This window comes from Dromaius novaehollandiae, chromosome 4, assembly GCF_036370855.1.
Source record: "Dromaius novaehollandiae isolate bDroNov1 chromosome 4, bDroNov1.hap1, whole genome shotgun sequence".
Lineage (NCBI taxonomy): Eukaryota > Metazoa > Chordata > Aves > Casuariiformes > Dromaiidae > Dromaius > Dromaius novaehollandiae.
In genome coordinates, this window is record NC_088101.1 from 18,059,091 (window position 1) to 18,294,545 (window position 235,455).

Sequence of the window (235,455 nt, forward strand, 5' to 3'; positions counted from 1 at the left end):
CGCCAGGCTCTTACTCCTTTGCAGACCCCAACTTCCCCCCAGATGGAAGCTTTATGCACTTGAAATTCAGGGTCCAGGGACAGGTCAAATTCCCCAAAAAGGCAGATGAAAATGCATATGGAAGTGATTCGCTGTACATATTAGTATCTATCATTAACTGTAGTTCCTTCTTGCAAGCTCCACCTCGAATTAACTTATTCCAGAGCAATCAGAAAAAAAAAATCTTCTCCCTGCTAATTAGGTCCAATTTTTACTCTTATGAATTCACAGTTTTGCTAATTTTCCAGGTTTGCCATTCTGTTACCCAGGCTAGACAAGACTGTAGCTTCTCACGTAAAGAGCAAGCAGAAAAGAAATGAAAAAACCAAAGAAAATCAGAACATCCACAAACATCACCAGGTCAGCTAGCCAGAAGGCCAGCTTTGAAAGGAAGTTATTGCAGCTACCTCAAGACCTCTGAACTGCCTTTTTTATCATCATCATTATTATTATTGGTTGAGGAGGGAGTCACCCCTTTCCCCAGACCTCGTCTATTCAACAGCAGCACGGGGGCCGCCAGCGCCAGCTTTCCGTGGCGAAATGCCCAACGTGAGGAAATTCAGCTCACTTGGTTTACGTCCAACTCATTTACGAGGGCAGAAGGCTCCTGCAGTCCAGGGGAGCCGATGGGGCCGTCTGCAAACAGCTGACACAATAAGCACAAACACAGGCCCCTTTGCAAATATATACCATTTAAATGCGCTTATTTTTAACTGAAAGAGGACAGAGGCAGAAAATTGAAGTGCACACAGTAACTATGGACAGCTCTGCCAAGGAAAATCCAGGCTTAATGGACCAGCTAATACCAGGGTCAAAAAAAAATAAAGACTTGTGTTTGAAATGAACCTAGTCCTCCGTATGAGGCAAGGTGGGCACCAGCTGGTGGTATTTGAAGCATTGCTAGTTATCAGCAAGAGCTGGTATTTCTAATTCAAAATTTGATTTTCTGCTTCTGTAACTCCATCCTATTTAAGGCACAGTCTCCTAATTTGCAAGTCTCTCTTCTTCGCTCATCTCGAAATTGTACAGTTTAATTTTCTCCACCTAGGAGAACACAACTTGTTAACCTGATTTCAAGTACTCAGCAATTGAATAACCCGACAGAAGGGGAGGAGCAAGCTAAGCCATAAATAGGGCTTACACAGAAAGCACAGTCAAGAAAAAATCTAAAGCCAAGATTAGTATCTCCACTTTTTTTTTTTGGTTTGTTTTTTGTTTTTAACTGAAGTGGTAGATCTGGCATATCAGCTACCAGACTAAATTGGGAAGGGAAGGTCAACATGGGGCAGGTTTGTTTGCATGAAGTTCCTACAGTAGATGACGATACAGGCAGAACTGCCTTCTCACCGTGCGTGATTAAGTTGGGAATTCAATCGTTATGAGAACATCCAAGACCAACACTATAAATCTATTCAAAGAGGGACTGGCCAAATTAATGAAGACAGATCCATCAGTAGCTGTTAAACATTATGGTCTAGATGCCAGTGTTTTGGTTTTTTTTTTTTTTTTTTTTTTTGGGGGGGGGGGGTTTGCCAAAAGTGGAGAAGGTATCCCAGAGGAAAAAAAAAAAATACAATACAGATCTTTCATTTCTTAAACTTTTTGTTTTCTAACCCTCTGTCATTGGTAACTGCTGGAGACAGGACCCTAGGTTAGGTCGACCTTCTAACCAGTCCAGGAGGAGGACATTTTTGCCGTCAGGCCCAAGTTTAAAACAGGCATGCCCAAGATCACCGTCTGTACCGAGGGAAGGCAAACAGCAGAGCTCCCAAGTGAGTCAGAAAGGCAATTTTCTGCATGGAACGTTCTAAGTAATAAAGTATCATTTTTGCAGCTCTATTAGCAGTGATGATAGCGCGATCTTTTTTTTTTTTAAACTGTCTCCAGAGAATAAACAGATCCTGGATTTCATCACATGGAAAGAACTAAAGCCTACCCCGCTTTAGTGCCATTTTAGTCCGTGGAACACGAGTCTCATGAAAATTCCCGTCACCCACATCCTATGAGCTCCATTTAAATGTAGCTCATTTTTCTTACCTGTACTACAATCAATAGATAACGATTAACCACATGAACAAAAATATCACATTTTTGTTCTCCTGAACCAAATGGAGAGCAGCAATCGCATCAGACTTCACTGGCGAAGGCTGATACGGACACTTTGAAAACCATCACAGTGGTTTCAGAGTGACATTTCTAACCGTGACAGCTCCAGAGAGCTGCTCTAACCACAGCGTGCCCTGCTTGTTTGGACTGGGGCAAGGTGTGCAACCAGTTCTTCTCCTCTTGCACACCCCATGCCACAAGAGGAAAAAGCAGCAAGCTTTCCACAGGGCTTGGCGCAAGAGCTCCCCGTGCCCCACTCCCCCCACAGCCGGGGTCTGTTGATTTTCCCAGGCAAACTGTTTCAGCTCCTCTTACTGGGGCAGGTATGAACAGTGAAGGTTTCTGTGACCCTGAACACATGACAGACAAACGCAATAGCGATCGCTGGGAAAAGGGAAAGTTTGCACTTTGCATCTCCTGGGCTTTTCAGGGGATTTCCAAGGTCCGTTTGGGACATAGTACTTACTGCAGTAGTGCAAAGGGCCTACTTCTGCGTACGCGTTTGCCATTTGAAACTTTCTATAGTAGTGTTTTATTAGTGCCCAAGGGCAGATGACAGCTGGAGACCCGCACCTGGCAAGTGTGCTCTTGCAAGTATTTGAATTCGCATCTGATTATTTAAGGCAGGAAGGAGGTGGGAACAGGCCCAGCTGTTAAGCCTGTCCAGGATATATCTGGAAGTGATACGTGCACCTGGTGAAGCTCTCCAACACTGCTTTATACATGATCCCCAGCCTGCTGCATGGAAACACAGCCACGTTCCCTCAGCAGCTCCGCTCTGCTTTGTGCGGGGAAGGGAGGACGCCTGCAAGCCAGGGACGGCTCTCAAGGCAGAGAGGGGGATTTTGCACCCCGACTGCATTAGAGCTTCTCTAGCCTGTGCCACCAGCACACCGTCTCCCAGAGGCGTTTTAGCAGGGAGCACTTGACTCTGCTAGATCCTACTCATTTCTGCCAGCTTTATGCCACTGAGGAGTTCCTGCATCCAGCAGAAATTCACCATCCCTGTGTTTGCACTCCAGCTCCTTTCCATAGCCTCCGCGAAGGAGCTCGGATCACAGCAGGCACCCCCCCACCACCACGGGGCCTGATGACTAAGGGCACAAAAGAATCATTGCTGACAGGGAAAAAACCCCCAAACCCCAACAGCCTAAGTGTTTTAAGCCATCAACCGCTGTTTTCAGCAAGGGTAAGAGAATGGTAAGAACAGACCAAACGAACCTAAAGCCAGAGGGCAGAAGAGACTGCAAAACAAGAACTCGGTTTCAGTGTTGAGACACTGGCAAAAAAAATGCCTAGATCTCAGTGGATGACTGAAGCAGGACATTTAAGCAGCAGCTTATCTGAATTGTTTCCCCTTGCACAAGATCATAAACCCAATTAAATTCTCTCTCTGCAAAGCACCACAAGGAAGTAGGCGGAAGGCGGGGGGGAACAACAGGTTGCCTTTCCCACCCCATCACTTCCCACACAGACACGAAGAACTGGACGGACTTGGCCAAACTATGGGGAAGTCAGACGTGGGCAACAAAGCAGGAGAGAAAGGCAGAGAAAAGCAAGAGCCATCTAACACCTGAGGAGCACGTTATTCTACTGCCGGGGCAATTTCTGTGCAGAAAGCAAAAGCCTTTTCTTTTCTGGTTGAGTAGGGATATTTGGGCAGGGCTCTGCTGCACAGAGCTGCAAGCTCTCCCTCCTTGGTCTTCCCTAGTTAAAAGGATCCTTTACAGTCAGTTGTCTCAAGCTCAAGGGAGACTAAAATCTGCAAAACATGAGCTGCCCTCTTCAACAAAACTAACAAAAAAACCCTCTGCTTTCTGTCCACTTTAGTAAGGGAGCAGCACAGGGGAAATCAGAAAACCCTGAAACGCTGCATACAGGTGGGCAAATGGTAAAATAGCTACGTGCACAGTAGTCACCTCACACAGCAGCTGCTATACCAAAAGCGTTTGATGCTGAGTGAACAAGTTTTACAACTCATCATCAGCCTCTATCATGCCTGATTTCAGGTTCAGCATCCACACGAGGCCCAGGGAAATGCTGTGGCTCAACTGCCTTTCATGTCTCCTCCTCGTCATCAATACTTATTTCCTCACTGGAGCTAATGTTGGGATGATACTTGCTCTCCGACTCCTCTGGTACAAAAGTCATCCAATGAGTCACCTGTCCCCTGGTGCCATTGAAAGGTAGGGAACAGCTCACATAAGTATGTCTCTGAGCTGTTTCAAAGTTTTACATTCAGTAAAGGGCTTTTTATTGCTTACAGCCCAGCAGCTTTTAACTTAATTAAAAGACTACAGAATTAAGTTATCACTACCTGAAAAGCAAGTGCAGAGCAAAGCTGGTCAGGAGAGGCCAGTGCTCGAGGCATTTTGGCTAGGGAGCCCTCGTGGGAGGGCTGCGGCGAGCGTGCTCCACGCACAGCTCCTCTTGTGCCAGACAACGCTGCGCCGCTGTCCGAGTGTGCACAAACAGCTGTTTCGCTATTTTAGCAAAATTGGGCAAATCGTGAAAGCACAGCTTACCCTCGCCTCCAGACCACACCGAGCAAGGTATGAAACACTAATCTTAAAAGGAAACCTCTCAGGTATCCAGGCTCGGACTTCTACAAAGGAGGAATTCTGTTTAGGGAAAAAAAGTACCTACAGATTTTAATAGTCTTTCAGGTTGATTTATTAGCTGCAGCAGGAGCTGTTCTACCGCTCTGGCAGCTCGCTCGCTGCTGAGTCACAGTTTCATATTCCCCGGGCACGTGCCCGCCAGCCTTTTCACCTCCTGCCTCTGCTGCTGGCCGCTCCTCCCAGCCGGAGTTAGACGGGCACAAACACGAAAGACTATTATAACTACGTGCATTCTCCATGTTAACGCTGCAGCTCAGTTTTCGGGGGGAAAAAAAGTCCCTAAATACATGCACCATGCATCTAGTACTCTGTTTTCTCTTCCTCCCCAAGGAGGAGGGTGGCCATCACCGGGCCTGGCCTGCAGAGCCCACCTGGCCCAGCTGCCCTGCACCCAGGCACGTGTATCAACATGCTGTTCCACAACAAGCCCAATGTTTTAGCACTCTGATATTGCTGGGGAAATTAGCACTGAGCTGGGCTCACTGATGCTGGGGGAGCCTTTAAAAAAAGGAAATGCCTTTCAAAATGGATGTGATGTGGGGAAGAAAATATGTTTTTTAAAAAAAAGCTAGAAGTTTGGACTTGGATAACCTGGGTCTAAATCGAGATTTCTTTTGAAAACTTGATCTTACAACAGATGACTGATTTTGTTCATGAGTGAGTCACTGCCATGCCATTTTTAATTGCTTGGGCTCACACACAAGTGTGGTTATGTTTTTGTACAAACGCCCTTATGAAGCCTAGGCCTGGTGCCACAAGGTACCCCAGCACCAACAGTATAGCCAGTTAATAGCATCGCTGCAAACAGCTCACACCGCCAGAGCATTTTATTCCCCTCCTGGCACATGCCAATTCTGCTGCAAATTCAGCAAGTGCTTTGTTTTGGAAGAAAGAGGGCAGAGAGATCAAGACTGTAGGAGAGTTTCAGCTATATTATAATAAGGTTTCTGAAACACCAAATTGCCTTAGCACTTCAAGTGTAAAGAAAGTACAAGAAGCCTGCTGTAGAGAGGAGGACAGAGTTGCCTCAAGGTAATTTTACTGGGGATGACCCTAAGCCATGCACCTCAATGTAATTAAACTGTAGCCTCAAGAGCATAAATGAGGAAAGGTTGTCAGGGTTGTGTTTATAATAATAATGTTCTGGCAGAACATCTAGTATTTAACAACCTAGGAAGAATATTCATGTATCAAGATATTAAAAAACCCTAAAGTGACAGGGTTAGTGCACTAGTGTATGAAGCACACCAGGCCCAAGCTTATATTATACTGCAAGTATAGTTGGAGTGTACAACTCCATTAGAGGATAAAAATGAAAGGCTATACTCTCAAATCCTGGAGCTTCTTTTCAAGGTGACAACAACTTACGGCATCCATAAGAAAAGCTTACAAAGCACAGCCAGCTGCTGAGAGCTGATGTGTTCATCAGGGTACCCCCTCCGCTACCACCGTCACTCCTGCTTCAGGGGGGGCCCCACCGCACACAGCAAGACTGAGCAGTGAAATTCAAACAGCACCATGTCTATAGAGAAGCAACAGCCAAGAGAAAGCCCAAAACTCTGGTAGGAAATTCAGTTATCTTTTTTTTTTTTTCCTCTCTTCACCTTTCATAAAAATGGCAAAGAACTGTCTGCTGCTTAAGAAATCATCTCTATCCAAAGCAGAAAAAAAAATATTTTGCACTACATCCCCAAAACAGTTCACTGCCATTGCAGCTTATGACTGTTTGTGCCCCTGTTACAAAACCATAGGTAACCTCCCAGTTCAAGGAAGGTAAAAGATGAACCAAATCCATATGATCTGAAGGAGTCACAGTCACAAACTTCAGTGAACATTAATTTGAGGACTGTGTGTTGCTTTTGCAATACAATCATTCATATACGTGTATACAAGGACTCCAAAACAGTAAAATGCTGAACTGTAAAACAGCATTTACAAAGAAAGAAAATAGTTTAAAAAGAGATTGGAAACACCAGACTTCTGCCATGAGATTGAGAGAGAGAGAATTAACTTTAAAATCACATTACTTGTCAGCTGAACCTGGTATCGCCTAAATTTCAGCTTGAGTTTTGACTTCGCCCCCAAAATACCTTTCAACAGCCTCATGACTTGGTAAAATCTCAGCTCTACCCTTTACCCCCTTCGTCTGCATGCACAGGAAGGATACACCTCTATCCATGACTACAAAACTTTAAGGGGCCTTTTAAGAAGGGTTTTTTTCTTTGTTTATTTTTGTTTTGCCTCGACCAGTTTGGCACATACCTCTGTAGCTCTTTCCCGGTTCCAGCCTGCAGATACTTCTCAGTTGTCTTTGGGGAATGAGCTCAGGGATGGCTCCTCCAGGTCCAAGGAAGTGTGGAAGCAGCATCTCCGCCCCCGGCAGAACATGGTCGCTCTATCCTCGTTACACAGGAACAGGCCTACTTCACAAATGCATCAACGCAACTGTGAGGCTGCACAGTCAAATGAGTTTATGGCAGAGTCGAGCATCTAGTCTTGCATCCAATCAATGATCAGTAGTAGGTGCAAGTCTACAGCTGTGTAATAATGTCTAGAGGAAGTTTCTTTCTGGCCTTAGAGCCCTTAACAGATCAACCTAAACATGGACTAAATCCCCTTTGAGTTCAACGCAGTGTCTCCAGTTGTTTAGCATCCATGAGGTGGCACAACCAGAACACAGGAGCTCCTATTAAAACATCAGCCACAGTTTCCTGATAGCTGGTACCATTTTTCAAGAATATTTAGACTTAATCTCATTACTCTTTCCTACCAGAGAAACTATGGTAGACAAGGGAAAAGCAGTCAGCAGCATTTTTACAACTGCATTGCGTAAACCTTGTTTGGAACAAGGCTAATCTATGGGTGAGCTGCAGAAGCCTTGCTGGCACGTAAGCTCCAGCAAACTGGAAAGCACATACGTTTCAAAGTAGTAGTTTACTCATTTATCTTTGATTTGCATTTCTCAACATCCCATACACAGTCGTGAAGCTGAGACATTCAAATCCTCAGAAGCTTTATTTCCATCCAAGCTACAAAGTAGTACCTTTCAATTTCCTATATTTTCTGCATATTTGCACGGCTCAGGGTAAGATGCACTAGGATAACTACCCCATATACACAGAGGAAGATAAGGCTCAATCAAAAAACTAGCTCATCCAAAGAATGTCAAAGCTTACTTATGAGGTTAGCTCCAATTCCTTGATAACATTGTTTTTAATAGGCACAACGACATAAGGAAGAGAGACTGACCTAAACTTCCTAGTGTAAGCAAAACCCCAAAATCCATTCCAGAAAGTCATTCATGCAAAGAAATCTTTTAGAAATATGAGTTTTGTTTTCTACTTCAAAAAATAGAAAAAATATAGATGAGTCCTTTTTCTTTACAATTACATATACACACTTTCAAGTACCATTTTCGACATTATCATACTTACATGCCTATAGATAAAAAAAGTGACAGTCCCACAGTCTTTATCTGACATTAGCAACACCTGTAATTCCACACAGTACCACAGTGACCAAAAAAGCAGTGACTAGACCATATAATTTCTCCCCTTTTTATTAAAAAAAAATTAAATAAAGCTTGGAAGCAATTATAATTTAGAAAAAGGAGAGGAAAAGGACAGAAAGGCATAAACCCCACAAATTCATGGTTCAGTTTATCACATGCCCAGCACTAGCAGGGAATGAAAAAAGTGAGTTGTTTGTTCAGCAGGCAATAGGTATCACCAGACAGACTTCAACGTGGCTGTTTCCACATTTAAGGCACCACACAAATTAACAAGCTAATGCTAAGGAGCATAACATTGTCATGCGCTCAGCCACAATTTGCATATTGCTCTGGACATTGGGATCTGCTTTATTTCAAATCCACAGGCTAGCAGGGCATCCTGTAGTTATTTGGCAAAGTGCCGGACAGCCACCAGGCAAGAGCCGTGACTACGGGTTTTACTGTGTAAGAAAGAATCTAAGTGCTTATTATAGGCTTTGCTGCAGAGCCAGAGCTAGACACTGCCTGCAAACACGCTCTGGTAGCATACCAAACTCCTTCTGAGCTGAAGGGCAATAATACCATTCAAGCAGCTATACTGGCAAATGTTCCTGCAAGGAGATCAAAAAGAAAAGACTTCAAAATTCAGCAGCTTCAGGAGCTTTGAAGTAATAACAGAGAGGTGCACCAGGTGCACTCGATAGCAAAGACACTGGGGTTGGCTCCACACTGCTTGCTTAGATGCTATGCACGCCTGCTCTCCAATTGTAGTTTGGATAGACAGGTATGAAATGTCTCAAGATGAAGTGGTCAGGTATGAACTCTCTTCTTTCTTTTGATGTAATTTTTATTTGCTTTGCCTGTTTCTTAGCAGGTAGCAGGGGAAAGGAGAGGAAGAAAGCTCACATGCATGCAGAAAATATCAGAAAAACTCATCTAAACAAAGTAAACTCTTGTAACAGTCTCAAAGTTTCCAAACAAGAAAACACCTTGGCTGATATGAAAAGGCACAAACTCTGCAGAAGAGCTTTATTGCAAGACCCAATTAAAACCTAGCCAAAAAACTGTAGAACCTATTGACTGTTCTTAAGAGGGAAATGAATTGACAGGAAGTCATGTAAAACCGCAGGGCTAGGTGGTCAGAAAACTATGGGTTCAGCTGAAGCCAGCCATTTATTTCAGTACTCCTGTGCAGGATGTTCTTTAAAACCCATTAGGCCCAGACTTAGAAGTAGAGCTCCTTGGAAACAAGGGAGGTTACATCACAGATACCTTAACACTACTAACAAGATCCATACCACTCTACCATGTTGAAATGCAACCTTTTTTTTTTTTTTTTTTTTGCTTTCAGTAGTAAGGGTGCAATGGAGTCCAGGATATTTTTTCAAGCATTTCTGTAGGAAAGATTCCATTATGTACGATCAAAGTTTAGAATTCAGTCCAAGCTTTGCTACAAACTATTATTCCAAGTTCCCAGAATTTGGGTAATTCATTAAAGATTAGGTTTGCTGATCTAGAAACAGCTTGAAACAAGACAGTGACAGTGCAGCAGGACAAATAAAAAGGGACAATCGAAAAGCACTGCACAGCCCAAGACTTAGAGCACACCCCAAACGCATTAACTGACAGACCTTGTCTTTTTCCCCTTCTCCACAGGCTGTATTTTGACACATTCTTACACCTCTCTGAGCACAGCATCAGTTTCTGCTTTGTCTTCTTCCTATACAGGCTTTGTACCATCTAAGAACATTTCAGAATAGAAGCTTCAAACATTTATTCTTTAGTCTTCTTAGGCTTACTAAAACACCACCACCACCACTTTGACAACAGCTACCCAATCTGGCTGGAAGCTTAGTTACATATATTATGTATTTTTAATTACAACTAGAGAATTAAGCAAATTTAATGTTCTACTGCTTTTTCCTTCTTATGATCCTGTGGCCATTTTATTAATATGCAGAATGGAAAACTCTCAGCTTCCTTCCATAGCATAACACAAACTATACCATTATAATCAAGAGAACAAGGAGTATGCAGCACAAAGTGATTCATGAGTTGCAGAAAAATGAATTCAGTCACTTGTTTCTTCTGGCAATGAATTAAAGACATAGGTTAGATATTTGATAAAGCAAGTATGTAATTTAATTTTCACTCGAATCTCCCAGAAACAACAATTATCTGAGCAATGAAGAGCCTCAAATCAACTTACTGGAAGTTTTCACATTACAGTGCAAGTTGGTCACAAGTCAGTTGGTCTGCTTAAGCAAGTTCAGACTCAAAATCTGAAACCACACCAAAAACCCCAATCAATCACCCTTCTAGCAAACAATATGCTGCTACCCTGAATGACGCTTTATTTGGTCTTGCAGTGAAGTTAAATACAAAAGCAATACTACCCACTTCTCCCAACAGCACTCAATTTAATCTCAAAGCTCTTTATAAAGGGCAGCATTACACATACTTTTCAATTTTATTATGCTGATTTTAGTTAACCTTGCTCCAGTGCTCCTAAGTTATATATACCTAGACAATCTAGTGTTACCACTCAGGAGACTGATTTATCTTTGTTTTTCATAAGTACAGATATTACTGATTTGGATATATATGCACACACAAACTAGCTTATTAGGAAATGGCAAAGCCATTAAAAACATTGCTCAACTTGAAACTGATGATACTGAACAGAAGTAGTTCAGAGAAATTTAATTCGAGAAGCTTACTCTAATTGAAAAGATGACTAATTCAAGCAGTAAGTTGGGAAACAGTAGGCAGGGATCACTACAGTCTACTACAGATGGTCCTATTAAACAAAGAAAACCAGACCTGATTTGCACACTGCAGAATCAGGACAGGCAGCTGGTTACACCAGAATCCAAACAGCCTCATAGTTCTCTCCACCTCCAACATCTAGTCCTAGGTAACAACCACCACTGAAAACAGTGTCATTAGATGCGTACTTTTAAGTGCTTCATTTAAATGGACAAAAGAGATTCAGAAGTGAATGTAATACTATTTTGGTGTAATCAAAATATGCCTTTATAAGAAATGTATGTCTTAAATAATGTGCAAGAAAGTGTTCAAGTCCACCTCTGCACACAGAAACACTTAAATGCCTTAGTCAGAGGCAGATTTAAAAGCCTGATTCAACTAAAGCTACATTACCAGAGACTAAACTTCCTTTAGAGATTATCATTCAAAGATCAAAAAACACAACGAACATCTGCCTTTGACTGAAGCCTAGCTAAATAGCCCTGGCAAGACCTTAAAGGACCTTATACATGAAACATTAAGAAATTAACAATACACCATTGACTTGCCTTATGCTCTACTTTTAGAGTGGAATGGAAAACCTTCTGGTTTTGAGCACAGCTTAAGATGTTAACCAGAAGTTAAATTCACTGGCCTCCTCCAAAATTTTCTCCCAAACCAGCAAGCCAAGCAAATTCACAGCTGCCATAGCAATTTTCAGGCCAATGAAAAAAGTATCATTTTGTTACAAGACATACAGAATAGCAGACCACCTAGTTCTTCACATACTTTTATTTTGTAGCCACGTCTCTAATGTGCTTTACTCATACTTCATATAGCAATTATATACTTAAAGTAAAATCATTCACTTCAGTGCTTTTACTGTAGTTCCCACCTGAAACCAGAGAGCTTTCTAGGTACCTTTGAATTTCTCAGTTGGTGTGCAAAGTCTAGAGAAAAAGCACAAAGCATAATCAGTTGGACCAGCCACTAAGAAAAAACAGTAGCCACATCAACATAATTTCACTTTGATTAAGAGTGCTATCTAACAGATTTATTAAAAGTTTTAGTAAACATAATAAACTATAGCTCCAGACTTGATCTTTCTTGGAAGACACACTACAATAGAAGCCACAGCAGAGACTGCCTTGTCACAAGAAGTACAAATACTTGCTGTATAGATGAGAAATAAAAGGACAAATCTAGTTGTCTAAAAGACAATTCACTGTACACATTTTATTTACAGTTTTGTACACTGTCTTAATATGAATGGGACCGCTTTTCTACTTGAGCCATTTTAACCAAAGCAAAATAACCTAAGTAATACAAAGTGTTAAAATACAGCATAAGATACAAAAACAGACATACTATTTCTAGTAAGGAATGTAAATTATGGTGTTACATTAAAAAAAAATCCACAATTATGTTTAGGAAATCACACAAACAGATCACTGATTTGACTGAAATGCATAAATTTGTAGCAAAGCTTTGATGTTACAAAAAACCAAAAAATTACCAAAGAATGCACAAAATTAATGTTTATTCCACCTTTGTCATATTCCCAGATTCTTCACCAATGTTACATGAGCAAAAACAACTGAAATCAAAATATCACTAATGTTATCAAATAGGGAAAACAAATAAATTAATCTAGCAGCCATCAGCATAGGTTACAGCAAAGATGATGCTGTATAAAAAAATTGCTAGAAAACTGTATGCACCATACTCTTTCCAAACCAGCAAAATGTTACTGCATACAATGCAAATGTAAAACAGAGTAATTTCCTGCAGGTACAGAAATGCAACTTCTTTTCTGAATACTGTGGATAAACAAATGTTTTTTTTGTAATAGTAATGTTTCTACCAAGCTATTACAGAGTGGGCCAGAAAAACTTTTATGGATTGGAGGGTGTGGGGGGGTGAAGTGTACTGAAATTCTGATTGGTAATGGTTACTTCAGCCAAAATAGAAAAAATTGAACACAGAAGTACAAGACAAAGGCGAATGAGACTTCTCACAAATCTTAGCAACATTTAGATGGAAATCAAATTTAAATGTAGTCCACTCTGCTTTTGAAGAGGCTTTGGTTCAGCTCCCAAATCTCGATTGCTTGACGCAGTCTCCTATGAAAGAATACTCAGAAGGTGTCTTCTTAAACAACAAACCTATTTTTAGTGGTGGAGCCGCTCTTAGTAGCTGTGTCTGCATGGGACTGATAACCAATCACTATCTTTGGAGGAAGTCCTAATCTTTCCTTGTATACTCTCCTGGAAAAAAAAAGAAATAGAACAACAGTTTAAGCAAAGCTCTTAGGAAGGGATTAGTAACAGGACACCTACTTTTAGATCTGCTGACATCTTAAGGAAGAACAGTCCCCTATTTAGAAACAACTTCACAGGTATGAATAAGGGATGTTACACAGAATTTTTCTGGCTTGTTATATCAAAATCAGCACACACTTCTGTATGAAATGCAACTTAACATAAAATAGGACAAGGTCTTGTAATTGAAAAATAACTACTAGGCCTACATAAATGTAGAACAGGGATTCTATTGCATTCATATGGCTATTATTAATATCAGCAAGTTATATTCCCACATATAACAACAGAACAACTACGAGGAAGCCTTTGTCCACCATTTCTGGAGTATTGAGATGGTAATCTGAACCAAATAAAACAGCAGTTCCCTAGAACACAGTTTTATCACCACAAGCTTCAGTTGCACAGAGTAGTTGTCTTTTCTTTAACTAGGTACGGAAAGCAACCTTCTTGCCAATACGTTAGTAAAGGCAGACCCCAATAGATTCACTATGGTCCTGGTCATCAGCAGCTACTCGACAAGAGCTTTCAGGAAGAAAATAGCTCTGACCTTGTGATGCAAGAGGAAAAAGGCAGCAGTATCCCTTTGTAGACACACACTGCTCTTTCTTTGTATAGGACATATGAGTGAGATGCAAACTACCAATGACCCTAGGTTGCCAGGTCTAACTAAATCACAGGACTAACCTGTTCAACTGCAGAATTAATAGAACTATATAAAGTTATTGCCAATCTTAACCTACCCTGATCATGATGTTGCAGTTTATAGGATAGCCCAAATTTTAAAATTTAATAGTTAAATAAAAGCTTAATGCAGTTTATTTGGCAGTCATGTCAATCTGACAGCATACAGTTAGTAGACTGAATATAGTCACAGTTTACAAAAAAGTCATTGTGTCAATCTGATGAATCTTAAAATTTTTACTGTTAGTTGTCTAATGAAGTCATCTTAGATCCTTTGTTAACCATTAATGCCATTCTAAAATGCACTGTACCTTCTAGGTTTGACAAAGTTATTCTGTACTAGCGAAGGGTGTGTACCACAGTTCAGCATGTCTGTTTATCACTCACCTTCCAAGTCAGAAAAAAAACTGTACAGTAGTTAAATTGCTACTGTAAGTAAAGCAGATCCCAATGGATTCATAACGGCCTAGCTGAGAAATGTGTTAGAGAACCATACAGTAAGTGGAAAGTGTTAGCAAACTACTATGCCTGACAGTTAAAAGGTTTAGCCTAAAACAGATGTGCTAAGCTGGGAAGACAACCCATGCAAACCACTAAAAATATTCAAGAGGCCTTCAGTGACTGAACAGTAAGTAATTTCAAAGCATCAGTACTACAGCATAGAGTGCCTTCTGGCTTTAGCAATGCTTGCTAACTAGCAGACTAGCATTATACCTTTTCCCTAGCACAGACTCATAAGTTGAAAAGAGATAACTATTTTCTCTTACCAGAATGAGGACTGTAACATGCTAGTATTCATGCCAAGCCCATGAAACTCAGCATAATTATTTGGTTTGTATTTAAGCAGAGACAAGAGGGTAGAAAAACATCTGTAGAGTTTTATAACACATCACTATCCAGCTTACTTTCAAGTACAAGGACATTCTTGTGGGCTTAATTTACAGTACCTTTCCTCCCTTACGTGTAAGCACCACCACTTTCCTTGGAGTAAGTTTGCCAATGCCCTACAGATACTGAATACCTCTACAAATTGGCAAGCTACAACAAAATCTACATTACTTAGAGGCTACTTACAATGCCTCATTCTGAAATGAAAAGCTTTTGCCAAGATTTGCATTCAGTTTTTAGTTATTCCCAAACTACAGATGTGGTGCACAGAAGTTACTAACATACAGAAAATACACACAAGAATGCAAACAATTCTGTGCTGAGTTGCTTGAACTCTGGATACAGCTCTGTATTCCTCTGGCTACTTTTGCTAAAAGTGTGTTTTCTCGTACCCAAAAATCTCTACGAAGACTCAGCATGGAATCTTGTATCACGTAAACTGTCTTTAAATGCATTATTACGTTTCATGTATTTATGCAAGACACCAATCACACTACTTACCCTATATGCGTAACAGCATCCCTGTTTTCACATTCAGTTGTCCATATTGCTATTTTATCACCCTTAGTTCTAACGTTAACAACAGCACCACATACATCATCACTGTAGTCATCAAACGACTCTCCAATAAGGCACAGCAGCTACAAAATAAAGATTGATCATTAAAAGGTAGCAGTTCAAAGTCAGAATCCAATGCCATAGAGAAGGCTTCAGTGTCCATAAAGTACTTTGAGGACTATTACATTTTACTGCTTATAGCCACCTGCCATACAGCAATAATCTCCTGTTTATCAAAGTATCTTTTCAACATTCAAAGTGTTTTAAGTGAATGTAAACTCAGTTGCAGCAGATTTTCCTCCAAATTCTTCTGGGTTTTTCATTTTTTCCTCCTTCTGTCCTGGCAGCTGCAACCTTTAAGTGATATAGTTGGTCATTTATGTAGTGTCTCCCCCCCACCGTAAAAATCTAAAAACAGGTAAAACCAATATTTAATGAATTTACTCTTTTCTCTGAAGTATACTTAACACACAGGTAGGCAAACGTTAAATTTTAAGTGTTTACATTCATTAGGTAGGAAGAACCTGTTAAGAACTATTGGTGCAATGTGTCAGCTACCTAAGATCTGACCTCGGTTCTGAAGTACACCAATTCAGAGATAAATTAGGTTGTAACTTAAAAGTGCTATTTAATGAAATGTTATTTCCTGTCACCACATTTACGAAACTTCAGAGTTCCCACAGACTCTGAAGTAGAAATCTGTCATCAAGAACAGTACTGCAAGTGGACGACTGTAACATGAGATTCCCCCCCCCCCCCCCCAACAGATCTCCAACAGTAAAGATTTGAAATGGCAGTGGTGGCATACATCAGGAATCTCAGACTAAGTTAGGTCACATCCCTGTGCAAAATGCACATTATGAAAGTAGTGCTTAAAACCTTTGACTTTAAATTTGTCTATTAATGAGAATTTAGATATTCAAAGCTGAGAACTTATTGTAGAAGTTTATCTTGTCCATTCTGTACTAAATTCCTTCTGCACACTGAAGTATTCACTTAAAAATGGAAGCTGGTTTACTTGATTTGCATTGTACATGTTAAATACGCTGCCATCATATTAATTTTTTTCAGAATCACTTTTGACAGTTGGAAACTCAACACTTGCAACATTTTGAACAAAGCAGGTCTTTCAGTATCACTGACAGCTGCAAGGGCTGACTTCATCAAGGAAATACAAAATGGACAAAGCGTGCTACTGAAATCAAGTATAATTAGACATACTTTAAATGATACACCCAACTGCAGAATGCACACATTCACTGAGTAATAAAAACCATAAACATTTAAGCTCAAGCCACACACAAACATTTAAAATATCATTGGTCAACATCTTTAGTACAGATACAGGCAAAGAGGGCTACCATGCTCAATAAACACCAAAGGCAAGTACATCCTTAATGATCCCTACATCACAGGGAAAAGTCATTCTCAAATAAAGTTTACAGTTCAGAATGGTAAAGATTAAGTTATAATAAAAATTTGTTCCACAGGAGAGTGGAAATGGAAGATGCTTTTGATTTTTATTGGAAAAAGCTGGTTACAAAGAACTGCTGGTATTAAAAGCAATATGGTTGTTTCAGCTCATATCTCACACTGGCATTTGGGCTCTCTGCCATTACTTGCTACTAAACAAAAAGTTTAGCCTTCTAGCCTTAAGTCTATCTACATGCTTTCCAACCCATATGAAATAGCTCCACAGAGTTAAAAGGACTCACGTAGGCATGTAGGTGGGGAGGCCAAATGAACATAGCACATGGTCTGTTTACTCATGTGCAATCACATTACCTGGCAGCATAATGCCCATCATCCTTTCCTCAAACAGTTACAACAGTAGAAGGAACCTAAAAATATCCTGGCAAGCACTGTGGTATTTTGGATACCTCTACTTTGATACCCAAGTGTCATTTTTCCCTCCAAGAGGTAGAATACTTCTTGTCTCTTGAAGAAGCAGGGAAAAAAAAGCAAGATAAGAGATTTAGCAAGATTGTTTTACATTCTATTGCCTGCAGCCCAGATCCCTAAAATTCAGATCACCTTAGCATTTTTTGCTGTCTTGAGTTGGCTCCTAGACAATACAGTTCTATCCTTTTTGACAACACATTTACTGCAATCCTTATCACCACTAGAAGCATATTTAAGATTAAAAAAATCTATTCTAAAAGATGACAGCAATGGGAAAAGTAAGAATTTCTGTAGTGCACAGAAAGACTGTAGTATTGTTCTACTGTTAGTATAAGTACAGGAAGAATAAAATCAAATCTGGAAGACTTGCTGAAATAAAACCAAATCCTGAGAATTGTTCACTTGTAAGAACAAACAGAACATAGAAGTGAGAAGACACATTACATTCAAACAGTTGAAATAAATTTGGGAGTCACGCTCGAGACAAAGTATTATTTTCCACTAGTTCTATAGCTATGCCCAGCACGCTGCACAGTAAAGGTTAATCAGTCCTGTAGAATTATCCTTATTTCTGCCCTTTACAAGAAAGTATTCAGTGGCATACAGCTATAGTAAACTTCACTACTGAAAAAACTATCAACTGCAGCCTGTCAATCAGAATATATATGATGGTTGATGCTGCCAGTAGTCCAGTTTGTAGCATACAGGAAGCACACACCAATTTTAATATTAAATGTAAGATTCTTAAGTTGCAACTTGTCAGGCCATAGTGCTTACTGTCTCTAGCCAGAAGCGATCAAGGTCACTTCGTCTCTGCTGTTTGTTTAGTGTAATTAGCCACCGTCCTCCTCGCTTATTTTTTTCATCTTCCCACATTGGTTCAATTCCATCCTGCAAAGCACAGTAAAACATTAAATTGTTTTGTATTGTTTTAAGGGATAATCAAAAGTCAAGTGATATCTGAAGCAGCTACTTAAGAAAAAGTACAGTTTGAGATACATACCTGTCCAGAAATAGTCTCATATCAATATCAAAATTGGCAAAACAGTTTAAAAAGTGCATCTTTTCTAATGAGTTTTTCTTTCTAGAAAGAACTAAAATTCAAGCAGGAGTTTTGGCTACATAATATTCCATTAAAAAACTATGAGAAGACGCAAAGTTAAACATCCACTGAACATCCACTCTGTACTCTATGAAACTAGATAAAATCAGTTACACTCTTGAGACATCTAAGTTTTGGACTCAGTGCAACTTTGGCCAAGTGCTTCACTTGCATGTAAAATAGGAATGCTCCTCTTGAGAAAGTGAGTTCACTGAAACAGACATCCTGGCAGTCTACCTCAATGGCCTCCTGCACAAACAGGGTGAGAATAAGAGGGTTTTTGTTTTGTTTTTAACTGCCAGAACCCGACCCTCTCCAAACAAACAAAAAAAACAACAAGAACTCCACAAACACCATTTAGAAAGCAAGCTGCATTCTGATTCTCATATCAATGGTCCTGCACTGATTCTCATATCAATGGTCCTGCACTGATTCTCATATCAATGGTCCTGCACTGAACTTAATGACTCTGGACATGCTGAACCAGCAAACAAGCCAGCTGTGGCTCCCATATCCACCTGCTATGCTGCACTTTACAGAAGAGTCACTTTAAAAAGGCAGGTTAACCATCTAGACAGAGTAACTCAGGTAAGAAACGTCTTAATGGTAGTTCCTTGAAGAGCTACACTACAGAACTTCAGCCAAAAACTAATCAAGTGCTTAGCAACATGCAGGACAGAAGTAGTGTCAGTTCGCTTTCTCAAATTTAAAATCCTCACGGGCAGCTGCAGAGCTCAAACTACTTCATCACCTTTAGAGCAACTCTTATGAGGTCAAGATTGAAGGACAACAGCAAGAGATCTCAGAAGCCTGCAGAAGTTGCCACTTCTGTACCTGCTCCATGCATTTAATTAAATTCTTGCTGATGGACAATAAATCAATGGCAGAAGACATAGAAGTACTCAAAAAGGAATTTGGAATTCAGACAAAAACATTATTTTAAAATAAACATTTTAAAATAACCATGATCCGTATGTATCTTAACCTCTGAAGGGCCTACAGCTTCTTAAGGTTTTACTACCATAACTCCTCAGGCACCTAAAATATTGTTACCTTTCCAAAGCCAAGCATCACAGAGCCTCTTCATTGCCTAAGACTGCTGGGGTTTACAAATTACGTACGCAGCCTACTGAGGTGTCCCAGCCACTGGCTATGTTTTAGAAGCAAAGGAGGAAGCAGGCATCGGTACTTAAAGGGATTATTCAAGTATCTGAACCCAAACAGAAGCTGTATGTTAGAAGCACTTGGGAGAGGTTAGGATTTAGCTTAGGGCTCCGGATAGGCTCTCCACTCCAGACAAGAGGCAGGATTTAACATATAATTTCTCCTCAACATTTCCTATTAGCTGGCTTGAATGCTAAACTACCTTCCTCAGCATGCTTAGAGTGCCAGTCTTAGGTACAGTTTCCTATTTCAAGCATAAGGAACCACAGCATTTAACTGAGGCTGTAAAATCAATTATAGGAGTTTTGTGCACCTGCTTAGTATTGTTCCTAAAGAATAATACTGGAGGCCTTGAAGTCTCCCAAGGAGCTTCGAAGACACTTTAACTCCTTTCATGTCACACCAAATGACAGAGCTGGAAAAAAAAAAAATCTTTCCTTTTATAAAAAATTGAGACTTGAGACATTTGCACAAACATCTCAAAGCTAAAATGAAGACAACAGGTAACACACTTTACAGACTGTGTTTTTAAAGCAAGTACTGTATTTTCAGAACTAGTGACTAACAACCTGATTTTCAGAGGGCTTGTGCTTGAAACTTCCTAAAAATGTTAACACTTTCAGGACATTTACAACTGTTCTCCTAAATATCTGAAGCAAAGTATTTGGACAGTGTCTTGCTTAGCCAGGAAACCATCCATCAACACCCCAAACTAAAGAAAAAAGATTAGGAAGCATACCTTAAAGAGCGAGTAGTCACAACCAGGCATTAAATTACTAGAGAGCTGGATATGGTTGTATAAACTATTGGAGGAAAAAAGCAGGATTAAAAAGTAAGCATTATTTTAAGGTACAAACTTCTTTTACAAATTTAAGATATATGACCAAATACAAAAATTGAACAGCATTAAAAGTATTTTAGAAGCAACCCTATTACCTATGTATTTTTCAGCAGTACAAAAGCATTACTTTAATATCTTTCAGGTTTAAAGAAGCAGAACAGAAACTAGCTTATGAATACATGCTGGGTTCTTATACCACAGTATATTCCAGAAATCTCATTGCTTCTTTTAAACCTTGTTCTGAATAGAAATCACTAGAAGCATACCTCAAACTTTCATGGCAGCAAATAAAGTTGTGAGAATGTGTGCACGTGTTCCATATACATATGTATACACACATACACATGTGGAATAAGAATAATGGTTTCTATTTCTAAGGCTATCCTTTCTGCAAAGAGATTTTAAGAGGAATATTCAACTTGATGACCATTTCATATAATATTCAAAGGTTGAAGGCTGTAGGCCTCCTACTTAAAATTGAAACACGGATTCAAAAGGCAAAACCAGAAAACTGAAAGAACAAAACAAAGTATATGCTGTGTCCAGAATTAAACTCGCTACTAGGCAATTCAGAGTAAAAAAAGTCAAAGGAGTGAGTAATGTCCTTCTGTGGCATAGTCCAACTAGGACCAGTTCCAACATTGGAACCTATTCTAGGTTCTAGAAGTCAGACACAGGAACTAGAAAGTAAGTTAGAGATTTATCAAGTTCACTCACTCCTTTAAGTTCACCTAAAGGTTAGTAGTTTTTCCCTATAACATACATCTATTTCCCACTCTGACCATGACAGACATAGAACTTCTCTATTGGTTGTGACTGATTTTATACCTTGACTGGAGACATCTAGTTTAAGCACTTTTAATTATCCAGTCAGGTCCTGGTTATATGAACTCAGACTTACCCTTAACCAACTCTAATATTTAGCCTCTCAAATACCTCCAGGCTGCAAAGTACTGTTCATTGTCACCCTCATAGTAGGAATACAGAAGTTGGTTACGAGAACAGAACCCTATTCCCCTCCAATGACTGGCAATTCTATTTCTTCCCTGTGGTACTAATAGGACTGATAGGTCTCATTTTCCCACATCTGGAGAGACCATCCCTAATTTAGCACTCACACTCAGAAGAAGGCATGCAACAAGAACCTTTACAACCCTACAACTCAATGCAGCATGTTACACTAAGAAAGTATATAATGCATTTTTCCACCCTCAATCTCATGCCGCTTGCATAGCACATTTTCTCCATATATCCATCATTATGGCAGGCAAAATCTTCTAAGTGAGCCATGTGAATTCAACTGAATCAGATCTTTGGAAGGCACAGGCCTCCCTTTAAGGCTTTGTTCTTGCTGTTTGAGCCCATCTAATAGCTTTTGCAGACCTGCAATTCAGAAAGAAGGCAGTTTCTTCTGTAATCTCTAATGAAGTTCTTTCAAGTATGCTTTTGCTAATTTTCATCAGTCTCCCAAATACTATGCTCCAGATCCAGGCATTCTTGCATATCTGAAGTGAGCCAGCTGTCTGGGACAATTTAACCAAGTAGAGAAATTTGGGGCCCAGGAAGCAACAATCAGTTGCTCTGAGCATTTACAAATTCATGTTAGTATCAAATAGCTACTGCATGAATACAAGTTTCTACATCTATGTCATGTATATATAATTGTAAGCAGTGTTAACAGCAAAACATGTTTTAAACTATGAAGAATTCCTGTTGTGTATAATTCAAAGGTTGCACATTCTATGAAGATCACAAAGAATGGGGTAACCCATTCTTCAACTTTGTAAACAGATTTCAGATTACAAGCTTGAAAGTTGCAGTTAATGGAGTACCTTCTTTATGTTTTCTGACTTTGGCACAGACTTCACCAATACGCACCAGGATTATTAGGCAGATTAAAAACATTTACTTACGCCCAAAAATCTTCAACAGTATCAAACTTTGAAATCAGACGAAGATTTGCTTGCCAAGTTTTGCTCTTGTCATTTTTAAAAAACCAGAGTGCCCATCTAAGGAAAACAATGTAGAATAATAGCATATGAAAATTACATTAAAAATAAAGTGCTGTATTAGAAATTATTATACCTAAAGTATTTGTAAACTCAAGAGATTAGCATGGAAGCCTATTTTCAATGGGCTATGTGAGAAATTCGGTTCTCAAATCCAATTCTCAACAAATCAACAGTATTTGTGTTCCACTAAAAGAACTGTGGGAGACTTGATCAATCCATTTAGATAAATACTTCTAGAAAATCAATTCCAAGGCTCCAAACCCCCAAGCCTCAGACCTTTCTACCTGTTGCCACCTGCAAGCTGCTATCTCATACCCCAGATACTGATTATGGTCTAAAATAATGCCAACTATTCAAATTGGCAGCACAGCTCCCTTTCCAGTAATTTCTTTGTACAGCTAATTACCTCAGATAAGTCCAAAACCTATACGTACCATGAAGCTTTCCCAAACATTCATGTAGTAGAACGTAAGTTTAAAAAGGGAAGCTGCTTTAACCTTACAAGTGGCAATCTTTGTCAGAACACCAACGTTTTAACTCTATTTCAAGTTTTTAAATGTGCATATGTGAAGGCCAGACTAAGAGAAAGATTCTCACACAGTTCTTCACACTATCTCCACTAAACACAAATTTCAAAACAGAGCATAAACTGAACCATTGCATACATGTGCAATGAACAGGGGAGATGCTCTTTGTGGATCTAAAGAACATCACTTAAAATGCTGGAAGGAGATATCTGATGAAGCATTCAACCAAACAAGCTAATTTCTCATTTTGACAGTTTCAGTAGTGCTGAGATCCCATAAATTAGAACTAGAGTTGGCTTTTCTTCCCTCACAGGAGGGTATTGAGGAAGTTGTCGAGTGTCAGTCTATTGTTTTGAGACCTTTCTTGACATTTCAAACCTAGTTTCAAAAGTTTACCATTTCCCAATACTAGTCCCACTACAACTCATAAGGGAGCATCAGTAACAACTTAAAGTGCTTATAAGAAAAAGAGGAAGGAAAAAGTAGAGGCAGAGACAAGAGGGGAGAAGAGGATGTAAACACTATAGCATTACTGTGGTACAGCACTACCTTGCACTTGGTTCTTTGCCCTTACCCCAAGAACTTCAACAATAAAGGACTGTCTGGTGAAAGGTGCCCACTTTGGGGCAGTATTTACCAACATAGGTGCTGACCATTCCAGTGCTTTTCAGCTTACTGCAGTTTGGAGAAAGTGACTTTTTAGCTGCCCCATTTCAAATATTTGCATTCTGCTGAGTGGCTTTTGTGCACATTTAAAGGAATTCAACTTGGAAGCTTAAAAATCTCTACGGCAGAAAGTTAGTCAAGTCAAGGTATTCAAGCACAAAGCTTCTTGGTAAAATTCTTAGTAAGAGGGCTTATTTTTTCTACAGCTTTTGATAACTATAAACTTTTGCCCCATGCTTCAGGAAAAAGAATTATGTTTTTCTTAATGACTCACTGATACAAATACGTGCTTTAATATTTTGGGGTGTTTCTTCTACTTTACTTCCTACAGATAATGACAACTATTACTGTACATACCAACCACTCAGATCACCCACATCGTGTAACTCTTTAGCTGATGGATATGGCTTCTATCATAATAGTTTCAAAACCAAATAGGAGGAAAAAAAAGAGTCAGATATGAGGTATTAAGACTTAATTGACTAGAAATAAGAATGAGGGGCCTTTACCTCTAGCACCTTAATATGTGGAATGACGAAGAACAGAAGGGTTTTTTTGTTGTTTTTTGGGGTTTTTTTTTTTTTTTTTAGTTCTGCTTGGCATCAGCTTCATTTCAGGTATCAACCCTCCTGACGTACATCAGACGACATGAGCTCTACTTGCCTCCAACTAAAAAGGAAGACTGCTCTTTTCCATTACCTGGCTGCAGAATTTGCCTTGTGAAAATTCACAAGAGATTTCAACTTCTACAACAATATCTGAACAGGCTCTAAATTACAAAATGATCAGATTCTATTTCCTCGAAACTTCATTCACAGTAAAAATCTTCAAGCCATCTTTGAGAGACCACAAAATACTGCAAAAAAAGGTAAGCAAGGTAAAAAAAGTGTCTATAAAGCCATAGGCGTACCTGATTCCTTGGCAAAATTAACCTCATACTTCCATACTATTTACCTGTTCTGTAGTGGATGCTTAATATACTGTTCAGGGCTGGCAACCTCCTGACTAGGTGCTGGCTCAGTTTTTTCCTCTTCTGAAGAAGGCTGAGGGTTGGGAGTGGTTTCCTGTGTCAGGAAAGAAGTTATTAATTCGTTCCTTCTCAATTTTACTGAAGTAATTTAGTTCTTTGAAGTAACTTTAAGAAGACTGAAACTAAGAGTTCCTCTAATTCATTTTGGATTATGGGGCTGAATCACCTCATAGAAGCACAATATTTGCATCTCTTTATTCCTCAGCATCCTAACAGGTCTTTGATACTTACTAACTGCAGGCGTTCATATTGTGCTGTTCATTGATTTACTTCCTGTGTCATTGTTTCCAGCGTGGTTTACTTACCATTCATCTTGTTTTGAAATACAGTTCAGAGAGGTGTTTCAGTACGTGCTTATATGCTGTGTTATTTAGAATACGCATCCCTATAAATTAGTTCCCAAAACAGTAATCATTTCAGAAGAGAAATACGAATTATTTTGACCCATTTCTGACAAAGCATAATTGAAAACAAATATAGAGCTCATGTTTATTCAGAAGACTAATGTGTTATTACAAATCCAAGACACAACTAGAACTCTCAGGTCTAAAATCAGCTGCTACTGGCAGCTAAAAGAGATTTCAAACTGAACTAAACTTTAATTATACATATAGTTTACTGTAGATTAGACTGACTCCAAGTATCACTTTTGAAATCACTAGAGAAACTGCTAGAGACATCAAATACACTTTAACACAAAGTGACATAATATATTCCCATTGCATGTGAACCCCTCAAGCCTGTCATTCAGTTCTAAAGGCCACTGTGTCAGGTTTGAAATTCTAATGCCATTCCTTCAAACCAGGGAACACAAAGCTTTATTGTGAGGCCAAATGTTCCCTCTAGTTACCATGATCTCTCTCTAATTTGCAATCCTTGCTAGAATATCACAGAAACAAGAAATGAAGACTATAGCTCATTCCCTACAGTTAACACAAAAAAGTCTATACAGCTGACTTTGCACAAAAACAACACTTCAGTAACACAAACAAGTACTAACTACAGCAGACCCAAATACTCTAGATAACCCCAATGACAGCAGTACAAAAACAGTACTCGAAACTGAGTTTAGATTTTGTAGTTGTAATATAGCAATGTAAAAGTGGACTAAGTTATGGCAAGTCACGTAATTAATGGAACAGTTTACTCAAATCTTCCAAGTTACTTAGTTTATCAACATCTAAGCTGCTGAAGAGTGGAATGGATCTGAAGGGGTAACATAAAACTTCTTAGCCTTCACGATGCTGGCTGGCTGGCCACCCTTTCTGGTAACACCTAAAGAGCTGACTCAATAGAGATTTTCCTTTTATAATCGATGTATTTAATTAAGCATTATATTGTGTTTTACTTGAGAAGATGCATCATTATGCTCAAAAATAATGAGGTATGCTTTAGTTGAACAGTTCACCTAGCAAAGTTCAGTTCAAAAGCTAAAAATATTACATAAATCAAATTAAAAAGTGTTTTCACATGCTCCCATGTTCACAGAGGAAAGACTGAAACGAGAAGGCTTAATAGAAGCAGTGACAATTAGGACACTGCTTTGATTTAAACATAATTCAAGGGGCAGGTAATACAATTTCTTTCCTCTGCTTTTCTTAATAAAACTAAAGACTTTCTGAAGAGTCCAATAAGGAACATCACTGACAAATCCACAGTAGTGGGCAGCGTTTAACAGTCTGTCAAATCTTTTTCAGTGCAACAACACTAAAAAAACCAAAAAAACAGTTCTGGAAAAAAACTTAAACATGCTTCAAGTAAATGCTTCAAGTTCTATCTTGAATAAAATCGCTAGTGTTAGAGTCATCTATTTTTAATTTAATGCAATCAAAAATACACTTAAAAGAACCCCACAGAGCAAAAATGATCTGTGCACAAAGGCCATCAAATACACCAAATAAACATTTCAATGTATCCTCCAATTTATAACAGTCTGCATTACATGACAGAATGGCCAAAAAGTTCACATAATGACAATTCAAGTGTTGCTCCTCAAGGACTTCTTGTAATAAGATAAATTAGAGAAATGTTTCATTTGCAAGTACAAAAAGCAGAAAGATGTGGTCAATATTTTGAAAGAAAAAAAATCAAACACTAGATGCTGTGATAACATCTGCTTTTATTCACGATACTCTGCAGTTATGACATTTAGTATTTACAACTGAGTTACAAAGACTATTACACTAAAGATTCTTGACATCAAATAGATTCTTGATGAATGCAGAGTATCACAATCTGGAAAACTCTTACAAAAAGTAATTCTATTGAGCATCTCATTCATATCTGCTCAGCAAACAGCTTTCAATATTCACATCTGAAAGTCTTCCTGGTTACACTCTTTCAGTTCAGATTGTCATGGTACTTCTGCAAGAACCAGTCCAAAGCTACTAGGCAAAATCAGGGCTAAAATAAATGCAATTTCACAAATTTTTAATACAAGACAACATTAGGAAGGATTAAGGTAGCACCTGCATACAACAGCTAGAAACATGCAATGAGCCTCAGTACCTGCCCAGTGTACCAATAATTACCATTCATAAGGTAACTAACTGGCATTCAAAGACCTTACCTAGACAAATGGAAGACATTTGAATCTGCACAAATGTTTTAGTTAAGCCACCACAGCAACAAGCAGCTTATGATATTTTGAAAACTATACAGCAGTAATGAAACTCAGCTTAACCATTATTTCAAGCTGTTGTCCAAAACCACGTAAGACAACTCACTTCCAAGGTCTAGCTAACCATCATCTTGACGCAGGATGAAGCAGCTCCCCTCAAAAACTAATCCAGTAGCAAGAGATTTTTCACCACAAGCCTGGCCATCAAGGATAAGCTCAGCTGGACAGGCTATAACAAATTTGGAAAAAGGCATAAAGTTGGAAGCAGAGCTTTCTACCACAAAACCATTTTCCAGTTGTTCTCGGATGCAAGTTTAAAGCACTTTGTTCACTACCTTTTATTTCCCGCTATCATGGAAAACAGAAAAAGGACAAGTACTTGTAGGGTACGACCATTTTCTTTTTCATCTGGTTAATCATACTGGCTCCCATTTCTTTTCATCTCACTCTTCTCATTATTTTAATCATTAAGCCAAAGTATTTACATAGTAAAGCATTTCTCACCATTAGGCAAACACAAAGTGTGCAAGTTCACTAATTGGCATTCAAAGTCCATTTCTGATATCCAGCTACTGAAATCCTACAACAAACTACAAGTATGCAACAAGCAGGTTTAAAAGTTTTTATAAATATCACATCAATTATTAAAGTTACATTGTACACATTTTACCAATTAACACCTTGAAATCTTCCAATTGCTATACTAACTTACTACAGCCAGACTGTCTCCAGCAGCAGTTTATGGACTGCCAGATTTAAAGTCTCTCACAGCACTTTAGTATTTAGTATAATTAACGTATTCTTTCACCTAAAATTGACTTTGAGCCTACTATTAAACTAAACCATCACTATGCTTGCCTCTTTTAAATAGATATAATAAAATAGGGTAGTATTACCAGCTAAACTGGAAGGCTTCATATGGCCAGTCCTATACAGCACGTAATTAAGTGACATTTATTCACTACCCACATACTTTTTGATGTAGGAATCAACTTGCGGAAGTCTATGAAACACTTGCCTACTCAGCATTTAATGACTGTGTACATCTGCACATTACCTGGATTCTGACACTTGGGGATTTAATCGGTATCATTATTCTCTCTCCACAGTACATTATGACCAACATATCAAAGGAAGGTGTGCATGTCACCAAGACAGGAAACAAGCAGCACCTACAGTAAAAACTGCTTGATCAGGTTTGACTATTTGTGAGCGCAGCTAGCTTGACTAGGTTCCTCTGAGTGTTTTCAAATGCTACCCATAGCACATTCATGTCATTTAATAGCCTACATAAGATGTTTAGGAAGTCCAGTTGAGAGGAATAGTAACATTTAGGTCCCAAAAGGGCATGACTTATCACTATTACACATTCTGGGCAAAAAGGTAGAAAATCCACTGGTGGAAGGAGCTTCCAAAATTTTCTTGAATTAAGTCAAAATAAGCTAGATCTGACAGCTTTCACCTTCTTGTTTAGGGTTTCTAACAGAATGAGAAAAATGCATTTTCCAGCTATCACATGTCTAAGGATAAAAAGAATGTAATTTATATCCTGGTGCTCATGCTTCTTGCAGATAACTATTACTACACTACAACTAGAATAACAACTCACGAAGTACAAAGATTCAAGAGCTCTTTATCTGAATAAAGTGTTCTGGACAAAAAAAGGGGCTTAAATACACCCACAAGCAAATGTTACGCACTATAATAGAACAGAAAGCAAATCATGTATTCCTTGGTTGGCAGGGATTCAAGAACCAATATGCAAGTCTGAGTAGTGAACAAATATACAGAGATAAAAATCATATATAAAGTATGCATTTTACTGACTGGAACAGAGTTACCAATAGCCACCTGTTACAAATTATCCAGTGTTATACAGGTTTCTGGAGAGCAGGATGGAGAAAAATTTTCTAGTAGTGCTACAAAAAGGCATATTAGGGAACAACTATCTGAACCACATATGTACCACTTAGAACACCACAGATCTTTAGAAAGGCATTTACTATTAGAACACAAACATCAGACATTATTTCACGTGAGTGACATCCCACAAAATTAGAACAGAAATGAAACACATGTACAGGAGGACAGTTGTTCTCAGAACAAGAGATTGAATGAGAATAGTCATATACTTCCTCCATGGGGGGGGGAGGGAGAAAGGATGGGGCAGCATGCTGGTTTGTTTTCATAACAATTATCTTGGCTTCTAAAAAACAAAAGAATACTTACAGTCCTTTTGATTTCTGAAGCAACAGTAACATACACTTAAAACAGGTAGATTTTCAAGATTTAAGTCATAACCTGATGACTAGAATTAGCAAAAAAGTGACAAGGTGTATCAAAATACTTTAACAGCTGTTTTTTGCTAGCTACATAAGCAGGCTGCCCTCATGCTACCATACCTCATGCTCCCGAAAGTTGTCATCTGCCCTGTGCTTCTGCCTTTAATACTGGAACATGAAATCTACACACAGGTTAAGACAAGCTTCAAATTTAACATCCTGACTTCTAAGATATTCAGACAAGAGAACAAAGATTTCCAAAGAACTGTTGAAAGCTGGGGCAGCTCAGATGACTCAAGGGACACAAAGCATCTAACACTTAATTCCCCCGCTTCCCACCCCGCACTTCTACACAACAGGTATAAAAGCACCTTTAATTATTGCGAGTCTGAAATACTTTGAACCACTCTTCCAACTAGGCACAATATTTTATTTCTTCAGCTGAAAATTTAAGACATTTCTAGTCTTCAGAAAATAAAACAAAAATTTAATGAACACACATTCAAGAGTTCAGGCTTCAGTCACAAAAAATTAAAGTACTGGACATACCAGTGGTATAATTACTGAAAAGCATGCAGTGTATATAAATTATTCAGATGCACTGAATGCAAAAAAACCCGAAGAGTGCTATTTAAGAGACTGTTAAACAGCTGTTCTCCACATTTAGAGAAAACATTACACAGTTGCAGTTTCTCTGCCTTACATCCCCTGTATAAAAATCAAGGACAATTGTCATTTTTAAGCAGTTAAAAATGCTTATATTACATAGGACACCCAGATCTGTAGACTACATGAAATTCCACACATTTAGTACCTTAACAATACGAACATTTTAAAAAGGACTAGGTTCTAGGACTTTAAGAAATGAGCGACTATAAGTTAAAAAGTCTCTTCAAACTTTTTTTTAAACCTTCACTTCAGAATATCATTTAGAAAACAAAAGACAGGTTTTGTCTGATTGAAGAAGTCACTTGAATTCACTTTTAAATCCTGTATCTCCTTCACATTGTAAGCTCTCTACAGACATCCTTTATTTCATTCTTTCCTCTGTTGCCTTAAAGTCCACATTGATCATTATGAAGCTGCCAAGAGGGTCATATTTTCTCACTTAAGTTTTCAGTGTACCACAGCACCTGTAGCTTGCACCATTAAACTCGGTACAACCCAGTCTCATGTTATTTCTATGAATTAGCTTGATATAAGCCTCAGATCTTACATGCTATGTGAAATGTGTTTTCTTAAAATCCTTTCAGAAAAAGTGTTTATCTCACATAACAGGCCTATACATACCTCCTCAAAAAAGAAACGTTGAGATGTCCAACAAGGCAGCTTACAGTTAGAAAGGCAGCTTACAATAGAAACTCTCAATCATTAGACAGCTTTTGAGATGCATTTATATCTTACTTTTCAGAAAAATGCAGTGAGCAAGCAACCAAGTTCACCATACCACACCTGAATACTGATAGTGATTTTAACCTCAGCAAGCCACTAACATTATGGCAGAAATACCTAGCAGCAAGATAAAGTCTAAGGCTGAACCTGACCTGCGCCTAATTCACACGCAAACTGTCTGTCACTAATGCAAAAGAAAAACCTTTCAGTGTACCTTTAATTTTAGGAGCTCTTTTGAAATAAACTTCTCAAAATTTTGAGGCTATACACCACTGTTTGTAATGTGTGCTAACCTCTAGAAATGATAGTTTCATTTAAAGAAGGACCCATTTAGTTCTAAATCCTACCTATTCACAGTAAGTTGGGTAAACAAATGTTTTTCAAATTATACATTAAACACAAGTGAAGAGTTTCACCTGCATATCTTACCTTTAGAATGTGGAGTTAAATTCACAAAACCGTATTTGTGTAAATATAAACATAACTGCCATGAAGCATGAAAATTAAAGAACCACAACCTCCATTTCCCAGTTGACAGATGAGGGACCAGACGCTCACATAGAAATTACTTTCATGCACTTCCTAGTTATGGTCTTTGCTTAGCTAAATTTTAAAGTTACCTTTGGTAAGCTACTGTTTACTAAAGCATTACTATTGGTTTTGTTATTGACTGTGGACTTTTGTACACCATTATCTGATCACATTTAATCCTCAAAGGCTCCAAAAGAGACCACACAGTAATCTCTGAAATATAGGACACACTCCTGCATATTCTGGCAAATTCAGATAGCTTCTCTTATAGAACTGTTCTATCTGGATAGCAAAAGATAAACTGACAGTTTTAACCTTCCAGTTTTGCAGAGGCTTAAGTTTTCTCCTGCAGTGGAGATGTGAATCACAGTAGAACAGGTTTATCCTTACTTATAGCATGCTTGCATTTCTTAGCAGCTTCCACAGAACTCTGCAGGGCGCCCCAACCTCAAGTCTCAACATTCCTAACTAGTTCCACGAACACTTTTCCATCCTCTCAACATTTAAAACACACATATTACATTTGAGAAGAAGGTATTAGAAAAAAATCATTGATTTCAGTAGTATGCTGTGTGTGCACATGTGTATGCGTTGCCCAAGACACATTTTTGAACTAGGGAAGCAACACCAAAAGTTGCCATAGAGGGCAAAAAGGGGTATCTGACATTTCTTTCATTCCCTAGCTTATTGCCCCCCCTGTAAGTATGAGAACCAGTGAAGCAAAGTTACTTTTCAGTTACATAAAATACTTATTGCAAAGTAACTCTTACTACAAGGTGTTTACTGAAGTGACACATCTCTTCAAACCTAGATCCAGGTTCTGAAGGGCAGCAATAGAAAGGCTTCCATATGATCAAAAAGTAATCCATCCCCTAACCACACACATAACTAAACTACTCAATTCCAAATCATGCATTATTTTTACAACATCAATCATCTATGATTTCAGTCACTACATAAGCTCAAATTTAACCTTAGGTAGAAGTGTGAGCCAGCTAAAAGAATAAAAACATAAAACGTGTATTATTTAAATGCATTTGAAAATAACCAAGCATAGCTGATATTTGTCTCATGCTTAACCTATGGCAGAACAGTCAACACCAGTTACTTTAACTGTCTTAAGCATTGCCTTGTCTTCTGCTTTTACTGAGTCAGTACAACTGCGTCACTCCAAGTTAAACCAGATTTGGGAACTAATCCTGCTGGAAAATGGTGTGGCAAAACAAATTGTTTATTTTTGTCTAAATTAGGCCCCAGATCTAGTTCAACATGCAGCCACACAAACATGCAAAAACAATGGAGAACACAGTGCAGGGACAGGCTTATGCCAGCACTGCAGCTGAGAGCCACAGAATCATGCCTTTAGTGTTGTTTCAGTTTCCAGTGGCTATCAGTATTAAAAATAATTTATCACACCTGCCAAACCCCATGACAACCATAAAACATATAAGACATCAAGCTCTCATCTTCAGAAACATGGGCTTAAGCTTAGAAAGATCAGACATCAGAAGTGAAAATAAGTGTTTGAGACTGTGGCTGAAGAACATAGGAAAGCTGCTGCTTGTGCTCCAACTCACTGTCTAACAATTGATGTTCTTCTGTTTCAGAACCACTAGTCAAGGAATTTATAACTGCTGACCATTTTTGGTCTTTCTTGTAAGCAAATGCATTTTTTTTGTTCAGGGAAGAAAACTGTAAGATGATCAACATCCCTTAAGATCACCTCCCTGGCAAACTAAGATGTCTGTATTTAAAACAGTGAGCTGATTCTTGTAGTTAAATATTTTCTATCTAAAGGCCACCAAGCCTCTCCAAAGTATGCACCAGCTATTTAGTGACTGGAGGTCAGAAGCAGCAAGAAGTTACCCATCCTTAAATTCCTCATTTTCTCCAAACACTAGTACGAGGTCTTCCACTGCCCACTCTCTTCGCGATACATGAATGTGTACAATTAGCTTGACAATTACCAGACCATCTCCAGCTCTGCTTCAATTCTTTTGGGAAGTGCAGGTTGGGACAGTAATTATGAAACACTGCGCAGTTTCATAAACACAACTTAATACACAGAGAGAGAGAGAGAAGAAAATGTTTAATTAAACATTTTACAGATATAACCCTACAGAAAGTTTCAATAAAAATAAGATTTTGATCCAGAAAGGGGACATGGGCTGGAAAAAGCCAATAGCGTTTGTATGGCATCTTGAATCTTAGCAGCCACACCGTTTTTCTTATTCCTTATTGCCTAAACCTAGAGTAACTCATCTACTGAGTTAGAGATACTCACCCCACCCCAGGTTAGCGATTCGGTATTGCCTACACCGCAAGCTCCGAAATACTACAGCTGCCGTGAAACTAAGCCTCTGCTACTGCTAGCTTGCCATGGGGGTGCACGCACGCATCCTGGCGAGGGACGAGCCGAAGTGACAGGAAAAGTCCCAACTCGCCGGCGCCTTACGGCAGAAAGCAACATGGCCACCCCCACCCGCCACATGAGCCGCGCGCGGCCAAGAGCCGCCCGCCAGGCGGCCCGGCCGGCTCCGCGGGGCCGCTCGCCGCCCGGGCTGCTGCTGCTGCTCCTCCTCTCCTCACCTCGCCTTCCGGGCCCCCGGGAGGGCGGCGAGGTCACGGGCGGCGGCGGCGAGCCGCGGGGCCGCCCCCGCCGCGGCACAATGGGCGCCACGGCGGCAGCGAGCACCGCTAAGGCGCAGGCCGCGCGCCCGCCCTGCCCTCCCCCCCCCCCCCCCCCACTCCCCCAACGGCCGGTCCGTTTCCCACGCGCCGGTGACGGCACAGCCCCAACGGCGCGCGCAGAGCCCCCTCTCCTCCCCTCCCCTCCCCTCCCCCTCCCCGCCCGCCCAACCCCGCCGCGCAGGCCGGCGCCTCTCCTCCCCCTCCCCCCCACCCCGTCCCCGTGCGTGCGCTCCTCGCCGGCCCCAGCGCCCCGGCGCCGATCGCCCGCCCGCTCTCTCTCCCTCCCTCCGCCGCCGACCAACGCACCCCCTCGCCCCGCTGCCGCGCCCGGCGGGGCGGCGGCGCGGGCAGGGGGGAGGCGGGAGGGAGGGGAAGGCGGAGGAAGGAGAGAGAAAGGCGGGCGGGAGAAGGGAATGAAACACTCACCGGTTCCACAGTCGCCATCTTAGATCGAGCTGATCGCACAAGCGCTGCAGGGAGGGGAAGGGGCGGATAAAAAAAACAGGTTCAAACCCGGTTGGCTGCCAGCGGCCACGTGAGCCGGGCGGCCGTTTGGCACGGGGGAGGGGCGGCTCCGGCGCTCGGGCGGCGGGGAGGCAGGCGCGCGGGCCGCGGCGCCTGCTGGGAGCTGTAGGCGCCGCGCGCGGAGCACGCCGGGAGCCCCTCCCCCTCCCTCTCGCGGACGAGGGGCGGTCACATGGGGAGGAAGAGGCGGGCGCGAGGCGGGCACCACCCCCTAGCGGCCGCGCCGGGGCGCTGCGCGGGTCCGCAGGGCGCCGCCCGCCCGCGCGCACAATGCGCCCCGCCGTCCCGTGATGGTGCGGGGCGGCGCGCGGCGGCTGTTGGCGGCGGCGTGGGAGCCCCCGCCATTAATTAACGGTGGCATCGCCGCGGCGCGGGGCCGGGCGTTTCGCACCCGTGCGTAGGTGGTGTGGGGCAGCGCTGCTCTACCGGGCTAGCTTGTCCTGCCTCTGGCCCAGGAGGCGCTGGGAAGGGTGTCCACATGGCAAATAAAAACTTCCACCTGCCTAAAGAAATAATCTGCCATCATTAAATGCTTTTCCCGAATCAGAGATTAGCTGGGTTTATGTTATTCACAACGTGTACTGCAAAGTGTTTCAGGGCAAGGTTTTCTCCTGAAAGTACGTTGGGACTGTACTAACTATGGCTTTTTACTGCATTTCTAAACGCCACCTTGCAATACGTGTCTGATGACCTGAGGATACAACATACCAAATTCTCAAAACATTTCAAATATATTAAAAAAATGGGATGCAATTGTATTTTTCTACTTCAGACAGGCAACTAGGTAGAATCTGTAATCCAGTTAGCAATGCCATCTTCTGTACCTGCTGTATATGACAAGACAAAGCCCACAGCCCAGCAAATTTCAAGTGCACCATTAAGCTCGCTCTCATTGTGCTGTAAACAATGCAATTAAGTCAAACCCATAATACAAGAAAACTGTGGGCTCTTCTACTGTGAGGTCCAGACTGATTATTTGATTGGATTTAATCAAAAGTTCATCATATCCTATTTCTACAGCATCCAAAATGCAACAGTCCGTGTTTTGCTTCCCCAAGTTCAGTTTTTGAATCAGTTTCTATTCGTTGCAATGGAATCAAGTTTCTTCTCCTCTCCCCTCAAAGGGAAACAAAAGCTAAGAAAAACTCAGTTTATTAAATATAACTGTGCCCATTCATGTTTTGCTGATAGAGTGCCTTCTCATTCATAAAAGGAACAAAATGGTTGTTGTTCAAGCCAGCTGGTCACAAGTTGGCTGATGTGAAAAACCAAATCCAGTTTTGACAACACCAGTCACGATTCTGAGATTGACACAAACATGTTACTCTCATAGGAATTGCATTTTTGGTGGAGAGCTGAACAAATTCAGACTTTATTAGGAGGATAATGCTATCACTTTTGATATGATCAAAGAAAAATACCTACTGCAGACGCCTGTGGACATAGTTTCTAGGCAGACTGTAATATACTTCTGTTTTGAGAGATTACTTGTGTTTCTGTTTTGGTGTGTTGTTTTCACAGTTAACTCAAAGGAAGGGCAGCTGCTACACTTCCTAAATTCCCTAAGGTTTACTCCACCTTGAAAACTTGAAGCAACAGTGCTCATCAGAAATATAACTATTCACATCTGTTATTCAGTTTATTTTAAAACAGAAAGAAAAACAGAATGGCAACAAATGGCCTAGCAGTCAAAATAGCCACTGAAATATTAAGATAAATACACAAAGAATATCACCAAAAATGCTGTATTCCTCCCCATACAGTATTTTTGAATACTAAACAAGGCTTTAGCGACCTGAAAGCCAGAACAATGTCTACAAACTGGAGATAAGACAGAGGAGAGGAATAAAATGAGGTATTAGAAGGGATAAGAAGTATTGACCGTAAAGGAAAATGGAAGCATATGATGACAATGGAAAACATCATAAAGAATATAGACTGTACCTGAAGTCTTACGGACCGGTTTATAACCCTTAGATTCTTTTTATCAACACTGGATGTATGGCTTGTTTTGTTCAGCCACGTATGAATGCATGTTTTGAGAGAAGCAGTTTTAGCTATCTTCTCTCCTTAATTTTGTTCCTATTTGCTCAGAAGATAGTATCTCTACACACAGAATTTTGAGCGGTGGGGTCCTCCCAAAGAGAGGAAAAAGGACACAGGTGGAAAGGTTGTCATTTTAAAACCACAAAGTCTTAACTCTTGGCACTTTGCCCCCACTGTTTTACCTGACTCAGTCCCATTCTACTGCCAGTTAGAATTATTTTTCTGACCATAATTAGAAGGGTTGCAGCAGCTCCATTTCCCCCATGCCTTGGCCCTTGATTCAATAAATTAGGAGTTCTGAGAAACTTAATCCAGCCATGGCAGAAGAAAACTATTGCTTTGCTCTGTGGAAACAGCAGGGTGTAGGAAGTCAAGCACCACATGAGACCTACCACAGCTCAGATTTTTGATGGTTCTGCAGGAAATCAGGAGGCTTTTAAAGATACCTAAATTGCCACAGTGTTCCTACCTTACAAGAAGGATCTAAAAACTAAATGAAACTATTTTAAGAAAGAAAATCCCCAGGCAGTACAGCAGACCCCATATTTTAGATTGCGATTCATGTGCTAAGATGACACCTGATCAGATGAACAGTAGAGATACAGCAGTATGAGAGGGATGGTGATATGATTGAGGTCTAAGTAGATTCCATGGGAAAAGGCTGCAAAATTCCTTTTGAGCATGGAGGCAATGCGTCCAGAGAAAGGCATTTAACTTCATTTTCCTTCTGAAATATTCCTGTCACAGGAAGTCTAGCGTGGGATCTGCATGTATCCATTCTTTTTCACCTGCTAAGGTGCTAGGGAGTAGGTAGAGTGTTTCAGGCTTTGAGAGCAAGTTGTGCATTCATGCAACATCCTCTTCCCAGGGTGATACAGAAATGGAGGTATGACTACAGGGACAGAGAGACAGTAATCATAGTGGTTAAAGTGCTTTTACTTCACCCTAGAAATCCACCTTTAAGAGCTCTCTCCCTTGAAATCACTTTTTCCAGCCAAGATGGTATTGCTTATCTCACAACAGAAGGAAAATAAGAAATTACAGTCCTGAGAACAGAGGATGTTAAGGGAAGAGAGAGAGGGAGTTGAGATGCACTTTTTTGGCTCTAAGTCTTAATGGAAACCAGGTGTCTATGGAAGATGTTTGGAAGAGGTGAGAGAAAGAGCAGTTTAGCGAAGCAAAATATGGGGAAAAATATACCACTTTATATAGGGTTCTGTGGCTGGTGGAGTGGAAAGGTATGCATTCCCTTATCTGCTACAAGAACATGAATTACCCCTTGGAAGTCTAACTAGACTGTATCAACCAGCTCACTCTTCTCCACATGCATGTTGACTCTTCAGGGAGTTTAGTAAGTTTGTAAGGCAGAATTTCCCTCTACCAGAATCACAGTGACTCTTCCAAGTAGATCATATTTATCCAGGTGTCCACTGATTCTGTTCCCTACCATAGTTTCTACAGATCTGCAGAGGAGAGAGCAGGTTTCCCAGCCTGTCAGGCCCCCTAACTTCCATGGGACTCTTTCCAGAAGTTAGTATCACACTTACTGTTAGCAATTTTGCTGTTTTCCCCTTGAATACTGTGGTGAATACTGTCTGGTCCTAGTGATTTCTACTGTTCATTTTATCAAGTTTCTTCCATTCTCTCTTCCCTGCAATGGCCTTGTGTTCTTTGAGTACTCCTGTTAATACCATGGTTATCAATTGTTCCAACAGACTTCTGGAAGGCTTCCTGTTCCTGAGAGGATCAAAGAAAGATTTATTATTAGCTTCGATTCTTTTCTTGGAGACTAATTTTATTGTTTTCTTATATTCAATCTGCAGGAATTTATGTTACTACTTTGTTTCATTTGAATATTACTTCACCCTTCTCAAGCCCTCCTTCATAATCCAAGTGTGTGCGTAGGCCTTATCTTTCTGATATGCGCAACTTAAATCCTTACAGGCAGCATGGAAGCTATTTTAATTATTTAGCTGCATCTTTTAGTCACTTTTTAACAAACTGTCTTATTTTTACACAGTTCCACTCTTTGAAATTGAGTCGGTTCAGTGAATTTTTTGGCTGTTGGTGATCCTGTAATGACACTGCTTCAAAGTATGCTATAGTCATTGTCACAGAATGGCTTTCCAAACAGGAATTTTTAAACCAGATCCTGAATGCTACTCAGGATGAAGTCAAAGGCTGTCTCTCCTCATGGGCTTTCTAACTAGTTGATCCATGAAAGACACACTGTTAATGTCTAAAAAGTCAGGCTCTATGTTACATCTAGATGTAACACTTGTACAATCTGCATACAAGCAGTGAAGTCTCCTGTTACCATTGTTTTTCCTGCCCTTGCTGATCTCCTTGATCTTCATTAGAATTTCACTATTAGTAAAATAGACTGAATATTGGGTTGGTTAGTTAATTATGGAACGAGTCAGTACTTATTGACTATACTCCTCTATAATCTCCCTATTTAGGCCTGTTATGTTAGCCTATGCAGATATTATTTGATTTCTAGTAATCAGTTTGTTAATTGGACTTGATTTGATCTAAAGAGCAGCTTTTCCAAAAACAAACTGCTTTTAAAGGAAGAGGGACTTCCTGTTACTCTGAAATCCGGACAACAGAGACAAAAATGCCTGGAGCAGTAACTCCCATAGGGGCAGTGATCTTGTGAGACTGATACTGGAAGAATGCTTGTACAGGAATAAAGCTGCGGCTGCTTTCCACTATATTTGTGTCTAGATTGCTGAATGGCCATTGCTTATAATCAAAATGTATTGGAACAATAAATTTTCTGCAGTATTCCTTTTGCTATGGAATTCATTTTAGTGTTATGGTTTGATATTTAATAAAGGGAGAGTGTTCAATGAAGTAATGTTTTATCTGCTACCCTACCTGTTTAAAGAAAAACACAACAAAAAAATAATCAAGGTCCTCACCTTTTATAATACTGTTTTAAAGAAATAAATACCGAAAACAATTTCACAATAAAAGAACACATTTTCCCAGTGATAACAGAGAAATTAAGTATTTGTTCCTTCCCTTCTCCGTATGCTGTCTAATGTTAAATCATGTTATGCTGACAAAATAAGAATATAATCTATTAAATTTGCGCATTCAGAAAGTATGTCAATACATTCAGAATCATTCTTTTTTGTCCTCTGATTGTTCTTCATTAATTTACCTATTATATAAAATGTGGTTCTTAGTTCTGTAATTGCTTATAGACTGTTTAATGTGAATACAGTAGTTAATAGGCCTTCCTATTTATTTGCCTCATATGTTGCCAGATGGATCTAATACTGCATTTTACTTGTTTCACAACCGTGCACATGCTTTGATGGCCTTTGTTTTAATCCTGCCTTTAAGTCTCTTAACATAAATAAAGATAATCCATCTAGAATCCTCTTCCCCTCCGATCATTTTCTCTTGAGCTGCTTTTGTGTTTAACTTTGTATTTTTATTCCCACCAATGAAGCCAGTGTTCAGAGTTATGTTTTAGAGCTATAAATGCTATTTTACTGAAAAAAATTGTGAACGCATGGTCACTATCAACTGATACTGAACACTGAATAGCGTTTGGCTGGATTCTCCTGCATATTTAAGATAGATATGTAAGAATACAGCACACCTGAATTCAGAACACGATCTACATTTTTACTGAGCAAATAGGAAATAAACATGCATTGTAATATAGAACATGCTTTTCTTTGATTTGTTGAGTTAAAGAGGCATAAATCCTCTAAAGATGACATCAGAAGTTATCCAGCAACTTTTAACAGCAACGAGAGGATTATGAGTTACAGTAATCTTTTCTTTGAATCACTGACATAGCTAAGATCCTCAGAAGTGGTGTGGCTGCCTTGCGATGCGACATTATCCTCAAACTAGCTAAAAGAAAGATCAAGATACAAGGCCAAGAAGCATCACAGTTACATCTACAAAATTCACACCTTTTTGAAGGTACGGTGGAGAAAAAAAGTAGGGTCTGAAGTAAAGTGTTAAATACCTCTTCTTTACCAATCCTTGCACAGTTTAGAGCTCCATCAATTTAAGTAGTTGAAATTAAGTAGCTGTCAGGAACATATGTTTCATTCTGCAAAGTACAGCAAACCATCTGACCATCTTAGTTCAGTTTTGAAATCTGAAAATAGAAACAATTGCTGATGTCTCATAGTTTTGTCCATGATATCTAGAGTGGAAAAAAGTATTTTTAGTACTGTATCACTATAAAGTCTGTTTGTTGTGGCCTTGACTTTGATGACAAAAACTAGGTGAAATCCCTGCTGATAGCACTAACTTTCTCCTTTAATTCACTGGGCCACAACTTCACTCTATGACTTTTATTGTGTCTTCATACTGAAGAATAAAAATCCTTATTACCTCAAGACAGACCCATGTTTTTTTTTCAAATATCCTAAATGGTGGAGTTTCTCTCTTTAAAGCCTGTTAACTTGTTGGTTAAATAGGATTTTTTTTTATAAAATAGCATTTAATTTAAAAAGATATAGCTTGTCTTTTCTTTGTTCTTGTTCCATGACAAGCATTCAGTTTTGTATGCACACACTGAAAGACACTAACATTCCTTGTATACTAGAAGAGCATTCTTCAATTCAGAAAGAACCATTTTTAAGATTACAGCACAAATTTGACCCACTGTATCAAGACATAAGCTGCAAAAGGCAACGTGACTTGAATAAGCAAAGCAAAACTGAAGAATTTGCAGAATCTTCCTTTTCACCACAACTAAAAAAGGCACTCTTGAGACTCTCTGGACAGACTGATTAGCTTGGAATAAGTCTGCTCCATTCTCAGCTGTGGCTGTAGTGGGTCTTTCAATAGCTTAGTTTATATCTCCACCAAGGGAAGGAATAAGGGATTCAGCGGTTTACAATGTATTGCAACCTCTTTTGACTTGCAGAATTAGACAGACTTTGAAATCCCACATCATTTTTCTTTAAAGAGGAGAATTGCAGACAAGTATTTCTCTAATGCAACTTGGTTCATTTACAAAGAATGTTTATAAAGTCTTGTTTCTCTGGCCATAGCAGGAATACTTTGCTTTGACGACAGGTCTGTCTTTTTCTCTCTGTACTGTTTCCTGCTCTCTTTCAATCTTTAAGATCATGCTACAGGTTATCTGGCAGTCTTTGAAACATTTTTCTCTGTGTGCATCTGTAACGATTTTGCTCTTTCTCCTTCTTACCTACACATACATACACACACACACACACACACACACACAACCTACATCACTGCTGCATTTGGTATCAAAATCCCAGAGAGTGCCCATACCATCTGGCCAAGCTGTGGTTCACATTTGCATGTGGTCTAGCTCCTGGGTGGTATTTCTTCATTGTTTCAGTTATCACTAAACAAAGAGGCATTTAATTGGGCCTTCAATGAGCCTGAAAGAAAGACAGCTACTATACCCAAGAGCTTCACTGGGAAAGTGTGATTGCCCAACCCCCACTAGTGCAGTGTCTAAAAGCAAAAGGAAAGGGGGAACACAGGCTCAGGCACTCTCTTAATTAAGTAACATCAAATTCAGTGGCCATTTTCTTCCTAACCAGCAGCTCTCTTAGCTGCCACCTGCACTAGCTTTTTTTGCAGCAGCTATCTGACCCCTGAGACACTGCTGACCTCCCCTTCTGCCCTTGTTTGCTAACCTCACTCACTCCCAACCCTGCATCCCTTTGGAGAAGTTGCGAGGAGAGCAGGAATACAGCACTGACATAAATCAAGGACCATGAACGGGCTATAAAGTTTCTGATTCATACGTGCTTCTGTGTGTGTTTGTCTAGGAGAGAGGGGGGCAGGCAGATGGAAAGTGACATGAAAAGCCTGACAGAGAAAAAAGAGCTCCACTCAGGGAAGGTCACAGCAAAGGTCAGTGCAATTCCCTGGTGAGAATGAGCGTGCCACCAGAAAATGGGAAATGGCAGTGGATAGACTTCCAGGAGGTGTGAATCAATTCACGTACCAAATCAGAAAATCAAGGCCAAATTGAGAAAACGAAACTATATAAATATCACATAATCCATTTTTTTTTTTACTAATAAGACAGCACTGTTTAAAGGAAACAACAAAAAAACTGTCAAATCAGAATTTGTTATTCTAGGTTGATCCACAGATGCTGTCTATGTTCTTCTCAAACAGTGAGAGGGACAAATAAATAAATTTGTTATTTAGGGGGCTCGCTGTTGTTTAAATTACATATTTTTACTTTTAATAAATATATGCATTCTTGGCTTCTCCAAGACAGTGAAACAGCATGTTTTATTTTATACTTCAGAAATGCAGAAAATGAAATTGAGTAACAGAAGGAACCCTATTCGTTAGAATGCGAGTCCTCCTTTTTTTCTAGTCTGCATCACTGTCAGCTGCTATAAAATGAGCTCAGACATATAGCTACATTGTGCCCTGTAAAGATATTGAAATGTGATTTATTCATATTTGTGAAGTTAGACATGAAGTTAAACGCAAGTTCAAAATTTAGAAGAGCAGTAAAGTATCAGAAAGTATTAATGATTATTATACTGAAATCTCAAGAAACGGAAGGTGACATTTGAGCAGAGGACACTGGACTAAATAAACCAGTATGCTTTAGCTTCTTTATACCATGCCAGTAATATAAAGTACCTATAAGCCCTACTTAAATGGCTGGATAAATTATATTTGCAACTCCTTAGGGTTATTTAAGTGGTACAAAGCAGCAACTGAAGCATACAGAGGTATCTGTCCTATGCTGCTTAATAGTTTGAATTCCTGACTACATGGAAAGGAGCACTGATTTTTCTTGCGCTGTACACGCTACATTATGAGAACTGCTAGCAACATGGATCATTTGAGAATGATTATGCCCATTCAATAACATTTTACTTTAAGAAGGTTAAATGACTATATATGACTATAATAATGGTCTGTATTTGGAATATGTAAAAATCAGTCAGTGAATGTGTCCTTTAAAGGTATTTTGTGATGTCACTTGGCAATTGTTTGCTATCTTCAGAATTTTTTGACCTAAATGCTGTCACAACATTAGCTAACAGCTAAATGCTCTCACAACATGAACTACATGAATCAATACGTAATTGGTTTTACTCAGTGAAGAAAATAGAAGGTATAGTCTTTGTATTTTAAAAATAACCTTGAAATGTTTGCTAATTCACTTGCACTTTTTCTCCAACAAGATAGGTGGATACAACTATTATCACTCCTAGACAAATGAAGGCTAGGATTTCCAGAGGAATTTGCAGAGGTGTCCACCTGTAATTACACATCAATAACATCATGGTATCAAATTCCCTGGGTTGTTTGACAATGCTAGCAAACGTGTTTATCACACAACAAATCAGGATCAGATCCTTTGTTTTCCTATTGCCTTGTTCCTGTAATCGGCTGGCCTACATAGACAATTTTTACCAACTATATTGGCATAACTAAGCAAGTACATCTACGTGAATACACTTATTCTGATGTATGCTTTTTGTTCTGGCCTTGGCAAAAAATTTAACTTAACCTGTAAGCCTAGTATATAGATTCATTTTTTTTAAATTTAAGATGAGGCCAGAATACCACAGAGAATAACAGACAATATAATTGTGGAAAATTCCGAGATTGTATTTTGGATTTTGAGTCACACTTTCTGGGGAATTATCTGGATGTCAGCAAATAAGAAGAATATTTTGTGTACTAATATCAGAATATAGACCACTGTAGTTTCATTAAAGTCAATGAAAATGAAGCAAGCATCATTACACCAAGGGAATATCTGAGCCTGCAAAGTTTTCTTGGAAGAATATGCTGTTCCTGCCAGATGTTGGGAAGACAACAGAGCATTTAAACAAGGAGAGGGATGCCAGCTCTAATGGCTAGATCTAGCAAGTATGTGCTTTGAAGTTTTCTGCAGCTGATCTCCTAATCAATGGGCATCTCTCTCTCTTCTTTTTTTAAGCAGCTTCCTCTTGACTTCCGAACCACTAAAAGGTGTCTTACACTTATGTTAAGTTAGAGATGTTTTAATACATATTAAGAACACCTTTGCCATCAATACTTACAGAACATAGGCACAGTATGAGATCAGTTAACATAAATGAAGCAAATAAAAAATATTAGATACCTATTTTTATATGATGAAGACAGAACCTTTATGTTTAATCTTTTTTCTCAGAAAAAAAACTAGTGTACCTCCCGTCATAATCTGTGACCCTGCAGCTTGCTTTTCTAATTCTAGTTACTGCCTTATTAAATTAGTGATAGTTTTTCCTCTCCAAATCAGAGCTAAAATACAGTGAAAAAACGATTATGAACTACAGCACAACACAGCATTCCATAAAAGTTTTAGAAGAGACGATCTAAGGCTCAGATTCGACATACAGCCTCGCCGATCAGAGATACAAGGGAAAGACCACACACTTCATTCTCTCTGGTAGACTGAAACATATGCAGTCCCCTCACACATTTAAAGTGAAACCATCCAAAGCGCCATGCACATTAGGCTCCTGAGACGAGTAATGACAACATAAATATATCTTTTATCTTAAACATTCTTCACAAAATAATTGAATAATGCGTCAAACGGCTAAAAGTACGACATGCAGGGTAGGGACATGGCTTGTACGCTTACCTCGGCCACCCATTCATTTCCTGGGTTACTTTGGCCCTGGGGCGCTCCTGCCTTCCGCTCTGCTCCCGCCGTGGAGCTCCTGGGAGTTGGGGGGGGGGGGGTCCTGAGGCACCTATGCAAAACATACGTGAAGCACCGTGGCAGGCCTGGAGACCCCGCATACAAAATATCATTTTATTTTTTTCCATAGGGGCACGCGTTTAAATTCCTTGCACCGCGGCCAGCGAGGCGGGGCCACCACGGAGGTTTCGGGGAAGGGGAGCGCATTTCCGAGGGCCAAACGCCGCCGCCAGAAGCGACACGGCTCCTCGCCCTCCTGCGAGGCACCGCCACGGCACCGACTCCCTCCCCACCAAACCATTTCGGGCAGGCGAACCCGGGGCCGCCCTCCGCGGCACCGCACCCCAAACCGCCGCCGGCTGTTGCGGCCGTTGCGCCGCGCGCGCGGCGCCGTCGACCGTTACGGCCGTTGCGGCCGCGGCCCCGCGCGCCGCCATGAGGGCCCCGCCGCCGGCGGCCGCCTCCCCGTCCCCAGAAGAGGCAGCGGCGGCGCCGCGCTGCGTCTGCGCCGGGGGAGGCCGGGAGAGGCGGCGCGGCGCGGCGGCGGCTCCGCCCGCCCCAGCCGGCGGCACCTCCGGGCGGCGGCTCCTCCCCCGGCGCTCGCCGCGCCGCGCCTGTGGCAGCCCGGCAGCATGGCGGCCGTGGAGACCCGCGTCTGCGAGACGGCCGGCTGCAGCAGCGAGGCCAAGCTGCAGTGCCCGACCTGCCTCAAGCTGGGCATCCAGGGCTCCTACTTCTGCTCTCAGGTGAGCATGTCCCTTCCCCCCCCCCCCCCGCATCTGGCCGCGCTGCTGCCTGGCCGCACGCCCCCCTACCCGGCGGCTCCCCTCGGCAGCCCCCCGCCCGGGGCCGGGCTTTCTGCCCCGGGCCGCGGAGGGGCTGGGGGGCGGCGGCGGGACGCTCCCCGGCGGCGGGGGGGGGGCAGGTGTGTGCCCGGGGCGGGCGGGCCGGCCTCTCGCCGGGCCCGCTGCCGGGGAGGGGGCGACCCTAGCCTCCCTGGCCGCCCCTCTTGCCCCGTTTTGTATAGGTGTGCGTGCGCGCTTTTTATAGCGCTGGGGCGCTCTGGAGAGCGCTTTCCTTTTGCAGAGAGGAAATCTGGAAAGGGGGGGGGGGCAAGCGTAATTAGATTTCCAGTCAGCAAATTAGGCTGGTGTGCGGCTGCTGGGGCCGCGCTGCGGGGCGTGTGGCGGGGCTGAGGCGGCAGCTGCCCTCCTGCGGCCCGGGCCCGCCGCCCCCGGCCCTCCCTGGCCGGCTTTGACTCCTGGCCCGCGAGGTCCGGGAGCCTTTCGGGGGCATGAGGGAGGATCCGCCGTTGTCCCCGCGGAAAGTTACCCCGCTCCGGGGGAAGTTGGAGCCGGTGGGCCGGGGAGGGGGGGAGAGGGGAGCGAGGGCGCCGCGCCGGCGGCCCTTTGGGTGGGGGTAACGCCGCTGCTCCTAGTGCTTACAGGTAGTGCAGGGTATTACTGCTCCAGAGTAGCAGTATCGCTCACGAGAAGCACGTTCTTCCTCTGTCTGACGGCGGCTTTATTTATTTATTTATTAGTACGAGCTTAATGGGGCAAAATGAGGCGTGCTCATCAAATTCCAGCGCGTGCGTTTCTGTGTCTGGATCAGCTCTGGCTCTGGAGTCGCATGGCTTTGATAAATGTAGAGGACTTGTTGCTCTGAAAGCAGGTTTTCTCTTTCCCTTAACTAAATAAGAGCTCCTGGGGAAGTGATGGTGATACTCTACTTTTTTTCCCTCTTTTTCTTTCTTTTTTTCTTTAAATCTCTTTGGATTCAAACAGGGAGATTCAGGTAAAGCCAGTTGTCATGTAACTGTCAACTTCTGCTAAACATACTCTGTAGGCCTCAACTATCCTGACTTACTACAGCAGTGCTGATATACTTTGGCCCTTAATTTAAATAGAAAGAACTGTTTGATGGTTGTCAAGTGGTTTTGTTGCTGTAAATAATTGAAAATGCACAGTAAAACACATAGCCTAGTACTTTGATCCTTTTGTATGTGTCGCTTCTGTTAGCTGAGGAAATATACATTTAATTCCAAGATCAGTGGTGGACTTCACTGTCAGAATTATAATTCAGGGTAAAATCATTAAAGTATTGTAGATAAATTTAACAGAAGCATTCGGTCACATCAGCTAGATAAATTTGTTAATTGGGCAAACTAATCTTTTCTGCTTCAGGATATGACTGATCATTAGTGCTTGCATAAGACTAGGGGAAAAAACTTCCCACATGAATGTAACACACCCACTGCACAGTTTCTGGTACTTTCCCCTGAAGCCTCTGATACCGGATGTTAAGAGTTGATGCTAAATTACATGGACTGCAACTCTAAATTGTTCCTTCTTCCAGTGTGGTGTTCCTAAGCGATTTGCAGGATTTGCCCTGCATTTACTACGGATTTTGACATCTCTGATGTAAAACTGAATACAAATGCTTCTTCAGCGTGTACAAATACTAGCTGGAGATGACAATACCATTTGTTGATGGACCAGAGAGGTCGGTGTGGGAAGTTCTAGCAATGCCTTCACCTTCCCCCTCCCAACACAGCTAAATTTATATAGGATGAAGCGATTTTTATTAACTGTGTGTTAGGTTAAATTCTTTTGGAATATCAGCTACTGTTGTAAGATGAAAGGGGATTTACAGGAAGTAGTTATTGGTTTGTTAAAATAGGCTGCTGGGTAGCTGACTACATGCTTCAAAAGCTGTGCTGCCTAGAAAATAAAGCACTGAACTGGGAATCCCAGAGTCTCCTCAGTTCTGAGTGACCTTGAGTGTGTGGTTTCTCCTTGCCGTGCCTCATCGTCCTGATCAGTAAAGTAGGTAAGCATTGTTATTCCCCATATGCAAGGTGCTTTGAGGATTTTGGATGGTGAGTGTTACAGAAGAGCTAAGGAAATTAAGAGCAGCCTGTTTTCAGTATGTGCACAAAAAATATCTTCTGTCAAGGCACACGCTGAGAGAATAGTCCTGTGTTCAGCCTGCAGTGAGGGGCTTCAGCTCCCTGCCTTGGGCCCTTCTCCAGGGTGCAGGGCAGGGCTGCCCCTAGATACCAGCCCTCTGCATCTGGCGTGTGCGATGGAGGAGCCGGAGACTCACTGCAGTGCTCCACTGGGCTCTGTGAGCACCAAGTACAGTCAGGAGGGCGGCTGAGGTGCCACTGACAACCTGGCTGTCTGTTTGTTCAAGCACAAGCACGCGACAACCTTATCGTCACCAAGCAGAGGAGTCTTAAAAGCCAGGAAACTTTGTCTGAACTTCCAGCAGGTTTCAGTTGGCAGTACTGGAATGCTTAGCATTTGCGAAACTTCTCCAAAGTTTCTCTCCTCAGTGGAGAGAATGTAACACTGTGGTTCATTATGTCTATGGACATCAAAAGGCAGAGCTGCAGTGACTTGAATTTAAAAGGTTTCCTTTCCATTGTGGCATGGTTAAGTGCATGAGTAACTGCGATAAACTACTGGGTGGATCTGGGATGTTATTCCACTCCACGGCACAGCCTGCATTATAGCTGGCTATCACCTAAAGGAATGGTCTTGTCCTGTTCCCTGCCTCCAAGGATGCATGTTTCCACACCTTCTGTTAAGCAGGTCTTGATTCTTTAATGAAGCATTTCTGGGATTTTTAGGGGGCTCTTTCAATGGAGGAAAAGCAGTTGCATTAAATTTTCTGGTAGTTTTGCTCCCTGAAGCTGTGCGCTGCAGAGTCAGAAAACACCCATGCTTTAGGAGCACACAGCCGATGAGGAGGCTTTTCCATTGTGTTGTGGTGTGGTGTAGCTGTAAAATCAAACCATCCTTATTGAATGCAGTGGTGTTAACTACCTGTTTGTAGGTTTTCACCTTGGGATGGCTACAGGATTGCTCATGGAGTGGCAAGTTACCAAGTGTTTCTTTGAGGGGTAAAAGCATCTGTACAGGCATGCTTGCCAGGTTAACTAATCTGCTCGAAGCCTATGATAACTTGTTCATACAGCCAGAACTCCAGGAAGAGCCCAGCACAAACTTATATCGGTTTGTTTATTCTTAGCACTGGAGAGAATAGAAAAATAAAGTACTCTAGAAGGGCACCCAATATGGAGAAGTGTGTTTGGATTATAAGTAGTAATATATAATTTGGTAAGAAAAATTAACACAGGTAGTATAGGATTGAGAATTCCAGTGTAGTAAGGAGATAACCTTAGGATTTTGTCATTTGTGTTTCTCCTTTCCTTGGTAAAGGGCATTAACCGAGTCATTTATTCCCCCTGCCTCAAAAAGAGGACATCGTGACTGTGTGTCCTGAAAATGCTTACTCTGAAGTAGTTTGACATCCTCTGAAATTCCTTTGAGCCATAAAGCCAACACAGTTTTATTTCTGGGTGATGCGCACTTTGTAAACTGGGTACAGTTGAACTACAGTTGTGCTTGTGGGTTGTGGGTAGAAAGGGGGCCAAGAGAGCTGAGTTCTGGCTTAGCCTTGATATTTGGAAATGGTAGTGGGAGCAGGGCAAAGATGGTTTTTAGTGGTGGAGGAGCTCTGGGGGTGTGTTGAGGTGGTGTGCTGAACCTCAGCACTATTTTTTTTTTCCTTCAGCCAAAGGTTTAGTGAGAGGTAGTACTCTACAGAGTGATTCTGTCAGCTGTTAACCTTCAATATCATCTTCATTTAGCCTAATAAATCAGGTGATGTCACTGCCAGCTACCTTCTTTCACTGTCTTACTTTTATAAGCATGCACCTTCTGTAGATACTTATCATAGTGTTACATGTGTGTCAGCTTAGACCGAATTACTACCTCTTGCTGCATCTTCTGATGTATTGTTCCTGTTACTAAGATGAATTTGATATTGCAGTATCTCTTTAGAGATGCACATGCCACTTTTGTGTAAATTATATGTAGTATGCATAAACGGTATGTGTTTACATACACAAACGATTTGCATTTGCTATGTGCCTTTTACAATTTGCTGAGTGATAAGCACAGGAAAAGTAGTAACTGTTCTTGAGAACTCCAGATACCACCTTCATATAAGCCTTTTAATTATAAATCTTTAACAGAGGCCTGTCTCATGGTCCTTTATTAGTAATTTTGTATTGGTTAAATGAGAAAGTCCTCTCTCACGTTATTCATATAATACCTGCGCAAGTGTCTCAGCCTGAACAAGGTAGTCTGAGATTTTCTTTGGTGCTGACTGGATCCTGGTTTTGGGGCATTACCTTGGCCAAATTCAGGTGTATTTCTAGCCACAAAACGGAAAGCACAGTGGCCTGTGCTGCATTTTTTTTTCTCTGACATTTGGAGGCCACAGACTGCTAGCAGAGTAGTAGCCCTAACTTATTCAAGGCAAATACCAGCCTTTCCTGCTTTGTATGCCCTTGCGTTGTCAGTCCCAAAGAGGCCCAGGTATATCAAGTGGTCTATTTAGAGTCAAGAGTGAAGACTGTGACACAGTGAAGCTGCTGAATGTGAGCAGTGGGATGAGATGCGTTTTAGGTGTTTGAAGGGAAACGGTAACTCTAAACTGTATGCTACTGTGCAGCTTATCTCTGGCAATGGTGGATACCCACCAACTGCGCTCTTTACCTTTGAGATATGACTTTCTAAATCCCAATGATGGGAAAGAAATGCTGTTTTGATTTTCCAAGTGGCTTTCTATGCTGATTTACTTCTTTCTGAGAGGCACATCTTCACTGATGCATCACAGGTTACTTGTATAGCTCTGTAAGTCTGACTGGAGGGTTGCAAAATATACCTCTTTCTTAAAGAAAGAGCTGAAATACTCTGTCATGTGGGATCCAGGAGTCTCTGGGTGAGATCAGGCTTTAGATGAATGAGAAAGCAAAAGTTGCTGATAGCAAGATGTTGCATGTAGGTGCTTCCCTTGAATTTGAATCTGCAAACCTGTATTTCCCCTCATCTGAAAAAACTAACTAGTCAAATATACCACTTAGGCCAGTTTGTGAATTTAGTCCTGAGTTTTTCAGTTCAGAGGCTGTCTCTATTGCCTCGTACAGCATCTAGAAGGATAGGGTTCAGTATGCTAAGAAAGGCAACTATTTTATTTTAACATCAAATGTATTAACAATTGCATTCCTCAAGACACTTGTATTTAGGAGTAAAATGTAAGGTTAAGCTGTATTGTATTCAACATATGTCACTGATAACACTGATATTTTTCTTAAGCTGTTGCCATACTTAAGCTTTTTTTCTTTTCTGTTTCCATACCCTAGCAGTGGTTAGGTAAAAACTAGTTCTCATTAAGCAAAATCACACGATCTTGGATTGAGCTCAAGACAATTTTACATTTCAAAGGACATTGAAACATGTTTGGAGCAATTTTTAAAATAGATTTTTTTTTAATGGAGTGTACTGCTTCACCCTGTTAGTTTCCCAGATGTTTGCCTCACTATGACAATTTGCGGTATAATGACATGCAGAGAGCCAGCCAGTCTGTCCGCACAGTCTCAATTCCAGCTGTCTTTTTTGCAGTAGAATAGGTATTTTTGGAAACTCAACTCAGTGGTTCAAAACAGTGAGCACAGTGGATGGAGAGGGGGAATTCTGCAGAGGTTAGAGATGAGTTCGGACTTGTTTTCAGTAGCTGTCCAGTTCCAGGATTTGGGCAGTATTTGCATACCTGCCAACAGTTAAACTTAGAGTGCCAAATGCCAGGTTGTATAAAACAGCGGTACCCAAGGGTGAAGGGGAGCCTGAGGAAGAGAGGGATAGCCCGGAGGCTGAAAATCGTTAAGGGAAAGTTGGCATAGCTAACTTCGAATGAGCTGCCACCTTGCAAAAGCAGTTCAGAAACAGGATGAATGAGCATGTCTTGAATTCTGTGTTGCGGGGCTTGCATGGCTTCCTGTACTTGAGTAGCTTTTTTAAAGCTGCTTTGCATATGTCCGTGCTATACAGAAGTTTGCAGTGTAGTTATATCTTACTCTTGGGAGACTTTAGGTGCCCTTGAAGTTAGCTGAGAAGTGACTGGGGTCTTTGCAATTTTCTTTGTTCCATGAATCCTGGAAGTAAGCGCATAAAACTGTTGATTTAGCCCACTTTCTCATCTGAGATTTGGAGCTGGTTGTGCTTTTCAACCTCCCAGTCAGGTTGGTCACTATTTGGTACTGATCATTGTGGTTATAGCAAAAATGCACTCTACTGTAAAACTAATTCTGCTTTGTTGCATGCTTCTTTTTGTATTTCAACCGGTAGATGTTGGGCTGTTTCCTAAGATGGAAATCAGTGAGAGAAATATTTGATTTCTAGGAATCGATCCAGTAGGAATTATTGCAGATCTTAAGGATGATTGTGTCTTTGGTCACCTTTTGCTAAATGCACAGGCTCTGATGAACATTGGGTTGAGCTTGCCTTTAAACACAGAATCACTGATTGGTTTTGGAAAGCTTTGAAACCAAAATTGTAGTCAAAGCTTTACGTTGATGGCTTCTATCCAAAAATGGCAATTACATTTCACTTCCTGATAGAGCAGTTGTACCCAAAATTGCTCTAAACAAAAATTAAGGATTATGTTCCTCTCTTTTCTTTGTCTTGTGTCTTTGACTTCTCTTCTTGTACAGTCCTCTTCAGCATTACCAAGTCTTCCTTGATTGCTGTTGAAAAAACACACATGATAGAAAGAAAAATGCTTTAGGTGAGAAAGGTGGGGATATTAATATCAAGCATAGTAATAGATAATATAATGTTTGAAATGAAGTCCAGGAGGTCTTCCAAAAAGCTTGAATAGAAATTCACAATGTGCCTGTGTACTTTCTCATTCAGGCTAGCTAATGTTTTCAAATAGAGCCACACAAGGCCATGTGTTCCTTTATTAGCAGAAATGGGACTTTTTTGATTCTTTGTTTTAATATTAAAATTCACCCTGGATATTTTTCCTGGATTTTGTTTGTTTATTCATCGAAAGTTTTTATCCTGATGTGTATATGGCATAGGACCATGGAAGAATCATTAGAGGCAGGAATGGTAATGGGAAGATTGAAGTAAATGTCTCAGCAGAAGGCTGAGAGAAGAAGGCTCAGCAGAGAAGGCTCAGCAGAAAGCAGAATTTTCTCCAGAAAGTGGCCCGGATGGAGAGAAAGAGTGGCTTTCTTCCATGCCTTGGCAGGAAGTCTGCTGTAGAGAAGGTGAGGGTGTTTGAGATATGAAACGGTATGCTGGTAGGGCTTTGTAGCCAGAGTTATGATTCTCCAGCCTGTGAGATTACAGCTGCCATATTTTTGTCTGGAATTGCCCAGGCAGAGCTATGCAGATGTGTGATGTAGTGCTTGTGCAGTAAGTCATTGAATGTAAAAAGAGTTTGTGAGTATCTGGTAAGTCCAGTGCCCACAAGAAGCATGTGAATGATCCTGCACAAAATACATGGGTTTTAAATGGATGTGCAGCACGTCCTTTGAGTGCTTTCCGGAAGTGTCTGACCAAGACTCAGGTATTTATTGATTGTATGCTGCATGTGTAATTGTTGCTTCGGACTTGCTCTGTGTACTCAATTACAGTTGATTGATGTACATACAGTGCACGCCTGGGATGTCTGAGTGTACGGCAGCTTGTTTGAAGCTATGCTGTAGTAGTTTTCTGAGTTGCTGTTTCTCTGGAAATACAGGACAAGTAAAATCTGGGAAACATGCTTGGGAAAACTCAAACATATGGCAGCCTTATGCAGGATCCTCTTATGTTGCTTGCAGCTGCAGGAAATAAAAAGTGAAAATGGAGGCTGTCAGGTTATCATATTGCTAGCAGTGTTGTTTGCCTAGTGCAGGTTGGTTACGGTCCAGCAAAGAGGAAAGACTGCTGGCCTCAGAGAGAAAGCAATGGGTTTGGAGAATATGTCCCCAAATTGCACAGGGAAAGAGAGAATCAACTATAACAAGTACTTACCACAACTGATGTCTTCTTTCCCCAAATGCTCCCTTATCTCCCAAGAAGTGGATTCTAGACTTGCAGACTCAGTTTCCTCATGGTAGATGTATTCTGTGACCCTGTAAGTCCCGAGTTGTGTAATCCTTATTTTTTTATGCATCAGGTCTCAATTCAGAAGTAGAAGGGGATTAAAAACATACTAGTGTCCAGGAAATAGGGATTTTGGCTTTTTTATTTTTTCTTAAAATAGGCCTCAGTTAAAACCTGTTCCTTTTCCCCCAGCTCTCCAGCAGAAAGAAGGTAACAGTGCAGCAAAAAGGTCTCTGTATGTAGTGGGTTATATAAGTGTGATAGTGAAACCTTCCACTGGTTGTTCAAAATTATGTTCTCCTCTTGTTGCCTGAACCCTTATGTAGCTCCATGGCCTGTCATGTGCCAGTTCAGCAAAATGGCAAAATCAGGTATATGCTGTAGGAGAAGACTACAGCAACAACTGGGTTTGGTAATGAGTGAAATACCAAAACAGTAAACATGGTTGATCTGTGTACCAGTGTACTGTGGTCTTGTGGATACAGCTGGTAATCACTGGTTGCAGACTAAATAGAAAATGGGGAGAAGAGGGCTCTAAAAGAGCAGGCAGTTAAGACTGCACAACAAAACCTGTGAAGCAGGAGCAGACTCTTATACACCGAGCTTAGTTTGCAAATCTGTTGTCTCAGATTAGTTTAGTGTTGTATACATTATGTTGAATCAGTTGCTGGCTCTGGTCAGCAGCTTTATGGTGATGATTCAGCATTAGTATTATCTTTCCTTATAAAGGAAAAAAGTTTGCTTCCTGCCTTTTACTTCAGAAATTCAGCTGTTGCTGTAAGTGATTGGAATTACCCCTTTCCACACAGTTGTTGTGAGTACACATAGCCATTGAATTAAACTTTTAGCTACAAAACCAAGAAATTACCTACTTAGTACCTAAAGGATCATCTTTAATGCCTCTTCAGCAGCTTTTCTACTTGGTTCTCTCCTTTTCTCATCTGTGTTTCTTTCATCTTAATCTATCTTTAGCTGCCAACCATTTCCATCTCCCCCTTTGCTGATTCATTGCTTTTTTCCCCTTCTCCCATGAACGTCTCTCTATTCTCAGGAAGAAGAGAAAAAAAAATATCAGCCCCTTCTCTTCACAGTCTCTTTCCCTGCTTTCCATTTCAATTTTCTTTCTTTCTTTCTTTTTCCATTTCCTATTTCTAGTCAGTAGCCCTCACCCTTTTTCCCACCTTGTTCTCTTTCATTTGTTCTCCTGTGATGATGCTGATTGGTCTCTGTTGCATCCTTATGCTGGAGAAGGAGGCAGGAAGGACGCAACTAGCAGGAGGAGATGGCTTCTTGTAGGAGCCAAGGGAGGCTCACCCTGCCCACTGCAGTGCAAGGAGGTTTGGTACGGAGCAGGTGAACTCTGACCCTCACGTTCCAATGAACAGCACAGGATTGCAGCCACCCTGGAGCAACCATGGTGTCTGGTTACTCTTTAAAATGATAGAGAGAGAATATTTAGTAGAGAAGATTAAATCGATGCATTTCACTTTGATGGGTGCATCTGTTTGGCTATGCTTTTTGCCTGTTCTGTCTCAAACTCTTGAAGGTAGTATTTTCTAGTGTTAAGACTGTCAGTTACAGTAGCATTTACTGCATGTTGCTACAAAGGTTTATAAAATTCTTAGTTTTTTAAAAAATAACAATTGTTTTTCATTTTGTGGGGATGACATGTCTGTCCAGGATGAAGATACTTAAATATATATATATGCTTGCAATTCTAGGAATGTTTTAAGGGAAGCTGGGCTACTCACAAGTTATTACACAAGAAAGCAAGTAAGTAAATTCTTTATTCAGTTCTAATACTCCGTTTTGAAAACTGTTCCCTTCTGTGCATTCACCCCTCTCTCTCATCATCCCGCATCCTTGCTTTTTGTTTAATATAGTTTTCAAAAAAATAAGCAGGGATAATATTTTGGGTTGAACAGTGTAGTGTGCTTTGCTTTTTATCTTTACGCACATGGATGTCTAAGAATGGTATGGATTTTTCCAAGATACCTGGCACTGGATGCTGCATATCTGAGACTGCATTCAGTTCCTGGTAATCTACAGATCTATGTAAAATTTCAGAGACAATGGTACAGAAACCTCTATTTCTGTTCCTGTCTCTATTCGTCTCAAGTATTGCTTTGAGCTGAATTGCCAGGTATATGAACAGAGAAAGAGAGATGATGAAATAGAGGACAAAGAGAATAAATCATGACCGTAAGTCACTGCCAGGCTTGCTCCATCATAGTATTTTGATATCTGATAGAGTAAAAGGCAGTAACGTGGAAGAGGGTTTTTTTAATCTCTTTATGTGATTGGACACTTGCTTGAATACATGCAAAGCAGTGAGAATGCAGCTGTTCTGTATACTTGAGGCTTACCTCTTTGGGGAAAAAAAAAAGAAAATATTTTTATGAACTGATGCTGCTATTGGTCGGAGGATGTCGTAGCTAGGATTTTGCTGAGTTTATCTGAAGGTAATATATTTGTATGCTTTAGTTACAGTAGGTAGCACTGGTACAGAAAAATTGGTAGATTCTCCTTTACCCCTTTCTCTGTGGTCTTCCTTGTCCAGTAATGCATTTCCTTGTACTTTGTTAATGAGTGTCTGATAGGTACAACGGTATGCTGTTTCCTGTGTCCTAATCTTTTATTAGAATGTTGCTGCTCTGACTGGATTCAGCAGTCAAAACCCTTCCAACAGAAAAGGGGTACCAGGAGAGTAAATATAGTCTAGGAGTTTAAATTCAGCCACCCTCCCTCCCTCCCCCCCTCCCCCCCAAGAAAAGGCCAATCCCATCAAGCTCTGCTGAAAAGAAAATTAGGATTAAAAAGTAAGTGGCATGGCAAAAAGCCAAATTCTCAACTCACCTCCACCTTTCCTAAAACCCAATAAAGCCCCCTTTTCCATGATAAATGTTGCACAGTTTATAGCTGAGAGTAGCATAGGCAATTACAAGTGTTTTCCTTCTTTCTGCCTCCCCAGTGTAGAGTTCTCATAGTTTACACTTGCAGTCTGCGTCCTATTACTTTGCACGCTTGTGGATGTGAAATTCTCTTTCCTTTAATATACTTCTGGTAATCCTCTGGTGCAGTCCTCTAATGCTGCTGTTTATCTGACAGCAAAATTTTTGACAATACCACTAAATCCACAGTCTTTCTGGCTTCTTGGATAATTGCTAAGCCCAGTCTCAGTGGGTTTGGTTCTGATAGCCCTCGGGTCCTGAAAGTCACGAACTGTGCTGAAGCATCTCAAGAGAATCCAAAGTATCACCTTATTAAAACTTTGGATTTTTTAATTATTTCTCCGTGGTTCATCTAAACTCATGTGAGCAGAAGGCCCAGATGTCAGCTGTGCAGATTCTGAGGAATTCAAGTTGAGGGCTGCTATGGCCAAATTTTTGCATCTCTTCATTCTTGTGAGATCTGAAAAGAGAAAACAAATTTAAATTATGGGTTTTGAGTTAGACTAATGCTACCACGCTTGTCTTTTACCCCCTCTTTCCAAGTACATTTTTCTTGTGATAATGCTCAGTACACACTTGCTTCAATCCTCCATGTAACAGCCATCAATTTGTTCTGTTAGATTTGTTATTTATGAAGGAAGTCGTCAGTGGAGCACATCAGGCATAAATTTTACAAGGTTAAGAGAGCCAGGAACCTCCAGCAGATTAAAACCATCTCGTAAAGTACACATACTGCCTGTTCTGAAATGCAGAAGAGGCTGTACCCTCACTCTGCCCATCAGGACGGGGGTGGTAGTAGGCTCCGTGTATTGAAAATCATAGTCAAATGCCCTCTTTCCCACCCAGATCATTTCTGTCTTTGAATACTAAGAGAAATCACACTGAATAGGAACCTTCAGCTACAGTACAAGACTGTTAATTGAAGGGATGATGAGTCTTTCAGTAAAAATAAGTTTTTCCCTAAGAATCGAAACAAGCACAGAACCGTGTTTTAGAACTACATATGAACAATGACATCAATAACTATTTCATTTCCTTTGGGCCTTCAGTACTGCTATCCTGACATTGCTCAGTTTGCCATTGGGTAAAGATACAGTTGGTAGAATGTGAATTTTGAATGTGAAAAACATAAGGACAAAATAAGATGAAAATTACTAATTATACTTTTATTTATCAGTAACATTAAAAAAAAAAAGCCAAATAGGGTTAAATCTGTATTTATGTACTTCTAGGTCACTCTCTGGATGCAACACTTCTTATTCTTGGTAGGTTGCTGCAATTTTTTTTTTTCTTTTCAGAAGATGAAAAAGCTAAACGTGAGGTTTCCTCTTGGACCCTGGAAGGTGACATTAACACAAATCCCTGGTCTGGTTATCGATATACTGGTAAACTCAGGCCGCATTATCCACTGGTAAGTAACAAATGCCGCTCCGTTTCAGCAGTGGAGAAGAAGGTTCCACATTACGTTCTGTAGCAGCTAATGGACCAGAAGTCCTGGCCTGGTCAGCTCCCACATTTCAGCTGAGGAATGAAAGCTGCTTAAATAGTCTGAACCTGATGGCAAGGAGATGTGTGACTGTGCCTTGACTGTGGCTCATTTTGGTTTAATTTCATCTACCTTGTTATACTTAAACTGAAGTGCCCATGAGGGAATATGTATCACTGATAGGTTTAAGATCATATGTTTTAGTTGTAGCTTTTGACATTCATTCTGCAAAATCCTGCTGCTAGCTAAGATGATGTTCTAGCTCTTTGCTTTTCCCACCAATAATGGAGCCATCTGCTTCAGAAAAATTCAGATGGATTAATTTAGCATTTAAATAAATGGCTTGATAGAACCTTGCCTTAGTGGTTTGAAATAACCTAGTGAATAAACTGGTGAACAGCTCTGCTGAAAGAACGGTGAATACAGCAACCTCTAACACTGGATTGGTGAATAATAATTGTGATGAGTCTGATCTTCAGTTGGGAAGGTCCTCTTCTAAATTCACCTTTCACTATAGCTGTATTTTAAAGTGATGCAAATTTGTACATGGAATAAGGCAAAGTTTTAACAGGATTAATGGCATTTTTCTGTGTTTTTTTTCTAATTGGTCTGTGCTAGAGCTGCAGTCACTGTGGCACACTCTCCATAATCTTCTCCATCTGTTACAGGTTGAGCGAGTAGATTTACAGAGCCTGAGACCATGTGTGCTTATTGGTAGCACTGGAGAAAGGGTGTTCTGGATATTTTACTGGCCATGTAGTTAACAGTGCTATTGCTGAACACTTGCTTTTTTGTCCCCCAGCTGCTGTAGCATTGGTATATATGAAATTATAAGAAAAAGTCCTAAGAAATAGAGTGATCATTAAAAAATAACAATCTCACTAATGCATGCAAATAATCAAAAGAAGGGAGGGTGCATCTGGAACCAGAGCATTTGCAGTCTGGAAAGAATCAGAATAAACACTACAAGATAGCAGGAATAATACCTTACAAAAGCAATTTTGTTTATTTGACAAGTAGAATTGGTTTTACAAAGCTGTGAAGTTGGCTGTTAGAGGTGGTATAATATAAAAACAATAAAGAGTTAGAATCTTTGCTGGAAAATGCTGATCAGAGGTGTTTTGAGGTGTTTGCATACTTTGCAACTTTCTCTGAGTGGAATTAGCCATGTTTTGCAGTATTTAATTTTGCTTCATGGGTTTCTGTTTTTGTGACTGTAATAACTACTCTTGCAATCTAACCAGCTTTAACTATCATTTATTTAGACGCCAACAAGGCCTGTGCCAAGTTATATTCAGAGACCGGATTATGCTGATCACCCACTAGGTAACTTGAAACAAATCACAATTACAGTGTGTTACTTTTGTGTGCGTGTGTGTTCCTTCAATTGAAGAAGCCTTTAAAGCATCAAGGAGATGTTGGAAAAGGGAATCTCTTCTTTCCGTTCTTCTTACTTGGGCCTCTTCTTTCCTTACATTAACTTACTGATTTTTCAGAAATATGGTTACAGTTATTTCATAGAAGTCCAGAATTTGTAATGAGTTGTCCTCTCTTCCCTATACACCTTTGCAGGACAAAAAACATGCAGCAAGTCCTGTCTCTATGGCTTACTTGATAACAAACTACAAACCTATCACAAAAGTGAGCTGTGACATATGAATTCTTTAAAGTCATTCTCAGTGACATCACCCTGTCTTTGGAAATGTTTTATAGAATAACCTCCCTACCCTCCAAATGAAGGAAAATCCAGTAAGCAACCCCCAGAAGTGAATGGATAAATGAGTTCCAGCTATTTCTGGACACAGAGAAAATACTTTCAAAACTACTTGCTTACTGGTTTATTTTGATGTTTTCCCCATTTCACATTGATCTTGGTGCCTTGCATTTCCCAAAGAAGCTGTGAAGTCTCTTAAAATTATTCTTAGAACTTCAGCAGATTTTTAATTATTGTTTACAGGATGTAAATATTTAAACAACACAATGCTGGTTTTTAGGGAGTCATTCAACTATGTGAATGGCTTTTATTCTCTGAAAATCTGTAGTGGTTTTACCAGTTTGTGACACCACATTTGAGAATACAGTCAAACCATTTCTGAGCTTTGAGAGTGCTTATAACTAACTGGGTGTGATGGTTGTATTCAGTAAGTGGATGGGCTCCTGAACAATTTTGGGCATCGAAATGTGGTGGAAGGCTTATGAATTCATATTAATCCAGATGATGATGGTAATGCTATGGCTGGTGGGTTCATTATTATAGTCTGTGGTGAAAAGAGGCATACTTTTATTACCATTGGGAAGCTAAGGATGTTGCTTGAATTGGAACTGTGTAGCAATCGCTCTTCTGTATAACTTTTTTCTTCTTTTTTAATTTTCAGGAATGTCTGAATCTGAACAGGCTTTAAAAGGAACCTCTCAAATAAAAATCCTCTCATCTGAGGATATAGAAGGGATGCGAGTAGTGTGTAGGGTAAGGGGGTTTTGTTTTTCATTACAAAATGCTTTATTCTTGAAAAATCTTATTTCAGGTTCCTGAATAAGAACTATTCAGCTGCAATCATTTCCTTGTGCATAAAGTCATTTTTTGAAATGTATTTAGATAGCCTGTTTTATGTTTGCAATATTCAAGGGGATTGTGATCCAAATCTTAATAGAAGGGGATGTTTTCAAGTGTCCCTGATGTGTCTTACTAACATAAACTGTAGACATCTCAAAGTCTTTTAAAAGTCCCAGTCTACCCAGCTTTTCCAGTACTCTCAATATAGCTCCAGCAAGTGCATTGCTGACTTTCCAAGGATTAGACCTGGTCTAATTTTAAATAAGGGTTTTTTTTTTCTTTTTCCTCGTTTGCAGCTTGCTAGAGAAGTATTGGATGTTGCTGCCATGATGGTGAAAGCAGGTGTAACTACTGAAGAAATTGATCATGCTGTCCACTTAGTAAGGTTATTTTATTGTTCTTTTGGTTCTAGTAAGTGCCCTTTTTGTTTCGGTATGGTTGTTACATGTTTTTGGTTGTGTGTGCATTCCTTTTCTTTATTCCAAACTGTCTGGTTCCCAATTTGAAGCTACTAGGTAGCACAGATGTTAGAAACCTATCATAGCACAATGTTAAATTCAAAAACGAATCCCAAGTTAGGAACTCCTGGGCCTCCCTCCATGTCAGCTCCTTCCATAATTTTCAGCTTCAGATTTTCTCTACAAGTTCCTTCATCTGTTTTCTCTGATAGCATCACATAATTTTTTTTCTTCTAGACCTTCTTAGGTCCATAGATGCTGCTGTATACAGTGTCATATGTAGGCCACAGACTTTTCGTGCTCCATCCTGTTGGTTAAGGTGAGGAGGAGAAAGGCAGAGGAGAAAGTTTAATTCTTTATGATCAGGAATCAGAACTGAGGAGCCTGAGAGAGTAGAGAGGGGATTGTCTCTTTTGGGAAGTCCACAAATACAGTGAAAAGGAGCTGACAACTTCTTTCATGTTGGGATAAGTTTTTGATGCAGTCAGGCAAACTCTGGTCCAAATCAAAGCATTTGAAATGTGTATGCAGTATTTTGCTGGCTCATATGTTCATAGGTGCTTCAATTGTGTAATTTTTTTTTTTTTTTTGGACCTGTAAGATATGTGCATTTGTTTTGAGACAGAATACCTGTGTGCACTGTGGAGAATGCAAGGATCTTTTAGGCCACTGGTGTAAATAAATTTGCTGGGAGAGCTTTCCGGTTGCTGTTCTCCTATATGTGTGTGCAGCTATTAAGCCAAGGTTGTAAGGAGCTTACTCTGGTTTGATTAGACCCGAGGTTTATGCTAAACTGTATTAAACACCTAAGCACTAAATTATGCGCTTATGTGCATGATGTCTATTATAAGCAGCTAGCAGTTAAAATGGTGATATGTCCCCTCTGCCCCCCACTAGAAAAAGCTTTTGAGAATTTTTGCACAGAAGATAATTGATATCAACTGATATCCCTAATTGGTATTTAACAGTTTTAAAATAGTATTATTTTTTAAATATAAAAAAATGTTACAACAGTATTATTTTTCCAGAATTACTCAATATACCACTTAGTGTGCTTGTGATGTGTGTATGTATCTAAAATGTATGTGTCAGTTTTGCAGAAATCCCAGAAAGAATATTAGAGGAAAGCAAAGGAAGCAGCTTATGTTTTTAAAGTCAGGGATAAAAGAGTGGTACCAAATGTAGTTCTGTCTAGCTGATCTCCTATAAAACAGTTACTTAAAGTCTCAGAACAGTTGCTTAAAGGCATTCATTGAAAATGGCTGGTTTTTAAATCAAATATGTATTTCCATGCATTATTTTGAACCTGAATACTTCAGCATCTGTAGCTGAACATAAAAATGAGTAAGAAAAAGTATTAAACTAGCTTTATTTTCTTCTTGCAACACTGATATGAAATGCAAAGCATTACAAAATACCATAATGCCGAAAAAGGGAGGAGTGCTTGAAGAAACTTATTTTCAGGAGTCACTTTTTCACAATATCATTCTTATTGTAAAGCTGTTGTGCTTACACTTTTTCTTTGTACAAAACTTGCTAATATAAATTGTATTCCTTTAAATCCAATTTAGGCTTGTATTGCAAGGAATTGCTATCCTTCCCCTCTGAATTATTATAATTTCCCTAAGTCATGCTGTACATCAGTGAATGAAGTGATCTGTCATGGAATTCCTGATAGGAGGCCATTGCAGGAAGGAGATATTGTTAACGGTAAGTGTTAAGAAAATTAACCTTCAACATTTCTACCTTCTGTCCAGTTAGACCATTCAATAAGGTTAAATTTCAGTAGCAGGCAACATGATTGGAGTAGCTTCTTAAAAGAGCCTTTTGTTCTCATTTACTAGTTAACCTCTTCTTTTTATATATTTAAATTAATGAATTTGAGTAGTTAATTGCAAAAGTTTGGTCTGTTTTAGTAGCTTTATAATTCTCCTATCCTAGCCTCTGTATTGTCATAGTGCCTGAGTATTCCAGTTGTGGGCTATATTCCAGTTATTCCAGACTCTATAGAAATATGGAATAAAAAAGGCAGTGTTTTGAATGTTTTTAATGTTGCCAGAATTACTCGTCTCGGTTAGTTCTATGTGAGTTCTTAGTAAGATCGCTTTAAATCCTTAAGTTGCTACTACAGCTGTGATGACTTTAAAGAATCCTAATAGTGAGGCATTTTATAGGGGCATATTAAGCAGCATATCCTTTTTTTGCGATTCTCAGAGTCGGATGGTGCCTGCTGTTTTTTGCTTCTGGTACTTAAGGTACTTAATCCTTTTAGGGCATTAAAGGATACCTGTATAAATTATTTGTCAGTTTTTTGTTTTCTCATTGTCTTTTTTCTTGATTTCACAGTAGAAATTAGCAACACCTATTTTATATAAATATTGGTACCTTAACTTATCAAATGGCCTTTCTTTTCTTTTATCCTTAAAAATATACTCAAGAATTCCCAGAGTGTGGCCTAGCCTTAGAAGCAAGTTGGGATCCTCTAAGATTGTCAGGCATTTGCTATATATAAACATGCAGTAATAGCTAATGTCTACAGCTCAGTGCTGTGGGTACCAGCCTTTCTGGAGCGAGCCTCATGATTGCTAGCTCTTCCTATGTCAGGTTTGGTCTGGCTGATAGCTCTCAGAGCTGTAGTGTGTGTGTAGCCATTTGGCCAAAGTAACTTTATTTTTTTTTAATGTCATGGTGGTGCCTTTGTATACCTCTCTGTTGTTGCCATCTTCACTGGCATTGTTCGAACCCAAACTAAGGAGCCCAATTAAACTTGCTAGGTTGACTTCATCTACAGAGTGTATTAGCTCTCCACTGTTTGCATGCCAAGGCTGTACCTCAGCACTAGAAAACACTATTTATAAGAGAATTTAGTCATATCTCTGTTCATATCCCTGCCCTGAGTGCGCTTCTGCAAGCCTTGAGCCTCCTGCTTTGTCTGTATGAGGAAGCATTTGCTGACTCTTCTGCAGTGTAGTAGGTCTTGTGTTTTGTGGATCAAATGCACTTTCCCCACAGACTCAAAAGGCTTCGAAGTCTTCTGGGCTTACCTTTGGGAAAGCAGTGTCCCAGAAGCTACTTTAAAAGGAGGAAGAAAGCAGTGTACAAGGGAGAGGATGGGAAAAGTACTTTAAATAATGAAGGGATAGACCCATCTCTTTCTTTACCTAAAATATTGCTGCCTGGGAGCAAAACGATGCCATTTCAGAGCCTGAAGCAGGATTTCAGAATCACAGGAAAACATAGGAAAAAATTATTTTGGAAGGGACCACCAGTGACATCTGGTCCAACTTCCTCTCCAAGCAGGGCAAAGTAACGTTTTGTTACTGTACTGTTCCGTGTGAGCAGTTTCTTGACAAAGGCTGATCTCTGTGCAAAGTGAGATGTTTTGGCAAAGTCTGGCAGTGTCTGAAGCAGTCTTGTAATCAAGCGGCTGTAGAAATAGCTTCTTCACAGCAAGTAGTCTGGACGTTGTCCTTTGAGCTCTGACATGTAATTCATGAGAAACCTGAATAAGTTTACCTGGGTGTTGGCTTCTAAATGCTATTTTTGTTAGGCTACCGGATATGTATGCTGGTTTAAATGTTCCAGTAGCTCCATGTAATCATGCAGTGAATGTAGTGTGACCCTGTACATGCCTGCATCCGTAACAGGCAGGATTGTTTTAGTGCAGTGTTAACTTCTTTCTTCCATGTTTGCCACTGGTGCAGATTTACTGTTGGCACCAGTGTTTTTTCCTGTGTTTCCTATTAAGGTTGTACTGGGCTCGCTGGGCAGCTCGTGTACTGTATTCTTAAATTATTATAGCTCAATCCTGTTTCCTTCATGGATATTTACCTGTGAGATTGTCTAGATGTGGTTTTCTTCATGTTCAGGAGTTCAATAACTATTCTAGTATTTTAGCTCCTCTGGCAGCTATTAGAGCTACGAGACTTCTGTTAAAGTCTGTTAAACTCAAAAGTAACAATTCTAGCACAGGAAATCAACTTGAGCTGCGAATCTACAGTATTTTGCATAATGTGTTTACTATCTATAACTACTCTATGATTGCGAATTTTAATTTTTTTTGCTCTTGGGCACATCAGAGACAGGCTACTAGAATAGATGACCATTATGTCTAAACTGGCAGGCTTGTTTCCCATGTTTTGTAAAATGACTATTTGTAATGAACATCTTGTGTGGACATTCTTAATCCAAAAACCTACTTTTTTCAAAATGGGTTAAACTAAACAAAAAAAAATTGCAATAAAAGTGCATGTGGTTGTATTTCTCAACAATAAGTTATTTCACTTTCAGTTCACAACCAACTTTACACACAAAGCAAATAAGAGTTCTGCTGCAACATAATTCTAAACTCTGATTACATGCTCTCGTAAATCTAGGTTGTTTTAAGCATGCCCCTTTCACTCTTGCTGTTTGCCTGATGCAGAACTTTTTAAATTTTTTTAAACTTTTTTCTTTCAAATGAATTTGGCATGTTTTTGTTAGTCAGGAATAATGTTGGAAAGGTGCTATGTGGTTAATGTTCAGTAAGAAGCACTGCGTTTTTTGGCTGTAAACAGCGGGTTTGGCATTCTGATTTTTGCGGAGCTATGGCTTACTATTCTAAACGTAGCAAAATTGCTGCAGTTAAAAGATGGGTTAAAACATCATTACCTAGTGACTTAAATTTAATTTCCCTCTGTTGGTGCTGGGATTGATTCTAAGGACATACTTTAACCAGGTAAATCACCATGGAGCAAATAACTTCCCTTCCCTGGTTTTATATTTACCCAGAAAACCAATCATAATCAATAAGCTTGCCATGGCTGTGTTACATCGGTGGGGTTTGTTCATTTTTAAATTTTTTTTTAATCAAGCCATTGAAGAGTAAAGCACTGTCTTATTTACTAATTCCATAAAATCTACAGGGTAAGTATTAGAGAAATGATACTGCTGGAAGAGCTTTCACATCTGGAATTCTTCCAAAGTCGTTTCATAACTTCAGAATTATAATACTACATTTTTACATGTTTTTGTTGTCCTTTATGCAAATCAAGAGACAAAAAGTGAGAAACAGTGGTAGCATTATAGTATGTCTGGTATTCTTTGCAGTGGATATTACTGTCTATCGTAATGGTTACCATGGAGATCTGAACGAGACATTTTATGTTGGCGACGTTGATGAGGGTGCAAGGAGGCTTGTCCAAACAACTTATGAGTGCCTAATGCAAGCCATCGATGCAGGTAAAACCTTTTACTGAGGCTTAAAGCGTTAACGTTTTTGTTCTCAAACATATTGATATTACAAACACGATTGCTTATATTTGCTGTTACCTGGAAATTACTTCCGTTGTAGAGCAGTTCTTATTGTATGTCATTAGTAGATGATGTATATTGTTTAATACAGTGATTCTTCAAACTTCTTTTGTGGGTGGTGGTTGCAACTCTTATTTTAAACAGATGTTCACAAGGAAAATGTAATTGATGCTGAGGTGATCCGCGTATGATATTTAAATGGAAACAGCTGTTTGGACAATTAGTAAGATAAATAAGACAATCCTGGATCTGAATTGTTTATAGAATGTGAAAGAACAAAGTGCATATTGGAAACAAAAGAAGGGCTTGCTACTTTTTTAATTTGAATGATATTGTTAAATGAAGCAGTAATGTAAAACACTGTCTGAGGACGTGAAAACACACTTCTCCCCCTCGCCCCCCCCCCCCCCAACTTGACGGTTATTTCATAAAGTTAATGAGGAGCTCTTGATTTTAAACTGTGTGAATGTGCCAGGGAAGACAGACCCATCTCCTTCAGCACCTGCAAGACTTGAATTCTATTGCTTAGGGATAACTCAGGATAGCTTCATTGAGACAAAAATCCATGTAAATGATATATTGCGTACCTTTTGTGTGATCAGGAACATACTGTAGGACCAAGCTGTGAAGAATATAGATTACCTGTTTACACAGGCTTACTATTCTGAAATGAGCACTTTGTCTTTCAGAGCTAAATCAAAGTAATGTTTATCTTTGTTCCTGTGCTTTATTTTTATAGCAGATTTGCTATAGATGTATTGCCTCTTATCTTTAATATGCTGCTTTAGATATGTAAACTATAACAATAATTCATCTTTGTGTTCATTATAGTGAGATTTAAATTCTCAATGTAACTTTTCTTGAAACTTTTTGGATGTTGTAAGAGTTTTTAATGGATTTTAGACATTCCTTCATAATAGGAATTGCAGCTGCAAGTTTCTCAGCTGTTACAGGGTGTCATCTCTTCCCTGTTTACACCATCTTAAATTCTGGGCTTTTGACCAGCAGAGCACTTACTGTGAGAGTAAGGTGAGAGAAACAGAAGTAGGGGTCTCCTTGGTGCATTGAGATGAGTTGCTTGGTATCGTGAAGCCTGAAGATGATCTACATTACCTCACAACAGCTTAGCACAAAACAGATTAATTTTCCTTTCTTCTCCACTATGTCTGTCTTGTATTTTGGGAAAAGCATGCCTATTTTAAAAATAGGTTAAAGTCCTTGTTATTTTATGTAGATTCAGCTTACTGGGTTAAGTTATAGTTGTTTACGTTAGCAGAGAATTAAACTAAATGGCTTGTTTCATGAAAGCTTTTTGCTGTCCTCACTGTTCACTTACCCTGCTTAAGGTAGCTTCATTTAACCACACATTTTGCTCCCGAAGGAACAGCATATATTCAGGGAGTAATAAACGATTTCGAAATAGCATTTAGATTTTCTTTTTAGTGGATCTAGATTACTTTTTTTACGCAGCTTCATTGTTTGATGTATGAGGTAATGTTGCTTTTATGGTTTTATTACCCCCTTGTCTAAGTGAATTTTTCACGATTTTCATCTGTTTCTAACTCATTTAACTTTTTCAGGTTTCTTAAGAGGACTGTCAAAAAAAAAAGTCAGTCCTGAGTATGAATATTCTTATTTGCAGTAGCATTGCACCCAACAATCTTGTCTAAGATTAGAGGTGCCCATTTTGTCTTTTTTTTTCCCTTTTGTGTCCTTCATGTGTAATCATTTTTCCTATTAATTTGTGTGTGCTTTTCATGTAGTAGTGGGGAGAGAAGTGCATATTAAAATTTAGTTTATGCATTTGTCAAAAGCAGCACTGGTGCTCTAGTTATGAGAGGCTGCCAAGTGCTTTGAACATCTTTGTTGTCTTTAACTTCAAACTTCAACATCCTTTTAATATATGAGCACTTGTATCCATGAGAGGAAAAAAGAGATGTTTTTGTGAAGGAGGCGTTTCCCTCTTTCTCTCTCTTTTTTTCTCTCCCTCCCCCCCCCCCCCATGAGACTGTTTCTTCCTTCTTCATCAGATTCACTTATGTACTTGATGGATTAAGAGATCATGGTGGAGGGAGGATGCTGCATGGAAGAACAGATAGATGTACAAGCCACCAGTGTTACAGAGTTGTTACAGAGATGGTGTTTGCCTGAGTGGTGTGAAATGGTTGGGTATGTTGAAAGAAAGCTGTATAAATTTGTATCCATCTACATTATTTTAATTTTGCAGTAAAACCTGGTGTTCGGTATAGAGAACTTGGAAACATTATTCAGAAACATGCTCAAGCAAATGGATTTTCAGTGGTTCGGAGCTACTGCGGGCATGGAATCCATAAACTTTTCCATACAGCCCCCAACGTGCCACATTATGCCAGTGAGTATTTGCTTTGTGTTGTCTTGTAGACAGGATGTGGTTTGCAATAAACACACCCAATCTACTTGCTCATATTCTAAAAAAAGTAACATGTTGCCTGACAGCCATCAGGTTGGCATTTTTGCACTTGTAGAATATATACATATATATATATATATGTATGTATGTAAAAAATACTCTGGATCATAGTGTTCTTTATGAGCATAAATTAGCTGCATATGTTGTATGCTGAGACAGTCTGTTCCCACACTAAGAGTTAGCTCTCACCTGTAGTGGGTTGGTGCTTGACTTGTTTGCATGAATTCCCAACTAGCCCATTAGACATTCTTGTCTGGAATAGGAACATATTTCTATTCTTTCACAGAAGGTCTAAGCAAAACCCGAATGCCATTCCCAGATGTAAATGTTGTTTTGAATAGTATAGATAGATGTTGTGCCTGAATCTGGATCCTGTTATGTTTTACTTTTCTCCATTTGAATGTTGTGATCTGGCATTCCTAGAAATTTCTTTGCAGTTTGTGGCAAATGAGGGGCACCCCTGGTTCTCAGCTTTAGCTTTGGGAAATGGCAGTTTTCCCACAATGTTTTTTGGTAGCTGGACTAAGAAGGCATCCTTAGGAGGAAGGGAGAGAAGCTTAAAGATGATCAGATAACTAAGGACAGAATAAATCCCATAAAGCAGTGATAAACAATTCAAACCCACTCTAGCTGTGAAGCTTCCCTGATAGGACCCTTCTTTCCTCAGAGCTGACGGATGCCTCCATCTTCCATCTCCTAACAAGTTTTAACGCCGGTTGTAGTTGTAGATTGTAATGTAGTAATCCCTGACTTTTCATCTGGTCGTTTCTGTAAATGATTTTTTTCAGCAAATGGACAAAAATCTATTACAGGGTGGAAGGGTATCGATTCCAAGTATTTATTTTTGATGGGTAAAATGAGGAGAATCTGTACTCTGTGGAGATGGAGGCATTTTATAGCAATAAAAATGGAGTCTGAGAAAAAGGGAATTTTTCTCTCTCTATCTGGCTGTTGGGAACTTTGAGCCCTTTTTTTGATTGAGCCAAGACAGCTATTCCCAAGGAGGAAGATGCTGTTTTATTTTAATGCAGCTTGGCAACAAAAGCAAAGTAGAAAGATCTAAGGGATTTAAAGCCTATTGGAGAAAAAATACAAAAGTTTCTTGCTTCTTTCTGGCTAACTATGAAAGAATTTTAAAAGGGAAAAAGCTTATTTTATAAGCCTTTAAACTATTTAACAAAACTGTATGAAAATTTTAGGAAAAGAGGATGAAATTTGTGCAGATATTGAAAACTTAAATGTAAGTGCTGAGAACATGAAATACCAGCAGATGATGAGGATAGAAGCAAGTTCCTTCAAATATAAGAAAAGTGTCCTGGCTGCTGTTGTGCCAGCTTGATGTCCGAGATTTTTAAAGCATGTAGGCGATTTAGACAATAGATTTACACCATAAGAGTAAACTGAGGGGTGGTGAATCTGTATGTCCGAATTGATGCAAGCTGTCCATAGTGGCAAAGTAGCTGGAAGCTAGTGGTCCCCATGCAACACTGAATTTTGTTGCAGCTCTTGCAAGCCAGGCTAAGCTGCAGCGCTGTTCGAGGGTCACAGCCTTTGTTAGTCAAATGTGCTATATATCAGCTCACATGCCTCCACATAAATGTTTTTGGTATATAACATCTAAAAGTTTCAGTATTATTGTCCTAGATGCCTTGAAATTCTCCACCTTTATATGTTAACTAAAGAAATACAGCATTTTCCTCCTCATTAGCAATACGACATCTTTAGTATTCCAGAGTAACAAAAGGGAAGATCTCTCCTATATCGAAACATGGGATTACCTGACCACTAGCCTATTTTGACAATTTATTGGAGTTAATGGTTCAGTGAAACCAAATTAAGAAGTAATTAAGTTTGCAAGCCTTCTCTGAATATCTTAAATGCTTCTTATTTTTACTGATGCTTTTCATCATAAAAGTCTGCAGGAATTCTTGTATTACACTTGTTCAGTGTTTTTGTAGAACTGGAATTGAACTCTGAACAATTAACTTTAAGCTCCTTGAGTACATTTTACAGCATTGAGGAGGGGGAGGAGGAAAGAAGTAAAAGAAAGTTTAATGTGGAGGAAAGCAGACTAATGGACAAGTATGACGGAGCCTTCTCTGAAAGGTTTTTCTGACTTTACATAATTGTGCTGTATTCTCATAGGAGAAGAATTCATTCATTTTCTAAGATAAGATGGCTTTTTCTAACTTGTTACTTTTATTGCAGAAAACAAGGCAGTTGGAGTAATGAAGCCAGGTCATGTATTTACAATTGAACCAATGATCTGTGAAGGTAAGCAAATTCCAAAAAGTGATAAACTAAACTCATTCTGTGGAATGCTTGTTATTACAGTAAAGTAGTTACTCTTCTTTACTATACTATAAAGATGCGATGGTACTATAGTATAAAGATGCGATGGAAAGATGATACTGATCTTATTTAGTATAGTTGGTTGATTTCCCCCCTCCTCCCCTTTGGAGAACTGGTATCTTGTACTTAAATGATGACTTTTTGACTATTTCTATATTTTTAGGTGGTTGGCAAGATGAAACGTGGCCTGATGGTTGGACTGCGGTAACAAGAGACGGAAAGCGATCTGCCCAGTTTGAACACACTCTTCTGGTCACCGACACAGGCTGTGAGATCTTAACCCGACGGCTGGATAGCATTCGTCCGCATTTCATGTCCCAGTGATAGTCTAGACTGAGTAGGTGGATCTGAAAGATATATATATTTTTTTTGTCTCTGTACTATGCATTTTATTAAGAGTACAGAATAGAGGGGGATTTCATCATTTATTTTGTTCTCACTGACTGTAGATAAGAGAGGAATATCTTGAAGAACCTGACCCAATGTCTGGAAAAGCAGAGAATTTAAAGTATTTTCTGCTTTCCTCCTACCTACAACACTCGTACTATATTTTTCTCTTTTTCTTCAGTTACTTCTTTAGCATCTTTCTTCCAATTAGATCTGCAGTTGCTTCTGTTGCTGCCATGATACTAGCTAGAAAAGTGTGGGTTACCTTTCCCACTGGGACTTGATATTTTGGGATCCAGGTTTTTTCACTACTTCAGTGTGCCCTGTCTCTCTTGGTGTGAGTGGCACCTGAGTTTTAAGCATTTCTAGTTCCAAAGACCTGCTCTTGCTCCTGCAGATACTGTTATAATGGGCTGGGCCTTGTTTATCAGTTGAGAAGAGTTGTTGGGGAGAAGGAAAAAGACATGCATGTTGCCAATAGTCTACTCTTACCTTTAATTCTGTCCCATTTCTCTGCTGATTGCCTCTGTTATAATTGTGGCTGTTGGTGACACACTGTGTTAATGGCGGGACTTAGTTCTGTTGCTGGGGATTGATAATACTGACTCCCTACTGGGAAAATTACTAAATTCTGTCTTAAGTGCAGCTCCCTGGAACAAGCCACTTCTCTGCTGGGTGGTGTTTGGGAGTCTCCTGCTCAGAAAGCTGAGTGAAACTGCTATATCTGAGTTGACTAGAGAAAGGAATGAAACAAGAACCAGAAAAAAAACATGCGTCATGAGATCCCTGTGTAAGTTAACTGTGGGGCGTTTTCTGAAGGTACATCCACAGTAGCTGTGGGGGATCGGATTTGCAAGACTCGTAATGGGATAAGTATATATCTCAGAAAAAGTCTGAGTGTGAGAAAAGGAAGCATCTTCAATTTTTTTTTTTTAGTAATTTTTAAACAGTTAAGGTATTTTCCTCAAACAGTTGAGTGAGTTTTATGCTTTTGAAAAGTCTTAGGGAGACAGCTGTGAAAACTGATCATTTCCCTCAGACTGGGTATAGGGCGGGCAACGACAGTACATATACCACTTTCTTTTGTTAATGTGTCATGCCAAGCTGGAAACTGTCACCTTAAGGATTGTGGACTGATTAAGCCTCTGTCTTCTCCCTACCCTTCTTTCTCCCCTGACCACTTCCTTTCCAAAAATCTTTGGTGTGTCTGCTGAGGGAGTCTATTTTTTTTATTTTCTGAACTGTAATGAAAATTATTTCAGACCCCATTGCAGACTTCAGGTCTTACACCACTGTAACACAAGAAATAGTTGAACCAATGCAGACATTAAATCATGCAATCATGGGCATAAAACACACCTTTTACAAGGTGTCTGGTGAATCTGTTGCCACATTAGACCTAACCTTATGAGGTACTGCATGCCCTTGGCTCCTCCTGGCACTGCAGAATTTGAATGGGGGGAAAGGGGTAGTGCTTCACAGAACTGGACGCACTATATGTACTACCAAATACCAGACTTGCCAGAAAATGTCTTCTCTTCCCCGAGTGCCTCAGACCTCTGTTGCTGTAAGAGTATCAGTGCGGTAACATTTTCATTACCTTTATTTTTAATTATGCAGTAAAGTGACCTGAAATGGTGCATATAGAGTGTGTGTGTATGCGTGCATGTGTGTGTGTATAGATTTTAACTAAACAGACGGTGGTACTTGAGTGGAATTACTTGCATTGAATGAGATGTAATGAGATGACTATCCTGGAGGTTTGCCCACCATATCACTCACCTGAATGGTTACAACTGTCTTGCATTTTCTATGTGTGTATGTGTGTGTGTGTGATGGGAGGGCTTCATTTTTCATCTATAAAATAAAAGTTGCAGCTGCTTTTAATGGAAATTACATTTTTGTGATACAAAAACAGACACATCCAGGTTTGCTTGCACTAGTGCAAACCCTACTGGTAGATGCATGCAACCAGTTAAAAATCATGCTTAAACCTGTGCATGCATCATCTGAATATTTGTCTTTGCACAAATACAAACATATTTAGCACTGCAAGTGCTAAGCTCTGATACTGTGCATTTCTGCTTATAAATTGAAATCACAGTAACAAAACTGTTTACTGAGTTAATACTATTACTGTACACTTAAACAAGTGCAAAGTTCAGACATCATCTATACCTGTTGAACATGAGATAACACATCAGTCTGAAGAACAGAACTTTTTTTTGTTCTCCAATATTTTATCAGTTTCCCCCCTTCTCCCCCTCCCCCCCCCCCCCAACTATCCAGGTATAGGTTTGCTTGACCATTACATATTGGACTTGTGCTGGCTGGGTTTGAAAAGTGATATATTTTTGATTCTTCCAGAAGTTGCTATCTTTTTTTTAAAAAAGAGTGTGCCTCAACTTTCTAATAATGCTTTTTAAAAACTATATGCACTCCTACCAAAAACACAACCATGCAATTTGTTCTGAAGCAATCTCCTGAAACGTTTTCCCTTTACCACCAGCTCCAGTTCTAAAATCACGTAGGAGCTAAGAGTGTGGAAATGTTTCATGCTGTTTCTGCAAATTGATCTGAATATTTCAAGAGATTTGATAGCTGACGCTGAATAAAAATAACAGCATGAAGATGAGACAACCAAAAGGCTGTACTGAGGAGGGGCAAAGTGAAATTTCTGTGCTGCTGTTGCTGGCTGTCATGTAAAAGATGCAGGGTGATTTCATGTACTGTCATTTGGTGGAAACATTTTGTTCCTTGACATTCTTAGAATGGGCAAGATGGTGGTTTAATACAATATCCTCACAATAAGAAGAGGGTGTGAGGAAGAACCTTTGTGTTAATGTATCCCTCTGTTAGCTGGACAACTTCGAAGAGGATACTTCAAAGATGCTGCATTTAATCAGCTGCTTACAGGACAGAGTGGATTGAAAACTCAGCTGCACAATGGCTAGGACATCAATTCTTTAGGCTGGGAAGAAGCTGCAAGTCTTTCATGGGAGTTCTTCAATATCATTAAATGCCTCTCTTTCATTGTTGTTGATTTATCCTGGGATTACATGACTAGCTTTCCACCAACACAAAGTTGTAGATCCGCTAACGCAGTAATATAAAGCAGACAGTGGGGTTGTAGTTGTACAATCTTGATTTAGTGCGTGCAACCTAGAGAACCAATTGTTGCAGTGTAAAATACTTTAATTCTATTAAATTCAGTTGGGGCATATTTTTGCTGAGATGGTGATCTAAAAGCTACTAATGTATTATTGATGCCATCCTATAGTTACAGGGTGCTATAGCTGGAACTGGTTATTGAGCGGTTTTCACTGAGTTCTAATGTTCAATCAGAGTTTCTAGAGCTACAGGGTACTGAGAAACACTTCACTGCTGTTTCAGATGGCTCACTGCTGTTTCAGATGGCTAACTTTCCAGGTACAAGTTCACTTCGTATTTCTTTTGGATGCTTAAAATTGTCATCTTATGACATTCACATGATTTGAATTTTGTTGTTTACTCTGTATTTCTAACTTCATGCCAGACAAAATCTCATCTATCTTCAGAATGCTCTAAGGATATATTTCTAATGATAGATGAAAGAGGTTAAGCTGTCCCAGTTGTATAGCAGCATCATGGGGTAAGATGACTATTGGAAGAAATTATAACAAGATTTAGTGTTTGGATTCAGAGAGCTCACTGTAAGGGTTGCTTCTGCATGATCATGTTTGCTTGATCAGTGTCCTTGGTGCACCAAAAACCACTGACTTGCATATATTTCTTACTGCTCTTAACTCAGGAGCCTTTCTGCCTCTGTTTCACCATCTGTTTTCTGTCCTTCCCTTCTTTTTTTGGACATGCTGCACTGCTTCCATGTTTCAGTTCTAAGAAATCTTACCTAGTTAGGTCACTTCAACTACAGTAAGGAAGTAGTGACAAAACTCAGGGGCTTAGGGGGAAAAAAAAACCCAAAACACTGCAATCTCAAATTAAAACACGTAAATAGTGAAGCTTTTGTCACACCATGCCTTTTATTGTTCTTCCTCTGTGCACCTCAAAAGGAGACTATTGCTCTATTAGTAACATAATTTTCTGTTTCAATGGCATGATCCTAGTTCTTACTAAATAGAGATAAATCTTGCAGTGGCTGCCAAGGCTTCTTCAGTTGCCAGTAAGTTTAAGGAAGTGGCAAAACTTTCTCCGTGTTATTGAATCTTGGTCAATTTTCTTAACGCTTACTTTTTTTTTTTTTTTTTTTTTTTTTTTTTTTTTTTTTAAACAACGAGCCTATCTACAGCTACTGTAATGAACTAAATGGGAAACTAAGCAGAATACAGACCTCCCAAACTACCATCAAAGTACATCTGGACATTTAGGTCATACATCCAACCACAGCTTGGCTTCAAGGTAGAGCTGGATATCCTTTTTCATTCTTGGAATAGCCTGATATGTGTGACAGTTGTTTGCTTGCCATTCTCTCACTGCAGTTACAGTGCATCAACACTGCTTCCCAACCAAGCAATGCTTATTAAACTACCTCGTATAACAAATCACACAATATTGTTCACTATTGGCTCAGAAGAATGCTGTTCCTCCATAACATGTGTGCATACTGTAAAAGCACTAGAGGAAAACAGTAGTACTCAGCAATCAGTGTCTTAATGCTAAAGAATTCCAACACTGCATTTAGAAATAACCTTTTATTAAGTAGGTTGAGATAAGCACTAAATTTAAGGAACAAGTACATAATGGAATTTGAGGAACAAGTACAGAAACAGGAGTTTCAAGATCAGCGTTAATTATGTAATGTTACTCAGTGGTTACTTTTTGATTGTTTTGTCAAAGAGCATGTTATTTAATATTTGGAATACTCATCCTGAAATACTTTGTCTTCCTAGTCCTAGGGAGTCTTCATTTACCTGATCTTGTCCTGTCAGAAATTCCATTATAAGAGGGCAGTGACCATGTTGCTGACCAACTGGAAGGTCCACATTTGGCTCTAAAGCTTTAGGACACTTCGAATGCTTAAAATGAAAGGAGAGAGGAAAAAACAGTTATCAATAAGTTCATTTTCTCCACCTTAGTCTGCTCCCCTTCCCATTTATGGCCAAGGCATACTTTCGCTTAACTTTCATCTCCTGTAAGAATGAGTTCCTGCTTACGCCTATAGTAAATATTCATTAAAAATCCTGCCTAAAAATAGGCTGTAATGCCTGTTACTATCTATTACTCAAAAATGAAGTTTCAGTAGCGGTTTCAGTGTCAGTTTTCAGTAGCTAGCCAAGAAGCTTGATGAGAAAGACTAAAATTATAGGCATTCCCTCCTCTTTCTGCTGCCTGGAGAATTTTAACATTCATTATTAGTTTCATAGGACATGCTTAGAAATAAAGCACTGAAGTGATGCACAAATTCATAACTGGGAAAAGAGATCAACTGCTGGATGACATTTGAATAGTTGCTGCAGTGTTTCCAGTTGTAAGAAGTACAAATGTAATTACTGTCACCTGAATTATCCAAAATAAGACTACATATGAAGTAAATCTGAAATAATCAGATAAAGCAGAGAGCGTCAACTATTTCTGAGAAAGGGACATGCACTAAATCAAAATCAGTATGGACTGAGGTCAAATACAAAGAGGAAGATGAGTTCTTAGGATAATACAGGCAACTCTGTTTATCTGTATGTAGATAAACCTAAATATGAATAAACAGTTGCCTGCATTAGTGCAAATATGCAGGAAGAGATTCTCTTCTAATTAAATGTTTGCTCTCTACTTTTTCTTGTCTATCAGCTGATTCTTCCCTTCATTCAATACATGTTGTTAAGTAGTATGTGACCTACACTACCATTAAGCTGGGTGCTGCTCTAAGAGGCACTGGTAGCTATTTCATTAAGAGTCTCTGAATTTTCAGCAAATTAAAGAGCATCTCATTAAAACTGTCATTTAAGAGGTGTGCACTAAGTGAGCTGGCCTCTATCACAAGCCCACATATGAAAATACATTGCAGGACAAGGTTTAACATAGCTGAGGCTAAAACTGACTGTTCCTTTCTCCCTTCTCTTCAGTGCCTTATGTTTTTTTAACCTGTAGATTCAAGTTTTGCCACTGTATCCCCATGCTGATCCCCATTTTCCCTCAAGTGCACCCATGCCCACATTTGCAGGGGGCTTCAAAAGGACTGCCTAATATATCCTCTAATAAGAACACACCCTACCCTGAGCTTTGTGCTGCTGTTGCAGGTTGGTCACTATTTGCAAGGTACACCAGTTGCTGCTCACCACTTTTCGGGGGCAGCAAGGCTCATGCATTCAGCAGATTTTTCACTAGCAAATAGAGTTGCTTCATTCTGCAGTGGAGTCAGAGCCTCACTAGCAATGTTTAATACAGATCACAGCTATGATACAAGTCTGCAGTATGAATAGTCAAAACTGCCTGGCAAAAATTTCTGTATAGCTAGCTGAATATGCTAAGTAGCACAAACCTGTCATGTTAATGTTCTAAACCCATCATACTAAAGAAAAAAAAATCTGGTATTTTAAAATATAGCACATTAAAAGATCATTCCAAATGATGGTTTATACTGGATCTACCCTAGTCCTAAGACAATAATTGTTGTTTGAAAATCTACTATTTGGTTCAAATAGACTAACAGCTTAATAACTTTTGTAAAAATGTTAGATTTAATTCATGGGAACTCTCCTTTAATCTCGCTACATTTATTTTCCGAGGAAGAACGTTCTAGCAATCAGTTTCAGAAGTTGAAGGCTAAAACTAACTTCTTCCCCTCTTTCCTTTTTCAGTTTTACAGAATGTCATCTTTCCCTTGCACACTGTTGCTCGCTTTTAACTGTCTGCCTTTCTCATACCCACTATATAGACTGATTTCAGCACACGCCTAGACGTCCTGAGAAAGCATTTGTTTCATCTCAGTATAAACGTACATGCCGTACGTCAGCCCTCATCCTCCCTGTTTAAAACATGGCACTGGCCACAGAACACATACTTAGACACTGTCCCATCAGGAAGCCTTTCCTACACCCTTTAGTATTATGAACGTTACCTCTTTCCTGAATGCATCAGCTCAAAAGCTTCATTAACTTTGTCAAAAGGCAGATTGTGAGTCACAAATTCATCAACTTTGATCTTTTTGGACATGTAGTCAGTCACCAGTTTCGGTACGCTGTCTACGCTCTTCCAGCCTGAAAGACAGTAAGTGTGGATTTGTTTTTCCCCTGTCCTCCCACTTCAGAACAGAGACGAAGAAAAGTGTACAACCCTTGCAAGGGTACCTATATGATAGATATTCTGAGAAACTGAAGGCCTGAAATCAGCAACGTTTGTCCCTCCTGCTCTAGGAGGGCAGTGAGTAAGGAATGTAGGAGGACAGGCTAGATCTGGCAAGAGAGCACATTTAGGCATGTTAGTATTTCAGCGTTGAACACGCAACAGCCCTCACCTCAAAGCCTGCCCTAGGCACCTCCACCAGCCCCCGTGTGTAATCTTTGTATTACTTGGAAAAACAGCAGCGTAAGAATGGTGTGAAGTCTGGATACCTATGTGACTTCAGCAGTTACTGAATTCCCCAAGTTACTGCTGGCTGCAGAGTCTCCACATGCCTTTGGTCTGACAGCAGAAAAGGCTGATTGTGAACTTATTGCTTCTTATTTTAAAGCTTCTTTTATAACAAGTTTCCACTTTAGTGACTAAGTGATGCTTCTTTCTCATATGGAGCCCCACAATTTGCTTAGTGACAACAAAAACATGTTTATGCAAGTTCCAGTCTCCCCAGAGATCAGGTCCTTTTAGTGCATATCCCAAGTTTTCAGCTGCTAATAAAGCAACTACTCTATACCACTCAAAACTGAATAGCGTATGGCTATGTTCTGCATTTGAAATTTGTGAGATATGATACCAAGAGGTTTATCTGTAGCCTGTCTGTAGGAATATAAGATTTTAAAAGCCAACACAGCATTCTTAATAATCTGCCAGTAGTAAGTTTCTTCCACAAGCACAAGCAAGGCAGCATGTTCTTCCTGCATTTAAGCCACACTAAGTTATGTGTGCCATCATACCAAAAGTAAGTTACCTCCAAATGCGGTCCCTTTCCACGTGCGCCCAGTTACTAGCTGGAATGGCCGGGTAGAGATCTCCTGACCGGAAGCGGCGACTCCGACTATCACACTGACTCCCCAGCCTTTGTGGCAGGCTTCCAAGGCAGCCCTCTTCACAGGGGGGTAGGACAAAGCAGAGCATTTATCACTAAGGTTTATGCTGCATATACGCACTGTGAGTTATGCACTGGTACAGGTTATACTCCCCCCCCAGTTAATGAATCACCACATCAGCATTTAAGGAACAATAAATACGCTGAAAACTACATTAAGTTTTCCACTGTTTCAGACACCTTATATGTTAAAGATTCATTTTGCTCTTTTTATATCCCATCTGGCTGCCAGAGAAGTCACTCTGAACTTGCACTGGAAGTTGTGATAAAGCATAATAAAGAGATCAGAGGCAATGTAGACCTTGTTACTGACGGTTTAGGAATGCTGTTTCCCTTCCTGAAAGCCTAACTTTACATTTAGCAATACTTTTATTTCTCTGTATTTTTAAAGGTTAAATTCATTATTTTGTGAAGGAAAGGGATGCTGGGTGCTGAGATTTTACTATTCATTGTACAGTATATTTTATATGTGATTTCTGTAAACGTTTCCACTGTCATATGAGAACTCAGGGTTTTAAATAACTCCCGTTAAGGAAAAAAAAAGGTTGTGAAGTATAAGAAAGCCATTTTCAATCTAAGTGGCATTTACTTTCATTATATAATTAGGAGTGGCTGTAAATTGGCATTTTTTAGTCATAGCAGTTATCATTACTATTTCAAAAAACAAAAAATAGCATGGCATGTTTTCTGTAACAAGAAAGCAACTCATTTGCCTATTTAGCTAAACCAGTTCTAAGTGGTAGCTATGCAAACACTCACCATGACTCCAACGTTACCAATGCATTCAAATGAATAGTCTACCCCGCCATCAGTCATCTCAACCAGCACCTCCTGAATGGGTTTCTTGAAGTCTTGAGGGTTAATGCACTCAGTCGCTCCAAACTCTTTGGCTTTGGCAAACTTATCCTTGTTAATGTCAATGCCAATGATCCGGGATGCTCCTGCTACTTTACAGCCCATAATAACTGCCAGCCCAACTCCTCCTAAACCAAAGACAGCACATGTAGAGCCATGTTCCACCTGAAAGAGTAAGAGAAGAGCATCAGCACCACACAGAAAACTCATCCTTCCATGTCAGTGTGAAATACAGGTTAAGAAGTCTGAAATGAAGGAAATGTGTGAGTAAATACATACAGCTACAAGACTTTATCACTTAGATAAGGGGAACTATGCAGAAATTTCATCTAAAAAGTTCTTGAAGTGCTAAGTCTTCCTTTTTGCCCAAATACAGGGAAGAACTAATTGGGTGAGGGTTTGCTGTGCAGTAATTCAACACAGAGTTGAATGGAAGCAGGTGTGGTCAAAATACTCTATACTCAGTGCTTTTACAGCAGCTTTGCAGAAAACAGCCACTGCTTGTCTCAGCCATAATTCTGCCCATGCACACACCGGGTACCCAACTCTTAAGTCCCCAAACACTCCAAAATGACTGTGCATCTGACTCCCATAACCTGCCCTGGACTCATGTACACTCACCTACCAGTTCTGTCTCACCCTGATCTTCAAAATGGGATGCAGATTCTTTTCACTGCCTGGACTTTCTCTACAAGGCATCAGGTTCTTTAAGCTGTTCTGGTCTTTATGGAGAGATTAGAAATTCCTAGCTAAACTTCAGCACTTAAAGAGAATAAAGCAGTAGAAATTTGGTACCTCAGGGTTATCGTTCTAAACTAGTGCCTAAGCTGTCTGTGTCCTCTGGCTCAGGTGTAGTGTTGCTAAGCCATTTGGTTACAGGGAAAAGCAAGAGGCAACCACAGCCTTTACCTTAGCAGTGTTAACAACAGCCCCATAGCCAGTTGAGATGCCACAACCCAGCAGGCACACTTTATCAAGAGGCGCTGCAGCATCTATCTTAGCTACTGAGATATCGGCCACCACAGTGTACTCCGAGAAGGTGCTAGTCCCCATGAAGTGGTATATCTGCTTTCCTTTGCAGGTGAATCTGCTGGTACCATCAGGCATGAGTCCTTTCCCTTGAGTGACTCTTAAAGCAAAGACAGGAAATTACAGTCAGAATCTAAGCAGTGACTATCCTCACTAGATAGTATCCTTTAAGCAACCCAGTGGTACAGCTGCATAATTGCACCTTAATTTTGGAAACATTCCAGTGAACCTAGGAGCCTACAGCCAACCACCACAAGTCATCATTTTTACTACGCCTTAAATCAATCCACTTAATGCATCCAAGCTAGACCAGCTGTCAAACAGTATTTATGGTGTATCAGTCCCAAATGCGGAGCAGCCTTCCCTTCCTCACCACCTTTATTGCTTACTGGACCTAGCTGGAAATTCAGCTGGGAAGCAGGTTTGAAGGTAAAAAGGGCTTCCCATACAATTCTGTACCACATAATAGCTTTGGGGTTTACTCCACAAGCTAAATTCCCTGAAGTATTTCCCTTAAGTATGGATTAAATATGGAGTAAGAGTGTTCATGTTTCCAAAGCGGTGAATGCAAGCTAGCAGATCACACCTTCAAATACATGAAAACAAATCAGATTTATGTAAGGTCAGAAAAGAAACTAAATGTTAAAGAGAATGGAAAGGACTGCATAACTCCCTAATGCATGCACTTTCCAAGTCATTAAATGATGCATCAAGAGATTTATTCTTCCGAGGCAACTCCCATCAATTACATTTGATAACTAAATCAGGTGCACATTGAACAAATACTATACTGTGTGTGAAGACAAAAATCATACAAACCTTATCTTCTGGCACAGATTAGTTTTAGGGTTCTTACAGAACTTGCACTCTCCACACTGGGGGATGTATAGAGGTATAACTGTATCCCCTAGGAAAAAAAAAATATCTGTGGTTAGTTATTGAATCAAGAAAGGCACTAGGAAAAACACAGAGTTCACTTTGATTTTCATGGCTTTTATGTGAGCCTGTTCATTTAAAATCTTGTTTTTGTATTAGAAACTGCTTACAGAATAAAGCAGCAGTGTTTATAGTGTGTGCTAGATAAAATGCTATTTTTCTCATGTCTGAGCAGACAGCCAATCAAAAATTAAACATTCCAGAACAAATAGGAACATTACTGCAAAACAAAATAACCCAGAACAAATAGTGGAAAAAAAACACGTTGAAACATCTCTTGAGCCCTTTAATTAAAACAGCAGGTAATAACTATCATTTGAAAGAAAAAAAAAATCTTTTAGTTATATTGACCCAGTTTCAAGTAAGAACTCTATGAGCTGGGATCCTTCAAACATTCAGTCCAGAGCACATTAGATAGATGAGTGCTGTATCTCACAGAGTAAAGAAAACTAGGCAGACAAAAGTAAGATTGGCAAGATGTTTTCTTACCTGGCTTTACTTTCGTTACTCCTTCTCCAACACTCTCTACAATCCCCGCTCCTTCATGACCCAAGATCACAGGGAAACATCCCTCAGGATCAGCACCACTCAGAGTATAGGCATCAGTGTGACAGACAGCAGTGGCAACTATCTATAAAGAAATATATCATCTGAGACATCTTGAAGAATGGAATAGTAGCATGGATTTAAATATTTCCCTGTGGTCAGTAGTTCAGGACTACTGCTGGGACAAGTCTGCCAATCCCAGCAGTTTCTGCGATGCTGCCAACATACTTTCACTCCTGACAAGGTACATGGTATATCATACTTTGAAAAAGGAAAGTCATGATAGTTCATCTTTTCTCATTTCCATTGACTAAATTGTGATGTTGAAATTAGGAGGAGATGACACTAGAAGTCAGCACTCTAAATCATCGCAAAGCAGGTTGGTGTCCCAGATTTGAAGTCAGTCTCTCAAAGGTAAAATTACCAGAAAGTCCACACACTCAGTATTGCATAAATCCAGTTTAAGTCTTAAACAGCACGTAGAGACCATACACAAACCCTTCCACAGAGATAAATTTCACCTTAACGTATACTTTTTGGCAGATACAGGCTACTAAAAAGTCCTGATCAAATCAGCAGCTTAGATTTGGAAAATCGAGAGAGTAATCATAGTTCAACAGTCAGTAATTTATGGCCTGAATGAAGTAAAATCCAGTGTGTTATACACCTGCAACAGGTCTCAAGTTGCAGCCCTTCAAACAGGATCAAAGATGTTTCTAGCTTGGATGTTTTGTGGACACTTGGCCTCTAACAACTGGAATTGATCCCCAGGGCTAGCCATGACCTTTAGTCCAGAGTGTGGACTGAGACCAACAAAAATTAAAACATGTTTTTCATAAAGAAAAGATCAAAATACCCAAATTTTCTTCTCTGGGAAGCCACCTAGGACATTAATGAACTAATGCTATCCATTTAACAATTTGGTTGGTAAACAAACTACTCAGCTTTAATACTCAGTCTCCCAAAATACAACGCATGCAGTTAACAGTCAACTTAATTACCTTAATACGAACTTCATGAGCTTTTGGTGGAGCAACCTCCACCTCCTCAATAGAGAGTGGTTTACCTGCCTCCCAGGCGACAGCAGCCTTGCATTTAATAACCTAAAACAGAACAACAACAACAAAAAGGGACATTCGTTGTATGGTTCATTTAAAATAATTCTTGTTCAACCAAGTGAGGAAGCAAGAGAAAGGCTACTGCTTTTGGAAAGAATCCCAGATTTGAAATTACTAATTTCAACACAAAGGCTTAATGGCCCTGTATCTGCTTTCAGGAAGCTAAACAAGAATGAACAAACCAAGATCTGAGACTTGAATGTTACTCTCTTACTGAACAAAAATATAGTAAAACCAGGAGTGCTCAGGAGATGCTCGAATACTGCAGTGAAATGAGCAATAGTAACAGACTGGATAATAAAAGTGGTGGCTTAAAAGGAGAGACTGGCATTCATCTGAGATGCACTGCTCAAGCACAGGGTGTTCATGTTCAAGAAATCTGGAAAGCGAAGTGGAGATCACTTAATCGTCCGAGACCCATGTTAGGAATGAATTTCTTGTCCTTATCAGGACAGCTGCTGGGTGGAATTTCTGCCAGGGGAAATGCGTGCGTGCGGCTAACATGCAGAGCCCTCCAGTGACGGATAGGGACCAGAGAGATTTTGCTGTATGGTTATTGCCAGCAAGTTACTGTGCACTAGCACCTCTGCAGAGCCTGCACAGATTACTGTTAGCATTTCTTCCATGTAAAGGAGGCCTAAGCCACTGCTGTGACATTTGGAAACGTGAAGTATTTCACAGCATGAGCTGTGTACCAATGCAAAATATGATGTTACCAAGATAAGAGGTGTTACATGTGTGCGTGCGTTCAAGCAAGCTGTGATGTTCCTGTGGAATTGCTGAAAGGGAATTTAATGCAAATTCCCCAAACCAAACATTCAGCCATCCAACCTTTTGCAATTTCATTGCCTGGAAGAAATAACAGTGCCAGGACCCACTTGCTGAGCTTGCCAGGTCTGATTCATCACCTGCATATATACAATAAAATAATAGGGTAGTTCATAATTTTCTGTAATACTTTTGTCCTACAGGAAACAGTATTGGGCCTTGCCAGAACCACCTAACACCCTCGCTGTACCTGAAATAGCAGAACTACAGATGTTTCACTTGGCTCAAACTTGCTAACTACAGCCAACCTTAAAAGACCTGAAGCTTTGTAACCATGGCCTGGAGCGAGACAAAGCAGATACCCATTCCTACAGCCTGCAGAGGCCTAGATTGGACAGAAATGCCCTTAACCTACAGCTGTGAACTTCTCTTGTCCTGCTTTTTATTACCAGCATAAATATTATAAAAATGCACCAAATATAACAAAGTAGCCATGGAGTTACAGTGCGGGCATTTCATCATAATCTCAAAACCTACCAAAGAATTTGCCAGGAAATCTAAATTCAAGGCACAAAGTACAAGGGGAGCCCTCACTCTGTAAATCATTTACTGTTTTTCAACCCATCTCTCTTCCTCTCCTTACAAAGTCACTTGCTTTCTCAAAGGAGATTTGAGTGTTCCCAAAATTTGAATTCACACAAGTTTATTTAAAGGAAGAATTAAAGAAGGGAAAAATTCTTATATATATGAATTCTTTTTTATATATATATATATGAACCTATTCTTATAGGATAAATTCAGATCTTCCTAAAACTGATATTACACATCCTAAAGCACATCCTGAAGTAACAAGTCATGATTCAGAAACTGTTAAACCAACTTTTCAAGTAACAATCAGTTAATATGTCCATAAAGGCTCCTTGCTATCCAAAGTGGCTATCAGAATATCCAAAGGCTCAGAAAACTGGGCTTTTTTAAGTTTTATGTTGTTGCTTTGCCGAGAATCTTGAAACAAAAAATTGGAAAGGCTTTGTTCAGTTTTTCATTTCTTTATTAAATATATTAGCATGAAAAAGCAACTGTAGAGCTGCTGTAGCTAAACATGTAACCAGTTATCGCGTGCAACATGAAACCAAGCTCCGTGCGAGGACAGAGGCAGCCCTGTCCTCTTCTAAGCAGCTGCCGGCCTGGACCGGCTTTCAGCATCCGGACAGTCGGCAGCCAGCCTGCTTGGGCCCAGGGCACTGAACAGCTGCGCTCGAATTAAAGCGGTATTAAATAAGTTTGGACTACCAAGACACGCTGAAAGCAGTGCCACAGCCTTGCCAGGCACCGAACGGTCTCCACGGCAGTCCCACGCGGCTGCTGCCCACAGCCCCGAGGGAGACAAGACCCCCAAGAGGCCCCTTCTCTTTTTCCCTCCTGCTCCACGGTCGCAGGACACAAGCGTTGGCTGCGCTCACCCGCTTTCCCCAGCCCGCTCTCTCGGCGGACAGCATACTATTTACTGCTTTGCGACAAAAAATAAAACCTGACCATGCACACTGAGGTGTCAAGGCCTCCCCGACCCCACGTACGAAGCAGTTTCCCTCCTCCTCCTCCGCGCCCATTAAGCCGCATCTCTCCAGCGCCTAAAGACCAGCTCAAACTCTTCGGGTGGCTCTCCCAGCACCGTGACTAAGGAACTATCTAAGCACACGGGGGGAATCCTCAAATCCGGAAGAACGCGCATAAACCTTAAGTATAACACACAATACAGCAACACATATATTTTTAGCTCCCAGTCCTGCAAATACAGCAGGAACTTCCCACATGGAAGTAACTGCACTGATTTCTTTTACATACGCTATATCCAGAGACAAGGAGAGCCAAAGCGCAGCAGCGCACCCCACATTACACGCATTAGTGCTGCAGCCTTGCACCGCGGTACTTACAAGCCAACAGTAACGACCGCGCTTGCAAGCGGCGGACGCCCCGCACCTCCAGGCCCCAAAGCCGCGACCGGAGGAAGCGGGGCGCAAGGCTCGTGTCCGCCCCCCCCCCCCCCCGCATTTCCCAGCACGCGCAGCGCGTACCGCGCGGCGCTGCTCCAACTACCCCGCAGCAGCCGCCCGAAAACACTCCAGAAAACACCTTTTCATTACAAAAATAAAAATAAAGTCCCATATGTGCCACACGCAGCGCAGCGCGCGCCGGGGAACGTTCCACCCTCGCCCGCTCGCGCCCCGGGCGCCGCCGTGAAACGCTCGCGCCGCGCCGCGCGCTACCTCACCCCGCTCGCCATGGTGCGCTGCTGCCCGACGGAAGGGAAAGGCCGCCGCGGCGCATGCGCGCTGCGCTGCGCGGTGCCGCTTCGCGTCGCGTGCCGCCGGCGCGACCGTTAGAGCCGTTGGTGGGGGGCGGGGGGGCTGCGGCGGCCGTTGATCTAGGGCTGGCGCGGCGGAGCGGCCAGGTAGGGCGGAGGGAGCCTGCTGCCGCGCCGCCGGCTGCCCTGTTTGCCCGGCGGCCGTTTCTGAGTGTTTCCCAGTGCTTCTCGGCGTGACGGCAGGGCAGGAGCTCCCCCATGAGGTGGCCGCCCGAGGGGCCCTGGGGCGGCCCAGCGGAGCCCTGTGTGTCTCCGTCCCTGCCCGTCGGAGGCTGCAATCACAGCCACTGATAAGAAACTGGGGGGCGGGTTAGGAAGCCACTAATTCTGTTTTTCACAGTCTCATGGTGCAACACTTTTCTTCCTGCAAATCTTGGTGTTAGTACTCGGTGTGAGGATGTAGCTGTTCTCTCACATCTTCCCCAGTGTTGCATTACAAGGTTGCTGGGTTTGTGGCTTTTTACGTTACAGTCATCGTTTCACAGCACAGTCTCGTCAGTCTAGCAGGCAGATTTATGTTATTCTGCCTGTAAAGGAACAGGTGTGTTACCCTGCCTAGGGGGTCCAGTCCCCTGATACTGCAGGCACAACGTTACCTTGTCCGAAAAGCAGATTCGTTGCCCGGTGTGCAATAAGCCAGTAATTACACACTCAGGAGAGACATTTGTTTATTTATTTCAGAGTTGCACAAGCCTGGGTGCTCGGTGGTTTCCCACAAATCGAGCACACCCCCCCAACTTTTCAAGTAGCATTTATACAAACAAATTGCCAGATTTGCAACTTTCCCTTTTACACTGATTGGTTAGTGATTTCTTCGTTCCCTGGGTCCCACCCCTGCTTCTCAAGGTCCTGATCAATTAACACTGCCCCAGCTAGGTCAGTAGATGTTATCTCCCAAGGTCCTGACGAAGAGGACATAATCCAGACCCCTTAATTAACACTGTCTCAACAGTGAGAGGAGGCTTTGCTTCCCAAGGTCCTGGTGCCCAAACAGGCCTTATTTCACAGCCTTGACATCCTCCCTTTCGGAGAGTGGGGCACAGGAATGCAGACTGCTTGTAACTCCCTTATCTTTCCAGCCTGCACCAGCTCTGGGGCCCTTTCTTACCGAACTAGGAGCGCGGCCTAAGGCTTCAGCAAATTTAGCTACTCATGCTAAGCAAGTGTGCGGCTACTCATGCTAAGCAAATTCTATCTAAGATAGAAGTTATCCAAATCTACCTACTTCAAACATTCTTTCTGAGCTTCTCAGGGTTGTCTTGTAACAATCTGACCTTTTTTCCTGAACGTACAGCTGTAAGAGGATGCTAACTTACCCCTTGTGTAACTACTCTCTTAAAGATGTGGTGTGCATGTAGATATATTCCATTTTTTGAGGAGTCACCCTTTTGCACCCAGTGTAGAGATATTTGGTAGTAATCCTGGAGGCAGTAGCTGTCCTTGTGTCCCCAGTGTAGGTCTTTTGTAGACCTGAATCTGTACTTGGACAGCTAAGCCATAGTGGTGGAGGTGTTTCTGCTAGGCAGCAGTAGGCTTTGAGCTGAATGAAAGCAGTCCCTTTGTGATGTAGGTGAAGAGATTCACATTGTCAAAGCAGTGAGATGGAAGATTTGGTTGAGATGCTGTGATACCTTGTGGCAATCTTTGAAGCAAGGGTACTGCTCCTGCCATCTTGGCCCTGCTGGGATTGTTAACCTGCCCACACTTTTCTTTTGCTTTCTGAAGGACCATTTTTCTCTGGGGCAGGATGGGAGGGGCTTCTCGTGGGATCTGCAGACATCAAAATCAAGTGAACACTTCCGCTGTTGGGATTTTACATGTGAGGTGCTGGATTGTGCCAGAGGAGCTGCAGGGTGTTACACAGTTTTCCTTAGTAAGGCACAGAATTTTTATTTTCCGCTGGCATGCTAACAAAGCTCAGCAAATACCATAGTTAAGCAGCAGCACCAACTTGGGGGTAAAAATAACATAAATTTGGAAATCTGTAGGCTCAGGAAGGCTGGAAGGTAATTTGGGCAGTGAGAGTGTTGTATAGGTTTCACATATGGTGAAATATGTTGAGAAGGAATGAAAGGGGATGTGATCAAGCTGTCTGTCCCATGGCCTTCTTGAGACTCTCTTATGGTTTGGGCTGTTTGTGTGTCTTCTTGCTTTCACTGGCTACTGTTAAAACCCTATTCAAATCAAAGCAGGCTTTGTCCATTTCCTTGGTTAAACTCTGCCTCCCCTGTGAATTTCATGCTCTTGGTCACCTTTGATTCATCAGTGCTTCCAAAAGACCTTCAAACTTCTCATCCTTAGCTAAATTCCACAGATGTTCCACTTTGTTAGTTGCTATATCTGTGAAGTTACAGAAACTTCAGGTGCTGATCCTGGCAGGCAAAAATATGAATGCATAAATCATAAATACCTTACTGCTCACTGTTCAATTTTGGAGATTAATGTGGATTTTTTTTTCTTCCCTTATAGTTTTGTCATGCTGTCTCCAATGTTGCCTTGTACAATTGGAAACCCCTGGACATAGTAAGTGATTTTGCAACTTCCTTTCTATTCTCTGTGCCATGCAAGTAAATTGAGTTCACACACTGTACTTTTGATTGAACTGTCTATTGCTTTGTCATGCGTGTTTCAGGTCTGTATAGGAAAGTTCTGTAGGTCAGGATTCCCAGTGCTCCTGTGCTCTCTGGTTTTAATATTGGCTTGTTTTTGGTGTGTTGTTTTTGCAAATATTAAATGCTAATCAGGAATATCAGTTTGGACTGAGAAAAAAGAAGGGCTTGGAAGCACTGTGAGCATGTGGGAGAAATGCATGGCAATTGTGTTTTTGCTGGAAGGCCTAACCTTGGAAGATGTTTTCTGTTCCACATGGCAAGTGATGGGGAAAAGCCCCAAACAACTATTTACGAAGGATGGAGGAAATTCTGCTAGAGGGACATTACTATTGTGGTATTGTGTGTGGAAGGGATCATGACCAATTTGGAATCTGCTAAGGCCGTACCTGGGCAAAATAAGGTGGATAAATAAAACAGGAGGTGGGATGGATGGTTTCTGGTTATAGCATGCAACAGATAGAGAAATTGGGCTCAAATAGGTGAGTATCCTTTGCCTTCCACGTAGCCCTGCTTTACAGACCTTTGCTTTTATCCAATACCACATGACATTGCTTTCTATTGCAGGGATCTGCAGTACTCTTTTTTTTGGTATGTACCTCCAGGGGGAAGCAGTTTTAGTGAGCATTTTCTGTACCTTAGCTTGGCTTTGGTGTACAAGAAGATCCAGGCCAAAAAGTCACTTGCAAGCTTGGCAGATAGTATATACCAAAAGAAAATGCAAGTGATCTGCTAGGGTGTTCATCCCCGGGCCAGTCTGAGTGCCAAAGGGAGCAACTTGCCGTATGCCATTGTCAGAACTAGGAGGTGATGTCTAGGCACTAACTGCTGGCTGCCACCAGCCACACAGGTACACAGATTGGCAAGTTGTGGGGAGGGTTGGAGGGGACTGACAGGCCTACGGAGATGTGTTCACACACGCGTTGCCTGGTTTATTTGCCCAAACAGAAATGGTGCTTGATCAACCTAGGCATAATTTTTCTCCTATTAGCACAGCTTTTTCCATTTAAAACAAATAAACCTTGACGAGTTTTGTTAGATATATTTCATCAGAACAACTGCATTGAACCTGGGATAGTTGTGCCCCAATTTTGCAAGTGCCTGTGTGTAAGTGGAGCTGTGCTGCTCTGTAAACTTCAGCTATGGTTCCTTGAGTGTAGCAGTCTTTTTGTGGGGCATTGCTCTCAAAACTGGCCTTTTGAATTCTGGTTTAAGCTTTCCTACATTTTCCTATGAAGCATTGGTGATAATACTTTTGCAGCATTAAAAACAATTAGAAACTTGTGTTGTTCTTCACTCCAGCAACAATTTGTTTCTGTAAAGCACAGCTGCAGCTGGTTGGAAAATGGAAGCATTTAAAAAATCAAAATTGTTTTCATTTAAAATGTTCAAAGCTGATCAATACTTCTTTGGTAACTCATAGTGAATTAAAATATTCTGGTTTTGTGAATGCAAATATAAATGAAAAATATTATCCTGTAGTTCTAGAAAAGACTGGCACCAAAGCAAAAACCGTAGGAGTTATTTCACTAATGCTATAGCACTAAAGTATAATACTAAAGTTTACTGAAGTAGAATAACTTTTCAAACTAAAGAACCATGTTAATTAGATGTGCTCAAATCTAGATATGAAAGTGTACAAAATGATCATTAAAGTTTTACAGAAGAAAGGCATGCAGCTGGGATACCTAATGACTTTCAATGTTTTGGATATGGAAATAAGTTTTATGGGGAGGTTCATTGCTGATATTCCCTGGCATTTGCTTTCGTTTGGAGAATCAAAAAAACCAGGAAAGGCTGATCTTTTATGTGCTGATTTTGATTCTAATATGTGAGTATTAAACTAACCATCCAAGGGAAATTTTAAAGATAAAAATAGGGGAATAGTGATGCTGGCATCAAATCTCCTTCTTGGTTGAACTTGAAAACATTTTCTTTTGGTATGTATAAATGTCTTTGAAAGTTCTTTAAACATAGTTAGTTGGCCAGTTGTGAAACAAATGAAGTTTTAGGAACAAAACAAAAATTGAGGAGCTCTGTAATTATCTGCTGAAATTCAGAGTCTTGCCCAGTCAGTGATCAGTATCAAAAAGGCAGGAGAATCTGCAAGTTCATGGAAAATTAGCAGTAACAGCTTTGTGGCTCAAAGGAAAGGGCAGCTGAACAGCTTCTTTAGCAACTCACCTTGTAGTGGGTGATAGCAGACCATAGAAACTAAGATTGCAGAATTTTGGGTGAAGCTGGCAACTGTGCACACATATCACTCTGCACACTGCAGACCTGTTGGAGATGCCTGCTAGAACCAAATGTTTGATCTTTGCAAAAATCCAACTCTTCCTGCGTGTTCAGAAAGTTGATCAACAGTATACAGAGAAAGTAGTAAAAAATAAGCATTGGGTGGCACTGCAGTAACGACAGAACTTCTAACTTCACTGTAATCAGATGTACTTACACAAACAATTTGTCAAATGGAAGAAGTTTTAAAAAACTGGTAAAGTGCATGTTATAATTGACTTAAGGCAGAGTTATTTTGTAACAATCAAATTTTGTTTAATCATGGTTTAGCTTTTTTTCTTAAATCAAAAGTAAATCAGTCAAATTAGCAAAACTTGGAAGTAATGCATGGTGATACAGATGGAGGAAGTGGTTTGTTTATAAGACATTAGTGTGGTGTTAATGTATAATTAGTTGGCCCATGAATCTATTTCTGTGTCTATATTTACTACAGAGTTATCAGACTAATTGATTACTTTTCTGAGACTAGTAACTAATATAAAATTAAGGCTGTACATACATATTTGCAGGATTTGGGATGCATACTGTTGGTTGGGAGGACCTTCTAGTGTTTTCTAGATAGGGAAGTATAGAACTGGCTTACAACGGGAAACATTATTTTGGTGTGATCTCATTATCTGTAGTCTTATTCTTTTTTACTTAGAAAGTAATTAAGAGAAAACTTGCACAGTAAACAGTTTACTGTACACAGTTTTACTTTACACAGTTACAGTAAACTTTTATAGAAGGGCAAAGTAACTTATATGTGCAGAAGTTATTGCAAATGGGCAGACAAGGTGGAATTTGTTAACCTCTGGTGACTCATTAGTGTGTTCATGATGTGGTGTGTAATTGGTGATCCTGCTGAGGCGTTCACAGCAAGTTCAAAGGACGGGTGTTGGCTGTGGGCTGGGGTAAAAGTTGCTCAAAAGAGGTCAAAAGGCATTAGTTTTACGGGTCCAAAGTTCTGCTCCATGTGAAATGTCTGTTTAGCAGGATGGTCTGCTCATATTGACAGTCCTGTTCTCTGGGGAATGTTTTGCACAGTTGTGCTGTAATGACTTGGTGCTGAATATATATTAAAAAGTACAACAATATTTGCAAAAGGTCATTAGCAAAAATGAAACCACATCCATGTATGCATGAATAAATATTACTTACATGATAACAAAAAACAGTTACATGCTGATTTATATAATGTGCTTTAAATAATGCAATACTAGCTGCTGTCCATTATGACCTTTCACTGCTAATCATTCCGTATTTGTGTGAGCTGCACTCCCTTAAATATATATTGAGAGAATTATCAATTTATTGAATAAAGAGGCATGCCGAAAATAAGTCTTAAGTTCAAGTGACAGTCTTCAAAAATTTCTACTTATTCCTTAGAAAACCAGGATTGTTCGATTGCTGCAACAAAGAAAATCAACCACTTAAAAGTTTGTTTTAAACTGTTTGTTTGCTAGTTTTTAAAGAAAAAAGCCCAATCCACAAACACAAAGCATTTGTATATGGAACTTGGATATGGATCAAATACACGCATTATCATTAGATTTTTCCTGTTGCATTAAAGCTTCAGGCAATCATATTACTGAGCTTAGCAGCCTTACTTTTGTGTGGCAGGCTGTCAAAGCTATAGCTTAAATGTTCGACTCAACAGCTTTTCAGTATCACCATTAGAATTCTTATCACACTGAAGAGAAATCTGGGGAAGCTGTCTTCCCTTGGATGGGATCACAGGCACTTTGCCAAATTGACCCTCACGCAAATAAAGCTGCAGTAAAAGAGAATATCCCAAAAGCATTTGTGAAGACAAAGTATTCTCAAACAACTTCCAAAAAAGAGACCTCTGTGGCCTATTAAATGACTCCCCACCCCATGCTTCTTCTGTCTCCTTCATTCTTAAGCTGAAAATTAAGCTGTCAGTATATAATGGTTATATAGTTCAGCAATAAACCTTTTCCAGAAAGGTAGAAGTTTGCTGGAAGTTACTGTAGTCAGCTGGGGTGTGAGATGACAAAGTTCTAGCTTCTGCAGGCTGACTCCTTGCTCAGATGCGCTTACTGTTCCCTGTGTGCCCAGATGCATACTTGAGTTTGAAAGTGTAATAATTCTGGCGTGCGTTACATTTCCTCATAGAGAGTCAGTGCAGAGTACCTAAAGCTGTGGAAATGCACAGCCTCCTTGGTGGTGTGTTAATTTTCCTATCTAGATATGAATTAATGTCAGGAATGAGATTTTCTTGGGGCAGTTGAAGATGTTTCTTTTCTCTTTTCCTTTTTAAATGCGTTCAAACTGATACATTCGTAGGAGAGGATAACAAAGTGTTCAGCTTATATAATTAAAATAGGCTTCATCAATAGCATAAGCAGATTTAATTTATTGATAACTTACCTCTTTCCTGTAATCATAAGGTCAAAAGCATCACTGATTTTCTCAAATGGCAGAGTATGTGACACCAAGGCATCCAGATCAAATTTCTTTGCCATATAATCAGACACCAGCTTCGGTACGCTGTTCACGCTCTTCCAGCCTGCAACACAGTCCGTAAAACCAAACTGAGTTAATAGTGAACAAACTGAAATTAATTAATAGGTTGCAGGAAAGATCAGTTTGATCCAAGATTAGACACTTGCTTTCTTATTTTAAGTTTCAGTCCAGTGGTCACACTTTATTTGCTGATGCTTTTGTGGCTTATCAGCCACATACATATTTCACAAAAACTTAGTTTAAGTATGATTGATGAATATTTCATGGGTACAGGAAATTCATTGAACTGTAACATCTGTCAGGTGCATAATTGCTGCTGAACATTCCGCATCTGTTCCGGTTAAATACTGAGCACTACACATCGAGCACTAATACACTGATACAGTAAATACTAATACCCTGAATACACTGAATACTGTATAAAATGTGCTCTAACAGTCTGGTTTTGATGAATGGAAGTATGCTTTGCTGAGCAGAAGTATTACTAGTTAAATGGCAAATCTGTTCTGGTGGCTTTTTTTGGTTGCCCTTGCTAAGTTTTGGCTAAATAGAAGTGTTTGGTCATTAAACTTTAATTGCGGTGTTAGCAGTCAAGTGTTACTCCACAAATTGCTGATTTGTAAGGAGTCAGCAAAGTTACAAAAGTCTGTATGTCTTTTATTTTAAATATTAACTAGTGTAGTTCTTGCTCGATAAGATGCAAGCCCAAATGGCTTCAGTAATATCCTGTGAAAAGGATATTTAGTACATTAAATGCTGTTACACATCCAGTTACACTCTGAAAAAAAAAACCTCGTTGTTGTTGTTGTTGTTGTGTTCAAGTTTATGATTCTTTTAATAAATTTCAAGTCTAAATGCATTATCACATTTTTCTGTATGCAGTGTATGGAGAAACTGGGAGACAAATGGGAGGGCCTTATAATGACCTTATTCTGATAATCACTTCCAGAAATTTCAAAGCTTTATCAAGTATCCTAACTCTGCTGAGATACCATCATGAAGGACAATTTAAAATATCCTTTTTTGCATCTATGTTTTCTTTTGTATCTTTCCAAATTGTTTTCTGTGTTTCCTTCTCCTGGATACTAAAGATTATGTAGAATTAGATTTATTCCTGAAGCATGTGTCATTTTATTACTTTCATTTTCTAGTGGAAGATTTGCACATTTTCGAGTCAGAAATTTGATTTCTGAGGTTCCTGGGGTAAAAAGAATCAGTTTTGGGACTTGTCATAGTAAGATCTTAGAATCATTACAAGGCAGTGCCAGTTATCCTGCATCCCTTTATACATTGCCAACAAAACATTTAAATAAACAGAAACGTATTTTGTAATGTTCTGAGTGGAAGATGCAGTCCAATACCCAGAAGCCATTGGGTATTACGTGCTATCTTGGATCTCTTTACATGCGCTGCTTTACCAGTATCAGCCCAGTGGCCTCTATGTTTTGAATGCGTGTGAACCTCAAGATCAGGCTTATCCAGTTCTTGAACATGTGTGCTTGTAGTTAATAAGTCTAACCTAAGGAATACAACGATGTGTATTTGGACAGTCTCTGAGATACTGGAAATTAGTTAAGGAAATCCATCAGTTATCAGCATGTCACTGGAAGTGAGCAAATTGTTCTTTGTGGTGCTTGGCTAACCGCTGATAGAGTTAGACCCACAGGGAGAGACTCTGACCCTGCCTAAGTGGTGTGAGAAAACTCACCTCCAAAGAAGGTGGCTTTTATTTTCCGTCCCATTATCAGCTGCATTGGAGAGACAGGGATCGATTGCTCACTAACAGCCACTCCGACAATGACAAATGTTCCCCAGCCCACTGTCGTGCTTTCAAAGGCAGCTTTCTGAAAGACAGAACAAGCTCAGATTGAGAGGGCAATCTCGTTGTTGTTACACAGTCAAATAACTGAGCTCTTAGTCAGTTCTCACTGCTACGGTCACATGAACACTAAAGGAAATTTGACTGTGGATCAAGATGCTGTCTGTGAAATGAGAATCACAAATCAAAACTCAGTAACTTGACAGAAAAGCAAGTATTAGGAAAATCTCTCTGTTCTCACTGTTGAAGAACATATGATTGAAGACATAAGAGATTTCCCCCTCTCCTTCCCTTCTTTCCAACCAGTGGAATTCAGCTATTTGAGAGCATATTCTGAAATCTTACGAATAAGTAAGGATTGCTTTACGTTATTCTGGAGAAAAGTGGCATAAATTGCATCCCAGTAAATGTCATCACAGGATTTAGTTATGCCTGAAATATACTGTATTCTGGGTAAAAACTCTGGTATTTCACAACACTTGTGCCTGCTTTAATTGTCCTGTACTATTTACTCTGGATTAAATATCCAGTTTTAAACATCCCTATATCCAGTTTTACTCCATAAAATTCTCATTGACTTGAACAGAACCAGCCTTCAGACTAGGAAGCATGTACTCTCAAACGTTCACATTTAATGCAGGTATACGACTTTGTTAAACCTGTCCCATGCTTTATATGCTTCCCAGACTATCTGGGATATGCAACTATGAAGGTTTCAGATGCATAATATATGTGGTGCAAGCTGATATTCACTGAACAGAAGATACTAGCGATTACGAAATAATTTGTAAGATAAGATACTGAATAATTTGCATGCAAAGTGTTCTGACATGTAAAGTGAGATCGATATGACTTTGTCCAACTCCAAAAGTTTATGTAGACTGGGTTGGAGTGTGGAGCGCTGGGGACAGAATATAAAGGTGTAAAGTACATCCCCTTGTCTCATGCCACCAGCTACACAGTGGGTGTGTAGTTTCAAGGTATGTGCCAGCATCTGGTCTCCTTGGCTAGGCAGCTTAGAAGAGCTGGAGGTGATGCTGAATGGAAGTGATTTGCATAGGTACGTGGCAGCCTATGTATTATCATTCTGTTTCCCAAAAAAGGATGCAGAGTGCTTGTGGATTGCAATGAAATAAGAAGCAGTTTGATTGTGTTTGGCTTGGAAGAGGATGTGTCGGGCTTATGCATGCTATGCTGCTATGCAAAGACAGCTGCCAGGGGGCAAAGGAAGTCACAAGAGTTTGCTTACATTTGTGAGCAGGGCCCAAGTCTTATTCCCTATATTTCCGGTCTGAAAGAATCGCTTTCCCCCCCTTAGCCTCAGTTCCATTTCCCTGATGACTTCCAGTGTATCCGTATCTATGTATTCTTGTGTATTTCATGGCAAGTGTACATCATTTTGGGAAGAGCGTTGGTCGTGTGTGGCATTCAGAGTGGTAATTGTTGGAAAGAACTCTGACGTGTGTAACCCGGAGGAAACTGGTTGCAGCAGAGATCTAGACAGCTATACGTACCATGACATCAGGAATACCGACACAGTCAATGGCAAAATCCACACCACCGTTTGTCATTTCAGCTATAAGCTCCTGAATGGGCTGTCTGAGATCTTGAGGGTTAAGGCAATCAGTCGCTCCCAGCTTTTTAGCTAGTGGAAATTTGTCTTTGTTGATGTCAATCCCCAAAATTTTAGAAGCTCCAGCAGCTTTACAGCCCATGACAGCTGAAAGGCCAACGCCTCCCAAGCCAAAGACAGCACAGGTGGAACCCGGCTCAACCTGCAGCAGGGAGAAAGATTATGAAATGGCTTTAGTGTGCGACAGAAAAATGACTTTTTTCATAAAGCCCTCTGATGTCAGACTTGTGTCATGAAGTGCATGGGTTGCATACAACTATATTTTTACTTAAACTTTCTACTGCAGAACAAAACACTGTGAAAGAGAAAGTCTACCTGGGTACTTTATAGTGAGGCTCCTGCTTCCTGCCTCAAGTAAACAACATAGCTCAGGTGTGACTCCATGTGTTGACTAAGTTTTCATTCTGTTCACCAAAAATGTGAAAGGTTTAAAGCAGAGGAAACCTAAAGTTTGAAACTATGAGACTTGTAAGCTTTCAGTATACTTCTGTTTTAAAAAAGGGAACAGTACAAATGGTTTGTACAATCGGTCACGTAAAACTATGAAAACACCCATGGCAATACACTGGGGGGGGGGGGGGGAACAGTGGTCTACTTTTATTCCTTCACTTCATTAAACTGTGTTGTACTATACATGTAAACTTTATGTCAAATGTTTCACATACTACTTAAAAAATCTTTAAAGCTAGTTTTCCTTGCGTTTGTCACGTGAATAGATCCACTGAACTCAGTGGACTCACATTAGGCACAAGTTTCTAGAATGAGTTCAAAGAGTGTAGAAGCAACATTGCTCAGGTGAACAGAAGCTTACCTGTAAGCTGCTTACCTGTGCGGTATTGATGGCAGCTCCATAGCCAGTGGAAAATCCACAACCAATCAGACAAACTTTGTCCAGAGGAGCAGCAGCATCAATTTTGGCAAGAGAGCTTTCTGACACAACAGTGTACTCCGAGAAGGTGCTAGTCCCCATGAAGTGATAAAGGGGCTTCCCTTTGCAGGTGAATCTACTCGTCCCATCAGACATCACGTCTTGATCTGAAATCGGTGTTTTAACCTTGCTACAAGTACACAAAAAAAGGACAGGAATTCACGCGTCGCTAGCTCTGGCTGGTGCTTCTCCCTCCGTTCTGCCTTGTGAGGCTCTCTGCTGCCAATAGCAGTCCTCTCTTGACCAAAGACCACTGCTTCTGTCAGACTGTGAGTTGGTCTTTCCAGAATTAACTCCCTGAAAGTTAATTACTTGTGGTTCCTACCTGATCTTCTCACAAAGGTTGGTCTTAGGGTTCAAACAGAACTTGCAGTGGCCGCACTGAGGCATGTAGAGGGGAATAACCTTGTCACCTAAAAACAGTAATTGTAAAGGTAATATTTCTTTAAAGCTATTGCAATTGCTGATATTTTAACCCTGAAATCTCAGTCATAGACCTAATCCTGCAAGTCCTCCATGCATAGAACTCCCCTAGGATTGGGTCACATGCAGGTCTACTTTTTTATTAGTTCTTCAATCTTTTCTTAGCTAGAGGTCTTCACTAGTATAACTCCGGAGTTTGACCGTCCGGTGTACGACAGCATGACCTGAATTAGCATAGCCTGAAAACCAGCAGAGAGACTCAAAGAGAGGGTAAGCAAGCAAGGTGGCTAATTTTAGCTTCTGCATTCAGATGATTTTGAACAGTGATGCAGAGAAACAGGAAGAAATATGCACCGCAGTGTTGTCACATGGAATGTTGTGTGGGGTCAGAGAGGCAACAGAAAAGCAGGACTGTATGCTGTTATAACTGGTCAAATGGAAGTGGCAAGGGTCCATGTATTTTGCTCGTAAATCACTTGTTGCCAAGAGGCATCAATGTCAGAATCTGCTCCTCCAGTGCCGTGAGTGGAGAAGACAGTTTGGACTAGGGCTGTCAGAAAGAGTAGGGAAGAAAATACTAAAAGCAGGTGGGCACGGCACGGGTGGGAATGCAATGTGTTTCAATGAAAGGCACTGTGGAGATCGCTCTTTTCTTAATTGCAGACATTAATATTATTTTGTTGAAGCGTCAGTTTTGTCTTTGATTGCAGATTTATGTTTCTGTTCTTTCTCTTCTGTCTTTTTACGATGACTGAAATGATGGGTGTCCGGTAGTACCCCAGTGAGTTGGAAGGACAGTGAAGCTTCATAAATTCTGAATATTGCAATCTTACCGCCGCTTTCCAAGTCAGAATTGGTGTTGGGGGGGGGAATGTTTTGTGGGGGGAATGTTCATTTTAGTCACCTTCCGTGAACAATTAATTGTTTCAGCAATATGTTATGCAGTTTAAACAGGGTAACTCTGACTTCAGCACGTTCACACCAGCATGTAACTAGCCTTCCAGAGTGGGCTTAAATGTTGTGTGATGAAAAAAATCTCCATACCTGGTTTAAATTTAGTAACTCCTTGTCCAATGCTCTCCACTATTCCAGCTCCCTCGTGGCCCAGGATCACTGGGAAAACACCCTCCTTGAAACTAGGATTGACAGCATGATGATCTGTGCGGCATACACCAGTGGCAACAATCTGCAAGGGAATGACACTTACACCGCATGTGTGTCGTGAAGCATTGCAGCTATGACTTCAGAAAAATTAGAGGGGTGGTCTTGGTGGACCAGTCACCATAATGGGTGAGAAATCCAAGCTATTGCCTTCAGGATAGAGAGTACTAGCGAATCACGGGTTGTGCACGATGAAATATCTTTCAAAGCGTTTTGCAGAAAATGCTTTTTTCCTGGAGCATGTAATATGGAAAAATGTAAACCTCAAGCGTTAAAATCCAGGAAGCTCTTACATTTCCTTTCTTCCAAAACTAAACCTAATTATTACGGTGTTTTGCCTGCTTGCATCCTTTGGTTTTAGTTAAGAAAAAGACATGGAGTGCTCTACATGCGTCTTTGCATCACGTCTTTGATAGAGCGCGCTAGTGAGTCTCGTCAGTCTTGTTCAAATGTAAGAGCACTTGGATTGAATTGCTGCTACATTGCTCTGTTTTTACTCTGGTCAGTCCATCTAGGTGACTTACCTTTACTCTAACTTCGTGGTCTTTTGGGGGGGACACTTCAATTTCCTCGATAGCCAAAGGCTTCCCTGCTTCCCAGGCGACAGCCGCCTTGCATTTAATAACCTGGGAGGAGGGGAACATGTTTTAGATTTAGAGATTTTACATTACTGCTTTCATTTAAAGAGTCTGTTTCTCACCACATTCATACTTTGCAGTTCAGGAGTAATTCTTTAAAAAACTGTGTTCTTGCATTGTTATACCTGAAGTCCAAATTAGGGCCCATGCCATGTTCAGTCAGTATGAAATCGAGACATTCCTTACACTTGGGAATACTATATTTGAGAAGCGAGATGGAGAGCTGAATTCAGAAAGAAGGAAATTTGCATTGTCTGTAAAAGACCATTAATTTTCCTTTTGTTGTAATTTGCCTTTCTTCCATTCCATCCATCCGTATTTTCCATTTGTCTAGCAGCAGAGGTGTTATTTTTGCCGGTTACAAGTGGTGTATATTGTTGTAATCATCATGTTGAAAATTCTTGAGACCCCTGTTCCCTGTTGGGCAACACGGTATGAGGACAAGGGAGTCAGGTCAGAGGAGCCTGCAGGCTGTGCCTGAAGTGCTTGTCTCCATGCTAATCCCCTCTGTATTGAGCTCCAGGAATCGCCAAGGCTGTGGCCAAGGGAGCAGTTTTGTATGTGAAGCTCTGACTCAACCCCTGAGAAGCTCTTTTCCCACCAGGGAGGTTTCCATGGGAAGGATGTGAAGTACAGTTGATTGAAGTAGTGGTAACTACACAGCGACAGTCATGCTGTCGGGGCAAGGGAAAAAATGCCCGTTCTCTGCACAGTACTTTCAGATGCTGAGGGTCAGCTGGTATTAAAGCTCTTTTCCTGACTCTTTTCTGCTGTGTCCTGGATGCCTCCTCCTTGAGGGAAGGAAGGGATTGACTGTAAAGCAGAGGTTCAAGCCAGCCACAGCATTTTAGTGCTATTTTTCCTCCTCTGTGATAGCACTTAGGTGTTTATCACTCCCTGCTTAGGAAAAGCTTTTGTGTGTTGACCTAAGTGAGAGTCTAATGTGTTGACCTAAGTGAGTGGGTAGACTGTAAGATGTGGCGCTATAGTTGTGTTTATCATTACCTGAAACAAGACCCCAAATTTACTCCTCTCATGGTGCATGAGCATGTGATGAGTTTCTAGGCAGACAGCTGTATTGTGAAGCACGGGCAGCTCTGAACACACAGGACAGAAAATATGTTTCTAGGGGAAAAAAAACCTCTTGACTTCTTTGGATTTTAAATGCTGACGTGAGCTAAGGCAATCCAAATGCATTGTGTGTAAGGACGGAGCTGGTATTAATTAGGATCGTAAGACTAGAGTCCGTGTGCAGAAGAATGCATGTGCATCCTTTCAACTCACCTTTCAGGCTTCTTCACTGAGCAAGCTTTAGGGTTGCTAGGACCTGCTCTAGGATCGAATTAATCCCTTGCACAGAGAAACAAAGAGATTCATATTCATCAGTTTGTTTCTGCAGAGGTTAAGGCAACATTGGTGCTCCCATTTTAACACCTGGATAATTACAGAAATGGTATTTTCCTAGCCAAAAATCTTTAAAGATATTGGCTGAAGTTGTGGACCAGCTGAATTTGTTTATTTGAGCTCCCTTTTTTGAGGGACCCCAGACACTGCTGTATTTAGAACAAAATGAATGGGGTGCCTTTGTTCTGGGCACCTCTGCGCCTGGGTTCCTCTAAACATAGCTTAGAAGAGATGCTCAAAATGCAAATCTTGCATGAGTGACACCGTTCTTTTCTTTTAACCAGAGAAGCATCAGAACCATTGACTGATGATTAATGACATTTTAAATGACAGATATTTTCAGTGATTTGGGGTGAACTTTTTTTTTAATCCTTCATGTGTGGAGGATTGGAGTGCACAGCTGTTGAGTAATGGCTGTGCAATGGGGAAAGTTTGGGTAGCAGCTGTGTTGACCCAAGGTTTGATAGGGGAGTTTCTGTGAACCTCAGTCGCTTCTACTCTGTATCTCTTGGAGACTCTTCAGCTAGTACAAATCAAATGGAGACTGGGTGTAGAGTACTACCAGCTGCGAATGGGAACTTCTTATTCTAGGTATGCATTCAGTCTCCCTTGCACTCACCTGTTGCAAGGTACAGTGCAGTGATGACTAACTGGATAAAGTGCATTTAAAAGGCTACCTTAACGCATCATGACAGAGAGGTCAGTATTTGACAGCTGAGACTGTGCCAAGTGCAGCAGAGAAACAAGAAACCTCTGTAATGAATTCACTGTAGCACTGTTGAGATTCAACAGCTTAGGATCTTGCTGCAGAAAGATAATCGTTTGCAGTTCCAAGGACTAGAAAGATTAAATGGCTATCTTATGCAGGAGATTTCTTATTTATATTTTCTGTATTTGTAAGTAAACGCGGCACCTTCTCAGCTGAGGGGTCCTTGGACATTTTTTTCCTTTTCTCTCGGATATGAATGATGATATCAGCGTTGTTTGCATGGAAACTTTACTACTTATTTTAGTAAGATCTACATCAAGCCCTTTATTGACTAAAACTTTCATGACCTAACCTCACACTCAACAAGTACTCCAGATGCATTCTGTGTAGATGAAGTTTAAGCTGCTTTAAACAATAAAGAAGTGGCTTGTATGTATCTAGGCATGTAGCCAGACAAAAGTTTAGCCCTTTGGGAAAAGAAAAATTACTTATTCTGGACTGTATAATATTGCAATTGTAATTTTGGTATTATAGAAAGATTTTAAATATGCAATTTACTGAAATGTCACAGTAACTTGGGAAAGGGGTAAGACTTAAGGGAACATTTCAGTGTATCCCTATGACCACCTTGTTCTGTGTAACCTTAGTCTAGGTCCTATTACTGATTTGTAGATTTGATGGAAATGTGACATGAACTGGAGGCTTTTTGTTCAGAATTCATCCTTTAAATCCTGAAATACACCTTATAGGAACAACTATGCTAGTCAAATATGCAACCCCACTGAAACAATATTTTTGAAATGACAGAATTTCTAGTTAGTATTTTGTCCTGTTACAGGACTCCCTTAGGAGAGTGATCCAACAGTCTGAAAATGTTTTCAAGCTGTTAAGTCGTTAATTGACAGGATAATTAACAATAGCTTGGCAACAGTCCTAATTTATATCGCTTTTTAAGGACTGGAATGGTTGAAGGAGTGTTCCTGTTTCTTTTGGAGCAGGCTTGGCCACTGTTCGCTGAGGAGTTCTGCTTGGCGTGTGATGTAACTAGACCTGCAGGATGTCAGGAATAGAAAATGGGACAGAATAAGAAGTGCCAGGAATAGATAGGTTAGACAGCTAGCACCTGCTGCTTCAGTATTTTTTTTCTTCGTTGACACCGTCCAGTATTTCATCATAACTTACTCTGTTGTAATTCAGTAGTGCTTTCAATTTGCATTTAAAATCTGGACCCAGCATACTGGACAGAGCTAGTGGAATGCAACTGTTTTGCTGGAGAATTTATTGCAGTTATGAGTATTTTTCTGACTGAAGGTCTGATCCTACAGCCTTCGTGTCAGAGACATAAATGTTCTGCCATTTGCATGCCCTGCTCCCTGCGCTTTCCCATTTCTGTAGATCACTACCTATTCTTCAGTGATGTTGCTGTGAAAAACACAATTTAACTTCATTTTTCTCGAGGAGGAGGAAATCGGCATTCTTAAATATACAGTGGAAGAAGCAAAACAAAAGTTCTACATTATTGTTTTCTCTGACCTTTCTTTTGTAAGTTTGTACTTTAGGGCACTGTCCTGTAAAACCGTGCACAAGTAAGTAATTTTCCTTGTGTTATCACTCTGTCTTGGGTTGCATCAGGAACGTTATTAAGATATGTTTATATTACGTGGACCTTGGAGTGCAAGTTCTTTGGGACAGGAGAATACTTCTCAGTCGTGCTATCGTCTGGTCCATGGTTTAGTCCTTCTGGGAATGTTGGAGGTGGGAAGGATTGTAAGGTTACTGCCTCTGAGTGTCAGCCTGAAAACCTTCTTAGGGTAGGAAGGAGTGGCGTTTTGGAAGGGTGCTTAGGGCCAGAGTGCACACCACTGAACCACTTTGCCTTTAGGTGCTTCTCCTCAACGTAGCAGCCTCTAGGGTCCGTTGAAAGCAGTGCACGGTCCCCCTTCAGTTGCCCGACACAGTTCTGGTGTACCTAAGAATCCAGGCCCTTCTGCCTGACAGTGTGAACTCCACAGTCATCACTACACAGGCAGTAACCCCTAAGCTGAAATAACCTGAAATAACGACTGAACGAGTAGGTCCCAGTTCTATAACAAGTTGCTGTGGGAATTCATACTACTGTTCCTGGGAAATTGCAGGATTCCTGCTTGAAGCAAAGAAGAACAAATCAAGAGGTAGTGACAGCCAAGCCGCTGCATGTATTGGAGCAGAATATTTGCCAGCAGCATGCTTTCTTCTCCTAATATTTGCACTTTGCTCTGGTTCTATTTTTAAACTGACTTGAACAAAATTCCTGTCTTGCATTTTCGTTTCAGGAGCAGACCCTTCGCACAGCATTGTTTTGTCCATAATCGCCAGTCCTGAGCTACTGCTCGCAACTCATCCCTGTTTCTCCTCCCCATCCCCACAATCTCCCAATATCCACACAGCACAGGCCTTGCAGTATTCCCTCTTTCTGTGCCCTCTTTGTGCTGCCTAAAAGAGAGAGAGAGGAGTTCTGAAAAGCCCCCTGAGCCATCTGTCTGTGCAGCACCAGCCGTGTCACTGTTGCAGAGGAAAGAGGCAACATGCAGGAGCTGAACACTTGGTTTTATGCCTATGTTGCACAGGAGCAGGAAATGCAGCAGAAAGAAAGGTGTGAACACACTATGGTCTTACTTTGCCCTCAGTGCTCATCTTCCTCCCCTCTCTGGTGTGGGTCTCAGGAAGGAGTCTGGTCCTGAAAGGTCCTGCTCAGAGCAGCAGTTGCAGTAGCTTGGCGTTTGAATCTTGTAGGAGCCAGCTACGCTGTGCTAAATACCATCTAGGATTTCTGTCATTCCCCTCCCTTTGCTCCGCCTACCTCTGCAGTCCCCTCCTTTCAGTAGTCTCTCCTATATACTCACCACTCTTCCCTCTCCAAGCTTCAGTCTGTAAAACTTAGGCAATCTCATGGTTGCATGGGATGTTAGATATTAAACACACTGGCTTCAGAAGTAACAGTAACAGGCATTACTCCCTCCGTATGAACAAGTAACACTATATTTAGGAACATAGTTCCTGGAAAGAACCACGTGAATCATGATATCCAGCCCCTTACTGCTGTCACCAGCTACACCACAGAGCCACCCTTCCAAAGAGATCGAGCTCCATCTTGAAAACAAAACACTGAAACGTAACCTGAAATACATAGCTGTGGTAGGTATGTATTTCCCAACAAAAGTAACATTGAGCACATAGTGTTCGTTTATCAGTGTGAAAACAAATGCAAGCTCTTTTCATGTGCTTTCCCAGGGCTTTTATGCTTTTTCAAGACTTAATTTCGAGCTCATTCTTTGGCCTTCTGAATCTGTAGCCTCCATAGGTGTCATCTTGGAAGGATGCAGGTGGTGTCCTCAGGATAAGGTCGGTTGCTTTCTTATAGTTTTTAAGTGCATCACATGCAGCTGTATCAGCTGGACCAGAACAGTATAGACTCAACTGTGATTGCAACATGGGCTTCAGCTAAATTTTTTTTTTAAGGGGGATTGATATGATTACTGGTGTGCTTAATGTGGATACATTTAAGCAGTACCGACTTAACAGACAGAGGGCCTTCCCTGATCTTGGTGATTTTGATGGGAGGCAGACTGAATCCTGTGCTCCAGCATTTGTGGATGGGAAAGCCCTAAATTTCAGTTCTGAATTTTAAAAGGTGACATATTTACTGGTAACATTTCATTAATGATGACAGTATTGTGTATTTGGACAGCATCTTTCACCCAAGATGCTGTAGTTAATGCCTTTTACAATCTGTTGTCAATTTTGTAAAGGTCTTATTTATTGTTGGATAGAGTCCTTCTTTTTCCTTAGCAACCTCCTCAAGGCAAGTATGTCTCTCAGGTGTACACCCAGCATCTAATACTTAGATACAGTTTATAGTTCATACAAATAATAATTAATGTTAATAATTAGTTTGTTACAGACCAAAAAATAGAGAATGAGAGTGGGTAGCATCAGGAGTATTTTGACAGCCTTATGGCCTTTCCATCTCAGTTACAGCAACATCTTTTTTTCTGGTATTGACAAATATGACCTGATGCATTGGGAGCCATTCAGAGTGGTGCTGCAAGAATAATTTTATAATTGTTTTACTTTGACTGAATCATGTCTTTCTCTCTCCATCACACTCATTGATTTCTTTTTCTCAGTGCATTAGACGTAAGTGATTTGCCTGTGCTTTCAAGGCCCTTCACACTCCTTTGCCTCTTGTTCAGTACCAAAAGGCAAACTCCTGCCTATGCCTGGTCCTTGATTCCAGCTGCCTGTTAACTTCTCAAGCAGACCCCTCTCTGACTTATTGCCTCTTTTGCAGTAGATCCTTGTCAGTGTCTGCAGTGCTACCTTGCAGTCCTTGAAGCTCCTTTCTAAAACTTTGATCTGAGGCCTACAAAATCTCAAAAACATATTGGTCGTCAAGCTACTATTGCTGCTGCCTGCCATACTGAGCTGTTTTGAGTGTTGTTTCTTGGTCGGCCCCCTGCCTAACTGTGCTCATCTGTCATCTCTTGTTTTACACTGTTAACTCTGTAGGGCAGGGCATGCATTTTTATTCGGTATTTACAGTGCCTGGCAGGGTGGGCTCCTGGTCTTAGACAAGGCCTGGCAGTTACTACATGGTACTAATGAATAACATGTTCTTGGTAGAGAAATGCTTTATCAGGGTCAGTGGTAGAACATGTGGAACTGGGGTAGTTCTGGCAACTGTGGGAACCTGGGAACTGTCAGGACAAAACTGGTGTAGGGTTTACTGAAGATGGGTACCTGCTTTTCCAGTCTTTATTACTGAATATTGTGGAATCCTTTAGTATGGAATAAAGGGGTTTTTTGGATGTCATTTTTAAATGCAGGTATCTAAAATCCACATGTATCCTGTTTTGGATCTGATCCTAAGTCAGTGATAGCTTGTGGCATTACTTTACTAACAAAAAAATCTAGTTTAAACCACAGAAAAATGCAAAAGGAATGACAATATCTCAAGCACATTTCTGGAAATTGCTACTGTAAATATGAGATTAATGCTATCCCGTGACTAGGTTCTAGTGTGCTGTTGATACATTATTATTCCTATTAAGTCCTTCAGAACAGAGAAAAGGCCATTTTTTGCAAGTGAGATGCCAGTTACAGATTCCTCCCTTTGATCTGAGTTTCTCAGTGCAGATTTCTCCTGAGAAATCTGGAGTGTGGCACTGTAATCCAACTCACTCTTCTGACAGTTTTTTCTAATAGTCTGGGGATTTATAAAAATCCCCATGACTTCTTTGAGAATTAATGTTTGTGAGAATCATAGAAATGTGTATAAGCCAACATGAAAGTATTAGCCATGGTTCAGTAAAGCAGGCACAGATGTAACATAATGGAAAAATAAGTTTTGCATTTGAAAGTCAAAACATTAACATGTGCTTATCACCAAGTGTACACAGATAAAGTACGTATATATAAACCGCAGTGCTTAGATTCTAAAGGGGATGAATGTTTACTCAAAGCAAGAAAAGGAATGACAAATGAAGAGATTTGAATAGCAAAATACCAGTTGGCAAGGGGTGCAGTGAATGCTAGTCTGGCGATAACAGGGATAAGATGATAAAAATGGTGTGCATTTCTATTGAAATAAATCTGTTTATTAAAGCAGATACTCTGATGTAAAACGGAAGTCTTTCTCTATATTGTGTTAGCAAGCAAAGCCCAAAGGATGTTTGGGCTTTGAAAGAAGCATGTTCCTGTAAAATAAAGACCCTGTGTGCGTATTAAACCCTATAGAGCAGAAAATCTCTCAGTAGATTTATTACAAAGGATGTTTTCAAGAGATAATCAGCCTTTATTGCAATTTTTTAATTATGTTCAAAACATGTTAGTGTTTTGTTTGTTCTGGAATATGGCTCTTATTTCAGTTTGTGCAAACCCAAATAAGACCATGACAGAATGACTAATTCAGGTTTATATTATCAGTTAGTACTAACCTAAAGCCGTTGGCGATGCTGTTACTGACACCTCTTTGAAATGCTGACCCTTTAGCTGAGAAAAAGGACTATTACCTCCAAGTAATATGAAGATGGAGATAATTTAATACCTCTAAGGTACATGTCAAAACACAAAATTGAGAATTCTGACAAAAATTGTTAGCCAAGGTCCTAATCTTGTAAATACTTATGAGTAATTCTATATGGGAAATAGTTTCATTGTACTTGCAAGAATCAAATGCATGTAAATTCCCAGTGAAATTGGTGACTGTTTATACATTTCATGCAATTGATGTATGAAGACAGAAGCATCCTTCTATTCCCCCAGTGGTGCCATGTTTTATCCACGCTGCAAGAAAATACTGTGCCATCACATGATACTGCTTTTCTTAAAGAAATGTTTTTTCCGGCATATGGTGAGAGTTGCTCAGAATGAGTGCTGATCTGACCAGAAATTCAGTTCCCACTGTGTCATGCTGTTGTTTAAACTGTACGATCCAAGCTACGAGTAGAATTCATTTCTGACTGTCTGTAACAGTCAGTAACAAAAATCCGAACCAAGCAGTCTTAAGTTTTGGAGCAGGAAATCCAGTTCAAGTATAAACATTGCCAAGATTTTGGCTCTTATAATTTGACTTGTTTGCTGTAGACCCAAATCCAGCTCATTGGTTTAGACATCAGTCACATAACAAATGCATTTTTGAATACAAACTCTGGTGAGAAAAACTCAGTACAACTAAGTTAGCAAATGGTTACTGTTAATTCTTTTTAATTCTATTCCTTCTGTTCCATAGAAGCATTGCTTGTGTAACAAGTCACCTGGGCTCTCCCGGATAGAGCAACCAACACCTTAGAGAAATCCACCTGCAGGAAATATGTACATGCAAAGGGTGTATTCACAAATACGCGGCTTAGGTGATTGTTGGTCGACAAACTGCTTCTGCTGATTATCTAGATGGTTGTTAGGCTTCTCTTTATTTTAGGCTTTGTAAAACTTGACTCACACAGTAAATACAAAAGGAAGGGAAGGAAATAAGGAGAAATAAGTATGTCCTTAGTATATTCCTTTTCTGACCTCACAGGAATCGGAGACAGCCTTCACTGGGGCACATGTATTAGGCTAGATGAGCTGTACACTTACAGTTTCTTTTATCACTGTGGACTATCTTTTCCCTTGGTCCTTTTAGTAGCCTCCCTCTGCATCTCTTGCAGTTTGAATTCATCATCCTTGAACATAGTTAGCCAGAAGTCCTTTATTCGTTGTTCATCCTGTTAGCTATGTCTCAGATAACTGAAAACTGAAGTTAACGTGTCTATGCAAGAAATAAATTCCTGAAAAATACATGTTGTTCTGTTGCTTTGCATAGTGGCTAACCTAGCTGAATGAGCTGCTTTGTGTGCTTCCTGTATGCTGTGTGTTTATCATATGAGCTGTAATTGGTTGCTTCCTGCAATATGCACCTTCATGCTTTCCTGAAAGCATGTAAAAAGGTGTTTAGTTTCCCCTTCAGCTTCCATACTAATGTTGTTAGTGCTGCCTGGTAATGGTCCTGGGTAAACAAGGGATATTTTCCATCTCTGGGAGATGTTTTCCCTCACTTGGAGCATAAAGCCCTGTGTTTCCACTCAGGGTTGCCAAGTTGGGCATCTCATAGTAGGCATGGCAAAGGGATTCTGTGCCTGTTCTACAGAGAAGAAAATATATTACATACAAATGAAATGTAGAAGATTCCTCCAATGTAAAAGATATCCAAGGATTTCCACAGGGGCATTTTGTCTGGAAGTTTTTGTAGAATAGATGATGTGGCTGTTTCTGTGGTCCTGTCCTATAAATGTTCTCTGTGTAACAAAGGTACTGCGTACACATGCAGTCAATAACTTCTTGCTTATGAGTTGGATGTCGCAAGCAGGCTTTTCTTCCTCTGTAGAAGGCCGAAATTAATTTATGACAGCTAGGAGTTTTCGCAGGCAGAGACTCCTGAGGGAGAATTTTGGCAGGTTTTGACTCTGGTGTTGCAAGCAGTCCCTAGCTCTGAAAGGCAGAGTTGGGAGGAAAGGGGGATAGAGGTGCTCAAGGTTTGTCTTAAGAAGGAAGAGATGGGGTCAGGCAGTACTGCTAACTATGAGGCATGGGAGGGATGCCAGCAAAAAGTGTTGGAAGAGAAGCTCCATTAAATTTTCTCAGCCAGACGCTTCGTCTGGTATGCGATTCTGCCGTGGAAGAGAGCTTCCTACACATGCGCTGGATATATGCAGCTCGCGTTCTGCCTCTGTGCACGGTGTACTCACAGCCAGGCATGTTTCCAAATCTAAGAATGAAGTAACTAAATGGATTACAGCCAATTTTTCCATCACATCACTCGCATTTCATATCACTTTCCAGGTTCATGCAGAGAAGAATATCATGTGTAGGGAGCCGTAGTTTTAAAATCCTTGACTGGGCTAAGAAGGTTAGAAATAGAGTAGCAAGACTGCTAGATCTCCGGAACCACACTATTGCTGAACAGTCTGCAATACTGCAGTCAGTGAGCTGCTGCTGAGGAACAGATTCCCTGAGGAGAGACTGACAGTTTACAGCGTTAACATAGAGTGGACATGACAGGTTTTGACAGCTTTCACAACATGAGATGGGTGTTGTCTGCAGTGAGGGTTTTTTTCCTGGCTTTACCCATAGCTGCAGGCTCCCAATCCTCCCCATAGGAACCAGGACAGAAGTGTTTGTGGAGAAATACTGTTTCAATGCTCCGCTGTCCAGTCTATACTTAATCTTTCAGCAGTTATGACTAATTTGGTGATCTGAGACTTAAACATTGGAGATATCACTCATTGGATTAATAAAGAAGTAGTGAATGAGATCCAATGGCCAACTTTTCTACTGATGTAAATTGGTGCTCCTCCGCTGACATCTATTTCTCTGCCGGGGGACTTTGGGATTGCAGCAAAGCATCACTTTAGGCTAGGAAGTAATTTTGGTTCATTTATCTTTCATTTCTGGGCCTTAATTTATTGGAATTACAAACAGGAGAAATAAATTTGAGTATGTTCCACATGGAGACCTAATATTAAACAATCTCTCAGTTTAGTGTTTCAATAGAAACGTGATAAAAAGTATTTCTCCTTTTGTATTTTGTAAGAAAATATGAGAAATTCATTTCACAAGTGTACTGGCTAAAACTGAAAAATACATCAGCATCCTATTATGAAACATACTTCGTTCATATTTTCCTCTTCCTAAAGTTGTTGGGCACAATCCATAATCAGTGCAAATATTTGGCAAACTTCTTTGACAGAAGTGACCTGATAGGCCTGTTTGTCAGCATTCCCTCCCAATTTTTATAGCTATGACAATCATAATTTTTAATCATGCAGTCCAAGGAAAGAAAAATTAGATAAAGAGTACTTGTTATAGCCCTTTCTGCAATGTATCCTCAGTTATCCTGTCAACATATCATGTGTGTGATAGCAGCTAGCAGGGCACTTCCAGGTCCAAGAGAAGACTCACAGAGCTGGTTGCAGGACGGGTAGCTGTCATTTCCAGGAATCCTTGAAGAGGACTGACAGAGAGATCTGAGGCAAACGGTAGTCCAGGATGGCAGTAAGAGGGGCTTAAAGGGGCCACCAGCGTTAATCTTGCAAAGCTTTGGTTTTCTGGCAGTGATGTGTCAGATACCTGCCACAGCATGACAGTGTGGAAGGTGGAGTGCCAATCACACTGGTAGGTGGGCAGTGTGAAATGGTGCCATGGATCAGAAAGGAATCAGATTGTGGAGAAGGGGACTTTTACTGCTACCTTTTGCCTTTTTCTGCAAGGCAGGCAACAGTGACTTCTAGGGAAATTTCTGCTGTGGACTCTGGGAACAATCGCACAAGTGCACAAGGTTCAGCCGCAGCCTGAGGCTGGCGGCTTACCCGGCTGCTGTGCCGAGTGCGCGTGCTGAAGGCCATCCTGCATGGATGCAGTGGTGCGTTTTGAGGTTGAAACTGAACATTTATTTGGGAGGGCTGTGGTAGTTACAGCAGAGCATGTGTCTGTAAGTAAATTGTCTTGTGTAGACAAGCCCTGTGCCATTGAATATTTATGAGACTGCTGGAGCTGAATTTAATCTATACATGCAGAGTGACCACTGAACCTCCCTGGCTTTGAATTATTTTCTTTTGCCTCCTAAGCTGTCTGAATATGAAGAGACTGATCCACGTTTTATGTTCAGTAGTACATTCCCCCTGACTGTAAGTTCAGCTTCAGATTTACAATGGTGTAAGAGAGAAACTCTTGAGTGAACAACTGAATCATATCTTGAGGAGATGCTGACATGAGAGTGCCCTAAACTGAGTGCTGCATCAGTCATGACATACACTTACTGAATAAGTGTTTACCGGGGTGACTGGCAGCATTTTGGAATTTAAATTGGGGTGTGAGGGTATAAAATAGGGACTGTCTAACACATGCCCATCTCCTCTGATATTTTTGTGTAGTTCGTTGCGGTTAACCAAATCATATGCCATGTGAATGGAGACATCTGGCATTGTTGTTCAAGTATATGAAGAGAAAGGCATGAGAGCCATTGCTGTAGCAACACGGTCGCAATATGCTTATTATAAATATGGCTCGTATTTACTCAGATGGATTCATCCTTTTTTAAATTGCTGTGATTGCCTGGTTTGACCTCCAGTATGCTGTAAGACTTTGTATTTTATTTGTTGATTCAATATTGATTTGCTTGGTTCCCTGCCTGGAATTGATTATGAGAAGGGGAAGTGGTATGATTTTTAGTGTACTTCTAAGATCATTTTTTATAAAGAACAAGTTGCAGAGGAGATACCTCAGTTCGAATGGTACCATAAGAACTCAGTGCTAAGGCACATTGAGAGTTTGTAGATAACAAGATATTCCCTCTGTGTGACTTGTGCTTCCTGAAAGAAATCCGAAGAAAGCTGTTGAAACTGAGTCATAGCAAGGATTGTTTATTTGAGATGAATATGCTCCTTAGTGAGCCTATTCTATGGCATGGCGCAGGGTCACGAGGATTTTAAACGTTCCCACTTGGGCCCAGCACTTAAGTGGGGGAAATGCACTGAAGTATGTTTGAGTGGATAAGTGGTTCAAAAATCTTCTGAATAGAAACTCCGCAAGCTGGACGGTTTGAAGACAAAATATGGGGAAAAAAATGCAAGCAGCTAACAAATTTCACGCGTTCGACTTGCTGATGTGAAAAAGGCTAGAGAATTAGACACTACAGCAGTATGTAGATTATGTAAATAAGGTCTAGCAGGTTGTACAATGCAATTTTGCCGTGTTTCAACAAATTCTCATGTAGCGCTTATTTTGAGTTGCTTGTTTCTTGGTTGTAATGTATTGCTGTGGTAACTAAAAACCAATATTCCTGTTTATTTTTTATTTGAAAATGCTTTCCTCTGCAAGCATCCTACAAACTGTGTTCATATAAAAAAGACAGGCAGCCAGTGCTGAAATGCAGCAAGTGTCTGATGCTTAGTGTGCAAACAGGGCAGTGTTTTGGCAAGGCCATCAGTTAATTCAGCATTGTGAAACGCGATTTAAATTGCATGCTTTTCTGTAGTTTTTCATATTAGTCCTGTGAGTCTCTGCCAAAGAACAAAACCTGTGTTCAAATAGTGATATAATTCTGACAGCAGAAAGTTGCTGTTTTGCAGGCTAATGGCATAAGTATTTGGGAGTACAAGGCCTCTCGAGGTAGGTCCAAGCTTTCCCCGTTGAAGTTCAGACCAGTAGAGCCAATAAGCAGAGCACTGGGAACAGAACTAAGGGACTTTACATCCAAAACTGGAACTGTTTGTCCCAGTTCATTACTAAGATTATTTTTCTGTGCTAAGGTTTTTAAGTAGAAGCACATGTGCTAAACCTTATGACTGTGAGGGAGTTAGAGATGGGTGATGTCACAAGGAAGAAGAGAAATTTGCTCTCTAAAGGAAATTTTGTGGTTTTATATTTGCCTTCCTCACTTATTCCAGATTAAGAAAATGGAACATTATTTGCAGTGTTTGCATATATACTGAAGTAAAGAAACAACACTTCTATTTATAAATGTGTAAGAATATGTGAAATAAGTTGTCTCTGAATATTGTGATCATATTGTGTTTGAATTTTCTCATCCAGATACATATACAATTATATAAGTATTAGTAGAGAAATGTTATAGTAATTATAGTTTACAGCAATTGGCAGAAATGTAATATGCTGGAGAGATACATATTAACTTAAAACCAAAGCTAAAACTTACATGCTGGCAAAAGATCAACCAAACATGAGGTTGCTCTGTGGGCAGGACTTACAAAAACTCGAAGGGAAATTACCATCAGACCCTCTCATGTGGTACCAGGTAGCCAAAGTGTCCCTCTGTGCTGTAAGCTGCATCCTAAAGTACATCTTGTGTACTCTCCTGCGTCAAGACTCTGCACGGGTCGTGATTCTAGCCGTTTTGGGAGATGATTGGTAAGCCTTTTTCAGAGATTAGTTATTCAATATCAGCTAGTCTGACTTGAAGGATGTGCTGAGTGGTGTCTTTCAAGGTTCTGTTGTTGTCTGGGTTTACTTAGTATTTCATACTGAGCAACTTTGATGATAGAGTATATAGAGAGTATAGAGTATATACAGAGTATACTCATTAGATCTGCAGACAGTGGTAGGGCCACAAGCGTATTGAAGTAGCGGGATAGAAAATGGTTCTGACAGTTTGAGGGGATGTTTTGGAAAAAATGGGGTGCAGCTCACTAACAGTAGGTGGGAGGTTCTGGGCAGGCAGGTGAATGATGAAAGGGTTAGAGCTGCAGGTGTAGCCGAACACAGGGGGTCCCCCAGGGAGAGATCAAAGAACAGCAGCAGCAGCAGTGCGCTATGTTTCCTTACACAGTTTTGGTCTGGTTGCAGCAATAACACAGTTGAGGTTGTGGCGAAGGTGAAGATGCACGTGCGTAAGTGCATAAGGCAAAAGCAGGTCTGAAGAAGTAGCAGTGGCGGGAGCAATGCAAGCTCTCGCGGTATGAGGAAGAGCTCCTCCTGCCCCGTGGGGCCCCTATCATTTCATTGCACTCGGTAGGATGAGTTGAAAAGAAGCCCTTTATTTAGAGAAGTGTTTTCCTAGGAGAAGTGGTGTTTCAGGTTTCAGCCAGGCATGGGCATGCTGGCAGTGGCACTGTCGTCAGCAAGTACTTCCTTGCCCTGCTTCCTCGGCTTTGTCTTTCAAAACAGTAGGACACTGCGAATACTGAGAGATGGGAAGGAAGAGAGTAGTTACAAGTGCTGGCATTGAAAGTTTTCGTGAGTAGATACAGGGCAGGTGTGTTTGAGGACTGGCCACCTTGTTTCTCATCCGGCCTGTTCTTAACTCAGCTGAATGAGACATGCGGCAAATGGACTGTCTTCAAATATCTGCTGAAAGGAATTGCTCAGCAGCTGAGGTACCTTGCCCTCCCCTGAATTTTTTTGTACTGCGGTCTTAAGATGTGTCCTTCTTTTCTCTTGCTTTCGTACTTTTAACCCCAGGGATGCCCCTTACTCCTTATTCTCTTTCACTTGTGCTTTCAAACACTGAAATAAGGTCTTGTGCCTGAGGGTCTGCACTGGCTTCAGTCCCGTGCTGGGGGCTGCAGGATCTCTGATGAGTTGAGCAATAAATAGGAGAATTCCTTTGCTGAGTATCGGCTCTTCTGTCTCCGTTACGGCAGATCCTCCCAGCACACTAACGTGGGTCTGGGCCCTGCTTTCTTGGTACACTTTGATGCTTTTTGATAGGGCAGTATTTCAGGCTGCTGCCTTATTCGGGCTGCCAAAGTACTTGGACTATTTTGAATTTTAGGTGGAGGTGGCATTTGCTACCCCTGATTCCAGCTGGTCACAATCTTACCTTTTTCCTGCTCGTAACAATTCAAATCCTTTGTTCACTTCAGCAATCGGCAGTGTGTGTGTGATCAGCAAGTCCGAGTTAAATTTCTTTTCTAAATAGCCAGAAACTAATTTGGGAACAGAATCCCTCATCTTCCAACCTAGAAATGGGGAAAAGTACACACAGTGAATAATCAAAAGAAATGCAGTATTGGTAAAGCAACGTAAATACTTGTCGGCTGGTGCTGAAGTCTAACGACAGTACTTTGAGGTGCCGGTCAGTGGCTTGGCATCTCTGCCAGGCTATGTTCACTTGTGAAAGATATGTCAGACTGTGTCCTTGAAAACCAAGATAGCTGCTTCTGAAGATCTCAGCCAGAGGTGTGATCTCCACCTGTCTGAATGCCTCATAATTAATAGGATGAGGTTTATAGGTAGATGGTCTCTTCTTAGAGTGGAGACTATAGCTGAAAAGAGTTAGAAGATCCTTAAGGCACAGCAGCCCCACTTCTGACATGAGATAGATGCAGCAGGTGTGAAGTGAAATGGAGGCTGCGAACAATTGCTTGGAGTTGAGGGGAGTGTGTTTGGAGGTGGCCACCCCTGGAAGACAAGGTGGAGGGTGTGCATGAAATGGAGGGGGTGAGGGGAGAGAGGGGGAAGGAAAGCGAAGGGGCAGGAGAGGTGAGAAGAATCTTGCGGTGGACTAAGAGACCCAGGTAGTTTACAGGCTGTGCAGTGGGAAGGTGTTAGTGGGCCAGAAGGAAATTGCTTGTGGGGGACATTTATCATCTTCCTACCAATTCTGTGGTTTTTCGGTATGCAATAGAGTTAGTTCCCAGGCTGGCATTTGGGAGGTATTTTGTGGGCTTGCCATGAGGATCGGGACTGAGCGATCAGTAACAGAGCCTTGTCTCGGGAGAAATTTACCCCTACTTGGCAGGAAGGTGGTTTTGTCCTTGTTTTAGTCTATGGTTAGGGCAGGCAGTTGTGTGTATATAACTGTATCAGTCACAGACACTATTAGCATGTTTATGCATATTCTGGGAATGCAGTGCTCATTTTTAGTTGCAGTTTCATATATTTTTTCTTCAAAAATCTCTCAAGCAGACCTCCTGGGACATGGCCAAGCTTGAAACATGCTTGATGACCAGGAGGTTAATGAATAACAACTATCAGAAAATGTTTCTTTTGGTATGCAGCTGAATACATTGCTCATATGGGAAAATGAATTGTCAAGGGGAGGTTTTTCATATGCATTGAAGGGTAACTGTTCCACAGATATTTGGGATTTACAGTGAAAGGAAAAATTTGCAAAGATTGAAATAGCTATGATTTTTTTTTAGTCTCATACCTCCGACCACAGTCCCTCTCCACGTGCGCCCACATAGCAGAAGCAGAGGGTCAAAGGGAATCACTGATCCAGAAGCCACTTCCCCAGCCATCACGCAGACGCCCGTGCTTATATTGCAGGAGGCTAGGGCAGCAATCTGATGGGACAGGTAGGTGAGTTAGAAAATACACTGATTAGTTTGTCAAAAATGCATTCCATCTATGCAGTTCTCTCTCCCTTGCTGGTAATTTAAAAGCACTTACACCCTTCTGTAACTGGCATGGAAAACTCTGTTCCTATTTCAAGCCTCGTACATGATTTTCTCCCAAAGCCAAGTAGCCTGCCTTCCTGTGCAAAGATGTGCCCAGAAATGCAGGCACAAGGCAAGAAACTACCTGCTCTGGAGAAATTTGCCCTGACAGGGGACTATGAATGATCTGGGAGTGCATGTGCTAAAAGGTGACGTACCAGGGTATCTTTGTGCCCAATGGCCTCGAAGGAGTAGTCCACGCCACAGCCAGTCATCTCAGCGAGCACCTCCTGAATGGGCTTCGTGAAGTCTTTAGGGTTGACGCAGTCGGTGGCTCCCAGCTCTTTGGCCTTGGCAAACTTGTCCTTGTTGATGTCAACGGCGATGATGCGGGAAGCTCCAGCCGCCTTGCAGCCCATGACAACGGAGAGGCCAACTCCTCCGAGACCAAAGACCGCACAGGTGGAGCCTGGTTTTACCTGCACGACATGGGGCCCTGCTAGCCTCCAGCCAGAATCCACAGGACTCCAGCGTGAGGAGCAGGTTTCTGTCGCACAGCCTTCACCAGCGTGCTAAGGCAGCTGTGGTGACGCTTGTCCTAGGAAGCCCTGAATACCAACCTTGGCGGTATTGATGGCAGCCCCATACCCTGTGGGAAAACCACAGCCCAACAGGCAGACTTTGTCCAGAGGTGCAGCAGCATCAATTTTGGCAACGGCGTACTCCGGCATAACGGTGTATTCTGCAAAGGTGCTGATCCACAGGAAATGGTGAACCTGTTTCCCTTTGCAAGTAAACCTGCTGGTCTTGTCCAGCATCAGAGTCTGTGATTCGTAGAAGCTGTTAAGAGACAAGCGCATTGCTCATCGAGCACAGCACACGCAGGACTGTCAGACAGCCGACCACATTTGGATAAAGGGGACGGTAAACCAGACTCACTGAGACTTTGTGCAGTAGTTGGAGTCAGGATTCAAGCAGAAGCAGCATTCCCCACACTGAGGAAGGCAAAGGGGGATGACTTTGTCTCCTGGAAGAAAGCACACTGTGTTACGCACCCCTGACTCAGCAGGCCCGGAGGGTGCTCTGCTGCCTGCTGGAGCGGCTTGGCTGAGCTGTCAGGTGGCAGCCTCCTACAGAGAGCTCTTTGCTTTCTCTGTCAGTAGGAAATGTTTGGAGCCACACTCATGTGCTTGGAGAACACCTAGGAAAGTTTTTGTGGTGTTGGAGAGTCACCGCCCTAGTGTGCAGTCAGACTCTGAATCACGGGTGCAGACTACAGGCAGGAATTTCTGAGCTCTGGGCTGCTCTGTCCGTTCGGGGTGCCGAATCCTCTGCGTGTGTGTGTGTGTGTGTGTGTGTGTTTGCTTTTACCTGGTTTCACAGAGGTCACTCCTTCTCCAGTGCTCTCCACAATCCCAGCTCCTTCGTGGCCTGGGATAACTGGGAATTCTACGTTAGGAAAGTGGCCTTGTAAAACATGGTCATCTGTGCGGCAGATCGCAGTGGCCACAATCTGTTTGGAGAGGAAGGCGTAGATTAGCCTACGAAACGCTCAGGCCTCTGTTTAACCCTGTTCCTGGGAGTCATTTTCATCGGTGTGTTCAGACTCCCAAAGGGGTCTGTGGTGTTGCCTCGTCCCAGGACGTCTGTGCCCAGACCAGCCTTTCCCTGTTGCTCACACTGGATGCTTCCCGTCGTACCCTGCGCTGTGTCGAAGGGGACTGAAGACTAACTTGTGGAGCATCTCTGTTCTTAGGGTTCTGCAAATCAAAAATCCCAGGTATCTGAAATAACATGGCACAGATTAGCAGGAGAGAGCAGAGAGTTTTGCTGCCCGCTGGTGTGCCACGTGATTTGATAATCCAGGGAAGAATTTCCTTTTCTGTTGAACTGAATAGCATCGGTGCCTGGAACTGTGGGAGATGTGTGAGAAAGGTAGTTCAAGGAGATTAAGTGTCCACTTAAAAAGCAATAAAGGCTGAAATGGCGTCCCTAAATAAACTGGCTACGTCATTCAGATATTCGCATAGGCAAGTAGGTCTTCTGCATTTATTATTCCATATGACTTGCCAGTCGCACGCTGGTGTGTTAGTCCACCCTCTCAGCGCACTGCTGTACCCAGTTCTGTGCATTTAGCTACCTAAGATGTCTCTGCCCATTTCAACAGCTACCAGGTAGGATGAACTAAGAAGACTGTTTTCCATTTTTGTTTTTAAATGTTGAATAGAGCTTTGACTACCCAGACTCAGTTCCCAAACCCTGATCTTCTCCTACCAAGACACGTGAAATGGTACACCCGATGCGTAGCCACAAGAACAGTAATTCCCATGAGGGAGAAGGAACATAGTGGAACTTGCAGGTTTTACCTTGACACGAACTTCTCGGGCCTTCGGAGGTGCAACCTCCACCTCCTCAACAGAGAGTGGTTTGCCCGGTGCCCAGGCAACAGCAGCTCTGCATCTGATGACCTGGAAGCAGCAGAGGGGTTACGCCGTGTGGGACTGTTTGCCTTTGCGGTATGAGCAGGGAAGGGCTTCTGACTAGTGTGTAAAACAGGGCTGCGCTGCGTGCGTCTCCCTGCTCTGACAGACGTGCGGCTGGAACTGCAGGCGCTAGACAACCTTCCTGTGATGTTTCATGGGGGTCTTCCTCTGTATGTGGGATGAGGTGGGAGAGCAGAAACATGGCCGTGCTGAACTGTAAATGAAACCAAGTGATGGTCGATAAAACAGACCTAGTTTAAGGTCTGAGGAATTGCCATTTGCCCTTTGCTGGAAGAACAGCATGTGCGATAGTGTTAGGAAATGACTGGACTTCTAATGGCTTCTGGGGATTTTTCAGTGTCATCCTGTGCTAACAGACATGTTGTCTAGCAGCTTATGAGCTTTTCCCATTACTGATGCACCCTTACAGCGTTATCTGGTGTAATCACCTTTCTCGGGTGTTTGTATGAACAGTCCCCTGCCGTGCTGAGTGCAGAAAGATTAGCGTTTCCGTGCGAAACGAGGAGTCCCAGCCGAACGAGGCTGGCGTAACAAGCAGAAGGTGCCGTGAGCGACGAGTGTCACTCACTGGTGACTCGTGCACAGGCTCCTTCCGCGGCCTGGCCCGGTGCGCGCCTCTGGCGGGGCCGGCTGGAGGGCAGGGTCGCCGCTGCTGCACGCAGGGCAGCCCCGGGCGCATCCGCCAGCACGACCCTCTCCGCTAGAGGCTGGGTCGGTGCCCTCGGGCGGCAGCGGGGCGGCACAAGGCCGTGCTGGTACACTGACCTGTGCCAGCTCCGAATGAGTAAGTTGGATACCAGCATGGGTCAGCTTGGGCTGATTACTCCTGCTGAACAGCTAATACAGTCACTGCTTTGGGGGCCTGGCCTGGCACCTGTAGCGTAAATCCAGGGCTCGGCTGGTTCTCCCATGTCATCCCGTGTCCTGTGAAGGCGCTGGAGCAGAGGAGCTGCTGTCGCCTAGGTAGTATTCACAGCAAACTGGCTACGAAATTTTCCCTTTGAGAAGGCTGCCTGAAAGCTCACGTGTGTTAAGGAAGCTTTGCCCTGTCTGGCAATGAAAGGAAGCAGGTAGATAGGTGCTTGCTGCAGAATTCAAATCTAAGTCAGGCAGATGTCTTCAAGTCTCCGGGAGCACCCAGAAGTTTACTCGGCTGGCTTTCCAGCCGCTCCTGTAAGGCGCTGGGAGCCTGGGCTTCCCACTGGCCATGATGGTCGCACTGGTGTTAGGGCCGGGCCACAAGTGCTGACACAGAACTTAGAGAAATCAATTGTACGCTTAGGTCGGCAGGGACCCTTTTACAGCCGCTCCCTTTGCGTGGTTTTAGAGATGGTGGCTGGCGTACCCCTGCCTCCGTGGAGCTGAGTGAAAAGATTCCTTTGGCCGCGTGTGCTCAGAAACAAGCAATCTGTAGTCAGCCACCTTGCAGGTAAAAATGGGATTTGTCAGGAAAGAATTGTATCAAATGAAATATCCTTCCCTACCAGGGTCGAGAGAAATGCCCCGGTCTTGACTGTAGCAGGGCTTTAGAAACAGCCTCCCGTGACAGGTTTTATCAGAAAGCAGGTCAATATGAAGCCGCTACAGATCGGGGAATATGCAGTTGGCTGCTCCCCCATTCAAGAGCTGCGTTTCGCTGTCACAGTGGGGGCACAAGGCAGGGTTCAGCAGGAGTCTGTTTTTTCAGACCAGCACTATTCAGTATTTTTGCTAGTGAGCTGAATGACAGAACAGAAAAGGAATCCAGCCCGTACGACGTGACAAACTGCAGTTGTCCGAAAGCACGGGATTGTACTTCAGAGTGAATTGGATGTGGTAGGGGAGTAAGTTTAGCAAAAAAAGACAGTAAGCACTACAAGTTTGCAGCGTGAGCCATTTCAAGATTATTCCCCCGAGAACAGAATACCTTTGAAAGAAAGTAAGTAAATGAATTGTCCTTACTTTTCCGGAGGTGGCCATGTGGTCTCAGAAGAGCTGTTGCAGGCGCTGCAGCAGGCTGGAGGGAAGCTGCTTCCAGTCTGACTGAATCCCAGTATTGCGAAAAGTCCCAGCTGTGGACCTTGAGCACCTGCAGGTCGATGCTGAGCCCGGTGCCCCCGATACGCGCGCTCAGCAGCACTCAGAGACATTTTTCTCCTTCACCTGCTGCAGGGACAGGTGGAAAGGGGAGATTCCTGGCACCGCTTGGGTTTCCTTGGAGTCCACCCATTGCCAAAAGGTAATGTTTGACCTGGCAGTGCCTCAGTTATCTGCAAAAGGATTAAAAAAATAAAATTAAAAAAAAATTAAAGTGAGTGAAAAATGTCCTATGGTGAATAGACATGCAGGACATTTTGAAAGGCAGAAGAAAAATAATCTGTGGTGTTGCTGTTTTTTTTGTTTTTTTTAACCTTAATGCCTAGCTACGATAGTGTGCTATAGCAGCCCCCCAGCCAAAAGGAGCAAGTGTGTCAGGAAAAAAGGTGGGGGGGGGGAGAGGCTTTTTGCAAGGACACTTTTGTTTAACTTGGGTGTAACATCACAACCTGTTTTGTGAGGGGACTCACACCCCGATGCTCCCTTCCCACAGATATGTTTCCATTGAGGCATCCAGCAAGCTGATCCATAGGAATTTGGAAGAATGGGACCCGGCTAAGATGAGTGCCTGCTGCCCGCCCTTTGGCTCACCCTAAGGTTTGGGAGCTGCTGCTGCGCTGTTGGAGACGTCAGCCCCGGGGGTGCGTATTTAGGGGACTCCCTGGTGAGCGTCGCGTGGGCCTTTGCCGTGGTGTGCATCAGCCGTGTCTCCTGGGCTGGGGGAGCAGGCCAGCAGCAGCACGCCCAGCTCAGGCGTCCCTGGTGCAGCAGGGCAGCGCTGCTGAGCCCTGCAGCCAGCTCAGCTCCTGCCGGGGCCCGGCTGGCCCTGAGGGGTGGCAGCGGCTTCAGCCACCAGGAAGCATTGCTGGAAGCCTGTAGCCCATCGTGTACATGGCGATGGCCCGCCCTTGGTCCCAAAAGCAGCTGTGCGCCTGCGTGGTGCATTTAAATACATATTTCAGGGGCGTATGGTATGCCGAGTGCTTCCCCGCAGCTAACTGCTGCGCGCTGCCGTGAGGTTGGCCTCTTCTGCCGGTGGTAAACAGCCCAACTGCTTGTTTACAAATTACTGACTCCCCATGTCTGACAGCTGCTCCCAACTGCGTGGCTGTGTTTATCTGAACTTGATTGATAAGGTATTCAACCTTTTCTCTAGAGTTACAGAGGCTAAAGGCTACATTACACATTTAGGAGAAGACAAGCTCCTCAGGGCACATGCAGTAGCCTAAGAGAATCATTAACAGCTTTAGTCTTGTCAAACCAACACACGGCAATGGTTGGCATTAAGTTGTTGTAATAGTTGCTGCTCGATATGCTGTGATTGCAGCATAGGAGTAGGCACCCTCCTGCTGACACTAAGCAATACCTTTTCCAGCTTAGAGTCTGGCAGCAGCAACTGGCATGGATGTAGCTGTTTGCTGACAAGTCCAAATAATTTGTATTTGTCTCCCAAAATGCCATGGTGTGAGCTGGGAGCAAGTTGAAGGCCATGTGGAGGCGGCGAGCTGGGGAGCTGCAGTCCAGCTGTCCGGGTGCCCTGGAGGGGAGTGGGTGTCCCCTGGGGCGCCCGGCCCTTCGCAGGAAAGCTCCCCAGTGCCGGCTCAGCCAGGGCCGCTGCTCGTGGCCCCCCCCCATCCAGCCACCTGCAGTGCGTCGGTCAGCGGTTGGGAAAGGGTCTCTGGGGACAAATGCTGGCCGGAGCGTTACAGCCACACGGACCAGCCCCCTGACTCCCACGGGGCTCCTCATCTGAGTTTGGGTAGGGCTCTGCAGGGAGACCTGTGGCTGCAATATGAGCTCTTCGTGGTTCCCGAGAGACAGAGGTGCCCCCCCCCCCCCAACGTATGTGAGCACAAAACTAGCTTGCTGCCTTATAAAATGTCCCCAGTAAGAAAGATTTCAGTTGCCCGTCCTGGACCCTGGCAAGTACCTCCTAAAGATACCAACAACAGGCATTTACCGGGCATGGCTTGCATGATCCTGAAAAGGACAGCAACAAGGTGGCGTGTTGGGATTTATTCCTTAGCTCAAGTTTTTTCTCTTTCTTCCACTCTGAAGGCTACTGATATATTTGCTGTCTTTGATGCAACGTGGAATGCCTCAGAAACCCCTCTGACTCTTGGACACGGGGGGATGCTTTGCCTCCCGGTACGTTCCCTTCCCACCACTGCAAGCTAGGTTTAAACAGTCTTATGTGGCATCTGTTTAACTCGTGTTCCTTAGCTTAGCTGGTATAGTAAACCAGTTTTGCCTCTACAAGAAAATGTTTGGAAACAATACTCTGAGCGCTGAGACATTACTAGGTTCTTATTTCTATTACATCCATGTTACTACAGTTGAGATGAATTAAGAAGAATTAAAACCCTATCCCTCTGTTCTGAACGTTTCAGTGATCCAGTGCACACTGTCGGCTCTCACACAAACTGCCTGGAAAGAGACGGGACCTCTTCAACAGTACTGCGCCTAAGAAGTGTTATCTTACAGGCCAGAAGAATCTTCAGACCCAAGTGCACAGGTAACCCCACAGAAACAAACGTGAAGTTTGATTCTTAACTGCTCGGTAAGCTGAGTTTATTATACACACACGTGTTTAAGGAACTTGTTCTGTTAAAGTCCAGTCTCTTGTGAAACTCATCCTCAAATCATTAACCTAACTAACTGGACTATTCAAGGACTCTTTCTGCTGGGACAAACACCTGAGTCACCATTAGCATGCAGACACCTTAGTTCATGCGGGCCTCTACCCCAATACCATGCAGCTGGGTGCATACAAGCGTTGGTAGTACTGTAAATGGCTGTTTAAATGAAAAGTAAGGCACTGTTGAGCGCCAACATCGCCAAGATGGACATAGCCTCTAAAACTTCCTGTCACCAAGTTGCAAACGCAGAAAGCTGTAAGATTCTTTATGTTTGATTTCTTGCAGACTGTTACCAAAGTCAACTGTTCCCGTTTGCTTTGCATTCACACTTAAGGCTAAGACCCCTCCCCTTTGTTTCATGGAACAAATGATGACGTATAGCTGTGTTTATTCACATTGCTTCCCAAGCTCCAGGCATGCCTCCATAAACTGGCCAAAGATCTAAAACCACATTGATAAAACAACTAAAACACCCTCAAAAGTGGTACAAGCTTAAAAGAAAAACCCACAGCTCTTTTATATAAAATGCTTAGAAGTGTTAATTATATAAAATATCCGGTTGCGAGGCATCCTTCAATACCTAAGGTTGTGATTTACTTAAGTATCATTTATTGAAATTATTAGTTCAAACACATGGTCATCTGGATCAGAGCACACACCAAACTTTTCTCCTGTGCTGCTACAGAGGAGAGACTGGGAGATGGATAGGGCAATCCAGAAAAAAAGGGACTACAACGCTGATAGCCTTTCACAGAGTAATCTTCATGTTTTTTTCCAAATTAATCCCCTTAAGCTTGCAAGAGGTTAAAAAAAAAATCAGCAAAACCATGTGCATTGTCTTTTCTACAAAGGGCTTGCACATCTACAGCAGAACAGTTTGGCACACTTCTGGCTTAAGGAAAAAGAATTAACTGTCTCCTTGATACGATACACTGTGGTATCTAACACAGTGCAAGATTGTGTCACCCATACTTTTTATTTTTAATCTCTGCATTAATTTCTGTACCTCTCAGGTAGTGGGTTAAGCTGGGACATAGTTCTGACTTGAGAGTTTTCCTGAGCAGTACGGTAGCGTTTATCTCCCGTATGTGTGAGCTACGTGCATAGGTCTGCTAAACCTGCAGTGTTATTAAGACCCAAAGAAAGAGTTTCTTTCTTGTTATTAAAAGATTGCATATTAAAAGCCATTTTAAAAAATCCAAGCCTTTCATAACACCTGTGACAGCATCAAGTACTATAATATCAGCATTGGCTGTTAAAAGAAAATTGCAGAAGAATACTGATTATTTGAAGCAAGAATTGGGGAAAGGATGTGGGAGGAAAAAGATTTGTTTCCTTTATAAATGCTGTGCCTTGAAGTCTGGGGTTTGAGCTTGATCCTTTTATTGAAGGGTGGCGGCGGCAGAGCTTTCAGAAATGCCTTGTTTTGCATTGCATAGTGCTGTGCACTGCTGTTGTGCTGCTCTTAAGCCATCTGCTGCTTAGCATTTGGGAATCCTAAAACACCAGGACGCTGCGAATACTGCAATGTAAAATAACAAGTTAGTGATTGTAGAAACCCCCCTGTGCCAGCATCAGCGAGACGCTGCTGTTTTCTCTGAAAACCTAGGATATTACTGCCAGCCACGGTACTCTCGCATAAACTTGGTATCAAATGGGGTGGGGAAGAAGGAGAGGAGCAGACCTGAAAGCTGCCAGGAGCATAGATCTTTCCCTTAGGAGGGGTTAGTTTATCTAAACACCTTCAAAACAGAGTATAAATGCTGCTACAGCTAGCTAGAAAAGTACATCTGGAGTGTGAGCACTCCCATTCATTTTGAGGAATGGTTTTTCTTTGGCTGATCAGAAAGAGCATGCAAGAGAATAATCATCACACAGCACTACCGCGGGTTATTTGTCAAGTGAGACTAGAGGATATGTTGATTTCTGGCATGAATGATTGATGAAGAGGGCAGGAAACTTACTCTTCCTGAGGTAGACCTTGGCTTTCAAGCCCTGACCTGTTACAGTGCAGTGGGCCTGTCTAAGGTATGGGGACAGTGTGCATAGAGCCGACGCAGTCAGATAAGGCAATAGTTTACGTTCTTGCAAGGGTTTACAGGTTAGTCTGAACTTGCTAAGGACTTGGGCTAAATAAATACTGGTACAGCGTGCTATGATCCTTACATGCTCTATACTATATAAAATGCTATGAAGCAGAATTGCTCAATATGGCACCAACATGCCTCTGTCTTCAGGATGACTGTCAGTGTTTTAGCAAAGCTGGTCGTAGTTCTGTCCTCATCACTTTCTCCTGTTATACTGGAGTCTAAAACTAGCATTTAGAAAATGTCTAAAACAAGGACAGTCAGACAATGAAGTGAGTGCTGCATAGTTAGAACCTGAGCGCAAACCTCAAAAAAACCAGGAGGGGCTAAATTCACCTCCTTTGTTACATGCTTTTTATATTTAGAGCAAGTGACTCCTAAAAAAATGCTAGCAACTGACAATGGAAAGGGAACATGAATGCCTTCTCCAGACTATGTAATTTATGAAGAGCTAAAAACTTCAAAAAGGATAGTCCCGCCATATATCAAAATATACAAATTATCTCCCCCTTCTCCCAAGGAAAATTTTCTATTGTTGCCATAGTGAATTTTGCCAGGTGTCAATGGCAGACAGTATTACTGATTTCAGCTTCCTGTGACAATACAGTGTGAGCTCAACTCGCAATATTTGAGGAATGCATGAGAGCTAAATTGTCACTTTTCAAATACTAGGTGAAACTTCATTTCTCTTTTGAAAAGCCCTGAAGTTCAAGCTAAGCTACCTGGTGACTTTCGGACTAATTGCACTGGGACTCCGTTCCGTAACTCACTACAGGAATGGCGAGTTGCTCTTACAGTAAACACGGGCTATTTCTGTGTTCCTGCTCCTCATCCTCAGACGTTTCTTGGGATGTGATGTACATCTCATACATCATCCATCACACATGTAAACATTCTCAGGCTCCCCTGGTCCCTTGCTCTTTTCCTGTGGGCACAGACCTGCTGATTTGGGTGGGCTTTTTTCCCCTCTGCCACCCAGAGTCTTTGCTCAGACTAGAAAGAAAACAGAATCTGAAAACTCTGGAAGGATAGGCAGGGCCCCCTGTGTTTCAAAAGCTAAAGCCTGGCTGTCTGTCGCTACAGCTGCGGCTCATGGAGCACGCGCTACACTGGGTCACATTAAAGGGCACAGTGGATTGCTTTCCCTATGCACTGCCATGAAGCCATGCTCTGTGCTACTATGCAGCCCTTTGAGTTATTTACATAGAACCTTTAAAATTAAACAATGTTTACCTCTTCCCTGTCCTCAGCAGTTCAAATCCCTCATTGATTTTAAGGAAAGGAAGGGTGTGGGTTATTAATGGATCCAGAACAAATTTTTTCTCCATGAAGTCAGCAACCAGTTTAGGGACTGCATCTTTACTTTTCCAGCCTAAAAAAACATCCAGACAATGGATAATAAAAATATTAAATGCTTGTGAAAACAGGTAATAGGGCAGATGAAATTCATAGGTGAACTTTCTTTAGCAGAACAGCATGATGAGATGTTGCAGCACATCTTTACCTTTGTGATACAAAGTACCAACAGGTAACATGGTACAAAGCGCAGCTATTCTACAGTGGAGTCTAGCGCCTGTGATGAACCCAGCAGTGCTTTAAAAGAACAAGTCCAGTTTTCTAGAACTTGAGTCTTTAAAGAATCCAATCCTTTTCCCATGTCAAATGCTGTTTCAGCATGCATTGTTGAAGGTACTGATCCCTTGTCCCCCAAGACAAACATCATACAAAAGCCAGAGCGCTGACATCTGTGGTGGGAACTGGAAACTTGATTCCCTGGACAAATAAATGGGAGTCTGTTTTCTTGCAAGCAGTACTGGATCGAGCTGTCTCAATAGCAGGAGCCTCTTCCAGAAGAACCCGATGTGCCTTTTGCTATTTTACTTAGTACCTATTGACTGTATGAGAGGAGGTGGTTGGGGAAGGGCTAATCTGATGTTTGAAATAAGCTTCCCCTTGCCTTCAGCTGCAGGTCCCCAAGGACTTGCTGTGGGGGGGGCTCTGCTGGGACAGGACGCAAACGAGAGAGCCAGGGTGGACGGAGGAGAGGGAGCCGCGAGGGGCTGAGCCGGGGCCTGAACTAAACTGCACCCAGGTGGGTCTGACCCCCAGTGTCCTCCAGGGTCCTGACTGTCCTTCTTGCCCTCTCTCTTTCATTTGATCTTCTTCTCCCCCTTTTTCTCCCCTTCTCCTTCCCCCTTTCTCCTTCTTACTGTCTCCCTTTCTGCTCTCTCCAGCTTCTTGCTCTCTCCCTTTCTCCCACTCCCTCTCACTTCCTTTTCCCCCCAACTCCCTCCCTTCCCCTTCCTTTCTCTCACTTTCTCCCCCCTCCTTCTCATGCTTATCTCTTTCTCTCTCTTCTTCTCCTTCTCCCTCTCTTCCTTTCTTCTCCTTCTCTACCTTTTTGTCTGCTCCCACTATCTGCCTTTCTGTTATTTTCTATTTCCCTTTTTTCCTTCTCCCTCTTTAGTTCTCCTTGCCTTCCTCTCTACCTTCCTCCCATGATTTCTCTCCCCCGTCTCTCTCCCCGTCTCTCTCCCTTTCTCCATCTCTCCTTCTCTCTCCCCACTTTTCTCTCACACTCTTCCCCTCACTGTTCCTCTTTTTCTTCTCTCCCTCTCCTCCCTCTCTCTCTCTCTCTCCTTGTCTCTTTTTCTGTCGATTTATCGTCTCCCTCTTTGCCTCTTTCTCTCCCTCCCTTTCTCACTCTCCCCCTCCCACCTTTCTTGCTCTCTCCTCATTGCTGTCCCTCCTTTCTCTTCTCTCCTTCTCCCCCTTTTTCTATCTTTCCCTGTCTCTGCCTCTCCCCCCATTTTCTCTCTCCCTCTCTCTTCTCCCTTTCTCACCCCCTCTCTACCTCTCTCCCACTCTGCTTCTTTCAATCCCTTCTCCCCCTCTTTCTCCCCTTCTCTTTTCTTCCTCCCTTCTTTCCCCATCTCTTTTCCCCTTTCCTCTTTTCCCCCCTTTCCCCCTCTTCCCCTTTCCTTTCCCCCTTCCCTTCTCCCCCTTTTCCCCTCTTTCCCACCCTCACTTTTCCACCCCCTTTTCCTCCTCTCTTTCCACCCCTCTTCCCCCCTTTCCCCTCCCTTTCCCCTTCTTTTTACCGCCCTTTTCCCCACTCTCTTCTCCCCTTTGCCCTCTCTTTTTCTCTCCCCTCTCTGCCTCCCCCACCCTCCTCTCTCTTCTTTATCATCTTCCTTTCCTCCCCCACTCTTACTCTCACTTTGTCACTTGTTCAGTCACACATTCACTCATCTTTCACTTTTTTGCTCGTACTCTTGCTCACGCTCTCTCACTTGCTCATGCTCTTTCGTTCACTTTTGCTTGCTCACTCACTTGCTTGTGGTTGCTTTCTCTTGCTCCCTCTTTCATACTCTTTCTCACTCTTGCTTTCCCTCTCCCTCATGCCTTTCTGCTTTTTCCCTTTCTTGCTGTTCCGCTCATTTGCGCTCTCTGGCTCATGCTGTTCCACTCTTTTGCTCACACACTTTGTCTTACTCACACTCTTTTACTCACTATGCCTCTTCCTTGCTTACTTGTGGTTTCTCTCACTTGCTCATGCACTTTTTCTCACTTGCACTGTTGCTCGCTTTCCCCCTCTCTCTCTCCATTAACCACTTCTAGCTGTTAATCACAGTTTTCATAACAAATTCCTTCTGTGCTCCCTTGTCAGCGTAGTAACTATCAATATTCCTCCAATAGGGCAGCTTAAGCAATCAGTTTAGGTGTATCCCATTTGATTCAAAATGATTTACAAGTTTTCCAAGCAAGCTAAATAGCGTCTTCCCAATGTTCTTACCTCCAAAGACAGACCCTTTCCAGGTGCGGCCACTGAAGAGGAGCATGGGGTCAAAACTGATCTTTTCTGCTGCGGGGGGCACTCCCACAATCACGCTGACTCCATAGTTGTAGTGAACAGAAGCCAAGGCCGCAGCCTGAATGTAAAACAGACAGGGCGACCCTGGGGTTATGCAAGATCTGCTGTTGGGGTGCAACACTGAAATCCTCTTCCTCCTCCTCCCCTCACGACTCTGCTGGCAACGTCTTTTGCAACTGCAGCCATATCAAACAATTTCTGCAGCTCACACCATCCTATCTGCTGTCACAGGTTAGACATGTCACAAAGCCCATAGCTTTGTTCAGTTCCCCTGTTTTGTCCTATTTGTTAGTGATTAGCCGCTGTTGGGGAGGAGCCACCGGGTTAGATGAATGTTTGTCTCCCCTGCTCTGGCCCTTCTTCTGTCAGAATACTTAGGGGCTCCATGCAAGATCCCTTTCCTAAGGCTTTTGAATGCGCTTCTGTCTCTAGAGGTCAGTGGCAAATGGCTGCACTTCATGGCTGGAAATTCTGGTCAGCGCTTTGCCTGTGGGAGGCCTCTCAGCTCATCACCCTCAGTGCTGAGCAGGTTAGAGAAGGGACAGCTACTGGGCTAATTCCTCTTTCGACTGTATCTTTCAGTTGCATACCATGGTTTCAGTGTGACCTATGACTTCGAAGGAGTAGTCCACGCCGAGGCCAGTCATCTCCATCAACACTTCATGAATGGGCTTCGTGAAGTCTTTAGGGTTGACGCAGTCGGTGGCTCCCAGCTCTTTGGCCTTGGCAAACTTGTCCTTGTTGATGTCAACGGCGATGATGCGGGAAGCTCCAGCCGCCTTGCAGCCCATGACAACAGAGAGGCCAACTCCTCCGAGGCCAAAGACTGCACAGGTAGAGCCCCGTTCCACCTATAATAATCATAGGAACATGGCATCCTGTTATGTTCCAGGTGAAGTACAGTGCATTTGTTATTATCCACACATTTTCACTTAACACAGTTCTTGTAACTTGGAGTTTACCTGTGGAGAAGGAATTTGCACATGCACGTCTGTTGAAGTCCTACATGTGACTAGGATAAGTTGTCACTAAAATACATTTCTGAGATTAGGCTTTCATCACAGGTCTCAGCTTCAGGTTTAGAGCCAGATTTTTTATGATGCCCTATATTCCACTGCTGTTAAAAATCAGGCTGTAGTCTCACTCCCTTGGAGACAGAGCCAGCTGTAAAAGTCACATGCATGTATTGCTCCAGATTATGAGCCGTCCATACAGCAGTCTTCCAGGTATTCCTAACCTTAAGTTACAGTAAAATAAAGTAAAATAAAGCAACCTTTTCGTAACAGTAGAGTTGTGAGAGGAAATGTTACCGATGGTAATAGTAAGTAAGGGTTTTGGGGATTTTGAATTGTAGACTTCAAAGCACCTTATAGACAGAGAAGCTGAGGCAAAGAGCTACCATCTTCTGTCTACCATGAAGTCAGCAAATGGAGTCTGTGCTCCAGTTCCCATGCTGATGACCCGTTCGCAGGCCTCAATCCTTAGCAGACCCCAGAAGGCACCAGAAACAGCCACTGCAGCACCTACCTTGGCGGTCTGCACTGCAGCCCCGTACCCAGTTGAAAATCCACAGCCAACCAGGCAAACTTTTTCCAGAGGAGCAGCAGCAGCAATTTTGGCCACCGCAGTTTCATGCACTACTGTGTATTCAGTGAAGGTACTTGTACCAACAAAATGGTGAACTGCTTTTCCTTTACAGGTAAACCTTGTGGTGCCATCAGGCATGAATCCAGAAGCTGAACTGATACTGTTCAAAAGATAACCAGAAATAATGGCAAATGAGATCTGTTAAGCATGGACAGTTTTTGCATAAATACAATCAAACAAGGGTCATAGGTAAGCCAGGAAACTCACTCATTTTTACAGCATAGATTACCCTTGGTGCTTAGGCAAGTGCTGCACTCCCCACACTGTGGAACAAAGAGTGGGATAACCTTGTCTCCTAGAAATAAAACAGTGATGACAAGGGGATTTAAAAAGGTGAACAAGAAGCATGCAGGTAAAAACATGACACAAGTATATTTAAGCCATAGAAAAATATGCACCATGAGTGCAGTGCTGGACTTGGAAGATGAAACTTCTGCATGTGTCTTAGAAGACAGCATTAGTGCAGGGTTATGATGGCTAATTTCAATATGCAAAAGACCTAGTGTCCTTCATAAAACCGAGTCTGAGCTACGTGATAAAAGCTAGTTAGCTACTGCCATTCGCCAGGTACTCAGTCAACAGTGCATCACATCTTCTGCTTCTCCAAAGGAAAATAATAGCACCCTGGTGAAGAAACTGAAATAAAAGCTGAGATCCACTGGGGCATGAGGTTGGAGCACTGAGCTAACACGGCTGTGAACTGTGCATAAGAAAAGGGGAAATTAAACATTAATTTGCCAGCCTACAAGTTAAGACAAGATCTCGAATTTTCTAGCACAATGATATGATTAACAAAATAGCACATACATTCTCAGTGCAACATTATCTGCTGCGCATTTTCCACCAGAACAGTGTACGGTAAATCCCTCATTTAATACAGACCATCTTGTGATTTGGCAGTTCTAAAATGTGGCTCACCTTTGACACGTTCAAAGCCAAAGGAAATCTTCAATTTCCACTGAAAAGTGGAAAAACACCTTAGAGAACATGAGAATGCCCTTCCACCCCCAGTTAATTTAGAAGAACTGGGACATGGGCTTAGTAATCATTCTGCTGCAGAAACTTTGCAGGTTTCAGGGCTTTTTATAGAACACAGAGGTGTAAATTAAGCATCAGAGAAATATTCTGTGTACAAGTTCAGAGATACTGTCTCAGCTCACATGGAAACATATGGTTGCTAGAACGGGACAATCAAGTAATTTATCAAATTCTTGGAAACAGACTGACTTAAGAGAAAAAGTGGTTTGAGCTATCACTGAAATTGGAAATATATGTATTTGCTTGGAGTTAGAACAAAGCAGAGATCTCTAAGAAAACATCTTATCATACGTATCAACCTGCTTTGGAGAGGCTTCCTACTTTGTTGCCAGTATGAAGAAAGAGACTGAAAGTACAGAGGTAATAAAAGTAAACTACTCAGGTATGCTAACAGACTCCCTGGATGAAATCAAGCATTTCTATATAGATTTGATTCATTGCATGTTTTATCTTTATCACTTAGCTCTAGTTAGAATTTCTTAGGTCCCATAAAAGTGAGCAGAACCTGTTGCATCTTGCAGTGTTCAGAGGAAAACGAGCACCTTTCACAGAGTTCTGTACCTCCCAACTGTGGGTCAAAGAGGGAGCGGTGAGAGGGGCAGCCCACGCTGATGAGCACCTCGGAGCGACCCAGCCCATGGCGAGAGCCCGCCGCGGGAAACCCCGACTCACCTGCGCTGGTGCCGCGCACAAGCAAAGCCAGCAGCAGAGGGTGCGTTCCAGGTATGCCCCGATATGTTTAAAGTGACATACTTAGATGCCTAAGCTCTGGTCTACTAAAGTCCATGGATTATTCAAATGTTAAGACACCAGAAGCAGGTGCTTTGAGATGCTGTCTAATCCACTGCTTTGTCCTAAAGTAAATTAATCTAGACCTGTATCATTCTTGAGAGAGATTAGTTGTATAAACTGTGTTTAAAGAACTTGCAGCTAACATCATAAATCAAGATCAGAAACATAGTAAAAGAAACGTGAACAGTACATGGTGTCATTTAAGATATCCTTGAAATGGCTAAAAGTTGGAACATTTTTCCTCTGCAAAACAGGTATTCACACATGTCATGGTCTTTGATTTAAACAAGAGCCTGAAAGCTAAGCATAGGATCTGTGTTCAGTACTATTTCATACCTGGTTTCACAGAAGTTACTCCTTCCCCAACACTCTCCACAACACCAGCTGCTTCATGCCCAATGATTATGGGAAAAGGCATAATCAGCGCACCACTTACAACATGGTCATCGCTGCGACAAATCCCTGTGGCCAAAATCTGTTTAAAAAAAAAAAAAAGAGGCAAGAATATTTCAGCATTTAACTACGTCATATGCAGAAGTCACTTGCTTCCCTCAGAAATCACATATATGAACGATAAACCTAAGGGCCAAACACTTGTGATCGTGTGATTCGTGACTGTCATGGTTTATATTAGTCTGTAATCCACAAAGCAAGACTCCTCTGTGGATGTTTACTATGCACTGCCAAACAGTAGCAGAAGCAATGTCCTAGCAATGTAATCATTTGTGAAGAACAGAATAAAATCAATTATCCCTAATATATGTAAGGAATATATATAAAAAAAATTATTATATATACACAAAGATCTAGGCTACACATGACTACTCCACATCACATTTTTACCTTTTTTTGCATGTACCATAGCAATGTTTCTTTTGAAACATTCAGATAGGGCTTTACCACTTTTATCCTGACAAACACAAATGTCAACCCCATGGGAAGCTTCTCCTCACTTGTGTAAGAACTGAAACCTCTCTAACAAGAAAAAGGTTGCTGACTTCTGTGGAGAGGGAAAGTTCTTAGAAATGTAACAAATGCTTCATACACAGATAAAAAACCGAAATACTTAGCTGTGTTGAATTCTAGCCTAGCACAGAGTCAAACAACTAAGTAAAAGAGAAGTTCTTGCCCCACTCTATAGAGGATTAAAATTTTTGCCTTTTACTATAATTTTACAGAGCCTGTTAATAGCACTCAAATAATTGTGATTAGCAGCAAAATAGTGTGCAATTCATAACTATTTTTTTATACCTTTATGCGAACTTCATGTGCTTTTGGTGGGTCAACTTCCACTTCCTCAATGGAAAATGGTTTCTTTGGTTCCCACAGAACTGCTGCTTTACATTTAATAACCTGTGAAAACACCAAAGGGAAAGAGAATGGCACTTGCGCTGGGCACGTCACCACACTGAGCCACATTCTTACATTTCTGCATATGAAACTCCTGCTTGTATCTTAGGGAGAGGGAAAACTACAAAAAAAAAAAAAAAGTCACTGTGCGTGTAAGTCCACCTGTTGAAAAGCTATTTATAATACATTTTTTTTCCTAAAAATGTCTCTAACTTGGTCATATTACCGTCATACAAAGCTTTCACCAACCTAAGTAATAATCTCCCAGGATAACGGGATACCTAATCCATCCTCATTGCTGCTTCAGTCCTGAGTTCTCCATTAGCTAATACTGTTTGGGTAGGTAAGTCGTTCTGTGTTTCTCACTTCCTTGGAGGATTATTTTTACCTTGGATTACCGTTTTTGTCCGCTTGTCTGCCTGTATTTGTACCTTCTTGGAGAGATCACTCTAAATCATGCCATTTATCATGTCATGAAATGACTTTAATCTTCCTAAAATTGCCTTATTATTCAAGTCTGCATTGAGAGCTGGCAAAACAAAAGCTAAAAATGGCATTAAGAGCCTAATACAGGCTTATCACCATTTTCTTAAGAAAAGAAAGCTCAGACATGAGGTGATGGCTGAGAGGACGTCTACATAAAATGATGTGCTACCACACAGAGGTAATCACGGCTAGCAGAAGTAACACAGGCACTTCAGTGCAGTGCTGTCCGTGCCAACGTACCTTGCTTCTCAGAAGGGATATTTAACCTGGGGGGTCACTCCCAGGACCTGAGGCAGCTTTTCTTGTCCGTTAGGCCTGACCAGCCCTTCCTAGCCCAGAAATTCTCCCCAACTTGTTCTCGCCCCACAGGCTTCTTTGGTAAGTCCCGGTGCCAACAGGCCTCCTCACTCACTGGGCACCAAGGTCTCCTCTGCTCATCTCTCGGTGGGAGGAAAATGCCCTCAGAAAGGAGCAGGGTGGTGCCCACTCCCCGCACCGGCTCCCAAGCGGCAGGGAGCCCACGTCTGTGCCCTGCAAGCTGGCGCCTAGCGGAGTTAATGGAATTGGTGCATCTCTGTCCCCACGTTCATTCCTTGGCAGCCTCCGTCCATCCCAGAGCTCTAAACAACTCCAGATCGGGCAATAAGATTTTCCATGTCACCCTTATGGGGAACAGTCACTCCCTTAAATCCAACTGACCGCAGACAGTCAGAAAGCATTATCTTGACAGTGAAATGGAGAAAAATCAAGTCCTCAACGCATGAAGTTTAGCACATGCATAAGTATCCTGCATGACTGAGACATGCAGCGTAACACCGGCATGTCACAGAGTTCTGGGAGAAAAAGTACTATTTTTTTCATATCAAAGATTTGTGGGAAGAAACAGAAATAATGTCTAATTAATGACAAATTATCAACTGGTGGCAAAGAAAATGACTAATAGGAAATAACAGCATATGAAATAAAATAGTACACTTTCAGCAGCCAGACTTAAAGTGGGAATGAACACAGTTCTTTTAAACAGATAGACTAAAGAAAGGTCTGCAATAAATTTAACTTTTTATATGTCAAATGCAAGTATAATCAGTAAAAATTTACAAGTGAAGACAAAGGTCACATTTTAAAGGATCACATTTTCTACAGAACTTACTTAAATATAAATGCTTGCACATCTATATCCCAAGTAGTGCCATAATGATTTCACAACTGCAAGTGCAAAGCATGTGCAATGTTTATGAGAAGAAAGGTAGCCAAGAACTGCAAATCGCTCAGATCAAATAAATCCCTCATACAATTAAACATACTTTAGCTATGTTTTCTGTACTGTTCTGCTGATGGATTCCCTGTGAACTTTTACTGGTAACAGCAGGATCCCACAGAGGCACCAGCAGCACACTTTCACCCACTGCATCTATTATTGCAAGCACCAGCTGTAGTCCCAGCCATTTTCTTCTACTCATATTTTCTACTAGCCTTACAAGTAAGTTACTGCTGCAGGGTGAGGGTAAACTGCAGAAACATGTCCTTTCACAGAATGTAAGGATAAGCTGCCTGGTACCTCCCATATTATCTCCAAGATAAACACAGTGAATACAAGATGTTTTAGTTTCACAACGCTTAATTTACCATGCTCAGTCCAAGGTTGGGGTAGAGGACTGAACTTAATGAATTTACCTACATATAAATTAAAAAGAATTTTGCACTTGCAGTAACTGTGAGTTTAAAAATGTATTGTTTTATTTTGTTTTTCGTGTTGTTTTGGTTGGTTTTAGAACAGTGAAGACAGCTGGCAGTATTCGCAGGCACTTCTGGTACACTCTTAGGGAGCATTCTAGCAATGGTGCCACCCTTTAGTTGTTTTCCATGTCGGGGTTCCTGTCCATTCACCTGTACTACATGTCTTGGGGTGCATTTTAGCATCTCTTAGTGCAAGATGCTACAAGTGCTGACATCAGCAGTGGTATTAACCTCGACATCTCCTGTCAGTTTTTAGCAAAGATGCAAATTTGCATTTCAGTCCCATTTCAGTGTTGCACTGCATGTGATACTTAGTATGTTTTGGTCTTCATTAACTTAATCTATGAACTCATTATATGCATATTAAGACTTACTGACTGTCTTAACATCTGCATAATTATACTCTCATATTTAACACAATATTAACAGTATATCTTCTTTAAAAAACAAACTGAGATGAAATATAAAGAAGTGAAGAATACTCTAAACCATGTGGGATCTCAGAATGAAAAGTGATACAGCTGATAAACACATTTACTTATGTGCACACTTACTATATGATATCCTATATTAAACTGGCCAATCAGAAGTCAAAAATAATTTGCTAACCCTAGGGGGGTATTTTTATTTTGGTGCCATTAACTTATGTTGTCTCAGTTATTTTTTTTCCAATCAATTTTTTTGAAAAAAATTCTTGGAATAACACAGTGTTGTGCTCTCTTTGCGCAATTTCCTTCAGGAGTGTTAACTGCCATTTTCTAGGAGACTACAGTGGCCTGCAAGGAAAGGCAGCTCTTTTCTATCAGCTTTCTCATAAACTACCATCTAGACTGTATGCCACCAGTAGTTATGGTGTCCCTGCAAAAAAAAAAAAAAAAAAAAAAAAAAAAAGCATTTAAAATGCATTACTCATCCGCAACAAGGAAACTTTTCTAAAATAAACTGCTTACTTTGCCTGCTGTGCTCATGTTGACTGGCAACTCTGTTTCGAATCTTGCTATCGCTGGTTTCTTGCACTGGGAGTTCAGTCAGCTCCAAAGCAGTCAGGTTGCCAATACCGCAAGTCCTGTCCAACACTGGACACTGCTCCTGCCGCCTGCTCCTAGAAATACACTGCTCAGACCTCCTAGCCAAGCCTCCTAGCCTGAGCCCCACCCCTTAAACACCCCAAGCACTAGAAAGAAAACAAACCACTCCTCTGCTGAAATGTGGCTCTTGACAGTACTTCTGTTGTGATTCCTTTGCATCTCACCCCCGTGCTTTCCATGTCCCCTCCGTGATGGTCTCAGCACCACAGGAAGGATGCAAAAGCTCCGGCTCAGAGCTGTCCCCTCTTTGCACCTCCACAGGAGGCTGCCCTCCAGGCTTACTACTCTTAAGTGGCATTGTAAGAGCAAGGAGAGAAAGAGCTGTTTGAGAACTCACAGTGGCAGGGACACACCAGTGAGAACAGGCAGTGTCATAAAACATGGCATTTTTCTTGCTCTCAGCTGCATCACTCTTGCCCCTCAGCTTTTCTGAATTAGTCTGGAGCCACTCCAAGAGCCCATCTGATAAACTAAAGCAGGCTATTGCACAAGCTACATGAGAAATATACCACCCCCTGCAATACCCGCTCCTCAAGGTCATTGCTTTTCCTTAACTTTACAACCTGGCTACTCATTAATCTGGAGGAACAGCTTTGAGTGAACAGTGACCAAGGATAACATGCTGATGGGAAGATCCCAAACCAGTAAGTCCACAAAGAAGTGCTGTGAGAGGGTGTGTGTTTCATACGAGGCGCAATAGCCCATTCATTTTGCAAGTCATTTTGTGACCCCTCGGTTTGATCACAACAGGGGAGAACATAAGATTGGGTGTTGATCAGCACTGCACATCTCTGCTGTGGATTTCGAGCCTCAACAGCATTTCCAAATTACATCCAACATTCTGAAATCAATATTTTTCTTTCACAAACAAACAAAAAGATAAAATAACATGTATAACCTGACTGTCTGAATACAGTGGTCTCTCAGAGTTTCATGTATGACTGTAATTAATTTAAGAGGGGCTACAGGCTGAGGAAGCAGGGAGAAATGAATGAGGTTAAGTGTAACCACAAGCATACACTTCAGAGACAGCAGGGCTTTCTGATGGCCTCGGAGATGCAGCTCCAGCCTGCCGTGGGATCCTAGCCTGTTTGGGCAGCACTGAGAAAAAAGTGATAAAGAGCCCCTGCTAAACAATTCAAAGGCCCATGGAGTAATAAGGAGGGTGACCTGAGGCTTCCCTATGGAAAAAGGCTAACAAAGAGACAGTCTATAGGTAGGGAGCTGTCTGTCTCCTGCCTAGGGAAAGGCAGACCTCAAGGTGTTCATCCGTATAGTCTGCTCTACTGTTTTGAAGCTAAGCTCCTCTCCCCAGGCCCCAATGCTTTCACTGTATTTTTGTTTTGTGGAGTACGGGTCATAATTAATCTCCATTGCTGTGTCTTGCAAGTACAGAGCTATCGGTGTCACAGAAATTTCACCTGGTAAGGTCGTAATACAAATCCGAAGGTTCACAGGGAAATTAGCTTCATAAATGTATTCATTTTTGAGAATGCTGAAGATTGGCCATGACTCCTTGCGATACAGCAGACACTACAAGTTGCGCTTACACACTTTCTGAACTGCAGAGTCCTGTGTGGTGCACCAAAGGTAGAGGAATTTCAGATAAGCCCTGGGTTGGCCAAGCACACGCGTGGACACCATGACTCTGAACTCAGGGATTTTATCTCAGTGGAAGTACCAAACGCTTTCTCCTGTACTCTACTTACAGTAATGAGCTGACACAAACCCATCCTGCCGAGACTGAAAGACTGCGCTGCTAAACTCCATGTCTGAAACAAGAGGCCATGGCTTTTTAGTGGTTATACAACATCGGGCACTCTAATTTTTCTCCCTCAAGAATTTGTTTGAACATGGGCTCGACACCGCCTCATCCTGGAAGGAGGGCTGAGCCCCTTCCCCCACCAGCCAGCCAGCAGAGACCTCATGCTGCAGCCTCAACACGTCAGCTGGGAAAGACTGTACATACGGAAGGGCAGCCTCAAACACCAAGCACTCATTCCTCAGGTAACCACTCCGTCCTCTACTAGAGGAAACCCTGCACCTTACATATCCAGCGATCTCTGGTCTGAGACTGGAGTGACAGCTAAAGAGCTCTAACTAGAAAGGTTTGGCAGCTCTATGGAAGTGTAGGCAATACCACTAGCTTTCCTAGAAGATGCCTCATCATGTCAGGTTGAAACTTTGAGAGGAGTGGCACTATTAAAATATTGGTAGCATAACACAAAATGTCAACACAGAAATGTGTATAAAAAAACCCTCAAAATTCTCCCAGTAATGCCTTCAAGACACAAGATACATTCTACATACCCTATGTAGCAATACATCCAGAACAAATGACTGACTTATCTTCCTCTAATACACTGACAGTTCTTCTGCAAAGCCTCAAGACGCAAAACCAAGTGACTTGCATTTCCTAGAAAAAGTTGTGTCAGAATGAAAATCTGTTCCTAGACCCCATCCTGTCCTCTTTTAGGGCAGTTCACTACAAGGAGAATTTTTCTTTAAGCTTAGCTACTTACTCTGTTCCTTTTTACACAATTAAAGCATGCTGTATAATTATTTTATCAGCTTTTAACTAACTCGATCCAACTGACCATGGGGCAAAAATTTTCTCTCTCTAGAGAGCAGATCCCAGTGAAATGTAGCAACAGGGGCAGAAGGAAAAGCACCAAAGTTGGAGTTGTTAGTGGCTGTTGAGCTTGCAGACAAAACTTGGGGGCAGCAAAGAAAGGCCTGTTCATGCAACTCCAGATCAGCTTTGCTCAGGGACTGTAGCTTTTGCAAAGGTATCGGGTCATGGGACATGCTCCGCAGCCTGTACCTGTAGCTACGCTTTCTGACTCTTGGTGCCTGCAGCAGTAGGTGAGTCTTTGATAACTGTTTCCCCTTCAGAGGCAGCACAGCTCACTTTCCACTCCTTACTCTGTTAGGACTGAAGGGGCTTGCGTGGATTGCGTTCCTGAATTGGTGTGAAGTTGCTGTCACAAACACCGCTTGTGGCCAGCGGGGTGACTTGTATTTTTTTCTTTTAACGCTTCACTGACCAAACAGCCAGGCGGTTATCAGGTTTCAGATATTTATTAAGTACACCAGTATCCTTAAGCAAGAGAGTTTAAACAATGTAGCAAGTTCCGTATTTAACAGGGTAAAAATAACACACTACATTACATACAGAGCAAGCAGGGGTAATACGACCTGTTCCACGTTGGGCAAGGGTCTCAAGTGTGCAGGACGCAATAAGGGGGGAGTCCCAGACCAGCTGAGAGGGAGCTCCAAAGACCTGTTGTTATTGTCACATTTTATATGCTTCTAAGGCACATGTCTATTGTGATTAGGTTTCTTGACGTCCTTATCAGTAGCCAGAAGCCCCAAAGCCCAAAAGACTCATCTCTGGGCTCCCCAGGTTTGTGGCAGATAGATAGAAAAAAAATCCATTTCTGAAGCTCCGCGCTAGGTAGGACAGAAGCTGTAGGTTTAAGCATGTCCATGCCAAAGGACGAGGTGCATGAAACACTGCTGGTGCTCATCAGTGTGAAGTTCAAGGATTAAATGGAGCTGCGGGTGAGGTTCAGAGCCAAGATCAGATCAAGTCAGATTAAACCTGTTCAAACAGGTCAGAGTGAATATCTGAAGATTATACAAGCGTTGACGACAAGGGAGCAGGGCTGAATTAAGCAAGCATGGGATGATGACATCCAGTGCTGTGAAAACCAAAACAAACACTTCTGGAAATAAACACCAACACCTTTACAGAACACAGGAAAAACAAGTCTACCTGTGTGATCTATTAACAACTTGGAATTTTTCAAGGCAAACTGCATTATTCCATTTTACTAAGTTGAAGAGCTAAAGCCAAATTTGGTAGCTGTAAGTAATTATGTATCAGTTCTGAAAATTTGTGGGTTTAGAGCAAGTATTAAAACAATCTGAAGAACTACAGACCAGAAAAACAAACCACAGGAGGAAAATAATATCTAAGGAGAAAACCAAATCAAGTATGAAACCTCCTTTTTTATTTTTTTTTTAAATCCTGTTTTTCATTTTCCTGTTAGGTTTCTTAAAAAACACCCTAGTGACTAAGCAAACACAAACAACAAAGCACAGCTTACATTATTTGAAGTAAGAATGGAGCGAAAGGGAATGAGCATGAATTAACCACTTCATTGTTTACTGGCTTTAGGAGTGCTCACAAAACATGAGGTACTGCCATTCCAGAAGTCTGCCTTTCCTATTAGCCAGGTTCTTGGAAGAGAGATGGTTAAGCTGTACATTTCAAAGACAGACTTAAGTTTTATCACCCTTAGATTTGGAAGTCATACTGGTGTTTCTCTATTTTTCAGAATAACTTAGCTCGAAAACTACAACTGATTTAGAACTCCCCCTGCAGAATAAATGGGTACTTGTCAATAATACAAACCAATATCAGTAAGAGTGCAGTCAAACTGTGATCTTCAGTGTGATCATCCAATGAGTTGCATGCTGGAGCTACAACATATCCCGAGCAATAAAATGCTCTGTTTACTGGAACTGCCATCTGCAAGAACTCACTTCAGCCAAAAATGAATCAAAGCAGCACTGAAATTCTTTTAAAATCTCCCAGCCTATCTCCAAGAACTACGGATTTTAGAAATGCCAACTTCAGGATCTATTGTACAAATATTTCAATATGTAAATGTGTTGTTAATTCACGCCAGCCACCTGAGTCCGACTAACACGCAGTAGAATTTTCTCTAGAAGCCCTGAGATGGCACTTGCACTGATGTACCATGCTACTGAGCCAAAATAAATTAACCTCCAAGTATGCCATTATTGTTATCAACATCTCTGCAGAAGTGCACCAAAAAAATGGCAGTACCTACAAAATGATACATGTGTACATCATCATCCATCTATTGACTGCCGGCTGACCACACATTTAAATACTTGCTGCCTGATTTTTCTCAAAACTGTTGGAAATTAAGGTCATTAACCCACATCAGAAAAATGAATGATGTCAAGCAGGTGAAAGTATTTCAAAGGTAAGCCAAACACCACACCTTACGGTATGTTCGTTTTCAGTGCCTTGGCACTGGGGCATACAGAGTAAACACAGGCAGTCTCCCGGCTGAAGCTGGCAGCCTCACTGCCCTAGGACTGTCCCGAGCCATCCTCACACGAGCCAGAGGTGCTCTCAGTCGCTTACACCCCCGCACAGCATGCCAGCTTGCACAGCAAAAAGCTTTTGGTTGAAAGTCCCCAAGACTAGGGTAAATTCAGAGAGGGCCTGGCTTTAGTAGTCAAAAGATCTCATTCTTTATTTGCCTTTTTTTGACATGGAGTTACACAGCAACAAGTCTAAACGTGGAATGTCAGATTCTGCATCTTACACAGAGCCTAGATATTTGAAATGCAACGTACCACATGCTCTTTCCTTCACTGTAGCTTGTTCCCATTTCCCCAAAGGCAACAACCTTCCTGTTGGGCCTACTTTTAGGCTTACATTATACACTTTTTCACTCAAACAATTCAGTTACTCTTATGCAGAGTCAAATTTAAAACCAAACACAATTGCTCCATCAGCAAACGCAGGGCCAGTGAGCTAATGAGATGTGGGACAAGAGTCTATTGGGAAACCAAATAAAAGATAACCCAAATCCAGGAAAAGGACGAAGAGGGTTAGTACACTAATCTGCAGTACTACAGTGTTTGGGAAATCACCCCAACACAGACGCAGATGAATGCCGCTCAGACTTCAGAAATTTGGTAGATTTGTGGTTTTGCACCACGAATTAGAGAGGAAGGGAAGGGAAGGAGAAGTCAGGCTTCCTCACGGCACCTTGCTACAACCCCCCATGGCAGCTGGGCACAGCAGCCTGGCATCCTTCCTGCAACACACTTCCGGGCCACTAAAGGAAAGTTTGCCCAGTTCAGCCCCAAGGCTCCAGTAGTCAGCCTCGAGGCAATGCTAAGGGGAAACTGCCCTGGCTGCAAATACTCACTGGCTGACTGACTGAAGCAAGAGGACACCTACCCATAGCAATCTGCATCCCGAACATCTAGAACAGCATCTTGAACAGACCGGCTGCCTCTTCTTACAGGTTTGCTCTGGTTCGATACTGGGCCACCACTCCTCTAGTTCATTCAGTACCATCCGACTGCATTTGACCAGAGCCAGCTTTGATTTTCTGGAAACTCTTCACATTTCCTGCTTCTGAAACTTTCTCTTCACGTTCACCAAACCGTAACTTCATTGCCTTTCTAAACTTGCAATAGACAGGTATAAAGGTCTCTGGGTGTTTGCTGCTTTTCAACAGCTGCTTGGGATTGCTGGAGTTGTGGTTCTGGCAGTACCTGAAACTTTACAAGCCTCAGCGATAAAATCACAGCTTCCATAAGCAGAGCGATGATGTTTAATGGTTAAACACTGTGATCATATTCTTGTAGAGCTTTTGTGCAGCTTCTCCATTTAATACTCTGTTCTCCATGTCCGTGGTGGACAGTAAAAGAATTGGCTTAAACTGAAACAAGAAAGATTCAACTTATACTTCAGAAAAAGCTATAAGGGTAGCAAAAACCTGGGCTAGATTGCTTGGGGATGCTGTGGAGCCTCCATCCTGGAGGTCTGTAAGAACTGGTTAATCAAGCGTGCCAGTAACACCTAGGCACTCAGGATCTTCCCTGGGAACAGCGGGGTCAAGTAGAGAACATCCCGGCCTGTTTTTCTACAGCTTTGTTAACTTCGTACAGTTGAAGCTGGGATTCAGAGGAGGACCTTTCTTTAAGAAATGCCTGAGCGCACTGCATGTAAATATTTATTTCTGTTATCTGAAACTACTTCCTTGGCTTTATCAAAAAAGGCATAGCAATTCATCTCCGCTTCCAGTGCAGGGCTTTAGCGGTCCGCACCTGAAATATGCAAGCATGTCCAAGGAAAATCTCAAGAATAATACAGCCAGACGTGCAGATGGCTAACAAGGAATAAAAGTGCTTTCTTAAATAACATGCCACAAGCTGGAACACTAGGGTGCCAACCACTGCGACAACTTGCATACAGCAGGTAAATCCAAAGTCCAAAACAAAACAACAAAACAAGGCACATTCAGTGACCCCCAAAGCCATGCCGTCTGTAGAGCTCTTTCGGCTTTCCTTTTCATTCCCACCTTGGCCTCTGTGTGCGCAGCACCGCACAAGGGGAAGTGGAGGAAGCTCTCTGCCTACTGCTTGTGTATCTTTGGATCAAAACATCAGGGCAGTGGCAGTGCTGGAGGGGCAGAGATGGGCAGAATTTCTCATGCCTATGACAAGAACTGGTGTTACAAGAGGCAAAAGCACACGTGCCTATAAAAGCCGGGCTCTGAACAGGGCTCTGCACTGCGCGCAGCCCCGTGCAGGTCACTGCTTAGGCAGCTACAGCATCGTGCACCCCCGAGCAAATCTGCTGCTGCTGAGACCTGTCCTCAGTGTGGCTACAGCAAGTGCTCCCCGAGTGCCTTCACGCACCTTTGTCTTCTGCAAAACTACAACTGTATCTATACTGTGAGACCCGCTTCCTGGGATCAGCGGGCAAAGGAAAACATGCAGAAAATCCGGAAGACAGGTTCAGGAAAATAGGGTAATCCTTATGGCAGGATTATACCCAATCCGTAGTCAGAACTGATAATATCTGCCTTGCAGTGTCTTCATCTGGCAGTTCATGAAGGGATCCAGATCTTGAGTTTTACAGCAGCCCCTCCCCTCATTGCCCAAAGATATCTGAACAGAGAAAGATCACAGAGTTTTCTCAAATTGGCTTTTATCCATCATTTCCATTTGTTTTGTCACTATTTACATTCAGCTGCTATTTGCTGATCCAGGCTGTTCAGCCCTGTGCTTACAAATTGATTTTAGCTAGCAAAAACCATGACTGTGATCTAAGACCGAGATAGTATTTCCCTTGCCTGAAGAACATTTGACCCTAAGTTATCTTTGTATTTCCGGGAATAAACATGATCCTGAATGCAAAAGAATAGCACCAACCTGCCTGCTTGTGAGGGAAGGTTGTGAAGAAGTGCCCAGGAGCTCCACTCGTCATGCTTCTTCCTGTAGCAGTATAGAGTTGGAGTTGGGAATTATAGGAATGAGGACAACAGAGCAGATCATGGTTTTACTTTACTGTAGACAGAGGTCGTCATCCGCAGAACTGCACAGAAAATTTTCACCAAACTCCTATAGGACTGTACATAAAGCTTCTCGCTTAATAGCCTAATTTTCTTTCTTTCTTTTTCTTTTTTTTTTTGCTAATCATGTCATCGTTTCTAATCAAAAGTTTGTTGCCACTTTGGAACAGATCTTGTCTGCCATCAGCTTTGACCAGAGGTCTTTCAAAAACACCCCCGAAAACAGTCACACCACACACACCCCCAACCATTTTTAAAAGAAACATTAACAGTTTGAAACCAAAGCTAGTTGTCAGAATCACCCACCAACCCAGACCTTTCAATTATCTTTCACCAAGATACTTATCAAAAAGTGCCAAAGTATTTCCAACTGGCCTTTAAGGTCAAGATTTCATCTGCTGTTTGATCCCAAGTTAAGACAAATCCATAATGCTCTGCTATATCTGCCCCTATCTTTCTCAAGAACAAATGTGCCTTTAAAATGTATTTACCTAGCTCAATTACACAGTTTTACAGAAAAAAAAATAGCTGTTTTCTTATACAGAACAGCTTTGCACAAATCCTTGGGTTTGACATTCTGCACGTGTAAATCCCCAAATCTAGTTCTGAATTTTCTCTAGGTGTTCACCTAGCTTACATGTCAAATTGTGCTTGCTTTCCATGAGACTTGGGCTTTTGAAAAAGGGACTTCAGGTTTAACTCAGACTACTGGAAAGTAGTCCAAGGTAAAGATGGCATAAGTAGCTGATATTTAAAGGTAAGTAAAAATGATTTTCAAGAGCAGCTTAAAATCCTCGGTTATGTCTGAACTGGTTGACTCAGGTGCAAACTGACCTCCTGTCTCCGGCCAGGCACACTACCTACCTCCCAAGCAAACAGCAGGGCAAGACTGGCACACTTCAGTGCATACAGCAGCCACCCCAGTTCCTCAGGTTTGCAAGCAGGAAGGTTGTCGGGAGCAATAGCAAGCTCCAAGCAAGTCCTCAAGTGGAGGATGGATGGAACATGCAGTAAAGCATCCCTAATATTTGCTTGAGACACAACCAGTGGGAATCAAGACAGTCAATTTTCAGGTGTGGAGGGCAACCGCAAAGCCCACAGACCTCGGCTCACCACTTCTAAAAATAAGCATTCTACTGGATGAAATACAGATCAACTCTGGGGAAAGCAAATCTCACAGGATACGTAATTTTGGCAGCTAAGATTACTGCCCTTCATCTGCCTCTGTCAGTTCTTTCTCTTCTTGGAGACACATCATCATCTCTTTAACATTTAACACATTATGAATTGTTGTTTGGCAGCATCAGTAGTAGGCATCTTAGTCACACTTAGATGCAATTTCCTAGTTAATGAATGCACTCCTTTGCTTTGTAAAAAAGAAAAAAGGAAAAGTTACCCCAAATGGTCCCTTTCATCAAGTGATCCCTTTTACCAAGCTTAAAACAGGTTAAGCTCCTTGAACTGTATCTCAGTAGAATGTTGTTCCAGAACCTCACTTTTGTTTGCTGTATTTGGACAAAGAAGATGCTGCACTACCTGAGATTTTAATGACAATTCCCTTTTAGCAAGTTCAGCTGGCTATTTGCTTAAATATAGTGGCTATAAATAGTGGTTGCTATAAAAGCAACTACTTGTAAATCTCACACAATCACGTAAAAAGGTGCAGTACTTTTATGCCCACTACATAAGCTGCAAAAACAAGGTTTGCAGTTGCACCCTATTCTGTAGGCAGAAAGCCATAGCCCACAGGAAACCATTTTGTTGTCAGGGTTTACTCGACTGTCATGCAGGGACTTGATGGAAAATTAACTGAATAGCAATATGGAAGAGGTCTACCTTGCAGTCTGTTCCACATCATTTGAAATTCTTGAATTCTTCCGTCCAACAAAGTCACGTGTAGCAATGACGCAGGTATCTTCAGTTAACTGACCCTCGTGTGCTCTCCCCCCACCCACAGACAGGATTCACGAGGCAGCAGATCCACAATTTCATGCTGGCCTTGTTGGCTTTATCTAAACAGATTCAATAGAAGTGCCTTCAATAACAGATCATGTCCCTGGGTACTGGCACTTTGCCTCTGGGCGTGTGACAACTCAAAATCAGCCCATGCTTCGTGCTGCGTCTGCGCCTTCATAGCAACAGCCTCTCCTGTACACAGGCCTTACAGGGAGGCAGGTGGTAACAGGCAATTTAGGGCTGCAGGAGAAAAAGCCACCAGGCTTCACAGAATGCTGCTGGGGGCAGCCCCTTTCTCAGAGGTTCTGCTATCAATCTCCTCCTCGTCTTGCACAGATTCAGTAGCATCTTAGCCTGTTACCCTACAAGTTCTCCAAACACTTACCAAAATGATTAATGCAAGAACCATTCCAGGAACTCTTCTTTTTCCTCTCCAAATGTAAAGAAAACCCAGTTTTCTTTTATTTTTTGCTTTTGTCCCATTTCTTGTGAACAATGCCATACATACCTACTTCTGATGAGTTGCAAAAAGAGGAAGAGTGAGTGTGCCCCTTTTTCTGACCAAAGAATTAAAATCCTGATAAGAAACCTAAATCTAATTTATTGTTGACCTCAGAGCCAAAGCTCTGGCCAGTATTTTCTTATCCTCCTCTTGTCCCCAAGGTGGTTTGCAAAGCCAACAAAACAAAACAAAACAAATATGTGTAGCAGTCACTTGTCAGTACAATATCCTGAAATGGTCGTGCCTGGAGACCACAAGCCTATGGAGTACAGCGGCCAGTGATGGGACCAAGAGCACTGAGGCTGGTCCGCCCTCATAGGGAGGGAAAATTAATTTCTGACAGCACAGATTCAGTAGCATCTTAGCCTGTTACCCTACAAGTTCTCCAAACACTTATCAAAATGATTAATGCAAGAACCATTCCAGGAACTCTTCTTTTTCCTCTCCAAATGTAAAGAAAACCCAGTTTTCTTTTATTTTTTGCTTTTGTCCCATTTCTTGTGAACAATGCCATACATACCCATGCTGCTTCTGTCTCCTTCATTCTTAAGCTGAAAATTAAGCTGTCAGTATATAATGGTTATATAGTTCAGCAATAAACCTTTTCCAGAAAGGTAGAAGTTTGCTGGAAGTTACTGTAGTCAGCTGGGGTGTGAGATGACAAAGTTCTAGCTTCTGCAGGCTGACTCCTTGCTCAGATGCGCTTACTGTTCCCTGTGTGCCCAGATGCATACTTGAGTTTGAAAGTGTAATAATTCTGGCGTGCGTTACATTTCCTCATAGAGAGTCAGTGCAGAGTACCTAAAGCTGTGGAAATGCACAGCCTCCTTGGTGGTGTGTTAATTTTCCTATCTAGATATGAATTAATGTCAGGAATGAGATTTTCTTGGGGCAGTTGAAGATGTTTCTTTTCTCTTTTCCTTTTTAAATGCGTTCAAACTGATACATTCGTAGGAGAGGATAACAAAGTGTTCAGCTTATATAATTAAAATAGGCTTCATCAATAGCATAAGCAGATTTAATTTATTGATAACTTACCTCTTTCCTGTAATCATAAGGTCAAAAGCATCACTGATTTTCTCAAATGGCAGAGTATGTGACACCAAGGCATCCAGATCAAATTTCTTTGCCATATAATCAGACACCAGCTTCGGTACGCTGTTCACGCTCTTCCAGCCTGCAACACAGTCCGTAAAACCAAACTGAGTTAATAGTGAACAAACTGAAATTAATTAATAGGTTGCAGGAAAGATCAGTTTGATCCAAGATTAGACACTTGCTTTCTTATTTTAAGTTTCAGTCCAGTGGTCACACTTTATTTGCTGATGCTTTTGTGGCTTATCAGCCACATACATATTTCACAAAAACTTAGTTTAAGTATGATTGATGAATATTTCATGGGTACAGGAAATTCATTGAACTGTAACATCTGTCAGGTGCATAATTGCTGCTGAACATTCCGCATCTGTTCCAGTTAAATACTGAGCACTACACATCGAGCACTAATACACTGATACAGTAAATACTAATACCCTGAATACACTGAATACTGTATAAAATGTGCTCTAACAGTCTGGTTTTGATGAATGGAAGTATGCTTTGCTGAGCAGAAGTATTACTAGTTAAATGGCAAATCTGTTCTGGTGGCTTTTTTTGGTTGCCCTTGCTAAGTTTTGGCTAAATAGAAGTGTTTGGTCATTAAACTTTAATTGCGGTGTTAGCAGTCAAGTGTTACTCCACAAATTGCTGATTTGTAAGGAGTCAGCAAAGTTACAAAAGTCTGTATGTCTTTTATTTTAAATATTAACTAGTGTAGTTCTTGCTCGATAAGATGCAAGCCCAAATGGCTTCAGTAATATCCTGTGAAAAGGATATTTAGTACATTAAATGCTGTTACACATCCAGTTACACTCTGAAAAAAAAAACCTCGTTGTTGTTGTTGTTGTTGTGTTCAAGTTTATGATTCTTTTAATAAATTTCAAGTCTAAATGCATTATCACATTTTTCTGTATGCAGTGTATGGAGAAACTGGGAGACAAATGGGAGGGCCTTATAATGACCTTATTCTGATAATCACTTCCAGAAATTTCAAAGCTTTATCAAGTATCCTAACTCTGCTGAGATACCATCATGAAGGACAATTTAAAATATCCTTTTTTGCATCTATGTTTTCTTTTGTATCTTTCCAAATTGTTTTCTGTGTTTCCTTCTCCTGGATACTAAAGATTATGTAGAATTAGATTTATTCCTGAAGCATGTGTCATTTTATTACTTTCATTTTCTAGTGGAAGATTTGCACATTTTCGAGTCAGAAATTTGATTTCTGAGGTTCCTGGGGTAAAAAGAATCAGTTTTGGGACTTGTCATAGTAAGATCTTAGAATCATTACAAGGCAGTGCCAGTTATCCTGCATCCCTTTATACATTGCCAACAAAACATTTAAATAAACAGAAACGTATTTTGTAATGTTCTGAGTGGAAGATGCAGTCCAATACCCAGAAGCCATTGGGTATTACGTGCTATCTTGGATCTCTTTACATGCGCTGCTTTACCAGTATCAGCCCAGTGGCCTCTATGTTTTGAATGCGTGTGAACCTCAAGATCAGGCTTATCCAGTTCTTGAACATGTGTGCTTGTAGTTAATAAGTCTAACCTAAGGAATACAACGATGTGTATTTGGACAGTCTCTGAGATACTGGAAATTAGTTAAGGAAATCCATCAGTTATCAGCATGTCACTGGAAGTGAGCAAATTGTTCTTTGTGGTGCTTGGCTAACCGCTGATAGAGTTAGACCCACAGGGAGAGACTCTGACCCTGCCTAAGTGGTGTGAGAAAACTCACCTCCGAAGAAGGTGGCTTTTATTTTCCGTCCCATTATCAGCTGCATTGGAGAGACAGGGATCGATTGCTCACTAACAGCCACTCCGACAATGACAAATGTTCCCCAGCCCACTGTTGTGCTTTCAAAGGCAGCTTTCTGAAAGACAGAACAAGCTCAGATTGAGAGGGCAATCTCGTTGTTGTTACACAGTCAAATAACTGAGCTCTTAGTCAGTTCTCACTGCTACGGTCACATGAACACTAAAGGAAATTTGACTGTGGATCAAGATGCTGTCTGTGAGATGAGAATCACAAATCAAAACTCAGTAACTTGACAGAAAAGCAAGTATTAGGAAAATCTCTCTGTTCTCACTGTTGAAGAACATATGATTGAAGACATAAGAGATTTCCCCCTCTCCTTCCCTTCTTTCCAACCAGTGGAATTCAGCTATTTGAGAGCATATTCTGAAATCTTACGAATAAGTAAGGATTGCTTTACGTTATTCTGGAGAAAAGTGGCATAAATTGCATCCCAGTAAATGTCATCACAGGATTTAGTTATGCCTGAAATATACTGTATTCTGGGTAAAAACTCTGGTATTTCACAACACTTGTGCCTGCTTTAATTGTCCTGTACTATTTACTCTGGATTAAATATCCAGTTTTAAACATCCCTATATCCAGTTTTACTCCATAAAATTCTCATTGACTTGAACAGAACCAGCCTTCAGACTAGGAAGCATGTACTCTCAAACGTTCACATTTAATGCAGGTATACGACTTTGTTAAACCTGTCCCATGCTTTATATGCTTCCCAGACTATCTGGGATATGCAACTATGAAGGTTTCAGATGCATAATATATGTGGTGCAAGCTGATATTCACTGAACAGAAGATACTAGCGATTACGAAATAATTTGTAAGATAAGATACTGAATAATTTGCATGCAAAGTGTTCTGACATGTAAAGTGAGATCGATATGACTTTGTCCAACTCCAAAAGTTTATGTAGACTGGGTTGGAGTGTGGAGCGCTGGGGACAGAATATAAAGGTGTAAAGTACATCCCCTTGTCTCATGCCACCAGCTACACAGTGGGTGTGTAGTTTCAAGGTATGTGCCAGCATCTGGTCTCCTTGGCTAGGCAGCTTAGAAGAGCTGGAGGTGATGCTGAATGGAAGTGATTTGCATAGGTACGTGGCAGCCTATGTATTATCATTCTGTTTCCCAAAAAAGGATGCAGAGTGCTTGTGGATTGCAATGAAATAAGAAGCAGTTTGATTGTGTTTGGCTTGGAAGAGGATGTGTCGGGCTTATGCATGCTATGCTGCTATGCAAAGACAGCTGCCAGGGGGCAAAGGAAGTCACAAGAGTTTGCTTACATTTGTGAGCAGGGCCCAAGTCTTATTCCCTATATTTCCGGTCTGAAAGAATCGCTTTCCCCCCCTTAGCCTCAGTTCCATTTCCCTGATGACTTCCAGTGTATCCGTATCTATGTATTCTTGTGTATTTCATGGCAAGTGTACATCATTTTGGGAAGAGCGTTGGTCGTGTGTGGCATTCAGAGTGGTAATTGTTGGAAAGAACTCTGACGTGTGTAACCCGGAGGAAACTGGTTGCAGCAGAGATCTAGACAGCTATACGTACCATGACATCAGGAATACCGACACAGTCAATGGCAAAATCCACACCACCGTTTGTCATTTCAGCTATAAGCTCCTGAATGGGCTGTCTGAGATCTTGAGGGTTAAGGCAATCAGTCGCTCCCAGCTTTTTAGCTAGTGGAAATTTGTCTTTGTTGATGTCAATCCCCAAAATTTTAGAAGCTCCAGCAGCTTTACAGCCCATGACAGCTGAAAGGCCAACGCCTCCCAAGCCAAAGACAGCACAGGTGGAACCCGGCTCAACCTGCAGCAGGGAGAAAGATTATGAAATGGCTTTAGTGTGCGACAGAAAAATGACTTTTTTCATAAAGCCCTCTGATGTCAGACTTGTGTCATGAAGTGCATGGGTTGCATACAACTATATTTTTACTTAAACTTTCTACTGCAGAACAAAACACTGTGAAAGAGAAAGTCTACCTGGGTACTTTATAGTGAGGCTCCTGCTTCCTGCCTCAAGTAAACAACATAGCTCAGGTGTGACTCCATGTGTTGACTAAGTTTTCATTCTGTTCACCAAAAATGTGAAAGGTTTAAAGCAGAGGAAACCTAAAGTTTGAAACTATGAGACTTGTAAGCTTTCAGTATACTTCTGTTTTAAAAAAGGGAACAGTACAAATGGTTTGTACAATCGGTCACGTAAAACTATGAAAACACCCATGGCAATACACTGGGGGGGGGGGGGAACAGTGGTCTACTTTTATTCCTTCACTTCATTAAACTGTGTTGTACTATACATGTAAACTTTATGTCAAATGTTTCACATACTACTTAAAAAATCTTTAAAGCTAGTTTTCCTTGCGTTTGTCACATGAATAGATCCACTGAACTCAGTGGACTCACATTAGGCACAAGTTTCTAGAATGAGTTCAAAGAGTGTAGAAGCAACATTGCTCAGGTGAACAGAAGCTTACCTGTAAGCTGCTTACCTGTGCGGTATTGATGGCAGCTCCATAGCCAGTGGAAAATCCACAACCAATCAGACAAACTTTGTCCAGAGGAGCAGCAGCATCAATTTTGGCAAGAGAGCTTTCTGACACAACAGTGTACTCCGAGAAGGTGCTAGTCCCCATGAAGTGATAAAGGGGCTTCCCTTTGCAGGTGAATCTACTCGTCCCATCAGACATCACGTCTTGATCTGAAATCGGTGTTTTAACCTTGCTACAAGTACACAAAAAAAGGACAGGAATTCACGCGTCGCTAGCTCTGGCTGGTGCTTCTCCCTCCGTTCTGCCTTGTGAGGCTCTCTGCTGCCAATAGCAGTCCTCTCTTGACCAAAGACCACTGCTTCTGTCAGACTGTGAGTTGGTCTTTCCAGAATTAACTCCCTGAAAGTTAATTACTTGTGGTTCCTACCTGATCTTCTCACAAAGGTTGGTCTTAGGGTTCAAACAGAACTTGCAGTGGCCGCACTGAGGCATGTAGAGGGGAATAACCTTGTCACCTAAAAACAGTAATTGTAAAGGTAATATTTCTTTAAAGCTATTGCAATTGCTGATATTTTAACCCTGAAATCTCAGTCATAGACCTAATCCTGCAAGTCCTCCATGCATAGAACTCCCCTAGGATTGGGTCACATGCAGGTCTACTTTTTTATTAGTTCTTCAATCTTTTCTTAGCTAGAGGTCTTCACTAGTATAACTCCGGAGTTTGACCGTCCGGTGTACGACAGCATGACCTGAATTAGCATAGCCTGAAAACCAGCAGAGAGACTCAAAGAGAGGGTAAGCAAGCAAGGTGGCTAATTTTAGCTTCTGCATTCAGATGATTTTGAACAGTGATGCAGAGAAACAGGAAGAAATATGCACCGCAGTGTTGTCACATGGAATGTTGTGTGGGGTCAGAGAGGCAACAGAAAAGCAGGACTGTATGCTGTTATAACTGGTCAAATGGAAGTGGCAAGGGTCCATGTATTTTGCTCGTAAATCACTTGTTGCCAAGAGGCATCAATGTCAGAATCTGCTCCTCCAGTGCCGTGAGTGGAGAAGACAGTTTGGACTAGGGCTGTCAGAAAGAGTAGGGAAGAAAATACTAAAAGCAGGTGGGCACGGCACGGGTGGGAATGCAATGTGTTTCAATGAAAGGCACTGTGGAGATCGCTCTTTTCTTAATTGCAGACATTAATATTATTTTGTTGAAGCGTCAGTTTTGTCTTTGATTGCAGATTTATGTTTCTGTTCTTTCTCTTCTGTCTTTTTACGATGACTGAAATGATGGGTGTCCGGTAGTACCCCAGTGAGTTGGAAGGACAGTGAAGCTTCATAAATTCTGAATATTGCAATCTTACCGTCGCTTTCCAAGTCAGAATTGGTGTTGGGGGGGGGAATGTTTTGGGGGGGGAATGTTCATTTTAGTCACCTTCCGTGAACAATTAATTGTTTCAGCAATATGTTATGCAGTTTAAACAGGGTAACTCTGACTTCAGCACGTTCACACCAGCATGTAACTAGCCTTCCAGAGTGGGCTTAAATGTTGTGTGATGAAAAAAATCTCCATACCTGGTTTAAATTTAGTAACTCCTTGTCCAATGCTCTCCACTATTCCAGCTCCCTCGTGGCCCAGGATCACTGGGAAAACACCCTCCTTGAAACTAGGATTGACAGCATGATGATCTGTGCGGCATACACCAGTGGCAACAATCTGCAAGGGAATGACACTTACACCGCATGTGTGTCGTGAAGCATTGCAGCTATGACTTCAGAAAAATTAGAGGGGTGGTCTTGGTGGACCAGTCACCATAATGGGTGAGAAATCCAAGCTATTGCCTTCAGGATAGAGAGTACTAGCGAATCACGGGTTGTGCACGATGAAATATCTTTCAAAGCGTTTTGCAGAAAATGCTTTTTTCCTGGAGCATGTAATATGGAAAAATGTAAACCTCAAGCGTTAAAATCCAGGAAGCTCTTACATTTCCTTTCTTCCAAAACTAAACCTAATTATTACGGTGTTTTGCCTGCTTGCATCCTTTGGTTTTAGTTAAGAAAAAGACATGGAGTGCTCTACATGCGTCTTTGCATCACGTCTTTGATAGAGCGCGCTAGTGAGTCTCGTCAGTCTTGTTCAAATGTAAGAGCACTTGGATTGAATTGCTGCTACATTGCTCTGTTTTTACTCTGGTCAGTCCATCTAGGTGACTTACCTTTACTCTAACTTCGTGGTCTTTTGGGGGGGGACACTTCAATTTCCTCGATAGCCAAAGGCTTCCCTGCTTCCCAGGCGACAGCCGCCTTGCATTTAATAACCTGGGAGGAGGGGAACATGTTTTAGATTTAGAGATTTTACATTACTGCTTTCATTTAAAGAGTCTGTTTCTCACCACATTCATACTTTGCAGTTCAGGAGTAATTGTTTAAAAAACTGTGTTCTTGCATTGTTATACCTGAAGTCCAAATTAGGGCCCATGCCATGTTCAGTCAGTATGAAATCGAGACATTCCTTACACTTGGGAATACTATATTTGAGAAGCGAGATGGAGAGCTGAATTCAGAAAGAAGGAAATTTGCATTGTCTGTAAAAGACCATTAATTTTCCTTTTGTTGTAATTTGCCTTTCTTCCATTCCATCCATCCGTATTTTCCATTTGTCTAGCAGCAGAGGTGTTATTTTTGCCGGTTACAAGTGGTGTATATTGTTGTAATCATCATGTTGAAAATTCTTGAGACCCCTGTTCCCTGTTGGGCAAAACGGTATGAGGACAAGGGAGTCAGGTCAGAGGAGCCTGCAGGCTGTGCCTGAAGTGCTTGTCTCCATGCTAATCCCCTCTGTATTGAGCTCCAGGAATCGCCAAGGCTGTGGCCAAGGGAGCAGTTTTGTATGTGAAGCTCTGACTCAACCCCTGAGAAGCTCTTTTCCCACCAGGGAGGTTTCCATGGGAAGGATGTGAAGTACAGTTGATTGAAGTAGTGGTAACTACACAGCGACAGTCATGCTGTCGGGGCAAGGGAAAAAATGCCCGTTCTCTGCACAGTACTTTCAGATGCTGAGGGTCAGCTGGTATTAAAGCTCTTTTCCTGACTCTTTTCTGCTGTGTCCTGGATGCCTCCTCCTTGAGGGAAGGAAGGGATTGACTGTAAAGCAGAGGTTCAAGCCAGCCACAGCATTTTAGTGCTATTTTTCCTCCTCTGTGATAGCACTTAGGTGTTTATCACTCCCTGCTTAGGAAAAGCTTTTGTGTGTTGACCTAAGTGAGAGTCTAATGTGTTGACCTAAGTGAGTGGGTAGACTGTAAGATGTGGCGCTATAGTTGTGTTTATCATTACCTGAAACAAGACCCCAAATTTACTCCTCTCATGGTGCATGAGCATGTGATGAGTTTCTAGGCAGACAGCTGTATTGTGAAGCACGGGCAGCTCTGAACACACAGGACAGAAAATATGTTTCTAGGGGAAAAAAAACCTCTTGACTTCTTTGGATTTTAAATGCTGACGTGAGCTAAGGCAATCCAAATGCATTGTGTGTAAGGACGGAGCTGGTATTAATTAGGATCGTAAGACTAGAGTCCGTGTGCAGAAGAATGCATGTGCATCCTTTCAACTCACCTTTCAGGCTTCTTCACTGAGCAAGCTTTAGGGTTGCTAGGACCTGCTCTAGGATCGAATTAATCCCTTGCACAGAGAAACAGAGAGATTCATATTCATCAGTTTGTTTCTGCAGAGGTTAAGGCAACATTGGTGCTCCCATTTTAACACCTGGATAATTACAGAAATGGTATTTTCCTAGCCAAAAATCTTTAAAGATATTGGCTGAAGTTGTGGACCAGCTGAATTTGTTTATTTGAGCTCCCTTTTTTGAGGGACCCCAGACACTGCTGTATTTAGAACAAAATGAATGGGGTGCCTTTGTTCTGGGCACCTCTGCGCCTGGGTTCCTCTAAACATAGCTTAGAAGAGATGCTCAAAATGCAAATCTTGCATGAGTGACACCGTTCTTTTCTTTTAACCAGAGAAGCATCAGAACCATTGACTGATGATTAATGACATTTTAAATGACAGATATTTTCAGTGATTTGGGGTGAACTTTTTTTTTAATCCTTCATGTGTGGAGGATTGGAGTGCACAGCTGTTGAGTAATGGCTGTGCAATGGGGAAAGTTTGGGTAGCAGCTGTGTTGACCCAAGGCTTGATAGGGGAGTTTCTGTGAACCTCAGTTGCTTCTACTCTGTATCTCTTGGAGACTCTTCAGCTAGTACAAATCAAATGGAGACTGGGTGTAGAGTACTACCAGCTGCGAATGGGAACTTCTTATTCTAGGTATGCATTCAGTCTCCCTTGCACTCACCTGTTGCAAGGTACAGTGCAGTGATGACTAACTGGATAAAGTGCATTTAAAAGGCTACCTTAACGCATCATGACAGAGAGGTCAGTATTTGACAGCTGAGACTGTGCCAAGTGCAGCAGAGAAACAAGAAACCTCTGTAATGAATTCACTGTAGCACTGTTGAGATTCAACAGCTTAGGATCTTGCTGCAGAAAGATAATCGTTTGCAGTTCCAAGGACTAGAAAGATTAAATGACTATCTTATGCAGGAGATTTCTTATTTATATTTTCTGTATTTGTAAGTAAACGCGGCACCTTCTCAGCTGAGGGGTCCTTGGACATTTTTTTCCTTTTCTCTCGTATATGAATGATGATATCAGCGTTGTTTGCATGGAAACTTTACTACTTATTTTAGTAAGATCTACATCAAGCCCTTTATTGACTAAAACTTTCATGACCTAACCTCACACTCAACAAGTACTCCAGATGCATTCTGTGTAGATGAAGTTTAAGCTGCTTTAAACAATAAAGAAGTGGCTTGTATGTATCTAGGCATGTAGCCAGACAAAAGTTTAGCCCTTTGGGAAAAGAAAAATTACTTATTCTGGACTGTATAATATTGCAATTGTAATTTTGGTATTATAGAAAGATTTTAAATATGCAATTTACTGAAATGTCACAGTAACTTGGGAAAGGGGTAAGACTTAAGGGAACATTTCAGTGTATCCCTATGACCACCTTGTTCTGTGTAACCTTAGTTTAGGTCCTATTACTGATTTGTAGATTTGATGGAAATGTGACATGAACTGGAGGCTTTTTGTTCAGAATTCATCCTTTAAATCCTGAAATACACCTTATAGGAACAACTATGCTAGTCAAATATGCAACCCCGCTGAAACAATATTTTTGAAATGACAGAATTTCTAGTTAGTATTTTGTCCTGTTACAGGACTCCCTTAGGAGAGTGATCCAACAGTCTGAAAATGTTTTCAAGCTGTTAAGTCGTTAATTGACAGGATAATTAACAATAGCTTGGCAACAGTCCTAATTTATATCGCTTTTTAAGGACTGGAATGGTTGAAGGAGTGTTCCTGTTTCTTTTGGAGCAGGCTTGGCCACTGTTCGCTGAGGAGTTCTGCTTGGCGTGTGATGTAACTAGACCTGCAGGATGTCAGGAATAGAAAATGGGACAGAATAAGAAGTGCCAGGAATAGATAGGTTAGACAGCTAGCACCTGCTGCTTCAGTATTTTTTTTCTTCGTTGACACCGTCCAGTATTTCATCATAACTTACTCTGTTGTAATTCAGTAGTGCTTTCAATTTGCATTTAAAATCTGGACCCAGCATACTGGACAGAGCTAGTGGAATGCAACTGTTTTGCTGGAGAATTTATTGCAGTTATGAGTATTTTTCTGACTGAAGGTCTGATCCTACAGCCTTCGTGTCAGAGACATAAATGTTCTCCCATTTGCATGCCCTGCTCCCTGCGCTTTCCCATTTCTGTAGATCACTACCTATTCTTCAGTGATGTTGCTGTGAAAAACACAATTTAACTTCATTTTTCTCGAGGAGGAGGAAATCGGCATTCTTAAATATACAGTGGAAGAAGCAAAACAAAAGTTCTACATTATTGTTTTCTCTGACCTTTCTTTTGTAAGTTTGTGCTTTAGGGCACTGTCCTGTAAAACCATGCACAAGTAAGTAATTTTCCTTGTGTTATCACTCTGTCTTGGGTTGCATCAGGAACGTTATTAAGATATGTTTATATTACGTGGACCTTGGAGTGCAAGTTCTTTGGGACAGGAGAATACTTCTCAGTCGTGCTATCGTCTGGTCCATGGTTTAGTCCTTCTGAGAATGTTGGAGGTGGGAAGGATTGTAAGGTTACTGCCTCTGAGTGTCAGCCTGAAAACCTTCTTAGGGTAGGAAGGAGTGGCGTTTTGGAAGGGTGCTTAGGGCCAGAGTGCACACCACTGAACCACTTTGCCTTTAGGTGCTTCTCCTCAACGTAGCAGCCTCCAGGGTCCGTTGAAAGCAGTGCACGGTCCCCCTTCAGTTGCCCGACACAGTTCTGGTGTACCTAAGAATCCAGGCCCTTCTGCCTGACAGTGTGAACTCCACAGTCATCACTACACAGGCAGTAACCCCTAAGCTGAAATAACCTGAAATAACGACTGAACGAGTAGGTCCCAGTTCTATAACAAGTTGCTGTGGGAATTCATACTACTGTTCCTGGGAAATTGCAGGATTCCTGCCTGAAGCAAAGAAGAACAAATCAAGAGGTAGTGACAGCCAAGCCGCTGCATGTATTGGAGCAGAATATTTGCCAGCAGCATGCTTTCTTCTCCTAATATTTGCACTTTGCTCTGGTTCTATTTTTAAACTGACTTGAACAAAATTCCTGTCTTGCATTTTCGTTTCAGGAGCAGACCCTTCGCACAGCATTGTTTTGTCCATAATCGCCAGTCCTGAGCTACTGCTCGCAACTCATCCCTGTTTCTCCTCCCCATCCCCACAATCTCCCAATATCCACACAGCACAGGCCTTGCAGTATTCCCTCTTTCTGTGCCCTCTTTGTGCTGCCTAAAAGAGAGAGAGAGGAGTTCTGAAAAGCCCCCTGAGCCATCTGTCTGTGCAGCACCAGCCGTGTCACTGTTGCAGAGGAAAGAGGCAACATGCAGGAGCTGAACACTTGGTTTTATGCCTATGTTGCACAGGAGCAGGAAATGCAGCAGAAAGAAAGGTGTGAACACACTATGGTCTTACTTTGCCCTCAGTGCTCATCTTCCTCCCCTCTCTGGTGTGGGTCTCAGGAAGGAGTCTGGTCCTGAAAGGTCCTGCTCAGAGCAGCAGTTGCAGTAGCTTGGCGTTTGAATCTTGTAGGAGCCAGCTACGCTGTGCTAAATACCATCTAGGATTTCTGTCATTCCCCTCCCTTTGCTCCGCCTACCTCTGCAGTCCCCTCCTTTCAGTAGTCTCTCCTATATACTCACCACTCTTCCCTCTCCAAGCTTCAGTCTGTAAAACTTAGGCAATCTCATGGTTGCATGGGATGTTAGATATTAAACACACTGGCTTCAGAAGTAACAGTAACAGGCATTACTCCCTCCGTATGAACAAGTAACACTATATTTAGGAACATAGTTCCTGGAAAGAACCACGTGAATCATGATATCCAGCCCCTTACTGCTGTCACCAGCTACACCACAGAGCCACCCTTCCAAAGAGATCGAGCTCCATCTTGAAAACAAAACACTGAAACGCAACCTGAAATACATAGCTGTGGTAGGTATGTATTTCCCAACAAAAGTAACATTGAGCACATAGTGTTCGTTTATCAGTGTGAAAACAAATGCAAGCTCTTTTCATGTGCTTTCCCAGGGCTTTTATGCTTTTTCAAGACTTAATTTCGAGCTCATTCTTTGGCCTTCTGAATCTGTAGCCTCCATAGGTGTCATCTTGGAAGGATGCAGGTGGTGTCCTCAGGATAAGGTCGGTTGCTTTCTTATAGTTTTTAAGTGCATCACATGCAGCTGTATCAGCTGGACCAGAACAGTATAGACTCAACTGTGATTGCAACATGGGCTTCAGCTAAATTTTTTTTTTAAGGGGGATTGATATGATTACTGGCGTGCTTAATGTGGATACATTTAAGCAGTACCGACTTAACAGACAGAGGGCCTTCCCTGATCTTGGTGATTTTGATGGGAGGCAGACTGAATCCTGTGCTCCAGCATTTGTGGATGGGAAAGCCCTAAATTTCAGTTCTGAATTTTAAAAGGTGACATATTTACTGGTAACATTTCATTAATGATGACAGTATTGTGTATTTGGACAGCATCTTTCACCCAAGATGCTGTAGTTAATGCCTTTTACAATCTGTTGTCAATTTTGTAAAGGTCTTATTTATTGTTGGATAGAGTCCTTCTTTTTCCTTAGCAACCTCCTCAAGGCAAGTATGTCTCTCAGGTGTACACCCAGCATCTAATACTTAGATACAGTTTATAGTTCATACAAATAATAATTAATGTTAATAATTAGTTTGTTACAGACCAAAAAATAGAGAATGAGAGTGGGTAGCATCAGGAGTATTTTGACAGCCTTATGGCCTTTCCATCTCAGTTACAGCAACATCTTTTTTTCTGGTATTGACAAATATGACCTGATGCACTGGGAGCCATTCAGAGTGGTGCTGCAAGAATAATTTTATAATTGTTTTACTTTGACTGAATCATGTCTTTCTCTCTCCATCACACTCATTGATTTCTTTTTCTCAGTGCATTAGACGTAAGTGATTTGCCTGTGCTTTCAAGGCCCTTCACACTCCTTTGCCTCTTGTTCAGTACCAAAAGGCAAACTCCTGCCTATGCCTGGTCCTTGATTCCAGCTGCCTGTTAACTTCTCAAGCAGACCCCTCTCTGACTTATTGCCTCTTTTGCAGTAGATCCTTGTCAGTGTCTGCAGTGCTACCTTGCAGTCCTTGAAGCTCCTTTCTAAAACTTTGATCTGAGGCCTACAAAATCTCAAAAACATATTGGTCGTCAAGCTACTATTGCTGCTGCCTGCCATACTGAGCTGTTTTGAGTGTTGTTTCTTGGTCGGCCCCCTGCCTAACTGTGCTCATCTGTCATCTCTTGTTTTACACTGTTGAATCTTGTAGACACAGCATTTGTGTCTGTAAGTAAATTGTCTTGTGTAGACAAGCCCTGTGCCATTGAATATTTATGAGACTGCTGGAGCTGAATTTAATCTATACATGCAGAGTGACCACTGAACCTCCCTGGCTTTGAATTATTTTCTTTTGCCTCCTAAGCTGTCTGAATATGAAGAGACTGATCCACGTTTTATGTTCAGTAGTACATTCCCCCTGACTGTAAGTTCAGCTTCAGATTTACAATGGTGTAAGAGAGAAACTCTTGAGTGAACAACTGAATCATATCTTGAGGAGATGCTGACATGAGAGTGCCCTAAACTGAGTGCTGCATCAGTCACGACATACACTTACTGAATAAGTGTTTACCGGGGTGACTGGCAGCATTTTGGAATTTAAATTGGGGTGTGAGGGTATAAAATAGGGACTGTCTAACACATGCCCATCTCCTCTGATATTTTTGTGTAGTTCGTTGCGGTTAACCAAATCATATGCCATGTGAATGGAGACATCTGGCATTGTTGTTCAAGTATATGAAGAGAAAGGCATGAGAGCCATTGCTGTAGCAACACGGTCGCAATATGCTTATTATAAATATGGCTCGTATTTACTCAGATGGATTCATCCTTTTTTAAATTGCTGTGATTGCCTGGTTTGACCTCCAGTATGCTGTAAGACTTTGTATTTTATTTGTTGATTCAATATTGATTTGCTTGGTTCCCTGCCTGGAATTGATTATGAGAAGGGGAAGTGGTATGATTTTTAGTGTACTTCTAAGATCATTTTTTATAAAGAACAAGTTGCAGAGGAGATACCTCAGTTCGAATGGTACCATAAGAACTCAGTGCTAAGGCACATTGAGAGTTTGTAGATAACAAGATATTCCCTCTGTGTGACTTGTGCTTCCTGAAAGAAATCCGAAGAAAGCTGTTGAAACTGAGTCATAGCAAGGATTGTTTATTTGAGATGAATATGCTCCTTAGTGAGCCTATTCTATGGCATGGCGCAGGGTCACGAGGATTTTAAACGTTCCCACTTGGGCCCAGCACTTAAGTGGGGGAAATGCACTGAAGTATGTTTGAGTGGATAAGTGGTTCAAAAATCTTCTGAATAGAAACTCCGCAAGCTGGACGGTTTGAAGACAAAATATGGGGGAAAAAATGCAAGCAGCTAACAAATTTCACGCGTTCGACTTGCTGATGTGAAAAAGGCTAGAGAATTAGACACTACAGCAGTATGTAGATTATGTAAATAAGGTCTAGCAGGTTGTACAATGCAATTTTGCCGTGTTTCAACAAATTCTCATGTAGCGCTTATTTTGAGTTGCTTGTTTCTTGGTTGTAATGTATTGCTGTGGTAACTAAAAACCAATATTCCTGTTTATTTTTTATTTGAAAATGCTTTCCTCTGCAAGCATCCTACAAACTGTGTTCATATAAAAAAGACAGGCAGCCAGTGCTGAAATGCAGCAAGTGTCTGATGCTTAGTGTGCAAACAGGGCAGTGTTTTGGCAAGGCCATCAGTTAATTCAGCATTGTGAAACGCGATTTAAATTGCATGCTTTTCTGTAGTTTTTCATATTAGTCCTGTGAGTCTCTGCCAAAGAACAAAACCTGTGTTCAAATAGTGATATAATTCTGACAGCAGAAAGTTGCTGTTTTGCAGGCTAATGGCATAAGTATTTGGGAGTACAAGGCCTCTCGAGGTAGGTCCAAGCTTTCCCTGTTGAAGTTCAGACCAGTAGAGCCAATAAGCAGAGCACTGGGAACAGAACTAAGGGACTTTACATCCAAAACTGGAACTGTTTGTCCCAGTTCATTACTAAGATTATTTTTCTGTGCTAAGGTTTTTAAGTAGAAACACATGTGCTAAACCTTATGACTGTGAGGGAGTTAGAGATGGGTGATGTCACAAGGAAGAAGAGAAATTTGCTCTCTAAAGGAAATTTTGTGGTTTTATATTTGCCTTCCTCACTTATTCCAGATTAAGAAAATGGAACATTATTTGCAGTGTTTGCATATATACTGAAGTAAAGAAACAACACTTCTATTTATAAATGTGTAAGAATATGTGAAATAAGTTGTCTCTGAATATTGTGATCATATTGTGTTTGAATTTTCTCATCCAGATACATATACAATTATATAAGTATTAGTAGAGAAATGTTATAGTAATTATAGTTTACAGCAATTGGCAGAAATGTAATATGCTGGAGAGATACATATTAACTTAAAACCAAAGCTAAAACTTACATGCTGGCAAAAGATCAACCAAACATGAGGTTGCTCTGTGGGCAGGACTTACAAAAACTCGAAGGGAAATTACCATCAGACCCTCTCATGTGGTACCAGGTAGCCAAAGTGTCCCTCTGTGCTGTAAGCTGCATCCTAAAGTACATCTTGTGTACTCTCCTGCGTCAAGACTCTGCACGGGTCGTGATTCTAGCCGTTTTGGGAGATGATTGGTAAGCCTTTTTCAGAGATTAGTTATTCAATATCAGCTAGTCTGACTTGAAGGATGTGCTGAGTGGTGTCTTTCAAGGTTCTGTTGTTGTCTGGGTTTACTTAGTATTTCATACTGAGCAACTTTGATGATAGAGTATATAGAGAGTATAGAGTATATACAGAGTATACTCATTAGATCTGCAGACAGTGGTAGGGCCACAAGCGTATTGAAGTAGCGGGATAGAAAATGGTTCTGACAGTTTGAGGGGATGTTTTGGAAAAAATGGGGTGCAGCTCACTAACAGTAGGTGGGAGGTTCTGGGCAGGCAGGTGAATGATGAAAGGGTTAGAGCTGCAGGTGTAGCCGAACACAGGGGGTCCCCCAGGGAGAGATCAAAGAACAGCAGCAGCAGCAGTGCGCTATGTTTCCTTACACAGTTTTGGTCTAGGTTGCAGCAATAACACAGTTGAGGTTGTGGCGAAGGTGAAGATGCACGTGCGTAAGTGCATAAGGCAAAAGCAGGTCTGAAGAAGTAGCAGTGGCGGGAGCAATGCAAGCTCTCGCGGTATGAGGAAGAGCTCCTCCTGCCCCGTGGGGCCCCTATCATTTCATTGCACTCGGTAGGATGAGTTGAAAAGAAGCCCTTTATTTAGAGAAGTGTTCTCCTAGGAGAAGTGGTGTTTCAGGTTTCAGCCAGGCATGGGCATGCTGGCAGTGGCACTGTCGTCAGCAAGTACTTCCTTGCCCTGCTTCCTCGGCTTTGTCTTTCAAAACAGTAGGACACTGCGAATACTGAGAGATGGGAAGGAAGAGAGTAGTTACAAGTGCTGGCATTGAAAGTTTTCGTGAGTAGATACAGGGCAGGTGTGTTTGAGGACTGGCCACCTTGTTTCTCATCCGGCCTGTTCTTAACTCAGCTGAATGAGACATGCAGCAAATGGACTGTCTTCAAATATCTGCTGAAAGGAATTGCTCAGCAGCTGAGGTACCTTGCCCTCCCCTGAATTTTTTTGTACTGCGGTCTTAAGATGTGTCCTTCTTTTCTCTTGCTTTCGTACTTTTAACCCCAGGGATGCCCCTTACTCCTTATTCTCTTTCACTTGTGCTTTCAAACACTGAAATAAGGTCTTGTGCCTGAGGGTCTGCACTGGCTTCAGTCCCGTGCTGGGGGCTGCAGGATCTCTGATGAGTTGAGCAATAAATAGGAGAATTCCTTTGCTGAGTATCGGCTCTTCTGTCTCCGTTACGGCAGATCCTCCCAGCACACTAACGTGGGTCTGGGCCCTGCTTTCTTGGTACACTTTGATGCTTTTTGATAGGGCAGTATTTCATGCTGCTGCCTTATTCGGGCTGCCAAAGTACTTGGACTATTTTGAATTTTAGGTGGAGGTGGCATTTGCTACCCCTGATTCCAGCTGGTCACAATCTTACCTTTTTCCTGCTCGTAACAATTCAAATCCTTTGTTCACTTCAGCAATCGGCAGTGTGTGTGTGATCAGCAAGTCCGAGTTAAATTTCTTTTCTAAATAGCCAGAAACTAATTTGGGAACAGAATCCCTCATCTTCCAACCTAGAAATGGGGAAAAGTACACACAGTGAATAATCAAAAGAAATGCAGTATTGGTAAAGCAACGTAAATACTTGTCGGCTGGTGCTGAAGTCTAACGACAGTACTTTGAGGTGCCGGTCAGTGGCTTGGCATCTCTGCCAGGCTATGTTCACTTGTGAAAGATATGTCAGACTGTGTCCTTGAAAACCAAGATAGCTGCTTCTGAAGATCTCAGCCAGAGGTGTGATCTCCACCTGTCTGAATGCCTCATAATTAATAGGATGAGGTTTATAGGTAGATGGTCTCTTCTTAGAGTGGAGACTATAGCTGAAAAGAGTTAGAAGATCCTTAAGGCACAGCAGCCCCACTTCTGACATGAGATAGATGCAGCAGGTGTGAAGTGAAATGGAGGCTGCGAACAATTGCTTGGAGTTGAGGGGAGTGTGTTTGGAGGTGGCCACCCCTGGAAGACAAGGTGGAGGGTGTGCATGAAATGGAGGGGGTGAGGGGAGAGAGGGGGAAGGAAAGCGAAGGGGCAGGAGAGGTGAGAAGAATCTTGCGGTGGACTAAGAGACCCAGGTAGTTTACAGGCTGTGCAGTGGGAAGGTGTTAGTGGGCCAGAAGGAAATTGCTTGTGGGGGACATTTATCATCTTCCTACCAATTCTGTGTTTTTTCGGTATGCAATAGAGTTAGTTCCCAGGCTGGCATTTGGGAGGTATTTTGTGGGCTTGCCATGAGGATCGGGACTGAGCGATCAGTAACAGAGCCTTGTCTCGGGAGAAATTTACCCCTACTTGGCAGGAAGGTGGTTTTGTCCTTGTTTTAGTCTATGGTTAGGGCAGGCAGTTGTGTGTATATAACTGTATCAGTCACAGACACTATTAGCATGTTTATGCATATTCTGGGAATGCAGTGCTCATTTTTAGTTGCAGTTTCATATATTTTTTCTTCAAAAATCTCTCAAGCAGACCTCCTGGGACATGGCCAAGCTTGAAACATGCTTGATGACCAGGAGGTTAATGAATAACAACTATCAGAAAATGTTTCTTTTGGTATGCAGCTGAATACATTGCTCATATGGGAAAATGAATTGTCAAGGGGAGGTTTTTCATATGCATTGAAGGGTAACTGTTCCACAGATATTTGGGATTTACAGTGAAAGGAAAAATTTGCAAAGATTGAAATAGCTATGATTTTTTTTTAGTCTCATACCTCCGACCACAGTCCCTCTCCACGTGCGCCCACATAGCAGAAGCAGAGGGTCAAAGGGAATCACTGATCCAGAAGCCACTTCCCCAGCCATCACGCAGACGCCCGTGCTTATATTGCAGGAGGCTAGGGCAGCAATCTGATGGGACAGGTAGGTGAGTTAGAAAATACACTGATTAGTTTGTCAAAAATGCATTCCATCTATGCAGTTCTCTCTCCCTTGCTGGTAATTTAAAAGCACTTACACCCTTCTGTAACTGGCATGGAAAACTCTGTTCCTATTTCAAGCCTCGTACATGATTTTCTCCCAAAGCCAAGTAGCCTGCCTTCCTGTGCAAAGATGTGCCCAGAAATGCAGGCACAAGGCAAGAAACTACCTGCTCTGGAGAAATTTGCCCTGACAGGGGACTATGAATGATCTGGGAGTGCATGTGCTAAAAGGTGACGTACCAGGGTATCTTTGTGCCCAATGGCCTCGAAGGAGTAGTCCACGCCACAGCCAGTCATCTCAGTGAGCACCTCCTGAATGGGCTTCGTGAAGTCTTTAGGGTTGACGCAGTCGGTGGCTCCCAGCTCTTTGGCCTTGGCAAACTTGTCCTTGTTGATGTCAACGGCGATGATGCGGGAAGCTCCAGCCGCCTTGCAGCCCATGACAACGGAGAGGCCAACTCCTCCGAGGCCAAAGACCGCACAGGTGGAGCCTGGTTTTACCTGCACGACATGGGGCCCTGCTAGCCTCCAGCCAGAATCCACAGGACTCCAGCGTGAGGAGCAGGTTTCTGTCACACAGCCTTCACCAGCGTGCTAAGGCAGCTGTGGTGACGCTTGTCCTAGGAAGCCCTGAATACCAACCTTGGCGGTATTGATGGCAGCCCCATACCCTGTGGGAAAACCACAGCCCAACAGGCAGACTTTGTCCAGAGGTGCAGCAGCATCAATTTTGGCAACGGCGTACTCCGGCATAACGGTGTATTCTGCAAAGGTGCTGATCCACAGGAAATGGTGAACCTGTTTCCCTTTGCAAGTAAACCTGCTGGTCTTGTCCAGCATCAGAGTCTGTGATTCGTAGAAGCTGTTAAGAGACAAGCGCATTGCTCATCGAGCACAGCACACGCAGGACTGTCAGACAGCCGACCACATTTGGATAAAGGGGACGGTAAACCAGACTCACTGAGACTTTGTGCAGTAGTTGGAGTCAGGATTCAAGCAGAAGCAGCATTCCCCACACTGAGGAAGGCAAAGGGGGATGACTTTGTCTCCTGGAAGAAAGCACACTGTGTTACGCACCCCTGACTCAGCAGGCCCGGAGGGTGCTCTGCTGCCTGCTGGAGCGGCTTGGCTGAGCTGTCAGGTGGCAGCCTCCTACAGAGAGCTCTTTGCTTTCTCTGTCAGTAGGAAATGTTTGGAGCCACACTCATGTGCTTGGAGAACACCTAGGAAAGTTTTTGTGGTGTTGGAGAGTCACCGCCCTAGTGTGCAGTCAGACTCTGAATCACGGGTGCAGACTACAGGCAGGAATTTCTGAGCTCTGGGCTGCTCTGTCCGTTCGGGGTGCCGAATCCTCTGCGTGTGTGTGTGTGTGTGTGTGTGTGTTTGCTTTTACCTGGTTTCACAGAGGTCACTCCTTCTCCAGTGCTCTCCACAATCCCAGCTCCTTCGTGGCCTGGGATAACTGGGAATTCTACGTTAGGAAAGTGGCCTTGTAAAACATGGTCATCTGTGCGGCAGATCGCAGTGGCCACAATCTGTTTGGAGAGGAAGGCGTAGATTAGCCTACGAAACGCTCAGGCCTCTGTTTAACCCTGTTCCTGGGAGTCATTTTCATCGGTGTGTTCAGACTCCCAAAGGGGTCTGTGGTGTTGCCTCGTCCCAGGACGTCTGTGCCCAGACCAGCCTTTCCCTGTTGCTCACACTGGATGCTTCCCGTCGTACCCTGCGCTGTGTCGAAGGGGACTGAAGACTAACTTGTGGAGCATCTCTGTTCTTAGGGTTCTGCAAATCAAAAATCCCAGGTATCTGAAATAACATGGCACAGATTAGCAGGAGAGAGCAGAGAGTTTTGCTGCCCGCTGGTGTGCCACGTGATTTGATAATCCAGGGAAGAATTTCCTTTTCTGTTGAACTGAATAGCATCGGTGCCTGGAACTGTGGGAGATGTGTGAGAAAGGTAGTTCAAGGAGATTAAGTGTCCACTTAAAAAGCAATAAAGGCTGAAATGGCGTCCCTAAATAAACTGGCTACGTCATTCAGATATTCGCATAGGCAAGTAGGTCTTCTGCATTTATTATTCCATATGACTTGCCAGTCGCACGCTGGTGTGTTAGTCCACCCTCTCAGCGCACTGCTGTACCCAGTTCTGTGCATTTAGCTACCTAAGATGTCTCTGCCCATTTCAACAGCTACCAGGTAGGATGAACTAAGAAGACTGTTTTCCATTTTTGTTTTTAAATGTTGAATAGAGCTTTGACTACCCAGACTCAGTTCCCAAACCCTGATCTTCTCCTACCAAGACACGTGAAATGGTACACCCGATGCGTAGCCACAAGAACAGTAATTCCCATGAGGGAGAAGGAACATAGTGGAACTTGCAGGTTTTACCTTGACACGAACTTCTCGGGCCTTCGGAGGTGCAACCTCCACCTCCTCAACAGAGAGTGGTTTGCCCGGTGCCCAGGCAACAGCAGCTCTGCATCTGATGACCTGGAAGCAGCAGAGGGGTTACGCCGTGTGGGACTGTTTGCCTTTGCGGTATGAGCAGGGAAGGGCTTCTGACTAGTGTGTAAAACAGGGCTGCGCTGCGTGCGTCTCCCTGCTCTGACAGACGTGCGGCTGGAACTGCAGGCGCTAGACAACCTTCCTGTGATGTTTCATGGGGGTCTTCCTCTGTATGTGGGATGAGGTGGGAGAGCAGAAACATGGCCGTGCTGAACTGTAAATGAAACCAAGTGATGGTCGATAAAACAGACCTAGTTTAAGGTCTGAGGAATTGCCATTTGCCCTTTGCTGGAAGAACAGCATGTGCGATAGTGTTAGGAAATGACTGGACTTCTAATGGCTTCTGGGGATTTTTCAGTGTCATCCTGTGCTAACAGACATGTTGTCTAGCAGCTTATGAGCTTTTCCCATTACTGATGCACCCTTACAGCGTTATCTGGTGTAATCACCTTTCTCGGGTGTTTGTATGAACAGTCCCCTGCCGTGCTGAGTGCAGAAAGATTAGCGTTTCCGTGCGAAACGAGGAGTCCCAGCCGAACGAGGCTGGCGTAACAAGCAGAAGGTGCCGTGAGCGACGAGTGTCACTCACTGGTGACTCGTGCACAGGCTCCTTCCGCGGCCTGGCCCGGTGCGCGCCTCTGGCGGGGCCGGCTGGAGGGCAGGGTCGCCGCTGCTGCACGCAGGGCAGCCCCGGGCGCATCCGCCAGCACGACCCTCTCCGCTAGAGGCTGGGTCGGTGCCCTCGGGCGGCAGCGGGGCGGCACAAGGCCGTGCTGGTACACTGACCTGTGCCAGCTCCGAATGAGTAAGTTGGATACCAGCATGGGTCAGCTTGGGCTGATTACTCCTGCTGAACAGCTAATACAGTCACTGCTTTGGGGGCCTGGCCTGGCACCTGTAGCGTAAATCCAGGGCTCGGCTGGTTCTCCCATGTCATCCCGTGTCCTGTGAAGGCGCTGGAGCAGAGGAGCTGCTGTCGCCTAGGTAGTATTCACAGCAAACTGGCTACGAAATTTTCCCTTTGAGAAGGCTGCCTGAAAGCTCACGTGTGTTAAGGAAGCTTTGCCCTGTCTGGCAATGAAAGGAAGCAGGTAGATAGGTGCTTGCTGCAGAATTCAAATCTAAGTCAGGCAGATGTCTTCAAGTCTCCGGGAGCACCCAGAAGTTTACTCGGCTGGCTTTCCAGCCGCTCCTGTAAGGCGCTGGGAGCCTGGGCTTCCCACTGGCCATGATGGTCGCACTGGTGTTAGGGCCGGGCCACAAGTGCTGACACAGAACTTAGAGAAATCAATTGTACGCTTAGGTCGGCAGGGACCCTTTTACAGCCGCTCCCTTTGCGTGGTTTTAGAGATGGTGGCTGGCGTACCCCTGCCTCCGTGGAGCTGAGTGAAAAGATTCCTTTGGCCGCGTGTGCTCAGAAACAAGCAATCTGTAGTCAGCCACCTTGCAGGTAAAAATGGGATTTGTCAGGAAAGAATTGTATCAAATGAAATATCCTTCCCTACCAGGGTCGAGAGAAATGCCCCGGTCTTGACTGTAGCAGGGCTTTAGAAACAGCCTCCCGTGACAGGTTTTATCAGAAAGCAGGTCAATATGAAGCCGCTACAGATCGGGGAATATGCAGTTGGCTGCTCCCCCATTCAAGAGCTGCGTTTCGCTGTCACAGTGGGGGCACAAGGCAGGGTTCAGCAGGAGTCTGTTTTTTCAGACCAGCACTATTCAGTATTTTTGCTAGTGAGCTGAATGACAGAACAGAAAAGGAATCCAGCCCGTACGACGTGACAAACTGCAGTTGTCCGAAAGCACGGGATTGTACTTCAGAGTGAATTGGATGTGGTAGGGGAGTAAGTTTAGCAAAAAAAGACAGTAAGCACTACAAGTTTGCAGCGTGAGCCATTTCAAGATTATTCCCCCGAGAACAGAATACCTTTGAAAGAAAGTAAGTAAATGAATTGTCCTTACTTTTCCGGAGGTGGCCATGTGGTCTCAGAAGAGCTGTTGCAGGCGCTGCAGCAGGCTGGAGGGAAGCTGCTTCCAGTCTGACTGAATCCCAGTATTGCGAAAAGTCCCAGCTGTGGACCTTGAGCACCTGCAGGTCGATGCTGAGCCCGGTGCCCCCGATACGCGCGCTCAGCAGCACTCAGAGACATTTTTCTCCTTCACCTGCTGCAGGGACAGGTGGAAAGGGGAGATTCCTGGCACCGCTTGGGTTTCCTTGGAGTCCACCCATTGCCAAAAGGTAATGTTTGACCTGGCAGTGCCTCAGTTATCTGCAAAAGGATTAAAAAAATAAAATTAAAAAAAAATTAAAGTGAGTGAAAAATGTCCTATGGTGAATAGACATGCAGGACATTTTGAAAGGCAGAAGAAAAATAATCTGTGGTGTTGCTGTTTTTTTTGTTTTTTTTAACCTTAATGCCTAGCTACGATAGTGTGCTATAGCAGCCCCCCAGCCAAAAGGAGCAAGTGTGTCAGGAAAAAAGGTGGGGGGGGGGAGAGGCTTTTTGCAAGGACACTTTTGTTTAACTTGGGTGTAACATCACAACCTGTTTTGTGAGGGGACTCACACCCCGATGCTCCCTTCCCACAGATATGTTTCCATTGAGGCATCCAGCAAGCTGATCCATAGGAATTTGGAAGAATGGGACCCGGCTAAGATGAGTGCCTGCTGCCCGCCCTTTGGCTCACCCTAAGGTTTGGGAGCTGCTGCTGCGCTGTTGGAGACGTCAGCCCCGGGGGTGCGTATTTAGGGGACTCCCTGGTGAGCGTCGCGTGGGCCTTTGCCGTGGTGTGCATCAGCCGTGTCTCCTGGGCTGGGGGAGCAGGCCAGCAGCAGCACGCCCAGCTCAGGCGTCCCTGGTGCAGCAGGGCAGCGCTGCTGAGCCCTGCAGCCAGCTCAGCTCCTGCCGGGGCCCGGCTGGCCCTGAGGGGTGGCAGCGGCTTCAGCCACCAGGAAGCATTGCTGGAAGCCTGTAGCCCATCGTGTACATGGCGATGGCCCGCCCTTGGTCCCAAAAGCAGCTGTGCGCCTGCGTGGTGCATTTAAATACATATTTCAGGGGCGTATGGTATGCCGAGTGCTTCCCCGCAGCTAACTGCTGCGCGCTGCCGTGAGGTTGGCCTCTTCTGCCGGTGGTAAACAGCCCAACTGCTTGTTTACAAATTACTGACTCCCCATGTCTGACAGCTGCTCCCAACTGCGTGGCTGTGTTTATCTGAACTTGATTGATAAGATATTCAACCTTTTCTCTAGAGTTACAGAGGCTAAAGGCTACATTACACATTTAGGAGAAGACAAGCTCCTCAGGGCACATGCAGTAGCCTAAGAGAATCATTAACAGCTTTAGTCTTGTCAAACCAACACACGGCAATGGTTGGCATTAAGTTGTTGTAATAGTTGCTGCTCGATATGCTGTGATTGCAGCATAGGAGTAGGCACCCTCCTGCTGACACTAAGCAATACCTTTTCCAGCTTAGAGTCTGGCAGCAGCAACTGGCATGGATGTAGCTGTTTGCTGACAAGTCCAAATAATTTGTATTTGTCTCCCAAAATGCCATGGTGTGAGCTGGGAGCAAGTTGAAGGCCATGTGGAGGCGGCGAGCTGGGGAGCTGCAGTCCAGCTGTCCGGGTGCCCTGGAGGGGAGTGGGTGTCCCCTGGGGCGCCCGGCCCTTCGCAGGAAAGCTCCCCAGTGCCGGCTCAGCCAGGGCCGCTGCTCGTGGGCCCCCCCCATCCAGCCACCTGCAGTGCGTCGGTCAGCGGTTGGGAAAGGGTCTCTGGGGACAAATGCTGGCCGGAGCGTTACAGCCACACGGACCAGCCCCCTGACTCCCACGGGGCTCCTCATCTGAGTTTGGGTAGGGCTCTGCAGGGAGACCTGTGGCTGCAATATGAGCTCTTCGTGGTTCCCGAGAGACAGAGGTGCCCCCCCCCCCCCCCCCCCAACGTATGTGAGCACAAAACTAGCTTGCTGCCTTATAAAATGTCCCCAGTAAGAAAGATTTCAGTTGCCCGTCCTGGACCCTGGCAAGTACCTCCTAAAGATACCAACAACAGGCATTTACCGGGCATGGCTTGCATGATCCTGAAAAGGACAGCAACAAGGTGGCGTGTTGGGATTTATTCCTTAGCTCAAGTTTTTTCTCTTTCTTCCACTCTGAAGGCTACTGATATATTTGCTGTCTTTGATGCAACGTGGAATGCCTCAGAAACCCCTCTGACTCTTGGACACGGGGGGATGCTTTGCCTCCCGGTACGTTCCCTTCCCACCACTGCAAGCTAGGTTTAAACAGTCTTATGTGGCATCTGTTTAACTCGTGTTCCTTAGCTTAGCTGGTATAGTAAACCAGTTTTGCCTCTACAAGAAAATGTTTGGAAACAATACTCTGAGCGCTGAGACATTACTAGGTTCTTATTTCTATTACATCCATGTTACTACAGTTGAGATGAATTAAGAAGAATTAAAACCCTATCCCTCTGTTCTGAACGTTTCAGTGATCCAGTGCACACTGTCGGCTCTCACACAAACTGCCTGGAAAGAGACGGGACCTCTTCAACAGTACTGCGCCTAAGAAGTGTTATCTTACAGGCCAGAAGAATCTTCAGACCCAAGTGCACAGGTAACCCCACAGAAACAAACGTGAAGTTTGATTCTTAACTGCTCGGTAAGCTGAGTTTATTATACACACACGTGTTTAAGGAACTTGTTCTGTTAAAGTCCAGTCTCTTGTGAAACTCATCCTCAAATCATTAACCTAACTAACTGGACTATTCAAGGACTCTTTCTGCTGGGACAAACACCTGAGTCACCATTAGCATGCAGACACCTTAGTTCATGCGGGCCTCTACCCCAATACCATGCAGCTGGGTGCATACAAGCGTTGGTAGTACTGTAAATGGCTGTTTAAATGAAAAGTAAGGCACTGTTGAGCGCCAACATCGCCAAGATGGACATAGCCTCTAAAACTTCCTGTCACCAAGTTGCAAACGCAGAAAGCTGTAAGATTCTTTATGTTTGATTTCTTGCAGACTGTTACCAAAGTCAACTGTTCCCGTTTGCTTTGCATTCACACTTAAGGCTAAGACCCCTCCCCTTTGTTTCATGGAACAAATGATGACGTATAGCTGTGTTTATTCACATTGCTTCCCAAGCTCCAGGCATGCCTCCATAAACTGGCCAAAGATCTAAAACCACATTGATAAAACAACTAAAACACCCTCAAAAGTGGTACAAGCTTAAAAGAAAAACCCACAGCTCTTTTATATAAAATGCTTAGAAGTGTTAATTATATAAAATATCCGGTTGCGAGGCATCCTTCAATACCTAAGGTTGTGATTTACTTAAGTATCATTTATTGAAATTATTAGTTCAAACACATGGTCATCTGGATCAGAGCACACACCAAACTTTTCTCCTGTGCTGCTACAGAGGAGAGACTGGGAGATGGATAGGGCAATCCAGAAAAAAAGGGACTACAACGCTGATAGCCTTTCACAGAGTAATCTTCATGTTTTTTTCCAAATTAATCCCCTTAAGCTTGCAAGAGGTTAAAAAAAAAATCAGCAAAACCATGTGCATTGTCTTTTCTACAAAGGGCTTGCACATCTACAGCAGAACAGTTTGGCACACTTCTGGCTTAAGGAAAAAGAATTAACTGTCTCCTTGATACGATACACTGTGGTATCTAACACAGTGCAAGATTGTGTCACCCATACTTTTTATTTTTAATCTCTGCATTAATTTCTGTACCTCTCAGGTAGTGGGTTAAGCTGGGACATAGTTCTGACTTGAGAGTTTTCCTGAGCAGTACGGTAGCGTTTATCTCCCGTATGTGTGAGCTACGTGCATAGGTCTGCTAAACCTGCAGTGTTATTAAGACCCAAAGAAAGAGTTTCTTTCTTGTTATTAAAAGATTGCATATTAAAAGCCATTTTAAAAAATCCAAGCCTTTCATAACACCTGTGACAGCATCAAGTACTATAATATCAGCATTGGCTGTTAAAAGAAAATTGCAGAAGAATACTGATTATTTGAAGCAAGAATTGGGGAAAGGATGTGGGAGGAAAAAGATTTGTTTCCTTTATAAATGCTGTGCCTTGAAGTCTGGGGTTTGAGCTTGATCCTTTTATTGGATGGGTGGCGGCAGCAGAGCTTTCAGAAATGCCTTGTTTTGCATTGCATAGTGCTGTGCACTGCTGTTGTGCTGCTCTTAAGCCATCTGCTGCTTAGCATTTGGGAATCCTAAAACACCAGGACGCTGCGAATACTGCAATGTAAAATAACAAGTTAGTGATTGTAGAAACCCCCCTGTGCCAGCATCAGCGAGACGCTGCTGTTTTCTCTGAAAACCTAGGATATTACTGCCAGCCACGGTACTCTCGCATAAACTTGGTATCAAATGGGGTGGGGAAGAAGGAGAGGAGCAGACCTGAAAGCTGCCAGGAGCATAGATCTTTCCCTTAGGAGGGGTTAGTTTATCTAAACACCTTCAAAACAGAGTATAAATGCTGCTACAGCTAGCTAGAAAAGTACATCTGGAGTGTGAGCACTCCCATTCATTTTGAGGAATGGTTTTTCTTTGGCTGATCAGAAAGAGCATGCAAGAGAATAATCATCACACAGCACTACCGCGGGTTATTTGTCAAGTGAGACTAGAGGATATGTTGATTTCTGGCATGAATGATTGATGAAGAGGGCAGGAAACTTACTCTTCCTGAGGTAGACCTTGGCTTTCAAGCCCTGACCTGTTACAGTGCAGTGGGCCTGTCTAAGGTATGGGGACAGTGTGCATAGAGCCGACGCAGTCAGATAAGGCAATAGTTTACGTTCTTGCAAGGGTTTACAGGTTAGTCTGAACTTGCTAAGGACTTGGGCTAAATAAATACTGGTACAGCGTGCTATGATCCTTACATGCTCTATACTATATAAAATGCTATGAAGCAGAATTGCTCAATATGGCACCAACATGCCTCTGTCTTCAGGATGACTGTCAGTGTTTTAGCAAAGCTGGTCGTAGTTCTGTCCTCATCACTTTCTCCTGTTATACTGGAGTCTAAAACTAGCATTTAGAAAATGTCTAAAACAAGGACAGTCAGACAATGAAGTGAGTGCTGCATAGTTAGAACCTGAGCGCAAACCTCAAAAAAACCAGGAGGGGCTAAATTCACCTCCTTTGTTACATGCTTTTTATATTTAGAGCAAGTGACTCCTAAAAAAATGCTAGCAACTGACAATGGAAAGGGAACATGAATGCCTTCTCCAGACTATGTAATTTATGAAGAGCTAAAAACTTCAAAAAGGATAGTCCCGCCATATATCAAAATATACAAATTATCTCCCCCTTCTCCCAAGGAAAATTTTCTATTGTTGCCATAGTGAATTTTGCCAGGTGTCAATGGCAGACAGTATTACTGATTTCAGCTTCCTGTGACAATACAGTGTGAGCTCAACTCGCAATATTTGAGGAATGCATGAGAGCTAAATTGTCACTTTTCAAATACTAGGTGAAACTTCATTTCTCTTTTGAAAAGCCCTGAAGTTCAAGCTAAGCTACCCGGTGACTTTCGGACTAATTGCACTGGGACTCTGTTCCGTAACTCACTACAGGAATGGCGAGTTGCTCTTACAGTAAACACGGGCTATTTCTGTGTTCCTGCTCCTCATCCTCAGACGTTTCTTGGGATGTGATGTACATCTCATACATCATCCATCACACATGTAAACATTCTCAGGCTCCCCTGGTCCCTTGCTCTTTTCCTGTGGGCACAGACCTGCTGATTTGGGTGGGCTTTTTTCCCCTCTGCCACCCAGAGTCTTTGCTCAGACTAGAAAGAAAACAGAATCTGAAAACTCTGGAAGGATAGGCAGGGCCCCCTGTGTTTCAAAAGCTAAAGCCTGGCTGTCTGTCGCTACAGCTGCGGCTCATGGAGCACGCGCTACACTGGGTCACATTAAAGGGCACAGTGGATTGCTTTCCCTATGCACTGCCATGAAGCCATGCTCTGTGCTACTATGCAGCCCTTTGAGTTATTTACATAGAACCTTTAAAATTAAACAATGTTTACCTCTTCCCTGTCCTCAGCAGTTCAAATCCCTCATTGATTTTAAGGAAAGGAAGGGTGTGGGTTATTAATGGATCCAGAACAAATTTTTTCTCCATGAAGTCAGCAACCAGTTTAGGGACTGCATCTTTACTTTTCCAGCCTAAAAAAACATCCAGACAATGGATAATAAAAATATTAAATGCTTGTGAAAACAGGTAATAGGGCAGATGAAATTCATAGGTGAACTTTCTTTAGCAGAACAGCATGATGAGATGTTGCAGCACATCTTTACCTTTGTGATACAAAGTACCAACAGGTAACATGGTACAAAGCGCAGCTATTCTACAGTGGAGTCTAGCGCCTGTGATGAACCCAGCAGTGCTTTAAAAGAACAAGTCCAGTTTTCTAGAACTTGAGTCTTTAAAGAATCCAATCCTTTTCCCATGTCAAATGCTGTTTCAGCATGCATTGTTGAAGGTACTGATCCCTTGTCCCCCAAGACAAACATCATACAAAAGCCAGAGCGCTGACATCTGTGGTGGGAACTGGAAACTTGATTCCCTGGACAAATAAATGGGAGTCTGTTTTCTTGCAAGCAGTACTGGATCGAGCTGTCTCAATAGCAGGAGCCTCTTCCAGAAGAACCCGATGTGCCTTTTGCTATTTTACTTAGTACCTATTGACTGTATGAGAGGAGGTGGTTGGGGAAGGGCTAATCTGATGTTTGAAATAAGCTTCCCCTTGCCTTCAGCTGCAGGTCCCCAAGGACTTGCTGTGGGGGGGGCTCTGCTGGGACAGGACGCAAACGAGAGAGCCAGGGTGGACGGAGGAGAGGGAGCCGCGAGGGGCTGAGCCGGGGCCTGAACTAAACTGCACCCAGGTGGGTCTGACCCCCAGTGTCCTCCAGGGTCCTGACTGTCCTTCTTGCCCTCTCTCTTTCATTTGATCTTCTTCTCCCCCTTTTTCTCCCCTTCTCCTTCCCCCTTCTCCTTCCCCCTTTCTCCTTCTTACTGTCTCCCTTTCTGCTCTCTCCAGCTTCTTGCTCTCTCCCTTTCTCCCACTCCCTCTCACTTCCTTTTCCCCCCAACTCCCTCCCTTCCCCTTCCTTTCTCTCACTTTCTCCCCCCTCCTTCTCATGCTTATCTCTTTCTCTCTCTTCTTCTCCTTCTCCCTCTCTTCCTTTCTTCTCCTTCTCTACCTTTTTGTCTGCTCCCACTATCTGCCTTTCTGTTATTCTCTATTTCCCTTTTTTCCTTCTCCCTCTTTAGTTCTCCTTGCCTTCCTCTCTACCTTCCTCCCATGATTTCTCTCCCCCGTCTCTCTCCCCGTCTCTCTCCCTTTCTCCATCTCTCCTTCTCTCTCCCCACTTTTCTCTCACACTCTTCCCCTCACTGTTCCTCTTTTTCTTCTCTCCCTCTCCTCCCTCTCTCTCTCTCTCCTTGTCTCTTTTTCTGTCAATTTATCATCTCCCTCTTTGCCTCTTTCTCTCCCTCCCTTTCTCACTCTCCCCCTCCCACCTTTCTTGCTCTCTCCTCATTGCTGTCCCTCCTTTCTCTTCTCTCCTTCTCCCCCTTTTTCTATCTTTCCCTGTCTCTGCCTCTCCCCCCATTTTCTCTCTCCCTCTCTCTTCTCCCTTTCTCACCCCCTCTCTACCTCTCTCCCACTCTGCTTCTTTCACTCCCTTCTCCCCCTCTTTCTCCCCTTCTCTTTTCTTCCTCCCTTCTTTCCCCCATCTCTTTTCCCCTTTCCTCTTTTCCCCCTTCCCCCTCTTCCCCTTTCCTTTCCCCCTTCCCTTCTCCCCCTTTTCCCCTCTTTCCCACCCTCACTTTTCCACCCCCTTTCCCTCCTCTCTTTCCACCCCTCTTCCCCCCTTTCCCCTCCCTCTCCTCCCCATCTTTACCCCCTCTTTTTAGCTCCTCGTTTTTCTCCCTTTCCCCTTCTTTTTACCGCCCTTTTCCCCACTCTCTTCTCCCCTTTGCCCTCTTTTTCTCTCCCCTCTCTGCCTCCCCCACCCTCCTCTCTCTTCTTTATCATCTTCCTTTCCTCCCCCACTCTTACTCTCACTTTGTCACTTGTTCAGTCACACATTCACTCATCTTTCACTTTTTTGCTCGTACTCTTGCTCACGCTCTCTCACTTGCTCATGCTCTTTCGTTCACTTTTGCTTGCTCACTCACTTGCTTGTGGTTGCTTTCTCTTGCTCCCTCTTTCATACTCTTTCTCACTCTTGCTTTCCCTCTCCCTCATGCCTTTCTGCTTTTTCCCTTTCTTGCTGTTCCGCTCATTTGCGCTCTCTGGCTCATGCTGTTCCACTCTTTTGCTCACACACTTTGTCTTACTCACACTCTTTTACTCACTATGCCTCTTCCTTGCTTACTTGTGGTTTCTCTCACTTGCTCATGCACTTTTTCTCACTTGCACTGTTGCTCGCTTTCCCCCTCTCTCTCTCCATTAACCACTTCTAGCTGTTAATCACAGTTTTCATAACAAATTCCTTCTGTGCTCCCTTGTCAGCGTAGTAACTATCAATATTCCTCCAATAGGGCAGCTTAAGCAATCAGTTTAGGTGTATCCCATTTGATTCAAAATGATTTACAAGTTTTCCAAGCAAGCTAAATAGCATCTTCCCAATGTTCTTACCTCCAAAGACAGACCCTTTCCAGGTGCGGCCACTGAAGAGGAGCATGGGGTCAAAACTGATCTTTTCTGCTGCGGGGGGCACTCCCACAATCACGCTGACTCCATAGTTGTAGTGAACAGAAGCCAAGGCCGCAGCCTGAATGTAAAACAGACAGGGCGACCCTGGGGTTATGCAAGATCTGCTGTTGGGGTGCAACACTGAAATCCTCTTCCTCCTCCTCCCCTCACGACTCTGCTGGCAACGTCTTTTGCAACTGCAGCCATATCAAACAATTTCTGCAGCTCACACCATCCTATCTGCTGTCACAGGTTAGACATGTCACAAAGCCCATAGCTTTGTTCAGTTCCCCTGTTTTGTCCTATTTGTTAGCGATTAGCCGCTGTTGGGGAGGAGCCACCGGGTTAGATGAATGTTTGTCTCCCCTGCTCTGGCCCTTCTTCTGTCAGAATACTTAGGGGCTCCATGCAAGATCCCTTTCCTAAGGCTTTTGAATGCGCTTCTGTCTCTAGAGGTCAGTGGCAAATGGCTGCACTTCATGGCTGGAAATTCTGGTCAGCGCTTTGCCTGTGGGAGGCCTCTCAGCTCATCACCCTCAGTGCTGAGCAGGTTAGAGAAGGGACAGCTACTGGGCTAATTCCTCTTTCGACTGTATCTTTCAGTTGCATACCATGGTTTCAGTGTGACCTATGACTTCGAAGGAGTAGTCCACGCCGAGGCCAGTCATCTCCATCAACACTTCATGAATGGGCTTCGTGAAGTCTTTAGGGTTGACGCAGTCGGTGGCTCCCAGCTCTTTGGCCTTGGCAAACTTGTCCTTGTTGATGTCAACGGCGATGATGCGGGAAGCTCCAGCCGCCTTGCAGCCCATGACAACAGAGAGGCCAACTCCTCCGAGGCCAAAGACTGCACAGGTAGAGCCCCGTTCCACCTATAATAATCATAGGAACATGGCATCCTGTTATGTTCCAGGTGAAGTACAGTGCATTTGTTATTATCCACACATTTTCACTTAACACAGTTCTTGTAACTTGGAGTTTACCTGTGGAGAAGGAATTTGCACATGCACGTCTGTTGAAGTCCTACATGTGACTAGGATAAGTTGTCACTAAAATACATTTCTGAGATTAGGCTTTCATCACAGGTCTCAGCTTCAGGTTTAGAGCCAGATTTTTTATGATGCCCTATATTCCACTGCTGTTAAAAATCAGGCTGTAGTCTCACTCCCTTGGAGACAGAGCCAGCTGTAAAAGTCACATGCGTGTATTGCTCCAGATTATGAGCCGTCCATACAGCAGTCTTCCAGGTATTCCTAACCTTAAGTTACAGTAAAATAAAGTAAAATAAAGCAACCTTTTCGTAACAGTAGAGTTGTGAGAGGAAATGTTACCGATGGTAAGAGTAAGTAAGGGTTTTGGGGATTTTGAATTGTAGACTTCAAAGCACCTTATAGACAGAGAAGCTGAGGCAAAGAGCTACCATCTTCTGTCTACCATGAAGTCAGCAAATGGAGTCTGTGCTCCAGTTCCCATGCTGATGACCCGTTCGCAGGCCTCAATCCTTAGCAGACCCCAGAAGGCACCAGAAACAGCCACTGCAGCACCTACCTTGGCGGTCTGCACTGCAGCCCCGTACCCAGTTGAAAATCCACAGCCAACCAGGCAAACTTTTTCCAGAGGAGCAGCAGCAGCAATTTTGGCCACCGCAGTTTCATGCACTACTGTGTATTCAGTGAAGGTACTTGTACTAATAAAATGGTGAACTGCTTTTCCTTTACAGGTAAACCTTGTGGTGCCATCAGGCATTAATCCAGAAGCTGAACTAATACTGTTCAAAAGATAACCAGAAATAATGGCAAATGAGATCTGTTAAGCATGGACAGTTTTTGCATAAATAAAATCAAACAAGGGTCATAGGTAAGCCAGGAAACTCACTCATTTTTACAGCATAGATTGCCCTTGGTGCTTAAGCAAGCGCTGCACTCCCCACACTGTGGAACAAAGAGTGGGATAACCTTGTCTCCTAGAAATAAAACAGTGATGACAAGGGGATTTAAAAAGGCGAACAAGAAGCATGCAGGTAAAAACATGACACAAGTATATTTAAGCCATAGAAAAATATGCACCATGAGTGCAGTGCTGGACTTGGAAGATGAAACTTCTGCATGTGTCTTAGAAGACAGCATTAGTGCAGGGTTATGATGGCTAATTTCAATATGCAAAAGGCCTAGTGTCCTTCATAAAACCGAGTCTGAGCTACGTGATAAAAGCTAGTTAGCTACTGCCATTCGCCAGGTACTCAGTCAACAGTGCATCACATCTTCTGCTTCTCCAAAGGAAAATAATAGCACCCTGGTGAAGAAACTGAAATAAAAGCTGAGATCCACTGGGGCATGAGGTTGGAGCACTGAGCTAACACGGCTGTGAACTGTGCATAAGAAAAGGGGAAATTAAACATTAATTTGCCAGCCTACAAGTTAAGACAAGATCTCGAATTTTCTAGCACAATGATATGATTAACAAAATAGCACATACATTCTCAGTGCAACATTATCTGCTGCGCATTTTCCACCAGAACAGTGTACGGTAAATCCCTCATTTAATACAGACCATCTTGTGATTTGGCAGTTCTAAAATGTGGCTCACCTTTGACACGTTCAAAGCCAAAGGAAATCTTCAATTTCCACTGAAAAGTGGAAAAACACCTTAGAGAACATGAGAATGCCCTTCCACCCCCAGTTAATTTAGAAGAACTGGGACATGGGCTTAGTAATCATTCTGCTGCAGAAACTTTGCAGGTTTCAGGGCTTTTTATAGAACACAGAGGTGTAAATTAAGCATCAGAGAAATATTCTGTGTACAAGTTCAGAGATACTGTCTCAGCTCACATGGAAACATATGGTTGCTAGAACGGGACAATCAAGTAATTTATCAAATTCTTGGAAACAGACTGACTTAGAGAAAAAGTGGTTTGAGCTATCACTGAAATTGGAAATATATGTATTTGCTTGGAGTTAGAACAAAGCAGAGATCTCTAAGAAAACATCTTATCATACGTATCAACCTGCTTTGGAGAGGCTTCCTACTTTGTTGCCAGTATGAAGAAAGAGACTGAAAGTACAGAGGTAATAAAAGTAAACTACTCAGGTATGCTAACAGACTCCCTGGATGAAATCAAGCATTTCTATATAGATTTGATTCATTGCATGTTTTATCTTTATCACTTAGCTCTAGTTAGAATTTCTTAGGTCCCATAAAAGTGAGCAGAACCTGTTGCATCTTGCAGTGTTCAGAGGAAAACGAGCACCTTTCACAGAGTTCTGTACCTCCCAACTGTGGGTCAAAGAGGGAGCGGTGAGAGGGGCAGCCCACGCTGATGAGCACCTCGGAGCGACCCAGCCCATGGCGAGAGCCCGCCGCGGGAAACCCCGACTCACCTGCGCTGGTGCCGCGCACAAGCACAGCCAGCAGCAGAGGGTGCGTTCCAGGTATGCCCCGATATGTTTAAAGTGACATACTTAGATGCCTAAGCTCTGGTCTACTAAAGTCCATGGATTATTCAAATGTTAAGACACCAGAAGCAGGTGCTTTGAGATGCTGTCTAATCCACTGCTTTGTCCTAAAGTAAATTAATCTAGACCTGTATCATTCTTGAGAGAGATTAGTTGTACAAACTGTGTTTAAAGAACTTGCAGCTAACATCATAAATCAAGATCAGAAACATAGTAAAAGAAACGTGAACAGTACATGGTGTCATTTAAGATATCCTTGAAATGGCTAAAAGTTGGAACATTTTTCCTCTGCAAAACAGGTATTCACACATGTCATGGTCTTTGATTTAAACAAGAGCCTGAAAGCTAAGCATAGGATCTGTGTTCAGTACTATTTCATACCTGGTTTCACAGAAGTTACTCCTTCCCCAACACTCTCCACAACACCAGCTGCTTCATGCCCAACGATTATGGGAAAAGGCATAATCAGCGCACCACTTACAACATGGTCATCGGTGCGACAAATCCCTGTGGCCAAAATCTGTTTAAAAAAAAAAAAAAGAGGCAAGAATATTTCAGCATTTAACTACGTCCTATGCAGAAGTCACTTGCTTCCCTCAGAAATCACATATATGAACGATAAACCTAAGGGCCAAACACTTGTGATCGTGTGATTCGTGACTGTCATGGTTTATATTAGTCTGTAATCCACAAAGCAAGACTCCTCTGTGGATGTTTACTATGCACTGCCAAACAGTAGCAGAAGCAATGTCCTAGCAATGTAATCATTTGTGAAGAACAGAATAAAATCAATTATCCCTAATATATGTAAGGAATATATATAAAAAAATTATTATATATACACAGAGATCTAGGCTACACATGACTACTCCACATCACATTTTTACCTTTTTTTGCATGTACCATAGCAATGTTTCTTTTGAAACATTCAGATAGGGCTTTACCACTTTTATCCTGACAAACACAAATGTCAACCCCATGGGAAGCTTCTCCTCACTTGTGTAAGAACTGAAACCTCTCTAACAAGAAAAAGGTTGCTGACTTCTGTGGAGAGGGAAAGTTCTTAGAAATGTAACAAATGCTTCATACACAGATAAAAAACCGAAATACTTAGCTGTGTTGAATTCTAGCCTAGCACAGAGTCAAACAACTAAGTAAAAGAGAAGTTCTTGCCCCACTCTATAGAGGATTAAAATTTTTGCCTTTTACTATAATTTTACAGAGCCTGTTAATAGCACTCAAATACTTGTGATTAGCAGCAAAATAGTGTGCAATTCATAACACTATTGTTTTATACCTTTATGCGAACTTCATGTGCTTTTGGTGGGTCAACTTCCACTTCCTCAATGGAAAATGGTTTCTTTGGTTCCCACAGAACTGCTGCTTTACATTTAATAACCTATGAAAACACCAAAGGGAAAGAGAATGGCACTTGCGCTGGGCACGTCACCACACTGAGCCACATTCTTACATTTCTGCATATGAAACTCCTGCTTGTATCTTAGGGAGAGGGAAAACTACAAAAAAAAAAAAGTCACTGTGCGTGTAAGTCCACCTGTTGAAAAGCTATTTATAATACATTTTTTTTTCCTAAAAATGTCTCTAACTTGGTCATATTACCGTCATACAAAGCTTTCACCAACCTAAGTAATAATCTCCCAGGATAACGGGATACCTAATCCATCCTCATTGCTGCTTCAGTCCTGAGTTCTCCATTAGCTAATACTGTTTGGGTAGGTAAGTCGTTCTGTGTTTCTCACTTCCTTGGAGGATTATTTTTACCTTGGATTACCGTTTTTGTCCGCTTGTCTGCCTGTATTTGTACCTTCTTGGAGAGATCACTCTAAATCATGCCATTTATCATGTCATGAAATGACTTTAATCTTCCTAAAATTGCCTTATTATTCAAGTCTGCATTGAGAGCTGGCAAAACAAAAGCTAAAAATGGCATTAAGAGCCTAATACAGGCTTATCACCATTTTCTTAAGAAAAGAAAGCTCAGACATGAGGTGATGGCTGAGAGGACGTCTACATAAAATGATGTGCTACCACACAGAGGTAATCACGGCTAGCAGAAGTAACACAGGCACTTCAGTGCAGTGCTGTCCGTGCCAACGTACCTTGCTTCTCAGAAGGGATATTTAACCTGGGGGGTCACTCCCAGGACCTGAGGCAGCTTTTCTTGTCCGTTAGGCCTGACCAGCCCTTCCTAGCCCAGAAATTCTCCCCAACTTGTTCTCGCCCCACAGGCTTCTTTGGTAAGTCCCGGTGCCAACAGGCCTCCTCACTCACTGGGCACCAAGGTCTCCTCTGCTCATCTCTCGGTGGGAGGAAAATGCCCTCAGAAAGGAGCGGGGTGGTGCCCACTCCCCGCACCGGCTCCCAAGCGGCAGGGAGCCCACGTCTGTGCCCTGCAAGCTGGCGCCTAGCGGAGTTAATGGAATTGGTGCATCTCTGTCCCCACGTTCATTCCTTGGCAGCCTCCGTCCATCCCAGAGCTCTAAACAACTCCAGATCGGGCAATAAGATTTTCCATGTCACCCTTATGGGGAACAGTCACTCCCTTAAATCCAACTGACCGCAGACAGTCAGAAAGCATTATCTTGACAGTGAAATGGAGAAAAATCAAGTCCTCAACGCATGAAGTTTAGCACATGCATAAGTATCCTGCATGACTGAGACATGCAGCGTAACACCGGCGTGTCACAGAGTTCTGGGAGAAAAAGTACTATTTTTTTCATATCAAAGATTTGTGGGAAGAAACAGAAATAATGTCTAATTAATGACAAATTATCAACTGGTGGCAAAGAAAATGACTAATAGGAAATAACAGCATATGAAATAAAATAGTACACTTTCAGCAGCCAGACTTAAAGTGGGAATGAACACAGTTCTTTTAAACAGATAGACTAAAGAAAGGTCTGCAATAAATTTAACTTTTTATATGTCAAATGCAAGTATAATCAGTAAAAATTTACAAGTGAAGACAAAGGTCACATTTTAAAGGATCACATTTTCTACAGAACTTACTTAAATATAAATGCTTGCACATCTATCCCAAGTAGTGCAAAGCATGTGCAATGTTTATGAGAAGAAAGGTAGCCAAGAACTGCAAATTGCTCAGAAGTGAAAAATACTCTAAACAATGTGGGATCTCAGAATGAAAACTGATACAGCTGATAAACACATTTACTTATGTGCACACTTATTATATTACATCCTATATTAAACTGGCCAATCAGAAATCAAAAATAATTTGCTAACCCTAGGGGGGTATTTTTATTTTGGTGCCATTAGCTTATGTTGTCTCAGTTTTTTTTTTTTTTTAACCAATTTTTTTGAAAAAAAAATCTTGGAATAACACAGTGTTGTGCTCTCTTTGCACAGTTATTTCCTTCAGGAGTGTTAACTGCCATTTTCTAGGAGACTACAGTGGCCTGCAAGGAAAGGCAGCTCTTTTCTATCAGCTTGCTCATAAACTACCATCTAGACTGTATGCCACCAGTAGTTACGGTGTCCCTGCCAAAAAAGAAAAAGCATTTAAAATGCATTACTCATCCGCAACAAGGAAACTTTTCTAAAATAAACTTTGCTTACTTTGCCTGCTGTGCTCATGTTGACTGGCAACTCTGTTTCGAATCTTGCTATCGCTGGTTTCTTGCACTGGGAGTTCAGTCAGCTCCAAAGCAGTCACGTTGCCAGTACCGCAAGTCCTGTCCAACACTGGACACTGCTCCTGCCGCCTGCTCCTAGAAATACACTGCTCAGACCTCCTAGCCAAGCCTCCTAGCCTGAGCCCCACCCCTTAAACACCCCAAGCACTAGAAAGAAAATAAACCACTCCTCTGCTGAAATGTGGCTCTTGACAGTACTTCATAACAGGCTGGCTGGTGAGCTCTGGAGGACTTCTTTGTTTTCTTCCCCAAACTGGTCTCATGTAGCTACCTTCACAACAGAACATAAGATTGGGTGTTGATCAGCACTGCTCATCTCTGCTGTGGATTTCGAGCCTCAACAGCATTTCCAAATTACATCCAACATTCTGAAATCAGAAGGGAAGGAGAAGTCAGGCTTCCTCACGGCACCTTGCTACAACCCCCCATGGCAGCTGGGCACAGCAGCCTGGCATCCTTCCTGCAACACACTTCCGGGCCACTAAAGGAAAGTTTGCCCAGTTCAGCCCCAAGGCTCCAGTAGTCAGCCTCGAGGCAATGCTAAGGGGAAACTGCCCTGGCTGCAAATACTCACTGGCTGACTGACTGAAGCAAGAGGACACCTACCCATAGCAATCTGCATCCTGAACATCTAGAACAGCATCTTGAACAGACCGGCTGCCTCTTCTTACAGGTTTGCTCTGGTTCGATACTGGGCCACCACTCCTCTAGTTCATTCAGTACCATCCGACTGCATTTGACCAGAGCCAGCTTTGATTTTCTGGAAACTCTTCACATTTCCTGCTTCTGAAACTTTCTCTTCATGTTCACCAAACCGTAACTTCATTGCCTTTCTAAACTTGCAATAGACAGGTATAAAGGTCTCTGGGTGTTTGCTGCTTTTCAACAGCTGCTTGGGATTGCTGGAGTTGTGGTTCTGGCAGTACCTGAAACTTTACAAGCCTCAGCGATAAAATCACAGCTTCCATAAGCAGAGCGATGATGTTTAATGGTTAAACACTGTGATCATATTCTTGTAGAGCTTTTGTGCAGCTTCTCCATTTAATACTCTGTTCTCCATGTCCGTGGTGGACAGTAAAAGAATTGGCTTAAACTGAAACAAGAAAGATTCAACTTATACTTCAGAAAAAGCTATAAGGGTAGCAAAAACCTGGGCTAGATTGCTTGGGGATGCTGTGGAGCCTCCATCCTGGAGGTCTGTAAGAACTGGTTAATCAAGCGTGCCAGTAACACCTAGGCACTCAGGATCTTCCCTGGGAACAGCGGGGTCAAGTAGAGAACATCCCAGCCTGTTTTTCTACAGCTTTGTTAACTTCGTACAGTTGAAGCTGGGATTCAGAGGAGGACCTTTCTTTAAGAAATGCCTGAGCGCACTGCATGTAAATATTTATTTCTGTTATCTGAAACTACTTCCTTGGCTTTATCAAAAAAGGCATAGCAATTCATCTCCGCTTCCAGTGCAGGGCTTTAGCGGTCCGCACCTGAAATATGCAAGCATGTCCAAGGAAAATCTCAAGAATAATACAGCCAGACGTGCAGATGGCTAACAAGGAATAAAAGTGCTTTCTTAAATAACATGCCACAAGCTGGAACACTAGGGTGCCAACCACTGCGACAACTTGCATACAGCAGGTAAATCCAAAGTCCAAAACAAAACAACAAAACAAGGCACATTCAGTGACCCCCAAAGCCATGCCGTCTGTAGAGCTCTTTCGGCTTTCCTTTTCATTCCCACCTTGGCCTCTGTGTGCGCAGCACCGCACAAGGGGAAGTGGAGGAAGCTCTCTGCCTACTGCTTGTGTATCTTTGGATCAAAACATCAGGGCAGTGGCAGTGCTGGAGGGGCAGAGATGGGCAGAATTTCTCATGCCTATGACAAGAACTGGTGTTACAAGAGGCAAAAGCACATGTGCCTATAAAAGCCGGGCTCTGAACAGGGCTCTGCACTGCGCGCAGCCCCGTGCAGGTCACTGCTTAGGCAGCTACAGCATCGTGCACCCCCGAGCAAATCTGCTGCTGCTGAGACCTGTCCTCAGTGTGGCTACAGCAAGTGCTCCCCGAGTGCCTTCACGCACCTTTGTCTTCTGCAAAACTACAACTGTATCTATACTGTGAGACCCGCTTCCTGGGATCAGCGGGCAAAGGAAAACATGCAGAAAATCCGGAAGACAGGTTCAGGAAAATAGGGTAATCCTTATGGCAGGATTATACCCAATCCGTAGTCAGAACTGATAATATCTGCCTTGCAGTGTCTTCATCTGGCAGTTCATGAAGGGATCCAGATCTTGAGTTTTACAGCAGCCCCTCCCCTCATTGCCCAAAGATATCTGAACAGAGAAAGATCACAGAGTTTTCTCAAATTGGCTTTTATCCATCATTTCCATTTGTTTTGTCACTATTTACATTCAGCTGCTATTTGCTGATCCAGGCTGTTCAGCCCTATGCTTACAAATTGATTTTAGCTAGCAAAAACCATGACTGTGATCTAAGACCGAGATAGTATTTCCCTTGCCTGAAGAACATTTGACCCTAAGTTATCTTTGTATTTCCGGGAATAAACATGATCCTGAATGCAAAAGAATAGCACCAACCTGCCTGCTTGTGAGGGAAGGTTGTGAAGAAGTGCCCAGGAGCTCCACTCGTCATGCTTCTTCCTGTAGCAGTATAGAGTTGGAGTTGGGAATTATAGGAATGAGGACAACAGAGCAGATCATGGTTTTACTTTACTGTAGACAGAGGTCGTCATCCACAGAACTGCACAGAAAATTTTCACCAAACTCCTATAGGACTGTACATAAAGCTTCTCGCTTAATAGCCTAATTTTCTTTCTTTCTTTTTCTTTTTTTTTTTGCTAATCATGTCATCGTTTCTAATCAAAAGTTTGTTGCCACTTTGGAACAGATCTTGTCTACCATCAGCTTTGACCAGAGGTCTTTCAAAAACACCCCCGAAAACAGTCACACCACACACACCCCCAACCATTTTTAAAAGAAACATTAACAGTTTGAAACCAAAGCTAGTTGTCAGAATCACCCACCAACCCAGACCTTTCAATTATCTTTCACCAAGATACTTATCGAAAAGTGCCAAAGTATTTCCAACTGGCCTTTAAGGTCAAGATTTCATCTGCTGTTTGATCCCAAGTTAAGACAAATCCATAATGCTCTGCTATATCTGCCCCTATCTTTCTCAAGAACAAATGTGCCTTTAAAATGTATTTACCTAGCTCAATTACACAGTTTTACAGAAAAAAAAAAATAGCTGTTTTCTTATACAGAACAGCTTTGCACAAATCCTTGGGTTTGACATTCTGCACATGTAAATCCCCAAATCTAGTTCTGAATTTTCTCTAGGTGTTCACCTAGCTTACATGTCAAATTGTGCTTGCTTTCCATGAGACTTGGGCTTTTGAAAAAGGGACTTCAGGTTTAACTCAGACTACTGGAAAGTAGTCCAAGGTAAAGATGGCATAAGTAGCTGATATTTAAAGGTAAGTAAAAATGATTTTCAAGAGCAGCTTAAAATCCTCGGTTATGTCTGAACTGGTTGACTCAGGTGCAAACTGACCTCCTGTCTCCGGCCAGGCACACTACCTACCTCCCAAGCAAACAGCAGGGCAAGACTGGCACACTTCAGTGCATACAGCAGCCACCCCAGTTCCTCAGGTTTGCAAGCAGGAAGGTTGTCGGGAGCAATAGCAAGCTCCAAGCAAGTCCTCAAGTGGAGGATGGATGGAACATGCAGTAAAGCATCCCTAATATTTGCTTGAGACACAACCAGTGGGAATCAAGACAGTCAATTTTCAGGTGTGGAGGGCAACCGCAAAGCCCACAGACCTCGGCTCACCACTTCTAAAAATAAGCATTCTACTGGATGAAATACAGATCAACTCTGGGGAAAGCAAATCTCACAGGATACGTAATTTTGGCAGCTAAGATTACTGCCCTTCATCTGCCTCTGTCAGTTCTTTCTCTTCTTGGAGACACATCATCATCTCTTTAACATTTAACACATTATGAATTGTTGTTTGGCAGCATCAGTAGTAGGCATCTTAGTCACACTTAGATGCAATTTCCTAGTTAATGAATGCACTCCTTTGCTTTGTAAAAAAGAAAAAAGGAAAAGTTACCCCAAATGGTCCCTTTCATCAAGTGATCCCTTTTACCAAGCTTAAAACAGGTTAAGCTCCTTGAACTGTATCTCAGTAGAATGTTGTTCCAGAACCTCACTTTTGTTTGCTGTATTTGGACAAAGAAGATGCTGCACTACCTGAGATTTTAATGACAATTCCCTTTTAGCAAGTTCAGCTGGCTATTTGCTTAAATATAGTGGCTATAAATAGTGGTTGCTATAAAAGCAACTACTTGTAAATCTCACACAATCACGTAAAAAGGTGCAGTACTTTTATGCCCACTACATAAGCTGCAAAAACAAGGTTTGCAGTTGCACCCTATTCTGTAGGCAGAAAGCCATAGCCCACAGGAAACCATTTTGTTGTCAGGGTTTACTCGACTGTCATGCAGGGACTTGATGGAAAATTAACTGAATAGCAATATGGAAGAGGTCTACCTTGCAGTCTGTTCCACATCATTTGAAATTCTTGAATTCTTCCGTCCAACAAAGTCACGTGTAGCAATGACGCAGGTATCTTCAGTTAACTGACCCTCGTGTGCTCTCCCCCCACCCACAGACAGGATTCACGAGGCAGCAGATCCACAATTTCATGCTGGCCTTGTTGGCTTTATCTAAACAGATTCAATAGAAGTGCCTTCAATAACAGATCATGTCCCTGGGTACTGGCACTTTGCCTCTGGGCGTGTGACAACTCAAAATCAGCCCATGCTTCGTGCTGCGTCTGCGCCTTCATAGCAACAGCCTCTCCTGTACACAGGCCTTACAGGGAGGCAGGTGGTAACAGGCAATTTAGGGCTGCAGGAGAAAAAGCCACCAGGCTTCACAGAATGCTGCTGGGGGCAGCCCCTTTCTCAGAGGTTCTGCTATCAATCTCCTCCTCGTCTTGCACAGATTCAGTAGCATCTTAGCCTGTTACCCTACAAGTTCTCCAAACACTTACCAAAATGATTAATGCAAGAACCATTCCAGGAACTCTTCTTTTTCCTCTCCAAATGTAAAGAAAACCCAGTTTTCTTTTATTTTTTGCTTTTGTCCCATTTCTTGTGAACAATGCCATACATACCTACTTCTGATGAGTTGCAAAAAGAGCAAGAGTGAGTGTGCCCCTTTTTCTGACCAAAGAATTAAAATCCTGATAAGAAACCTAAATCTAATTTATTGTTGACCTCAGAGCCAAAGCTCTGGCCAGTATTTTCTTATCCTCCTCTTGTCCCCAAGGTGGTTTGCAAAGCCAACAAAACAAAACAAAACAAATATGTGTAGCAGTCACTTGTCAGTACAATATCCTGAAATGGTCGTGCCTGGAGACCACAAGCCTATGGAGTACAGCGGCCAGTGATGGGACCAAGAGCACTGAGGCTGGTCCGCCCTCATAGGGAGGGAAAATTGATTTCTGACAGCTGCATTTTCTGGAATATGAGCAGTGGTAAGAAACTAAGAGCCTCAGGACCCGAGACACACACACAAAATATCCTGGGAGTTGGTGTCTGAGTCTATGAAGTATCACTTGTAATCCTGGAGGATTTCTAAGGAGACCTGAAAAGTGTACTGGAGTTGCAAATTAAATGTAGCAGGAATCTTTTTTTTGCCAGCAAAGTACCACTGGAGACATCTCAGGTAATAACCAGTGGCCACTTAGCAATGTAGCAATCCCTTTCCTAGATTTTATTTCTGTTACTAGATTTCAAATGCTAATGCCATGACTATATTTAACTAAGCGGTCAGTGCCAGAAAATATATTTTTATACTTACTCATCTAACCCAGTTAATCCTGATGATGACAATTTCACTTGCTGAAAATGAACAGGGCAACTATGTAGTACTTGTACTCTGGAAAAAATCATTACCTGGCCAAGAGTGTGAATTTTCTTGAACACATAAACCCAAAGTCAGGTAATTTTAAAGTCCTCTGTACAGTCATTTTTTGTATCTGCATACAAATGTTAATTCTCTGCATAAACTCATTATTTCTGATCATTAATATTCTTCTCATACTAAAGAGACAAAATGCTAAGAACATAAAATATGAAGTGGACACAAGAACTCAAGTTTTTCTCTGCTAACGACAGGCAAAGTATATTGGCGTGCTGCTACGATTACAGCTGCGTACAGCTACAAGATGTCATAAAAGCAGCAAAGAACACAGGAGATTCTAGAATTCCCATATTTCCCTCCACTCACAAGACATCTGTCTGCATCTTGTAAAGTTGTTCAGCACTGCGAACAACCAGGGCCACTGTGTGCTCAGTCAAACTCTTGCACTAGAAAAGACGGTGTGCTTAGCACAGAGGGAAGTTCACCTGCTGTAGCTGGAAAAAGAAACCACTGACCTGGCATCCTGCTAAAAAGGACGTCCTTCGCAGCACTGCTTGTCAGGTAGTTCAACGTTTCTTTCTGTCACGCCAATTTTTAAAAGATTTCCAGGTATAGACTGGTAACTGGTAAAAATGCAACCAACAATATAAGTTGTAGAGATATGGATATCAACCATTTTTTCCTAAGAGCCCATTAACACAATCAGATGTAAGAGTACTCTAAATAACTCCTCCTTAGGGAAATGGGAGTGTCATTTTGGGTTTGATCAACATTCTGGGTGTGATTTTATCTACAAAATAAAAGTAACAGCATGGGCTGGTAATACAGTTTTACAAGCATCCAATTCTTTGTGATATCACTGCATTTAATTTTAGTAATTTAAATATCAACACAGTGTCATGAATACATGATCCCTATATCCCTATAATATCCCTATATCCCAACAACATATTGGGTCAGCAACAATTGTATATAATACTGTGAGATTTCTAAATAACTGATGAGATTTTAGACTTGGGTTTTACAAGACAATTAAGAGTGCCACAGAAAATCTATTAAGCAATTTAGTAAAGAAGAAAACCATCCCACATGACTTCATTTTTAAACACCTGTAAACAGACATAGTCCTTTAAAAGTAATGTACATAGAAACATAAGTAGAATTATGTTGAAAATCAGAAGCTCCAGAAAAATAAGGTATCTTCTGCTCCTACAAGTTATTTATACACTATTTTTAGTAAGCATTTAATCTTAAGGACAATACATTTTATGGCAAGTATTAGACATTTTAAAAAAGAAACTATAGGGCTTTTGGAACAGCTCTTCTCCCAGTTAAAATATTTTTTGGAATCAAAGTTCAGTCTAACCACTAGAGCCAATACCAGGAGATACCTACTTTTATTTTTTGTATCAGGAGATGCAGGTATTTTAAATTCTTATTGTATACTGGTAGGAAGAACTAGGCATCCCACCATTATAAAGAATTTCCTAAAAAATGGAAGATCTATTTCTATTCAGTTATGACATCTTATTTTTTTTTATTTCTAATCAACTTTTCTTGATTTTGATATTTTGGTATTTGATTCTGTTTAAAGTTACAGTGGTTGAAAGCTAGGAGAAAATACTGTGATAGCATAGGCATAAGAGTTTAGTGGCACAGAAGCGTTTTTGTTCCAGACTTTAAAGCAGCCTTTGGATAGATAGATGTCTGATGGATAAGAATACCAACAAAATATTTTGATGAAGATGCATTTAACATAGAAACTGGTCCAAATGGAAATGTTCTTTATTGAAATCACAACAAGACAGTAGCTACAGATGAAGACCTTACCAAACATCTGTAGTGAACAAGACAGGTTTGCTAATGTTAAACTAGGACTGACTCACTGGTGCTGCATATTGTTTATAATTCACATCCTTGAAAACAAAGAAAAAGGAAGAATTTCCTTTCTTACAAGATGGAATCGGATATCAATTAATCCTTCATCATTCTATGTGAACCAGTTAAGCATTACTAAATATGGTGAAAAATAAACAAAAAATTAAACGCAGTGCAATGCCATAGGTGCACTGTAGGATTCAGGATCAAAACGCTTCTTGAAAAGCACTGAAAAGCATAAATTCATTTGCTACTTAAAATTCTCTATGCTGATTAATGCATTTTACAGCTTTTCCACAATTCTATCATTTCTATCCACAAAGACCAAACTATTTCCTTTAAGTCTTCTTTCCTACATTAATAGGAACACAAACCTGTAAAATAACTTACACAATAACATCACAACCGAAGACAGTGTTAATTGCCAAGGGCAAATATTTCACACCTGACTTCATAGTATAAATAGTAACTCTAGGGAAAGCCTTTCTTTGAAATTAGTGCCCAGGTTTATTATTTTCCCCAAAACAAAACTCTAACCTCAGATTTTACTTTATAAAAATCAGGAATGAGTCAGTAGAGTTCTAGCAATATAAAACATGGTAGTGAGGTGAAAACTGACTTTATCAATGAATTTATGAACATTTAAGTGTCAGAGAAAAATTAGAGAAGTGTTAGAGAAAATAACTGGATGCACTCTTGATTAGTATGGAAGAGTACAGGAAGAAATAACTGCATCTGTTTTGGCCACACTGAAATCAGGTTATCTGGCAAAATGGCTGGTCTTTTCGATTCACTTCAAGAATGTTTTGTATAAGGCAGCAGTTTGCAGCACTAACACCAAAGCACATGCAATTTACCAGTATTGCTGCATATGATCAAAATGCCAATTTGAAGGTAAGACAGATCATAGTTAAGAAAGAATATTTGCTTAAACCACCCGCCTTTCCTTCTCTTTCTTTTTTATTTTCATCCTTTATTTGTTAGTCATGTTATCCCTGAAGTATTTTATCTGCTCCCAGGCATTTCCCAAAAATAAAAGCTCCCCATCACCTACAAAGCACTTCCATGAACTGTAGCTTCCATGCTCTGTCCTCGTGCACAAAATGTGACAATTCACAGGGGACAAACACTCACCTTGCCTCGGATGTTTTTTCATGGTATACAATGAACTTAATGCCAGACCTTCAACTCTGGAATTTATGTTCTTTGTTTTCAGATGAGCAAGCCTCGTATTTGTTGACTGTCTGTGCACACTGTAAAATCTGACAGCTCATTCAAGTTTTCCCGAGTCAGAAAAAGTTACGGAATAAAAATGTAACTTTGCAAGTAATTAAGAGCTGCTTGAAAAATTGTCCTGTCCTTTTTCCCAATCCTGTCTTCTCTGCATATACCTTAAAACGTATCAAAAGCCACACATTGCCTACTGACCCCAACAGATAGCTGTTGAATTTCTCCACTGTCAGCCTACCTAGCTTCCCCAGTCAGGAGCTCTTACAGGTGACATTCTTATGGGGAAAGAGTTCTCCACAATTGCTTGTGAGGTAGTATCTGAAACACAGCTTGGTCCTCATCTCCTCTGGGGAAGAGAAGAGAGGGAGAGAATGGAGGAAAGCAACTTTGAGTCAGCTCTGCTAGGTCAAAGAAAAGCCTGAAGGGCCTGTGCCACGAGGAGACATATTAGCCTAAGTGTAATCATGCTATCCCTTGTTATGCTGGTACAGCTTCTTATGCAGATGCATTTCTTCCAGAATAGAAGTGTCAGCACTGGGAGCTGTAGTTAAAACTGCAGTTACACCTGTTATTTTTCAGGAACAAGGCCTGTCCGAGATTACAGAACAACCAAATATGGCATAAAAAGCAAAACTTAAGGTGTCATGGTAACTGCTGAGCAGTGGATACTGGAGGCTGCTTTACACTTTATTTATTTATATGTTATACATTGAGCCATGAGAACACCAAGCTCAGGTATGTCATAGGGAAAACAAGATTTTCCTGTTCTGATTAAATAGACTTTGGTGTGATTTAACAATAAAAGAAGCCTCTTTTTAATGTATTCCCACATGCTCTGGCTCAACTCAAACTGAAGTCAACAAGCTGTGGCTAAGACCCAAATATAAAATGGCAACCGCAGCAACATCCTCTGTCTACAGTATTCATTGCAAGTATTCAAAACAAAAGCAAAATTACATTTAACAGTGCGTGGTCCACAATTTTTTATTTAGTGGATTGTCAGGAAAGACATACATGATAGAAAGCTATTTAATCTAGGTTTGTATCTATCCACTGTAAGGCTTTTATGAGATAAGACTTGATGTTCCAACTACTTACAATTTTAATCTAGGAAACATTATTAAAAATTGTCCTTTGGAAGGCATGTACATGAAGCCAGCAATGGCCAGGGCAGAAATGTGACTCTGGGGGATGCATCACATTACCTGTAATTCATTAGTGTCACTGACCACCAGGACATGGTAGAGAAATGAACTCAAAGAAACTTGATTCTAGACCACTGTGAGGTAGATTAGATAAACTTTCTGTGTGACATTTGCAAGGTGCCTTCAATAACCCACCATTGTGGGGATGTTCCCAACCTTAGAAGTTATTGTTCTGAGTACCCTAACCAAGGTGTCAGAGACAAAGAACACTGTGAAAACTAGTGATTTCTACTGCACCGAAGCAAAAAAAGTCGAGTTAATGGTAAGAACATCTACTAGTCTGTCATTCAACCTCTAAAGGAAAATCTAGAACAGACTCCAAGTATTAAGACACATAGGACTGCCTTGCTGCATATACAGCCCTTAATAAAGATAGCAATCAAAAAGGCCTGGACATTTCTTTTGCTTTCATTACTAGTCCCTTCACTTCTCTCCACAAGTCAGAAAGCAACCTACCCCTGTATTTTAATATACTCTATTATTACACAAAGGTGTCTCAAATATGCATGGCAATGAGCAGTTGAGCTCCTGAAAAAAAACTACACGGAAGTAAAAGCAGCTGTAGGACTGACAGCTGAAAAGTGACCACAAGCAGTATTAGATGACTGAGGTAACTACTTAGGAGTGAAGCGGTAGGTAGCTTGCTTCCACCCTCCTGTGCTTAAAGGTAAAAAGATACAAAGCATTAACAAGAAAAACAGTAATTGAAATTTCTGCTACCTTTCTGTCCATGTCAATTCATGGTCTTTATTTCACTTCCAGCATTAGGCCCCACCTGATGAACTGGAGGGCCAACCTGCTCTCCAAAATAACACTCTGCAAGAGAATAAAAAAGGTTACACAATGAATATCAGCTTCAAGTCACGGCCTGAACCTCAGTTCAACCACAACATGCCACAGAACCCGCATTACCCTCCCTCTAGAAGCTCAGATGGGACATACTTCTTGTCCAGGCATGTTCCCCATCCTAGAATGGTCTGTCACATACGAGGTAAGTGTTGTTCAGGAACCACACGACTAGCCTGGAAAACTGCCCTGGCAAGCATGAAAAGAAACATGACTGTAACATGATTTTGTTCTAAAAATCACCCACCCTTCCTGTTTCCAGTATCTTGGTAAGAGAAGCATTTCACCAGCATGCACAAACTCAGTAAAAAAATCCCACATTCGGTACTATGACTAGTCATGACTGAAATACTGAGAGCCTTCAGGGACAATGAGCATATGCAGTGTTCCTGGTGTGGTCATCTGCATGCTCGTGAAGTGTCCATTGCACAGCCAGGAGCAAAGGACATCTTACTCAAAACAAAACATTGAAAAAGTTCTATTAAAACACACTTCACTACAAATTTGTTGCTCACAACTTAGAACATGCCCTAGGTACATTCCAGTATGCATGCACAAAGTCGTTACCTTCATTTCAACCCACTAAGCATCTTTATTTGTCCTCAACAATGAAAAATCTCAGGTTGACAATGTAAAGCTTAGCAGTGCTAAATTCTTTACAAGGTACAACTAAAACCATTTCACAAAAGGACCATCTGGAATTTCTTTTAAGCTAAATTAATTTCTCTTTCCTTTTCTGTAATAATGCTAACCTGCTGTTCTATAAACACTGTGCTGCTCTGCTGCATGATAGATCTGGCTGTGATTACAATGCTTACACCTGAAAGGGATACAGAGAAAAGCACTGTACCAAGTGCATGAGCAAGAGAAGAAACAGTACTTCTAAAGACTAGCTTTTGTTTCAGACTCTATAGACCCTACTAACTCACTAATTCATCACTCTCACCAAAGTAACGTTCAGCTGTAACTACTTTCTGCTTAGTATGTATCTTACGTCAGATATTTGTTAGAACCAAGGTTCTGAAAAAAAAACATCAATTACTCAATAAAACTGCTTCCTATTTTAAAATTAGTTTGACTTACTTTAATGATAAAAATAAGGTGTTCTTTTTCAATTCCTATTAGTGTGGCTGAGAAAGGAAGATTCTAGTTCTTCTAATACATCTACAGACTCACTGAATTTCAGCTGTTGGGTTCAACTTCCTCCTCCTAGTTCACTACACTGAAATGAACCACATACCTACAACCTCTCTGAACATGAAGAGTATAAACTGGCCTACCACCGGGTAGGGTTTAAGAAGGAAAAAGTCAACACTGATTTTTCAATATAAAGCTGTGATGGTGTTGCAGAAACCATGCTTTTATTGGTGAGGCTGATAAATCTGAGCTTAGTTTATGAGAAACAATAAACATGAAAGTCAGCAAAACTCTAAACCTGCAAGGCTGCAGTCCAACGTGTACTTCTACTTTTTGCATATGTACAGTCGGTGCCTTCAGGAGGCAGTTTTTCAACTTAATTCACGTCTGCTGGACTACAATAAACTGATGCTAGGAACTACTAGGACACACATGTAAGGAGGGCCAACTAAGGAGTTATTTTTAGATGTATTAGGATGGAAAGACATTCTGCCAATTGCACAGGCCCACTAATAAAACACAACATGAAATTGCTAAGACTGGTTCAGGAAAAAGGTGTAGTATTCACTAAGGAGATACATATTTGGAAAGAAAGAGAAAAAATTGTCGCTCACAGAAAATTATTTTCCAGTTTCTCAGTAAATTTGGTAGTCCCAAAGACATCTTGCTAGAGCTTCATGTTGTAAAAATGAACAAACCTAGTACTTTGCATCTAGGGATGTTAAAGAAATAATGAAGCCAGTAATGTAATTTTTAGAAGTTGCTAGCACAACTTTTTAAGTCCTAGAGGAGCAGAGAAGTCTGAGGAAACTGAAAAAGTTCTGGCAGAGCCAAGAGTCAAGAGTAGGTAGGATGCACTAAGGCAGCTAAAGGCTGTTAGCCTGCCAGGAGTCCAGAGACAAATTAGTGGGACTGTTAATAAGGATTCAGCTGATGAAGTGTGGAAAGATCAGAGCATAACCACGTTAGTGTGTCTGGATTCTTGGAAAACGGGTCCTGTAAAAGAGAACATAAAAGTTTGGTTTAACTCTTTGAGAATATAAATTTAATGGAAAAGGTAACAACACAGATGTAGGATGCTTAAACCTCTGTAATATGTTCAATGCAGTTGCATTTAAACTTTTTAAACTGATTTTAAAAAATGGTATTATAGAATGTTAGACAACATTTAAATGCAACGTTACACATCTAGCAATAAAAGAATGCAAGCCACAATAAGGGAGAACAGAAATGCTTTCAGAAAGCTAGTCTGAAAAAGACTAGAGGTTCTTAATGGAAAGGTAACATGAATTCTTTGTGCAACAGACCACCATAAGGTAATGTAAACCCAGGATGGTGAGTAGGGTAATGAGATGAGATATGAAATTAATTTTATTTCTGCGTATAGCATTGACAAAATTTGATACAGGTATACTATGTACAACTCTATCATCTTCCCTTTTAAAGCATGCTCTAAAATTGGAGATGATACAAAAGAAATGATCCAGGACCTGAAACAAGATGCCTTGGAATGAATGAGCTCAACCTGTTGGGAGAGGAGGGGAGAGAGCTCACAGTGTGGAGAGAGGCATACAAATACTTTCCGAGTAGGCTGAATAGACTGTCTACTGGTCCTTTCTTGCCTTAAAACACTGAATTTGCACAGAAACTACCCGGTTCACACAGGTGAACAAAACAAATTAAACTTCTCTAATGGCATCTGAAAAACAATCCATTAACTTCTGCTGCTCTTATCTAAGATAACAGGCTTTTTAAGACAAGCACAAGAATGACAGTTAACTTCTAATTATCACTGCTAAATAAGGGTGCTTCACCATACCTGGCCACTCTCCAGGTTTTATCTGGAACATCATCACTGTTCAAGTAAGAGGCTGATTACACTGTCCACTATAAGACAGTGATGACCGCTTATGCCCCTCTGCTATCTATCAAAATATGCTTTCTTTATTCACTGTTTAAATACCTCCCTCTGCTTGTTATGCTATCAGACTGGCTTCTTCAGTTAAATAATCAGAGAAAGGGGTGTTCAAAAGGTTATGTGGTAACAGTTCAGAGCCTTCTAACAGATTATTCCAGCATACCCAGTTTGGCCACTGTGTGCCATGCATTTGGGATTTTGGTCTCAATATGACTCAGGAACCTGCAGATGCAGAACAAGCCTCATTAGATGGTCAAAAGAAAAAAAAACTACAGGGTAGTTTTTTTAAACACTTGAGAAAAATAAAAATTCCAGCTGACTATACATGTGAAGCGGTGGATACAGAACTCATCTGTGTCTCTCTCTAATACTGGCTCCAGGGGGTAATCTCAAAATACAGAAAGTAACCTTTTCTCATATATGCTACCAAGTCTCTTCCTATCATGCTTCTGGTATGAGCAGCACAGACTGGGACAGATCGACCATGGACCTAATGCAATGACTAAATCATACTGGATTTGCAAATTTTATCACAATTAGGTGGTACTTTTCCTGCTAGGATTCTCAGATTCTTGAAATTCCCTTTGACTCATTCCATAAGCTCTTTGTTTTTATACACAAATGTATGTGTTTGTTTTCCATTCATCCACCACAGACTCCCCTTTGAGATCATCTACAAAGTTACTATGTGTGCTTGCTTATTGTAGTAAAGACTGTATCCATTTGTTTTTTTGCACAGGGTTAAACAATGCTCCTATCTGTGTTGTAAGAGAGACAGGCAGATTTTTAAGAGAATGCGTAACTGCTGGCAAAACAGGAATCCTGGAGCACAAAGCCCACCAACAACATGCGCTAACTGGGAACACCACAAGCGATGCATCCGCCAACAACTACTTTCCAAGGCTCGAGGCTTGCTTGAGAAAGGGGTTAGGCTCTTCACGGTTCGAGACACGTGAGTAGGGGGGCACCAAACTGCTGCTTTATGCAGCAGCAGAAAAGGAATCTCAGCTGCTGAAGGTGGAACCAGATCTCAGCCAGGGTACTGTCCCATCACAGCCCAGGTCCACATGAAGGGAACCTAGGGCAATGAATCTATGTTAAACAGGCAAACATTTCTTCTCTTCTCTCTGTGTTAGCCACCACATCTTAATAGACTTCTTTTCTCCTTGCTGATTATTACACTTGTAACTTTATATGTTTTAAAGATCACATACTCACTAGACATCTAATATTTTATGTCACAATTATCAGCAATTATTGCACCTGTGGGCAACATTCTGCAGTAGTAGTTACATAGCACTGTAAATGTACATCCATGAGATATGTTTTTCAGGATTTTCTTAAACTTTGTTAGGCATCCCAGCACATAATTGCATTAATTTGCTCTGCGAAGTAATAAAAGCAAATACAAAGGGAAGGAAATATACCCTCTTACAGATTTCTAAAACACAACTAATTTATTTTAATTAAAAATGGTACCCTGGACATATTGTAAGGCATATCTTATGGCTTTTATTTTTCAACTTGTGAAAACAATTTGCCTGTTGACTTCCAGAACATGGGGAAGAAGGACTTGGAGACATTCCTAAAGGGATTCCAAATACCCCTACTTCACTTAAAAAGGCAAGTAAAAAACTGGCATACAATTCTGTATTTTAGCACTCTCTTTCACACTTCTGAAAACTGTAATCTGAATCAACTGGTTCAGGCTGATAAGGAGGGCAACACAGACCTAGAAAGAGGAATGTGAGGATCCGAAATGTAGAACACTAGAGCTGGGGATGGCTATGGTAGTAAGTAGGGTGATAACCACGTTATAAATGTGTTGCTTTCAGCTGAGTCTGTATCTTTACATCAACAGCTGTGACTGAGAGTCTGAGCATACGCTGTACTAACAGCAGAAGACACTGCTCAAATGTTCTGTGTTAAACTGAAAAGGAGGGATCCTTGAACATGAACTTTGTTCCCAGCTGCAAAATACTGGTTAGTCATAAGACTATCCTGCACCCCAGCTTTCTTTTAAACCTATGAAATAAATTTCTTAAGAATGACATTAACCCTCCTACTTACCTGCACAGTACAATAGCCATGAAGATGCCTCTGTTAACCCTGTATTTGCACCACACCTGCAGAGCCTGGGTAAATTTCCTGCTTCTTTTATAGTGAATTGCAAGGTTTGAGGAAGATGTACGTGAAATGTGTGACAGCAAGCTTCAAGGAAAGAAAACACACACTTATACAGGAGATGAAAAATATGTCCCCCTTCTGACTGCAGTATGATATTAAAGAAGTGTTTTTGCCTGAAGAAAACATGATAGCTTAAGCCTACAGAGTGGATGTAAATCAGGCTAGTCAGCAGTTATAAGTTAACTTGCTAGTTACATGACAATTTGCCAGCATAGCAGATGAAATAGTTAAAGCCAGCTCATCAAAAAAAACCCAATTACTATCTACTCAACAGAACAACAGTGTCTTGGGCATGCTGTTACATCTTGTCCCTTTATTTGGTTTAGCTTGGGAAAGCTTTCTATTGACATCATACACCAATATATGCTTGTACAATCTGACTCTGCCATGCTGAATCTGATAGATTACTTCAATAAATGGCCAAAAAGAATATTTGCATCAGAAGGTACACATGCTGCTGTAATCTTTCTTCCCTTTTTTTTTTTGTCTTCTTTTTTCAACAAAGCAGTAAACTACTATCTGATGAAAGATCAGAATTTATCTCTTTAGGATTTTAACTTTTCTTGGTGGGATAAGTATCTGTGTAAAAACTAGTTGTCAGTACATTACCCTCAAGCCAATGGAGAAAACAAACATCCCAGTACAACCCTGGGAGAGAGTTCAGAATAGGCAAGCCAAGAAGGAGAAACTTGGAAAAGCTTCTTTCTAAGTTTCATAGAGAGCTATACGTTCTTCCATGCAAAAGTCACTGCTTAATTACTGCTGGGGAAATACAGGGAGAAGAGGGAAACATTCAAAGCTTCTTGATGCTGAATAACATAATCTAAACTTGGAACACCATGGCAATTGGTCATGAAACTACCAGTGAAAAACAAACAGCAGAAATGCAAAGCATACACAGATCACTGATACTATGCCAAGGAACTGCGATTTCACTGTGCTTTGCTAGTAAGAAAAATCATCAAACCCAATGAAGATGAGAATAAAATTCATTTAGTCTCAAACTGCTGGGGAAAAACCTATCATACTATACACAAAAAACAAGTACAGGAAAAACTTACACCCTCCCCTCTCAACACAGAGATTCTTTAGATTATTTGCCAATAACAGTTTTACTTTCGCTGACAGTGTTTTGTAGAAGCAAGTAGGGATTTAGATCCAACTTTGCAGCTGTATTCATAAATGCCAGTAAAAGACTCTTTTTGTCATAACTCCTTAGTCTCAAGATGCAGTTTATCTAATTACTCATCTCCTCCACAATAACAATGCAATAGCTGAGCAATAAGTTACTATTCCATTACAAATACAGTATCATAATGAGGACTGCACATGCTTTCAAAAAAGTCAATTTAAGTGTTGCTGTATTGCTACTGGACAGGAGAGGGCACTGCTAAGGTGTTTTGCAGTAGAGGCCCTGAAAGCAAGGATTAACTGTTCTTGGAACTTTCCCCTTTTTAACTGTTTTTTTCTCTCTGTTGTTCATAGGTTCCTGAGCTGGGTGTAGTAAAGGCCATGCTTTATCTTTACTATTCACTTATATACACAGAATACAGCTCTTCAAACTCTATTGTATTGTATTCTGGCTGCAAAATAACTGTATGTAATGGCCAGATACTGTTTTACAGCCACACTCAGTAAACTATTACTGTTAATAACTCCGCTAGTTGCCTTTCGCTTTTCCTCTAGGTTTCCCTATTACATTTACAAACAAAAACTTCTGCCGAGCACTTCGTGATTCCAGTGCTTTTCACAGACTTGTAAGCCTGCTCACAGAGAAGTGAAGAGTCACTCAGCAGCACACCACAAATCCATGACTAAAACGCAAACAATCTAAAGGTCCAGATTTAATCCCTTCCTCAGCCAGTTTCCATTAGTTGTTACACTGGGTCACTTTCATTCACCAAAATCCAAATCTCTCCAAAACACAGACCTGTCCCAAAAAGACATTTCAAAGCAAAACATGGCATACTGTTCCACATATTTTATTTGCCAATAAAGGGAAAAATCCAACATTATAGATTATGCTATGAATATCTGGCAGTGTTCTCGGTGATCACATATTAGAGGCTGTAACAACCTGTGCGTTTCCTATTTGTGGCTCTATTCAATAGAATCTCTAACAGTTTTAGACATGTTTTCTGCTTCACAGCCTTGCTGGGGACCAGTGTTAGTCATCTATTTCACATTGCCTTTAACTGCTGTTTCTATTTCCTTATACATTGTTTTCTGCTTTGGAAAAGCTTTTGAAACAACAATTCCAAACCTCTGCACCACCTGCAACTAGCCAGGGAATCCATGCTGCTTCTCTCACCCAGCCGTCCTCTCCATTCATCAACTTGCGTCACAATCCTCACATCCAAGAGAACATGAATTATGTCCCAAGCTACCTGGATCAGGGAATAAAGGTAAAACCTGAGTGCTGTAGTATATAGTTTCCTGTGCTGTTGCACATTTTTGTTTCTCTTGAGGAAGGTGTTTGATCACTGGAGGTTATTTGTCAGATTTTTATCCCCAGTGTGAGTTCTATTGACTTATGTTTTTACTCAGCATTTACTTTGAGTTGCTTTCATGTAACTGAAAGTTGCTATCCAGAGCAGTGCAATTAGCACATGGGCTGAAACTTGTCCTCTAGAAAACAGCCTACAAATATCACGTGCCATAAGCAAGAGGCTTTATATATAACTAACCACTGCTTATGGCTTTCTTCCCATGTCTCTGAAGTGCTGTGTACATGGTACTCTCCCAGCATTACCTTTTGCAGACTGGTGTCCTTAGCTCACATAGCTGCGTACCACAGCAAAACTGATGGGATGGTGTCTAAGCAATTTGCACAGCTGTAAAACTCTGCCTGCTCACAAAGCTAAAGCTAAACTGAAAAACACACACAAAAATCATGTTGCCAAACAGCATCTCTTCCATCACTGTAACTATTCTGTATATCTTCTAGGTGTTGGAAAAACTCTGCAAAGTTTTACAGACAGATTCTCTTGCAGAGATCCAAGGATGGCTCTCAAGGGCAAGTATAAAAGGTAATGCATGCAAATGCATACAGGTTTTGAAAGAACTATCCACTTGTGTATTTGCGTAAAACCGTGAAATTCTCACAGACATGATTTGAATGGGATTGCTGAGATGGAAAGAACAGGATCCAATAAAGTGCACTTGGCCCGGGGGTGGCTCTGCTGAACAGTAAGGTGACAGTGCATAGAAATTAGTCATTCAGACTTCAGCCTGCTCAGATTTGGTGCTGGGTGGAAAAGCGTGCACTCCCAGCAGAGCTCTGGGCTGTCATGGGCTGGGGGAAGGCAGAAGGCAAATGGAACACATCTCTCTTACCTCCTTAAGGCCTTTGAAAATCCCAGGCTGAGGCTCTGATAAGGAAACTCCAGAATTTGCCCCTAAACATCCAGATTAGCAAGTGGGAACTTCTATAAAATGTCTGCTGCCTTCAAATTTCAGAGAAAAACTTCGTGTCCAATCTGATTCACTCAGAACTGACTGGCAAAGATTTGCTGAATTATCAGCCCTGTGCAACAAATGAAGGTACAGCAGAGAACATGAATATCCAGAGTCTGGAAAAGCCTCACCCTCCTCTTTGGGGAGATGCAGAAGAAGAAATGAATCAGTCCAGGTAAAGCCTGCCGTGAGGTTGCTAGGATTAGGGATGAGATAAAGCTCATAACCAGAAATGCATTTTCACATTTATTTGAAAAAAAAAAAAAAAAAACTTCTTTGAATTTGTTTTCTTGTCCTGTGAACCTCAAGAAAAATGCAACTTTGTGACAGAAATTTATCATGCACAGCTTGAATCAAAAGTGCCCCTAACTACAGATGATCCCACACTCTTTGAGCATTAGGGGCACTTGAAAACTCTTTAAAAATAACTCCTGTATGTACATGTAATACACAGTTTACACTACTTATAAAGTCAGACTTTATCCCTTTTTTATTCAGGCCATCCACTAAAGAATCAGAAGCAAGTCAAAGCAAGAAACAGGGTAAGTGATGGAAATTATGAATGTTAAGACACCATGTATCATGCTACTCACTGAACTGTGTAGGGACTATGAATGTCCAGCAGCTCTAACTTTTATCTTTGCAGCAGGCCCAGAATTCAGTGACAGTGTGAAAAATGAAACAAAATTAAAAATGGAAGTCACGTTCTCTAAGAGCTAGATATCCAAGACTTTCCATTGTTGTGGCCACTGAATTGGTTTCTCTTGATACAAAATTCACAAAAATCTCCTTTTAACCGGTGTAACTCATAAATAAAGCAAAGTGAGGGACAAGGACAGCTGCTTCTGCCTCTTGCTAGAATGAACCATAGCAACAAGAGGTATTGATTATCACCTCTTCCTCCACTAAGACCTCCTGCTATAAATTGTACACAGGCTGAAACTCCTTCTGCCAATGCTTTGTGATTTGCCACCATCTAAACATATCTCCCTCACTCTCCTCGGATTAAGCCAGGCTTTCTCACTCAGACTTTTTCAGCTACCAAAAAGCACTTTTGCATCCTTTAGCCAGCCAATGCAAGCCAACAATACTGGCACTCCCAAGAAACACTACTATCACCTCTTTGTATCCCTTCGGAAACACATAGGGATAACACAAATCAGTCACAAAGTATGTCATAATTTTAACAAAACTATTCATGCTGGCTTAAAAGCTACCAGCATTAATATTATCTGTAACCATACTGGAGGAGCAGGGAAGAGTAAGCTTATGTAGGAACAAGAAGATAAAACAAAAGAAGAAAACTCTAAAGCAGCAATCCTTCCTTTTCCAAGTGGCATTCACCGGGACTTACTTGTTAAAGAGGACATGTGCTTCTATATTCCTAACTGCATATGGAACAAAATCAAATCAGCCTAACAAAATCTCAAGCTTAGCCTGATAACATAGAGCTTTCTTTTCCAAAATCTTTTCCAGAAAGGGAGAAAGAAAGTCTTTTGTTCTCAAGGCTGAGAAACAGAAGTCCAGCACATGCAGACCCCCTGTCCCCAGTGAGGCCCTGCAGCCAACGAAGCACTGCAGAAACAAGAGTTGCTCCTGCCTTCACACTTCATCAGAAGTCTCGTCTGCGCAGCAGCAGGCCACCCCCAACACGCATGCATCCCCTTTCTAGGGGAGGCCCCTCTCTTCACAGCCACTGAAGCAGCTCCAATGCCACTTTTACATAAAGAAACTATTACTCTTTAGCACTTTTAATATATTTACAGATACCTGGTCAGGCTCTCTTTTAAAATAAAACAATCTTATGCTCGTTGTATTTAGTCTTCCAGTGATTCAACCAAACCATGCTGCATAGGTACCTGTGAAGAGAGTTGAATGAAAAAAGGGACACAGACAACACTTTTTAGCATCAGATTCACATTTCTGCATAACTCAGATAGCTCTTGCATGCAGACTTGACTCTATAGTCACAGACATACCAGGGCAAGAGGAGGGGCATACACATCACTTGCAGAGATGCGCATCAAGCCCTAGGCATTAGAGAAAAGAAAAAGAGAGAGAGACTGAATTTTCAAAATCTGGTCCGCACAGTGACTGCCGATGTCTGCCTCATAGCAAGCTATTATTTGCTTCCATATTTCTTGTTATTAGTGGAGAAGCATTACACGTTTTAGCATCCATGGGGGAAGAAAAAAACAAACACTAAAACCACCATACAAACCACAAGCCACTGAAATACAGGCCAGCAACAACAGAAATTTATCTGGACCTTATTCAGGTCTTGCAAGTAAACTGTGAAAGCAGAATAATCAGTTTTATCTGTTTAAAACGCACCTCTGTCAATTTATTCTCACAAAACCGAAGATGTGATAAATTGACCACATTTCCATTTATTTCCCAGAGCAAGATTATTCAATGAAGATAGGCTCATTCACAACACCTGTCTGTTTGGGGGGGAAGGAGAGAAATTCTGTTAGTATTGTATTAAGGGAAGAGAAGCTTAACTCAGAGCACATCACAGCTCTTCCAAGGGCCCTTACCTTCACTTCAAAATCATTTCTACCTATTACAACTATTAAGTTGTACCTATTACCCATTACTACCTACTACTTGTTACCTATTACGACCTATTACCACATCCATTCTCACTTCCCTCTGCAGGGCAGGAGTGACAATTTAAGACCTGGGTGACACTCTCAGTTTTCTCTTGGTGCTGACATAGGACTGCATGCACCCAACCTTGTTAGAGCACTGAATGAAATAGGCAGATGGGCACAAACTAATCTGTAGCCACAGATTACTGAAAAGAGTATTTGTGGATGGCCATCGGAAAGCTGGTCACGCAGAACAAGCCATTCCTCATATACGCTTGCCAACTCATTTATATAAAATAATGCAAGTGAGTATCAATTTCCCATATAAGTGATTTGTATTTTGTAATTTTGTGCAAGAGTACTAGCCTGCAGGCCGTGGCAAATGGGACTGCAGAATCAAAGTGAGGGGAACTGACAAACATTGTACTGCTACAGCATGCAACCCCAATTTTGACAATATTTTGAAATTTCCCTTGTGTCTTAAGAGTAAACACTGCAAAGTGAGCTGGAAAGCACACAGTAGCAAAATCAAACAACAGGGTCGAGTGACCATGGATTAACCAAGCTGTGGTAATGACTGTGTGTGTGCTTTTGGGCCATATTCAGATTGCCTTAATCCCACATAAATCTCTGTTGTGAGCATTTCTTATCAGTTCTCTCTCAGCATTGTGCTGCGTTAGCTAAGCCTGAAAAACTTAATAATGTCTCTGAGGCCTTAGAGACTCATTACTGAACAGAAACAAAAGGACAGTAGCAGTGCTAAAAGAGCCTTTCAACAGCATGGTTACATTTCCTCCACAAAGGTGACAGGCTACTGAGCAAACATGTCAGAGCCAGACAGTTTGCAAGGATAGTTACAGTCAATTGCATCTCAGTCATTTCCTCTCCCAAAGCACCTGTTACTGCATTTGCTGGAAGTCCCCAAACAAGGCTCCCCGAAGAGCACTTCCCCCTTCCTATTTGAGGAAGAATAAGGTTGTGTTCACTGCACGGATCTGAAGAACAGAATTGAAGTCACACATGTCGGGAAGTGTTTCAGATATATAGTAGCCTGTCAATCCAGCCTGAATTTTGACATTCCCTAATAAAAACATTGCCAAGTCAAACTTTCTTCCTAAGCTTAAAGACAGTTAGGCAAACGTCTTCTGACTCCCTGATCCCATTCACTTGCTCTATCAGTGACCGGGATTCTCCAACAAGAGAAGCAGATCCTTACAAACATGTCAGGGTAAAGCAGTGATGGAGATTTTTGTAAGACTGTTCTGGTGAGGCAGCCGCATTTCTTTGTCCTGCAATAAAATTAGATGGCCCATCTTCTGAACTATCACTTGTCCCTACCACCAACAGCTGGGAGTCTGCAGTCTTTAGCATGTCTGCTGTTATTGAGAAGGTTCAGATAGTAAACTAATTTAAACAGTCATGCACCCATGCCAAGTATTTCTAAATGCTTCACGAAGTGCTCAGGTTGCAATCCACTATTCCTCTATAAGAGTTTATATTCTATCCTTCTTCAGAGAGGTTACCCTGTTACTGGAGATCTGGCCTATTCAATATATACGTAAAATCTCTGTAATATGCAATAAACACAAATGACTAAGAGTTAGACATACTACCACAATTACTAAACATGGCAAGTTTTCAGAGCTTTCAGGAAAAAAAGAGGAGCCAAGCTCAGCTAGCTGTGTAGCAATTTAAAACAATTTCAGTAAGCAGTTAAGAAAAAGGATAAAATCTGTAAGAATAACATTGAGTGTTGGCAACTCTGCTGTAACTTCTTCACTATAGATAAGTAAAACACTATTTTGATTACATCTGATGACAAAAGGAAGCCAGGAGAAACATACTAAAACTTAAAGCATCCTCAAAAGAAAACAGTTCATGTCACACACCTACACTGCACAATTTAATCAAGGTTGAATCATCTTCCTCAACCCCTGTCACCAGTTTTATGTTAAACTACAGACAAAGAAATATAACAGAAGTATTTCCTGCATCAAAATAAGGATAAATTAAAAATACTGAAAGGGGAATACAAAATGTATTGTAAGACAACAGAAGGAGATGATTCATGTTATATATGGACTCTGCTTTACAGCAACTGCAAGGTGATTTAAACCACAAATTTATATTAATGCAAAGTTTTAATTATTTCATATCCTTAGCTACAGAAGATGTTATTCTGCACAACCATATTTAATTTCTGCTCCATTAAGCAGCCAGTTACTTAACAGCAAGTTCACTGCATTCAAACCAGACCTAGGACTTGCCTCTCACTGTGGATTTACTTCCCTCTGACCAAGGACACTAGTAGCTCCCAGGACTTCTCACAGATTCCACAATACATTCAGATTTTTGACTACTTGATTATTTTCAAACAGTTGGCCACTGCTACAGAGACAGGAGCTGCTAGCTAGGAAGTCCATGCCCTTCTTCACAGAGGCAGGCAGGGGCATTTGGGAGAAAAAAAGGAGCACAGTGTGCACAGCAGAGTGAAATACAGCACAATGACAGTACCACTTGGGATGCTCTTCCCAGGAGTATCAGCAAATGGCCATCCTACCATCCTCAGGAACATACCTCCATTTTTATGCCGCAGTAAGATGTTGGAAGTACATGAAGAGTAGCTTCCTGGTCTGTCATGATGGACTGTGAAGTTCTGGCAGGGTCTGGTGGTCTTCCTGCTTTAGTGCTGCAATCAAATGTTAGTTGATAATTTTGTCCTAGCTACGGAAAAAAATCCTGTTCAGTCTATCATGTCACAAGCAGTACAAGCCCTCTTGCTTTTATCGCAAACTGGTTTCAGTTTCTTGCACTTGATCTAAGTCTGGGGTCATTTTCATGTGCCCCAGCTTATCCAACTATTTTCATCAACAGCTTTACATTATCAGAACAGCTCTTGGGTTTTTTTGAATTACCACTTCCCCTTGAGGACTTCTGCATAGCTCCAGCCTGATGCCTGAAAGAAAATTACAACTCTACTGTAGTATAATAATGCTTAGCAGTGGTTATTCCACCCATGAACAGCCAAGTATTTAAACCTTTAAAAAAGGGTTAGAAATCTGAATGGTACCAGTCCAGGTCAACCAAGAACAGATCTTTCCTGTAAGAGATTGCAGGACCGATGATTGCATCACATTAAAACATCAGGCTACACTAACTTAATGCTCCATTTCACCAGCTAACACATCCTGAGAACAGCATCCTCTAGAGAGAGTTCATGACATGTACGAACTTCAGCCTACCACGACCTGATTAGGTTAGCATGAACAGAGAAAAGGTAAGCAGCAGCAATGTAAATGACTAACTAAAGGCTCCAATGAAGGAAACAACACCAGATGATTTAGACACGTGATGTGTATGAACAAGCAACTGCGAGTGATGAAACTACCGTGACCTCCCAGAGTTATGCTAGGAGCCTTCCAAGAGCAGCAGGCCAGTCTGCTTTTTTCCTTCTCTTGAACTTTTTCTTGACTTGAGGTTAAATGTGTCAGAAGACAGTAAGTGGGAGCCAAGAGATGCGCCCAGTCAGTACTATCTTGCCTTGCAAAAGTCACTTGAGTCCTACTGACTTTAGAACTCGGTGGGAACTGCTGTTTCTTGCACAGGTCTCTCACAATGACACAACTCCCGCCTGCTTTGTGCCATTAACAATTTGCCTGCTTGCTGTCTTTGCTCATAGGCACCACAGGCTACTGGATTAACTATGATACAGGACCTCTCCTAAAACACAGCTATTTGAGTTGCAGGTACTTGTTCACTTGAAATCATTGGCATACATCTGGCTTAACCAGTTACAATACTGAAGCTGGCTAACAGTAACTCAGGTAGCAATCACTCAACCACTTGCAGTCATTCATACACTTTGTAAATTAAAACAGAGACAGGAATCCATTTCAAATTTATCCAAAGAAAGTTAAACCTCAAATCGGCAGTCCATTGGAGCTTGATTTAAAAATGTGTATGTATGGGGGGGGGGGGGGAAGAAGAGTGTTAATCTAATTTCACTGGTGACTATGCAAGAAAGGTTGTGTTTTAAGCCATAACACACTTTCTTCACATGACGAGAATGTTTTGTCAGCAAAACAATTCCATAAGACTCCTTTGGACTCTATCTGAATGTCTCTGAAAGTCCCCAATTCGTTTATGCAACCTTCTCTTACACTCTCAAGCCTGTGGAAATGAGGCGCATATAAGAAATACTCAAAACAAACGAACAAACAAAAACTTAGAGTGGCCAAAGATTCAGAGATCAGGTTTAACAGGTGCTATGTGCATGAACATGCATGCAATACCTCAGCTGTAAAGGTGTAACTCTTTGTAATTTAACTGCTTTACACATTTATCAGTGTAATAAGTGGTTGGTATACTTGCACTGTTTTTTTTTTTTTTGTTAAAGAAACAAAAACAGCTGTGCTTTTGTGCCAAAGGTGATCTAGTTTCTGCAACAAAAGCAATCACACTCTTGCATAGCCTAACGAAAAACTAATCTGCAGTCCATGCTTTTAACAGATGAAACTTTTCAACAGTTATTTAAAAAGCACAGGAGGCAGTGCGCACTAAGTATATAAAGTCATGACTAGCTTGTTGCTAACCCTTTACAGACCATGCAAATACCCATAGGGATCCCACCTCTGTTTTCAATTTGAAAGCAGCAACAACAGAGGGAGGATTAGAAACGGATACAAGCCATATATGGATACAAATTTATAGCACCCTCTTCATTCCAGCTAAGAAGAGATGAACAGTTATGATTTGGTTTTACCCTCTTCAGCCAACCTCTGTGAAAGCTGCTTCATTCAACTTAGATTCAGTGCATGCTTGTTCACAATCCAAAACATTTACGGCAGCTGTCTGGCTAGTACCTACAGCAGAAAGGCATGGGATAGGCTCGCAGGTGCAAAATAAAGCCGCACCTGCAAGATGTCCATTTCATTACTTTGCAAAAGCACTGAAGTCAGTTAAAAAATAAGTTGGATCAGAGCTTCCAGTCAAGACTGAAAAAGACATATATAGATATATATTTATTTTTCAAAAGGAAAAATATTTGGCAGACAATGCAATTAATACAACGTTGTGGTATACAGGTATGCTAAAACTGAAGAATAAGTGACTTGCAAGTCACTGGTATTCTTGAGCTGTCTTCCGGTATTGTTTTGAGACTGCAGGATAAGTTTTGCTAAGAGTGTAATAGCTAATCAAAAGTAATTGAGCCACCTCAACATAACAAGCACTGCGTGCCAACCAAGCCACAAAATTTGCACATGTGCAGATACTCATCCCACTCAAACTGAAGTATAGAGTATTGACTTAACTCCACATTCATATTTCATCTAGTGACCCCAACCAGGAGTATAAATCAGTCAGTATGGCTCAGCTGATAAAGGACGCTCAGTTGCTTGTGATTGTCTGCTGAGACCCTCAGGAAAAGTAGAAAATTTGTTTTTTCTTTGAGTGATCATACACATTTTACAACAGGCACTACTGGTACAGGATTTGAGGTCATATGAACACTTATTGTACAATGCTTTTAAGAAACATTAGAGTGGAAATGGACAAGAATGCATGCATAAAACAGTAATTACTAATGCTTTAGGCTTTCAGGTATACGCTCAACTTCATATGTATAACAAAACTTAAAACAAAAATAAATAAAATAGCCTCCTTGGGAAGCAAAATAATTTCTGCCATTAATTTATTTTTTTTAAAAGCTACTAATAATGAAGTTTCAGGGTAAAAATAGCATTCATCTTTACCCTTTCTGTCCAGCAACAGTTCTGGGCCAGCTATGTAACTACTGAGCATTGAGACAATTCAGTATCACAAGGGCAGCAGATGGTCTTCAGAGCTTAACTACTTTGTGTCCCAATTTTATCCCGTGAATGGTATGTCTCATTTTTCCCCATCTCATCCTGAAGTCTAGTTGCTGTCCGAGTCATTGTCTCCATCTTCTTTTTCAGATAGAGCATGTTTGGACGAATCATTGGCTTCTCCCAAAGCAACAGCCCCTTTCCGCTGTGGCAAGACACTGAAAAAAGCCTCCTTCCAGTCTCTCTTCTCCAGGTATGCAAGGATGATCTCAAACACTGCAACATCAAGAAAGATCATCAGCTCTTCTACCAGGAGACAACTGAACTGGTGATAGGAACACATGCCCAAATCCATCTTTACAAGGGTTTATACACATTTGGCTTTGGCATCTTCAGAGTAAAACCTACAGGCAGAAGCAGACAAAGCAGTTCTGCTACTACTGCAGTCTAAAGCCAAGCACTTTGTGTCTTCATTTGTAAAACAGGCTCTCTAGTCTCCTGATTACTCCGGTATCCTTTTCTGCCGCTGCTCCGGTTTGAATTCATTTCTGTTTGGTACAAGTTGTCCCTCCTGGTACTCCAGGTCTCACGAGTGCCTTTTATACTGGCACTAATGCTCTCCTATGTTTGACAGGAATACTGCTCTGGATGCACTTTAACAATGACTCTGTTTTTTTCCCCAACTGCAACATATGGACAGCCCAAAGCCTTCCTAGAGTTTATTGAATCCTTGTTGTTATCTTTCTCTTTCATTTCTATCTGATGAAATCTGAGCTTATGGCAAAAATTCTTGTTATTAGTCTCCCAATTTTGTGATGCGTTCCCTCAGCACTACTGAATTTCTTGTTGTTTCCATTATACTAATTATCAGGACACCCTTACTCCTCCTGTTTCATCTCAAAACTTCCTCTGACTGAGAGGCTCCAAGCTGCATTATATGCAAATTTCATCAGCATATTCCTATTTAGAAAAATCTCAGTTGTCCAAAATTTTAAAAGTCATAGTGATGTTGAGGAGTACCAAAACTCTCAACACGACTGTGTCCCTGCAGAAGTGGTAAAGGCAGGAGGAGGCCCTGTGGCTGGTGAGTAAATCAGACTAGCGTGAAAAATCTGGGACACAGGAGGTTCCTCAAGCTTGAGACTACAAGAATAGTGCTAACAGGGCTGGAGCATGCTGAACTTCAAAGAATGCACCCAGTGCAAGTGTTCTCAATGCCAAGCAAGAGCATATGAGAAAGGATCAGAGGAGCTGTGGAGGAAAAAAACCTTACAGAAAGCCAGCCAAGCATTCAGAAAGGGAGGAGTTGCATGGATCTCTTACTCACTGAGAGTCAAGTTACAGGAAAAAAAAAGGGTCACATTTACTAGAGGTTTCCCGGATCCAGGTTTACTGGACAGCCAGCTGCTATCCATGACAATGATTTAGAATAGCTGTCCATTTTACTATGTTATTCGTCTGAGAAGTGCAATGAAGTTATGATCTCCCCAGAGACCATATTAATACCATTGGAAGTTGCTGCAGAAAGCGTATGTGGCAAAAATAGTGGTTTAAGGAAAAGAAGCGTACAGTGAGTATGCCTCTTCTCCTTTGTTTTGGAACTTCCTTTATCTGCATAGTGAAAAACAGAACCAATGGAAACAGAACAGCTTGAACAGGACAAGACATCTACAATGCACTACAATAGCAACAAAAACATTAAGCAAGGACAGAAAAAGGCAGTGGAAACAGCTGCTAGATTTCATTGCATACTGGAATAGAACAACATGGTCTAATAACATACATTACAAAGTATTACCCTTAGGATACAAATCTGAAGGGAAGGCTAAAACTCTCTCAGCTGCACTTGCAATTGTGTTTTGCATACAGTGTTTAATACGGTTCTCAAATCTTGAAGTTTTAAAATCTCAGATCAAGTTAAAAAAAAACCACTACACTTATCACAAAGCCTGCCAGTTCTCTAACATCAAATATAACACACATATGTGTGTTTTAACACGGCAATTTCAGAGTTCAGGCACCGAACCGACTGCCTGTGGAAATTTACAAATGCTTGTTCCCAAAGGGGGGGGGTGGGGGGTGGAGAGAGAATTTCACGTTTAATGTCGTTGTCTGTCTCCCACCACCAGAGGGCACTACTTAATTAAAGTGCTTCAAACACTGACAAGGCAGTTAAGAAAGAATTTCTTCTATGGGACTTTCCAAATTCACACCTTTCAAAAATAGTCCCACAGGAATCCAGTAGGTCTCTCGGTCTTGTCTGCCGAGCCACATATTGTGCTTTGCAAGCTTTAAGTCCTCGACTGAGCGTGGGAGCCCAAAAGCCAGAATAACCAAGTTACAGTAGAAGAGGTGAGCAATTATACAGTCCAGAATAACCAAGTTACAGTAGAAGAGGTGAGCAATTATACAGTGTTACAGAAAGTAGCAAGGTGGATGCATTCACAGTAAATTTCAAAAATCTTAGTAGAAATATCCTTCACTCCTACACAAGAATTTAAAATATGCAATTTGAGTGACGGCTTGATTCTATCTACCTTACTCATATCAGGTAGTATCTTCCCTGAAAACAGTCCTTTTTGATTTATGTTGTATATTACTAGGGTTACAACATGTCACAGCCTTAATTGTAGCTGCTACAATTACCTTAATTCAGTTGCCACCTCAACTTTTTGCAATTTTTAAGTTTTCCTGCCTGAAATCCTTAAGCAAAATATCACTACAGCACAAGCTTCACCTTTAAAAACAAACAAACAAAAACCCACAGCTTGTGTTAAGAACCTTTCAGCTGCAGTTTGAAAATGTTTTAGAAGGGTAGAGGAAAAAAACAAAACAAAACAATCTCACACAGAATAAAATCACAGCATCTAAATTGCAGTGATATTAGGTGTCTGAATATCTCTCAAAATCTGGTGCAAGAAACATGGACAAGACCATAAAGCAAGCAAACAAAAGTCTCAATATAAGGGATCCAAACTATATCCAGAACGTAGACTTCTGGATAACAGCCTCCAAAGTTTTGCCACTAGAGGTCAGTATAAGATTATTGCAGAAAAGCACTAACAGAAAGCTATAGCATTTATAACTTTGATGAATAATACATAAAATATATATAAAGCAACATTTAAAGATCAAGTTCTGGAAACTTGAAAAATGCTACAAATACAAGGGCTGTTGTAATTCTTAATTCTAGCGACATACTAATAAAAAAAATCCAAGGTATATTCTCTGCTATGCTTAAATACTCTTTATTATCTTACAAATGCACACCTTATCCACCAATGGCATTTTAAGAACATAAAGTTATTGTCAAGAGATGTGTTCAACAGTAAAACAAACCTGAAACATAAAGCAGGATGAAATAAAAGAACCTGAAGTACAAAATAAAGACTCGCACACTATCAAAGAAATTCCTATAAAGGTCTGAGCAGTACCGACCTTGCATATACTTTCATTTAATGACGCTGAAAGATACCAAATAATAAAAGTGAACATTGAGAATTCAAGAATTAGCTTAAGCATAACTGTGTACTTTAATCAGAACCAGGAAACCAGGTAAAAATGCAGCAATAAAAGCTCAGCAAATTGAGTGCTGCTGATACCAAATGAGGTTAAATCTAGAGTTACCCAAGGAGTTACTGCCTAACAAGCCTGTCAGGAGAGGTGAAAACATGTATTTTGTCCCGTTGGAGGATAAATATATATGGATAAGTACATGGGATAGTTTCCAGATTTTATTTACTTATCCGTTAAGCCTGGAAACAAGGCCAGGATGGCAAGAAAGCAAAAAATTACTCATGGGAGAGTTCAACAGAATAAGGTTTGCACTTCTAAGTGACTAAGACACTTCCTCAGCTACCTTTATATTTATTCATATACAAAATATTTAAAGGTCAGGATAACTGCTTTATTCCAGAAGCAACTGGATTCAAAAAAAGCTAAAATATTAAAATAAGGTATCTGCACTGTAACACACATTTTGAGGGTTCAATGTTTAATACTGCAGGTATATTCTATAATAATGTCAATCTGTGATTTAAGACTTACCATGATTGACTGCTAACACTTTCCGACTGTTCATTTTCACAAAATTTCCAAGAGGGAGTTGTGCATGACCAATTCCTAGCTCTACCGCTTTTTTGTAAGTAATTCCCTGTAGGAAAGACACAAAAACAATTCGACTGACAATCACCATTTCGAATCAGCCTATACAGATTATTAGAAGTACTGTTTTCTGGCCCAAGTCTTTTCAGCATTGCCATGCTCTTGCTTTAAAAAAGTTACTTATATTTACTGAGTAAGATAGTACATGCTTCAATTGTTACCTTTGGAAAACTTGTTGCCTTAAATACCTCACACTGATGTATGGCAAAATTACCATAACTGCAAAACCTGCTTATGCAACTGCAACTCTAGACTGTGTCAGCCATAGCCAGTTTTAAAGACAACTTTGTGCTTAAATACAAAATTACTCAGATTGCAGTAACTAGGTATTTTTTGAGAGGAAGAATAAAGTTTTGTTTCTTTTTTAGCCTAGCAACTCCTGTGCCAAGATGGGATAAAGTGCTTTAAAAAGTGAGTAAACACTTCATACTATAACAACTATCCAAAAGACCTGCTTTAGCTCCCTCCCAGCCTTCAGCTCTGGACCAACTGCTGCAGTATCATTTGGTAAGGTTTAAGATTCATCTCCTTTTTTAGCATCACATTCAAATATTAAATAGGTCACTGGAAATTACGCAGGAGTGTCTTTAAAGACAAACAGTAACAGTGCTTTACATTTCCCAACAGCATTCTCTATGACACTCCAAGCCCACACAGCATAATCCCATGTCCAGGTATGGAACCAGATCCCTGAGGCATATGTGTTACTTAGCCAAGTCCTCCTGACAGGCAAACTTGTTAAGAAAGGACATTCAAGATTCAAATACTGTTCTTCATCTATATTTGGGCATGTGCACATACAAGCATACACACAACAGCATGCACAGAAGCCAAAGCCTTCTGTCTGAAAATATGGCCCTCGGTAAGCTGAGCAGTGTTACTAATTCCTATATTTAAAATGAAAAGATAAAGTGCTAAAAAGCCTCAGCATGTGTACACTCTGGAACACAAGGCATTGTTACCACCACACACTCTGGTTTCTTCAAAACTTTTTTGAATGAAGTCTTCTTTTTTTGAAAGAAGTTTTATTATTTTTGTTAGTTTACACATGTACAACATTAATGTCAAACAATGCCCTCCCCTAAAAAAAGCTGTAAAGAACTTCAGCCACAGTTTACCTTGTGGTGATTGTGATCCACTAGCCCTCCAATCACGTAGGCTTTCTTCTCATCAAGCTCACTGAGAATGTCCGGGGAATCTGAGGTAAGATATACTAGGTCTTCTTTCTTTATTAGCTCACTATAGTGCTCTGTTCTAATTTGGATATCCTCCAAAACACAAGGTAGTTAAAAGAAGTTACATTCAACTAATTAATTGTTGAGCAAGCCATATGTTTCACAGACCCGAGATGGAACGAGCAAATATAAAACTAAGAGCATGCAGTTCATTCTATTCCCCTCATTCTTTTCCCCCCCCCCCCCGCCTCCACAGTGCAGATTGCTTTCTGCATAGAAAATCAACAGTCCCTACCACAGATCTCCAAAACACTGACTTGCAAAAGCTACCAGGAAACTTTCTGAAAGCCCGAAAGCGCTCCAGAAAACCCAAAGTTCTTGTGATTCTTTTCAGAAATTACCACATGTTCCCCAGGGATCCTAATCATTTTCAAGTCCTCCTTTCTAAAAATGAAACCACAAGTACATGCTTAGTTAACTTGTTTGGTAAGAGAGGTTTGTGCTTTACTTCTGAAAAGCAGTCATCACACATGGCCTGCTAATAGTAAAGCTATTCTTTAAATGAAGAGCACTTTGTGTAGGTAAAATTGTTGGAATATTGGTTTGTTTTAGCAGGCAGTCACAAAAAACCCCATGAATTTGACAAGACAAGCTCATTTGCTACAGAACACTTCGGTGTTGAGAGGCAACACGATGGAAAGAAAAAGCACACAAGACAGTTGCACCACGACTTCGAAGTAGTACTTTTTCCAAGAAAATAGAGCACCATCAAGATAGGTAACTGCTGGAACTGCCTAAAGAATTGTCTTGCCTAGGCTATCAGAGAATGGTATCTATTCAATAAAAACAGGTGTGTAGAGTTCCAAAACCAAAAATCAAACATAGATTCAAGCCAAGCAGTCCTTAGCTTAATCAAATTAAATTATTTAAGAGCATAAAGAACCACACTTCTTTCTAACACACTATTGTTCTGACGTCCTGGGGGGGGGGGGGGGCTGTGGGTGGGAGTCACAAAAAGCACAGGTCCTTCACAGCAAACAACCTAGTTAACAATGATAATCTTTCCCCCTCTTTTTACAGAAATAGAGTCAATTATTCACCTTCCAGTTCACCCATCCTTTGTCATTTTCATTCATGTTGTTCTTCAACTGTCCCCCATGGCTGGTCAAGTAAAACTTAGAAAAGAACAAATAGAAGGTACATAATATTCAAGTGTTAATGTGCCAGTCTGCTTCCTTTCTGCACAAGTCTTTTTTCTATCCTTAGGTATCAGCTAAAACTCTTAAATTATTGTTCAGCTTAAGAAAATCGTACTAAGACCATATTCATATAGTTAGTGACACATTTAAAAGACAAGTATGCACATATGCAGCCCCTCTTTTGTTGCTGTATCTGTCATAGGTAAAACTTAGTACCAAAGTGTTTTAGTGGCATGACTGTATATGGTGCTCTTTATCTGCATGCCCATACTTTCTCACATGTATGTTGATTTGTACAATACATGGGTTAAAAATGAATCTATTGGAATAGAAGTACTATTTATTTTATTAAAGAAAGTGTTTAAATAGTTTTGTCTGCCTATCACAGTTGTCACCAGTTTGTGTCACTGCTACCTTTCTCATATGCTTTGTACATAAGACAGTTTGTTTGACATAAGTTTGTTTAAGCATACCTGCACAGGATGAAATGCTTTGCGGTTTTCTGCGTAACATCTCTGAATTTGCTTGTGAAGCTTCTTAACATCCTGTATACAACACAATTTGTTTTTACATAGTCCTTCAGACAGACCACCACAAAATGCTTTACCATGAGCCAGTCAGAAGCTAAAGAGAAAAAAGGGAAGCTTGTAACTGGCAAAAATGACTACTGAGAGAGAGAGCACGAGAGAGAGCACGTACATCAGTCTCAAAGAAAAAAGAACCACTGTGAAGGGATTACGCTGACACGGATACATACACATCTTCCACAAAACATGTATTTAGACACTTTTATGCATGTACTTGATTTGCATTATTCTAGAAAACAAAAAAAAAGTCATTGAAATTTAATTATACATAATAATATACTCAAAATTCATCTGAGGATCAGGCAGGTTTTTCTTTCTGCAACTACACTAAGTCTTTCACTCACAGTAAAGCCTCAAGACTGTACAGTACATAGTTAAGAAAGTTAAACACGCACAACTAACCTGAAGAACCCCAAAACAATGTCAATAATTTAGTGGCTGGTTCCAGCATTTTGACCTGAAAATTTGGACAACAGGTAACTAGTACCACATAAAATGCACCAGACAGAATTGTTAGTCAGTTATCCTTTATGTAAGGTACCTTAAACACCTTTAGCCTCAGTGTTCCACAGGGAAGGTCTTCTTATAACCAATTCCCATTTAAAAAGTGAAACATCATTTCATTGCTTTTATTCATGTAGTAATTTTCAGATGTTTGGCTACCTCCAAGTTTTAAAGGATTTCGAGTGAAGAACAAAACTTTTTCACTACAATATTTCAACCCAAGTTTTCAGAGAAGCTAGAAAAAGTGTCTAATTAACCATCCCTAGTGGCCACAAACATCTTCATTTATGACATTTCAACCCTGTTCAATACCTGCAGCAAAGGCACCAGGTTTTACACCAGGCCAAACGGCAGCTCTGGCTAACCAGGGAAGGAAACATGTTTTACAAAGGATGAAGCTTAGCTGGAAATGCCCAGGCAACATCTCTGAAACGTACCAAGGGGCTGCTCTGATCTCTTCTGTGGCAGTGCTGAGGAGCCCTCAGGGAATCAGGTTCCAACCTTAGCAACTGAAGCCTCCCCAAAATCTTGTGGTCAGTGGCACTCGGCTGCATTAGTGCTATACATGCTTTGCGTTACACTCAACAAGCATCTAGACGGGCTTTGCAAAAGCTTGAGTTTGAGCAATCTTCCAGAGCAGATGAAAGCCCTGGCAGCAGCAGAACAGCTCAGGGTAACAGGGAGGGGAAAGGTCTGTCTCAAACACTGAAGGCTGCAGTCTTACAGGAGGTTGCAGATTAACAACCTTTTGTTTTAGTGTTAAAAGCTGTTTTGATCTCAAAATGCCAGACTAAGAACCTTCACCAGTCATCATGTATCACACTGATCCTTCTCATATTTACCCATCCTTTCAACATCACACCAGCTCTTTCACCCATCCTAAAATTTGAGAGACGGGCTGATTTGCTTGTCTTCCTGTCCCAACTACCTCTAGTGTGACTGAGACAAAGCTCAGCATCCTCACAGTGCTAAAAATCAGAATTTCCACAGATCATCACTAACACTGCTGGGAGCCTCAGGTCCACTTCAAAAGGGAAAGTAACTAAATGTGGCATTTGCAGCCCCTCTAGCAGAACCATTTTGAGGCAGAACTGTGTGCAGCTTTGAGGTGAGCGTGAGGCACAAACTATTTCTCTATTTCCGTGTCTGGAACCAAAACAACTTACCACAGATCCATGAAGGCAAACAAGATCTTTGGCAAGCTTATAAAAAGGTATATTCCAAACCCTGAAAAATTCAGCAGTCAAGGTAAGGTCTAGGAGTCACAACATTCTGAAACATGCTAACTATCCACTGATGGCTGCTCTAAAATATTTCTGCTCTCATATCACACCAACGTTGACATTAGAGAACTTTTCAACATCTGCATCTGATGGATACATTTCTTTTACCTTTAGCACCATCAAGTCATCAAAGCTGCAGTCCACAATGAGGCGAAGTGTACTAGGAACCACTTCCTTTCGCATACGCTTTCTGTCATTCCCTTCATTATTGGGGTCCAATTTTGACTGACGCTCTAATTTTCTCTTCTGGCGTTTTTCTTTTCGTTTCTGCCTAATAAAAAATATGTACATATATGCTGAGTAAACAGATGAAAATATACTTTTATGATTAAGATGGCTGTCCCAAGACCATGGTAGTTTATACTTGTCTCTGTTGCTTGAATTTGTGCTAGGCGAACACCAGCACAAAACAGGTACCTCATCTTTATTTGCAAAGTACTGAACATACCTACAGAGACAGATAACTGACATAAATCCAAGGGAAGTCATGGAGTGAGTTTCACGGATTTAGGAGGGCTCCGAGTCAGGTCATGTATCAGGAATAACCAAAAACACTACCAAAATTGCAACAACAGAGCAACTTCTGTTCCACTTAATGGACCATTTCAAAAGACTTCTGAAGCAACTGTTTGTTTCTTCTTCCCTTCCACCTCCCAATGGGAGCAGATAGTCCAGGATCAAGTTCCAGAGATAGCTTAAGGAGTTCTCTGTTAACAGCCACTGTCTTGGGAAGTAACATTTTCTGTTCAGCAAGATTAGGATAAACCAAGATCAGCCCATTTGCAGATACACTTTTTCTCAACAACAAGATAATACAGAAATCCACCACCTTCCACAAAACAACATTTTAGTAGATCACAAATCAATGTGATCATTTATGGCACAATATTCTACATGTCAGAAGGAAATTTTTAATCGGTGTTTGTACGATTCACGAGATCTGACAGCAACAGGGGAACAGTGCACAGTCAGTTCAGAAAGGAACAAGGCCACGTTATTTCTCCCTCCAGACAAACATGTCAGAAATACATGAGCAAGTCCAAATCTTTCCTCGTATCCTCTTCAAGTTCAGGAACACATCTAGTATGAAGAGAGGATGCTTACCTTTGTAGTTTCTTCATGCTCAGATGGAGCAGCCTGTGACTACTGCTTTAAACCTGGTGTGGGAAAAAACTAGTTCAACTGCCTTGGTTTGCTAAAGCAATCTACATGCAAATTCTGCTCACACATTATTATTAGCATTAAATGCTACACATGATCCTAGGAAAGCTATATTTCAAACCATACCTGCGTAGATCTTTCTGTTCTTCCCATTGTTTCTGCTTCAACAGTTTCTTCCTTTGCCTCTTGGACACGGGTCCAAGACATTGTGCCTCGTCTGAGCCTGCCTCCTGTCTCTCTACATGACTATCATTTGATTTCACCTTTCCTTCCACATCAGGAATCTCTGCAGGCACAGTATTTTCTGTTAGCACCTCTGGACTCTCTGTTGGCATTTCTGAAGACATTAGCTTTTGGTTGGCTTTACTGACTTGTTTCTCAATGCCTGGTAAATATTTCATAAAAAGCAAGCTTTTTCCCCACCAATTCTGCAAGAAACAAAACAGTAGTTATTAGAAGGTTATTACAAGAAGTTCACTTGGAATATGTATCACTCTACACCTACCACAAACCTGAACAAAGCAAATGTTATAATTATAAAAAAGAGAGAGGGATTTTTTGAAATTTGGTTAGCAGCTCTGAAAACAATAACTCACGCAATATATGAAAAAAGATAACTTGTATTCAGAACGTGTCTAAAATTCAGTCTGCTATTCATCTCTAACTATTCAACAGTTTTTAATTAAAAACTTTGTGAAAACACAAGATATTTCAAGTTGAGATATGATGAAACCCTGATGGATTTTTTGCAACCCTTAAGGGCAGCTAGCTCAAAATGATCCCAAAATTGCACATGTGTGTGAAGAGGATGCAGCAGAAGAGAATTCTGAAATTGTATCTAAGATACTGACTTTTAAATAATGAGCCTTACCATTGTGAACCTAAGCTATTTACTGCAGACTTCCCAAAGCTGGCATTTTGAAAAGGACATGAACTTTATCATGTTAAAGAATAGCAAGTGAGAGTTCATTCCTCCAGCTTTCTGATATTGTAACTTTGCTATTTAAAAGCATCATCTCTGTTTTCCTCCTACCTCCCACGTCACTACATAGTAAGTACACACAAGTAAGGAACCATAATGGATTAAATATAAAAGAAAACACAGGACTACTGTGCATATGCAAGATATTTTCAAGTACACAAAGAAAGAAAAAAATTTAAAAGGTAACTTGTGAGGTAATTATGACAGTGTGTTAGAGAACTATAATTTTAAAAAGACTAAAGCCATTTCAGCAGCGAACGATGTGTGAGCAAGCTGTGCCCCTTCAAAATTTATTTTTATTTCTTATACTTGAAATAACCAAAGATGCATTGTCAGCTGTCAGTAGACAAAAAGTCTGCACTGAAGAAAAACACAGCAAGTAGGGGGAAGAACAGGCTAAACTGTTACTCAGCAAAATGTTCTGGGTTCAAATTAATTATAATTACTCCCTCTCTTTTTCAAAGACAACTAATATTATTTTGTACTCATAGCTCCCCTGTCCTCAACAAAGTTTGATGATTTTCTAAATATACCTACCTACCTCACTGAAGAGCATGGTATCTACAAAGCATGCACACACACGCACCCTCTTGCTTTTTTAGTAACACAACAGCCAAATATATACCTAAACCAGAAAACCCAAAGACTTTCAGAGAATTAATACCGGTTTTCCTGTTTCTGCATCTTAACGCACAAGGCCTCAGAAACCAACATACTCACACGTGCCAGAGGCACAGCCCCGCGTGGCATGGGCGCATGCACAACCACCGCGACGTGCACGCCCTGCAGATACTGCTTGCTGCTGACTTTTACACGTGTCTGTACGTACATACACACACGCGCAGATATTTTATACGTATAGTATTAAAAATATATGTATGTATAAATACAAACGCGCACGCACAAATTTTTGCCTCACGCCCCCAAACCACCTCACGACCCGACAGGAGCGGCCACCTCTGCCCAGCCGCGGCCCGGCAGCGCCGTGACACCCCCCCAGGCGGCAGTCCCAGCCGCAGCCGAGCGCTACACGGGAGGGAAGCACTCCCCGTGCCGCTCGGAAGCGGCCACCTCCCCCTCCCTCTCCCTCTGAGGGAAACCCAACCCCGAGACCACGCACCCACCTCTCCTCCCCCCCCCGCCGCCCCCAGCTACGGAGGCGCAGCGCCAACGGACGCGGGGCGACCGCCAACGTACCCGCGCGCCGCCCCACCGCGAGGGCCCGGCAGCGAAGGGGCGGGGCGCGCGGAGGCGGCCCGCGCAGGCGCGCCGCGTGCTGCCGGCCCGGACTTCAAATCCCGGCGAGCAGCGGGCGGCCGTTAGCGCCAACGGTCGCGCTGCGGAGAAACCTCGCGCCGCGCCGATACTCACTGACGGGTGGGGGTGGCCCCCGGCCCGCGCGGCAAACCGTGCAGTTCCCAAAGGGCCTCCTAATAACTAAACCCGTCCGCCTGGTACGGGTGTAAGAAAAAATGAAGCTTCAAGAGGCCTGTGTCATTTTTTTGTGCTGGAAGACTTTTTCTTTGCATTCTTTAGATTTTAGAATAGGAAGACAGCGCTCACGTAGCAGCGCAAGAAGAAGATACACCAATTACTAGGTGCTACATCACCTCTTTTTTGGTAGCATCTTTACAGTTAAAAAAAAATTCTAGCCATACCAAATACACTTCAAGATCAGCTGTCGTGTGTGTGTGTTTTTCTTTTTTGCTTCTGCACCATTGCTTACAATAGACACAAACTGCATTTAGCTGTCAGTTACACTGTGCAGCTTTTTGTTTTCACTGCGGCAGCAGAAAAGCAGGTGAGAGCAGCCATGGGTGCTGTAGGCAGACCCCGGGCTCTGCCCGTGCAGACACACACAAGTGAGGTGATTCTTTGAAATCTGCATGAGTGAATGGTCACAGGCTCAGAGGATAAACTAATGACCCCGCTGAGAGTAATAATAATAACTGTGTTCCCTCTCTTATGGCTGTGGTGGCTCCACAGGATTAAGAAGAGTGAAAAGTAAGAAAACCTTATTTTTATCTGATGGTTTTGATGACATTACTGAGTTCACACAGAGGCCAAAGGAGTATTTTTAAGTAGTCACATTCCCCAGAGCAGAATTTGAGTTCCAAAGAACCACAAGCAATTCCATATTCATTTTGCCCCTTAAAAAGGAGGCATGTTGCTTTGCATTTCATGTTTTAAAAGGCCACTATCCATTAGTTCTTTAAAATTTAGTGCCAATATCCAACTAACGGTGACAATTTTTCCCCTTCAGACAACTTGCGGAAAGAATGTTGCATAGGCACAGGCATTTATTCTGGAGACGAGGATTATAATATATGAGAAAAATATACTTTGGGCAACCTAAATGTGTAGGTAATCTGTTCATCACTGGTTAACGAGGCACACGAAGTTAGCAAACCTATCAGTGTGTGCTACCATAATATTCTTTTCATGTGCACCAATGTTTATCTCAAGTTTCATTGGTTCCAGATATATACAGTCTTTCAGTTTTAGTGCTGGTTTCAGATTTACTACTGCTATATTAAATCCACAAAACTGTATGGTGTCTCCAGAGTAAGACACTGACCTTTAACTGCTGTTCATGTTTAATATTTGGTTTAATATTTGATTTCACTTGTGATGCTTATTTCTTTCACTACTTTAAAAATAACTAGATTTGTATTTGCTTTTACTAGCATCTATTTAAAACCGCACTGACGTTACTATTAATATCTAGATTTACATACCAGAATCACACAAGTCCAAATGCATTACCAGCCCAATAAAGAATCCTTCCTTTTCATTTGGTCATTAAAAGGCCACAGACCAGTTACTGACAGAAGCCCATTTGCTTGTTTTCTTTTTTAAAAAGCGAAAGGACACCTAACAAATTCACACAATATTCTGATGTGCTTTTTCTCAGAAAGAAGAAGTTTCTCAGAGGTTTTGATTTACAAATTTGTTTTTCTCATTTTGCAATTTCCAAAGTGGCAGTATTGCTAATCCAGACCCTTACATCCTTAAACAGCAATACAGAGCAACGTGATATTTTCTGTGTTAAAGTCTGCCAAAGTGCCAAGTGATGACAAGGCAAAATGAAGACCTGAACAGTTGCAAATACTTAGAAAGAACTGTCTAATTGAATTTAATTGTTTGATATAGCTGTATTTTGACATTTCAAGATGCTCATTCAAATAGCGAGTTTCCCGGAGCTTTTTAAAGCATTTGCAAAACCAGCATTGCAGCGCAAGTGGCAGAATATGGCAAGAGGAAAAAGATACTCAGTGGAGGCTCAGGTTTGTATATAGAAATCACTCTCGGTGGGTCAGATCTGATTGCAGAGCTCCTGCTCCTGCACCACACAGAGAATGTAACTGGCAGGCACAAGACACAGCGATGCAAACCCAGAGCACACAGTTTTGCCTCCCGAGGTGGCAAGCTCGCCAGCCTCCCTGCCACGACAGCCTGGCCTGCACACCCAAACTGCTACTGCCACCTGGGAAGGTGGGCAAAGGAGCAAGGGCGAAGAAATGCCTTTTTCTGTCAGTGCTGGGTAGACTGGGCCCCATACGCCAGTAAGGAAGGGGAAGGTTAGGATGTGAATCGCCTGAAGAATGCACCTTTGGAGGGTGATTTGCCATGTATATCCCTCCCTCTGTCTCCCATGGCAGAAACATGTATGTCGTAGGAACATTAACATCTGAAACAGAGAGATGGGGCATTTGGGCACTAGCTGAAGGGAGAAGATGGACTTACATACTTTGGTGGATATAGCTGAAAGTTTGTGTTGAAAGCCAAAAGCTTCACTCTGTCATTTGTGAAGAGAGGATAACAGCATTTCATTGACCTCAGAAGATGTGAGGAAATCTCATTAGTTTTATTAGGTCGCACAAAGATATGAGCTTTATTGTTTGGACTCTGGAAACTGTGCAGCAACAGTAATACTTTGACCCTAGAGCATATGCCAGCATGGCATGAGGTGTACATTAGGGTTTGATCCTGCAGCTTCCGAGTGTAATGGACTTTGGTGGGTAGAAAACTTTTTTCACTAGTTAACACTGACTTCAAGGATGTTACTGCTGATTTACTCCTAGCATAACTGACATGAGGTTCAGGGCCCATATTTTTAAGTAAGTTTTAGGAGTATATGTCTACCTGAATATATCAAGTGTGCATGATATATATATATACACACACATATATATGCATATGAAAATGTATGTGCTTTATTTCTCTACACATATGTGATGGCTATATCCTTAGGTGCTGTAATTGGCATAACTAAGGCAATTCCTTTGGTGTACAAAGGAATACACTTATATACAACAGCTGAGGATCTGGCCTCTAATATTCTAAAGCCTGAGAGGCATTTTTTAAACTTGATTTGAAGAAAGAAACACATTCCCTGAGTATGTCCCAAGAATGTAAGA

At 41.8% G+C, this 235,455-nt stretch overlaps 11 protein-coding genes and 4 long non-coding RNA genes across 20 annotated transcripts; 4 read left to right on the plus strand and 11 right to left on the minus strand.

Annotated features, from left to right (window-relative positions):
- Positions 1-12,210: 12,210 nt before the first annotated feature.
- Positions 12,211-34,773, minus strand: EIF4E (eukaryotic translation initiation factor 4E). The gene is made up of 7 exons (XM_026109142.2): positions 34,642-34,773; positions 24,624-24,733; positions 22,378-22,473; positions 20,363-20,426; positions 18,135-18,248; positions 15,399-15,538; positions 12,211-13,271 (listed from the first exon to the last, which is right to left on the minus strand). The coding sequence occupies exons 1-7, from the start codon at positions 34,657-34,659 to the stop codon at positions 13,157-13,159; spliced, it is 657 nt and encodes a 218-aa protein (XP_025964927.1). The 5' UTR covers positions 34,660-34,773; the 3' UTR covers positions 12,211-13,156.
- Positions 34,774-36,360: 1,587 nt separating this feature from the next.
- Positions 36,361-46,296, minus strand: LOC112988735 (uncharacterized). 4 transcript variants are annotated; one of them, XR_010388891.1, is made up of 4 exons: positions 46,279-46,296; positions 45,404-45,515; positions 40,784-40,918; positions 36,361-38,523 (listed from the first exon to the last, which is right to left on the minus strand). It is a non-coding gene; the product is annotated as an uncharacterized LOC112988735 (long non-coding RNA). The 4 variants fall into 4 exon arrangements; XR_010388889.1 differs by lacking the exon at positions 46,279-46,296 and adding an exon at positions 45,780-45,997; XR_010388890.1 differs by lacking the exon at positions 46,279-46,296 and adding an exon at positions 45,807-45,996.
- METAP1 (methionyl aminopeptidase 1) lies at positions 46,013-74,233 on the plus strand. The gene is made up of 11 exons (XM_064510510.1): positions 46,013-46,209; positions 56,139-56,190; positions 58,667-58,779; positions 60,120-60,180; positions 61,230-61,321; positions 61,705-61,788; positions 63,438-63,576; positions 66,955-67,086; positions 69,386-69,529; positions 71,816-71,881; positions 72,123-74,233. Exons 1-11 carry the CDS (start codon positions 46,096-46,098, stop codon positions 72,281-72,283), a joined length of 1,158 nt encoding a protein of 385 aa, XP_064366580.1. The 5' UTR covers positions 46,013-46,095; the 3' UTR covers positions 72,284-74,233.
- Positions 51,556-55,791, minus strand: LOC135328153 (uncharacterized). The gene is made up of 3 exons (XR_010388892.1): positions 55,599-55,791; positions 54,346-54,446; positions 51,556-53,063 (listed from the first exon to the last, which is right to left on the minus strand). It is a non-coding gene; the product is annotated as an uncharacterized LOC135328153 (long non-coding RNA).
- A 2,789-nt stretch (positions 74,234-77,022) lies between the features above and the next one.
- LOC112988552 (alcohol dehydrogenase class-3) lies at positions 77,023-88,244 on the minus strand. The gene is made up of 9 exons (XM_026109130.2): positions 88,089-88,244; positions 84,932-85,033; positions 83,874-84,015; positions 83,268-83,355; positions 82,329-82,548; positions 81,324-81,584; positions 80,427-80,562; positions 79,401-79,539; positions 77,023-77,361 (listed from the first exon to the last, which is right to left on the minus strand). The coding sequence occupies exons 1-9, from the start codon at positions 88,098-88,100 to the stop codon at positions 77,337-77,339; spliced, it is 1,125 nt and encodes a 374-aa protein (XP_025964915.1). The 5' UTR covers positions 88,101-88,244; the 3' UTR covers positions 77,023-77,336.
- A 5,071-nt stretch (positions 88,245-93,315) lies between these two features.
- LOC112988543 (all-trans-retinol dehydrogenase [NAD(+)] ADH4) lies at positions 93,316-107,071 on the minus strand. Its single transcript, XM_026109120.2, has 9 exons — positions 106,925-107,071; positions 102,043-102,144; positions 101,402-101,543; positions 100,260-100,347; positions 99,833-100,064; positions 98,888-99,148; positions 97,263-97,398; positions 95,459-95,597; positions 93,316-94,474 (listed from the first exon to the last, which is right to left on the minus strand). The coding sequence occupies exons 1-9, from the start codon at positions 106,940-106,942 to the stop codon at positions 94,450-94,452; spliced, it is 1,143 nt and encodes a 380-aa protein (XP_025964905.2). The 5' UTR covers positions 106,943-107,071; the 3' UTR covers positions 93,316-94,449.
- A 10,248-nt stretch (positions 107,072-117,319) lies between these two features.
- On the minus strand, positions 117,320-124,268 carry LOC112988501 (alcohol dehydrogenase 1-like). The gene is made up of 9 exons (XM_026109063.2): positions 124,131-124,268; positions 122,052-122,153; positions 121,057-121,198; positions 120,625-120,712; positions 120,306-120,525; positions 119,904-120,164; positions 119,457-119,592; positions 118,125-118,263; positions 117,320-117,485 (listed from the first exon to the last, which is right to left on the minus strand). Exons 1-9 carry the CDS (start codon positions 124,146-124,148, stop codon positions 117,461-117,463), a joined length of 1,131 nt encoding a protein of 376 aa, XP_025964848.2. The 5' UTR covers positions 124,149-124,268; the 3' UTR covers positions 117,320-117,460.
- A 7-nt stretch (positions 124,269-124,275) lies between these two features.
- On the plus strand, positions 124,276-133,583 carry LOC135328156 (uncharacterized). The gene is made up of 5 exons (XR_010388893.1): positions 124,276-124,407; positions 124,759-124,906; positions 126,656-126,780; positions 130,955-131,083; positions 133,448-133,583. It is a non-coding gene; the product is annotated as an uncharacterized LOC135328156 (long non-coding RNA).
- LOC135328155 (alcohol dehydrogenase 1-like) lies at positions 124,302-141,022 on the minus strand. 2 transcript variants are annotated; one of them, XM_064510513.1, is made up of 9 exons: positions 140,866-141,017; positions 137,594-137,695; positions 136,679-136,817; positions 134,720-134,807; positions 134,393-134,612; positions 133,456-133,716; positions 132,788-132,923; positions 130,225-130,363; positions 124,302-124,438 (listed from the first exon to the last, which is right to left on the minus strand). In XM_064510513.1, exons 1-9 carry the CDS (start codon positions 140,881-140,883, stop codon positions 124,435-124,437), a joined length of 1,107 nt encoding a protein of 368 aa, XP_064366583.1. In that variant the 5' UTR covers positions 140,884-141,017; the 3' UTR covers positions 124,302-124,434. The 2 variants fall into 2 exon arrangements, with proteins under 2 accessions (XP_064366583.1, XP_064366582.1); XM_064510512.1 differs by lacking the exon at positions 124,302-124,438 and adding an exon at positions 127,491-128,426 and having other exon boundaries at positions 140,866-141,022.
- A 3,043-nt stretch (positions 141,023-144,065) lies between these two features.
- Positions 144,066-164,252, minus strand: LOC135328154 (all-trans-retinol dehydrogenase [NAD(+)] ADH4-like). Its single transcript, XM_064510511.1, is given in 11 exon segments — positions 144,066-144,561; positions 149,002-149,064; positions 152,638-152,776; positions 154,442-154,577; positions 156,067-156,327; positions 157,010-157,241; positions 157,437-157,524; positions 158,579-158,720; positions 159,220-159,237; positions 159,239-159,322; positions 164,103-164,252. Coding segments are annotated over 11 exon segments (1,191 nt in total). The 5' UTR covers positions 164,121-164,252; the 3' UTR covers positions 144,066-144,551.
- Positions 164,253-169,057: 4,805 nt separating this feature from the next.
- Positions 169,058-176,086, minus strand: LOC135328157 (alcohol dehydrogenase 1-like). Its single transcript, XM_064510514.1, has 9 exons — positions 175,870-176,086; positions 173,791-173,892; positions 172,796-172,937; positions 172,364-172,451; positions 172,045-172,264; positions 171,643-171,903; positions 171,196-171,331; positions 169,864-170,002; positions 169,058-169,224 (listed from the first exon to the last, which is right to left on the minus strand). The coding sequence occupies exons 1-9, from the start codon at positions 175,885-175,887 to the stop codon at positions 169,200-169,202; spliced, it is 1,131 nt and encodes a 376-aa protein (XP_064366584.1). The 5' UTR covers positions 175,888-176,086; the 3' UTR covers positions 169,058-169,199.
- LOC112988530 (uncharacterized) lies at positions 176,015-185,385 on the plus strand. Its single transcript, XR_003260561.2, has 5 exons — positions 176,015-176,146; positions 176,498-176,645; positions 178,401-178,525; positions 182,701-182,829; positions 185,250-185,385. It is a non-coding gene; the product is annotated as an uncharacterized LOC112988530 (long non-coding RNA).
- LOC112988510 (alcohol dehydrogenase 1) lies at positions 179,236-191,855 on the minus strand. The gene is made up of 9 exons (XM_026109074.2): positions 191,696-191,855; positions 189,396-189,497; positions 188,480-188,618; positions 186,522-186,609; positions 186,195-186,414; positions 185,258-185,518; positions 184,590-184,725; positions 181,971-182,109; positions 179,236-180,172 (listed from the first exon to the last, which is right to left on the minus strand). Exons 1-9 carry the CDS (start codon positions 191,711-191,713, stop codon positions 180,148-180,150), a joined length of 1,128 nt encoding a protein of 375 aa, XP_025964859.2. The 5' UTR covers positions 191,714-191,855; the 3' UTR covers positions 179,236-180,147.
- An 11,022-nt stretch (positions 191,856-202,877) lies between these two features.
- On the plus strand, positions 202,878-212,128 carry C4H4orf17 (chromosome 4 C4orf17 homolog). The gene is made up of 7 exons (XM_064511559.1): positions 202,878-203,025; positions 206,675-206,887; positions 209,809-209,879; positions 210,363-210,527; positions 211,070-211,151; positions 211,582-211,753; positions 212,077-212,128. The coding sequence occupies exons 1-7, from the start codon at positions 202,878-202,880 to the stop codon at positions 212,126-212,128; spliced, it is 903 nt and encodes a 300-aa protein (XP_064367629.1).
- Positions 212,129-219,178: 7,050 nt separating this feature from the next.
- On the minus strand, positions 219,179-232,328 carry TRMT10A (tRNA methyltransferase 10A). Of its 2 annotated transcripts, none has more exons than XM_026109097.2 (8): positions 232,232-232,328; positions 230,179-230,480; positions 229,000-229,162; positions 226,991-227,062; positions 226,419-226,493; positions 225,262-225,411; positions 224,027-224,132; positions 219,179-220,255 (listed from the first exon to the last, which is right to left on the minus strand). In XM_026109097.2, exons 2-8 carry the CDS (start codon positions 230,451-230,453, stop codon positions 220,089-220,091), a joined length of 1,008 nt encoding a protein of 335 aa, XP_025964882.2. In that variant the 5' UTR covers positions 230,454-230,480; positions 232,232-232,328; the 3' UTR covers positions 219,179-220,088. The 2 variants fall into 2 exon arrangements, with proteins under 2 accessions (XP_025964882.2, XP_064366586.1); XM_064510516.1 differs by lacking the exon at positions 232,232-232,328 and adding an exon at positions 232,159-232,223.
- Positions 232,329-235,455: the final 3,127 nt, after the last annotated feature.

Coding starts and splice junctions, on each gene's coding strand:
- EIF4E (XM_026109142.2), bottom strand. Junction 22,474..24,623: donor AAGCATCCACTACAGAACAG/GTAAATAGTATG, acceptor TGTTTTCCTTAG/ATGGGCACTCTGGTTTTTTA. Junction 18,249..20,362: donor GTGACTACTCGCTCTTTAAG/GTATGCTTCCTA, acceptor TGTGCTTTGCAG/GATGGAATTGAACCAATGTG.
- METAP1 (XM_064510510.1), top strand. CDS start 46,096: ATGGCGGCCGTGGAGACCCGCGTCTGCGAGACGGCCGGCTGCAGCAGC. Junction 63,577..66,954: donor GGAAGGAGATATTGTTAACG/GTAAGTGTTAAG, acceptor TATTCTTTGCAG/TGGATATTACTGTCTATCGT. Junction 71,882..72,122: donor TGAACCAATGATCTGTGAAG/GTAAGCAAATTC, acceptor CTATATTTTTAG/GTGGTTGGCAAGATGAAACG.
- LOC112988552 (XM_026109130.2), bottom strand. Junction 84,016..84,931: donor CTCATGAAGTTCGTATTAAG/GTAATTAAGTTG, acceptor ATTTCTTTATAG/ATAGTTGCCACTGCTGTCTG. Junction 81,585..82,328: donor CTGTTGTTAACACTGCTAAG/GTAAAGGCTGTG, acceptor TTACTCTTTCAG/GTGGAACATGGCTCTACATG.
- LOC112988543 (XM_026109120.2), bottom strand. Junction 101,544..102,042: donor ACCACGAAGTTAGAGTAAAG/GTAAGTCACCTA, acceptor ATTCCCTTGCAG/ATTGTTGCCACTGGTGTATG. Junction 97,399..98,887: donor TCGGTATTCCTGATGTCATG/GTACGTATAGCT, acceptor TCTGTCTTTCAG/AAAGCTGCCTTTGAAAGCAC.
- LOC112988501 (XM_026109063.2), bottom strand. Junction 120,713..121,056: donor AGTGACCTCTGTGAAACCAG/GTAAAAGCAAAC, acceptor GCTTTCTTCCAG/GAGACAAAGTCATCCCCCTT. Junction 118,264..119,456: donor GAGAGGGACTGTGGTCGGAG/GTATGAGACTAA, acceptor CCCCATTTCTAG/GTTGGAAGATGAGGGATTCT.
- LOC135328155 (XM_064510512.1), bottom strand. Junction 136,818..137,593: donor CACATGAAGTTCGCATAAAG/GTATAAAAAAAT, acceptor TTTTTTAAACAG/ATTTTGGCCACAGGGATTTG. Junction 130,364..132,787: donor GAAAGGGTCTGTCTTTGGAG/GTAAGAACATTG, acceptor ATGTTTTTTTAG/GCTGGAAAAGTAAAGATGCA.
- LOC135328157 (XM_064510514.1), bottom strand. Junction 172,938..173,790: donor CCCGAGAAGTTCGTGTCAAG/GTAAAACCTGCA, acceptor CTCTCCAAACAG/ATTGTGGCCACTGCGATCTG. Junction 171,332..171,642: donor TTGGGCACAAAGATACCCTG/GTACGTCACCTT, acceptor CTGTCCCATCAG/ATTGCTGCCCTAGCCTCCTG.
- LOC112988510 (XM_026109074.2), bottom strand. Junction 186,610..188,479: donor AGTAACTTCTGTGAAACCAG/GTATGAAATAGT, acceptor TTTTATTTCTAG/GAGACAAGGTTATCCCACTC. Junction 184,726..185,257: donor TAGGTCACACTGAAACCATG/GTATGCAACTGA, acceptor TTTTACATTCAG/GCTGCGGCCTTGGCTTCTGT.
- C4H4orf17 (XM_064511559.1), top strand. CDS start 202,878: ATGAATATCAGCTTCAAGTCACGGCCTGAACCTCAGTTCAACCACAAC. Junction 211,152..211,581: donor CTCAAGGGCAAGTATAAAAG/GTAATGCATGCA, acceptor TTCAAATTTCAG/AGAAAAACTTCGTGTCCAAT. Junction 211,754..212,076: donor GAAGAAATGAATCAGTCCAG/GTAAAGCCTGCC, acceptor TTTTTTATTCAG/GCCATCCACTAAAGAATCAG.
- TRMT10A (XM_026109097.2), bottom strand. CDS start 230,453: ATGAAATATTTACCAGGCATTGAGAAACAAGTCAGTAAAGCCAACCAA. Junction 227,063..228,999: donor ATGACTTGATGGTGCTAAAG/GTAAAAGAAATG, acceptor TGTTGTATACAG/GATGTTAAGAAGCTTCACAA. Junction 220,256..224,026: donor AGTGTTAGCAGTCAATCATG/GTAAGTCTTAAA, acceptor TTGATGTTGCAG/TGTTTGAGATCATCCTTGCA.